Source organism: Amblyomma maculatum, chromosome 1 (genome assembly GCF_055883805.1).
Source record: "Amblyomma maculatum isolate TAMU_Amacu chromosome 1, ASM5588380v1, whole genome shotgun sequence".
In the NCBI taxonomy this organism is placed as follows: Eukaryota; Metazoa; Arthropoda; class Arachnida; order Ixodida; family Ixodidae; genus Amblyomma; species Amblyomma maculatum.
Window position 1 is genome coordinate 298584387 of NC_139344.1, and position 254678 is coordinate 298839064.

A 254678-nucleotide genomic window follows, 5' to 3' on the forward strand; every position below is an offset into this window, starting at 1 on the left:
GCCGGGACTGCGGGCATTGCAAAATTAACATGCAGTTTCACGGGCTGGTTCGGCTGGAGGCTTTTAATTGTGCCCGCGTATGCGGTGCGATTTCTGTGGTGGTGTAGAGCAGGCAATAGGTAACACGCGGTAACCATTAATTAAGCAGGCGCTGGTATATAACTGATAATATACCTTTTAACTATAGTCATGCGCACTAGCGCCTCATTTGCAAACAGCTATAGGTTTGTATAGCTGAGGTCACAATTATAATATATCTGTATCAGTTTTTTAATTTTTGGAAACACCATTATCGCCCCCGCTTTTAGCACATGAATTTAGGCCGCGCATGGCAGAAAATGAACTCCTCTCGGTCGAGGATAATATAGTGCGCGCGGCATATATATGTACGGGTGTACGTTGTACGATCGCTTCGCTAGCCATTCCTCCCGGGCGCTCCCGAACATTATGAAAGGAGTGACACCCGCGGCGGTGCGTGACGCGTATTGAATCGTAAAGATCAGCATGCATGACTAGCATGGCGATTTGCGCTCACCCGCTGTATAGTTTCGGTTTCGCCTGTGTACGGCCGAAACTACCCGAGCAGGTAGCGTAGATGGCAGCGTACTGCTCCGAAGTTGTCACTTGTTCCTTCGTAGCGCCCAGGAGGGACGGCAAGCTTCGAGAGCAAGGTATATATGAAGCGGGCTCATAAGAGTGCCAGGTTGAAAAAATAGAGGTGGCTATGGCCAGGTACGCGCTCGATAATCTCAGTGGTTTCAATTTAGCCCGCGCATCAAAATTTCTTGCGCTAAATACGGCAATAGAACTATGTTTTGGGAAGTTTACACTGATATAGATACTGACATGGGCGTCGGCATGACCCCCTGCATGGTGCCAACAAATTCTTATTCACTGAAACTGTTCAGTCAGAACACTTAGTGACATAATGTGTTCATTCTAGAAGGTCAAACTTGTGGAAGTTTAAATTTTAGGGCTTGTGTTATTAAATTAAGGAAAAAGGTATGGGAGATGGAATAAACCCCACCCTTTACAACCCCCTTTACTGATACATTATCACCAGGTTTGATTTGGTTGTTTAATCTGATGCAAAAATTCATAATAGCAATAAATGGACAGCAGAAGACAATTAAGTGGTTCAGTTTGGCAGTTAAAATCTTAAGGGTCCCTGTATTAAATGCTTTTTGAAGATTAAGAAAAGGTAGCTAATATTATTTGAGTTGAATATGCCCATGCTTCTTATTTAGTGAATCAGTATATGCAAAGCATTCGTCATCACCTGATGGGCCAGCTCATCAAGACACTTACAGTATAGTTGCTTAACTGTGGCTGCTTCCTCTTAGTATGAAATAAAAAACCAACTTGAATTTGAGGGAAAAATTCCTAAGAAAGGAAAAGGTGCGAGTACTGAGTCATCAAAAGTGCCTTAAAATTGAGATACTCGCTTAAAATCAAGAGACTTAGCTGCAGTATATGCAGCCAAAGAAGAAACAGAAAAAGGCTTTTGAAATGTCAAAACAAGTGATTTTAATAGCACCCCCAAAATTCAGCAAGAGTACTGGGCAATTTTAGAGTGTATGGTTAAAGCAGAATTCATTTTACCCAAATTTAATACTCACCTTGGCTGTTCTGCCAATGCCAAATTTTTCTAAAAAATTGCAACACTTAGAAGCACAGTATCTTGCACAAAAAAAGCCTAGCCCTGAAGGCTTTTGCTTTCTTTTCTAGAATGCATTCATGCCTTGTTAGAAATGTTAAGGTATAGAAGCACGATCAAAAGCGACCATTCAGAGCTTCATTGTAACTATCCAAAATATAAGTTATGAACTGCAAAATAAAACGACCAAAGTTTAAGGTCTAATTGTGTTTTTTAAGTTTTGCTCCCAGCTATGCTGGTCCCTGTAGACCTTTCCTCAACTCTTTAAACTGTACTTCAGGACCTAGTAGAAGTAGTAGTAATAAACTTTATTTCGCTACAAAAATGAGTGCCAAAGAGGTTTGCAACTTGTAGAACCAGGGCCATCTGTCACTTCGACATGGAGGACTCCAGCCAGGTACACCAATTAAAAGGAGGAGAGTCAAGATAAATGGGGGACTGAATGTCAATGGTGCAAAGGAAAAGCAGTGTTCTAGGTTAATGCAAATGGGAGATATAGTTGGGACAAGATGCTTTAGGTGGAAACAGTAAAGAAAGAAATGCACTGGGAGAAGGAGGAAGAAACTTTAATGACATGGAGTATTAGGCACCGAGAATGTCCCGAGTACGGGTCACCAAGGCCAACCAGTCCGTCAGCTGGTGCGAGACTAGCCAAGCTCACCAGGTCGGGGAAGAAAAGTTATGTTATATCTTTTCTTGTATGGCAGTTTTTGGTTCTATATCGGGTGGTTTTTAAGGCTAACTACACGACTTAATCCTGCTCATTCATACTTTACATTTTAAAAACGGAAGCCCATATACAGCTCAACCTGGCTTTTTAATTTGTCTTTATCGAATGTTTAGCGGTGAGGCATGTGCTTGCTCATGGTGTATACTACTTTACTTGTGTTTTGGATTTTAGTGATTTCTTGTTTATTGTCACTTTTTTTTTTTATCAATGCTTTGTTAGGAGAGAAAACTGATACATGTGTATATGACGTTTTGACTTCGGCTGAGTCACATGTTAAGAAAATGTGCATAAATTCCTCTGTTTTCCAATAAACCTCAGTTGACAGTCGGTGCTGTGTTCATCTCCCTACCCCTGACCACATCTATCTCAATCTCAAAGACCTCATTCCAAAAGTAACATGCACAAGTATTGATACAGCCATAAATTTATTACAATGAATAAGACTTTGCTGTCAGCCATGATGAACTTGACTTTCTGCAACATCTAATGTCAAAGTGAAAAGATCGCTCCTTCTGCTTATATGCTTCGCTTATTATTAAGGAGATTATTAAGTTGGTTTAGACCTCAAGGCAGAATATTAGTTTAAATAGTTTAGTCACACAAACAAAAAAACACGGAAAAGAAATTATAACCGAGCTTTTTCTTGGCTGAAGCGCCGTACAGAGGAAGAAAGTAATCATATTTACACAGGTGGAAGCAGGCTCAAGCATTTTAGAACAGCTGAGGGAGCAGTAATAAAGTAACTTCGGAGCAGCTTTGAAGCAATAAAACGAGAGTTTTGGAGCAATCACATTATGTCTTGGAGCAAGATTCTAGACTCGCTTTTAATGATAGAATTCTAGCTTCCTCACTTAACCCTTTGAGTGTCGAATATTCCAAAAAAAAAATCATCTCCAGTGTCGAACTATTTCAAACGCTATGCGTTTAGCGCAATACCCGTACTGCAAAAACGCCGGTGGACGGCATGCGGCCGCAGCACCTGTACGGCAAAACCAGTCAAAGGGTTAAATAGCAGCAAATGGAATGCCGCCTTCCACACTTCATAATTGAAGATCGTTTAACTAAGAGATTTATACTGTTTTGTAAGATTCAAAGGTGGAATTTACAACTTTGATGCGCTCAAGTATTGCCACTAGTTCGAAGTTCACATCAATGAACAGTACATTTCTGCTTTCTATCTTGCGCATATTCTTTTTGATCCTGCGCCTGTGCTGATAAATTTCTGGATACTGGCCAGTAACGCCTTCAGGGAAGATAGGTGGCACTTTAAGTATAGCCTTTTTCCCCTTCAAATTCATTACTTTATGGCCTTCTGTGGCTGCTAAAATTATTGCTTGAGCTATCTTAGTTTCAACACACTGGCGATAAGCCCTGTATGACTTAACAACACTTTTGAAAACACATTTAGTGACTGGCACCTAAGTGGCATCACCTCCATAAGAGTTCCAAGTGTTCTGTCGTAGGCATGACAGGCTAGATGGTGAAGCACCTGCTTGTATTCACAGCAGAATCACTAGAAACAAACCGTGTAGTTCGTTGCAGCTGGACAAGTTTCCAATGGCTCGTAGTCATCATCATCGGCCAGATTGTACCCATTTAGTCTTCTTGATTTCCACTAGAATGTAATTAACTCGTTATTTCTCTAACTCACTCTATGCGCTTCCTATTTTTTAACGTTACACCTACCATTTTTGTTCCATAGTCATCTGCGTTGTCCTCAACTTAAATAGAACCCTTTTCGTTAGCCTCCACGTTTCAGCTCCACAGGTGAGTAAGTGTAAGATGCAACTGCTGTATACCTTCCTCTTGAGCAATACCGGCAAGATACTAGTCATAATCTGAGAATACTTACCAAATGCACTCCATCCCAATCTTATTCTTCTAGTTATTTCCCTTTCACGATCTAGATCTGCGGTTACTACCTGTCCTAAGTAAACATATTCGCCTACCACTTCCAGTGCTTCGCTACCTCGTAGTAGTTTGGTGCGCCTGCTTCACTCACTGATCTCATTTCCCTCACCACAGGCGATTCAAAAGGCTGGGAGTAGGTGCTATATCAAGTGCACAGAACATTTTCCGTAACGAATTCCTCAAATTTGCTTATAAGCAAACATTATGCTGCATACTTTTCTAGTATATTAAAATTTTATATGTATCAGGCTCCGGTGAGATGCATTATACCTCTGCTACCGGTGTGCTGCAATGGTTTTGACTACACCAGCCACATACCCTGTATACAGAACTCGCAACACACTGCGCTGCGCTTTTCATAGTCGCTTAACTTAATTGTCTCAGATTGTGGTTCTTGCTGTCAATACCAGTAATGGCCCACTGAGCGGCAAAACCGTGCTCCACTGAATTTAATGTCAGAACATTGATGCAGTGGAGTTGGAGCAATTTTGGAGCAGGGAAAGCAGGCTGGAGCAGAATGAAGCAAATGGAGCAGCACTTCCACCCTTGCATTTAGGATCGATGCAAAGAAAGGAATACTGCAATCAAATTCTAAGTTCAAAAGGCAAGCCACCATGTCAGTGTTATCACTCAGTATCCTAATTTCTAAGTTTAACATCACAGGAAAGACAATTGTGCCAAGCTCAAGCTTAACACCGTTCAACATGGTCCAGTTACATATATATATTCCTGCCGAACATAATCACAGTTCCCATATTTTAAGGAATCTTTATCAACCATGCTTTTATTTGTGTTTATTGATACCTCAGAGGTCCTAATGCGAGACTTTACAGAAGGGCTTGTGCACAGTGATAAATGGCGACAGGCTAGTGGCTAGTAATTAAAAAATTAAGAAGAAATGGGCATGGGCAGGACATGTAGTGCGAAGAGAAGATAACCGATGGTCGCTTAGGGTAACAAACTGGATTCCAAGGGAAGGAAAGCGTAGCAGGGGGCGGCAGAAAGTTAGGTGGGCGGATGAGGTTAAGAAGTTCGCAGGGGCCAAGTGGATGCAGCTAGCACAGAACCGGGTTAAGTGGAGAAATATGGGAGAGGCCTTCACCCTGCAGTGGGTATAGTCAGGCTGATGATGATGATGAGTGGTATACATGGATATGATTAGGCAGGTTCTTCGATGGCAGTATTGAAGCTTACAGGATCACTGATGAGGGATGATTCCAGTTGTGAACAATGCTTGCGAAGAATGACTTACAAAATGTAGTTGTGCGGGCACGCGATGAAACGCCACATTTATGATGACCTGTGCGAGGTGTTCTATACACTGGTTAGCTGAGACGACTGCCATGAGGTCTTGTATGAAAAGCTTGTGATAAAGGCAGGGGCATGAAGTACAGCGACGAGAACAGACTGTAACAGAGATTTCATGGCAGAGATGCTGAAGGAGTATTAGAGGGAATGAAACTGGTGGCACGGTTTTGACAGGCTCATAAGGTTCAGTAAAGTTACAGTAGTGTGGATCAACTATATCATTGGCATATTAAAGTTGTGATCACACAAGGGTTTTGTAATCTAGTAATTTTACACAAGAAGGTGCCAGCCATGGGTAGGTTACGATAGAGGTATCCAACAGTTCTATTAGAGTAATTAGTTACATGGCTTACAAGGCAAGTCAATGTTAAGCTATTAGTGAGGTGAACACCAAGGTACTTAAACGAATTCTTTGAAAAAATAGTACTAGTGTTAATTTTGTAAGTAGGATGTGTTGTTTTGGCAGTGGTGAGAAGAAATCAAAATAGTCTAAAGCTTCTCAGAGACGGAGGCCACATAGCACACCACTATTGTATGCGAATTAGATAAAGATATAAGGCAGAAGCGTCGGACGAGTGAAGGTACAGCAGCAAAGTACACAGTCATCAACTAAAATGTGGATGGTAGAAGTTACTGAAGGGAGATCGTTAAGAGTAAGGGACAGTGCTTTGTGGAACACATAGCTGAAAGAAAACTTTGAAAAAGAGGACTGGGTATTAGCAGTAACAAACCGCACGCGGTCGGTCAGAAAGCCTTGGATCAAACTAGTGGATAGAGGTGTTCAATTCAGGCAGCTTCAGCAGAATGCGGGCAACGTGAAAAATGCGTGCACACAGGCGACGCAACTTGGGAAAAACGGTAAAAGAAAATCGAGTACTGAACCTGCTGGATATTTTTTTCGAAGTTAATATTGGGATATATTGAGGGCGAAAGGCACCACTTCGGCTCCATCTTAGTGCCTATACCCTGTGCGTTTCATAGCATTCACCCGTTCATAGGAACGGGTGAATGCTAAATATTTTTTACACACTCTTGCACACTACGGGAACGAGCACACCTTGTGAATAACGCAAAATAGAAGTGCCCTTTCGCTAAGGCAGTTTTGGGAAAACTGCTCGCAGCTTCGAAAAGTTCCGTTTTATCTGGAGTGCCCGGCATTGCAAAAGAAAGAGCACATAAACGCCCTTCCACAATCAGCCAAGCGATCACATACGGTGATTACATAAACACCGCAACCTTCAAAACGAAATCCAAGACCACCTACACGTTGAGAATATTCTTCCATGGCAGCACAAGCCAAATCACGATCCCCATACACAGCCCTTTTACATACGCTCTTGGTTTCTAGTATGCCACACTGTGCAGCATTCATGCTTCAAAAATAAATCCAAGACGCCCTGTTTGTGAAGCAACACGCAAATATGATTTGTTGCAGAATGAACGGAGAGACCGACGGTATCCGCAGGTAGGATCACTCTTTCAACTTCCGAGGATGCACGAAGCCTCTACTGCGTCTATCGCCTCTGTCGTTACTAACGTAATCCATGAAGAAACTGCAAGATGAGCACTGAGGCACGAAATGTGCACGGCGCAAAAATCGCGATTCACACGACCACACATTCCGAACGTCGTTTACAAACACACGACACGTGATCTGCCTTGGGCTTTCCTGCAAAAACACCAATCCGAAAATAATAAACAAAGCCAAGCCAATCCATGGGTTGCAATAACGATTTGCTTATTTTCACCCGTGGTTGTCAAGAGCACTATGAAGGGCTTTCTTGTTTTTGATACCTTGAACGATGTTGTTTTCAAGCAAATGGATGCGGATCTCTTGAAGCATATAACAGAAACTTCTGCACGTAATGGCCTAATCGCCGAAGAAGCGTCCGAGCAAGTACGCGTCCACGCTATTTTGCCAAGTCGCTAGTGGCCATTTGAAGTATCCTGCATCGTTAAGAATTCCGTGTTTTTTGACGCGGAATAAATGTTGCATGAACGGCTGCGGTGGAAATTGATTTGTTCGTAGCATATTCTTGCCGCGTCGCATATTGCGTCGGCTTCGCAAAACTGATGGAAAGGAGTGGAAACAAAAGTCATCTGCTTAGAAAATCCTTTCTGTTGCCTTCTGTCTCTCGTGGTGTTCAAAATTATATTTTGGTATCAATACGGGGTGCATAAAGAGTCAAATTATGTCCGTTTTTCCCAGGGTGCACATCCTTCGGAAAGTATCGCCAATGACGTACTTGTCCAGTTGTTTTCCCCTCTGGTCGCATCCCACCGAGTGATGAAAGAGCGAATGCAAAATGCCTACGGTTGTATATATTGCAAGGACCAAACGCTTTGCATATTTACTGAGGTGAGTGAGCGCGCTGCTGTACTAAACGCCTCCCTTTTGATGCATGTACCTCATGGATCTCATGGGGATTGCGTTCTTGTTTGCTGACCATTTTGTGGAGAAGTGTTATCACTGGTGCTTTCAGCACAACAGTTGACTGAAAAACTTCACACAAGTAGAATGTTTTACTGGGCTACTTGGTCCATTCTGACAGTTCTATTTCCTGTCGCTTCTTTGTTTTGCCTTCAGGCAACTTCACTTGTGTTGCATTATTCATGTCAAACCTGACACAAGTGCAAGAAAAAAACAGTGTTGTCATTTTGTTTTTCAGGCAGTCGGCTGAATGTGCCTCTGGTCAGCTGTTTGCCTTTTTATTGGCCTCAATGTTCATTTAGGTGACAGTGTTTGCCTAGTAATACAGATCAAGCACTGTAAGTTTGTGAGTGGCCCATCTCATTTAGCGAGAATCCCAAAGCAAAACAAAAACTGGCAGCTATGAAGATTGTGCCTAGTACAACAAAAAGGATAGGCCCTGTTTATAAGTGAGACATCCCTATTTAGGTAGCTCTGTAGTAGTGTGCTGTGAAGAAAAAACCACTTGTTTTTTCTTCCGTTGTTTAAAATTTGCTGACGTGAGTAAGCTCCTAGTGGCCCGCACTTAGTTCAACAGGATGAAATTACATGCCACATTTCCTTTGCACTGGAAACCTCGGGGTGGCATTTAGCTCACGTGCATGAAGACAGCCTCAAAAATATTGCCCAGATGTGTCCTTTGCATGTAGTCGCTTGCTGTATAACCGGACGCGATATTCGGAGGTCATAGGTTCGGTTCCCAGTTTTAGTTCCTTGTTGACTTTTTCGAGTATGCAGTATGAACATTTAGGAGTGCTTTATTTGGCTAAGGACGGCCGTAAGAGTCCGAAAATTAGTCACTGTTGTATTCTGATTAGAGCCACTACTGGGAGAACTTCACTTAGGATCCTGGAAGGACAGACACTAGGCTGCTAAATATTGGTTATTCGTCTTTGCTGTCTGCTGGATTTTGCGTTGTATTGCTTGCTGGTTTGCAGTTCTATGACTGGACAGTGTTGGGCATCAACTCGGAAAAAGAAGACTCCGAGGCAGTCTGCCGGAAGCGTCTCAAAGTCTTTGTGGCTCTCATTCAAAGGCTATTTGGTCCAGCTTTGCAAGAGTAAGTTCAACTCCTTGTGGAAAGGGCAGGCGAGAAAGGAAGCTCTTTTTGCAGGTTGAAGCCGCACACTGTAAGTGGCAGCCCAAGGTCACAACTCTTGGCTAGGGTGATGGAAACTTATTCCATGCTGAGGCAGGAGGACCAGGCCTTCTTGTTTGAGGTAGGTTTTTTTCAGTCGATTGGGGTGGAAAAAAAGGCTTGTGCCACTGTGCCACTGCATGGTGTTGCTAGCTCAGCCTGAAGTAGAATCTGCAGTGCCCAGACTACAATTAGAATGTGTGGATTGCACCTTTGCCAAAGCACTGCCTGAAGATATGGTTTATGTGAACAGGTCACTGAGATCAAAATATGGCCTTCTGTGCGGTTTTAGCTGAGCTCAGGGGAGCCAACTTACACTTGGGCATTGGCAGGTAACGCAAAGCATCAGTTTAAATAAACTGTCGAATGAAATCGTCCACTTCACATGGGCTACTCTTGTGCTTGTGTCTTTGTCAACAGCTGAATCTTTAGAACCAGCACACACCAACAATTTCTTTTGCCAGTAGAAGCAGTAAATGTTAATGTCAATAAAAACCAGCATCTTATTGGTTAATACATTACGTTACTCAAACTATTATCCACCCTTCGTGTGTAGTCCACAGGGTTCATATCCTGGCTATAAAAAAAATTGGGATGCTTAAGCTCTGGTTTTCAACAGATTTTGTCTGCAATTTTTATTTTTTGTAATAATGTATATGGCATTACTATATCTGGATCACCACATGGTATCCACTAAAGCCAGCCTGCCTCAAAACAGGAATTACTGTGAGCGAAGAACCAGTGGTAATATCGCATCCCTCACGTGGCCTAGAACTGACTTTCACATCATAGCCATTGATCGTCTTTTGAAACTGAAACGTGAGAAGGAATTGTTTAGCAGCTGCAGGTGAAAACTATGTGTTGATCCATGTACAGTAATGTCATTATTAACAAGAAAAATGCAACCAAAATTGGCGCTGTACTAGTCCCTTAATTTGTGCCTCATTAGCATGCAGCATAAGCTTAAAGTGTTCCCAAAGTAGCTGCCAAGTGTGAGAGTAACAAGCATCACCAACCTGGATCACTTCATATTAAAAGATGCTTTAAAAGGAGGAGCTTTTCGAGCATGCGTGTGTATGTGATTTTTGCCTACTTGCAGCGCAGATGCAGAGTGACATAATCTATTGTTAATCCTGGACTTATCCTGACTGTGCTGCAGGAGCGGTGATGTGTCCGCATTGATTATGCGCACCCTGTCAATGATCATTCTGGCCAGATATGAGAGTGTGTGAATATGGGCTTTGCCTTGAATGCAGTTGCTTGCTGTATCAGTGTGAAGAATGGTCATTTTTGATATAAAAGGTTGCAGAGAGCTTTGTTTAATAGCATCTGTGAGCTTCTGCTTAGGGATACCCGAACTCTGTTTAGCAGTTTAATCAGAATGGTGTCTCGCTCACCCCTTGTCTCCTGCGATAGGTAATGTTGGTCAGGTGTTTATCGCAAGAGCCCTTCAAGAACCACGTTTGGAGAGCTTGTCACAATGCTGGTTTGTTCATCTCATCAAAGAGCATTTCAGAGGGCCACATGACCGTTCGACAGCGGGGGAGGGATGCTAAAAACACCATAAGAGATTCCAGGTGGACACATCACTCCGGTGCACAGTTGTCAAGGCCATGTCTGGTATACAGTGGGAAACAGGGGTTGGCAGTGATGCGGCCATTTCAGAGCGACACGGCCGCAGCTGGTGGAAGCTGTGATGGAGCTAAGCTTCGTTGAACATGGTTAGGCTTAGACTATCAAACCTAGAAAATAGAAGAAAAAGTCCCCAAAAGATTGAAAGAGCCCAATTTTTATGCAGGAGGCTCACCATAGGGGTGAAATGCTATAGTCCATCCTGAGCTAACAACAGATGCTTGCAGTGCCCCCCCCCCCCCCCCCCCAATCCATATTATTTATTTACATAATACTGCAGCCTGAAGGCCAAGCAGAGGGGACAGTATTACAAGAACAACCTAGTAGATAATTGCCAGCACATCATAACTAACAAATAACACTCTTTACAAAGAGTCTGACATGCGCACGAAGAACATTAAGGCAATAAGGGGTAGCAGGGATCGCTTGAAAACAGCATCATCTTAGAATAAATAAAAGGAGAGCAATAAAAAAAATATGTTCATACATGAATAGGATGCATGCCAGGAGAAAAAAAGAAATTCAACAAACATGAAATAACTATCTTGGATTAGAGGAAATGCGCATTCTTCTAAATCGGCAGCATCACGCACAGCAAAGACATGAGCTGGCAAGCTATTCCACTTGACAATAGTAAGGAGAAGGAAAGAGTTTTTAAAGAGGTTCGTGCGGGTGAAATATGGCATTAGGGTGCGATCATGAATGTGCCTAGTATGTTGGGTTGAGCGTGGGCGTAGGTAGTCATTGGAGCTGAAATTAAACTGTTGATAATAATGTGAAAAAAGAAATTTTAGCCTGGTGAATGCTCTTCTTTTTTTTTAAGGGTGGAATATTGTTTGCGGCCATAAGATCAGACGGTGGAGTGAATTTGATTGGTTTTCATTGTGCCATGTCCAAAGAATGTTCATCTTTTTCAGAAATGATTCATACACTTGCAAATGCACTTGCATATTCAAGTTTAGGTCGTATATATGTTTATAAGCTAATAGCTTTGTGGGCTGTGGAGCAGACTCTAATTTGTGGTGGAGAAAGCAAAGTTTTTTGGAAGCGACAGTGCAAATTATTTCAGTTTGACTGGTCCAGCTGAGATGCTTATTTAAGATTGCACCTAGGTACTTGTAATTATTGACCTGTAATAATTTCTCACGGTTTAATGTATAGGTAAACAGCAACAGTTTCCTTTTTCCGTGACCCGTAGCAGAAAAGTTCTGTCCTAGTTATTTTCCATCAACCATTCCACTCGCCATCCTGAAACTGCATTAAGGCTTGTCTGCAGCGATTTCTGATCAAGGTGACTTTTTGGGCTTGAAGAGAACGCAGTTATCGGCAAATAACCTAATATTTATAGCGGTAGTATGAGTGGCTGTAACAGATGTCATTGATGTAGGCGAGAAAGAGGACAGGGCTAAGGACGCTGCTTTGGGCCACTTCCGAGGACACTAACTGGACGCTAGAGGAGCGGCCCATTACCTGAACTAACTGTTGTCAATTGAAAAATATGCACAAATCCAGTTGATCAGGAGTACTTCCAGACCAACGTTTTCTGCTTGTATTCTAAATGCAGATTTAGAACATTGATTGCATCTTCCAAATTAATCTGGGTAGCAATCGCCGAGGCAAGGTTGCTTTGTAGAGCAGTCTGCCGAAATCGGCAGAGCTGGTTGGACGTTTGCGTGACATATTCCTTCAGTGGCGCTCTCCATTTCCACCCGCTTGTCGTCTCGGTTGCGCTGGCTCTGCCCTCTGTGCTTTGTAGCAGACGATCAGTACTTGCCGCCGCTTTGGATGCAAATTCCCGTTGCAAACTGCTGCTCTCTCTTGGGGACAGTGGGTTGGAGAGCAGCCCTCATCTCGAAGAGCGACTGCAAAACTGTCTGTATGTGCTTCAATTTCGTAAACTTGAGGCCATTCAGTTACTGCTATGCTTTGGGCGGCTGAAGACTAGCCGCGACTGTTTTATTTGAAAAAGTGCCGAAGAATTCTTACCCTGTGCGCTCGCGTTTGGCTATGGCTATGCGACCATGAATGCAATAATTGCATAGGCTGTTGATATCAGCATTTTAAGAAGCAGCGGGAGCAACGTAGATTCGTTGCAGGTTTGAAAACGGATGATACAGCGCGTACATAAAGTGCAAGGAATGACTGGTTTTTTCCTCTGTCGCTTCATGAGCGCCGCCTACTTGCTGCAGCTGGAGCACGAGTGTTCCAAACTCTGAGTCTGAACACATGCTCTCCGCCTGATTCGGGTGCTCTGTCACGGAGTGTGCGGACCACTCTGGTTCTGCGATTGGAATTCATCATTAGATATAAACACGGTCGAAGGCCTTACTGAAATATAAGAAAACTGCATCTACTTGACCACCCTTATCTATAGCAGAACGGCAGTTTGGGCGAGTTGGTTAAGCATTTTCATATAAAACAGCACGAAGACACTGGACGAAGAAGAAAGAAAATACACGTATGGCGGCGCTGAACTTGCAACTATGTTTATTGGAAAAAACACTGTCTTATAAAGGCAAACATCAATCATGCGTGAATGCACCTTGTCAGACATGCTCTTGTCACATTAAAACGAGTCATATCCGCACGTGCGATCATCGTCGTTCCCTCCTGCTTAACATGCTGATGTCGAAGATCTTTTCTCTACCGCATGGTCTTCTCCTACAGTATTTACAGCAATCCATTAAAGATCAAAATGATTAGCATGCTTTTCAAGATAGATTTGGGATTTCTACCGCATCTTTTCTGGAACTCCTCACTTTTTATCTCAAGAATATGTACGTCGCTTGGGAGAACCAAACATTCTTACAAAAGTGCGGTGTTTGTACAGGGTCAATAGATGCACCTGTGCTCAGTAGCATTTTCCTTAGCCAAGTCATTAAGAGAGTGGTGAATGATTTGGCCAGTGAGTGTACGCATTTTTAGGTACGTTGATGATTATCTTGTGATTACGAAGTCCCTTCAACCAGAAATTGTGACCTATGTTTTAGATTCTGTAAAAAATGGGTCTGGACTTAAATTTATGCATGAAATTCCTCAGAATAATGCACTGCAGTATTTGGACTTACGGCTGGCCTTTGAAACAACCCATGTGTGCTGGCAATATTCCCCTCGAAGCGAGAAGCCCTTGTTGAACTACAAATCTTGTCACTCAAAATTAGCTAAAAGCGGGATAGTAACCGGATGCATGAATATGACCTTAAAAAAGTCTTGCTTTCACAAAATGAGCGATAGCCTCACAGCCCAGGTACACCGGTGTAGGCAGGCTGGTTTCTAAGACTCTGTTCTTGTTTCTTGTGCAGGAAAGATCCTCAAAAAACTGAAACCCTCTGAAAGTGACTCGCAGCAGCACTTCAGTCCTGATGATAGAAGGAAAAATATGGTTGTGATGCCATACGTTCATAACTTTTCACACAGATTTAAGAAAGTGGGGGCGAAATATGATGTCAACGTTATGTTTTCGGCTCCTAATAAGGTCGGCAAGGTTGGAGCAGTGGTACAAAGGAAGAAAGATGGCATTGGCAAGAGAAGCGGTTGTAAAATTAATCATAAAAACCAAGTTCATTCCGTGTAAGGTTGCTGTGGTATACCAGGTTCCTGTGTCCTGTGGCCGCACATACATTGGGCAGACAGGCCGGTGCCTCAATGTACGGCTTTCGGAGCACCAAAATTCTTTAAATAAACTTTCAGCAAATTTAGCTAAGCATTGTCTAGAGTGTCAGTGCACTCTGTTCCTCATCGACAGCGAAGTTCTGTTTGTTCATAATGATGGGTCACAAGGGAAATAGCCGAGGCATACCATATCGTGAGGAAGGTTGTGTCAGCCGGGAATTGGTAGCCTTATCTCATAAGGAAATGGACATGTTAAACAAGGGGGAATGACTATGATCACACGTGCGGGTATGACTCATTTTAATTATGTGACAAGAGCATGTCTAACAAGGCGCATTCGCTCATGCTTAATGTTTGCCTTTATAAGACAGTGTTTTTTCCAATAAACGCAGTTGCAAGTTCAGCGCCGTGTGTCTTTTCGTTCTTCTTCGTCCCGTGTCTTCGCGCTGTTTTATACGAAAACGCCCTTATCTCGTGGTGAAGCAAATTCTTGAATCATGGTCATGAGCTGTGTGGTGGGTAAAGGAGTATAGACACATACATTTTCTGTTTCGGGATTTTTGCTTTAAACAATCCACGATGGTCCAAAACAGAGGGACTGTGACCCAAAAAGCCCCAACACAGCTCAAATAATTATCAGGGCATTTATCAGGACCAGTTTTGGTTTCAAACTCTACGGGCTCGAGTGCGCGATGATGTCAAAGACTCGAACGCGCCACACGAGTGCCTCCTACTGGCAAGACTGATGACACGTACACACACAACCTAATGACGCATACAGGTAGTGTTTTTCGTCTGCTTGCGATCGCACGTGCAAGAAAATGTCGAGCAGCGCTTCAGCATGGCATAATTAATTCTCCGACGTTTCGCCCGAAGGCGCAGATGTTGTCAACATTGCCGAGCACTTTGATTTCGATCAGCGCGCCAGCGATTCAAGTGAAAAAGCAGAAATCAACAGCAGCCACGAAAGCTTGGCGGTTGGCGTGCAGGAATTATCAGCTGGTAGGACATGTTGAACAAAGGTACTGATTACTATGAAGGCGCTGCTCTCTCATTCCGGTTTGCCGGCACTGTGAGCTCCAAGCATGGGTTCGAAAAAAAAAAAAATTGTTTTAGCAGTAAAAAAAAAAAATAATAATAATTTGCCCGATCACCCATCATCAACCACCATGGCCTGCGGTGCTGATTGGTCCCGACGCGGCAGGCTGAGTGTCGCCGTCCAAGCTTCATCTGGTGCTGTCAAAGTCATCTGGGCTTGCATGGGCAAAGTGATGCTGCGCGGTGCGACTCACCTGGCGTCTGCTAGCTCCGCTGCTGAAGGCGGCGTGCGAATCAAGAATATATTTTATTATGAGATGGGCTTCCCAGTAAAGCAGTGCGAAAGTAAAACATTTATTAGAGCGTTAGCCCATTCCGAAGCGCCGTCCGCTGCCGCTTCGATGTGAAATCAGCTAGGCCTAGTGACATCTAGGGCAGGTTGGGAGCGGCAGCACAGTTCATGTCTCCCGGCGCGCCAGTGGGTGGCGCTGCTGCCGAAAGCTGTGCACTTGTCCAGGAATGCTCTTGGGACATGAGTACAGCAGGCAGCCTTAAAGGGGCGCCGTGACATTCGGCCAGACCGCTAATTCCAGCCGGCCTATAGGTTCTTTGCACCTTCCCGATGCCCCAAAGCCCTATCATAAGGGTGAAATAGTTTTAATCCGTTTCAATAATCAGTGTTCTGGAACCGATGTGAGCGACAAACGACGGCAAAGCTCGTTAACGGATATGACGTTTCCTTCTCTGACGCGGCAAAGACAAAAAGGGAAAAAAAATTACGTCAATTTGCTGCCCAGGCTCTGTGGTTACAAGCACAAAGGTTACCAGCTGTCACCAAACGCCGCCGAGGTCGCAGGGCTCTCCAATGCCACCATAATTCGAGACGCCGCTTTGTGGTCTTTACTCCCGCAGACTCTTCAAATCTCAAGGCAGCTCACAACATCCGGATCTCGGAGGTCGGAAAAATCACTGGACAGCCCAAAGTCACGTGGCTGATCGTTTATGCTGACGCTCCACAGATGGTGCAAGTTGTGTCAAGATCGCTCGTGAAGCGCGCTCGCCACATCCGAGTCCGCAACACTCTGCAGCGGGCTTCCGCCAGCAGACCACTGCCCAGGGAGTTGTCATGTAGTCGTCCCTGGCAGATGACCTCCTTGCTGGCCCTGTACAGGTACAGGGTAGGATTTGCCTTAAGTCTTGTACGTCACTCCTCCGTCTCCGCCTTTCGCGCTCGTTGAACTTACGCACAAGTAGCGCTTGAGTGATCCGCAGCAGCAGCAGCGATGGGGGCCGGTGAACACCAAAACGGCGATTCAGATTTGCTGACCGTCGGGTCCACCTTGTCAACTCGCCCGCAAAGGCGGTGCGGAGCAGTGTCTGATGGGGTAGGCTAGCTTTGGGCAGACGGAGACATCGGTCTTCATAGCACAGCTTCACAACTGCCTCTCGCGCAGGAAACGAGGACCAGCGCAGGTCTCCCTGCACTCCGTCCACCGAAGTGTTCCTCTGAATACACAGCGCCATCCTGCCCACCTCTCTCTGCCTCCTCTCCAGAAACTTGTGCGTCCCAGCCGAGAGGCATGGTGTGGCGTTGGCGTATGTCAGCCTGGGCACCGCAACCATCTTCTACTAAGCACGCACGACTTTGTAGCGATTGAACACCCAGAGTGCATGCCAACCCAGGAAACCCTACCGGCTTTCGCTCTGACATACCGCTCCTGAGGTGCTAGGTAGTCCGGGCCTGTGCTGAGGTGCATGCCAAGGCACTTCGCGGCTTCACTATGCGCACCGTTTCTCTCTGAAAAGACCATGCCAGCTGCAGAGCCTCTTGCACCCCGGCCGTGACATCAGCACGCACTTTTCTGCACTGAACTGCAAACGAAGCCTAGCCATTTTCACGCTGTAGATATCAAGCAGGCTCTGCAGTTATTCCGACGAGCCCGCTGTAAAGGTCAAGTCGTCAACGTAAACAAGGGCTGGATTACGACAAATAACCCATTGACCATCTTCATGGTGCTCCAACTTTTAGGCGAAACCCGACACCTCAGCAGCCGTGCGACACACGTGGTTGCTGTTACTATGGTAACGACGCTGTCAAAAGGCGCGGCTATAGGTTGAGTTATACAGACAACCATGGTGGAGAGCTTCCTATATGTCAGCAGAAAGCTGCACTTCTCATAGGTTCCGCCCAAATTGAGCACTGGGCAAGCGAAATGGGAGAGGGGCTTTCTCTCACAGCAGCTCAGATGCGGTGTTCTTTTTTTCTTGTATTTAGAATTTTATAAACCGAATAACTCTCGTTTCTGTGTGCTGATTTTTGTAATTCTTTTTGAACTGACATCAGCACGGTGCAAAGAACCTAGAGGTTGGCTGGAAATAGCGGCCTGACGAACGTCACTGTTCCCTTTCAATGTAAACCAGGTTCAAGTTGTACAAGTGCAGCGTAAATGAAATCAGTAAATTAATTGTGCTTCCCCTTTTCGCAGTCCGATCTGTGTGTCCGTACGCACGCACAAAGTATACCCAAGCAATGCACTTGAAAAACACTCTGACCGTAGAATCGGCACCAGGTGAAGTAATTGTAATATGCAGCAACGAAGATAGTGTGAAAAGCTATTGAGTCCTGCGAGAAGCGTAGAGCTTTCCCTGGCGTGCCCAGTCGACGGCAGACACGGTGAGCTATCCTGTGTCGTCACTGCTCTTTGATCTGCTGACTCCACATCACTGTTGTTTGATGACGTCATGCTGTTTACCTATGTACACGTTTTCATCACAGAGAGATCACTGTCGATGGGTTCGAAAAACGGAGTCTTTACCTGGCTTGTATTTAAAATCAAGTTATAATATCTTTGCGGCGACATGAGAGGTTGGGATTACCTGGGAAGCATCTCTGTATAATCAGGGAAGCAACAATATTCCATCCAACACTTCAAAAATTGGTGTCTATACTCCTTTAGTAGGCCTCTTCTGAACCTGTGTCGAAATGATGCAAGTATTTTCTTTCCTTCAAGGTATGATACGATATAGTCTGATATGATGGGTTCAATAAGTTTACGTAATGGAAGTTATCCAGATAGGCCTGCAGTTCGCTACATTCAAATTGTCACCTTTCTTTTATTGATTGGAACCACTCTGCCCATACGCTAGTCATTTGGATAAATACATTCAGTGAATGACAAACGAAAAAGATAAGTTAAAATATGAGCAAGTGGTTTGGCATAAGGGTTATTACAGAAACGCATTAGGTATGTTATCCGGGCCGACTAAGCATATTCAAAACACCTTCATAAGTTATGCATTCGGTTGCAAAGTCAGAGGCGAGGTTATTATGAATTATATCTGGAAGCGACGGGGAAAACATAGATTGGAAATAAGAGTTGAAGTGGTTGGCTAAGTTAGATGTGCCTTCAAAAACATATTAGTCTATTGATATCTTAGTTGCTGCATTACTCCAATCACTTAGGTAGTGCCAAAATTTATCAGGGTTACTTTCTAAAAATTGCGGAATGGAATAACTAAAATATCTTGTCTTAGCATCAGACAGTTTTGATGTAAGCTCATTTCTAAGGTGTGTTAGGGGGAGGGCTGTTTACCACATCTTTTGGCATGTTTAAGTCTCCGATAAATTTATATGACCCCCCCCCCCCCCCCCCCTAGTTACCCATGGGTGGTTTCTGCTGACCCTAATGCGCTTGTTAGGAACAAGATTGTCGATGTAGTAATGAACGGTTGATTTCAGCATGTTCCAAACTGGGTTTGCAGTTGTCTGAAAGTTGTCACAAATATACCAGGGACGATCAGTAATTGACTTGGTCATCAGCCTTTAAGTAATCATTCACAGTTTTCATCTTCTGTTGCCTTTGTACTTTGGGGTTTACAAGGGGCAAAGACAGGTGAACACTTTTGTGATCAAAAATACCGGTCACGGAATAACTGGATATTACTAGAACTAACAAGAAAAAGGTGAGGTATAGAGTGAGTATTGCCCATCACTCTGGTTAATTCGGTGACAGTCTGAGTTAAATCACACATTAACATAATATTGCCAAGAAAATTAGAAAGGTCATAGCCAGAACGGGTATTACTCCGGTCAACACCAGAAAAATCAAAATCAATGACCATGATGGAAATAAGCGGTTGTGTAATTTCAACAAAAAATCAGGGTTAGCAGATGGAGGCCTGCAGACAGCGCATAGCATAAACAAGTGGCCCCAGCAGTTGACCTTCATAAGCAAGCTTTTGTGATCATCTAGCTGATTCAAAAGAAGACCGCTTAAGAGTTTTTTAGGATTATAGCTATGCCACTGCCTCGAGAAGGATGGTCGTACTTTAATATGTGAGTTGCTTATGCCGTCGTGAAGTCAGTTTTTTGTAATAACAGTTACGCGAGGATCATAAGCTAAGAGCAGGTATCAGTTTTATTTGCAAGGCTCTGCACGTTAAAGTTTAGTAGTCTAAGCACTTTTGATGCAGCGTCATCTTGGAAGAAAGTGCATCCCATCTTTGCCGTGCATCTTTGCGTCATCCCATATAAACAAAGTATCATTAACCTTTTATTTGTTGTGAATTAAAGACTCATGCTTCTCACTATCCCTATCGGCCTTCACACTTTTTTTTTCACTTTCGTGAAGTAGGCTGACTGTAATCATTTTGAACAAAAAAGTTAGTATCCTTAATTTTCCACAATAGCTTGTTTTTCGGTGTAATCTTGGAAGTGACCCGCCGGTAAATTTGGTGGCCGAGATGGTGAATCCATGCAATGTATTTGCATTTGACACTGTCTTTCGAATGCATAGGTAATGACACTATCTTTCAGGGAATCCTCAGTTTCATCTGGTTGCTCAGCGATGCCATAAACTATATTTGAGCATAGACTGAGGTCTTCAAGATCAACCCAACCAGTTTAGTGCTTTGTGAAGCCATCACAAAATGAAGAGATTATGTTGCCTTCACCTCTTAGGGAAACTTACAGGGAGTGCAACTGGAAATTATTTTTGATTTGGATTCTGTGATTATAGCTCTAGTGAGTTTTGAGGTTAGTCATTTTCATCTTTTTTCACTTTGACCATGCAGGAGAGTGCTGAGCATTTGATTGGTTGTTGGTCGCGGGATTTGTTTAACATTGCCACAAGCCAGCAATTTACGCACAAGATAGCAGTCATAGAAAATGTACAGAACAGTATGTGGTCACGGCACGACAAGAGTATTTCTTTGACTGACTTTAATTTGGTAATGAGGTGACTGACTTGCACAATGCAAACAAATTTCGCGGTAAGCGACATGGTTCCCATCTCTTCGCCGTGCACACTGATGAGGAAGCAGTGCAGGGGTTCTTTTATACTATCACAATCTTAGACGTCACCGATGTCTGTTGTCCTTGAGTTGCAGAACTACTGTGAAAAAGGCCTGCATAGTGAAAAGTTTGCAGTCAACGACTTGGCTCTCATCACTTTGCCGTGCCCACATACGAGAAAGTGGGGCAGGGGTTTGTTATACGGCCACAGTCTGAAGACGTCACCGATGACCGTTTGCAGAACCACTTTGAAGAAGGCCTGCATAGTGAAAAGTTCACAGTCAATGACATGGCTCCCATAACTTCACCGTGCCCACTGACAAGGAAGCGGGGCAAGGCTTCTTTATAAGGTCACAATCCAAAGACATCACCGATACCTGTTGCCCCTGAGTTTGCAGAACCACTGCGAAGAAGGCCTGCACGGTGAAAACTTCGCAGTCTACGACATGGTTCTCATCACTTCGCCGTGCTCACTGACGAGGAAGCGGGGCCGGGGTTCTTTATACGGCCACAATTCGAAGATGTCACCGATGACTGTTGGCTTTGAGTTTGAAGAACCACTGCGAAGAAGGCCTACGCAGCGAAAATTTTGCAATTAACCCTTTCGCTGTCACGAACGTACCAGTGTGTTTTCACGCTTCCCCCCCACAGTGTCACCAATGTACATGTACGTCCTCTATCATGCGTTCAAAACTTCGCTCCTGAGCGTGAAGCTGGCACGCTTTTACTGGCTTCACCATCTGTCAAATCTTTCTACAAGTTCATATTTTCACCCTGCGCTGTGTTGGTACCGTCTTTGCCAAAAGTAACCAGGCTGCTCCGAAGGCTGGTGGAGCAAGCGCGCGGCCGTGTGGCGGCGTTGCGCTCGCTGTGGCTTATCGGTGCTCGTTAGCTCCGAGGGTACAACAGCTGACGTAACTTCGCACCCTCACTCTCGCCCGTTGGATGATAAAACCTAGGCGCGTATGATGTGCCGGCTGCGGTTTCATGTGTGCGAAGCTTGGTTGTGCCTAGCGAGGGCGCTCAGTATAGCGACGGGGCTATTCGCTTTTCTCGGCAACTTCCCTGAAGCAGATATTATGTCGTGTTTCTCGCTATATAATTATACGTGCTTGTGTTCTGTAATCCACTGCCTAAACGCACCAGCAGTATTGCGCTTTCCTGCGTGTTTGATGCGCCTGTGCATTAAATAATGATAACACACCTCGAAATTTCAATATGCTTTCACCAAGGTTCTTTGCGTATAGTGCCACATAACGGGTCGTAACTCCGGTACAAAGATATGGCAAAACTTGTGAACCCTTTCAAGCCCCTTATCTCTCTTTTATGCTTGCGAAATTGTGTTAGCCCCTGGGGGGGCTGTATAAAAATAAGCGCATTGATTGATCCTAACCAATCTTTGCATATGCTTGTAGGTAAATTTTTGTTTAAGTAAGCAACTAAGATGAACCCTTCCTCGCGCTTAGCCATTATATGCACATGATTGCTTTCTCGCTCGCGGAACCCTTATTTCAGGGCGACACTGTCTAGCAAACCTAGCACATATTCGTCCTAGAAACAACAAGAGCTCACCATGTCTACTGTCACCTGCTTTTCTGTTTTCCGCAGTTGCCGAGAAGAGCGAATAGCCCCGTCGCTATACTGAGCGCCCTCGCTGGGCACAACCAGGCTTCGCACGCGTGAAACCGCAACCCGCACATCATACGCGCCTAGTTTTTATCATCCAACGGGCGAGAGTGAGAGTGCGAAGTTACGTCAGCTGTTTTACCCTCGGAGCTGACGCGCACCGATAAGCCACAGCAAGCGCAACGCCGCCACACGGCCGCGTGCTTGCTCCGCTTGCCTTCGGAGCAGCCTGGTTACTTTTGGCAAAGACGGTACATATATATTGAGTATGGAGCCACCGCGCCCACCCCCGCCACCTTCTTTGCTAGGGGGCGCGTCACTCCACGCGTGCTACCGCGCTAAGCAATCATGCGGCGCGTTAGCGGTTTGCAGGTTTTATTTTTATTGTTGGCGTGTCTGCTACAATGCGTCACGTTCAGGGGCTCGCGCCGTTGCTTCTCCAATAGGTAGACACATGACTCGATCGCTGCTTTCGCTCTCTCTCGCCGCGCCCTTGCTTGCGGCTAGCAGCAGCAAAGGAGGCGGTTTTAGCCTCCTTCCATCCCCCTCTGTCATCTTGATTTCACAACGTGCCATTTCTCTCCGTTGTGCGGGCCACCGAAAGTGCGCACGGTTACTTTCGGATGGCTGACCTCGCGGGACCTTTGACTGCGGACTAAAGCAATGGCTCTTCTGATTGTGAATGCGAGCCGAGCTCGGATTCGGACTCTCAAGAAGTATCGAGTAGTGTTTTTTCTTATATTATCTTCATTTATCTCATTTACAGTCAGGCTGATGATGATGATAACACCTGCAGAACACTGAAATGTGCATATTCCATTGACTATGTTATTTGTATAGCAATCATAATCAAAAATAAATTGCTATGCATGTTCCCTGATATGCTCGTCTTCTGAAACCAAGCTGACAGTGGGGGTGCGCCCGTCACGGCCAGAAACACCAGACAGTGAAACGGTTAACGACATGGTTCCCATCACTTCGCTGTGCCTTGAGGCATCTTGATATTTAATCTCTCTTATTCAGCATTATAAAAAAGAAAATGTGCAAGCAAATATTTAGCTTTTGTATTTCTTTAATAAAATTTAATTAGAGAGTCTTAATTGATTAGCTATTTAAGTCTTAGTTTTTACAATAAGTTACGTCTGCCGTCTGAATTTGTTTTTGCAAATATATTTTGTCTGTTTTAAACTCTGTATTTTGGAATTTCTCAAAGTGGTCTATGTAACATCCAATATATTCTTGCCCCACTGTGGTAGCACGGTGGTTGGGATGCATGACTAGCTGAGTCCAAGGACGCGTGTAGGGTGTCTAGGAGGGGAGGTGTGAAAACCGGCTGGGAAAAAGCGGCCCTGCTTACATGAATTCCGCGCAGCGGCGCTGTAGTCAGGGGCACTGTAATCATGTCTGCTTGCTTGCGTCGAGAAAATTAAGGTTGTTGTAGAAATTTTACTGAATGTTTGAAGATTTAACAGGCATCATAGTTCTTTAGACATGATAAAGATTGTAGTACACTGCTTTTGTCACATAGCTTCCAAACATGGTGAAATATGACAGCAGTTGTGGGCATCTGCGATATTTAACACAAGCTTTCTGCTTTCTTGAAGCCTGTAAATTTTCGTGGTTTCTTCTTAGGGCTGAATGCATGTGTAATATTTTCTTTTTTCTTTGAGGTGAACACAATAGGTATTGCCAGGATCACCCAAGAAGTTTTTCCCTGTTATCACATTTGAAAGCAATCCAGTGTGCCCACTAATCCAGAGTTCCTTGGAAATCAGCCGTCTTTGCTGGCCTCATGCAGCCTACCTGAACGAAATTAAGACCATTATCAATTCTTCGTGCGAACATATGCTTTGGAAACCGTTTGTACTTTGGAAACGGAGGAAATAGCTCCCTCTTTTTGATGCTTTTACATGAGTGTCGCGACCTCAGTCGATTGAATGTACCCTTGCGGACAAAAGTTAATGGAGCATGCAATTTGCTTCTAAACGTTTTCACGCGTTGCATAATTGAAACTGGCAGTCATGTTATGTTCCAACTGGTAGTAGGCACCAGTGCCCTTCTACTTGGACAAATATTATTTTCTTATCTTCAGTGCAGAAAGCGGGATTTTAATTTGAACGGAAAAGCGTGCTCCGTTTACTTATGTCCGCACCTGTACCTGCTGACAGACAATTGTAGATGAGAAAAACCAGCGCTTTGCCCAAGTGCTGCCATCAAAACGCAAAGATTAGAGATGTGCAGCACACCAATATATGCGCTACACCTTAACGTTCGTTGTTGCATCTGTGAAGCAAGATGCACAGAAACAGTCTGCCTTCTGTCAAAGTGATCTCAGCTAGTTGGCACGTGGAAAAAGAACTCTATCCAAACACGACTTGTATTCGGAGTTGCACCCAGGAACAAAGCACCGTCTCTCATATTTTTTTCTTTCATGTTGATGATATTTTTGCAGCATGCAGCAGGCATAAACAAGCAGCACACACGGCAAACTACATAAAATACACATTAACAAACAATGCCAAACCACGCGCTGATGGTGCCCGTGACTGCAGCACTCTGTTTTCCTCTAGTGGCAATCGCACGGAGAGGGCCACTCCTCTCTATGAGCAGCATATCCTTCACACCTCCCCTTCTAGGCACCCTAACGCGGGTTCAGTTCTGGCCACAGCAGTCTCGTGTTGATGCAGGTGAAACGCCTTGTGCTGTGTGTGAAATCACTGGAGCTGTCCACTACAGCATTGCTCGTAGTTGATGGTCTCTGGACACTGTATACCATACCATATTTCTTTATTTATTTTCAGGCACTTGAACAAGTTGTAGTCAACAAGGACGTTGCATCATCGTGCACAAAGTTATTGCAGGAAATCTTGGAAATGCTTCAGGGCTGCAGTCTTAAAGGAGAAGCGGTGTGCCACAGCTTCTTGCTTTTCAACGACAGGCTGGTATCATCGTTCTCAAGGTGACTGCTCTTCTTTGTTTTGTGGGCAGGACCTATTGCATTCTGATGTGAGAATATTGTATTTCGTTGTGCTGTCTGTAGTTGTTTCCTAATTTCTAAACTGCATTCTGTATGCCGCAGTGCTAGATCAGTCAACCACTCATTGACGTCCACTCTAGCGCAGCCATTGAGAGATGCTTTAACCGGGTGTAAATTTGTGTATACTAGTTAATTGAATGAAGTCACATGAGCAGTGTAAGCCGACAAAAACAGATGCAGCACTCTCAATGGTTTACCGATATGAAACAGCACCTGAATATATGTGTGCTGTATTTTCATATATAAATTTGCATTTAATTATTTGTTAGTACATCTTATAAAAATGTTCAACTTGTGTACAATAAAACCTCGCTAATTTGCCCCCATTAATTTGGAATTTTGGATAATTCGAACAAGGCAAGCGCAAGCGCCTTGTTCTGGCAAGCACCCATGTAAGTCTATGGTTTTGGACGCTTGTTAATTCGGACATGGGGTGGGCTTGCTCCAGTTAATGGTCGCATTGAGGTACGACCCATGCAGCCAGGGATTACTGAAATAGACCTCCTCAAACCTGTACTGCATGGGACAGGCCCACGCACGAAGCTATGGCGAGCACGACAACGATCGGAAGTTACTCATTTCCAAAATATATCTTAATTTCATAGTTTTGGTTTCGCTTTCTTTAAAGTCACGCCATGTTGTGTCTGCAGTCCAGTACACACTTCGGACAGTCGTGGCATTTCACATGGTGCTTGGCGCATCACTGTAGTTTTATTTTTATTTTGAGATGGCGTTGCGCTATTCTAATGCCTACGCTTATATCCGTCACGTGCATCCACTTGCCTCTTCCGTTACAGTGAAACTGCATGTTGGGCACACGCAGCTCCACCGTACTGCATGCTTCAGTGCAATGCGTGATAGTGCAGTGAAGCATCCTCAAAAAAAGATGAGTCTGTTTTGTGAAGCGACACCACACCTACTATGGCACACTGCAAATAGACTTTTTTACGATTTTGGAGCAATTCTGAATGTTTCTGACAGTGTGTGCAAAACAAATCACTTGCCAAAAAATTGTGGAAAACAGTCATTTGCACTTTGGGTTCATATCAAATGCATACAACTGTCGTGCAGGTGTTCATAAGATAAAATTACTGTAATGCAAATGGTTTTTAGAATTTTTTCAGGCCTATTTAGTAACAACACTTTTTTTTCTGGTCCTTTGAAGGCTGAATTAAACGAGTTTCTTGTGCAGCAAAAAGTAATGCCTCTGCACATGCTACTTTTTTCCATGATCGCTATGCTGGAAAGGAAAGTCTACGTAATGCAGGAAAAACTGAATGGAGTTATTATAAAATCTAGTCCTATGGTTAGAATCGCTATCTCGCTAAGACTAAAACTTTCTATGCTTTTGAGAAAATAGCTTGAGTAAAGGGCGGTGTTACTCTGCAACTGCTTTCTGAAGAACTGTATTTTTGCAGAGGGTTTGACTTGGGGTACACTGGAAAGTGCAGCATGCTCGCCTGTGGCTGATAGTCAAGCCACCACCCCACTCTCTGAGCACGTAGGCTAGCTCTTGGGGACAGTTGGCTTATACGCGATGCGCAAAACGCCGACAACGCCGCCTGTCGCCAAAGCCGCAAAGCGTAGGCGGGCTCGGTCGGGCGCTGTTCATGTCAGCGTCTATGCGCGCCGCGTCGTGTTTTCATCTTTGGTCGCGGTTTAACGGATATAACGCCGCTGTCAACATTTAGCAATGTTCGGGAAGAATTACCGCGCAGTTGGTTTTTCGAACACACATAAAACCTTGCCAGGAACACGTTTGTATAAGTATCCAGTTATATGCTTCACGAGAACGACGGCGGCCGTGAATCGCGGCGTTCGACGCAGAAAGCAAGCAGTCTCCGAGTGACATTTGTTCAGGTTAATGTCATTTTTTCAACGCGCTGCTACACGACCAAAGCTAATGCCATTTCCAAATTATGGTAACTGCGATTGATATGCAAATGTTGGTGCGCCTTCAATATATGTTGCTAAGATTATTGCGCTGTAAACGAAAGCCGCCTTTCAATTGACATTCATGTCTTGCTTCCCTTGAAAACAACCTGTTGATTAGGACTACCAATTACGAAGTTAGCGGCAGTGTCGGCGGCGTTAATTTGTTTACGAAAGGGCACGAAAGGTGCGCAAGTCTGCGCTTGACTGCGATATACGCGTACGAGTTTCAATAACCTACACTTTGCGCACTAAAGCAAGTGTCAAGAGCAATACGTAAAATAGGCAGTATCTAGTGTACTGTCCGACGGCGCTTTTATAGAACCTTCGAGTATCTCCCTATGCCAAAGCATACTACAGCCCTGTTGACTCCCGTACGTTTTCCCCTGATCGTTCGCTTGGCGTATTAAGGCCCGTCGAAAAATGCCCGAGGTTAGCCTCATCAAGAAAGCATACGGCAAATTCGTAACGCTTGCCACATCAGATACCGCGAGCTTACCGCAACGACGCGGCCCGCGAAAGCGACCGACGACGGCTCTCTGGCCGTGTGCTGGGCCCTAGTCGACGCCAGGCCTAAACGCCTAAACGGTTTCGCATCAATGTCGTAGCTGGAAGCGCTTTGGAAATAGTAAATTTCATATTCATAAAACTCCCTTAGTATCAACTCAATTGTCTTAAAGCAAACGGAAGGTGTAACTTCGGCGGCGTCTTGGCAGCGGAGCTAGAGAACGAAATCGGATGAGCTGCATCACACCAGCGGCACTGCTAATGTGAGCAGAAATTTGCTTTTATTGCTGTTATCACTTCTTCCAAAATCTCGTTACATAATAGCGATCCTCAGTAAAGATTTTTTTTTTTTAGATTCCTTCATCAAATTAAGCGCGTATTATTTAAGATCAATAGAGCGTGCTTTTCTAAAGGTGGCGAAAGAAATCCGCCGTGTCGGCGACTTGGCTAACTTGGCGCCGACAAACCGCGGCAACAGAAGCGACCTGTTCCGCCCGCGCCGAGTGCGGTGGCTACGGGTTGCTTGGCAGCTATGGGTGCCAGTTCTTTTTTACGATGCTATGTGGCATATTTCACATAGATGACTAGCTGCAAAATTTTAGGAGCATATTAGTATTTAATGCAGGTGGCACTTTTGTAATTTATTTTGGGTGTATCTTCTCACCGAGTCTCGTGTGTAGATTAACATATTTCCTCGTTGATCGCATTCGGATGAGCTAACTCATTCAGTACCTAATGTCATTTTCATCAGATGTCATTATATTTTCTCGTGTATATAGTAGCAAACAAATATCATTTTGAACGAATGTCATTTGATGGAAATGGCGTTAAATTTTCCGTGTGGCAGGGCTGAGTGATAAACTATGTTTTCAGTGTTTTCTGCTTGTCATTGCACCTTTCGTGCGTTGTCTGGCAAGATTACGAAAACATAACATGTCGCTGCACTTGCTATCCAGACTAAGGGCTCTAGAACTGGTTATAAAGCGCACTGCAATTCTGCAGTTTAACGCGGGTAATACGAATGAAATGAAGATGATACTACAATAATAAATAGGACATAAAATTGAACTCTAATATGCCCTTGACTAACCTGTGATTCAGCTTTTCAGATAATTCCTCTGCTGATATATCTCACTCCCCATGAAAGTATCTACCCTCTCTGCCTTTTTGCCAACGGACGTGAAATCCATGCTGTACAGGCCATGATAAAGCACAAGCATGAAAAATCTGAACTCTTGCTACAGGAGCCCAATATGCGCTATTTTTCTGATGCTCAGAATGCTGGTTTGCAAGCTCGCTGGCTTTTCCTGCGGTCGCACCGGTACGAAAACCGCTCGCAGTTTCGACGATGCTACCTAGTTTACTGTAGCGATATATTGCATGTAAACGAAGCAAACGTGTATCATTAAGCAAGGAAAGAACATTGTTTCATAGGTCAAGGAATGAACGAATTGGCGTGGCGATGTTGTGAAAGCGGGGAACTCAAAATGAGCTCCACTTCGTAGACGCTCGTCTTCAGCAGACACTTCATGCATGTGGAGGCGATGTAGTCCCAGACGGCAGTGATATCGAACACATGTCCACTATTATACAGTGCGATCCTGTCACTGCGGAAGAGCCCGCGAGACGCGCACAAACGGCTGATCGCACGCGCGCACCACGGCCCCGCTTGCCGCATGCGGCCCGCCTCGGGTTCCGACGGCCGCCGCTACGCGGCTTTCAGTGGCGCCCCTATAGGCGCTGCGCATGGCGAATACAAGTGCTACAAAAGCAATAGCTAGAACCATGCAAGTAGCAGAGCTGCTGCACTGTGGCCAAGCTAAGGTCCAGCGGGTGGTATCCCACACTGTCCTTTACAAAGTTTTATGGTGTGTTTTAGCACTGGTTCCAACAATAAGCCATTGTTTGTGTGTTTATTTGAAACCAGCTAGACCTGCAGAAAGAAATAACATTCCTGAGCCGCGGTAGTACGAACAGGGCAGCTTTGCTGGCACAAGAGTACTGTCAGTGGTGGAACACTTGCACCATTTGAGCGAAATCCTGCTGCTACATGTGGCTGCAGAATAGTTTTTGTTCACTTTGCGCCACACTTTGACATATTGGCTCACTGCAATGTCAGTTGTTGGTGATGACATGGCCCTGCAGATACTGGCTGGCTCCTTACTAAACACGTTTTGTCGCTCTATGAAAAAAAAAAAAAGAAAAAAAGAAACACTCCAAAATAACTTGTATCCTTCTCTTACTTTCTCTTTGTGCAATCTTTTTTTTTTCTTTTTTTCATTTATCAGATTTTTTTTTGCTAGCATCTTGTGGAAGTACCTCTTCAGCATGATGGCAACGTGGCTACGAATACAACAGAGTTTAATTTCATGTGAAAACCAAAGCTATGCATCATCTTCCGCTGTAATTTATAAGGCAGTAGATGAGAATATAAACACGGCTAGTCAGTATAGTCAAATGCGGCAAACAAGTATAGTCAAACAAGTATAGTCATATGCGGCAAAGCTGCACACACCATTGCCTCGTGCTTCATTCTGCACATTGCTGCATTGTGCTATTTTTCAATTCTCTACTTCTTGCTGTACTTTTACTCACTCTTACTTTTGGAATGGACCACACCACCGTCTTCCCTTGTTCATTGCCAGCTTTACTTTTTTTTTTTCTTCGGGCTGCATGCTTTGCTTCATGTCTCTGATACAACTTTGGACTAACGAAGGAAAAAAGAATGGCTTTATTTCCAAATACGAGTCCCAGTCCCAAGACTGGACGCCCACTGCCAGTCCGGTCGCTCACTTGTCATTTTTTATCCAATGGCGCTACCGTCGGCAGCAGTAGACCACGTCACCATTCTGCAGCAACAGACCACGTCACCATCACACGTCACAATTCTTCCCCCTACCCTCGACAATCGAAATTACGGAGAGTGATGCACCACCGATCTCCTTTCTTGGGTTGACTTTCGTAGAGGTACCAGTGTAGCTGGAGCGCGTCCCGGCTCGTGAGTAATCTGGTGCGGACTTGGCAAACATCCCTTTTCTATTGGTTCTTGGCAGCCTTTCTCCAGAGCCTGCTCTGCCCTCGCCTTGATGATGTGGGGGTCAGTTTCCGGAATTTGTGGCACTGTTTCAATGTCGTGAGTGCGCTGTTGCTGTCTGGTGTTTCCAGTGATGCGCAATGACGCAGATGGTCACTGTGCCGATTCCAGACGGTTCTGTCTCCAAGCACGACTCCCACAGCTGACGCACTTGTAGGCTTGTCGACGGTTGCCGGCATCCATCCCTGAAGTTCAGAGCCCACTCACTTTCACCTGGCAGGGGTACGTCCCCGTGGCATGCTCCTCTGTCGCACTGATGTTTCTGCTGCAGTTGCTTGAATTCCACTCATACTCGGAGGTCAGGGTGCAGCTGGTCTAATGCAGCCTTAAGGCATTAGCAGCTCTGCCGGAGTCCGGTTGGTGAGGACATGAGGCGACATTCTGTAATTAAACAGGATTCTTGCTAGTTTGGTTTCCAAATCGCTTGCAGGCATATTTTTTTTTTTTAGTTTTTCCTTGATGGTTTGAACTACTGCTGCACCATTAGAAGCTGGATGATATGAGGGGGGAGACCGTAATTGCCCTCACTCCGTTCTTCGATAGAAATTCCTTAAATGCACTGCGCTAAAAAAGATGATGACTAAACACTTAAAGAACTGGACAAGCGCAGACTCACAACTAAGTTTACTTCAACAAACAGAGAAGATATATATGCAGAGAAACAAACATGCTCCTGCGTGGAACCACCAGCTTGTCAAAAAAGCCATTACGTTTCAAGTTTTATTAAGTTATAAAAATTCACACTCTGCAAGGGAGACAGAAGACTGGCTTATGCACCTATCACCTCGTTTAGCGTTAGTCTATCTCGATGATCGAAAAGAATTCTAGCTTGTGAGAACAGAAAAAAAAAACTTGGGTTCAAGACACTGATGCGCTGTTTTGGGGGACCGCACAACACAACACTGCTGCAGACATCACTGCACACACCACAGAGCGGCCACACCATTGATACCGTCTGCTGAGAGTCTGTGTCACGCATACACAAAAATTCTAACAAAAGCCTTTGGGCAATGCAATATGCCCAAGAAGGCATCACTCAACGCACATGCACTGTGCGATTCACCTGGAACTGTGTTCCAGGCATCCTGACCTAGATAAGGTGTCCTCGGCGGCAACGACGAAACCTCCAGGAGCTTTGTATGAGATGTGCTCTGTGACGTTAAAGCTCCCGCGGCGTTGGAGGACAGCACAGAGACTAACATTGTCTCCTGTATCGTTCTCGATTCGCCAGTGCAATCTTCCGTATATAGTCTCACTTCCCCAGTCCACTCCGGGACCAAGGATCTGCACTGAACGTTGGCAAAGGGCTTTCAGACTCGACTTCCTCAACAACTACGAAAGAGGAAGCTTGTAGGGCATTCACCGGCTGGAGCTCTTCGTAGCGTTTCAGCATGTTTATGTGGAATAACTTCTTTCCAGAGCCCACGTCAAGCCAGTAATCTACGTCATTTTTCTTGCCAGTAACCACAAAAGGTCCTTTCCAGTGCATAATGAGCTTGTTATGGGATGCGGGTAAGAGAATTAGAGCTCGATCTCCCACCTTCAACTTTCTACATGATGTACACCTATCATAGTACATCTTTTGTGACCTCTGTGCCCTCATCAAATTCTGTTATGCAAGCTGCAGCGTTTCTTCTAAACGCTCCCTCAAATCAAGGACATAACCGTATGTTGTTCTGACAGTGTCAGACAGTTTCTCAGCCGTCCAGAGCTCTTTTAAAATGGTAACTGGCCCTTGGACTTGATGACCATATATTAGTTCAAAGGGAGAAAAGCCCAGGCTAGCCTTTAGTGCCTCTCTGTACGCAAAAAGCAGCGGAGCCAGGTAACGATCCCATGACTTCGGGTGTTCTTGGCACAACTTTCGTAGCATACTCTTCAAAGTGCCATTAAACTGTTCTACCAACCCATAGGATGGTACAGTGTTGAACTTGAGTGCTTGATAGCGAGCACGTCGTTCAAGTCCTGCATTAGGGCAGACATGAAGCATGAGGCCTGATCGCAAAGGACCTCCAGTGGGAATCCAATCCTGGAGAACATTTCCAGCATACCCTCAGCCACAGTGGCTGAGTCAGTGGCAGGTAGGGCATCAGGAAACCTGGTGGCAAAATCCACCAAGGTAAGGATGTATCGGTTGCCTCTAGATGAGGTGGGTGTTAACGGCCTGATAATATCCACAGCCACCCGCTCAAACAGTGTGGAGATACTAGTCATGCGTCCTAATGGAGCGTTGCTCTGCTTTCCTTTCGGGACAGTCCTCTGACATGCATCACACGACCTCACAAACCTCTTAATGTCAGCTTGCACCCCTGTCCAGTAAAAGTCGCCAAGCACTCTCGCAGTAGTTTTTCTGACACCCTGGTGGCCGGCAAGTGCACTCTTTTGTGCCTGCACGAGGACCTGAGGGCGCAAAACCTGGAACGATCGCTTGTTCAATTGTTTTTCCAGGACAAACTTAATATGTCCGGTACAAAATGTCGTCAACGAGATGGAAGGTGTAGGCCGTCTGCCCTTTTCCGGGATAGGTTTTCTTCAATTTGCGACGACACACGTCTAACCTGGCGATGTCTTCTTGTTTCTTGCGAAAAACCGGCCGAGATATTTGGAGCAGGGTTTAAGTGGCATCCGAACCAATCTCTGAAACTTTCGCTGCCAGTGCCGTGAAAGAAGTACTGGACCCATCATCACTAGCAGGTATGCTTCTCTGGCTCATCAAGACTGTTGGAACGCCGGCAAATGGGGCGCTTGCACCAGGAACGTTGCCGATAATTACGTCATACAAAGGCGTCGGCAGGCACCTAGCAATAGCCTTGCCTGGGAAGTATGGCGACCTGATAATGAGTTCCGCCTCAGGCGCTTCAATGTTAGAATCATCCGCTAAATGTAAGGATGCTCGTTCACCAGTGTACGCAGCCTCGGGCACCAGAGCCTGACGCACCATGATGCTATGACTTCTAGTGTCGCGCAGCACTGACACTGCTTGTCCGAACACTTCTCCATGCTCCACCGGCATGCTGGTATTCATTGGAGTAGGGTTATGAGCCGAATCTTCCTCTCGAACATCTAGGCATGTTCTTCCCAGCTGTCGACCAGGGCAGGAATCTCGAGGGGACGTGCAGCAAGCAGATGTCTCCCGGTCACTTGAACTTCTGCGTCAACACAACTAAATTTCATGCCCTGATTTGCGACATAACGTGCAGTATGAGGGCTTCGATTTTGTATGGCAATCCGCCGACCTATGTCCGATCTTCTCGCAGATGAAGCATCGAACTTGAGTCTTTGAGTTTGGGGCTGCCTCCTTAGGTTTCGCTGAATTCTGCTCAACTCTATCTTTAAAAACCGCGAGGTTATTCTATCATTGAGCCTCAAAAAAGTGATTGGCGGCCTCAGCAATCTCTTCCACCGTTTTGCAATCACGTTCTTGCAAGAAGAGAACTAAACGATTGTGGCAGCTGTTTAAAAACTGCTCAGTCACTATCATGTCCCGAACCACTTCAAATGTGCGACCTTGTCCTCGCATCTCAACCCAGCGGTCAAAAAAACTTAACAGCCTTGTGGCGTATTGGGAAGCTGTCTCGTCATCTTGCGGCTTGCTTCCACGAAACTTCTCTCTGTAGCCCTCAGCCATGAAACGGAATCTCCGAAGTTACGCAAGGTTTGCTACCTCGTAATTCACTGTGTCCTCGGGAGAGAGTCGTCCAAATACTCTGAGAGCTTCTCCGCTGAGGCACAGGCTCAAAGCCATGGCCTATTTCTCTTTCGACCAGCCCTGGCCAATGGCGACGTGTTCAAAACGCTTCAAGTATGTGTCCAAATCGTCCCTTGCCTCATGAAACTATGGAATCAGTCCATGAGGACTAATTGGGAAAGCCGGAGCTGGTACGGTACCGTGCTCAGCACTTCCGACACTAGGAACGTTTTCTCCCAATTCCGCAAGTCGCACTCGCAGCTGCAAAATCTGGCTTTCTTGCTCCAAGCGCTGCTTCGCTCTTTCATGTTCTGTAGATTTCGCTTCACGTTCTGCAGCTCTGTCTTCCCTTCTCAACCCACTTGCGCAACTCGACTCCCTGCAAACCCATACGTTCCCCTACCGCGAGCAACTCTGGTGCACTCATTTTTCTCCGATCTCTAGTCGCGGGAAAATGCTGCTTGGCCGGCCTGGTCCTGCCGTGGACGCCAAAATTGGGAGGTTCTTTTCTTTAGAGCTACTTGCCACCTTGTTCCGTGGCTTCTTCAGAGACACCAATCGAAATACACAACCAGACCGACCAAGTTAGCAACGAATACTTTTATCTGCACACATGGACGGGACGAGAGTATGACGAGCAAGTAGGACGAAGACTAAACACAAATTGTCAAGAACCACCAGGTCGTTGGGTAGGAGAAGCGGGTGCAGATGCTCCGGGTGGTCAGAGTTTTGCAGGGTCGGTGAAGTAGGGTCTCGTTAAGCCCAGCGGCAGACTAGGCCACCGGACGGGGCCCAGTAGAGGCAAGAGGCCTCGGGTTGGCGTTCCACGGCCGATGCGTCAGGTTTCTCCGATATGCCTGGGCCCAGCACGGCACTGAATGCCTGTGCCGGAGATGAGCTGCAGCTGCAGTACTCCCAGGTCTAATCACCCGGGACAGGAGGAGGGCCAGGACAGGATGCAGCGGGCAGGCCCCAGGTCTGGATACCCGGGTCAGGCCTGGCAGAACACAAACCGCCCGAGCTCCTTGGACGACCGAACAACAGCTCCGCTGCTCGCCTGTTCTCCTTTCCTCGTGCTTCGTGCTCCTCGAGCCACCCTCTATGTTCTCCTCTTCTTTTCCAAACATGTTTTTTTTTTTTTTTCCTTCTTCGTCTTTCCTCAGTTTCTTGATTTTTTCTCCACTCACACACAGGTTCTTCACAGCATCATGCAAGTCGAGCTTAGAGAACGACTTCCCTCCCATCAACGGGGTCCATATCACATCTAGCTTTGGTACCAGGTACACCTCTGTGTTATCAACTTTGTTAATGGTGAGCTTCAAATCTCCGCAAATTCTCCCGCGATCATCAGTCTTCAACACTGGCACTATTGGAGCGGTCCACTCTGATGTGCGCATCGGAGTTATCCCATCACGCTGCAACCTCATCAACTCCTTTGCAACCAAATCTAACAGAGAGGGTTCTAGTTAAGTTGAGGACAACCCAGAGGACTATGGAACGAAAAATGGTAGGGGTAACATTAAGAGATAGGAAGCGTGCAGAGTGGGTCAGAGAAATAACTCAAGTTACCGGCATTCTAGCGGAAATTAAGAAGAAGAAATAGACATGGGCAGGACATGTAGTGCGAAGAGAGGATAACCGATGGTCGCTTAGGGTAACAAACTGGATTCCACGGGAAGGAAAGCGTAGCAGAGGGCGGCAGAAAGTTAGGTGGGCGGATGAGGTTAAGAAGTTCGCAGGGGTCAAGTGGATGCAGCTAGCACAGAACCGGGTTAATTGGAGAAATATGGGAGAGGCCTTCGCCCTGCAGTGGGCATAGTCAGGTTGATGATGATGCTGAACAGATCGAAAGGTACGGACCGTGCTCTACAGAATGTGGGTTTCGCACCTTCTGGCATATGAATGTTCGCCGTTACGCCCTCGATTTTTCTGAGACCTTCAGTAAACACTGCCTGAAATTTCTCAACTACACTATCTCTGCTGCTCACCTGGTGGACATTGTTGAGCTGCTCCAGAGGCATGCCAAACTCTTTTGCCCAATTCCTGCCCAGAAGGGCTCTTCTGCCCCCTTTCACCACGAACAACGGTAACTTTGCCGTCCTGTTCCCGAAACTGGCCGTGACCTAGGCCTTGCCAACAATGGGAGAAATTTGCCCAAAGTATCCACGAAGCTTGACGTTAGATGGGCTGAGCCTGACTGCTGGGAATCGCCCTTTAAACTCTCCTTCTTCCATGACCGTAAACACCGCCCCTGTATCCAACTTCATTTTCACTGTTTTTCCTTCCGTTTACAGCTCCGCAAATATGCATGGAACCTTTTGTTCGTCAGTTCTACTTGCAATTTCCTGACATTCACTCTCGCATCTCTCGGTTAGCGTCCACAGGTTCCCCACGCATCCGGCATCACTCCGGAGTCTTCTGTATTTTCATAGCGTGCGTCCATCGTGTGTACCCTATCTTCTTGTGTTTGCCTCCTGTTGCTACCGACAGGTTCTTTGCTTTTGCATATCCGAGCAATATGGCCCCGTTGCCAACACTTAAAACAGCGCAAACCTGCACAATTGCAGACTTCTTTATGATGCGGTCCGCCGCTACGGACACAACGCGGCCGCTCCACCCATTCAGTCACGCAGTTCGTTACGTCGCTTGCCCTGCCTGTTATCTCTTCTGCTCCTCGTGCCGCTTCTTCCATGCTTTTCTCATGGCATTCCTCAGTGTCAAATCGGGTTCTTCTAACAACCTTCTGCGCATCGCATCGTTGTAGATGTTGTGAATCTGCGCACAAGTTGTTGTCGAGCTCACCGCTGAAATCGCAGCCAAGCTGACGCAGCGCCGCCACAAATTCCTTTACAGATTCCCCAGGCTTTTGTGCGTGGCAATAGAAATCTTACCTTTGGACGATGACTGATGGTGCTCGAGGCATCTGCTTAGTTGGGTTTCCAATGGCCTTGTGGCAGCGAGCAACCTTCGTAGGAGCGTGTACATAGGCTGGCCGCATCCGCTCAGGAACACTGCTCTTCTTCTGTCTTGAGGCACTCCATTAGTGATGAAATACCGTTCCAGTCTTTCGACATACTCCTCCAATCCTGGCCTTCCTCACCTGTGAACAGCTCCGACTTCGACATCCCTATGCTGCCAGGGCGTTGACGCGGGCCGCACACTGCAGTTACTACCGAGACATTCTTTACCCTCGTCACCACTGACACAACTTGGGACTAACAAAAGGAAAAAGAACGGCTTTATTCCCGAATATGAGCCCCAGGCCCAAGACTGGACACTGCCCGTCCGGTCACGCGCTTGTTTTTATCCAATGGTGCTACCGACGGCAGCAGTAAACCACGTCACCATCACACACGTCAGTGCGCACGGGAAGTTGGCTTCTCTTCAGAACTCGTAAGCCTGGTGGTAAAGCCATTAAAACATTCGCTTTGCGATTCTAGGCTGTGTGGGCAGCGATATCATTTCATGGGAAGTATGTTTGCCGCTGTTTACTAAAAATGTCTTTGTTATAAAGGGGAAAAAATGTAGTCTTCTATGGAAAATGAACTGGAGTTTCACTTTACCATTCCACTGTCATGAAATTTGAGGCAATTTATAATATTCCCAAAATATCTGAAAATGATGGTAAAAAAATGTGGCTTCTTGGCCCATCAGCAGCATGTGGCAAAAGCAGGTCTCGTGGAAGTGCAAGCTGATGAACATGCGTGCTGCTGTTTTGATGTCCACGATAAGAAATGGCTGCAACTGTGTTCTCTCTTGCGTTTCCATTCCTTCAGTTGTCAACAGTCACAGCAGCAATGGAACTGCATCAGCATGAACGATGAAATTCATGTCAGCACATGGAGCATCATTTGAGTCTCAAGGTTTACGAAGTTGTCAGCATTTTTGCGAAAGCACGGTTCAAACACCCTTGTGAACGAGTAAACCAATTTAACTGCCAAATTCGTTGTTGACGTTCTAACGAGAAAGCATTGTTGCTGTAAATCGGCAACATTTATGAGCTCATTGCAGGGTGAAAGCAATATGTGAAAACTAAGCACGCTACTTCTAGCCGAATCCTGGTGTGAGCACTGCTAACCAATCATAGCGAGGGTATGATTGAGCCCCCTTTTTTTATTTTTGAACATTTGGCCGAGTGCACCACTTTGTGCCCTTGATGCCGTTCTTGCATTTTCTGCATATTTTTTTTCTTGTATTTATTTTTCTCCCTGAACACTGTGTTCAGCAAATCTCTTTGTTCAAAATGATCACAAGGTTTGACTTTGTTTCACTGTGAGTAAAAATCTTGACTTCCTGGCTCAGAAAGATGAATTCTTGCTTCAGCACCCTTTCTTTTTGTGCTTTGACAGACAAAATCTCTGGACAAAAAGCAATTGTTTTTTGCCTCAGAAGCTGGAACGTCTGCTACAAAACACCATTTTTCCTGCTGTACAGTTGAACCCCTTTATAAGAGACACGTACGGGAGAGCAGTTTTTGTCTCTTATATGAGAGGTCTCTTATAAGCAGGGTACCATTTTTTTATTTTCTGATCAGCCCTTATTTCAAAGTAGGTACCTTACGACTAAAAGAAGCACAGAAGACTGGTATAGCCTGTTGCAAAATGTTTATTATCATTTGGATTCATATTATGACCTGCTAGGTCGACAGCCACACACTGAATACAATCCACATTCCTTCCACCAGAACTTTCTCACACTGCTTTGCGGGTGAAATAGTTCTCAATCTTGCTCTGTTACATGGCTGCATTTACAGTGTTTTTTAGCACAGCTTCTTCCAGCTTCATGCCCACTGGGCCAAAGCTGTATGTGATGGCGCACTTACCCGAGTACTGACATGACCTCACCAGAAGTCAGCGGTGGTGCAGAATCAGTTTCATTGTCGGACTCATCCGTTGCACTATCCTCTTGGTCCTCTTCCTGCACCATTCTGACTATGTTCTCATCTGTGAGGTCTTCTGCAACAAGAATATTGTCATCGGCTTCAACAAAGCTTTGGAATGTGCCGCACTCTTCAAATTTACTTTGAATGATTGGCCAAGTTTCTGGCTCATCTCCACATTCCATGTCTTCATCTTCAGTGTCCCCTTCCTGCTGCAGATTAAAACCAGCTTTTCGGAAGCACCCTCTCACTGTGCTCGTTTTGATGTCACTCCAAGAGCCAGTCAGCATTTCAATTGCTGTCCTTACGTTGATAGTTGTTTCCCGCTTCTGCAGCATGTTAAAGAGCAGTCGTTCAACGAGCCGCGCTCTGTACTTGGCTTTAACAGCTCTTATGACCCCCTGGTCCAGAGGCTGTAGCAGAGAGGTGCAGCTTGGAGGGAAATAGCTGAGCTGAACAGCTTTCAATGGCGGGGTTTTCATATGTGCCGAACAGCTGTCCAAAAACATCAAGATCTTCCTGTTTTTTCTCGCCATCTTCTCATCAAAGCTTGTCAGCCATTTATTGAAAATGTCTGCCGTCATCTATGCAGCCTTATTAGCTGTGTACTCCACATTGATGGAGTAGTTTTTTAAGCATCTTGGGTTTTTAGCTTTGCCAATAACCAAAATTCTTTCTTTCTCAGTTCCGTCCATGTTAGTGCAAAACATAGCTGTAAGGCGCTCTTTGGATTTTTTGCCTCCGCTGCAGTTTTGGTTTGCGAAGGCAAATGTTTTGCCGGGGAGCATTTTGAAAAATATTCCCGACTCGTCAAGATTGTACACATCACAAGCCTTCCATCCGCTTAATAAAGACTGCAACGTCTCATTCTTCCATTGCCTTACGGTGTTTTCGTCAGCAGCATTGCTCTCACCGCAAATAACTTTGTAGCTGATACTATGACAACGCTTGAATCTGTCAAACCATCCTTGACTGGCTTCAAACTCAATGCCAAGACCGAATGCAAGCTGCCTGGCTCTGGCTTGAATTAAAGGCCCACTGAGTGGAATGTTTTTGCTCCGAGTGTCTTGAATCCAGAGAAGAAGCGCTTCTTCTAGTACGGAATGGGACGACTTATGCAGCTTGGACCTGCTTGCCCCAGTGGGTGCTTCTTTGATGATCTTTTCTCGCTGAGTCCAGATTCCGCTGATCTTCTTGCGTGACAACCCAAACTTCCTGGCGACGTCTGCTTGCTTCATCTCGCAGTTGAGTTCCGCTATGATGTCCAACTTTTTCGCGACCGTAAGGCTAGTACGGCGCTTGACTTAGCAGTCCGCCATGCTGACTAGGCGCCCGGGGATGTGGTAACAGCGAAGCAGCCAGGTGGCGATGGTGAACGTTGCACAACGGTAACAATGGCAGATAAGCCCAATTCACGATGTTCCTAAAAAGCAGCGTCGCGGTGTCGCATCGTGGCGGCGCAGTTAGGGTTAAGCGCAGTAGCAGGAAAGTTTCATTGATGCTAACTGCGATGCTGCTGTCTAAAAAAGCATGTGTGCGGCCGCTTTCGCGCTGCTTGTCTGGGCTTGGCTTGGCGATTGCCTCGCTTTCATGGCTTGTTCGCGCCAACTAAGACGCTATGTTGGCTACAGCCACCATACGCTAGCTGATCGCCTCGCTCGCGTTTGGCAGGTATATTGGTCATTAACGAAATGCAGCGCGAGAAATAGCACCCGCTGTGCACTTTGCCAGGCTTGCGGACGCGACACCTGTGATTCTTGATTGGGAGTTGTGCGAACGAGAGTGCCCACCTCGCGCTCCCGGTATTGCTGCCTCGGGCAGACGCCCGCATGCGCGGTTGCACTCGTACCCTTGGCGGCAAGTTTGAAGTGCTTTCCTATGTTGCAATCCCATTGCAGGGGCTTCTCGTTGATATTTTATAGCTGACCGACCCACTCTGGCTTTGCTGAAGTTATAATAAATAGTGACTGCGCACTTCTATCGTCCCCCTTTGCTTCCACAATGGGCACAACTGCGATTAGCGACCGATGGCACTGCATCGAAAGTTAAAATGTCTGCTACAAGCGAGATTGTTGACCAGAATGCAAGGATAACTTGTCCTTTATAACTGATTGTCTTCCACGTCCGATGTCTGTTACAAAAGAGGTCAAATTAATGGGAGAGATAGGGCAACCAACCAAGTGGGTGAAGAGTGTCTCTTATAACCGATTGTCTCTTACATCCGTGCCTCTTATAACGGGGTTCAACTGTAAAACCTAATTTTGCTACTATAAATTGCAATCTTTTCTGCTACAAGAAGCCTGTTATCAATTCCATGACTGCAGTATGCTGTCTCTGCAACCGAACATCAGCCACAGTCGGCTGGATATCGTGTTCAACCGATCCAGAACACCCTGTTGTCATATTGTTCTTGTAAGGCATGTTAAACCGCCATTAAAGTCCCCAAGTGTTGATTTCGCCGATCTTTGGCCTAAGCATAGCCATAGAACCCTAGCTTAAACTGAATGTGAAATGAAGCGTGATATGCTAGTGCACATCATGCTCTGCAATTAGCCAGTTTAGCTAAATAAGCTTAGGAATTTTCGTTTGCTTACTTTAAAAGATGAGTACTTTAAAATTCCTAAAATGTGCTGATTTGCTCACATAATCACTTCATATGACATGAATTGAGCAAGGAATTATAAATAGTAAAATCTAAAATTCTAACTTGGTTAATTCAAAATCCCAGCTATTTCAAATAATTTATGCGCTCCTGTACTATTTAATGCAAATTTTTAGTTAATTGGAAGATCTGGGGTGCTTTGTGGGAATGTCCGATTTCATGGCAAACCTAGTGAAGTTTTTGACAGAAATCTGGCTCAAAAATAAACCCGTGGATCGTATACTGCAATGCAGCATCCAGACTGGAGGCAGCATGTTGTATATTTTGCTGATTGGCTGGCAGGAAGGGACGTCATGAGTTTGGCTGCAGTTGTGCGTGCACCTCTGATTATTTCCAGGGATTATAGGGACCAGACAGCAACCGCTGGCATGCGCCGGCTGGGACCGGCGCATTGCCAGCGCATTGGAGCGTGCTGTTTGTCGTTTGTTTGTGTCGAAATTGGAAATCCTAAGGTTTAGATGATGATGTGCGTGAATATATCCTAAAGAGACCAGAATGTTGAGCTAGTTGTGTATGTCCAGTGAAACGAAGTCTGGCCAAACAAGGCTGGCGAAACGTGGTGCCTTGTTGGCTGCACTGGCAGCTACGCAAACTCTTCGGACACTTTTGAGTCTATTCATTTCTACGGGTTTCCACACAAGCATGAGTGGCGGGTGACCTAAGCATGGTTCTTTGAAAGGCAGAGGCACGAATCTACGTATTTGGTTACTTTGTGGTCATGGAAAGTGCCGAATTTTAAAATTCCGCTTGCTACCGGATGCTTTGCGCTTTCTGTTCCTCAGGAGTGACTGCACGAGAGTCTCGGAGTCGAAGCCGCACTCCTTCATTTGCAGTCACTTTATTGACAATTGGAAATCGAAGTAACCCAACAGCGTAAGTTAACAACGCTAGCATTTCCCCGCCTATGTACAAGAAAACCCCAGCACGGAAAAAGAAAAGGCAGCTCCACTATCGTCGTTCGGGCTGCGTTACGATCTTCAGTGATGGGCAGAGACAATGTTTGTGCAGCTACTTTCGCTGACATAGTCATAGTTAATTTACTTTCTTCTCTTAACAGAAAGAGCAGATAGGAGACATGAACAATTCCTATTACCATGATCTTGTCCTTTTTTCTCTCTTCGTTTGTCAGCCAATGAAAATGTGCTGAAAGCTCTGCATTGATACCCTTAGAATTTGTTAACATTTGTTTGTGGCATGTCCGTCTCGCCTAATAAAATCACTCATTTCACAGCTCAATCAATACCGCATGGTCACAAAATCTGCTATGACTTCATATAAAAGTTGGAACAAGAAAAAAATACAATTTAATTTGTGAAAACGAGCATAAACGTAGCATTTTTTTTTTATTTTCGAAGGCCGTGTAGCATTTTCTTTTTTATTTTTTTTTCGGATTCACGTTGCATCTGACATAAGTTTACGTATTTTCTCAGCAGCGCCCATTTCCTGGCCTGCCTAAATACATGTGTTTCTCATTGCCGTTTTAGTGAACATGAGATTTCCTGATGTGGCGTTTTACCTCTGTCTGTTTACCTCTTTCTCCGTTCTACCTCTCAGAAATTGCTTCTATGGCCAATGTAAACAGATTTAGCGGCAATCCGGCAAGCTGCAGTGACAAAGTTGTAAAAGGAATGGCTTTCAGTTATCAGGATTCCTTTACGTGCAAATAGAAAACTACCTACATGGTCGTGTCCCCTCACACTCATTAGGTATCGAGGTCAGGTATCGGCCCTGCAAGTTTGTGGTACGGTGAGAAAGTAGAACACCTTAGCGAACGAGCCATCAGACAGATTCATTTAACAATAGAACGATCTCTTAGTTGTCGGTGGCTTATCTTACAACACATCACACTGTGTGTGTGTGTGTGTGCGTGTTTTTTTTTTTTTTTATTGTCTTTACAGTTTGACAGTATTGGGCTATTGCCTTCAAATGTTCAAGGCAGCTGCAGTCAATCGCATTGAACTTCCTGCGCTGAGAGAACGCCTAAATAAGCAAAAGCCAAATACTACCAAGATCTCTCTATCATAGCAGGTGTCCGAAAAAACAGTGCCGCTGATAGCAGGAAATTTAATTTTTTGCTTTTCACAACCTCCGCAGCATGTCAAGAGAAAGGTATATATAGTATAATATTTTCTAAGTCAATTATATGTAGCAGCTCCAAAGTGTTCAATAAGAGCATTGTCGTATATGTAAAAATGATGCTGAGGTGGTATTACTCATTTGGCTTATATTATGATTAAGTTTGATAGTCTCAAGGTCGGGTTCAGGGAGCTATTGTAGCGTAATTGTGCAGGAAGTCCTGGAAGTATATGTGTGTTTGCTATTCCAACCATAAATAGGATCCTACTTTTTCCTTGCTTCCTTATTTTTCTCCTTTTCCAGCTCTCATTGCAAGGTTGAAACTGGAATGTCATTTGCTAATATTCTACTCTGAATCGTTTGAGCCTAGCTATTACCAAAAAAGACAGGTGCAGCATCTTTTTCATTTTACATGAACGCTGACCATTACAACTACCACTATATGCTATAGTGCCATGGCTATACGGCTCTGTGGTATTTGATCTTCAGGCGAATTTTGACTAGACCTAATATAAGATAAACGTGCAGTGCAGGCACAATTCCTGTCTTCGAAGTCATCTTTACAAGTGCCTAACAAAGGTGTTTCTAGCGCATGGTGAAATCATGCGCGCGGCGTTTTAGAGTATATAACAGAAATACCATGCTTCGGGCGGTTTCAAAAACAAAACAAAAAAACATGCACGCCCTGCGGAAGACGGCCCTTTCCTTTTTCAAGACTTCCCGGTTGAAAAATGCTCCTTGCGATTACTCAAAGCAGCTCAAAGCTCTCAAAGCCACAGTGCAAAACGACGGGTAGGTACATGCTCAAAAACACCTCGCAGAACGGAAACGACTGTGCCGCTCAGCGTCCTCGGCACTCCGCTGCTTCGGCACTTCGCGGCGCCATACAATGGGCGCCCAGTCCCTATACAAAAGTTCCTAGTTTCCCATATTTTTTGCCATGCCCAGTTAATTCAAGAACCTGGTTAAATTATGACTTTAAACTCATTGTGGAGTCACAGGTGTAAGGACCCAACAGAATTAGTGAATTGAGATACTATATTTCCCAGGCGGGCTTGAAGTCCCACTTGCTCTTCGCCAGGTAGTGCGTGCGTGACCCGAACGCATGTAATATACACCCATGCAACTATATTGTAAACTGCCCACTTGCGTGCAGGCATTTGTGGACAGTGCTCGGACACTTGCGCGCGAGTGACGCGAACTCGTTGTCCTTTTTGTATTTTGTAAATAATGTACAAAGCTTCCCCTGTTCCTTCTTCCTAATGCTCCCCCCTCGCTATCGTCTCCCCTTTTCTTTCCCACCGCTCAGGTGCTTCAAATTTTAGATAGCAACACTCTTTTCCTTCTTCTTGATTATTTAATGTCATACTATATCTGCAAAATAGCTGTGCAACACCTGCCAACAGATGAGCACATTGTTTAATGTTGGATTTTTAAGAGCTGATTCATCCACTTTCATCTGAGTCCCTCACGTCCGTCTTAGTGGTGATGATGAGGATAGAGAAACATTCGCTCCATATGTTATGAAAACATCACTCACATGAAAATTAAAAATATTTGGAAAAGCTGTGTTGCTGCTTTATGCCTTGGTTTTACTTGAGTAATCAAAGTATGGGTTCAATGTCTTTTCAAATAGAGTAACTTTGACAAACTGCTTTGGGCTACCATGAAGTGCTCGTGGAAGTCAATCTTGCCCGTATGATGTCAAGACACTACAGACCACTGTGAAATGTATGAACTCAGATCCAGAAACAAACAAAACTTTCATATTTTCATCACTGCTTATTGTGAGCATGCTTGAAGACCCTTTCAGAAATTGCCACCTACCAGTTTTCAAGAGAAAGGTCATCCATTACAGAGGAAGGTTCGCGTTCTGCGTCGCTGTGTTTCTACCCTTGTGTGTCATGCACCATAATGCTTTGTGGACGGAGCCATTTTGTGCTACAGTGCATTTGATGGAAACATTGTTGTTTACACTTGGGTTTCATCTAATAAAATTAGTGGGATATGGTTTTCTCAATCTGGACATGATGGCTAGCAAGTGGTAAACTCCTCTGTCACCATGGGAATGTTTAGCCCCCAAAGTGAAATGTATCAATGACGACTCCCTGCCTGTGTTTACATGAGGCAATGTAATATGTTATAGTGTGTACTATTGTGTGTCTGGCCCCAAGGGTGGAATCTCACTGCACTTGACAAGCAGGCAAGAATGGCTGCTAAATTTGCACGAGGGTATGTCATATAAGGAGCTGTCCCCTACATACATTTGGCCAAGGACACAGGGCCCTCATAAAACAGACATGAAAGCTGCCTATCACTCTAAATTGTAGCAGACTTCAGGGGGCCCTTTGCACATATGTGCAATGGTCATCAATGTTCTCGCTTCCTTTCCTGCTGCGCCCCATGGTGAAAATGTTATTTGACATAAAGTGATAGTAGCACAAATAATTGATCATATGATTATTGGCTAGTTAAAGGTGTTATTTATTGTGCCTTTATAAACGCAGGGAGTGTGACCCATTTTGGTTATCCTTTTTCAGGCGAAATTCCACACTCCTATCCCATGGTGATATGCTCCTGCTTTTCTTAATACTGCGAAGCTTGCATGATGTGAAACACGCTGTTGAGGTAAGTAGCCTCATTCTCTGATGGGGCTTTGTTTTTATCCTGGCCTGTGCAGCAAAACGGCTGGGAGATATCCAGCAGTGGCAGCAAGAAAAATCGCGTAGGTTGGCAACCATTGTATATTGTTACGCCCTTAGCATCACGACCGAGACCGAGGCTGGCTATTTTGTTATTGTATCCTTCTGGTCTTGTAGTCTTAGTGTGGATGTGTGCTCGTTGCCTACTAGCGATGCGTTGTTTATTTTGCGGTTTTAAAATGTACTTGTCTGAAAGATAACTGTCATCCTGTGCTACAGTGCCGGCAGTAATTCTCCATATTGAGTACGTCTTGCTGGATCATGACATCCTACATCACTTGAATTTCTTTGACACTCGACGTTTTAAACACAAGAATGATGTCGTTAGGTGCCACATCAAAGTGAAACAAACCGGACGCTGTTGCCTAGACAGCTGAATACAACAGTCCAAAGATCATATATTCCCATTAAAGGTCCACGGAAACGGCCCCCAAGAAGGCACTGACAAACGTGTTGAGTGTGTAGAATACATCCTTTTGAGCATTAACGCAAAGTATAACTCCTTGGAACAAAGCCAGCGATTTATTATTAATTTTAAAAACAGCATTTTTTGAAATTCGCGGGCAGAGGGAATGTCGCTTGGCGGTGTCGCATGGAACTATTTCCTTGACCCGTGACGTCACGGGTAAGTTGACTGGCAAGGCTTGCTAGAAGCTGCCATTCGCTGTGGCCACTGCAGCCATGACGTCACGGACACACTTCCGGTAGCTGCGAAAGTCGTCTGCTCGTACGCTGCTCGAACTCTGTGTGGGCTGTTACACAGCTCGCCGCCCTTATCGGTTAGGTGGCCATTGCCCATTAAGTGCAACAACCGAAGCGACGCAGGGATCGGCAGAACGAAGCTGCATTTACAAATATCTTATTTATATAACGGGGTTTCAGGAGTACCGGAGGGTCGTCCGACGAGGCGTCAACAGCACGGTCAAGCACCGCACGATGGCAGCACCTCCTCGACCGCCGTAAACACCGCCGCTGTGGCCCCTCCTCCCGCATACCGTTCGCGAACGACACGGCGGGTCGTTAGCACCGATGTCCGAAATAAACCGTGCTAAAATTTGTTGGCGTATGGAATACTGAGCCGAATATCAAGTATGAAGCCCTCGTGAGGATCGCTGACCAGCAGCAAATTGCTGGTAAGAGCGATAGCCGTGATACAAGCTAGTTTCTGCTCAAGCCAGCTGCCGCTGGTGCATTTCGGCTGATCCGATCTGCTCGTACTAGCTATGCGTCGGCAGAGTTAATCCTATAATTATTTTACTATGGCAGGAAATGATTCACTGTAAGGCAGTTTTATAAGTAGACGATTTACGACAGCGTTGATCATGTTCCAAAGCGTCGACCGCCGCGGCTTCGAACCGAAACAATTCAGGCCTAGCAACGACTGGGGACGGTCACGCACGGCGCCGTCGTTCGCCGCGCTCGCGCGCCCCACCGCCGCGGTAATTGTGTAACGTACCTCAGCCTGCTCGCGGCATCCCGTGCTGCAAGCGTTGCAAACTCGTGTACTTTCATAGCTAAGGCTGCGCATTTTGTGACGTTCTGCAACAAGCCGTTCAAACGATACTGCAGGCAAGACAAGGCTTCAGTACGCAGTCGCTGCGCTGTCGGCTGTAATCGAAGACGTTGGGCGGCACCATATTCTATACATCGATCTTTAAACGTGATACAGTGGGCAAATGAATAACTTTGTGAAGCAGACCCGCTTGTACGTTTCGCGCACTCGGGCGCCGACGAGTAGCTTCCGTCAACAGACGCCGTCATAACCTCGGTTAATGACGCAAACCGAGGTCGTCAAGCTCGGCTTGCGATAACAGCGGTTAGTGGTGTAACCATGGTTTGGTCCGCCGTGTAACATAGGGTAACCACGGGTTCGCGGTTACACTAACCGTCGCTGCGCGAACTGGCGAACTCAGGCGTGTGCGAGCGAGGACGGGTTGACGCGAGTACGCCAGCGAGCGAGCGCACGGCAACCGGAAGTTCGTCGAAGTGACGTATGTCTGGGCGGAGCTTTGAACTTGCTTGTATTCTTAATTTTTTTATGGCTCCCTTCGGCGTACGAGTTGAGAGGGAAAATTGGAAGGGTCATTGTTAATCGCCGATATCTCTGGTGTTGCAGAAGCTAGATCGAACATTTTTGCGGGAGAATGATGGGTGGTTCAATAACTAACAGTGTTATGGCGTTGTTTATCCTCCTTGGTGACCCCTTTTCAGTGGACCTTTAATTCTGACCCAACTTGTACTGATGCAAGAATCGGCCTGAAGACTGCTGCCGAACAGAATGGAGTTTGGACGAGCAATTTTGTGCTCAATCAATTTGTTTGAGAATTTTCTTCACATTATAATAATCATTTAACAAGGGTGCATCTAGAGCACTTAAATATTTCTTTTTAAACACCCACAGCGATGTCTCGGTTGTTAGGGTGCTCAACTGTTGAGGGCAAGGGTTCGGTTGTGGCAGCGATGGTTGCTGGAGGCCAAAATGCATGGTCTTTGAAGCTACTGGTGCCCTGTGAGTCTCCTATGACTAGGAAATATCTTTGTCAGTTGTTACTTTGTAATCCCGTCTTGTTGATATATAAAAGAAACACTCAAAAATACTTTCCATATTTCTCATATTGTTCCTTTAATGTTATTTTTTTGCTCTTGTCACATTTTGTTGTCGTTCTGATTTTTTTTTACATCTTCTGAAGTGCCGCTTTTAGCGTGAATACAAAATACAATAAGACTTATCTATTGTTTTTTACCTTCTCAATGGGCCTTCTTTCCACGTTTGCGGCCAGCTTTACTTTTTTTTTTTTCCCTGCACGCTGCATGCTTTGCATCACGTCAGAAAAGCCCTCAAAGCTCATGAGCGTAGTGATTAAGCCATCTCGGTAAGCGCCCTTTTATTGCCTCTGAATTTTAGCTTTGAGATTAAGGTTGCATGCGTGCCGTGATACCATTCCTTGGGATGCACAACTATAGGTTTTATTTGTGGAAGGCAGACTGGGAGTGCAGTTTCACTTTAATAGATCCGAGTTGACTATATCATGGCTTGACTGTATGTGTGTATATTATACACATATATATACAGTCGAACGCAGATATATCGAACTCGAAGGGGATCGCGAAATAGTTCGATATATCGATAATTTAATATACAGTAATCGGCTTGTGACGGCACTTACGATGCGAAAAAACGATACCATATTTGTCGTGTAATCAACCCACTCGCATAATGAACCCACCCTCCACTTTTGCACCCGAGAATTTGGAAAAAAAAAAAAAAAAAAAAGGCGTTAAAGCCATCTCGCTCGCATGCATGCGATTGAGTGATCTCAGCGACGAGCGGCAGCAATAGAGCGAAAAATTTTTAACTTGTTAGAACTGCGTCCCTCTCGCCGATCGAGCCACCGCGGCAGATCAAAACAAGGTTTCTTTGTCGCCGCGGCAGAAATTGCAAGCGTTTTCGCTTGCATGTTGATGGCGCGTGCCACTCCGTTTCGGCCCTCTCATCGACACCTCATTTCTTGGCAGCGTGCAAGATGCTGCGCAGCGATAACTTCACGGCGTGTTTATCTTTTGATATCTCCTGCGGAGCCGGGAAGCGAACTTGACAGAGTGCGCGTGATGGCTTTATTGCACAAGCCTGGATCGATTTATCACGCCGCGCTTGGGGCGGGCGTAGTCCACTGCCACAAAATCATTGGAAAGCGTGATAGTTTCAAATGCTATTCGAAGCGAAAATGCTAAAAGACGGTGTCATGATCGCAGCTGACCACGTGCTTTCGTTGATTCATACATACAAAGATAAACGCCTCCCGCAAAAAAAACAAAACAAAAAAACTTGCTTCTCAACGTCCGCAGCCGCCATATCTTACGCTACGCCGCGCGTACAACACAGCGATAAGAATGAACGACTCTCACAAAAAAAGAGAGAGAGAGATCTGCCGCCCACAGGTGCCATATCCTCGTCAGCCGCCGCGCGCAGAGGGTTCGCAACACGCGCTAGAGAAAGCGTCCGACGTTCTGTCTGAAAATGGGCTGAGCTGGCTTGGCGCATGCGTAGCGCGTGCTACTGCGAATGAAGGCTGGGAGAGAATAATGAGAGAGATAGCTCAGCAAAAGAATGTGCACACCCTTGCGCTTCGCTCTATCGCTTTTTTTTCCCTCACGTTCCCACCTGCTCTCTCTGGTTCATTCACGCACATGGCTTGCAAATGTCACCTGCTGGCGCGCGGGAAACGATAACAGCAGATGCGCACGCCTTTGGGGAATGGGCGCAACGCTGCCCTAGACCAGCCGTCGCCGAACTGTCCCCTCTCATTTCTTCCGCGCGTGGCTTGAAAAGGTCACGCGGCAAGCAGCTGAGGGTGATGCGATCGTCTTTGGGGAACGCACACTTTCCAGTGCGTGGTGCGGGGTTCGATATATCGAACCACCGGTGAAATTGAATTTGATATATGACGCGGCTTTCCTATACTTTTACATGGGATTTTCAAGGGGATATTTCGTAAGTTCGATATAACCAAAATTCGATATGTCCGGGTTTGAATGTATTGTTCACTGCGAAACTTGATTACTGTGCGTCCATTACAGGGACAGTTAGCATTTTTTGCTTCTGCAAAAACTGAGGATGTGCGTAATTCTCGAATCGATTATCAAATAGTTAGAATATCAAACTTTTTTCAGCTGAGCTAAACAAACGCCTTCAAGGGACCAGGAAAATGTTATCGAATTTTAAAAAAACAACTGCCAAGAACCATTTGAATCACGGTAATTTTATGTGAAATGGATGTCTGTGAGGTGCTTTGCACACACTATCAGGACCAGTCGTCTCATTTTGAGGATGTGCGGTGAAGCATTCTCAAAACTCATAGCACATAGATGTAAGAAAGGGAATTATGCATAGGTGTTCCATCCTAAATAGAACTGAAAGACCAGTGATGTAAACGACCTGACTGGCATGTGACGGGATGTTGTGAACTTAGAGAAGTGAAATATGTTGCTAGGCTCTATTTTGGCTATTGGAGATCTCTGATCATCTTTGCACCTGAGCTGTGTGGGTGCCACCGTTCCAAGCAATTCATGTTCGGGAAGGTCAATTTGGACAATCACTGGCTTCGGGGGTCGCGCTTTGATCCGAATAGGTGGGCTCTGCGGCTGTGGCACTGCACACGTCGCTAACATGCTTACCTTCCTAATGTAGGCTCTCGTCCAAATCATCACTTGTGGTCTCCTGCTGGCCATCACTCTTGCTACCATGTAACATCGCTGTATCACCCAGCATCCCGCAGGGATCTGTGCTCGCCCTTCTGTTTTTAATCTACATAAATGACCTACTTCTTCATGTACACTGTCAGATAAAAATGCTCGCCAGCGACTGCGTAATCTATCAGAAAATTACTAACATCTCTGATCTAATAGCTGTACAGCATGACCTAATCAAAGTTCAAGAATTATGCAATCGCTGGTTAATGACTTTAAATGCCAGGAACTGCAAACTCATCCCTTTTACGTGCCAGCATTACTTTACCCCCTTCTTTTTTCATATGAAAATGCCAGCTCTTCTATAGAAACCATATAAGTACAGTAGAATCTCAATGATATGAATTCCAAGGGAGCACGCAAAATATTCGTATCATCCCGAATTCATATGATCCAAAACAAGCCAACTTCAACATGAGAATGGACATAAAAATGAACCAAATTTTATTATTGTGAATTCCGACCAAAAAAGTCCGTAATGCTTGTCTGCACTTTTTTGCCGTTGATGTCACAGACAAGCCCATCCTGAAATGCATAAAACCGTGCAGCGGTTTCATCGCTCACACTGCTGGCACTTGCCGCAGAATGTCCAGAGTGTTGAGTATCTGCCGTTGACGGCGGTTGATCACACTCGTTAGCATCTTCACCGTTGCTGTCAAGCTCATGTTCGCCATCATCTGCTTTGCTGGCCAAGTCTTTAATAGACCTTGGTTGATCACACTCACATCACACTCACATCGCTCACACTGCTGGCACTTGCCGCAGAATGTCCAGAGTGTTGAGTATCTGCCGTTGACGGCGGTTGATCACACTCGTTAGCATCTTCACCGTTGCTGTCAAGCTCATGTTCACCATCATCTGCTTTGCTGGCCAAGTCTTTAATAGACCTTAGCCCTCAGGTCGCGATGTCGTCTGCAGTAACGAAGTCTTGAGCTGAAGCTTGAGATTCCAGGCTGTCCCAGCCATCAATCGTTAAATCTTCATCTGGCTCTTGATAATCTCCCGCCGAAGCCGCATGAAGTCTGATGGCAAATCCGCACTTTCTAAAGCAGTTCGAGATTGTCTCTGCAGTTACGTTATCCCACGACATGGCTAGAAAGCGCAAAGCATCCAGGAGACTAATCCGCAAGTTGGCTTCTGCACGGTGAATTTTCACCAGCAGACGCCTCACTAGAAATCCTTTAAAATAATGTTTTACATTTGGAATTATCCTAGCGTCCAGTGGCTGCAGACGGCTGGTAGCGTTCGCTGGGAGGGACTATCTGTCACGTTATTGAATTGAATTTCCTTTTTCATTCATTTCATTTCTGCGACATGTCGGCAGAAGCGAACGCTTGCGTCCTTGTCATGTTTTGGCAGTTCCCATCACAGCGAAGAACACAAAGAAGCAGTGAACGGAGAACGAGAATTGCGGCGGCAGCAGCCAAAGGCACAGGCTTCCCGGGAGCAGCCGGCGGGACAACTTTTCGATAGACCAATGAGCTACCATCAAAGGGGTAATGTACACGACCAGGCACTTGACTCGCCTTGGCCGTCCTTGGCTCGTCGGGTTGCTACAGGTTACGAAAGGTTTGTGGGGGTAGTGTGGCTAGCAAAGGTGGAGAGAGAGGCAGCGGCCATGGCGGGTACCCTCTCCCCCCTCTGACTGCCATCGATGGCTTGGTTTGCGCGTTCATACAATGATCGTTCGTATCATTCATGGCGGGGGGTGGAGAGGAGTCCGCGGCGGCTGCGGTGGGTATGTTCCCCTCTTGAGACTAGCCGCACTAGCCCGCTCACATGCGCCGCTGGTTTGTGCGTTCGTATCATCTGTGGCGGGTTCAGAAACTGTTCGTATCGCCCCAAATCTTAATGTAGTCTGTACTTTGTAGTCCATTCAAAGCATCCTTAAAATTTGTATCAACCTTAATCATATCGTCGAGATTCTACTGTATCTTGTAATCACTCTCTGCTGTGATCTGTCTTGGTGCACACTCATAACTAACATCATATCATCTGTAAACAGGTCTGTTTTAGGCTTGATAAAACGTCGCTTACGTCACGTGCCCCAATAAGTAAAACTTCTCGCATATAAAACACTCGTCTGATCAAAACTTGAGTACTTCAGTTCAATCCGAAACCCACCTCAGATATACCTAACAAATGTGCTCGAATCAGTTCAAAACCATGTTATTAATTTCGTGCATCATGCATACTCATATTCCATCAGCGTTTCATCTCTGAAGGAAAATTCCAGCCTTGAAAGCCTCTCACTTCGTCACCGCATTGCCAGCCTTTGCCTTTGCGCAAAATTCTAAATAGTTCACTCCGTCGGGCACCTTACATTGTTCATCGCACTCACATACCTCATTGCACTTCGCATCCATTTCAAATAACTCAGCCTGTGGCTCGCACAAAAACTTTTTCAGGGTCTTTCTTTTCCCTGAGAGATGTGGACTGGAATGCCCTTCTCCACGAAGTCGCCGCCCTGACATGCCCATCTTCATTTCTTGAAGCCGTAAAAATCCATTTTCAAAGACAATGACCTGTGCTTGTATTTTTTCGTATATATATATATATATATATATCTGTAACCTCACCCCTTACGTGATACCTCCAGAGTGAAGTCTTTAAGAAAATAAAGTGAAGAATTACGAGCGTCTGACGTCATTGATTTACATGGGCACCATTTGGGACCATGCTCCTTGTTCAAATTATCTGAATTTTTGAATTAAGGGGGTTCGAATGAGAGATTTCACTGTATTTCGTCTTTCTTGTAGTTATATGCAAAATATATTGAATATTCAGTCATCCAAATACTAGGTATTCGGTTCACGAATTGAATACGTAATTTGATAACTTGTTATTCGAGTCGTATTTGATTATTCGAGTATTCGCACACCCCTAGCAAAACGTTTGAGAATTCACATCTATCCTAGCACTTAATTGTCACTGCAAATATTGCAAGGTTCAACTAGGTAAATGTGTGGCATTGTTAGCCTAGTAATATTTTTGCAGTTCAGTCAAGAGCTGTAAGATTTCAGCGTTGAGAAGGACGAAAAGGAATAGGAAGCGTAGGAGTGTGGGGCTCAAGTAGCAGTGTGAGCGCCATGTTGGGATTTCAACCTCAGTAAAGAACGGCTAGCATCGGCTGACGTGCCTTCCCTCTTCTACAATTGATGGTGCCGAAACCCGGGAGGTTATTGTGAGCTCCGCCATCAATCCTTTCTGGAGGTTACCAGGAACAACGCATCGACCCTCCTGGAAGGCTTCCAGGAACCTCCAAGAGAAAAAAGAGGAATGCCCTTCTTACACCAGCAGTTTTTCTGACTTTCTGACTAGCATTGGCTGTTGTGCCTTCTTCAGGGGTGGAAGTGCTACTCCAATTGCTCCATTCTGCTCCAAACTGCTTTCCCGACTCTATCCTGCTCCAAAATACAATATTGCTCTAAAACTGCTCCAAACTGGCTGTTTTGATGTTCTGCCATCAAATTTAGGAGAACACTGGAACAATGTCATTGCACCCGTGGCAAAGATATAACACATCATCTTGCACAGGATTAATACAAATGAAATTCTTGTAAGGGAACGAAGCATGGGGCATAATATTTATTCGCAAGTAAATTTAGTATGAGCCACCAGCGATTGAAGATTATTGCGAAAAAATGTACTTTGCATGTAATGCAGCACCTCCTCTCAATCTTTTGAATTGCCAGTGGAGAGAAGCGAAATCAGCAAGCAAAGCAGGTAGTGCAGACTACTGTGAGCCACTAGGAAGAAAACTTGTCCCAACTGCAAAAACTGCATGAGTTATTCTAACGGTTCTGCTGTGAAAACGAGCAGGTACTTCACCATCGAGCCTCTTTGTCAGTGAGAAGCTTGCCAGGCCTAAGGTAGACAAAACCATTCTTGAAGCGTTGTGGGTAGGTACGCCAAACTTTTCAATCACTAGGATGCTTCTCAAGAGTGCTGGAAAGGCATACAGTGTTCATCGCCAAAATATTAAAAATGAGTCCCAGCACTGCTCAAGCAAAGAATGATGAACTATTGGCCGGTGGCATGGAAGTAAAAGAGCTGTAGGATGGAAAGACTACCCTTCAATGCCATTTATCTATATCCCAAAGCTGCTCCAAAATTCCTGAGCCTGCTTCCACCTCTGTTAAGACCTCCGCCATATTTACAAATGGACACGACAATAGAGGTTGTGCTGCAGTCTGCAATCCCACAGTAGGCAAAAAGCACGGGAGCAGCAGTGGCGCCAAGCTTGTCAAGGCGTGTTATAGTGGTCTGGTGCCTTTTTGACATACGAAATATCCATGTGCTCAGTAGTTTATCAGCCCAGGCATAGGATCAAAAGGGATCATGTAATACGCATATCTGGAGGCTTTAAGGTGTATTCTAAATAAATAAAATAAAATATATGTGCACAAGATAGGGAGTGGAAATGTCATGCCCATTAATATGAACTCCAAATTAGTATTGCTGCTAGAGCGCATCGAAGTGGTAGACTCGACATTTGTATCTATCAAGTCAAAACAGATAAAAGCATTAGGTCAGACTAGATGTTCACTATTGAAGCTGACCAGCAAGTGTTACGTCTGCAGGTAGTCTTTTCCAAGCTTTTGCTAAGGTCGGCCTGTGTTATATTGTTACGCCGCATAGCGGCGCACTGAGAAGCAGCAGAAGCGGAGGAAGCGAGGCGCGCGCAGACTGATCCGGGTTTTCTGAGCCATATGCGTCCGTCCTTCATGCGAAGTTCACCTGTATTAAAACCATTTCATCCGTTACATTTGGTGCTAGGCGCGGGGTAAAAACGTTCTGGATCCGCAAGTACCTTGTCGCAGCCGTCGTGTTGCTAGTTTGCCACCTTTATCTCCTCAATAGTACCTTTTAATGGCTACCACCCGCACGACACAGACTCATGAACAGCGACCTGAAGAGACGACGGCCTTTTCCCGCCAGCGAGAGCCGCGTACGTTCCACGGTGAGCCCAAAGATGATGTTGAGGAATGGCGAAAGATGCAGCAAGTACAACCGCTAGAACTCAATCGCACGTCTGTACAATGTTGTTTTCTTCCTCACTGGCATGGCTCTGACTTGGTTTGATAACCACGAAGAAATCCTGACGACCTGGGACGGATTCGTTGAAGAAATTACGAAGTCCTTTGGGGATACCCTTGCAAAGAAGGAACGCACTGAGCATCAGCTTTCCCAGAGAGCCCAGCTACCCGGTGAGACATGCACACGTTACATCGAGGAAATATTGAAACTTTGTCGCATTGTAAACCGGCAGATGTCAGAAGAAGACAAGGTAGGGCACCTTCTCAAAGGGATTGCTGAGGATGTGTACGACCTACTTATTTCGCGGGACACCCTTGCCACAGTAGCAGATGTCTTCAAGCAGTGCCGGGCATTTCAGGCGTTAAAGGCACGTCGGATAGCGCCCAAATTTGGCCGTCTTTCAAATGTGACAACTGTTGCCGGTATCGACATTCTGGAGGCTGAAGACATCGCTTCTATGGTCAGGAGGATTTTACGCGAGGAGCTGGATATTCAGCGGCAATGTATAAATTTCAATGTACCTTACCAGCCCACATCGAGGTCCGTATCATCATGGGAACAATGCACGTCATGGGCTGCACAAAATAACAGCAAACCATCTTACAACAACGGCGTGGAGCGGACCCTGCAACCAACATCGCATCCTTATTTCCAGCAGCATCCAGCCCATCCAGACAAAGTGCCTCGTGGTGCTCCTCGTCGTGCTTCTGTCGCCCCGTCTCGGCCTCCAAGGGATCCTGAAGTGAACTACCAGAGCCGCCAGCCACCCGTATGTTACAGCTGGGGGGGCAGCGGACATGTCTTCCGCTTTTGCCTGCGTCGTCAAAGTACCCGACCCCCTGTCCAACGAGCACCGTGCTTCACGAATGGTGCCCAGTGGGAGCAGCAGCCACCTGCTACCTTCTATCGGCCCTCTTCCCCTCAACGCCACGCACGGAATGACTCCCCTGTGTCCGATCACAGCATCACTCCCCCACCTCAGCGACAACCCCGTTCGCCATCCCCACGTCGCCGCTTTGTTTCTCTATCGCTGGGAAACTAGGTGGTGCGACAGATGGAGGTAAGGTCACCGGACGGTCAGTTTCACGCATACCTCTACCTATCGTCATGCTAAAGAACAAAGTGTCAGTGTGTGTAGACAATGTTAAAACGGATGCTTTGGTTGACACTGGTGCCGCTGTGTCAGTTATGAGCCTTTCATTTAAGAACCGCCTTCGACAGAAAGTTATGTTTGTGTGGGACAAAAATACTATGTTTTGTGGAGTTGGGGTGAAACTTTAGTTCTGGTTGGCCTGTGCTCAGTTTCAGTTGTAATTGGTGACGAGTGCTATAGGACAGAATTCGTTGTATTGAGACATGCCACGCATGACGTTATCTTGGGTGTTGACTTTTTGCGCGAGTGTGGTGCGACTTTAGACTTTAGTGCCGGTGAAATTTGTTTGCAGCCGAACATTATCCCCGCATTAGTAGATAACATGTCTCAGAGTCATCGAGGAGTTCTCGCCTTGAAGGAAGATGTGCTGCTACCTGCGATGACGGCGACGTTTCTCCCCGAAAAGTCATCTGAGTCCTTCATGGGTAAACATTCAATAGTCGTCGAGCCAGATGTCTCGATTGGAGCAAAAACAAATGTTTTGGTGCCACGCTCCGTCGGGGAGGCGGAGGATGGTTGCGCATACCTCTGGGCTGTGAACGTGTCAGAAGAGCCTGTTCGTCTTCTGGTTTGACACTCGCGAGATTTGAGAATTGTGTGACTCATACCGTTGGAATTATTTCCGATTGCAGAGGAGCCGCAAAAGACAAGTCTGAATATTGTGCTGAGTTTGAGGGTATGGTCAACAAATCGCTCTCATCTAGTGAACGTCGTATTCTGCAAGACATTTTGACAACTCATGCCCAAGTGTTCGACTTTGCCTCAAGTGGATTGGGTAGCCATTTCCCAGCTTCTCGGCTACAGCACAGAATTAACACAGGAAACGCACCCCCTATTCGCCAAAAACGAGTCTTCCCAGCAGAGCGCAAGATAATTCAAGAACAGGGGGGCGAAATGCTGCACAAAGGAATTATCCGAGAATCTTCCAGTCCGTGGGCCGCACCTGTGATCCTGGTGCGAAAAAAAGTCAATTCTTGGCGATTTTGTGTAGACTACCGTCGTTTGAATGTGGTAACAAAGAAAGATGTATACCCGTTACCTCGCATTGATGACGTTGTCTACTGTCTGCATTCGGCGTCATATTTCTCCTCTGTTGATTTGCGATCTGGCTATTGGCAAATTCCTCTACATTCATTCAACCATCACATCACATCACATCACATCACTTTAATACCTTAAAGACCCTCATTAGAGGGTATTACATAAGGGGTGGGGCGCACAGAAATGAAAAACAGAATTGGTAACATATATGTGTAAGCAAGTTATACAAATACAAGATTTTCACTGCGCAAGTACACGTGTGATTTGATCAAGAAATAAAGATGGACATGTGATAGCAGCAAGTTCTCGGGGAAGGCCATTCCAGTCGTTGGCAGTCCGGGGGAAGAATGATGAAGAAAATGTAGTGGTGCGGGCGCGAGGTCGGGACACTTGCTGCTGATGACCGGTGCGGAGGGAGATACGTGGTGGGGGTGCGCAGATGTAAGGTTCCTGTCGTAGCTCGGAGCAAAAAAACTTGTGAAACAAACATAAACTAGCAATGTAGCGACGATGGGCAAGGGTAGATAGGTTGGACTGTGATTTTAAGGATGATATGCTGAGAGAAGACTGCTTTTGTAACACCAGAGGGTTTATACGAATTTAATGTAATGCCCTTTGAATTATGCGACGCTCCCACGACGTTCGAGCTATTTATGGATGCTATCCTTCGTAGCCTCAAATGGGAAATATGCATGTGTTACCTTGATGCTGTTATCATTTTGGAAAGACCTTCCAAGAGCACAATGAGAGGCTCCATAAAGTTCTGAATGCATTGGCAAAGCGGGCCTCATTTTGAATTCGAAGAAGTGCCATTTTGTAGAGCGACAAACTTTATTTCTTGGGTTCCTCGTCAACCAGGATGGTATCAGGCCGGATCCGCAGATGATTGCTGCAGTATGCGACTTCGAAACTCCACGCACCCTGAAAAGTCTTCGGAGCTTTCTTGGCCTCTCTTCTTACTTTTGTCGCTTCATTGCTGGTTTTGCGCAACTTGCCCACCCCCTTACTTCTCTACTGCACAAGGATTCGCAATTTGTGTGGACCCCAGAGTGCGAATCCTCTTTCAATCTGCTCAAGTCTTCTCTAACTTAGCACCACTGCTGCGCCACTTCGACCCTTCTGCTGTGACGGAGGCTCACACTGACGCCAGTGGCGTTGGTCTTGGGGAGGTGCTTGTGCAGCTGCATAGTGGGGCTGAACACGTTGCATATGCCAGCCGCACGTCGACAACTACACAGTTACCGAATTGGAGTGCCTCGCAGTTGTGTTCGCTGTGCACAAGTTCCGACCATACCTATATGGACGCTACTTACCATAGTTACTGACCACCATTCGCTATGCTGGCTCATCGGAATTCGTGATCCATCTGGTCATCTGGCGCGCTGGGCATTACGCCTACAAGAATACAACTTTGGTGTTGCGTACAAGAGTGGATGACATCACAGTGATGCAGACTGCTTCGACGGGTGTTTAGCCTCAATCGCGTTGACGTTTCCTAGTATGGCGACCTTTAGGCGAGAACAACGCAACGACCGGTCACTACAGCCTCTTATACAAGAGGCAGAAGGAAGAGCAGAGTCAACGCAGTTTACTATCGAAGATGGTGTTTTGTTCAAGAACTACTCAGTTGACGGTGCTGCCCTCCTTTTGGTCGTCCCAAAAAGTCTCCGTGCACAAGTTTTGCATGCCATGCATGATGATATTACCTCTGGACATCTAGGCTTCTGTTGTACCCTGCACCGAATTCCCTGCACCCAATTCGCCAGCATTTTTATTGGCCACAAATTTATAAGACCACCAAGCAGTATGTTGCGACGTGAAAAATGCCGACTTGAGGCACGCACCACCACGCTGGCCGGACCTTTACAACCCATCAAGCCACCTACCTCACCTTTTGAAAAGATTGGAATTGACCTGCTCGGTCCTTTTCCAAAGACTGTAGAGGGCTGCCGCTGGGTTATCGTCTGTGTTAACTATCTTACCGATACGCGGAGACCGCTGCTCTCGCTACCGCAAAGGCTGCTGATGTGCCGTCATTTCTTTTGCATTCCGTTATTCTTTGCCATGGCACACCCCGTATTATTATAAGTGATCGGGGTCGGCAATTCACTGCTGATGTCGTGGAAGAAATGCTCCGACTTTGTGGTTCACACTACCGACACTCGACACCGTATCATCCGCAGACCAACGGTCTCACCGAGCGCACCAACCGCACCTTGACAACCATGCTGTCCATGTACGTCTCGTCGGACCATCGCAACTGGAATGCAGCACTACCGTATGTGACATACTCTTATAACACTGCAAATCATGAAGTTACCGGCTATTCTCCTTTCTATATACTCTATGCAAGAACTCCCCACGTTTTCTTTGACACCATCTTCCCATTTTCCCCCAACGATGATGCGTCTGTTTCCCAGACACTATGCCGTGCCGAAAAAGCCCGTCGTATAGCCCGCTTACGCACACTGGCTTCTCAAAGCTGCTCGAAAGAACACTACGATCTGCATCATCGTGCAGTTGCTTACTCCCCGGTAGACTGCGTATGGCTTTGGACGCCTATTCGCAAGAGAGGATTATATGAAAAGTTTCTCTGCCAGTACGATGGCCCCTTCGTCGTGTTGGATCAACTGAATGACGTGAATTACGTCATCGCCAAAGTCACGACGGATAACCGCCGTTCCCGCAAGACACAAGTTGTTCACGTGGCTCGCCTGAAGTGCTGCCATCTTCGATCTGCCTAATTTTCTCGAGGACGAGAGTCGTTTGCCCAGGGGGAATTGTTACGCCACGTAGCGGCGCACTGAGAAGCAGCAGAAGCAGAAGAAGAAGAAGCGGAGGAAGCGAGGCGCGCGCAGACTGAGCCTATGCGTCCGTCCTTCATACGAAGTTCGCCTGTATTAAAACCATTTCATCTGTTACAATATCATCTTTACATGATTGACCATTTGACTTATCAGAAATGAGTGCGAAGTTGGAAAGGCATTGAACTTGCATAAAAAGGAATCGGATTAGATTTTGCATTTCAGAAAAAGAATTCTGCAATTATCAAAGGCGTTTGACCTTAGAAATGTGCTCCAAAACATAATTCTCCAAAACTCTCGTTTTGTTGCTCCAAAGCTGCTCCAAAATTGCTTTACTACTGCTCCCAAAGCTGCTCCAAAATGCTCGAGCCTGCTTCCACCCCTGCTTCCTTTTTCTACACTTTATGGTGCCGAAACCCGAAAGGCTATCGTGAGCTCCGCCATCGATCCTTTCTGGAGGTTACCAGGAACAACGCATCGACCCTCCTGGAAGGCTACCAGGAACCTGCAAGAGAAGAGGAATGCCCTTCTTACACCAGCCGCCTTTCTGACTCCAGCTGGTGCCCAGCGTGCTTTACGTACCCAGCTGTGGAATGAGGTTGCTCAATTCATCGAATCGGGCGCTGGCACTCTGCTCGCCTTCAGGCAGTTTCAGGAGCACCTCGGAGTGTGCAACGATGGCCTGCGATCCCTCAACAAACAGCTAGAGACATTTTTTTCGGACGAGGAGGTAGGAGAAGAATTCACATTAGTTTTACAGTATGAAGACTCAGCAGTAGAAATTTTGATTCTACTCCGTCACTACATCGATGGTTTGCAAGTGCCACCTTCTGTTGTGCATGCTCCTAGTCATACTACCGACACTTGTAGTGAGATCCCGACGGCAGGCAGTCAACCTACTGCGATGGGTGCTGCTGAACAACCACACAGAGTTGGTTCTCGTCTGCCGAAGCTCGATTTGCTCCGCTTTGATGGCAACATGTTCCACTGGCCAGTCTTTTCCATCATGCCGTCCATACTAACTCAGACCTGAGCAACATAGATAGTTTTCATTACTTGAAAAGCTTGCTCAGTGGAATGGCGGCACAAGCAATCGAGGGCATTAAAGTGTCAGAAACCTCATACGGTGACGCCATCAGCATATTAAAGACCAACTTCGGAAATCAACAGATTGTTATTCAGCAGTACTTGGCCAACCTCCATACACTTTAAGCCCGTCAAGTCTCCTACCAATGTGATTACGTTACGCAGTCTTCTAGACTACATCAACATAGAGGGTTGCATGTGCTCGATGTGCCTGAGTTATCTTACTCTGCCATGCTGGTAGAGATTCTTGTAAAAGTAATACCGAGTGAAGTCGTGATAGACTACTACAGGCGGCAAAGCATTGAACCAAATGACAGCGCACAGCAGTTGGCAGAAACGGAGCCTCAACGGTTGCTAGAATACCTACGTATCGAGGTGGACGCTCGAGAACTGTATCCATTCTTCACGGCAAACAGCTACCACTGCAAACGGCGTCAACTTGCGTGGCGCGGCTAATGATGCAACAAGTTACATGCAGACACAAAACTGTTGCAAACGTTTAGAGCATGGTTGATTACAGAGAGCCACTCTTTTTACCTCAGAGGCATTTTTGATAACGGTAGTCAATGAACGTTCATTAGAACCGACGTCTCACGGAAATCAGGACTACGGCCCGTGAGGACTATAAATTAGGCCATAATAGCGTTCGGGACAGCTACGGAATCATGCCCACGCAAGCTCAATTGGGTGCGCCAATATGACAACATCAAACAAGAAATCGAGGCCATAGAAATTCTGTTTATTTGTGACACACTGGCTAAAGTTCCTGGCATACACATGTTTGTTAAACAGTTGGTTGGTGCGAAGAAATGTCTCGCTGACGCGATGGGTTTTCCCCGCCTGAATGACAGCAAAGGCATCAATGGGACAGACCAACTTTCCAAGTTCCTTTTAAATGAAGTCTGTTCCCATGACCAGGCAAATAGCCTCGCAGCCTTTAATATGTGATGGAGGCATTTTATCTCAAGTAGGGACTGTCTGCGGGTTACTAACGAGCTCTGTCGACTCAGAAGTTTCGAACACATTCTACCGTTTCTGAGAGCTGGACAGCATTGGCATATGTGACCCTTCAAGTAGCGCTTGCCAAGACAGCGTAGTTTTAGAGAATTTTCCCAAGACCATCCAGCTGAGAAATATGCGATATGAAGTCACACTTCCAGAGAAGACCTTGGTTGTTCACCTCAGTGACAAGCGTTCGGTGGCGCCCACTCTACTGTACAGCTTGGTTCAAAGCCTTGGCGTTGTTGCCGACTTGCTTCACCAGTACGACGCAGCAGTCAGGCAATATCAAGTGGACGGGTATACAGGGAAAGTACCGTACGAGCAGTATCTCTGAGTGAAGATTTATTCAGTTCAGTTCAGTCATTCAGTCATGTCCGACTCTTCGTGACCCTATGGACCATATCACGCCATGCTTTCTGGTCTCTCACTGTCTTCCTTACATCACATAACTTCATCTCCAGCGCCTCGAGGATACCATCTAACCATCGAGTTCGCTGCCTACCCCTTCTCCGGTGACCCTCAACCTTTCCCAACATCAAATCTTCCTCCAGCGACTCCTCTCTTCTCATCAGATGACCAAAGTAGCTGAGCTTTAACTTTAGAATTTGACCCTCCAATGAGCAGTCAGGGTTTATGGTCGACAATATCGACTGATTTGATCTTCTGGCCGTCCAAGGAACTCTCAAGAGTCTCCACCAGCACCACAATTCAAACGCGTCAATTCTTCGGCGGTCAGCTTTTTTCACAGTCCAACTCTCGCATCCATACATCACAACTGGAAAGACCATAGCACGAGTTATACGGATCTTGGTTGGCAATGTAATGTCTCTGCTCTTTACTAGGCGGTCAAGGCTAGCCATGGATCTCTTTCCCAGAAGCAGGCGTCTCCTAATTTCATGGCTACAGTCTCCTTCCAGGGTAATCTTGGAGCCCAAGAAGAGAAAATCTGTCACAGATTCCACTTTTTGTCCCTTGATGCTCCAGGACCTGATAGGGCAAGACGCCATGATCTTTGTCTTTTTAATATTCAGCTTACGCCCAAACTTCTCACTGTCTTCTTGTACGCGCATCAGAAGTCTCTTGAGTTCCACTTCACTTTCTGCCATTAAAGTGGTATCGTCCGCATATCTGAGGTTGTTGATACGTCTTCCAGCAATCTTCACTCCAGCTGAAGACTCGTCCAGACTGGCCTTCCTCATGATGCACTCAGCATATAGGTTAAATAGGCAGGGCGACAGTATGCAGCCTTGTCTCACTCCTTTCTCAATCGGAAACCAATCAGTAAGACCATGCCCAGTTCTGACTGTGGCCTCTTGCCCTTCATACAGGTTCCTGAGGAGACAGATGAGGTCAATTGGAACTCCCAGATCTTGGAGAGCTTGCCACAATCTGCTGTGATCTACGCAGTCAAACGCTTTCGCATAATTAATAAAGCAGAAGTAGATGGGTTTCTGGAACTCTCTTGCTTTTTCCATGATCCAGCAAAGGTTGGCAATCTGGTCTCTAGTTCCTCTGCCCGTGCGAAACCCAGCTTGCACGTCCGGAAACTCCCGATCCACATACTGCTGCAGCCTACCTTGGAGGATTTTCAACATCACCTTGCTAGCATGCGAAATAAGCGCGATTATGCGGTAGTTGGAGCAATCTTTGGCACTGCCTTATTTTGGGATGGGGATGTAAACTGACCTCTTCCAATCCTGTGGCCACTGCAGGGTTGTCCAAATTTGCTGACATAATGTATACATAACGTTAACAGCGTCATCATGGTTGAGGTTTTGAAGCAACTCAGCTGGAATGCCATCAATTCCGCTAGCTTTGTTCTTAGCAAGGCTGGCTAAGGCCCATTCAACTTCACTGTTCAGGATGCCCGGATCGAGATCAGTAATCACAACCATCTTATGTTGGGTTTGCACATCCAGGTCCGTCTTGTACAGTTCTTCTGTGTATTCCTGCCACCTCTTCTTTATCTCTGAGGCTTCAGTGAGATCCCTGCCTCGTTTGTCCTTTATCATGCCCATCTTAGCACAGAAGCTTCCTTTGATATCTTTGTCTTATACAGAGCCCTTGTGTTCCTCAATTGGCTGTTGTCCTCAACTGTTTGGCACTGTATGTTCAGGACGGCATTCTTATCTCTTTTTGCTATTTTCTGAAAATCCGCATTGATAACCTTGTATCTTTCTCTTTCCCCCATAACTTTTGCCATCCTCCTTTCCTCAGCTATTTGCAAAGCCTCTTCAGATAACCAGTTTGCTTTCTTGCATTTCTTTTGCTTTGGAACTACCTTAGTAGCAACTTCTTGTATTATATCACGAACATCAGTCCACATCTCTTCAGGCTCTTCACGAACATCAGGATTTCAGGCTTGAAATCGATTCCTCACTTCCACAGCATATTCTGATGGAATTTGTCCAGATCATACTTGAAAGGCCTTCTAGTTTTCTGCGTTTTCCTCAATCGAAGTTTAAATTTGGCAACAAGAAGCTGATGATCGGTGCCACAATCGGCCCCAGGCCTTGTTTTTACTGCTTATATAGCGCTTCTCCATCTCTGCTGGCAAAGAATATAATCAATCTGATTCCTGTACAGATCGTCCGGTGAAGTCCATGTGTACAGGCGCCTCTTGTGCTGTTGAAAATGAGTATTCGCTATGGTCAGGTTGTTTTCTTGACAAAACTCTACTAGCCTCTGCCCAGCTTCATTTGGCTCACCAAGACCGAACTTGCCTGTAATTCCGGATATTTCTTCACTCCCCACTTTAGCATTCCAGTCTCCTATGAAAAAAAGGGCATCTGATGATGGAGTGGGGTCTAAAAGGCATTGCAGGTCAGCATAAAATCTCTCAACGTTAGCTTCTTCAGCAGTAGGGGTTGGTGCATTGACTTGGATAACTGTTATGTTGAAAAGATGACCTTGGATCCGAAGTGAAATCATTCGGTCATTTTTGGGGTTTTACCCTAGCACTGCTTTGCCCATTCTTCTGTTTACTATGAGAGCGACCCCGTTCCTTCTCCTGGATTCGTGCCCACAATAAAAGGCGTAATGGTTGCCGGAATTAAATTCTCCCGTTCCAGTCCACTTGAGCTCGCTGATACCCAAGATATCAATGTTCAATCTGTCCGCTTCTCACTTGACGACATCCAGTTTACCTTGCGTCATAGATTTTACATTCCATGCTGCAATGTGATATATCTCCTTGCAACATTGGACTTTCCGGTCGCTTCCCGACACATCCACAACTGAGCGTCCTTTTGGCTTTAGCCAGCCGCTTTATTCATCCTGGAGCTACTAGGAATCACCCTTTGTTCATCCCCAGTAACATGTGGGACGCCTTCCAACCTGGGGGGCTCATCTTCCGGAGCCATATCATTAATGCTATTGTGACTGGTCATAGGGTTTTCTTGGCAGGAAATACTGGAGTGGGTTGCCATTACCTTCTCCAGTGAATCACATTTTGTCAGAACTCTCTGCGTGACCTGTCTATCTTAGGTGGCCCTACAAAGCAGAGCTCACAACTTCATCGAGTTTCGCAAGCCCCTCCGCCACGACAAGGCAGGGATCCATGTACACGCCTCACAAAGCTGCAGTAATAGAATAATCTACAACAGAGCGGCTGCGCATCGTTTTGAACGCGTCGTCACACCCAAATGGTTTCTCATCAGTGAATGACTGCTCGACGAAAGCCACTTACCTCAGGGGCGGTATGGTGACAATGCTAGTGATTTTCGTACTGAATTCGATAGGCCTCACCGCTAATGTGCTAGAGGGTTTTCTGCAATTCACTTTACAGCGGCATGACCAAGATGCTGGGCGTTTTTTATGGCTTTAGCATGCCCCACTGCCCGAAAGTCATTTGCCGGCCATTCAGGAGCACAAAATTACGCGTGTGCCCTTCGGGATGACTGCAAATCCGTTTCTTTTGAGCGCAGCATTACTTCCCCATTTACAACACATTGAAGCCTCTTTACAACGTAAAGTTCCACTCTCTCCACTTGCTTCTCTCTGCTCTCCACTTGCTTCTACGTCGATGACCTCGTCACTGGTGTTTTGAGTTTCAACGAAGTTGGGGTATACGAAGAGGCATACAGTATTCTCAGCGGTGCTTGCATGACGCTAGAAAAGTGGTTTACGAATAATCCCGCACAAGACAAACACATCGATAATGATATATCACCAGATTCACCTTGTGCACTCACGAAGGTGCTTAGTGTCTTCTGGAACACCGCTTACTGGCTTCATCTAATTGCCGACGCAGTGCTACAACTGCTGTCTCGCAAATAAAACTCGAAACGTTGCATTTTACAGACCTCAGCACGCCTTTCCGATCCGTTGGGATGGGTGTCCCCATTCGGCGTCAAGATAAAGCACGTTGTTATGACTCTGGTGAGCATGACCAGGGAGCCACTTTTTCGACTATATTGGTTCAGCATTTCGAGCAGAATTATTCGAGTGACAACACGGATATCAAGCTTCATCACTAACTGTAGTTCACCGGTCACTCGTCGTACCAGTCCCCTTGATGTACAAGAACTGCGACAGGCCAAGACTGCTGCAACCAAATTCAGAAAGATGGTTTTACTATGGAGCTCTTCCTCCAACACACAAAGGGAAAACGTTTTGACGCATTTTCGAAGATGTCCCTTTCATCGATGACGCCTTTGTGCATCAGCGCCTGGCTTTTGAATGCTCCAGTGACGTCCACTGAAGTAGCGCCTCCCTGCTCCCTGGAGCTGCTCCCTGGGGAAGACCCGTCAACATGCTTTGTGGTGTTGCATATATATCGCAATGTTCTCCATGGTGGTGAGGGCGACACACTAATCAAGATTCGAAGAAGGATCCAGATAGCATGAGCTCGTCAGTGTGTCCAGGCGAAATATGTGGTGTGTGCGCCTTTTTTGCTGAAAGCAGCTGCTGCTCCGACAGCATCTCTTCCATGTGAGAGGCTGCAGAACGCTCAACCTTTCGAAATGAGAGCTGTTGATTTTCCTAATCGGTCAAAAGACCATCTAGGGACGTAGCAAAGTTTCAAATTTCTATTAGACAGTAACATGTGAAAGACTACCATGCTAGGGATAGTAGAACTGGAAGTTTATTGCCGAGAGAGCTGCCTGGTGGGGAGGGGGAAAGATTGATCAGAATCGTAAAGATGTGCCTGCGGAAAACGGTTGGAAAAGCAGATTTTGATACGCCGCAGCTGGGAACATTGCTATCTGAAACTGAAGCTGTTGTTAATTCAAGAACAATCACCTTCATTTACCCCAGTCCAAATGAGCCAGGTATTCATCACATTTAATGAAAGTAATGAGGAACTGCAACAAACAGATGTTCCTAAATCGGTCGCTCTGAACAATTCGCGAAAGCTGTTTGGCCGACTGGTGTTATCGTGGAATGTATAATGGGTAAGGATGGGATAGTCTGCTCGTACCGAATTCGTTTACAGCAAAGATGGGAGGTAGTTAGGCCTATTTGACATCCCTATCCATTAGTGGTTGTCACCTCGGGGCCGGGAGTGTATTGAAGATTTGAGTCTGACGATTGAGAACGACGAAAAGGAAGAGGAAACGTAGGCGTATGGGGCTCAAGTAGCAGTGTGAGCACCATGTTGGGATTTCAACCTCAGTAAAGAACAGCTAGCATCGGCTTGTGTGCCTTCCTTCTTCTACACGCTGCAGTGCAGTAAAGAACAGCTAGCATCGGCTTGTGTGCCTTCCTTCCTTCTACATGCTGCAGTGCTGTTCAGTGCAGTCTCATTGCTTCTGAGAAGCAAAACATTATAGCACTAATTAGTGGTTTTGATTAAATGTCCATATGATAACTATCTCACTTCCGTCCTTGCATGGCGGTGCTTTTATTTCGAGGATTAATCTGTCTATTGTTGCATGCACACTGAAGACAGGCCTTTTCCTTCAGAGCAATGAAACAATGTGAAAAGCGTTATTTCCAATGCCCATTGCACAAATAACCCTAAATGTATGCTTTGCATGAGACTGAACTTTCTGCCGGATAATTGTGGTAAAGAAATTTTCATTCCCTCAAAACTCTGTCCGAACTTAACTCTTTCAACCTGACCTTTGCAGGTCATTAGTTTGCTCAAAACTTTAAGTCCTCGAAGGAGCACAGCAGGGTTAGCAGAGCCTCTTCCAAACGCACACCCCTGAGAGAGCCGAGCGCCGGGCCTGGGGACGCTTGTACCCATTTTACCGGTGGGTGTCCGGCGGCGGGTTTCGAATTGACCACCTCCCGCAGCCGAGACTGGTGCCCAAACCTCAAAACTCTGTCCGAACGTAACTATACCCATGCACATTTGTTTGCTACGACAGGTTCATAGCTTGCACTTCAGTTTCATAAAAATGAATTGCAGAAACTCTTAAATTTTGGCAAGCGTGGCACACATCTTCCTGTCACACATAAAAAATTAGTGGCATTTCCAAAAATTTTTACACTACTCATTCGCAATTTATGCACACACGTGTATGCATGCACGCACACACATAAAAACACACACGCAGGTGCACTGCAATTTGAGCAGTTTCAGTGATTGCTGCCTTCATGTGACACTTACATTCACTGCAAAAGTACTCGCCTCGCAGTGAGTACTTGATGCGCTACATGTGAGCTCTCGTGTGCATTTTACAGTGTTACATGATCTATTTTGGGGGGAGTTACTATGCGGGATGAATCTGATAGCAGTGCTATACAGAGCGCAAAGTAGGCGGGCTTCGCCTGATGAGAAGTATGCTCACAGACAGTGCCACCTCTACAAGGCGCATGTGCCAAGTGCACACTGCTGAGAAGTAAAAAAATCAGGCCAGGGGCACCAGAAATTGGTCAGAGGTTGCATGCTTTGTTTCAGTCTACACTGATTCTACTCCTTTTTCTCCCAAATGGGAATACTCTAAGCCATGTCTCACTTGTCCATTGCATAGGGGAACAATTTGTTCGCCAAAAAATGGGCCCTAAACATTTAAGTGAACCAATGCTGCATAGGTTTCCGCAAGTGCTGCTTTGGTGTTGATCTACACCAGCAGAGCGATGGTGGCGCCACCTTAGGTCGATCTCGTGGTGGATACCAGAATTTTCAGGAAAGCCTGAATATTTAAAAATCAGCCTTTTGAAGTAAAAAGATCCCTTCTGCGGCATGCCATTGTTGGCAGGTGTTATACATCATATAAATGATGTTAACTAGTAAGTTGATCAACTAAATTTTAATAGTTTACTTTTTAACTATTACAGATGGTTGCCCAGTGGAAATTTAACTGACCATTTCTAATAGCTATATTGGTTATTAAGATTTTGAAAATTCTTGGCACTGCGGCTCGATCAATTTGAACAAGTCGCCTGTCAATGTGCAAGGGTGGTTAGGAGATCCCAGGCTGCTCAATAGCCAGGGAGTGGCTGCTATCAAATACTTCTTCGGATTGCACTGTGCTGCGGTATGACAGACGACCATTCGCCGGAGTGAAGCATGATATTTAGTTAAACTCTGTGTGCTTCTCCGTACTTCTTGGCATATAATGTAATGCGTTTACCTTGACATATGCTCTTTCGTGGGCCATCACGGTTCCTTTTCACATGCCATCTGTATATCTCGAATCATTTAATTTGCTGGATATATACTTCATACCGACATTCTAGTGGAAATCAAGAAGAAGAAATGGGCATGGGCAGGACATGTAGTGTGAAGAGAGGATAACCGCTGGTCGCTTAGGGTAACAAACTGGATTCCAAGAGAAGGAAAGCGTAGTAGCAGGGGGCGGCAGAAACTTAGGTGGGTGGATGAGGTTAAGAAGTTCGCAGGGGTCAAGTGGATGCAGCTAGCACAGAACCAGGTTATTTGGAGAATTATAGGAGAGGCCTTCGCCCTGCAGTGGGTATAGTCAGGCTGATGATGATGATGATACTGCATACGAGTCGAGGAGAGCACCCATTTTTTTGTTTCAGAAGGATTTCGGTTACTGCGTTATTCCCAGTTCACTCCCTTCTATCTACCCGCCGGGGTGGCGCAGTGGTTACGACGCTCGACTACTGTTCCCAAGGACGCGGGATCGAATCCCGGCCTCGGCGGTAGCTTTTCGATGGAGGCGAAAAGCAAGGCGTCCGTGTGCTGTGCGATGTCAGTGCACGTTAAAGAACCCCAGGTGGTCGAAATTTCCGGAGTCCTCCACTACGGCGTCTCTCATAGCCTGAGTTGCTTTGGGACGTTAAACCCCACAAACCAACCAACCAACCAACTCCCTTCTATCTTGTATTTTTCAATGTGTTTAGTGTCTTCATATAGTGAAGACACTGAACACGCATATGAAGAGCCGTCAGTGGTTCTTCTACAAAGTATTTTATGCATTTGTGCGGAGTATCAACTATCAAACTTATGTTTCCATCGTTTGCATCTTTCTTATTTCACGAGAATAAAAAGAATATTTTACCATATTGTCAGAAAACAAGTGGCCAAAGAATCATTATCATCATCATCACCATCAGCCTGACTATACCCACTGCAGGGCGAAGGCCTCTCCCATATTTCTCCACTTAACCCGGTTCTGTGCTAGCTGCATCCACTTCACCCCTGCAAACTTCTTAACCTCATCCGCCCACCTAACTTTCTGCCGCCCCCTGCTACGCTTTCCTTCCCTTGGAATCCAGTTTGTGACCCTAAGCGACCATCGGTTATCCTCTCTTCACTTTTCAGAAAATGCCGTAATGTGGCCAGATTTTTTAGATTAAGCGAGATGCTGTAATAGCCTGCTGGCCATCACCTGCAATACGGAACTGGCCCACCGCGTATAAAATCTATTCAATAAAGTTTTTACCACCATCTATTTTAGTAGAACGAACCGATATATTTTTCACCGCTGCTATATGCATTTGCTGGGATGCTACTGGGCCGTTGAGATCTCGGTGTTCTAACACAAAGACTCATTTGATACTTCATACGTCACTGACACGTCATACGTCATACCTTGCTACGTCATACGCATTTTAATGCATAACAACATTAAAAAACACCAGGCTCGAGGAAACAAAACCTTTTAGGCGCATAAGCGAACAGTTGGTGCTCTTCCTTGGTTTGTATGTATTAAATTTTTAGTGAATGAAATTATCCGCATTGGTGCAGTGGTTAGGGCGCTTGACTACTGTGCCCAAGGATGTGGAATTGATTCCCTTTTCAATAGAGGCAAAAAGCAAGGTGTACTGTGCGATGTCAATGCATGTTAAAGAACCCCAGATGGTCGAAATTTCCCTTCATTATGACGTCTCATAGTCATGAACCAAATCCAAATTGTTAGAGCTGTGTGGCTTGTGAAGAGGCACAGTGAAGGCCTCACGAGGTGCAAAAGAGTGCTGCAGTGGAATCTGAAGGAACTGCTGGAGAATGAAGGCAGCACCGGTATTCCAAGTGGCCTGGGAACCTAAATGGTGGCATCAGACGAAAGTCACGTGTGCATGTCAGACTGTGTGACAAATAGCCAAAATTTTATTACAACTGTAATAATTGCGAAGGATACCGTAAAAACCCGAATATAATACGGACCCGCATATAATACGAGCTGCAATTTAGGGGTAGCAAAACGGGGGAAAAAGTTTTCACCTGCGTATAATGCGAGCGAGGGAAATTTTTCGAAAGCCTTTATTTTCACAGCATTTCGCGCTCTTCATTTCATGGGCAATCGTCGTCTGTCGAACTTTCTTCAGAAAGTCCTTTGTTGGACATATCTTCCCATAAGAAGTAGTCTTCTGTCCTGTCGAGTGCATTGGAGATGCTGCATTTCTTAAAAGAGCGGGAAACAAGCTCCTCAGGAATGCTTGCCCAAGCATCCGCGATCCAGCTACAAATGATTGCTGGAGAAGCCCGCTTCAGTCGCCCGGAAGCAGTTACTTTGGGGTCACCCGACCTCATCCACTCCTGGTAGCACCGCTTGATAGCATCCTTAAATGATTTGTTAATACAAACGTCTAGCAGCTGTAACTGGGAATGACGATGAGTTCGGTGCGCGATTCGCGCAGTAGCCTCTTTACCGAGTCGGCCAGGTGGCAGCGAAAGGCATCTAATACAAGCAGTGATTTGAACCCCAGCAGTGCTCTGGGCCGCCGGCACCACACAGACTTGACCCAGTCAAGTACTAATGTCTCGTCCATCCAACCTTTGACCTGACACCGGATGACAACATTTTTCGGTAACTTCTCACCTTTAGGCAGCGTCTTCTGTTTGAACACAACATAGGGTGGAAGCTTGCGGCCATCCGCAGTGCAGGCCAGCATTACGGTAACCCGCGTCTTCTAATTCCCTGCCGATCGGACACAAACCTGCTTGCCGCCTCTTTCGTTCAATGTGAGCGCCGACGCCATATCGAGGTACACGGGAGTATGGTCAGCATTCCCGATTTGGCGCAGATGGAAATCGTGACCCTTCCGCTACGATATGACATGTTGCTGGAACACCACAAGCTGTTCTTCGTAGCTTGCGGGGAGTTTCTGTGAGATTAAAGTTCACCGACGTCAGCGTGAACAAAATGGCGGAGCAACAACAAACAAAAAATGAAGGCTACCGATGCCACCACTAGGTGACGCAACCTCCAAAAAAGTATTGATGATGATAATGCTGAGCAATAACGAAACCGGAACTGTGAATTTGAACCAAAAATCGTTTGGATCCGTATATAATACGAGGTAGAAATTGGACGCTACAGAATTTGGAAAAAAAACCTCTTATTATATTCGGGTTTTTACGGTAATTTATGTGCGCCAACTTTGATGCTACTTCACCGAAAAAGCCGTAGAGTCTATTTTTAAAAATGATTGGTCATGGCATTATTCAATGGCATGCTCCTTTCATGACCGCATGGGAAAGTTGTACCATATTTGCATGGTTGTAATATCCTTCTCAGGGAAACTGATATGTTCCCCTATCTCTTCTTTTTCATAACCAGGATGAGAAGCAGAAGGGGCCAATTCATAGCCTGCTGGTGTTTTTTGCCACTGCTCTTCACTCGTCTATCCCACACATTGTTCACTTGATCAGGATCACAGATGACATTCTGCTGGTTATTGTCAGTGAGGTATGAGGTTTGTTTTGTTGCTTTTGATGTTTATTCTCTTTCCATGCATCACTCGCTGGGCACATCTAACAAACCTGGTAAAATCTGGTGTTTACTTGGCTAAATTGAAATTTTGCAACATCAAAATTTGCATCTTGGATATACAGAACATTTCAGACATATCAGAGGGTAAGTTTTGAATTGTGGTAGAATTTGGTGTTATTATGTGCATGATAGGGGCGAAATAGATGTATATTTTCGATTTCACCATTATCGTTTCCCACCTGAGTTTGGAGCTTCCGATCACGTCGCCAATTCAAAGCTACATTCGGCCGCTTCAGCAGAGGGGGAGCGAGGGAAATGAGGGCAGTGGCGGGCCATGCTGGCTTTTTCGCCTTGCTTTCTCCAACAACTGAAACCTATTTCAGGATGATAGTGCGAGTGGAAAGTGAGGTGTGCCTTCCAGATCTTTCACTGAGCTGTATTTGAGTTCAGGCCGCCTAGTAGCTTCTCCCGATGTTCACCCGTTCTGGCCGACGAGCTCTGCCCCCACGCACCTTCATACACACATTCCGACGCGTGCTTTGGTACTCAACATTTCGCGTTCATGGCACAATTTTTCTGCTGGTTCTTTTTGAGGCAGCAACCAAGTTTCACTACATTGAAGGTATGATAAAATGTACTTGGTTATACTGAGGCTAAAAATACATGGTGGTCTATAGACACAAAGTTGTGAATAGCAAAATACATTGAGGTTTAACTGTAGTGATTGTCAAAGATGAACCCTGGTATTGAATGATTCCTTGTGTAAGAAAATGGATTCCTGGATGTCACCAGTCTTGATTCCCCACTTGTGGCCCTGGTGGGTATGCAATCCCTCTGTGCTAACATAAATGCCCCTCGAAGGGGACACAAGGAGCATGCGCTGCATGCGCTACGCTGTCGGGCGTTGCTGGCCATGACGCACCCCCAGTGTCTGCTTGGTTTCAGGGAACGAACATAGCAATTTATTTTTTAGGATTGCAATACAAATGACATAGTCAACGGAATATGCACATTTCAGTGTTCTACAGGTGGTTTTAATTAACATCATCATCATTATCAGCCTGATTATAAATTAAATAAATGAGGATAATGTAAGAAAGAAAACTGTTCGATACTTCTTGAGCGAACTCGACTCATATTTATAATCAAAAGAGCCATCGCTCCAGTCCGCAGTCGAAGGTCCCGTGCGTTCAGCCATCCGAAAGTAACCGTGCGCATGGAGGGCGCACTTTCGGTGGCCCGCACAACGGAGAGAAATGGCGCGTTGTGAAATCAATATGACAGAGGGGGATGGAAGGAGGCCAAAACCCCCTCCTTTGCTGCTGCTAGCTGCAGGCGCGGCAAGAGAGAGCGAAAGCAGCGATCGAGTCATGTCGACCTATTGGAGAGGCAACGGCGCGAGCCCCTGAACGTGACGCGTTGTAGCAGACATGCCAACAATAAAAATAAAACCTGCAAACCCACGGCAGATGGGAGAACAAGCCTTAAACCCATAACCGCACGCGCACACCGTGAAACGCACACGCCGCAAGATCGCTTAGCGCGGTAGCGTGCGTGGAGCGACCGCGCCGTCTAGCAAAAAAGGTGGCAGGGGTGGGCGCGGTCGCTCCATACTGTTCAGTATATGCATACCAGCACAACGCGGGGTGAAAATATGAACTTGTAGAAAGATTTGACAGATGGCTCAACCTGGCAAAGCGCACCAGCTTCGCGCTCAGGCGCGAAGTTTTGAATGCATGATAGAGAACGTACCGGTACGTCGGTGACACTGTGGGAGGGAAACACAAAAACGTACCGGTATGTTCGTGACAGCGAAAGGGTTAAAATGAAGACTTTCCTGCCTATATTTTTCAGCTTGTGAAACTGAAAGACTCGCATCAAGGAGAGCAACAAATTTTTTGAGCCAAATTTTTGTGTGAGCTTGTTTAATGCAATTTTGGCTGATTTTTGCTGAAATGGTTTTGAGGGGTGTTCATACAGAAAAATAAATCTGGCCCATAATTTATGCAGTTTAATTGCAGAGACCCATCTTGACTAATGTGTTACATGGTGTCTTCAGGATGATAGTTGTGTAACACCTTTCCTCTTTCTTTGTGGCAGGTGAGCAACAAAGTTCTGTTAGCAGACAGCCTTTCCAGCTTGCTCAAGCAGCTACACTCGATTCAGGAGAAGCCTCAAGATGGTCGATGTCGTTTGACAGTCGACATTCTGGAAAATGCCATCACCCGCCTGTCTGACACTTCTCGAAGAGCTGAGGTTGGTTGAGTAGGCACCAAGGGGAGAGTGTTCATTGACAGGTTCTCCTCCAGAGTGGCTGTGAATGCACAGTAATCTATATGGCATGGGCAGATACTCTATATTTTATCATAATGGATGTATTGAATAGCTTTTCTTTCTTTTTTATTATTCTAAGGCAATGTTTCTTATTGAGAATGCACATTATCTATGCCACTCTGCTCCACTTTTTCAGAAGCATCGAGTACTGAATTTATTTATTCATTAGAAATACCCTAAAGGCCCAGTAGGGCATAACATAGGGGGGGGGGGGGGAATATGGAAGCAAAGCAAGGTAGAACACAAACAGGATAAGAGATGATGTTATGGGGGTATGTGGGGGAAGTAAATAGCTTGTCAAGTAATGTTTATACAAAACTAGGAAATTAGTCATTAAAGCAATATTCCAACATAATAACAGAACTGTAAAAAGAGAAACATGTGCACCGATTTCAGGAAAAAAAAAAGTGTACATTGCGCATGACATACACTATAAAAACGGATCATGAATTCGGAAACTAAAAACGGAACAAGCTGATTAAAGAAACTTTTGCGAACTCACCGACCCAGACACACAGATGACTCTGAAAGAACAAAGAAAAGGAAAATCTGTACAGAGAACGACAAAACTGCACAATTCGATGCATCTGGAAAACTTGCAACACTGCTTGGAACACTGATAAATCAGTCAGAACAGCGATATTAGACGGCAACTGATTCTATTTATTTATTGCCAAAGTTAGTGGTGAATACTGGTATTTTTTTGTTCGTGTGAATATTGGGAAGATTTTGTTTGCATGATCAAGCTGGGGTTAGATGTAAGGAGCAGGAAGAAAATGGGAATGAGCAAATTCTGAATTGCTATAGTATAAGTTGTGGAAAAATGATAATCGTGGAAATTTCCTTCTGGAAGCGAGCAGTGGTAGGTTCAAAGTTTCTTTAATTGATGATACGCTTTGAAATCTTGAGTAGGATGATGTATTGAACCTTGCTGCTTTGTTCCCAGGTGAGGATCTGTTCTAAGGTTAGTCTTATCAGTGTAATGTCAGCTTGATATCTTGTGTCAGAATTTGCGAGGTGTAAACAGCGCCTTAGCATGCCAAATTTTTTAAAAGCTTTGCTGGTGATGTGGTCTATGTGAGCATTCCAAGAGAGATTAAAATGCAAATGAACACCCAGATATTTTATAGATGAAACAGATTCAACATTTCTGTCGTTGATTGTATAAAGGCTATGTAATGGTCCTGGAACAGGGGAAAATCTGATATGTTTCGTTTTTCTTCATTATTTTCATTTGACAAGTATGACATCATTCAGTTAGATTGTTTAAACCGGACTGGAACGTGTGTGCATCGTTTGTGTTAGATATTGTTTTATAGACTACACAGTCGTCGGCAAAAATGCGGATTGGTGAGTTGATGTTACATGCTGTGTTATTTATATAAATTAAAAAGAGGAAGGGCTCAAGAACTGTTCCTTGTGGGACACCTGACTTTACATGCATAGTGTTAGAGATGCAATCGTTTATCTTAACTGATTGGAACTGATTAGTCAAGAACTCAGTGATCCGTCTTTTCATTTTATCGTCAAGCTGCAGATTTTTAATTTTTAACAGTAAATGTTTGTGAGGGACACGATCAAATGCTTTGGAAAAATGACAAAAATTGCGTCTATGTCGAGGGACATATCTAGCGCGTAGTGCAGGTCAGTAACTAATTCAAATAACTGCGTTTGGCAGGATCTTTTATACTGGAAACCATGCTGGCTTTCTAGAAGCAGATTATTTAAGTTTAAATAGTGCATTATCTCACCATCATTATCATTATCAGGCTGAGGATGATGATGATGAATGTGAGAGTGTTCAAATAGTTTGGAGCGTATTGATGTCCGGGGAAAGGGGTCTGTAGTTAGTAGGATCAGAACGAGCTCCTGCCTTATGTATAGGAATGGTCATCCAGGACGCATCCTGAGGCAAGCTGAAATAGCAGCGACAAAAGGAAATTGTGACACGTTAGCTTGAAAAGTTTGGATGCCATCGGGGCCAGGACTGGTGGAAAGGGTTTGCAGAGATTACAATTTGGGGGAAGTTAAACTGTGTACACGAAGGAGTGAGTACATGGAAACTGCAGCTCATCTGTAAATACTTTGCTAAAGAATTCACTAAACGCTTCAACAATATGTGGAGGCACAACCATTCTCAATCTGGTCTCATTTGGGATTAACTGAGCCCCAGAATTTTTTAGGATTGGTTTTAAGCATATTGGGGAAGTCCAGCTAAAATAGTTTTCCTTCCAGGATTGCAGCTATAGTTAGATTGGAATTGGTTCTTCTTGTAAGCCCTCTTTTTTTCTCTTTACATGGGCTGTGAACCAGGGGAATCCTGCGCTGATCTGAATTGTGAGATACAAGTAGCTTTTGAGCTTATCGTGCAGTAGGCACCAATTCTCCAGGAGGAAAAGCTAAAAATTTTGAGATTCATTTTCTGCAAATCTGCGTGAGCATAGTGGCGCATTGTTTTCTTTCCTTTTATTCTATTAGTCCAAGGCATCATTAAGGAGCAGTGTAATCTCCTCCAGGACGTGCATAGTACCATGTTCAGGATGATTAGTTAAGAGCATCTAAGATGTGACTGCCGCGCGTGGGTACCTGTACCAGCTGTGAAAGGTGATGCAGCTGAAGCAAGTGGAAAAAGCGAACACATTCAGAGTGATTATTCTGAGAATAGATAGAACAGCAAACCGTGCTACGCGACGCCATGTTGAAGGGTTGAGTGCGTCGGCTGCGGCCATCGCGTTAGCTGCGTCTGCTTTGTGCTGTGATTTCCATGTATTTGTTCGCATTCAAAGCAAAAAATGACGGAATAATAGACGATTGACTTGTCCACGCCGCCTACATTCCAATTATACATCGGGAAGCGATACTGCGCTGCCAAAACTTCTTGCGAACGGTGCTAATAGCGTAGCTACAAATGGCAAAACCTTCGTTGTTGCTCCGAGGCATTCCTTGATACGCTACTCAAGTACGCGTCCATGAAAGTGCAAAACATATGGATATTGCTTCCGGGTGTAAAGCATCTCTGTGATGTCATTACGCGTACATGAAGGAGCTTAATGTTGTTTCTTGTTTTGTTTTTTAATATAAGACTGATGCCTAATAAACACTGCGCTCTGATGGACCTTCACAGTTCTCATTGAAGCGCGCGCACTACTGTTTCCATCCTCTGTCTGAACGTTTAGCAGCTGATGTATCTCGTTAGCGTGTAATCAACCATATAGCAGATCCCATATTCTATATGTTACTGGCTAAAAACCCCAACCACGTGAATTTGCCGGCGAAATGCGACAGGTCAACGACGTGATTCCATGCGCACTGGTCCTTCTCAGATATGTAGCTCCTGTTGCCTTCACATTGTGGTTCTATTTCATGAAAATCAATATATAGCAGATACTGCTGCCTGCGAAGTCAAATAGCAGAGGTCTGCCTTATACCCAGACGCAATGTCAAGCTCCTTTGTAGACGCGTATTTGAGCAGTGCTTTGTGCAATGGGCAGTTTTTGCAGCTAAGTCTTTCTCCTCTCCAATACCGCATTTTGTTTTTTTTCTCTCCGTAATTCTTGACGGAATTGAAATATTTCAATTGTTTTTTGTTGTCCATGTCAGGGATGAGCTCAGTAGTGAGACAGGGAGGGGGGCGAACGAGGTTTAATGGCTTTCTTTACTTGTGAAGATATTGAATGTAAAAACTAATCGCACTGTGTTCTCATGCAATATTCGACAATAGCGACATTCTTCATGAAATCGTTCTGCGAAAAAGTAGCGAACGTATACGGGCTGTCTAGTGTTAAATGGCGGTTTTCTTTCTGTAGCTACCGAACATATTTTGCATAGTCCGAATTTATGGGGCGTCCAGTCAGCTGACACCTGAAAGAACACAAATGTTTTCATTGTGGAGCTGTGATCCATGGGATGTTTTTTTTTTTTTTTTTTTTTTTGCCGTATTGCAAAGCAATAAACATTATTTGCCAGCAGCAATTCAGGGAAGTAGTAGAATGTACCAAGCAATGGGCATACAGAAATTGTGATGCATACATGTATAGCGCTGGGTACTTTTAGACAAAATAAAGTTGTAAGACGTGTGCGCTCATTCTTGCTTCTACTGTGATAGCCTCACTAGCAAACCTCACTGCTAAGCGCGGTAAGGCTCGCTACAAACGATATTGCTCTGTGGATAGTGTCAAATGGTTGACAGTTTCAATCCCTACCTCTTTACACTGTTTTCATGGCGCGCCATGAAGGTTAAACGAAGAAACAGAATTATTCAGTGATATGGATGGGAGAAAAGAAAACTGGCGTGGTCCAAATTAAGGCGGAACTCCTTTTCGATGCACCTCACACAACTCTCAGAAAAAAACTCGCGCTAATAAAAAACAGCAAACAGCGCGGTGATCGCCATCACTATAGCAACAACAATCAGGCGAACTCGCGGTAGACGAGAGCAGCTAAACGTTAGGGCAGTTGCTGCCACGTATGTATTCTGAGTCATTTCTTTTTCAAGTCGTGTTCTGGAGACGCATTTCAACAACTGAAGCGTGGACGAAGTCGACTATATTCAATTCATCAATGAATCGAATGCGTAAAGACGTTAGAATATCGCGCTGGAATTTAAGAGAGCAGTCTGGCGCCTTTGAAGTGCCGAAAGCTGTTCTGTCTGGATACCTGGATGTATACATACGGGCGAAATCTGTTGACAGATTGTATGCATGAAACCTTAAAAACTGAGATGGATTAGCGCAGCAAGGAAATCAGGAAGAACACTCTTGCACATCTTTTATGCGAAAAGGCGATGCGAAGTCCGTCTACAGGCAAATTTAACACACCGTAGGTGATATATTTCGTCTGCCTTAGCACCGGGAACTGATTTGCAATCTTCAAATGCACGCTAAATAAGATACTTTACAATTTAGATGCGCCGTTGACCGAAAGTGCGCCTAGCGGGACAACCACGCGAGAGCAGATTAACACGAGCCTCAAGGAAAAAAAGAAAAAGCTCAAGGGATGTAACTTGCTGCTTCTTTTCTTCTACACCCTTATTTTAATTTTGCTTACAAGGGGCACAACAGTATGTCGATATTATCGGCAACAACGAGTATTAACGCAGTCGGCTGCGCAACCCTCTATGCCACTTGCCGCTCCGCAATGCAGCTACCCTTGAACATGACGGAAACGTGCGCGGCAGTCGATAGATGGCAGCAATTTTGCATAAGGTCTATAGGCTGACAATTGCTTCCAGTAGCGCGTACGCTGTGGCAGTCCTTTTTGCATGCACAAAACCTATCAGTGACTGGGTGAACTGCAGGACATCACTAGCCTTGATGATCGTTAAAATTGTAAAGTGCGAATGCCCGTGTTTTTTCGTGAAGCTTCTAGCCTTGAAACCCTGCTAGAAATCCCGATGAATCTGCTGTTTTATCTCGAGAGCTATTGCGCCGTCGTTGTGGTCAGCGCCATCTTCCATGGACCCACAATCGGCGATGACGATACGGCTGCCCCCTTTGCGCGGCTACAGAAAGCGATTGTGATGGTGGTAGTGCTCATTTCCTAACCGCACTCAATGGTCCTCGGAGATTTCTCCACGCCATTCTATTCTTGCCACTTATATCATCATCATCATCATTTATTTTCCCTTAAGGACCCTTAGGCGGGGCATTACATAAGGGGGGAGCAAAAATAAACGAAATCACAAACAAAAGGAACGTTTAGAATATATAGCAGTGAAGAAGGCAAACAGAATTGTTAAAAGAGCATTATAAAACGAAAGAGCGAACAGTCATAGATGCAGTGAGGTCATCGCGCTTAATGAAGAAGAGGAAAATGGGAACACTGTTTTGCATACAAAGGTTCAACAATATTTAAAAAAAAAATACAATTATGTTGAGTTTTTACGTCAGTTTCTTAGTATTTTTTTTTAATAAAACATTTTTCAGGGTAGAGATGTACCGAGCGGTGATAAAGCTATCGTATCTGATATACCGCCGATAATCGATCGTTACAGATGGTTATTTTACATGGGTGCAATGGGAAAACTGATAATGCCCAATAATTTGATCGTTATAAGCGATATATTGTTATATCTGGTATAGTTATAAGTGGACTGCACTGTAAGCGACAAATACGGTATCATTTTTCGCGATCGTAAGCAGCATCTCAAGCCGATTTTTGTATATCAAGTTATCGATATATCGAACTATTTTGCTATCTCCTTCGAGTTCAATATATCCAGGTTCGACTGTTCTGTAGACAGATGCAGAGGCTGTCAGTGCTGCCATCAGGCAGACTATGCATTACGGTGATTAGGTATTTTTTTATCTGTGCATATCTGTGAGATGCTCTAAAAAGAACATCTCATGCACCACAAGTCTGCCCGGAGAAGTGAGCCATCCAAAAAAGGTAATCAAGTCCAGTGGGTTGTGGTGTTCGTAACTCATGAGAACACGGGTGTTCCATTGTACGTAAGGGTCGCTTATTACTGTCACATGCTAGCAGTAACAAGATGAATAAAGCACAAAATGAGGCACTACTACCATACATTCTTATCTCTTATATCGCCAGCCAGCTTCTCTACATGTCTGAAAAGATGCAACTTTGAGTTTTTCGGTGCATTAGGTCAGGAAGTGGTACACAATGGCAGGTTGTAGAGAGCTGCACTACGCTATGCGCTTACAGTAGAGGCAGAGCAAAACAAAATCCCATGGACCAAACCAAACATTTTATGTATTCTGGAATTCTTTTATTGTGGCTTTGACTGTCATAGTCAAGCATTTCCAACTTTTTATGTTTATCATTAAGAAATTCTGTATATTCTTCTCTTTTGTGTATTAAGTTTGGGCATCCCAATTTTTTTCTGTGAACTGCATTTTGGTACAGATCATAAAAACTGAAAAATTTGTTGGAAAACATTTTCTAACAGCAGTTAGAATTGCCTGTTTGTCTGCTGTCCAAAAAGAGTTTTTGCATCAAAGAAAGAGACCTACACATAGCCGCCCCAAACTTCAACTACAAAAAGCGACAACTTATCATATTTTGTATATTCTGGAATTTTTTAAATCTAAATTCTTGCTTCTATATTCAAGCGTCTCCAACTTCGTGTTTTTTCGCAATAGTTTTAAGATTTTAAATTTTTGTAAAATTATTGTACGTTGTTAAGGAATTTATATCTTATGTGTGAAAGCCTGTTTGTTCAGCTGCATTTCAATATACGTTATACCAAGATAATGCACTAAAAAATAATTTCTAGTGCCTATCAGAATTTCCTGCTTTTTCCGCAGTTCGCAGCATGCAGCCAGTGCGGATTTCAAATTAAAAATAAATCGATTGAAAAGCCTTACAAATTATTCTTGTTCTCAATTAATTTCCCTAAAATTCTCGGAAGTAACAATACTGTTCATCCCGCTCTCAAGCCAATGTAAGTATAGATGTATGGCCAGGTCATGATGACATCCACTGAGGCAATCAAGTTAACATCATGTTCATTTTGGCGTGTAAGGATTGTGTATCATTTCTTGCGATAAGCGAAAATTCTTCCATTCCTTGTCCACACAAACCTTCGCCAACAGTTGTTAGTGACTGTCATGTCCAGCAACTTTTTGAGAACTGGCAAATCTGGGAAGAGCTGTTCACGTTTATAGATAGTTGATTTAGATGTGAAACAGAGAGCCTCTATTGTAAGTTTTGCTTCTCTAGGCAAGGATTCAAACGTCCTCAAATGGTGTTAGTCTTCTCTCATGCTTTGACCCTGTGGCGGACGACCTCACTGTCATCAGCTTGTCCAACGTTGTGCCTGCTAGGCTTTGTCTTGATTCTCCTTTATTTCAGTGTTGAATTTCCTTGGTTGTTGCTTGCTTGAGGCTTAACATTGTAGTTGGTCATGCTGAGAACGTACAAGAGGACACTCAGTACTGGTAGCAGCAGGGCCTCAACAAATACAAAAGAAACTTGTCAAAGTGAGATGCAATCAGGTGCCAATTAATTGCGTGTCAAGTCTTATAGCGCTGGGCCCCAGGTGACGGTCCAAAGATGCCAGTCTTATCGAAAGCATCGCCCTTCAGGTTTTCCAGATTTAATTCAGAAGCATTGGTGGCCAGGCAATTTAGAACAAAGTGGAGAGTAAAAAATTGTAAAAGAAGCTCTACTTTAAAGTGATGCTGCTGTCAAACAGCAGACTATTGTGGGATGACAAGACCATTCGTATGAGTAGAGAAAGCCCAAAGGCCCAGTAAATGATTTCAGCAAATTCATAGCTCTCTTGAAGCTTCTAGCAGGAAATCAGTCAGTAAGCTAAGCTTTGCCTTCAGTTAAGAAACGATGTATCACTGCAACAGTCTCGGCACAGTTATATATTCTACTTGCACTTGATTTGTTCTTCCAGCTGCAAAAGGATGAAGAAATATGTGTCAGCCTAATCACAAAAAAGTGGGCACATCTCAAGATGTCTGGATTCGTGGAATACCTCTCGGCCTCAGATGATGCTGAGTTGGCTACTAGGTGTGTCTGCATTGGATTACTTTCAATTTGGCGTTACAGTCTTGGTATGGTGCCTCAATGTCATCCTCATCTAGGTCTGAAGAAGCACTTCTGCTGCTTAAAAAACATGTGCAGACGGCATTCAAGGAACTGGTCTTGAATCCTGAACTATCTCGGGAGGCGGAGCCACGTCCACTGTTGACCACCTCACTCAAATTGATTCAGGCACTCACCCAGGGGAAGCTTGAGAGTTACATGGGCTTCTTGCTTGTGAAAGCATCTGGAGGACTCTGCATAAACTCGTATCCTTTGTGTTTGGAGTGTTTTTAATACACTGCTTAAAACAGCAGTATCGACCAACCCATGGGGTCATTAAGTTGACACGAAGCATTTATTGCAGCTACCGCCCTTTTGACCTTATCCCAAACGACCCAGCTAACTTTAGCAGAGGTTTAAAAATATCACGTAGCTTAAAACATTGTGTGCAGCAACAGGCATAAATAGGATTGAATGACTTTTCTTGTAGTGCACAGCCTTTTTGAGGTTTTGTATGCTGTTATAATATAGAGTATCTTATTTACTGTCATGAAAGGGGTTATTTAGGAGTTATTAGTTGAGTGCAAACACCGAGCCATATTAGTGTGTTAGAAGCGTGAGAATCTTGAAACGGATACCTCAACGTCTACACCTGTTTCATTGAAGGGGCAAGTTTATACTCAGTAGCTCTGAATTTGTGCGCTAGGATTCTTGTGTAGAGTGTTGGCTTTGTACTCATGACTCGGTAGCCACGTGGCCTGAGCCCATGCATGGTTCTAGCCCCACGCACATCATTTAACCTTTTACATAGATGTGTGCAAAGCACACTCACAGTTTTTTTTTTTTACTTCATTTGTATTTGGAAAGCCAAGAAACATTTCATGATGAGATGTATAAAGAGGAGACTCCTCAGCCTTGCATCATCATATTGAAGGTAGCAAAACGTCCAGTGATTGCAGCATCTGCCTCGTATGCAGGAAGTGCTTGGTTTGATTCTAATTGCTCCTGTGTACCCATCAGTTTTTCATGAGTTCAAGATTTCCCATGGCCTGGTACTCTCCTTTTCTGGGGTGAAATGCTTTGGAAGAGAATCTTTGATGCGTCGATTTATTGCACTATCAAACAATTTAGCCCTTTACACCAATATGTGCAGTGCACACTCGCAGCTCATTTTTTACTTCATCTCGATTCAGACGACCAAGAAACATTTCATGATGAGAGGTATAAAGAGGAGAATCCTCAGCCTTGCATCATCATATTGAAGGGAGCAAATAGTTCAGTGATTGGAGCATCTGCCTCGTGTGCAGGAAGTGCTTGGTTTGGTTCTAATTGCTCGTGTACCCATCAGTTTTCCATGAGTTCAAGCTTTCCCGTGGCCTGGTACTCTGCTTTTCTGGGGTGAAATGCTTTGGAAGAGAATCTTTGATGGGTCGATTTATTGCACTATCAAACAATTTAGCCCTTTACACCAATATGTGCAGTGCACACTCGCAGCTCATTTTTTACTTCATCTCGATTCAGACGACCAAGAAACATTTCATGATGAGAGGTATAAAGAGGAGAATCCTCAGCCTTGCATCATCATATTGAAGGGAGCAAATAGTTCAGTGATTGGAGCATCTGTCTCGTGTGCAGGAAGTGCTTGGTTTGGTTCTAATTGCTCGTGTACCCATCAGTTTTCCATGAGTTCAAGCTTTCCCGTGGCCTGGTACTCTGCTTTTCTGGGGTGAAATGCTTTGGAAGAGAATCTTTGATGGGTCGATTTATTGCACTATCAAACAATTTAGCCCTTTACACCAATATGTGCAGTGCACACTCGCAGCTCATTTTTTACTTCATCTCGATTCAGACGACCAAGAAACATTTCATGATGAGAGGTATAAAGAGGAGAATCCTCAGCCTTGCATCATCATATTGAAGGGAGCAAATAGTTCAGTGATTGGAGCATCTGCCTCGTGTGCAGGAAGTGCTTGGTTTGGTTCTAATTGCTCGTGTACCCATCAGTTTTCCATGAGTTCAAGCTTTCCCGTGGCCTGGTACTCTGCTTTTCTGGGGTGAAATGCTTTGGAAGAGAATCTTTGATGGGTCGATTTATTGCACTATCAAACAATTTAGCCCTTTACACCGATATGTGCAGTGCACACTCACAGCTCATTTTTTACTTTATTTTTATTCAGACGACCAAGAAACATTTCATGATGGGAAGTATAGAGAGGAGAATCCTCAGCCTTGCATCATCATATTGAAGGGCGCAAATAGTCCAGTGATTGGAGCATCTCCCTCGTGTGCAGGAAGTGCTTGGTTTGATTCTAATTGCTCCTGTGTACCCATCAGTTTTCCATGAGTTCGAGCTTGCCCGTGGCCTGGTACTCTGCTTTTCAGGGGTGAAATGCTTTGAAAGAGAATCTTTGATGGGTCGATTTATTGCACTATCAAACAATTTAGCCCTTTACACCGATATGTGCAGTGCACACTCGCAGCTCATTTTTTACTTCATTTTTATTCAACGACCAAGAAACATTTAATGATGGGAAGTATAAAGAGGAGAATACTCAGCCTTGCATCATCATATTGAAGGGAGCAAATAGTCTAGTGATTGGAGCATCTGCCTCGTGTGCAGGAAGTGCTTGGTTTGGTTTTAATTGCTCTTGTGTACCCATCAGTTTTCCATGAGTTCAAGCTTTCCCGTGGCCTGTTACTCTGCTTTTCTGGGGTGAAATGCTTTGAAAGAGAATCTTTGATGGGTCGATTTATTGCACTATCAAACAATTTAGCCCTTTACACCGATATGTGCAGTGCACACTCGCAGCTCATTTTTTACTTCATTTTTATTCAACGACCAAGAAACATTTAATGATGGGAAGTATAAAGAGGAGAATACTCAGCCTTGCATCATCATATTGAAGGGAGCAAATAGTCCAGTGATTGGAGCATCTGCCTCGTGTGCAGGAAGTGCTTGGTTTGGTTTTAATTGCTCTTGTGTACCCATCAGTTTTCCATGAGTTCAAGCTTTCCCGTGGCCTGTTACTCTGCTTTTCTGGGGTGAAATGCTTTGGAAGAGAATCTTTGATGGGTCGATTTATTGCACTATCAAACAATTTAGCCCTTTACACCGATATGTGCAGTGCACACTCGCAGCTCATTTTTTTACTTCATTTTTATTCAGACGACCAAGAAACATTTTATGATGGGAAGTATAAAGAGGAGAATCCTCAGCCTTGCATCATCATATTGAAGGGAGCAAATAGTCCAGTGATTGGAGCATCTGCCTCGTGTGCAGGAAGTGCTTGGTTTGGTTTTAATTGCTCTTGTGTACCCATCAGTTTTCCATGAGTTCAAGCTTTCCCGTGGCCTGTTACTCTGCTTTTCTGGGGTGAAATGCTTTGAAAGAGAATCTTCAATGGGTCGATTTATTGCACTATCAAACAATTTAGCCCTTCACACCGATATGTGCAGTCCACACTCGCAGCTCATTTTTTACTTATTTTTTTATTCAGACGACCAAGAAACATTTCATGATGGGAAGTATAAAGAGGAGAATCCTCAGCCTTGCATCATCATATTGAAGGGCGCAAATAGTCCAGTGATTGGAGCATCTGCCTCGTGTGCAGGAAGTGCTTGGTTTGGTTTTAATTGCTCTTGTGTACCCATCAGTTTTCCATGAGTTCAAGCTTTCCCGTGGCCTGTTACTCTGCTTTTCTGGGGTGAAATGCTTTGGAAGAGAATCTTTGATGGGTCGATTTATTGCACTATCAAACAACTTAGACCTTTACACCGATATGTGCAGTGCACACTCGCAGCTCATTTTTTATTTCATTTTTATTCAGACGACCAAGAAACATTTCATGATGGGAAGTATAAAGAGGAGAATCCTCAGCCTTGCATCATCATATTGAAGGGCGCAAATAGTTTAGTGATTGGAGCATCTGCCTCGTGTGCAGGAAGTGCTGGGTTTGATTCTAATTGCTCTTGTGTACCCATCAGTTTTCCATGAGTTCAAGCTTTCCCGTGGCCTGGTACTCTGCTTTTCTGGGGTGAAATGCTTTGAAAGAGAATCTTTGATGGGTCGATTTATTGCACTATCAAACAATTTAGCCCTTTACACCGATATGTGCAGTGCACACTCGCAGCTCATTTTTTACTTCATTTTTATTCAGACGACCAAGAAACATTTTATGATGGGAAGTATAAAGAGGAGAATCCTCAGCCTTGCATCATCATATTGAAGGGAGCAAATAGTCCAGTGATTGGAGCATCTGCCTCGTGTGCAGGAAGTGCTGGGTTTGATTCCAAGTGCTCCTGTGTACCCATCAGTTTTCCATGAGTTCAAGTTTTCTCGTGGCCTGGTACTCTGCTTTTCTGGGGTGAAATGCTTTGAAAGAGAATCTTCAATGGGTCGATTTATTGCACTATCAAACAATTTAGCCCTTCACACCGATATGTGCAGTCCACACTCGCAGCTCATTTTTTACTTATTTTTTTATTCAGACGACCAAGAAACATTTCATGATGGGAAGTATAAAGAGGAGAATCCTCAGCCTTGCATCATCATATTGAAGGGCGCAAATAGTCCAGTGATTGGAGCATCTGCCTCGTGTGCAGGAAGTGCTTGGTTTGGTTTTAATTGCTCTTGTGTACCCATCAGTTTTCCATGAGTTCAAGCTTTCCCGTGGCCTGTTACTCTGCTTTTCTGGGGTGAAATGCTTTGGAAGAGAATCTTTGATGGGTCGATTTATTGCACTATCAAACAACTTAGACCTTTACACCGATATGTGCAGTGCACACTCGCAGCTCATTTTTTATTTCATTTTTATTCAGACGACCAAGAAACATTTCATGATGGGAAGTATAAAGAGGAGAATCCTCAGCCTTGCATCATCATATTGAAGGGCGCAAATAGTTTAGTGATTGGAGCATCTGCCTCGTGTGCAGGAAGTGCTGGGTTTGATTCTAATTGCTCTTGTGTACCCATCAGTTTTCCATGAGTTCAAGCTTTCCCGTGGCCTGTTACTCTGCTTTTCTGGGGTGAAATGCTTTGGAAGAGAATCTTTGATGGGTCGATTTATTGCACTATCAAACAACTTAGACCTTTACACCGATATGTGCAGTGCACACTCGCAGCTCATTTTTTATTTCATTTTTATTCAGACGACCAAGAAACATTTCATGATGGGAAGTATAAAGAGGAGAATCCTCAGCCTTGCATCATCATATTGAAGGGCGCAAATAGTTTAGTGATTGGAGCATCTGCCTCGTGTGCAGGAAGTGCTGGGTTTGATTCTAATTGCTCTTGTGTACCCATCAGTTTTCCATGAGTTCAAGCTTTCCCGTGGCCTGGTACTCTGCTTTTCTGGGGTGAAATGCTTTGAAAGAGAATCTTTGATGGGTCGATTTATTGCACTATCAAACAATTTAGCCCTTTACACCGATATGTGCAGTGCACACTCGCAGCTCATTTTTTACTTCATTTTTATTCAACGACCAAGAAACATTTAATGATGGGAAGTATAAAGAGGAGAATACTCAGCCTTGCATCATCATATTGAAGGGAGCAAATAGTCCAGTGATTGGAGCATCTGCCTCGTGTGCAGGAAGTGCTGGGTTTGATTCCATGTGCTCCTGTGTACCCATCAGTTTTCCAACAGTACAAGCTTTCCTGTGGCCTGGTACTCTGCTTTTCTGGGGTGAAATGCTTTGGAAAAGGATCTTTGATGGGTCAATTTATTGCACTATCAAACAATTTAGCCCTTCACACCGATATGTGCAGTGCACACTCGCAGCTCATTTTTTACTTCATTTTTATTCAGACGACCAAGAAACATTTCATGATGGGAAGTATAAAGAGGAGAATCCTCAGCCTTGCATCATCATATTGAAGGGAGCAAATAGTTCAGTGATTGGAGCATCTGCCTCGTGTGCAGGAAGTGCTTGGTTTGGTTCTAATTGCTCTTGTGTACCCATCAGTTTTTCATGAGTTCAAGCTTTCCCGTGGCCTGGTACTCTGCTTTTCTGGGGTGAAATGCTTTGGAAGAGAATCTTTGATGGGTCGAGTTATTGCACTGTCAAAAAATTTAACCTTTTACAAAGATGTGTGCAGTGCACTCTTTTAGCTCTCTTTTTTTACTTCATTGGTATTCAGAAGACCAAGAAACATTTCATGATGGGAGGTATGAAGAGGAGAAACCTCAGCCTTGCATCATCATATTGAAGGTAGCAAAAAGTCCAGTGATTGGAGCATCTGCCCCGTGTACAGGAAGTGCTGGGCTCTATTCCAAGTGCTGCTCTGTACCCATCAGTTTTCCATGAGTGCAAGCATTCCCGTGGCTTGGTACCGTGCTTTTCTAGGTGAAATGCTTTGGAAAAGTGTCTTTGATGGGTCGAATTATTGCACTATCAAACAATATGACTTTTACAAAGATGTGTGCAGTGCACACTCTTAGCTCTTTTTTTTTACTTCATTTGTATTCGGATGACCAAGGAACATTTCACGATGGGAGGTATAGAAAGGAGAATCCTCAGCCTTGCATCATCATATTGAAGGTAGCAAAAAGTCCAGTGATTGGAGCATCTGCCTTGTGTGCAGGAAGTGCTGGGTTTGATTCCAAGTGCTCCTGTGTACCCATCAGTTTTCCAAGAGTACAAGCTTTCCCGTGGTCTGGTACTCTGCTTTTCTAGGTGAAATGCTTTGGAAAAGAATCTTTGATGGGTCGATTTATATCACTATTAAAAAATGTAACCCTTTACACTGGTGTGTGCAGTGCACACTCGCAGATCTATTTTTTTACTTCATTTGTATTAGGAAGACCAAAAAACATTTCTTGATGGCAGGTATAAAGAGGAGAATTCTCAGCCTTGCATCATATTGACGTTAGCAAAAAGTCCAGTGATTGGAGCATCTGCCTCGTGTGCAGGAAGTGCTGGGCGCTATTCCAAGTGCTCCTCTGTACCCATCAGTTTTCCATGAGTGCAAGCTTTCACGTGGCCTGATACCATGCTTTTCTTGGGTGAAATGCTTTGGAAAACAATCTTTGATGGGTCGATTTATTGCACTATCAAACAATTTAGCCCTTTACACCGATATGTGCAGTGCACACTCGCAGCTCATTTTTTACTTATTTTTTATTCAGACGACCAAGAAACATTTCATGATGGGAAGTATACAGAGAAGAATCCTCAGCCTTGTATCATCATATTGAAGGGAGCAAATAGTCCAGTGATTGGAGCATCTGCCTCGTGTGCAGGATGTGCTTGGTTTGGTTCTAGTCACTCTTGTGTACCCATCAGTTTTCCATGAGTTCAAGCTTTCCCGTGGCCTGGTACTCTGCTTTTCTGGGGTGAAATGCTTTGGAAGGGAATCTTTGATGGGTCGAGTTATTGCACTATCAAACAATTTAGCCCTTTACATCAATATGTGCAGTGCACACTCGCAGCTCATTTTTTACTTCATCTTTATTCAGACGACCAAGAAACATTTCATAATGGGAAGTATGAAGAGGAGAATCCTCAGCCTTGCATCATCATATTGAAGGGAGCAAAAAGTCCAGTTATTGGAGCATCTGCCTCGTATGTAGGAAGTGCTGGGCTCTATTCCAAGTGCTCCTGTGTACCCATCAGTTTTCCATGAGTGCAACCTTTCCCGTGGCCTGATACCATGCTTTTCTGGGGGGAAATGCTTTGGAAAAGAATCTTTCATGGGTCGATTTATTGCATTATCAAACAATTTAACCTTTTGCACAGATGTGTGCAGTGCACACTCGCAGTTTTTTTTTTTTTTTTTTACTTCATTTGTATTAGGAAAGCCAAGAAATATTTCATGATGGGAGGTGTAAAGAGCAGAATCCTCAGCCTTGCATCATCATATTTAAGGTAGCAAAAAGTCCAGTGACTGGAGCATCGGCCTCGTGTGCAGGAAGTTCTGGGTTTGATTCCATGTGCTCCTGTGTACTCATCAGTTTTCCATGAGTACAAGCTTTCTCGTGGCCTGGTACCGTGCTTTTCTTGGGTGAAATGCTGCAGAAAAGAATCTTTGATGGGTCGATTTATCGAACTATCAAAAAATTTAGCCTTTTACAAAGATGTTTGCAGTGCACACTTTTAGCTCTCTTTTTTTACTTCATTGGTATTCGGTACACCAAGAAACATTTCATGATGGGAGGTATGAAGAAGAGAAACCTCAGCCTTGCATCATCATATTGAAGGGAGCAAAAAGTCCAGTGATTGGAGCATCTGCCTCGTGTGCAGGAAGTGCTGGGCTCTATTCCAAGTGCTTCTCTGTACCCATCAGTTTTCCATGAGTGCAAGCATTCCCGTGGCTTGGTACCGTGCTTTTCTAGGTGAAATGCTTTGGAAAAGTGTCTTTGATGGGTCGAATTATTGCACTATCAAACAATTTAACCTTTTACAAAGATGTGTGCAGTGCACACTCTTAGTTCTTTTCTTTTTACTTCATTTGTATTCGGAAAGCCAAGAAATATTTCATGATGGGAGGTATGAAGAGGAGAATCCTCAGCCTTGCGTCATCATATTGAAGGGCGCAAAAAGTCCAGTGACTGGAGCATCTGTCTCGTGTGCAGGAAGTGCTAGGTTTGATTACAAGTGCTCCTATGTACCCATCAGTTTTCCATGAGTGCAAGCTTTCCCGTGGCCTGGTACTCTGCTTTTCTAGGGTGAAATGCTTTTGAAAAGAATCTTTGATGATGGGTCGATTTATTGCCCTATCAAAAAATTCAACCTTTTACACAGATGTGTGCAGTGCACACTCTTAGCTCTTTTTTTTACTTCATTTGTATTTGGAAGGCCAAGAAACATTTCATGATGGCAGGTGTAAGGAGGAGAATCCTCAGCCTTGCATCATCATATTGAAGGTAGCAAAAAGTCGAGTGATTGGAGCATCTGCCTCGTGTGCAGGATGTTCTGGGTTTGATTCCATGTGCTCCTGTGTACTCATCAGTTTTCCATGACTACAAGCTTTCCCGTGGCCTGGTACCGTGCTTTTCTTGGGTGAAATGCTGCAGAAAAGAATCTTTAATGGGTTGATTTATTGCACTATCAAAAAATTCAACCTTTTACACAGATGTGTGCAGTGCACACTCTTAGCTCTTTTTTTTACTTCATTTGTATTCGGAAGACCAAGAAACATTTCATGATGGGAGGTATGAAGAGGAGAATCCTCAGCCTTGCATCATCATATTGAAGGGAGCAAAAAGTCCAGTGATTGGAGCATCTGCCTCGTGTGCAGGAAGTGCTGGGCTCTATTCCAAGTGCTGCTCTGTACCCATCAGTTTTCCATGAGTGCAAGCATTCCCGTGGCTTGGTACCGTGCTTTTCTAGGTGAAATGCTTTGGAAAAGTGTCTTTGATGGGTCGAATTATTGCACTATCAAACAATTTAACCTTCTACAAAGATGTGTGCAGTGCACACTCTTAGTTCTTTTTTTTTACTTCATTTGTATTCGGAAAGCCGAGAAATATTTCATGATGGCAGGTGTAAGGAGGAGAATCCTCAGCCTTGCATCATCATATTGAAGGTAGCAAAAAGTCGAGTGATTGGAGCATCTGCCTGGTGTGCAGGAAGTGCTGGGTTTGATTACAACTGCTCCTCTGTACCCATCAGTTTTCCATGAGTGCAAGCTTTCCCGTGGCCTGGTACCATGCTTTACTGGGGGGAAATGCTTTGGAAAAGAATCTTTGATGGGTCGATTTATTGCACTGTCAAACAATTTAACCTTTTACACAGATGTGTGCAGTGCACACTCGCGGCTCTTTTTTACTTCATTTGTATTCGGAAGACCAAGAAACCGTTCATGATATGAGGTATAGAGAGGAGAATCTTTATCCGTGCATCATCATATTGAAGGTAGCAAAAAGTCCAGTTATTGGAGCATCTGCATCGTGTGCAGGAAGTGCTAAGCTCTATTCCAAGTGCTCCTGTGTACCCATCAGTTTTCCATGAGTGCAAGCTTTCCCGTGGCCTGGTACCATGCTTTTCTGGGGTGAAATGGTTTGGAAAAGAATCTTTGATGGGTCGATTTATTGCTCTATCAAACAATTTAACGTTTTACATACATGTGTGCAGTGCAGACTTGCAGCTCTTGGGCTCATTTTTTGTTAGTTGCATTTTGCATTCTTTGTGTCTTAAGGAGGGTTTTTGGGCTATATTGCAAACATGGTAAATAGCATTTGTTTTGCAGTGAGTAGGGTAGCATGTTGCTTGCCACTTTTGTAGCCAGTCACAATATTTACATCTAGTTTTGCCACCAGCACCCTGCTTTTTACATTGGCATAATGTGGCACTGTTTGAATGTTGCTGCATTTACAAAATCTTTTTTTGACGTAGCAGTTTTTCATATTTCATGGCGTTTGTTTTCATTGTGAGAAAAATCTTATCAGTAGCATACATCGTAAAAAAAGCTGAAGAATTAGATCTTTCTTGGGACGCTCTGCATTTGGTTTTGGATTTCTTGCCCAGAATGCAGTAGACAAAATAGTTTTTCAACTTTATTTAATTGAAGCAAACGTAATAGTGTTGCATACCATGAATAACAACATGGTTGAAGTTGCTTCCGCCTATGCACCTCTTTACTGGGCACCGGGTATAATTTAGGGCTAGTGCGGGGAGTATTTACATATGCTGAATTAACCCTTTGACTGTCAAATATTTCGAAAAAAAATTCACCTCCAGGGTCGAATTTTTTAAACGCTATATGCTTAGCGCTGTACCCTTACGGCAAAAACAAAGGGTTAAAAAGAGTGCAACAAGAAAAGGAACAAGTTAGTTTCAGTAAAAACCATATGCAAACAAATCTCGAACAGCAGCTCTCAGGAACAAGAAATTAACCCATTCGCTTCCAAAGACTGCAATTTTCCGTCCAGCGGTGAAAGAGCCAAAGGGGAAAACGAAGGTGAAAAAATGAGAAAGGTTCAATGCTACTGAACCGAATATGGAGCAAGAGCATTAGCTGCGGGTGACCGAGCGTTTTTTTCTTCTTCTTCTTGTTCTCTTTTTTTTTTTTTTCGTCTTCTTGTTTTCTTCTTTGCAGCTGTTCAAGGTGCATTCGTGACTGCGCCCACGAACTACGCGATGGGCCGAAACCTGGTGTAGTATTGATTTCACAATAGATAGATGCTTCTCGGCAAATAATAACCCAACTGCAAAACAACCTTGGCCCTTTGATGGTTTATTTTCAGCAGACAACTTGACTGACCCTGGCCCCAGCTAGGTATAAGGTTGGGATTGGTTATTCAGTTAAGTTTTGCCAAGTCAAATCAATTATTCTCAACATTAGTACAGGTTTTTGGCTATGCCAGGGCGCCAATTTTGGCAGCTGCATGTTCACATTCGCAGTAAAATGGTTCAAGTTTAAGTGAAACTCGCAATATAATGCATTCGTTGCGATCATTGCATGCTACAAAAGAAGTAAATAAAAGTGCATAACAAAAACTGCTGTGCAAAGAAATGGTTTTCACTAGAAACCGCAAGGTGAAAAGGCTGAAAATATAACAAATGCTCTTCGCATAGTAATTAACAGAATTTCTGCAACAAAGTAAAACTAAGCACTAAGAAAACTGGTAACAAATATGTCACGCAATGCTCTGTGAGTTATAACCAGTAAAATGTGTTTCCAGCTATTTGCAGAAAATAATTTGTGCGTGGCTCCGGCACAAAGCAGTCCTCGGATGGCCTGATTGAATATATGTGAATTTGCAATGTAGGAGTACACAACTGCTTCAGGAATTCCCGATAACATATGCTTGAAAAGTACAGGAGGTACAGTAGTTGGTAATTGGTAATTGTAAATTTGCTGTATACTAACCTAAATTGAGCAAACAGTTCATCAGGATAGTGTAGAACATTAGCAATGCAGCGAACTGCCTTTTTTTCGAGCCTATGTAATCCTGTTATGTTCTTTGTTTAGTAATTGTGGCCCAAATGAACGGGGAGTAGTTAATGTGCGACCGAAAGAGGTAGTTAATGCTGGTTGGAAAAATATCTCGAGGTTGATGTAGTAAGCCAGCAGTAGAAAAGCGCTTTTTGACTAGCTGCTGAATTTTGCATGCCAACTCCTATGGTGCGACAGTATCACCCCTAAAGCCTTGTGCTCTTCTACAAGAGAGCTGTCCATGTGCAGCTCGCTAACCAAGCTTGTTTTTTGAAGCAGACTACATGGCTTTTGTAGGGTTTATCCTTAAGCTGTTTTTGCAGAGCAACTTGCAGAGGGTGTCATTGTCAACAAGTGGGAGCTGTTATCTGATGTGAAAGGTATCATCAGCATGCAAAATGAATTTGGCATGCTTGTCAATACAGACGTTAAGCAAAAACGGTCCCAAGATGCTGCCTTGAGGAACACTGTGTGATATTCTTTAGATGCCATTGATCACTACAGACTGCATGCTTCTTGCAAGATAAGAGCGAATGAGGCACATGCCATAATGCTGTACCTTATTACAGTATGATTAAGGCATATCCGTAGCGTCGGTCTCTATATTTTTTATTTCTTTTGCACCAGAAGGGTGGACTCGGATAGAGCATCCTTTTCTGAACCCATGCTGGCATTCTGAGAAGAAAAAAAAGGGCCTTAGATACTAGTCGGTAGTTGGCAGCATCATTTTTGTGAAACTTGCGCGCTTCATGTTGAGAACCTATCAAAGCAAGGTTATATATGTGTGCGAAGGTTAGACAGATGGATATTATCTGTGTCAGTGCTTTTACTGTTAAGTGACATGAATATGTAGTATACTTCAGGCGTGTTTGCTGGCATTGTAAAAATAGTATCCGAGATGCTGTAGTCAAAGAAGGATGATGTCTCACAAGGAGTTGCATTGTTAATTATGACGCTGATGTAATGTGTGTTAAAATGCTCTGCTAGAGCACTTCATCTTGTACATTAGGCACAGCGGTGCGCAGGCCGAATGTGTCGTTTACAATTTTTCAGGCGAGATATTGAGACACCCTGAAACAGCTGCTGAAGGTGCTTTCCTCAGCTCAGATGTAATTCGATGCATAATTTCTTGAACTGTGCAGATATGTAAGAATTGCGCGTTTTTAAGAAAAGAGTGAAAACCTTGTTTTTCTCTTGGATCATTTTTACCGGCTCTATATCAGTCCATGGTTTTCTTATTGATCGTTGCTGCTTAACAGATTTCATATTGAAACACGTATTATAATGCTCAGAAAATATGGGCATAAATGTATCATATGCTTAAAAACCCCCTACGGGGGTATTACACTTCGGCTCCCCCTAGCAACACAATATGTTGCCTGAATCATTTCAAATGTCAGTTTGTAATGTTGCCTAGATGTCACATTTTTATCACCAGGCAATGATATACACTAAGGTTAGTATGTTTGGGTAACATACAAGATTACCCTTACATTGAATAGACAGGAATTGAACAAAATAACGATACGGCTTTAATTTGTGCAGCATTGGGTAAAACACACAAGCACCCTACATGAAGAAAATTGGTGACCCTCTGAACGTTCTGCAATGTTGAAGCAAACATAGCGGCTTTTTAAGGCAAGAGATGTCTGGCAGGGAACATAATTAACATTTCCAGGGTGACCAGGTCCAACATTTCAATCGTACATGAAGCACTTCATCAAAGAAACAGAAAACGCACTGCACACATGTGCAACTTTTACTGAACATCCCCCACACAAGGCCCTCATTTGAGAGAAGTCGAAAGAAGTTATTGTAATCATTTTTAAACTTACGATGGCGAAATGAAAAATAAAGGGCATGATTGCATTGCTAACATTTTTTATTTAAAAACTCCACTCTGCCATCTTTTTGCGAACGTTATGCAAATGCATTTGCTAAAAACAGACAATGCCTATTGATATATTGCTTTGATGTCCTTCAGTTCATCAGAAAGCAGCAGGATTCAATAGACCATGACATTGCCAGCACAATATGCTAAGCTCGTCAACCTTACGTTGCAAATTTCAGTCCACCTATTGCGTGCAACTTGCGACTGGCTCAAAGTGCTTGGTCAATCTTGTGGGCAGCCAACCATGGCTCCAACTGTAACCTGTGTAATTGGCAGCCAAGCAGGGCCTGCTTTGGTTGGCTGAGAATACTGGCTGCCAAGTTGTTTAGTGACGGTCGGCCAATTTCATTTGGGAACAGATGAGGCCACATGTGAACCCCTTAGCTTTTATGCCAGGTAACAATTGCCAACTAGACTTGCAAATATTTTCGCATACATCAACTTTTCAGTCTAGGGGAGGCAAGAGACTCGCACATGCTGAGATTCATGTGCTTCTGTTTGCCATTTCGGATTGTGGTTATCCAAGTGTCAGTTCATTAGCGCTTGGCCACAACGAAGATATGGGGGCTTTGATGCCCTCTGGCTTGATTTTCAATAATGCAGAGATGTGCCAAAAGCTACAGAAATTTTTTTTTTTCGCTGTTTATAATAGCTGTGTCCTCTACAAGAAATCAAGTGGAACAAAAATGTCCTGCATTTACTACAAGTTTGACCTGGCTGTTGCCTGGATCCATCTCCAGTAGGGTTAGAGTCCTGTGAGTTGGCTCGTTTTGCTCAGAAGACAATGCTATGAAGCGGAAGTCATCACACAGGTGCCTAGGGGAAAAGAAGCAAGAATTGTAGGGAATGCAAAAAATGCAACATCCGGTTTCCCACACGTTAAGTTTTTGCACACACATTGCACGCGTGTGCCGAGAGCTCAATAAGACAAAACTTGTTCCACTGTGGCATTTATAGCATGAGATAATGCTGATAGTTTCAAGCAGCTTGTGCCTCGCTGCATGCTCATAAAGAATGCTGCTCTAGGAATATAGACAAAACAATGGAAGCGAATGGGTTAAACATGCAAGCAAGAGGTCAACAGAAGGAAGCCAAGATGGGATCAAAGAGATAGCAATTAGTCTGCAAGATAAAAGAAACACTAGTAACAAGAACAATCGGATAGTGAAAAGCATGAGATAAAAAGGTGAAACCAGTCAAGATGCTAGAAAGTGTAAAAAGTGCATAAACGATGGATGGGTGTAAAATGAATCGAGAGACCTACAACATATCGATAAAACCTCCAACAACCTGATAAAACCTGGGAAAGAAGAAATTTTAGAAATAAAAATAGGTCTGTGTAGAATTCACTGCTGAGCCAACAGAAAGTGTGGCAGAATGAAGGAAATAACAAAGTTTGGCCGAGGAGTTTGAGATTAGAACGTAAATAGCACATGTCGGAATTAATGTGGAAAAGCACTTAAAAACAGCCTTAAAGGGTGCCCTTTGCCAAAGCTGAAACCCGCATCACATAGTATTCCATCTGCTCAGTGCAAGAGGGCTTATGTAGGTGCACCCATGTTGCGATGTGGTGCTACTAACACGACGTTACTAACTGGCACCACCCTTGAGTTATATGTTGTATAGTTAAAGCATGCAATTAAGAGTGCGGAGGAACTTCTGTGCGTGCAGACCCGGGCGCTGCCTCGTTCTTCGCGGACCACTACATGGTGTCAGAAGTGGGGTTCGAACCCATGCCCACTTTCGACTACATGAGAAGAGGTATGGGTAACTGATGCCAAATGCACTGCACAAGTCCTCAGCTGAGCACAGCAGCCGCAGTCTTATGTCATGGAGACACAAAATGGTACAATACAGCTTAACCGGCGGCATTTAGTGGTGTTTGTGTCCGAGATGGAAGAATTCTCCAAACTCATCCCCTTCACGCCATGAAGAGCCTGGCACTTTCAGTACCTGGTTTGAGCATTGCAGCTCTGGCGCTACATGGTCCGGCAGTTCTAGCATTCCAACTCCGGAGGTACCTGGTTTGCCATCTCCTGTTGTACCTCCAAAAAAGACTGAATTTGTCTTCCCTGGGGGCCACGATGTGGCACTATAAATATGATTGGTGTTACTAACCCGATTACCAGAAGGCTCTTGTGTTATTTGTTGTATATTTAAAGCATGCAGTAAAGAGTGCGCAGACACTTCCGTGCGAGCCACCTTCTGCCTGTTGAATGTGTATTGTGCTGAGCCTTTTGGGAATGACCTTGGCGTAATGTCTAGGAAAGGTGCTCGTCACTCTAGCTACTCTGAGCTGAGGTGGGGTGAAATTCTGCGCCGTGTTGGCAGAGGCCTTGACTGTGTGCATAACAGATTTTCTGCACAGTACCCCGGCCTGCTTCATTTTGTATACATAAATCGAACAGCCAACCGGATGCTAGCAACAAGCATCAATTCTGCAGAACTTGGGGCCAAGGTAATGTTTCACTACCTTATTCACTGGCTGGTACGTGGGCAAAACATGCTATCATATGTCTATCTGCAGGTGTGGAGAGGGTGGGAGTCTGCCCAGCGCTACTGCCATGAGGGATCATTCACCGCCATGTGGGCAGATGAGGACGTGCACTTTTCGTACACCCTCTGGTTCGAGAACCACGCAGTGAGTTGGCCAGCTCTGACTGGGAGGAATGTGGGAACAACAAGCACTGTTGTGGCTGTGGTGCACCACTGAGAATTTGATCTTCCAGGAAAGAGCTCTCCCAGATTTTATTTTGGCATCACTAAAAGTGCAAAAATATTCCTTAAAGGGTATGCTTGAATGTAGCCTATTTTCCCAAGGGTAGCTATCATTCTCTGAAGGTCCATGTCATCCTCTCAGTGTGTGGAGTCAAATCCGAATCGGTAGAGGCATGGCTGCCAGTTTCAGGAGGGAGACTATGATGCCAATTACAAAACTCACTAAACCTGGAGATCAATAATACCCCAATAATACTAACATTAATTGGTAGTATATGCAGTAATAAGAGCACACATTAGGGTGGAGCTCAACGTACACAAAAGATAGAAATCAGCATTTCTCTCTGCAAGAATGCCAATAAGGATAAAAATCAGCTTTCATTCACTTACTTTTGTGGCCGCATCCCCTCTCTTTTGCTCCTCAAGGTGGTATCAGAAACACCGCTCTTGTAGGTCCTAGAAGCGTAAGCATGCAGTGAGCAGTAGGTGCGAAACTTAAAATAGAATGTCAGCATCATTCTCGTACAGCGAAAACATCAAAGGGTTCAATATGCAAGTTTTCATTCTTTCCACGAACAGTTTCAAGTGTGGAATTTACTTCCTGCTGAATAGTGTCTCAGATTTTCTTCCACTGCAGAGGACATTGCATGAATCTGTTTTAGCTCAGCCTTGCTGTAATATATATTTACTCCCATAATGCTCGCACTCGAGTAATGTTCGCACCCCCAACGTTGGGCATCGAAAATTGGAATTTTTTTTTCCTCGCATAATCATCGCACCACCATAATTACCACCGCGAGAGTTGTCTGCTAGTAGTAACAAGCGCCATAGTTGGAGCGCTACTGAACCTAGCTGGCCTCGTTGTGAGCATGCACTACCAGGCGGCGATAGCATGCTGAGGTAGATCATCATCATCTTCATCGGTTATGCTCTTGTTTTTTTTTACCTCCATTATGTTCGTAGTCATCGCCATTTTGCGAGGTGTCTTCGCGTCTTGTCATTGTTCCTTAGTTCCATTCGTGTTACTTTCTTTGTTCCACCGTCTACCGTGTTCTTGGTGCCACATCGCAGTGAGGCGGTAAGCAAGTTATACGGCTGCTTTTAAGCTGAAAGCTTTCGAGTACAGGCTACAGCATAGCAACCACGCTGCCAGCAGGCACTTCAGCAACAACTTCTGCGTAGTGCGCTACTGGAGACAGCAATTGCAGTGTCTATACGGACTCGGATCAAGTCTCTGATCAAGAGTAGAACTGTATGGTCTGCTGTGAGCATTATACCACGGAACGCGGGGAGTGATGATGAGGCTGCATGTGGTAAATAAAGTGCTTTTGGCAACCCTGTACTTTTATAACAAGGGTAAGTTCTGCTTGAAAGTAATGTTTTGGAAATATTTACAATCGCTGACCTAAGAATCCCGATTCGTACCTATTTACATTTGCTTTTAGCACTTCAAAACATTTGCTCGAAAGTTTTCCCTGCATAATTATCGCGCCCCCCAACTTAGCATCAATTTTCTGCGAAAAAAAGTGCGAGCATTATGCGAATAAATATGGTACTACATTATACTACTTTGTGTGATTGGATGCCTTATACCTTGTATTTATTGTGCTGTTTTTATTCCTCTTGCACTTGAAATAACACTGTTGCTTGCATAGTCTTTAATTAAACAAAGACTGAGGCTGCGTCCACGACGTTGTGAGAATCAACCGGCGGTAACTGCGTGCACAACGCGACTGACCCTCGCGCCACCTTGCGCCGCCTGGGAGATCTCTGCTGATTTTGCACCCTCGCCTCGTCTCCGCACGCTGCGCATGCACCTTCGACGCCTTTCGTCCGGTCGTGGATTGCCTGGTTGCGCGGAGCCTTCGTAGCCACATGTGACGTGAGAATGATTGAAGTTAGGGCTAGATTTAGCAGTTTCGCAGAATTTGAATAAGAATTCCACGAGTTTCAAGTAAAAAACAATGTCCTTTTTGTTAGTAAAGCATTTTGTTAAGCTGCACAAACATCACATGGTACGCTGGCTTATATGCCTCCATCAAACAACAGCTGCTGCCACAACTGGGATTGAGCCCACATCCTAACCATTGAGCCACCAGGGCAGGTGGAAAATTATATGAAACTGCCAAAGGCCTAAAGATACGGCTTCTTGAATTAGAAAACAAGTTCTGTGGTGGGGAAAAAAGTTCTGCGTTTGTCTTGCAAAGTGAAATATACTATAGGGAGCCACTACTTGGCCATAAATTTGATTTGGAGAAACAGCTGCAAAAAAAAAAAAGCTTTAACAGGAACGCTGTAGTCCTTGCTCAAAGGTCATACTCATGACAACTTGAAAATCTCCACTTTCCAGACCACGGTGTTAATGCCAACGAACAGCAATTAAAATAAAAATAAAGCTGAATGCGCCGCGCACACTGATCAGCTACGACTCCGGCAAAACGAGCGAAATCGGCAGAGTGAACGCAGCCCAGTCGGTGATCAGCTACGACTCCGGCGAAGCGAGCGAAATTGGCAGAGATCTCCCAGATGGCGCAAGGTGGCACGAGGGTCGGTCGCGTCGTGCACGCAGACACCGCCGGTTGACTCTTACGACGTCGTGGATGCAGCCTCAGTCTTGTTTTTAATGTAACTAGTTTTGTGCTTTTATTTCTGTTTCTTTTACCTTGGTTTATGTAAATAATCCCCTCAGTATTTTTCAAGAGATATTTTTAATAAGTAAATTTGGCATCTTAAGTATCTCAAATTTCACAAGTAACTCCCAGTTTTGTTAGTGCTTGATAAGCCACCAGTTTCTTGTGGCCACCTTGGTCACCAGAAGCACAAGTGCATGCAACATATTGCTGGTTTAAAATGCACCAAATATGACTGATGTCAGTAGCCTCTCTTTATTACCTACTGATAGCAAAATTTGTCTCCCTGGATTATTTCATTGCGAGAATATACTGGGGGAATGCAGTGCTGTTTGATGGTTTGTTACCAGGGCAAGACTGTGAAACCCAAGTGTGCTGTAAACCCTGCCAGCCTGCAGCAGATGACTTACCCTGGAGTAGTTTCCAGCAGCTTTTATGGGTAAGCTGACCTTGGGAAGCTTTTCATGGTCCTCCACTATACTATGCCTCATGTTGCTCTTAAAATCAGTTGCCACGTGATGGTGTTGCAGGGCTTGCCATACTTGATGTGGTGGTCTAGCTGCACCCATTTTCTACTGAATGGAGTAGCAGGCAACCCCTTGAGGGGATTCTGCAGCATGTGTTAACTTTCCTGTAATTATGGGCAGCTACGCAATGCCTGCAGTAGGTTGAGAGATGCTGCTTACTTCTGGTCGCGAGAGAAAGCACCAGCCCTCTAAGGAAGCTGCACAGGTGGCTGTAGTTGGCTGGCAAGCTGGCGCCTGACGTTCATCATCATCAGCCGGACTGTACCCACTGCAGGGCCTCTCCCATTTTCCTCCATTAACCTGGTTCTGTGCTAGCTGCATTCACTTGACCCCTGCCCTTCGAATTTCTTAATCTCATCCTACCATTTTCTGCTGCCCCCTGCTACACTTACCTTCCCTTGGTATCCAATTGGTTACTCTTAGAGATAATCAGTTATCCTTTCTCTGAACTACATGTCCTGCCCATGTCCATTTCTTCTTCTTAATTTCAACTAGAATGTCAGTAACTTGAGTTATTTCTCTGACCCACTCAGTGTGCTTCCTATCTCTTAACGTTACACCTACCATTTTCCATTCCATGGCTCACTGCGTTGTCTTCAACTGAAGTAAAACTCTTTTCGTTAACCTCCATGGTTCAGCCCCATAGGGACCGGGCGCCCATTGTATGGCGCCACTGTAGCCTTGGCGGAACAGCGCTGCCCGCGGCGGAGTGCCAAGGCAGCTGAGCGGCTCAGTTGTTTCTGTTCTGTGAGGGGTTTTTGAGCATGTCCCTACTCGTCGTTTTGCGGTGTGGCTTTGAGCTGCTTTGAGTAATCGCAAGGAGTATTTTTCAACCAGGAAATCTTGAAAAAGGAAAGGGCCGTCTTCGGCAGGGCGTGCGTGTTTTTTTTTTTATTTTTTAAACCGCCCGGCGCATGGTATTTCTGTTATATTCTCGAAAATGCCGCGCGCGTGATTTCACCATGCGCTAGGGATACCTTCGTTAGGCGCTTGTAAAGATGACTTCGAAGACTGGAATTACGCCTGCACTGCACGTTCATCTTGTATTAGGTCTAGTCGAAACCCGCCTGGAGATCAAATTCCGCCGAGCCGGGTAGCCATGGCGCCGTAGTGGTGGTAGTTGTAATGGTCAGCGTTCATGTAAAATGAAAAAGATGCTGCACCTGTCTTTTTTGGTAATAGCTAGGCTCAAACGATTCAGAGTAGAATAATAGCAAATGACATTCCAGTTTCAACATTGCAATGAGAGCTGGAAAGGAGAAAAATAAACGAGCAAGGCAAAAGTAGGATCCTATTTATGGCTGGAAAAGCTAACACACATATACTTCCAGGACTTCCTGCACAATTACGCTACAATAGCTCATTGAACCCGGCCTTGAGACTGTCAAACTTAATCATAGTATATATAAGCCAAATAAATACAGTCCAGCCCCCTTATAACGAACTTGATCGTCACACGGCATTTGTTCATTGTATCCAAAGTTCGTAGTAAGTGGACCACCTATAATACGGGCAAAAGAGCAAGTGAGACGAAAGTTAACTTTATTTTTGAAAAAAGTCCGTGATGCATGTCTGCTTCTTCAAAGCTGATCGCATCACTGCCGTTTCTAATTTTTCCAGCCCGGTAATATGTTCATCGCCAAGGCCTCTGCTGCACACAAGTTCCTTAAGCGACGCGATGTAACCGATCACGGTTGAAGCGTTCACAGCAACCGGCGGTAGAGCAGCATCCTCGTCATCGACCTCGTTGGTCTCTGGGCAGTCACGAAGCGCTCGCACTTCATGCACAATAGATTCGTCAGTGCATGGCTCCGCAATGTCGCCGTCGTCACCAGCAGAAACGAAATCGTCCCAGGCAACGTCAAGTCCGGCCAGCTGCGTGTCAACGACGCGTTGCCACAAGTCCTCGTGCGACCGGCCTTCTGGTGGGTGATCTATGGCGTCCTTGGTGCCTGGGCCCATAAAATCCGCCTTGCGGAAGCAATTTGCTATGCACTCCGCGGTGAGTTCCATGCACTCCGCGGTGAGTTCCATCCACGCCGCTTTCAACATATCCACGGCGGCAAGCAAACTGATGCGAACTGGCATGGCAGCATCAGTCGCGATCAACAAGCGTTGGATGACGCGCCGCCGGTAGCACACCTTGAACGCATGAATGATGCCCATATCCAGCAGCTGAATTTTGCAGGTTGCATTGGGAAGCAAGAAGAGCACTGTCACCGCACTCAAGAAAGGCTGCAACTCCCCGATCTGGGAAAGGCACAGATGCAGCAACGATGTCAACGCAGTGCCATCGCACAGAAAGAATCGAAGGCGCAATGCCCTCAGCTCGGGATGGCAACGGAGCAACAAAGGGAGAACTGGTTTGAGCCGGTAGAGCAGGCGCCTGACTTTCCGGATTGGCCGACGCAGATCACGTGGATGCATCACAGCAACGCGGGCGGCGCCACTTTCTCTTTCGTCACCGCACGCGCGCTTTTTCGTTTTCATTTTTCAACGCGCGCTTTTTCTTTTTTTACTTTATTTTACCCACAAAGGAGCGCCGGGGGACGCTTTGTGCGCTCTGTGTTTGCGTCGTGTCAGGGGAACACAAAGTGCGCAAAATTCGCCTGCCGTGGGTTCGCACTCGAGTGAAACCGCGCCAAACACCGCCGGCTCGGTCAACTACGGGGGCCCGACAGCTTCGCGGTCTCTCTAACTGAGTGTTGAGGCCACAACAGTTCGTCCTATGTGAGACACTGTGCCATTGCCCCAATATATATTTTGACGGTAGCACCGTCCTCGTTCGTACTAAGCGAGCGTTCGTTATATCTGCGGCTGTTATAAGTGGGCTGGACTGTAATACCACATCAGCATCAATTTTACATATACGACAATGCTCTTGGTGAACACGTCTGAGCTGCTATATATAATTGACTTAGAAAATATTATACTATAAATACCTTTCTCTCGACATGCTGCAGAGGTTGTGAAAAGAAAAAAAAATTTAATTTCCTGCTATCAGCGGCCCTATTTTTTCGGACGCCTGCTATGATAGAGAGATCTTGGTAGTATTTGGCTTTTGCTTATTTAGGCGTTCTCTCAGCGCAGGAAGTTCAATACGATATACCGCAGTTGCCTTGAACATTTGAAGGCAATAGTCCAATACTGTCAAACTGTTACATACAATAAAAAACACACACACACACACACACAGTGTGATGTGTTGTAAGATAAGCCACCGACAACTAAGAGAGCGTTCTATTGTTAAATGAATCTGTCTGATGGCTCATTCGCTAAGGTGTTCTACTTTCTCACCGTACCACGAACTTGCGGGGCCGATACCTGACCTCGATACCTAATGAGTGTGAGGGGACACGACCATGTAGGTAGTTTTCTATTTGCATATAAAGGAATCCGGATAACTGAAAGCCATTCTTTTTACAACTTTGTCACTGCAGCTTGCCGGACTGCCGCTAAATCTGTTTACATTGGCCATAGAAGCAATTTCTGAGAGAGGTAAAACGGTCTTGTCTTACTACGCCACAATCAGGAAATCTCACGTTCACTAAAACGCCAATGAGAAACGTGTATTTAGGCGAGTCAGGAAATGGGCGCTGCTGAGAAAATGCATAAACCCGTGTCAGGTGCAACGTAAATGCGAAAAAAAAAAATTGCTACACGGCCTTCGAAATAAAAAAAAATGCTACATTTATGCTCGTTTCCACAAATTAAAATGTATTTTTTTCTTGTTCGACTTTTATATGAAGCTGATAGCAGATTTTGTGACCATGCAGTATTGATTGAGCTGTGAAATTAATGATTTTATTAGGCGAAATGGACATGCCACAAACAAACAAATTCTAAAGGTATCAACGCAGAGCTTTCAGCACATTTTCATTGGTTGACAAACGAAGAGAGGAAAAAGGACAAGATCATGGTAATAGGAATTGTTCATGTCTCCTATCTGCTCTTTCTGTTAAGAGAACAAAGTAAAATAACTATGACTATGTCAGCGAAAGTAGCTGCACAAACATTGTCTCTGCCCATCACTGAAGATCGTAACGCAGCCCGAACGACGATGGTGGAGCTGTCTTTTCTTTTTCCGTGCTGGGGTTTTCGTGTACACAGGCGGAGAAATGCTAGCGTTGTAACTTACGCTGTTGGGTTACTTCGATTTCCAATTGTCAATAAAGTGACTACAATTGAAGGAGTGCGGCTTCGACTCCAAGACTCTCGTGTCGTCACTCCTGGGGAGCAGAAGGCACAAAGCATCCGGTAGCAACCGGAATTTTAAAAATTCGGCACTTGCCATGACCACACAGTAACCAAATACGTAGATACGTGCCTCTGCCTTTCAAAGAATCATACTTAGGTCACCCGCCACTTATGCTTGTGTGGAAACCCGTAGAAATGAATCGACTTAAAAGCATCCGACGAGTTTGCGTAGCTGCCAGTGCAGCCAACAACGCACCACGTTTCGTCAGCCTTGTTTGGCCAGACTTCGTTTCACTGGACATATTCACACAACTAGCCCAACTTTCTGCTCTCTTGAGGATATATTCACGCACAACATGATCGAAACCTTAGGATTTCCAATTTCCACACAAACCAACGACAAACAGCACGCTCCAATGCGCCGGCACGGGCCAGCGCATGCCAGCGATTGAACGATGCGCTTAGAGGCGGCGCCACCCGTTCAGCTGTCCGGTCCCTATAGGTCAGTACCAGTAGGATTCAACTACACTTTCCTCTTGAGTGATACCGGTAAGCTGCTATACTCGGGGACAACTTTCTGTGGCAATGTGGTGGAAGCTACGGAGCTGAAACGCACCAGCTCGCTTCGTACAAGAATATAGTGCTGCAAGAAATTTCGTAGGTGATGCTCTGGAATGTTATACCATTACGGAACTATTAACCTTATTATTGTATCAGGCTTACACTACAGTACTAGCCAATACAGCGGGAGTTTAATGCGCAGCGTTCATGTCGATTGTTGCACGGCTTGTCGACCATCTCGCAAAGCGGAAGTAACAAACGCGGGGTCGGGTGGGATGCGTCTGCCGCTTTTCCCCGCCCATTTCTGCGTGCGTTCGAGACGCGCGTCTGTTTTTGACAGCGTACGTCGTGCGCAGTGTTGAATACCGTGGCCAGGTACTCGGAGCTACATGGCGTAGTAACACAGTTAGGAAAGCTCCGCCCCCGTTGCTTTGATTCCATTGCCACAGAAAGTTGTCCCCGAGTATAGTCATAATGTTTGAGTACCTTCTAAATGCGCTTCATCCCTATCTTATTCTCCTAGTTATTTTCCTTTCATGGTCCAGATCTGCGGTCACTGCCTGTCCTAAGTTGGCGTATTCGCCTACCACTTCCAACGCTTTGCTACCCATTTTAAACTCCTGTTCCTTTCACAGGCTTTTCAGCATTACCTTAGTCTGCATATTAATCTTTAGGCCTACCTTTCTGCTTCTCCTGTCTAATCATTTATCATTAATTGCAGTCGGTCCCCTGAGTTACTTAACAAGGCAATGTCGTCAGCGAATCGCAATTACTGAGATAATTTCCATCGACCCTGATGCCTAGCTGCTCCCATTCCATGCCTTTGAATACACTCTCTAAGCAAGCGGTAAATAGCACTGGGGAGATTGTGTCTCCTTGCCTAACACCGTTCTTAATTGGAATTTTATCACTTTCTTTATTCAGTTTTACTGTGTCTTTTAAGATTGGTCATAAGCACGGTGATGCTGACTGCCTGTCACGGTTGCCGCTTGAAACTACTAATTGTGACAATGAGATCTTGGATGAATATACAGCTGCTATTTCTCCAAGCTTCCCCGATGTTTGTGAATTCAAGATTGCACAACGGAACGACCAGGAGTTGACGCCGCTTCTTGATGCAACAAGTTTCTGGAACTCTGCGACCTCATTCTGCATACGTGACGGTCTACTATACTTAATGAACTACTCGTCAGTAGTTGCATGGTTTCTTTTGGTAGTTCCTACAAGTCTTCGGTGTCAGGTTCTTCGGGTAATGCACGACGATGCCACGGCTGGACACTTGAGTTTTGCCAGGACATTATACAGGACTAAGGAACGTTTTTATTGGCCGATGATACGTCAAACTATTCAGCATTATGTGGCCAACTGCATCTAGTGCCAGCATTTCAAGCACCCAACCTGCTCTCTGCCAGGTCATCTTCAGCCTATAATGCCACCACGAACCCCATTCGAACAGGCGAGTATTGACTTTCTAGGACCATTTCCCCGTTCCACCAACAGAAACCACTGGGTCATCGTGTACGTAGACTACTTTACGCGGTACTGTGAAACTGCTGCTATACTGTCAGCCACTGCTTCTGATGCCTCGACCTTTCTCCTACGGTCCATCAGTCTTCAACATGGGCCTTCTTCGTGCTTTAATAAGTGACCGTGGGCAACAGTTTACAGCAGAAATTGTAGAACTTCTTCGCCTCTGCTCATGCCATTTTCGCCGTTCAACTCCTTACCACCCACAAACCAACGGTCTTAACCAAACGCACCAATAGTACACTAACAGTATGCTCGCAATGTTTGTCGACTCCTGCCACAAAAACTGGGATGAAATCCTCCCGTTTCTAGCATACACATTTAACACTGCTATGCACGAAACGACAGGCTACAGTCCGTTTTTTTCTTCTTTACGCCCGACTTCCATGAAGTACTCCGAACATGTTTTAGAACGCAGCGGATCTCGATATATGCACCACTCGAGCCAAAACGCATAAATGCCGCTGTTCGCCACTGCGAACCGCCTGCCTAAAAGTTGTCTGTAATTGTACATACATGTTTTGCTCGAGTTCTTTGCCTCAATCTACCGAAAAGGTGAAACAGCTGATGAGCTGAGCTCAAATTTCGCATTAGGAAGTAACGTAACCATCTGCAATTTTTTACCTTTCTCACTCCCTGCTGAAACTTCACTAGTGCACACCCTCTCTTTGGCTGAAGAAGCTCGTCAACTCTCTAGATTCCCAAGAACGCTATAAGCAACGTTACGACAAGTGTCGGCAAGATGTTAATTATGCCCTTGGTGACTTGGTGTGGCTTTGGATGTCGTTGCATAAGCGCGGCTTGCCCCAGAAACTGTTGCATCAGTATAGTGGTCCTTTCGATTTAGTAGACTGTCGAGCGTGCTAGCCATGGCACAGTACTGCACTTTGACGGATTGCAAGTCCTCGGGGAATCTTGTCTGACCTTCCTCTAGCTTTTGGAGGGTCATCAATACATTGTCAATGGTGGCTGCAGCCGCATCCTCAGGACCAGGGTTTGTCTCAACATCTCCTGACACTAGCAGCACCAACTGTGACAAATCACTGTACGCAACAGGAAGCATATCGAGACATTTTAGAATTCGGGAAAACGAAGAGTTTGGGCACGACACCACTATAGTACATCAGTTTGAGTTACGAAAGCTGTATGTACTTCACACGTAACTGACCTGGGTTAACAACTGACGTGAGCACATCAAAGAGGCGATGTCGTGCCCCATGCACCGCATGCAGTAATGCCTCTTATGTAGCTGGGCCATATCGCTGGGATTGCCTATCACTCCTAGTTGCCAGATGATTTGTTGTCCACAAGCCAACACCGGGGAAATTGCCTTGACGATCGGGAGAGGCACGGCTGTACAGAGGGCGTGGCTTTCCAAGGGACTTGAAGCTGGGACAGAAGTTGGCGAGGCTGGTTCCAGTGAAGCTGGAAAACCTGTTGATGCCCACGGTGCCAGCAGTGTGAAAGCCAGGACCTGGGTAAATAATCGACGTGAGCACATCGAAAAGGCGATGTCGTGCCTCCATCCCCAAAAGTCAACAAATCAACAAACGTGGGTAATGCGATTAACAGAACTTTTTTACCTTTCATGTTGAGCGACCCTGTGCAGACCACAAAGGTTAATACATCCAGATTTACGAGTGTAAAACAGGTCAAGGGGGTGGATGATCAAAGAGACAAAGTGCGGGTAAGAAAGGTGGTGAAATAAAAAAAGTCCGAACAAATTGTTACGAGTGGAAATCACGCACCGATGGGTAACAGCACTCTGAAATCCGCCGCAGAAGCACAGTCCCAGTGCGTTCTAGGTAAACGAAGCAGGGCGTGAATAATAAGGCTTGAGTCGTGTCACATGCACAATGTTGGAAGCTTGTGGTGCAGAAGACTTCGGTTTCAAAGGTTCGATTTCGTATGAGACGTCGGTGACTCGGCGCAAGATACTGTCACGTGGTGGTGACCAGGGTCGATGCCTCACGGTAGGGGCCTGTGTATCGTGATAGAAGTTTTTCGCATAAGCCCACCTGGCAGGATGGGAGCCAGAGCAGAACGAGAGAGCCTGGAGCGTAGTGCACATCGCGGTGGCGACTGTTAAACGGGATTGCTGGGAGCCAGAGAGTCTCTCTCAAGCAGTGTGGCGAGCATCATTAGCGCGGGAGATGGCGTCACGAGCGTAAGTACTAGTGGCGGCGTCAGTAGCGGGTAGCGATGTATCAAAGAGGAGTAATGGGTGTCGGCCAAAGAGCAGATAAAAGGAAGAGTAGCCAGCAGTATCATGACGAGAAGAGTTATAGGCAAATGTTACAAAGGGTAGATGAATGTCCCAATCCCGATGGTTGCGGGAACCGTTGGCCTGATGATGATAGGCGGTGGTAAATTTGTGACGGACAGTGCACACACGAAGTAGCTCGTCAACCACTCTGGAGAGGAAGCAGCGACCACGATCCGTGAGTAGTTCACAAGGGGCACCGTGTTGTATCACGTTGTGGAGGAGGAAATCAGCGACGTCTGTTGCGCAGCAAGTCGGGATCGCGCGGGTAATGGCGTAACGCGTAGCATAGTCGGTCGCTACGGCGATCCATTTGTTGCCTGACGCAGAGACCGGGAAGGGTGCAAGCAAATCAACACCAACACGGAAAAACGGGTCAGTCGGGATGGATATTGGCTGCAGGTGTCCTGATGACATTGCGGATGGTTTTTTCCGACGCTGGCACAGCTCACATGCGGCCACATAATGCTAAACTGAGTGATAGAGACACGGCCAGTAAAAACGTTGGCGCACGCTGTCATACGTGCGGGACACGCCAAGATATCCAGCGGTGGGAGCATCATGAAATTGTTCCAGGATGGAGTGCAGATGTTTAGGAATGACGAGCAAGAGCTCAGCGCCATCAGGTCGCATATTACGGCGGTATAGAGCTTATTCACGTGACGTCATTGTAGCTTCACCGGCAACCATGGCGCGTACAACGCAACGTCGGAGAGGGGGAAGAAAGAGCGAGAGAGAGGGCCTACGGCGAATCATGACACGGCGTAAATGAAATCCGGGTTCTGGTTGGCTGGCGTTGCAAACGGCGTCTCAAGTGTCCGACAAATGAATGGCGCACAGCAGGGACGACGGCGGTAGAACGGCAGGGACGCGTCAGAAACATTCTTTCATTTGCTTTTAGTTTCGAACTGCCCAACGTTATGGCGTCTCCGCAGTACAGGGTTGCCACAACTGCCGCCAGCTAAACCTGATAGTGAATAGGGTCTATAGTGTGTCCCCTTGGAGTACGAACATAGCGAGGGAAGGATGAGACTGGTCGGTAGTCTAGACGGTGGATGATAGACCGGAGCGCGGAGTCCAAGCGCTGTTCGTCGGCTATGTGGGGAAAGGCCGATAAAGACAGGACACGTGCGTTAATGTCACAGGCCGTAGAGCTGGGAGGATCGACAGGGTGGCGGGACAAACAGTCTGCATCTTGGTGAAGCCGACCAGACTTATAAACGACGGAAAAGGTGTGTTCTTGCAACCTTAACGCCCAACGTCCCAAACGTCCAGTAGGGTCTTTGAGTGAAGATACCCAGCACAAGGCATGGTGGTCCATGATAACAGTAAAGGGTCGTCCAAACAAATAAGGGCAGAATTTCGCAATAGCCCAAACAAGGGTTAGGCACTCCCTTTCTGTGATAGAGTAATTTTGTTCTGCTCTAGATAGTAGGTGGCTAGCATACGCAATCACTCTGGTGCGGCTGTGGTGTTGCTGAGCGAGGATAGCTCCAATGCCATGACCACTGGCCTCAGTGCGGAGTTCGGTAGGGGCCGAAGGGTTGAAATGGGCCAAGACGGGTGGATTGGTGAGAGAGCGATAAGTTCGGAGAAAGCTGCAGCTTGCTCAGGACCCCAAGTGAAAGGTGCATCTTTTTTTCAGTAGGGCGGTGAAAGGGCGACCAAGAGCTGTGAAGTTCTGGACGAAACGATGGAAATAAGAACACAAGCCAAAAAAACTTCGAACATCACTAGATGAACATGGTGTGGGAAAAGTATGAACGGCACGAATCTTATCGGGGTGAGGCTGAACACTAGCAGCATTCACTAAGTGGCCAAGAACTTTGATTTCCCAATGGCCGAAACTGCATTTCTTGGAGTTGAGTTGAAGGCCGGCGCGGAGGAATAGCTCGAGAATGGTAGAAAAGTGAGAGAGGTGGCTGGCAAAAGTGGACAAGAAAACAATGACGTCGTCTAAGTAACAAAGGCAAGTCGTCCACTTGAAGCCGCGCAGCAAGGAGTCCATCATCCGTTCAAAAGTTGCAGGGGCATTACATAGGCCAAAAGGCATGACTTTAAATTGGTAGAGGCCGTCAGGAGTGATAAATGCTGTTTTTTCGCGGTCTCGTTCATCGACGGAGATTTGTCAGTAGCCAGAGCGAAGGTCGATGGAGGAAAAGAAGCTGGCTCCATGTAAGCAATCAAGTGCATCGTCGATGTGCGGAAGAGGGTAGACGTCTTTTCTGGTCAACTTGTTAAGGTGGCGATAGTCGACGCAGAATCTCCAGCTCCCATCTTTTTTCTGGACTAGCACAACAGGTGATGCCCAGGGATTGTTTGAAGGCTCAATGATGTCATCTGCCAGCATCCTGTCGACTTCACGTTCGGGGATGCACAGAGAGGGAAAGGGGGAATCTTAATTATGATGCAAGCGGGCCTGACGTCCCGTCTGTTTCACCTCGCCAGATAGTGCGCGTGTGCTATCAGCTGTCAGTGCTTTATGCAGTGTGCCACGCGCGAGCATTGTTTCCTTTTGCAGTGACATGAACACAGCATGCGCGCTGTTTGTGTCTGCATTGTTTGTTCTCGCGCGGCAGTGCTTACCTCAGCCAACCTTAGCCCCCGGGATCAGTTTCACTGCCAAGCTCTCCCCTTCCTATCGTCTCCTCCTCACCGGGACATGCCTCTCGGCTGCTCATGCCGAGCAGACCACAACACAACTATGACAGCTAGGCCCACCCGATATGTCGAGTGTTTCAGTGACCCAAGATAATGGCAGGTGGGCCTCAACCTACCATGCATTCTAGTGTAGTGTATATACTTTTCATTTTTATTTTTAACCTACCCGGTCCTTTTTTACCCTATCGCGCTCACCTCTGATTTCCTCTACCGCTTCATTAATATTCCTTTATTTCTGCTGCTTCAGTTCAGGTGCTTCAGATATCAGATAGGAGATACCGAGGCTGGCAAACATCTTTTCTATTTTTTTTATACATTAATAACCACTTTTTAGCTAGGTACCACTGCTTGCAAAGATAAAACAAATGACATGCGATCAAAGTACGGCTGCGAAAGTTTCACAAGCTCGGTCACTGCAGCAATGAGCGATTAATAAGATGGGGGAGGTAGCCTATTTGCCTACTATAGAGCTCTTTAATTAGCCCTTCTCAAATTTATTCTCACCTTCCCTTAATTTGTTGTCGGTGAAGGTAACAATTTCGAAAAAAAACACAGAGGACTGATACAAAGTTTATATTTCTCGCTTGCCAAGAAATGGGGTGCAGCAGACATGCATACTCAAAAGAACTGATCAGCCAAACAAATGTTGGAAGAAGCGGTGAGCGAGAATGGCTTAACAAATGATGCAAAACGCTAATGTTACGTATGCAGGAAAATATGAAGCTAAGCATAATGTTAACGCATATTCAGCCCTCCCATATTCTCTTTACCACCTATTGGCCTCGAGATCGAGCAGAGTCGCCACCTTGCGGCTCAGCGGCGAAACCTACTCAGTGTGGATGCGTTTTCGCATCGCGTGCCAGCCCGCAGTGATTTACGCGCGCGCATGTGGCGTGTACAGGATTGTTTTTGTTTGTTTCGCGGTTCCTGTGAGCTTTTGCTTACCTAAATGCCTCTTGCAAAACAAATATGAACAGTCTATAGGGACCGGACAGCTGTACGGGTGGCGCCGCCTCTCGGCGCAAAATTTAATGTGTGGGAACGAGCATCAACGTAGCATTTTTTTTTTTTTTTAATTTCGAAGGCCGTGTAGCAGTTTTTTTTTTTTTTTTTTCGCATTCACGTTGCACCTGACACGGCTTTACGTATTTTCTCAGCAGCGCCCATTTCCTGGCCTGCCTAAATACATTTGTTTCTTATCGGCGTTTTAGTTAACGTGAGATTTCCTGATTGTGGCGTAGTATGACAAGACCGTTTTACTCTCTCAGAAATTGCTTCTATGGCCAATGTAAACAGATTTAGCAGCAGTCTGGCAAGTGCAGTGACAAAGTTGTAAAAGGAATGGCTTTCAGTTATCCGGATCCCTTTGCGTGCAAATAGAAAACTACATACATGGTCGTGTCCCCTCACACTCATCAGGTATCGAGGTCAGCTAGGTATCGGCCCCGCAAGTTCGTGGTACGCCGAGAAAGTAGACCACCTTAGCGAACGAGCCATAAGAGGGATTCATTTAACAATAGAACGCTCTCTTAGGGGTCGGTGTCTTATCTTACAACACATCACACTGTTTTTGTTTTGTTTTTTCTATTGTATTTAACAGTTTGACAGTATTGGACTATTGCCTTCAGATGTTCAAGGCAGGTGCGGTCAATCGCATTGAACTTCCTGCACTGAGAGAACGCTAGCAGGAAATTAATTTTTTTTTCTTTTCACAACCTCCGCAGCATGTCGGGAGAAAGACATGTATAGTATAATATTTTCTAAGTCAATTATATGTAGCAGCTCCGACGTGTTCAACAAGAGCATTGTCGTATATGTAAAAATGATGCTGAGGTGGTATTACTCATTTGGCTTATATTATGATTAAGTTTGATAGTCTTAAGGCCGGGTTTAGTGAGCTATTGTAGCGTAATTGTGCAGGAAGTCCTGGAAGTATATGTGTGTTTGCTATTCCAACCATAAATAGGATCCTACTTTTGTCTTGCTTGTTTATTTTTCTCCTTTTACAGCTCTCATTGCAATGTTGAAACTGGAATGCCATTTGCTATTATTCTACTCTGAATCGTTTGAGCCTAGCTATTACCAAAAAATACGGCGCCACGGCTACACGGCTCGGCGGTATTTGATCTTCAGGCAGGTTTCGACTAGACCTAATATAAGATGGACGCGCAGTGCAGGCGCAATTCCCGTCTTCGAAGTCACCTTAACAAGTGCCTAAAGAAGGTGTTCCTAGCGCATGGTGAAATCACGCGCGCAGCATTTTCGAGTATATAACAGAAATACCATGCGCCGCGCGGTTTAAAAAAAAAAAAAGCATGCACGCCCTGCCGAGAACGGCCCTTTTATTTTTCAAGATTTTTCGCTCAAACAATACTCCTTGCGATTACTCAACGCAGCTCAAAGCTCTCAAAGCCACACCGCAAAACGACGGGTAGGAACAGGCTCAAAAATGCCTCGCAGAACGGAAACGACTGCGCCGCTCAGCTGCCTCGGCATTCCGCTGTTTCGGCACTCCGCCGCGGGCGGCGCTGTTCCACCGAGGCGACGGTGGCGCCATACTACGGGCGCCCGGTCCCTATAACCCCACGCTTCATTAAAAAAAAAATACTTGTCCGTATCAAGCATGTCATGCTTGGATAAGGACATCATCCATCGCGGTCTTCGGCGCTTGAGATCCTTTGACATGCAATGTCTCAAACGAAGTGGTACTGTCGTTACCGCCGTGTCAAAGCAAAACAGGTCGCTGCCGTCACTAAAAGTTAATGCAAACGCTCAGAAATCGCATATTCCCGTTTCTGTTTGGAATACCGCAGCTACTAAAACATATGCCACCGCAGACTGCTTCATATAGCAGAATGCAGTTTGAACAGACCACTCTATGTCTACTATGCCGTCTGTATGCACGATAGAGTTGTGTGAGTACTTTTTTTTTTTTCTTTTCTTTTAAACCTCTGTCGCGGTGTCTCAATGGTAAGGGCGCTCGACTGCTGATTACGAGAACGGGGGATTCAATCACAACTGTTTCGAAAGGCGTTTCTCTGCTGTGGGATTTGACTGCACAATAAACATTCCCACGTGGTAAATGTAGTGGTAATAATTAAAAAAAAAAAAAACACTAATACCAGCCTCTGCGCCCCGCCGGGGTGGTGCAGTGGTAAGACGCCCGACTACTGCCCGGAGTTCCCGAGTTCGAACCCGACCTCGGCGGCTGCGTTTCGATGGAGGCGAAACGAAGTGGCGTCCGTGTGCTGTGTGATGTCAGCGCACGTTAAAGATCCCCAGGTGGTCGAAATTGCTCCGTAGCCCTCCACTACGGCTCCCCTTTCTCTCTTTCCACTTTCACTCCCACCTTCATCCCTTCCCTTACGGCGCGGTTCAGGTGTCCACAGAGTAAGTGTGACAGATACTGCGCCTTTCTCTTCCTGTGAATCAATTATTATTATTAATACCAGCCTCTGCAATCATCCGGCATAGCCGTTGCCGCTTGCATGCGTTAAACCCGAGCCAATATGCATTTCTTTTCTTCTTTTTTTTTTTTGTTGTTGAAGGCTTCTGTGCATCCGTAAAAGTTTCAGTGAGCACATTTTGCTTTAGAGAAATGCTCGAATGTTTGGGAAACATATTCCCTGCACCTAATTGTTACCCTAAATATTACATAATACACCTAGATCAGTCCACTTTACTGGTAGCCTATTATAATCATTATAATTCCTTTTCGTCCAAGTGCTGTCTTCCGAGCAAACTGGTCATTTCTGACAAGGGGAGTAAAACAACTTCATGCGGGCTTAAATATCGGTGTTTAGTTCTGGAATAAATACAATTTTATAGTCGCATGATAAGATGACCTCCATTTCTTTCGGAATAGTTTTATATCCGGCATCTGTTTTGGAAGCAACCCTAATATTTTACTTCGCGTAAGATTTAGTCACTGCTAAATAATTAGTGATAAAAGAAATTTTCAGCCTGTAAAATTGCTTCCCAGAACATGACAGTACCCATGCGCAGTTTATAACGATGTCTTCGCAGCGAGTAATTTGTAGCTTGCACTTTAACGTTACTGAAAATTAATCGCTGATTATTGTAAATTCTGTCAAGTGTGTAAAAGTTCTCTCACACGGTGAAATTTATTCGCATTGCAAAACAAAATAATTACACTACTAATTTACCGTTGTATATTAACATCACACACATCAGAAATCCCTTATACTTTCCTCGGTTTCAGGAAATCATTTACCGTTAGTGGCGGATGCAGTAATACACTATCACATTCTATGACAGTGGCCGCAAAAAGCATCTCGGCAAATTCAATCCACTCAGCGCTGTACACGTGAACAATCAGCTTTCCTGTGCGGCGAGGTTTCCTGTATAGTGTCGGCGTGATCTCATTTTTGGGGAATATTTGTGCGTGGTTGTCTGGGGGGGGGGGGGGGGGGGGGGAATGCATGTCAATGAAAGTGGTCGATAATTATTGGAGGAATGAGTGTCGCCTGATTTATGAACCGGAACCACCTTTCCCACCTTCCAGTCTTTGGGCGGGGTAGAAAGCTGTAAGGACTGGTCAAACATCTTTGATAAAATTACACTTGAAAAAACTTCAGTGCACTTTAGCATTTTTTAATTAATGAAGCCGGGACCACAGGATGAAGAAATTTTTTGATTTCTGATAAGTTTGCTGATGTCAACCCAGTCAAGCAAGATAGGATCCATAGGCGGAAAACTTGGAGACGATAAGAATGGTAAATCTGGCAGTACTGATCGCTGAAAAAATGACGAGAAGGTATTATTCAGAATTTCACAGCACTTGTGAGTTGGAACTGGCACGCCTGATTGAATTAATTGGAGAACATTCTTTTTAGTACCTGCAACAATAGACCAAAACTTCTGTGGGTTAGAAACCAGAAATGATGGCAGAATGGAGATTCAGGTTGAAAAACGCGGGTTTTTTCGAAAATGACTAATTTTTTGTTTTTGCTTGTTTTGTCAAGTTCAGTATCTCTATTTTCATTAAAATAAAAAATAAAGCTGAATTTAAACAGGAAATGGGCTGAAATTGTGTTTAAAGAGCACACGGTGGCGGTTAAATGACCGAAAGTATGCTATTTTTGAGCGCCCCGCGGTCGGCATGGCGCGGTTGCTGGCCGCTGCAGATCGCGTGAGGAGATCAGCCAAGCCGCATTCTCCCAATCACCACAGTTGCCTGGCGTCTACAACGCAAGAAATAATTTTAAAAAAGCATGCCTTCACCGCGTTTTTCGAGCGCTGGCACTGGTTTTTAAATCACGTGGTACGAATCGGGCATCGCCATTGGCCGCCATGCGCATGCATGTGGCGAAGCCCACTTGCTGGCTCCATGCTATGGTGATGTGCGTTTAAGAATGATGACCGTTTCGAAACTTTATCTTCTTAATGGATGAGGCACAATCGAACCAGTGCAGTCATCGAGGAGTGAAATACCGTTCTGTTCATAAATATAGAGGACGTCGACGAAAATCGAAGGCGGAGGATCGTACAGTGACAACTCGACCCACGGCAGTTAGGCCTAGTAGAACTGACGCCTTTCCCATCAGGAATTTGGAGCTGCATTAGAGTATGTGAGTGCGTCGGAAAATAAGATTGGGCATTTCTAAGGTGAGGAAAGAGCCTGCGATGAGGCGTCAAAGCTGCTGTGGCGGCCCATTCTATAGGAATTGGATACGAGTAGCTAGTGCGATTTTCCTTAATTATTGGACTCCACAAGCTGATGTGCATAGCTTGGCACATCCAGAGAAGTGACAAAGCAGAAACAAATGTCCCCGAAGCTGACTGCAGAAGCGAGAGCAAATCGCCACACACTGAAGAGAAAAAGCACGTGTCAGAGTCCACTCGCAACGATCATGAGGGAGCGGCATATGCTGCAGGAAGTTTCTAATGGCAGTGGCTGCTTTATGGACAATTTTCTTTTTTGTCAATGTTTGATAAGAATTGAAGCCTTCTTTTTTAAATAAACATGCAATTTTTTTTAACTTCAAATGTGTTTTTCTCAAAATGCAATTTCGGGCAATTTTCTGAGTTTGCCCTTTTTGTTTTTGGTACTTCTGATGCTCATATCTGAATGAAATTTTGCACACATTTTCTCTGAGGTATGACGAGTGCAGTTCTCTTTCAAGAATAAATACTGATCAGATATTTATTAAAATAAATTAATTACCACATTGAAAATGTAGACTTGCCAGGTTCAAATTTTCCACATCATTAGCATACTTTTCATGTACTTTATAATTATATTTTGGTACTCTACAGCTTATATCAATCAAAATGAGCCATCAATGATGTGTGTTTATGGAAGTTCAGTATGACAAAAAGGGGAGGCAAAAGGGTGTATATGTTGCAAATTGTCACTGAACAGAAAAAAAAAGTATGCAACATACAATAAAACTAATTGCAGATTTGAAATCAACATAAAAAACTGAATTAATAGCCATAGTTTCATAGCAGTAAGCCAAATATTAAAGAAAAAGTGTCTTCGAGTAGCATCTCCCCTTAACTTGCATAGTGAGAACCAGTTCGAGTTCTACGTGTCCATGCTTAGCTGCACGTGCAAAGATGAGCGGGAGCAAGAACACAGCTCGCCGATTCCACTCATACAAATAAGTGTCGGGGTGTGCTGTCAGCAACAACAATAGGTGAGCTTTTCAGCATACACAGCCGCTCCGTACCCGCTTCCCCGCTAACCAGACACACACACAAACGAAGAAGCAACAAGCATGCCGGGCGCCGCACCTGCTCCACTCCCTCATTCTCACCACAGAGACAGAGGACGGGGAAAAATCTCATCTGCAATCAACGAAGCGTCGACGCTTCAGGTTTAGTTCACGATGGCCAGATAAAGGCGTAGCTGCGGTAGCTGGTCATGCTCATCGCGACAGCGACGGCAGGCACGATCTTGTCGAGGCAATTCCTGCCAAGTACGAGCACTGTAATCGTGACGGTGCTGGTAAGCTTGCCACTAGAAAGGATTCAACTCCTCCCAGCACTGCACTGCTCACTCGTCAGACACCTGAACGCTTTGCATTGCAGCCTCGTCTAGCAGTGCATCCAGAACTCGAGTATTACCGATGCCGGCATCAATAAATGCCATAGACACACTCTCTCTTGTGTGTGCTGTTCGTTTCTGCACTCCATGCGTTTCTTTCACTTTGAGAAACTAAGGTCAGCTTTGAACCTCCGTGCTTTTAATCCTGCAAAACTGTATCTAGCCAGGCCAGAACTATCACAAGATCTTTCTTTTTGTGTCACCTCGCAGACCCCCATTTAAGAAACACTGGTATATGACTTTAGCAAAATATGCATCACAAAGGAATGTTGCTGCCAATGTAGGAAATTTGGCGTATCTTGACATCTCCCTCTCCCTGCTTCACTATGTGGTCATTGTATATGATTATGCTGTCAGCACCAAAATGCAAACTAAGCAAGTATTGACGACATGGATAAAAGCAGATGGATGTTTCAACACCCATGTGTGTCGCGAGTGTCTTGTGAACTCCAACAGGTTCCTTTCTCACAAGGGGCCCAATGGGTCACACAATGTATTTTTTTTAGTTCATCGTTCTTCATTTTTAGGGCGTTTGTCTTGCCCATGCCATCATGCCGTTTCCCGACAAGGTGACCACTACATTGTACGATGTTGTTGATGCTTGCAAGACATGGCTGTTTTTAAGCAGTGGCACAGTATAGTCCTTGTCAGTGACACGAAAGGCTATTAATAGCACTTATACACATATTGTTCACTGGAGCCACTGTTTTTCCAGTTTCTCTTCTGTGCAGTTTGATAGGCTGCCGTTTGTTTTTTTGCAGGCAGCTGATGCGCTATTGCTTCCCGGATGTGTCCCTGGATCAGCTTTCATGCCTGGAGTTCATGTGTGTCCATGCCAACAGCGTACCCGCATCTGCCATACTGGAGCAGCTGCAACAGTTGCCATTGTCCTTGAGGGATCTTTGCTGCTAATGAAAGAGTGCTTCTCAGCCAAGTCTCTTGCCTGTACGTGCACCTAACAGTTGCTGCAGCAAGCACTGTCAGACTTCTGTGGTGATTAACAAGCATCTGGAAAAATCTTTATTCACGAAGATAAATGGGAATTGCAGGTGACATCCTGGCTGCCTTTGCAGACGTAGTCCCACAAGGAATGAAGTGACTCCGCAGTAGCTGTCTTTTCACATTCACAATTTTTCAAAATGAGGAAAGTGTGGCAAATATGCGCCCACTTTTTTCCCTTGAGGCTCTATCACCATTCTTACCTACATGCAGCGCCAGGGACCACTTGGATATTCAACTAGGTGCTGGTATGTGGAAAGGATATTGAGCACCTTCATTCATGGCACAGCTACTCTGCCTGTGTTATTTCATTAGCAGGGTGGTTGGCATCCTTCCTATGTGTGGAATAGCATCTTTTATACAAGCAATATATTAATTATATGGAGTCTGGTGTTATGTTGCTGATAATTAACCAAGGATTATCATTATAACACACGAGTGGAGGTACAAGTAATATTGTTCATGCAAAAGTATTGGTGCGAGGGACTGATCTGAACAGAACAAAACATGAAATGCAAAAATTGTGTTGCTGCAGCCACCCAACATTTATGCTCTAGCCCACTGCTGCTTGTAATCTGCCTAAAGCTCAGACTCGATAAGTAATGAAAATCAACATGGATGTAAATCCACCATCAAACTGTACTGGCCTTGCTCTGGCTTTAAAGTTGCACATGCCCAGGTTTGCTTGGGAGAAATCCTTTACTGTGCACTGCTATTGAGCAACACGTGCATGTTTTGGCATTCCATTCCCATCAAAATTCAACGAAACTTTGTCGAGTCCTGATGGCAGCCGGCATAATTGTTTATTACTGGTTCACAGTTTGTCGAATTGATATCCTTATTGATGCCTTTCATACTTTTTTCATGAAACTAATACATGGTCTCATATTGCAACTAAACCTATAACTACAGAATAAGTTGGATTACTGCTTGACTGAGTTGGTATTACAGATACTTGTGGAATGCTCTATGGCCTATGCGCAAAAATTCTAGGGGTCACTTTGAGTCGCTAAACTGTGATGAGGCGAAAGCCTCTGTTGTGTGGTGGCCCAAAGCCCTCTACTATGGCACCTCTTTCTTTTTCACTCCCACTTTCCTCCTTTTCCTTACGGCTCGGTTAAGGTGTCCCCAGAGAATTGTGACAGATACGGCGCCTTTTCTTTCCTGTAAACCAATTTGAAATGCCGCTGATGCCTGCTGTACTGCGTCTACTTCTGTGTGCTGCGGCATTTGAGGAAGCGCCAAATAAACGGTACCGCACGGACGTTTGGATCGAATGCGCGGTGGGGTCAGCTTCGTATATGCGTGAATCGCCTGGTGACGTCATGACTGGATGCGACGTCATCAGGACGTCAGTTCCAGTTATTAGACATGGCCAGATGTGACACTATGATGGCACATCTGGTCATGACATCACCAGGTGATGATGTCATAGTCACAGTCATCTCTGTCAATCATCACTGTCACCAACTACCACTATTGGTCACTATCTACCACTAACTAGCGGTGGCGGTCTTCATGGCAACCGCGCTGGCGTGACGCTAGACAACTAAGACACGTTTCTCATGTGCCCGACGCGCTGTCAGTTTCAGAGGATGCAATGACCCAACGAAAACAAGATGGAAGAACACATGCGGGTGCACGGACATCACGCACACATAGATGCCTGCATTTCGTTGTTTTTGTCGAACCAATCCTTCCAGTGAAACTTGTTGCGTCTTTCAGCGACAGTATTTGAAAAATCCCTGAACAGAAGTGGTTCAGAATAGGGCAAAAATATTTGCAGAAATAGTCAGCCTCAGTGGACACATTTTACTGCAAAGTTCTACTTATTAACAAACCCTCACACTTCAAGTAATGCAGTCTGGTTATTAGTGTCAATGGGGACATTGAAGCCATAGACAAGGCGCCATTTCATGCAGTTCTTAAAGGGGCCCTACAACACATCCCGAGCATTGCTCACAAACTATCTTAGTCGCTAGATTCTGCTGCGATGCACATTTGAATGCAATAGCTCACGTCTACGCGCAGTACAGATCCCACAGTCCCATTCAAAAGTTGACGCTCCCTTTCCTTTGACTCCTGCTATTATCCGCCTCCCTTGTGCAATGCTACTACGTATTAGAGTTTTCGAATGACTGTTGGTCTGCTTCTTTGCAACGTCACGCCGGATTATGCACCGCTCTCACGTTTGAGAGCGTAATAGCGTGCGGTGATATCTACTACAGTAGAATCTCGATGATACGATTACGGCTGGTACGAATTTCGGGATGATACGAATTTTAAGAATGCTTTGAACGGACTGCATTGTATAGAATACGTTAAGATTCGGGGTGATACGAAGTTTCTGAACCTGCCGCGGTTGATACGAACGTGCAAACCAGTCGTGCATGCGAGCGGGCCGGCGCGGCTGGCCTCAAGAGAGTAACATAACCGACGCGGCCGCCGCCAACTCCCTCCCCCCCCCCCCCTTCCCCCCGCCGCGAATGATAGGAACGCCCCCGCCGCGAATGATAGGAACGAACGTTGTACAAAGGCACAAAGCCACCGAGCAGCTCAGCGCAAGAGCTCACAGGGGGAGAGGGTACCCACCGCGGCCGCTGCCTCTCCTCTCCAACGCCTCTCACCCCACTAGCCACCCCCCCCCCCCCTCCCTTTCGTAGCAAACCGACGAGCACTAGACAAGGACGGCCAAGGCGAAGCACGTGCCCAGTCGTGTACGTCACTCATTCGCTGGCAGCTCATTGGTCTATCGAAAAGTCTCGCCGGCTGTTCCCAGGAGGACTGTGACGCTGGCTGCCGCTACAGTAGTTCTCCGGTTCTCCGTTCGCAGCTTCTTTCTGTCGTTCGCTGTGACGTGAACTGCCCAAACGTTAGAAAGACGCAAGCGTTCGCTGCTGCCGAAATGTCGCGGAAGCGTAAAGCCCTTTCTTTTAAGGAAAAGCTTGAAGTGCTGAAGAGGGTCGACGAAAACCCTAAGAAGAAGAGTGTCGACTTAGCAAAAGAGCTAGGGTTGGCACCGTCAACACTCTGCACCATTGTTGGGTAGCGAGATGTCATCTTGAAGAATGTGCAGCACTTCGGTGCGAACGTGAAGCAGGCCAGAACAGCGACCCATGTCAAGCTGGAAGAGGTTCTGCTGACTTGGTTCCGCGAAGTGACAGCGGCCGGCGTCAACGTGGACAGCAAGGTGCTACGTGAAAAAGCCGACACCGTCGCGCTTTCGCTTGGAATTGAAAATTTCCAAGTGTCTGGGGGATGGCTGCACCGGTTTAAGGAGCGGCACGGTCGTCTCAGGTGAAGGCAAGAAAGTGGATCAGTCAGCTGTAGATGAGTGGCTGAACACGCTGCCGGCGCTGATTTCGGAGTACGCGCCACGTGACATATTTAATGCCGACGAGGCGGGCCTCTTTTTCAACCTTCAACTAGAAAGAAGTTTGTGCGTAAAAGGCCAGGCATGCCAGGGCGGCCAGAAAAGCAAGGAGAGAGTAACAGTACTCTTTTGCTGCAACTCGGATGGATCAGAGAAACTCCAGCTTACCGTCATCGGTAAGTCGAAGAAACCGAGGTGTTCCGATCGGCGGAGCGTTTGCCTGTCTTTTACAAAGGCAACCGAAAGACGTGGATGACTGGAGATTTTTTCCGCGAGTTCTTGACAAGCCTTGATCGGAAAATGGCGTCAAGAAACCGGAAAATTTTGCTTTTCGTGGACCAGTGCTCTGCCCACCCAAAGGAAATGACATTCAATAACGGGAAAGTCAGGTTCCTGTCGGCGAACACTACCAGCCATCTTCAGCCACTGGACGCTGGGATAATTAGAAATGTGAAACATCATTTCAAAGGACTTCTAGTGAGGTGTCTGCTGGCAAAAATTGACCGTAAAGAAGCAAACTTGCGGATCAGTCTCTTAGATGCTTTGCACTTTCTAGCCATGTCGTGGGATAGTGTAACTTCAGACACAATCTCGAACTGTTTTAGAAAGTGCGGATTTGCCATCGGACTTGCTGCGGCTTCGGCAGGAGATTGTCAAGAGCCAGACGAAGACCTCACGATTGATGGCTGGGACAATCTGGAAACTGAAGCTTCGGTTCGGGACTTTGTTACCGCTGACGACAATGTCGCGACCTGGGGGCTGAGGTCTATCGAAGACTTGGTCAATGAAGCGAATGATTGCGAAAGTGAGCCTGACAGCGATGGTGACGCTGATGACGAGTGTGATCAGCCACCGTCAAAGGCAGAGAACGCCGCAACGTAAGTGCTAGCAGCGTGAGCGACGAAACCGCGGCACGGTTTTATGCCTTTCAGGCGGAGCTTGTCCGCGACATCAACAGCAAAAAAGTGCAGACAAGCATTACGGACTTTTTCGGCCGCAAGTAGTTCGCCATAATAAACTTTGGTTCATTTTCAATTCATTCCCATGTGGATGTTGACTTGTTTTGAATCATACGAATTCGGGATGATACGAATATTTTGCGTGCTCCCTTGCAATTCGTATCATCGAGATTCTACTGTATCGCTGCACGCGCGCGCAGCACCAGGCAATCGGCGCGGTCCCATGCTCGCCACAGCCATGGACAGCGCCTCCGCCTGAGGCCTGGCATGTCGCCGCCAAGAGATGGCGTCACAAGTGATTCCTCCTGAAGCGTTCCACGGCTAAGTGCCTGTTTTAAACAATCGGGTAGTTTTTTTTACCAAAATGCGTCTGATTAAAATGCGTTCCCGCAGACCATATCGCAAGAATTGTGGCAAAGCCGTTTCGGGACGAGTTACCAATCGGAATCACTTTATGCGGGTCTTGTAACGTTCGCAGCTCATCCAAGGTCAATGCAAAAGGTCGCGCTACTTGGAAGAAAACGCGTGCAGCTGCCTATTGTAAGTGGTATCCACTCAATGATGATGATGTGGCAAACTGTGTGGCAAAATGTTAAAGCACAAAAATAAGATAGAACTAGAAAGTTAATATTCACGCGCAGAAATGAATGCAGTTTTTGTTTCTTTTGTAAGAAAAAATGTGTCATATAATAATATTTTAATTTGTTTTTACTGACCTCTCTGAGCCATTTAGTATCTGTTGCGTAGTTGCCCAAGGCTTAGACGAACGTTACTAGAACAAACTCAGTTTCACAGCTCCCCATACCACCCATCGAAGGAGTGTGTCCCAAGTGGCGGTCGCAAGAACTAGCGGCGCTGCAGTCAACTCTTTCTCCTTGCCGGGCGCTTCGTCTGCTACACGCGGCGCGAAAGCATGGAGCGGCCAGCACACACATAGGTTTTGCGTGCTGCCGTTGCACTGTACATAGCTGCAGTATAATTATAGCCACATTACAACAGCTTTGGCTTCGAAGCGACGCATTACCATGGAGAACACGTTTGTATTATGTGAAATTCACTTGTTAATGCTGTGAAACAAGTGGTTGTGCCGTCGAGTTACTCACAAGCACTGTTTCTTGCTTTACTCCCTGGCCTGTGTTTTGTAATATATTCTTTCAGGGCATAGATCCTGTCATGCAAACAAATTAGTCAAATGTTCAGTGCATAGGAGCACTCTACCTTAGAAGTTAACACATTGGATATCACGTTTACTGCTGCACTGCGCAGATTGCCTCCATTACAGGCAGAAATCTGCTAGCCTTGGCAGCCTGTTCAAGCAGTGCATGAAGTCTAGCTACTCGCGATAAATGATATAGTGAATACAGATTACAAATAAACGACCTCCGTCGTCGCCTAATCAGAAGCGCTTTTCCTAATGTCTGACTTTCGAGGTATGGTGAGAAACATAGCTCCGAATTGGCACTCTCCTACTCCCATATGTAGCAATGTAAAAAAAAGAAATTATGCCTTTGTTGTCTAAAACAGCGTCTGATGTAAAGAGCTATTTAATAAATTTACTAAAAGAGGAATCAGTGAGAATGGGCGTGTGCACTGCGAAATGAAATGACTGAACAAGCTCATGAATCTATTAAAAAAACATATTACAAGTAACCAGGTCGTGCCCTTGAGAGATTTCCCTCCCCCTTTACACACAGAAAAGTAAAACGACAATTTTACTGCTTGTAGGGGAGGTTAATGTAATTTCAAGCTAGCACTGGACTGCAATTTTAAAACATGATATTCAAGGTATCTACAGCACCGGAAAGGGCATTAGAAGTGAATTGCATGAACCTCAGTTAATTACTAGCGCAACAAAAAATATGAGCAGAAATGCAATATTGTCAACAACACTAATGTCGAATGCTAATGAAATGCAGCAAACAACCAGAACTTGACTTCATCAACATAGACAAACATTGCAAGGTTACAAGTAATTAAAGGAGAACATTTTACTTCTTTTGGGAAATGTTTGAATGGGCAGCATAATCCTTTTTTGTGTCTAGTGGGAAATGAGCGTTAGCGTTCCTAACTTCCCCTAACCATCTTTTTTTTTTTTCATGTTATTTTGTATTGCTTCAACAGCTAAAACCATATTTGCAGCAAATTCACTTCAATGCATGCAATAAGGAGCTCATATGCTTGGTTGGTAGCCTGTCTTGAGCTCATTCAGAAGCTTATAAACTTTTGTGCTTGCCCGCCTCATAAAAATGCAGCCGTTCGACATATCATACCTCAGTCCAGACAGGAGCTTGACATACCAGCCATTGCAAGTCTGGAAGGCCTAGCTTGTAGATGCCGATCTAGATCCTCTTCTACTTTTTAGACACTTATCTTTTAACTATGAGAAACAGCTTGAAGAACCGTGAAGAAGCGATAAGCTACACTCCCATCCCTCCTAACTCTCTAATTACCCAAACAGTGGCAGAGAGTCATCCCTTAAATCAAATACTTTATTCCTTCATTATCTTTTTTCTTTTTCTTGTCAGCTGCTGCAGCTCACTGCGTTTTCTACGCCGCATGCTCAGTTATTGTAAAGATATTTTAATGTTTGTGATCATCTTGCTTGTCGAATTACTCTGCAGTTTTTATGATGTCTCCTCTCTTCACTTATTAGCTCTGAGAATCCCCGTGCACAATTTCGCTTCACTAACATGCTTCAGAAGAGCTGTAATCAACGCTCAATTCACATATGAGAATTTTATGTGCAACATATCATTGCCGTGACAATTGACCGCTAACTACAAGCAAATTTCCTCGCCCTCATGGCTCTTCTATTTCCTTGCCGTGAAAATACTCAAATTTCCTTCAAATTGCTGGTACTGCGACAAACTCGATCCCGTTTATGCAGCCAGCTCAGCTGGGCCGATTTGCGCTATGTACACTGATAGGCTCTTGAATCTTGCAAGTTCTCTACTGGCATTACTGTCGAAATACACGGGGTAGCGCGATTATTAGGATGCTTTCTCTTTGGCATATATGCCGTTTGCGTTCGAAATATGTGCCTGCAAGAAAATAAAGAGCCTTGCTACATATGAGCTATCGCACCAGTACTTGAATATAGTGTTACGTGGTGATAAGAAGACGGGACAACATGGTGACAGGATCAACAATGATTTAATGTCTGGCCTAGCGCGAGGGCTCTTCTCTCGCGCCACATGCCGATCTTCGCAACACTTCCCGGGGCCACCGAGCGATCGTCCCGATCGTTTCGTTGAAGTCGATGGTGACGTGATGGCGTAGATGTTCAAGAAAAGATAGAAGAGAATGATGCGCTTGCCACCACGATGACGATGAACACGATGATGCTTGGGCAATCTGTTCAACCATCCGCCCCCAGAGTCCATGGGACCGATGGCTCGAAGTCGCGACGAGCGGCTGGGCGGGGGTTGCGTGTACAGTACTCACGGATTGAAATAGGACACTCGGAGCGCGTGGCCGTCGCTGCATGCAGCGCCGCCCGTGGATGCTCATGGAACCAAGGTGCTGCATTGTGGTTATAGTGAACTAGTATTCTAGTACACTATAATTGTGGTATAGCGCGAGGGGGAGAACATCTAAAAAGCAGAACTGCTCCTTCCGGTCGCCAATAAGCGACGGCCACGCGCTCCGAGTGTCCGGTTCCTTTGGGTCCTTCGTCTCTGGTCTGGTTGGTCTGTCTGTTCTCCTTGTCTTCAGATCCGGGCTGGGGGCTGGGCGGTGATGGTTGAGTCTGGGCAGGAAGAGCTGGGGCGAAGCTGCTCGGCAATGTCCCAGGGCCCTCGGCCGATGGTCCCGGCTTACAGATGGCGTCGATGCTCCAAGGCGAGGATGGGGATGACGTACCCCGCACCTTCAACCAAAATATTATGTGGTGACAAGCCAGAAGACTGGACAACATGGCGACAGGATGAATGACGATTTAATGTCTGGCCTAGCGAGAGGGCTCCTCTCGCGCCACTGCCAATCTTCTTCGTAACAATAATTCCTTTTCTAAATGCAGATCAGAAATTGTTCACTTCTGAGTAAGTTATGTGCAGAGCTTGTGCCCACCTTTTAATCTCGAGGAAGTCTATCAGTGACACGAACAAATAACTGATTGCAAGTAATCGTTTCAATAGGCTTCGTCGCCCCTGCTGCAAATTTGCATGCAGGCCAGCATGAAGAGGCCTATTGTTAAAAAAAAAAAAAAAAGCTTTGTCTGAAGAGAAGACGCAATAAGGTGATAACGCCTTAAACGCTGTTTCTTCTTCCGCCAATTTTAGACATCTAGAGGCTGGCACCTAGTTGGCAAAGCGTACATCTATTTGTTTTTTTTTTTATTTTAGGGTAAAGAGGTAAAGACACGGCACTTTCTCGGCGCACACCCTACGTTTAAAGTGAACTGCAAAGAATTATAGAGGCACACATGTCGGCGCCTTGAATCCCTGTCACAAAGTGGACAAGCTGGAAAAGAAGGTGTGTACTAAATAAGAAGAAAAAAATTGCATGACAGCACGCTGAACGCTGCGCAATGAACGGCTACGTCATAATTTAATACGAAATGACTTGCGCGTCAGTATTACGCGTAATAGAAAGAAATTAAACCAAAGTGCAGACATTACTAGAACGTTTGTTCTGGCTAGCAAGTCGACAACGCTGTCACAGCTGCTTCACGGCATTAAATTTCGTATCACACAAACGCGTTCTCTGAGGAAATGCATGCCTTCGAAGCCAAAACTGTCACAATGCAGTCACTGCACTGCAGGCGTGCAGAGTGCAACGGCAGCACGCGCCAGCTACGTACTATCATGAGCAATATGAGCAAGAACACACGAGCGCGAGGCAGATAGCCTCGAGACTACTCGAAACCCACTTGGGGCGATACGGTGCGGCCGCTGTGGGAAACAAAAGGGAAAGGGCGCTGCTGTTCCGTTAACTGTGAATTGTCACTCCCGCCTTACTAGCATTACTGCGAAACGGCAGCTGATTGCGAGGCACCGGCCGCTAGCGATGATAAGGCGGTTTTGAAGCGCAGATTGTGAACTGTGGTATCTGTAGTTCTGCGCCAGATACCGCTGTTTACCTTTTCGTTTCTTACTTTTTCTTTCTGGGTGTGTGGCAAGCATGCTGCAATGAGCTTTTTCTGGTCGACGTTTTTTTAATGGCCTATGATATGGCCAGTCACACGCAAACGTTCAAATCTGCGAAGAACGTAAAAATGCCTCATCACTTCCGACAGGGTGTCTTGCAATCAGCTGCCGTTTCTCAGTAATGCTAGTAAGGCGGGAGTGACAACAGTTAACGGAACCACGGCTCCCTTTCCACTGTTTCCCACAGCGGCCGCACCGTATCGCCCCAAGTGGGTTTCGAGGCTATCTGCCACGCGCTCGTGTGTTCTTGCTCATATTGCTCATGATAGTACATGCCGGCCGCTCCATGCTTCCGTGCCGCGTGTAGCAGACGACGCGCCCGGCAAGGAGCAAGAGTCAACTGCAGCGCCAATATTCAGCGCATGGGCACCGTCACCACTTTAGTCTTGTTCATGAAGTAAAACAGCAGTCATCGGTGAGATCAGTAATGACGCAAAAATTCATGCCCCCATGGGCGATTTCAGAAGTTTGAGCGCACTTCCTCCATGGAGCGCACGAAAGGGGGGGGGGGGGGGGGGGAGCGCCGTCCACCATTGTTGTGGTCACGGAGGTATATTCTAGAGCACTATAACGAGGGTGGACAGGCCGCCATTGGAAACTGACCCTGGCAACGTTTAATGCTAGAACGCTAGCTAGTGAAGCTAGTTTAGCAGTACTCTTAGAGGAACTAGAGGGCGTGAAATGGGATGTCATAGGGCTTAGTGAGGTTAGGAGGCCGAATGAGGCATATACTATACTGAAGGACGGGCATGTACTGTGTTATCGAGGTTTACCAGAGAGGCGCCAACTAGGAGTAGGTTTCCTTGTCAATAAGTATATAGCGGGCAATATAGATGAATTCTATAGTATTAATGAGAGGGTTGCAGGCATCTTAATTAGGCTTAATAAGCGGTATAAACTGAAGGTTGTACAGGCCTATGCACCTACATGTAGTTATGATGACCAGGCAGTTGAAAGCTTCTATGAAGATGTAGAATCGGCAATGCGAAAAGTAAAGACGCAGTATAAGTACTAATGGGCGACTTCAATGCCAAGGTAGGGAAAAAACAGGCAGGAGACCAGGCAGTAGGTGACTATGGCATTGGTTCTAGGAATAGCAGGGGGGAGTTACTAGTTGAGTTTGCAGAGCGCAGTAACTTCCGAATCATGAATACCTTCTTCAGCAAACGGAAGAACCGGAAATGGACATGGAAAAGTCCTAACGGAGAGACTAAAAATGAAACCGACTTCATAATGTGTTCAACCCCCGCCATTGTGCAGGATGTAGAGGTAATCGGGAAAGTGCGATGCAGTGATAGATGGCGAGGTCCCGAATTAGCCTAAATCTGAAGAAGGAGCGCAACAGATTAGTAAGAAAGAAACCCATCAACGAATTAGCGGTGAGGGGGAGGGCAGAAGAGTTCAGGATCTCGCTACAGAATAGGTTTTCAGCTCTAACTGAGGATGGCGACATTACCCTAGAGGCAAGGAACAATAATTTCAGAGATATCATTACTGAGTGCGCGGTAGAAGTAGGCGGTAGGATAGTTAGAGAGGATACCGGTAAGCTGTCTAAGGAGACGAAAGATTTGATTAAGAAACGCCAGAGTATGAAAGCTTCCAATCCAACAGACCAGATCGAATTGGCCGAGATATCAAAGCTAATCAATAAGCGCAAGGTGGCCGATATAAGGAAGTATAACATGGAGAAAATTGAGCATGCTGTAAAGAACGGGGGAAGCCTTAAAGCGGTAAAGAAGAAATTGGGCATAGGCAAAAACCAGATGTATGCGATAAGGGACAATGCGGGCAACGTCATCACTAATATGGAAAAGATAGTCAAAGTAGCCGAGGAGTTCTATACAGATCTCTACAGTAGCCAAAGTAGTCAGGACCGTAATGAGATTAGCGGTAGGGAAAAACAGTCAGACGTTCCACCAGTGACGAAGGACGAGGTCAAGAAAGCACTAGAAACTATGAAAAGGGGGAAATCAGCTGGAGAGGATCAGATAACTACAGATTTGCTGAAGGATGGGGGAGATATCGTGCTAGAAAAACTGGCCACCCTCTATACGCAGTGCCTGGTGTCATCGACGGTACCGGAACCATGGAAGAATGCAAAAATTATCCTCATTCACAAGAAAGGGGACTCTAAGGACCTTAAAAATTACAGACCAATCAGCTTACTGTCTGTTACGTATAAGGTATTTACTAAGGTAATCACTAATAGAATCAGGACAACCTTAGACTGCAATCAAGCAAAGGATCAAGCAGGGTTTCGGAAACGGTACTCTACTATCGATCATATCCATACCATCAATCAGGTGATAGAAAAATGCTCGGAATATAACCAGCCCTTATACATAGCATTCATTGATTACGAAAAAGCATTTGACTCAGTTGAAACCTCGACGGTGATGCAGGCATTGCGAAATCAGGGGGCAGACGAGCCGTACGTGAAAGTGCTGGAAGATATATATATAGTGGCTGCACAGCAACCATAGTTCTGCATAAAGAAAGTAACAAAATTCCCATAAAAAAGGTGTTAGGCAAGGAGACACAATCTCCCCAGTACTATTCACAGCTTGTTTAGAGGAAGTATTCAGAGACTTGGAATGGGAGCAGTTAGGGATAAAGGTAGATGGAGAATACCTTAGTAATCTGCGATTTGCTGATGACATTGCCTTGCTAAGCAACTCGGGGGATGAACTGCAAATAATGATTGATGACCTAGACAGGAAAAGTAGAAAGGTAGGCTTGAAAGTCAGTATGCAGAAGACTAAATAATGTTCAACAGCCTCGGGAAGGAACAGCAGTTTACATTAGGTAGCGAAATACTGGAAGTAGTAGGCGAATATGTCTACTTAGGACAGGTAGTAACCGCAGATCCGGACCACGAAAAGGAAATAACAAGAAGAATAAGATTGGGATGGAGCGCATTTGGCAAGCACTCGCAGATTATGACTAGCAGCTTACCGGTATCGCTCAAGAGGAAAGTATACAACAGTTGCATCTTGCCTGTACTCACCTATGGGGCTGAAACGTGGAGGCTAACCAAGAGAGTTCTACTTAAGTTGAGGACAACCCAGAGGGCTATGGAACGAAAAATGGTAGGGGTAACATCAAGAGATAGAAAGCGTGCAGAGTGGGTCAGAGAAATAACTCAAGTTACCGACATTCTAGTAGAAATTAAGAAGAAGAAATGGACATGGGCAGGACGTGTAGTGCGAAGAGAGGATAACCGATGGTCGCTGAGGGTAACAAACTGGATTCCAAGGGAAGGAAAGCGTAGCAGGGGGCGGCAGGAAGTTAGGTGGGCGGATGAGATTAAGAAGTTCGCAGGGGTGAAGTGGATGCAGCTAGCACAGAACCGGGTTAAGTGGAGAAATATGGGAGAGGCCTTCGCATTGCAGTGGGTATAATCAGGCTGATGATAATGATGATGATAACGGGGGTGACGCTGCCCGGTCGTCGCATCGTCGCATATCAAAGTTGACGTGCATGCGGTGGATTCACACGACGGACAAAATCGCGAAGCGTTAATATCGCGATCTGTCATTACGTGACTATAGTGAGCTAGAATATTCTAGCACACTGTAGACGTGACCCTTACGTCGGCGATTTCCACTGCTTTACTTCCGTCTGCGAGCAGCGTTTTCGGAGTTTGGATTCTCCACGAACGACACTTTCCTTTTGTTTTTATTTTTGGTAGTGGAAACATTTCCACCCCTGTGTCAAAGTTGCCCGCGGTGCCCAAGCATGTAGAGCGTAACATGTACTAAAACGCCGGAGGAAAGCGGGCACCACTAACAGAAGGGAAGCCGCGAACAAACAGTCTGAACTTAATACCCCGCGGAAGCTTTGCTATCACCGAAGGTTACGGTGCATCGCTGAATCGTATGAAGAGTCAAAAACACCTGGATCATTGAAACTGCGCAACAGAGCGTTCGTTTTTTGTTTTTTGATTTTTTGTTTTTTTTTATACCCGCTTTCATTTGTTATTTTGCCTTAGATGGTTCGTTCCTACGGTCGAATATAGCTTAAGAACGAACTATAGGTGACCCCCAAAGGAGGCCTCTCAGGATAGCTTTTCTTGTTTATCGTACTTCGCTACTGGAAAATGAACGAGTTGAAAATCAGAGCTCGTACGGGCGACCGACGGCCTTGTGTTTGGTCGTCCTGCGCTATTTTTCCGTCGCTGATTGCTTTACATTGTACATTTCTGTGAAATACTGGGCTCATAGGCGCGTTTGCTTTATTATTCGTTCACGTTAGCGCTTCCTGTGATAGAAAACAGGAAAAAAGCAGGAGAGTATTGGCTGTTCTGATCACTCGAAATCCTGAGTTGGACTAAGGATGGACTTTTATGTGATAAAGTTGTACCGTTGTACATTTAAGCTTAGTCTCTAAACATAGGTCGATCGCATCTGACTATACCTTTAATGCGTTAATTGCGCGGTGTTTGCCTGTGCCTGTCAGGGCTTAAATCTTGTGGGGATTCATAATCCCCTGCCCCCATTATAAAGGGCCGCGCGTAGTTAACACGCGTGATTACGTGCGCTCTTGGGGAGGACCGCGAGGAGAGGGCACACTGGCCACCCTCCCATCCTCCCGCGGCAACACCGCACGGGTTTCCTTCTTTCCTACCGGCATACCCGGGAAACCTCCTCTCCCCGAGCCGAGGTGAGATGCGATGCATCCTAAAACCCCTCTATCTTGGAAAGTAGCGAAATTGTAAGATCTTTGCCGCCGTTTCCCTCTCCCGGCGCTTTCCTTCTCGCTCCTCTACGCTCCCCTCTCCAAAGAGAGAGTGAGGGCAGTTTTTCTGGTTTGTCCTTGGCTGCCGGGCCCCCTCACGTGGCCAGCACGTCACCATACGTCATCAGTGCACGCAAAATTTTGTTTTGCTTGTTTTTTATTTTCTCACTGCCGCCATTAAACTGCCTCGTCCTGCCGTCCCTGTGACTTGCGCGCGTGCAGTTTCGTGCGCGTGATGCCGTGCTGCTGCGCGTTTCAGTGTTCAAGTAGAACAGAACGACTGCCGCGCTTCGCTGATTACCAACACGGCACCGGCAAGGTTAATTGAGTTGAAGAACTTATCACAGTCTCACATGTCACTGCTGAACCCATCACCAGCCGTCATCGAAACTGTAAAAATTGCTGAGAACTTTTTCCGCAGTAACAGAGAGGCTCTCCTCAAAAATTCAATCAGCACTGCACAACTGCAGGCCCGGATAAAAGATAGCATTTCATTGGTATCTTGCTTCCCAGCCTGCCACGATGTTGTAAAAGAGATTGTGAGTGTTTTCGCGAAAGTACGTATCCAGATCCTTGTCCGAGATGAAGCCTTCAAAATATCTCCAGTGACTAGCAGTAAATGCGGTAGCAAAAGCGTAGGCATGCGGGTCGCTGCACCTCAGATTCGGGGACAGTATGCATTCGTAATTTCATGTTTTATTAATTTGAAACATTTGTGAAAGTTGTGGTTTGAAAATCTGTATACAATTATTATTTTGCCTGTCGCCTGAATGAATCTGTAAATACTTCAAAATTTCTGGTAACTGCTTGCATCTTTTGAAGATATTCTCGTGCATATCTGAAGCATATTATCATCGAAATTAAAATTGGATTGCAGCGTGTGTGAAAAATGTTTGTACGAAAATTATTTGCTTGTGCTTCGTTTTCATATCTTTTCATTTCGTTAAGGGTTCTCAGCATCCTCCAATTGTCTAACAGTGTTTTTCTGTGCATTTATTTTTATTTGGAAATGTGTGCTTTGAATTAATGTGCCTGCGCCAGTCTTGCGACCCTTTTCAAAGCGACCAGTGCTGTGTCAGTAAAATCAAAGATGCTACTTGGTTCCAATGTGCAACAGTGTTTATCGCAACATTTCTTCTGTATTTGGAACTGTGCATTTTGTATGCGCCACATCTCGCGACCTTTAAAGCAAACGAGTATTGTGCCAATTAAATAAGATGCTATTTTGCCTGAGTCACTTTGCTGATCAATTGATATTGCGAAGAAATAAAAGCCACTTTTTGCACCTACACTGCCTCTGATTAGCAGCCGTAGGAACATGCTTCATCGTTTTCTTACAGATGCGATTTGAAAATGAAAGCATACAACAATCGACGCTTTTGCTTATAGATTAGCCAGAAGCGATCGATGTCAGAATTCGCCGGTTTGCCGCTCACGCGCAAAGATGCAGAAGATTTCTGAAGGGGCCATTGACCCTCATTCAGGGTCATCTATCTGTCACCCAACACAGATGACACCGTAATTGCCTGCTCCGTTTATATTCCGTTCTTGATGCTTCAGAGTACCCGAGCGCGATGCTGAGTGCAAACATTTCTTGCCGTTTTGAGCGTGTCTTCTCCTTCCTTCTTTGTTGTTGCGAGCAATATGTGCCGCTAAAACCAAACATAACATTTTAAAATCAATTATATATTTACCTGTGCAAAGCAGATTTAAAAGAACGCTTTAAAAGGCAGCACAACAAGCCCCCGCCATTCACTACCATTGACCCTTCCGCGGCGCCCCTCGAGCGCAGGCAGGTTCAGCGTGCCGTGCGCAGCGCTCCCGCCGGTGGGAGAGTGAAATCAGAGGAAAATTGAGGAGGAAAGCAGCCGAAGGGAGGAGAGGTTCGCTACTTTCCAGATAGAGGAGCTTTAATGCATCCTAAAGCCCCTCTATTACGGTGCAAGAATACTGAGGTGTTGACACTGCGCCCGCGGGAGCGTCCAGATAATGCTCGGCCGCGGCGGAGCGCGCCTTGCAGTTCGGCTGCAAGCCGACAGATGGCGCGGATGCCAGCGGGCCCAGTTGAGCGGGGCTAGCGCCTTGTGATTCCGGTGCCCAAGCTTGATTTTCGCTTTGCTGGCGTAGTTTGAATTCAAAACGCTAAGGAAATTCGTTGCTTGAAATTAAAATCAGCAGTGTGCCAGTCTTAAAACTTTGTTGGAAATTATCTTTGTAAAGCAGTTAATGATATGAACACGGTCGAGCAGCACTTGAATCCCATTCAAGTTTCTCTTCCGCGCTCAATTCTTGTTTCCAACAATTTAATCATACATTTATGCATAATAAATATAAATGGGGGTCCTCGTGTTCCCTTCCTTCCGCTCAAAATGATAGAAAATTATTGCACAGGAAATTTTTTGCTTCACGCTTATCGTTGCTTCTTCGCTCTGTATGAAGACCGTTCAAACATCGTTTCGTTGAGTGGGACAATATTCAAGGCGCAGCGCACTAGTATAGAGCGGCTTTTTACGACTTAAGTTGTGAAGAGGCTGCGTATTAGGTAAAAACTTTCTCACGAGGGAAATGTGTCACAGGGATGAAAGGGCGCGTCGGATGGACCCAACAACATGGACCCAACACGAAAACTTAAACGGCATTTTTATTCCAATGTAAATTATCATAGAACGGGCATAATTTTCAATAAGCTCGTTTCTACTGGAGGCTAAATGTATTTTGAAAGACTCAAGTGTGCAGGGCTCAGCGTTCAGCCAAGAACGCTTTCTTGATGAAAAAAAAAAAGCCGAAGAAGAAACAAAAGCGGTGGCCTTCCGGTAGAGCATCCGCCTCGCATTCGGGAGGTACCAGGTTCGATCCCCGTTGCCGCCGGGTACCCACCGGCTTTTATTGGGTACAAGCTTTGCCCTGGGCTGGTGCTAGGCTCTCAGGTGTGAAATGCTTGGGAAAGGGGTCATAAGCCCAAATAGTTGCGCCGTTGTGACAGAGATCCGTTCCGCCATCGAACAACAATAAGTCCGCCTTGCGTGGCAAACGCCCGTTATGTGGCCCTTTTTTTTATTTTTGAACCAACATTTTTTATTCGTGGCCCCTTTTCCCAAGCATTTCACCCCAGAACAGCCGAAAACCAGGCCGGGGGAAATCTTGTACCCATTGGAAACCGGTGGATACCCGGCGGCACCGGGGATCGAATCCGGTACCTCTCGAATGAGAGGCGGGCGCTCTATTTTTTTTTTTTTTTCATTATGAACCTACACCAACTCGCCCAATTTTCGGCACTACTTAAGTACGTTTTCAAAACGAACAATGGAGTGAAAAAATACAAGGGAAGCACCACTTCACAAGATTAAACTGTCATGTACTCCTACAATTAAAAGAAACGAAATGAAAACTTACAGAACTTTATTACACACCATATGCCCAGTGCAAACAAAAAATGCAGTCACTGGGCGAAATGTTCAAAATATACACAGCGTCACTGGGCGATAGCAGCAGTTTTTTATCTAATGTACCCAAGAAAAGTCGCAAGAACTGTGGCACATAGGAGCATATAAATAAAAATTGCGACTAAGAGGAACAAAGCTTAGCCATTTTCTTTTTTTCTTGAGCCTCCTTTTTCATGGTCATGTTAACATGCCTGCAATGCTGCCTCATCCGCATGCTAACATAACAGTGAAGCAACTGAGCCACTGTTTCTTCCTTGTGCTCATCACATGGAAAAGTAATGGTGTAGGTGTCAAGAACACCATCAATTGTGTCCCAGTACACGGTCTGGGTGTCTGCATATGCTGCAAACAAACGTTCAGTTTGCTTCAGTAAATTATAAAGGTGCATATTTGGAAGCGTAAGGCCTCCTCTGTTCTTTGCATTTGTCAGTGCTGCCTCAGGAGTAATGCTCGTTTCTGAACTGAACGCTGATTTGCATGTCGGACAGTTGGTGATCTTTTTCATTTTTCTGCTTATGAATCCTGCTAAATAAAAGACAATGCAGTCTTCAACTTCCGTTTCTGCTGCCCCTTTCGTTTGCCTGATGATGTCATCACATTCCCAGTCGTCTACGCAGATAAGGTTCTCTAGTTTCTGCTTCGCATCATCTACAATGTCGGCTGATGACGCTTTGGTATTGTTTGTGCTTATCAGAGCCCTGAAATCGGAATTGCACGGCGCCACTTCTCCAAGCGAACATTGTCGGACGGAGCTTTGAACAACGCCACACGCTCCGCACAAGTCCGGTAGCCCGAATTACAGTTCGGCACGAAGCACTTTCTTCCCATTGCGCATCACTTTGCGCAACACTCACCGTTGTGGGCTACTCTGTTGACGGTAGGCAAACAGACGGTGTTTAAGCAAAATAAAAGATCACGTTTAAAACAGCACGGAAGCGCTTTTGCGCGCGGCGGTAGGAGAGTGTCAACACCTTAGTATATTATTCTTACACCGTGCCCTCTATGCATCCTCCTCCTCTCGCATTTCGACCGTGGCTCCACCTACGGGGTGCGCGACTAGCGCGCGCTCTCCGGAGCAGGCGCCGGTCACAGCCGTCTCAATCAGCGCCGCGCGCGCGCCGATCGAGGCGGCCATGCGCCGGTAAAAGCGCTGGCGTCGGGTCTCACCAGAGCATTTCAGTTTGCATTTTGTCGCAATGTGTTCAGGTTAAAATATTACTCACTGCTGAAACATAATTACCGAATGTTGACAGGGATTTCCCGCCAGAATAGTTTCAGCTGTGAGCGTGTTACACCACATGTACGCGATTTCGGCGTTGGTTCAACTCGCCGTCATCTCCGTGTGTCCGTAGTTCGTCACCTTTGGCCAAACTCAGGGGCATGCTTTATAAAATTTCTAACTAGGCGGCGGACAGGAACAATTTTGCAACAGTCTGCGTATGGTTTCTTTGCAGCGTTGACTGGATTGCGAGCTGCCGGTAAACTTGAGGTTTGGCAGCAGTTGTCTTCCATGTATTTTCAACTTCAGCTGCAGATCAAATAACCTAGAGGCGGCGGAAGCTGCAGTCTGTGTGGAGTCTGCCACTTTGACTGACTTGTGAGCTACCGGTAAACTTGGAAAGGGTGGTGGCAGTTATTATTTTTTTTTAATATTTGGCGCTGAGACGGTACCGTTTTCAGCTTTCATGGTGTGTCACCATACGTACACGATTTTGGCGTCGGTTTAACTCGCCTTCACGTTCTTGAGTCCGTCAGCCATTGATAAAAGTGCGCAACATGCTTCAAAAAAATTTAACTAGGCTGCGGAAGCTGCAGTCTGTGTGGTTTCTTTGCAGGTTGGACTGAATTGTAAGCTACCGTTAAACTTGAGAAGCGTGGTAGAAGTTTTTTATGCGAAGCATATTGCTAGAGGTAAACCACATCCCTTCGTGACGGTTACACGCCGTGCAAAGAATGTGGAATGCTACGTCACACCACGTGATACGCTGACGTCACGACAGAGGAGAGACGGGGGTCCAGCTCGCGCCGTCGGCTGCGGTTGCACGCTGTGCGGACCACGTGGTATGGTGACGTCACACCACGTGATACGCTGGCGTCACGACAGAGGAGAGACGGGGGTCCAGCTCGCGCCGTCGGCTGCGGTTGCATGCCGTGCACGACGTGATTCCTTTAGCACGTCGGTGTTTAAGAGCTTTTGCTTTGCATACATATTCGCGTAGTGGCAATCGAGTATCGTTGGCCTGGGGGACGACATGTTCGTTGTGCGTGTCGGTAACACAGTTAGATTAGAGATGAACGAGTCATGCTATTACCTAGTTTTATGCGATGGGAAAACATTGTGCATTCCAAGTTTAAACCGTGTAAAAGCACGTGTAACCAAGGAAAGAAACGTTTCGCCAAGTGTAACCATGGAAAGCCGAGTTTAGCAATCAATATGCTTCGCATCTGACCAGGCTTAACCAAGCTAAGCCTCATCCATTTTTTTTAATAATTTGCACTGAAACGGTTCCGTTTTCAACTGTCAGTGCGTGACACCATTCGTGCGCGATGTCTGCGTTGGTTGAACTCGCCTTCAACACCGTGCTTCTATCAGCCGCCGGCCAAAGTGCGCAACATGCTTGAAAAAAAATTAACTAGCCGGCGGGAACAATTTAGCAGCAGTCCGCGTGGCAGCAAAACACACGGCGATATGTGCCGCGCGCGCGCCGCCCGCACCGCTGGAAAGGAGGAAGCTGCTCGCCCAGCAAAAAAAAAAAAAAGCGCGCGCACGTGACGGCGCTCGGCCAATGAGAGGGTCGAACGACGAAGGAGAGCGCCGGAAAGGAGGCGGGCGGCAAACTTCACATGTTGGCGCTACTTTTAGTTTATTGAGGGGTTTTAATGCATCAAGTGTTCCTCCGCAGCTTGGCGCGAACTGTAAAACACAAGTTTTCTCAGCTTGCGCTCGTACCACAGTCGAGCTGCCAGACAACAGCCAACAATTTCGCTATCGTTAAAGTACTAATAATATACGGCCCACATGCGCAAAGTTAGGCAGCGACTACGCGATGCTGCATGCCTGCCCGCAGCATGCATGCGTGCTCTGGCGCTCTCTGCTGCGGTTCCGCGTCTTTTTTTTTTTCTTTTTTTTTGGTCTGTGTGTATATACACGCCGTACATTTGCGAGTTCATTAACTCGCTAAATACAGTATTTACGAATGCGGCAACTTACATAAACATCCATCGTACTAATGCAATTCTCTAAATGGTTCCGCCACTATCCACATGATTATTGCTTACTTAGATGCATGTCACGATAGCTATTTTTTTTCTCGCACGGTTTTAAAGCAGCCTTGGAAGATCGTAAGCACGCAAGTTCGATAGAGTCCTTACGGAAAATATTTTACATGGGTTTTTATAATATGCCTTAATTATGGCAAGCTTGCGTAATAAAACAAAAACTTCGATAAAGGTGAAGGGTAATCGGGGCACGTTCACGCACCTCTGCCGTCATATGAGTATATGAGAGGTTTTCGGAAGTGATCTCGTTAAAAACGGATCAGCTTATACGATCGAAAGTGAGGAGAAGCTATGTAGGGCTCGTGGCGCGCTGCGCATTCGAAGGCCGCGCCACTTCCCAATGCTCCCTGCGCGCTGCCTGTTTCCCTCTCCCCTCTCGTTCGGGGATAACCGGTCCCGCGCGAGGGGGCTATAAAAGAAGGCACGCGCCGCCGTCTCGCCCTCTCTTCGCTCCTGGCGCGTCTCCACGGAAGACGACCCGCAGACTGCAGCCCCCCGGACGACGACCTAGCATGCCTTCGACGACCCCTGTGAGATTAAAGATGTTTGTTACACGGCCCGCTGTGTATTTGTCGTGCGCATCCCTCGGGCAGAGGAATCGCCCACAACTGGCGCCCAACGTGGGGCCCGAACCCACGACCCTGAGATTAAGAGTCTCATGCTCTACCGACTGAGCTACCGGCTGGTAGCGCAATTCAGCGAGTAAATCCGCCTGCACTATCTTCGCTTCCTGTGCTAGGGCCTCGAGGTTTGCAAAACCACGTCCCCGCAAATACGGCTTGAAGCGCGGATGGCATTGCCTGATCACGCGCGCGACCTGTTCAAGATCGGTTGCGTGGGATCTGCCCTCTTGTAGAGCTCCTGCATTGCGCGTACATACTCGAGGAGGCTCTCTTCTGGGTGCTGTGTGCGCAACGCTAGCTCCTCAAGCATCGGGCGCCAAGTTGTGGGCGATTCCTTTGCCCGAGGGATGCGCACGACAAATACACAGCGGGCCGTGTAACAAACATCTTTAATCTCACAGGGGTCGTCGAAGGCGGTGCTAGGTCATCGTCCAGGGGGCTGCAGCCTGCGGGTCGTCTTCCGTGGAGACGCGCCAGGAGCGAAGCAGGAACGAAGAGCAGGAGCGAACAGAGGGCGAGACGGCGGCGCGTGCCTTCTTTTATAGACAAGCGTCATGTTTGTAAACAAAGGTGGCGCTGCGATCGGCAGCGACATGGGGTGTAGGCAAAAGCGCAGCGTGCCTACACTGCGCCAAGCGACGCTGCCTTCGAAACCAGTTCACGCGTGCGAATATCCTAAGCGTAAGCTTCGCTTGTGCGTAGAAATAGTTTGGTTTATGCCTGGAGAGTGTTTCAGCACGTTATCAGCCGATTACTGCTGGAATTACCTGGCAAAGAGCGCTGCATTGACTTCCTTCTCCGTGGCCTTAACAGCGCGTAACTACGGTACGTAGGCGACTGCAATGAGTGATTAAGTTAAATAAAAATGAGAAAGCGCAATGTATAAGAGAAACTAATAGTGAGCATTGTTAAACTCCCGGGCCTATCCTAGCGCATGCAAGGAGGACGACAATATGAATGACTGAATTGTTTCTTCTGCTGCTTCAAGCACTTTCCCTCTAAAGAACAATATTATCGGCAACTATATATATATAGTGAAAAAGAAATCACATTTATAGCTCTCTTTACCGGCAACTTAAGTAATATAATTTCATATTTAATAAGAAGAACTCAATCTTTTAGTTCTTGTAACATGTTCACCTCTGCCAACTTGTTTTCGCCTGCTCGATAAAAAAGACGTTTGACGTCTGTTTCATCTTATAGACGTAGCCAAGGTCATGCACAGGTTAATATGTACATGCCCGTAAGAATGCTATCAGTTTGTTCTCTTTCCTCTATAGGAGAGATGCATGAGTGCAGATGCAACGTTCCTCCACGATCGCTTGCATTGAAATTTGCGCGATCTGCTGAGCTTTTTTAGTGTACTTGGAATTTTTTATTCAAATTGCGCGTCATCTTATTGTACTGATTTTGTATCCCTCATAGCCGATTCCACTTTGGGACATTAAACTCCATGTACCCTAAATACTTAAATATCCTGCTCGATCAGAGCTAGGTTGTACGTGGATATTTAATTCGTTCGTCACGATCTTATAATCACCTCCAAAAATAAATTAAAAAAATATGAGAAACAACGCTGCGGGACTGCCTGGATTATAACGATGTTTACTATAAAACCGGTGATGAAGATCGTTGAAACTCGCGAATGTAAAAACAGAAAAAAAAGCTACTATACAAGTGCGTGCCTTTTATTTCGGCAATATCCCACTGAGTGACCGCTCAAGGTAATTGCAATTGCCTTCGCAGCAGCTTTTGTGTCCTTTTCTGCGTGAACATATGCCCGGGCAGTACTGCGGGTGAATGGAACTCACAGTGCATGCAGCTTCCCCGCGGGGTCATACGCACACGGAATATCGCGTCTAAACTTCTTATGACTTGATAGTATATCAAAACGGGCACGAGCTGCAGGCGTTTATTCTTACGCTATTCATTGTGCCGCCGAAAAGCAATCATGACAATTAAGGGTTGCAACGAACTGATCTAGTTTCAGTGCAGAAGTGCAACGCACGTTAGCCGCGAAGGCAATCCTTCACCGAAGAGTCGCGCTCAACGCCGCTGCCCTTAGCTCTCATCTTAATCCGACTGCAAGAAACATGTTAAAACAAGTGCCATTTTGTTTTTTGTGCCTCGAGGTGCAATAAACTGCACCACAGTTTGCAGAAATATTGGGAATTATGCCCGAAAACACGGCAAGCGCCGCGCATCCAATGCAGACGGCTCGCGCTTTTGCCTACACCACGAAAGTCACTGCTGTCACCAGCGCCGCCGCATCTCCACTGACGTCACGGGCTGACGCTTGTCTAAAGCCCCCTCGCGCCGGACCGGTTATCCCCGAACGAGCGGGGAGAGGGAAACAGGCAGCGCGCAGGGAGCATTGGGAAGTGGCGCGGCCTTCGAATGCGCGGCGCGCCACGAGCCCTACAGCTATTACCTCGCTTGTAAACTACGCGGCCCGCCATAGCATAAATGTGCGCAATTATCACGCGAGTTGCAGCTTATTTCTTTTCACTTGTTTGCATATGCTACAGACTGGGTGCAGTGCTTTTATTTTTTATTTTTACTCCTATGCCTATACACGCAGAGGGCCAAGCCGAGCAAGTGGGTTAATTCAAACTAATTATGATTAGACAGTAGAATAATGGCACTATTATACACGCCTGCCACACTAGTTAGCAATTTTTCATTAACTTTTAATGATATGCGAAACTTATCAGAACATTTTTGGCACTAAACATCCGCCGGTTGTAATAATACTAGCCACTTTCTGAACAAAATTACGAGGCAAACACTGTGAGCAATTTAAAAAAGACATGCTTCTTTATTTACAAAACTCATGAGGTGGACAAAGAGAAAAACAACATGGGCAAGCACAATCAAGAAGTACACACAAACATTTCGTTATTTACAAAGTTCAATCACCACATGATGACTACTTGCGTAGTTTTCTATTCGCAAAGATAAAACTCGCCAGACTAAACACGCAGCTCCTATCTGGCTCAGCAGTTTTTTTTTGTTTTTTTTTCGGTAAGCTGCTTGATCAGTTACTATTTTTCCTGCGTTGATAAGCTGTGGCCTAAGCAACTTTTCTATGATTATCTTCATTGTTTCAGTGGCGTGGTCCTTAATTCTTGCTGCACAAAGCTAGAAGAGAGCACCTCTCGATCGAAGTAAGCAACATAAGCTAGCGACATGTACGCTACACATGGAATGTAGCGATGTACGCTCCACTGGAATTTGTTATATTTGCAAGCAAGCGCAGAAGCCTTAGGATTAAAAATGGGGAGGAAAACGAATGTCTCATCAGTTCACCAAACTGCAACAAGACCTTGCAGCTGAGAAACATGCATGCCTTTGACCACTCGAGCATACGCTCGTAACGTTGATTGACTGCCGGCTTCATGAGTGACCGTTAGGCACTCAAAGACTACCACCTACACGAGGTAGTCTTGACGAGTAACTGTTTCACAAGTAAAAAAAAACTATCTACACGAGCACAATGCGTAAATTCTAAGTAGAATGGAACGCATTATGAGAACGCAGCAAGAACATCAACACTCCGCTTCGGTAGTAAACACAACACTTAAATTGTGAAACATTTCGGACACACCTTGCGGTCAGTCTTTGCTGGAAAACTAGCAAAAAATGAAAGGCTGCGTGACACGCTCGTAACAAATTTTTCGTCAATGTACACGTGCAAAAAACGAGAGAACCGCCAGCGGAGAGTACGCCGCGAGCGGACTGGACGATGCATCGACGCATAGGCGCGCACTGCCGCCTGGTGGCGCCTGGAGGAACTGACAAACTTACAACATTTTGCTGGGGCGCGCGCCGATTGGAACGGTCGGAGAGAAACACGCGCGCGAGGGTGATCTCGGAGGCCGTGCTCGGCACTCCGCTGTTTCGGCACTCCGCCGCGGGCGGCGCTGTTCCGCTGAGGCGACGGAGCAGGAAAATTCTGGAACCATATAAGCTGGCTAGGGAAGAAGAATCAAAGAAAGCAGGATCGGATTCAAGATAACGAGGGAAATTGTTTAAAGGGAGATAACGCAGCGAACTACATTACATCAGTTATAGCCGAGTCATTTAAGAGCGACGATAGGGTAATCTCCGCAAATCAGGAAGCAACACAAGGTAGCAGAATACAAAGCAGCTTAGAACTGACCAATCTAAACTGGAAAAAGGCAGAAAAAATATTCCTAAAAACACATCTACAGGAATAGATGGAATTCCGATCAAGCTGATTAATGAACTCGGTCCAAAAAGTAAGGAAACATTGTTAAAAGCTCTGGAAACAGTCATAACGAATAAGCAAATTCCGGACAGCTGGCGGCAGAGTAAAATGAATTTGATTTATAAAGGGATAGGAGACAGGATGCACATAAAATCCTACAGGCCGATTACCATAACATCTGTTATGTACAGGTTAGCCATGCAGGCGGTGAAATTAAAGGTGCAAGCATGGGTTGAAAGTAACAAGATACTCGGAGAACTTCAGAACGGCTTTAGAAATGGTAGGCGCTTAGATGATAGCCTGTTCGTGCTTACCCAATGCATCGAAATATCTAGAGTGGAAAATAGACCTTTGTATTTGGCCTTCCTGGACATAAACGGGGCGTACGTCAACGTAAGCAGGGAACTCCTGTGGAACATATTAAAAGAAGAAGGTATCGGTTATGAGATAATAGAGTTCCTACAGGAAATATACCGGGATAACAAAGTAGAAATTACGTGGGAAGGAATAAGAAGTACGGAGGATGTCGCTCTTTACGTAGTAGAACAGGGTTGGTTCCTTACCGAGATACGCATCCGATATGTAGGAAATGCACATGTGTCACCAAGTCGTTGATTCCGCAGAAATAGCGGCGGAGGCAGAAAGGTTGTGGATCCTTTCACAACAGAATGACCATTCGCTGTGCACTGAGAACCTTTTCACCACTGCGACCACATCCGTTCTGACTCCTGAGGGCGGAAACCGGCTACGGGGATCCGTTGCCAGAAAAATGCCGCGCGCGTTTCCTGCAGGTGTGCATTCCGGCCGGGACAATGACCTTTCAGGGGGTGTGTATAAGTGCCTCTCTGCCGAGCTTCGTAGATGAAATCCTATAGCTGCACGATTGTAGATGACGCGAGGAGGAAGCGACGCCCATTGCAGCATGCCGGCGCAGCGGTGACCGCATTGTGCTTGGTAATTCAAGACACCCCGCGCATATGCGCCGCTCGAAGTCACAGAAGACGATTCCACCTAGCTCTGCAGCATAAACAAACCCTTGGCTGCTTTGCCCTTTGAGATCCCCCTCTCTCTGTCTCTCTGCCTCCGCGCTCTCCTGTCTGCCGAAAACCTGCACGCTGAGAGCGTCTCATTTTGTCACGTCGAACACGGCCCGCGCTACACGCTCTTACAATACGAAGATAGTATATGCGTGCGTTATGAGTGTATTGTGAAAACGCTGTACATTCCCCCATACTGCGTGAACATGATATACCTCAATCACTGTCACTACTTTCTGCCCCGAGGCCAAAAAAGGGGGGAAGCTTTCGCTTTCTACCTGCGTTGGCGTGGCCATTTCGTATGGTGCGCTTTCGCGTCGCCTGCTACACTGCCGTCCAATGTGTTTCTCGCCCGCTCCCGCATGATGGCGCCACATCCTCCCGCAGAACCATTATTTCTCATGAGCGATAGCTGCGGCAAGATGAAGACGTGGGCCAGTGAAATAAGAGTTGCAATATAGGGGGTAAGAGCTCCGGGAACATCTTCGAAGCAGCCATCGTCGTCCTTTCGACGGACGCGGTTGCGTTTCTTTAGTTGGTGTGCGATAGTAGCCCAGTTGGAACAGACTGCCAGTCTCCCTCCAGTGCACGTTCGTTCCTCCATGCTTGACACCTGCGCAGGCAGGCTGTGTCCAGTGCAATTAAGTCTTTGCCGAATGTGTGTACTCGGCGTTTCCCCATTCCATTTCTCGTCATGCGCGTAATAATTGCTAAACACAAACTGTAGTGAAATGAACGGCGGCTCAACACGGACACAGACAAGAAAGCGACACCACATCCGCACACTATGAACAATTTATTGAACGTAAAAGTGGCATATTTATACGTACAGCTCAAGCATGGAATCATCGCGCCTGCGAACCCAACACGTGGAAGCCAGGCGGCAACATCAGGAGTCAGACAAGATATATCTACCCCAGGAGATAAACTAACAGAAACGGAAAAAAATTCGAAACGGAAGGCAGGCCAACTCTTAGCAAAAGCAGTGTGGACCATTCGTAGCAACAGCAGAGTAAGACATGAAAAGCAAACCAGTCCTGACCCTAAAAAACAAAAAACAAAACAAAAAAAAAAAAAACCCGAGAAAACAATTTTATCAAAAGCAGTCAGAAACCTAAATTAACAACAACGAAAAACCAACAACAAAAGACGATCGTAGCAAAAGCAGAGTTAAACGAAAGAAGCAAAAGCAGTCAGAAACCTAAACCAACAACAAAAGACGAACGTTGCAAAAGCAGAGTCAAACAAAAAAGAAGCAAAAGCATGCAGTCAGAAACCTTAAAAAAAAAAGACGATCGATAGTAGCAAGTGAAACAAAATAAGCAAAAGCAGTCAGAAACCTAAACCAACAAGAACACATCGTAGCTCAAGCAGAGTCAAACAAATGAAGCAAAAGCAGTCAGAAACCTATATAAACACAACAACTAAAACGATCGTAGCAAAAGCAGAGTCAAACAAAAGAAGCAAAATCGGTCAAACCTAAAACAAAAACAACAAGACGCTCGTAGCAAAGACAGAGTCAAACGAACGAATAAATTAGTTAATAGCACTCCTAACCACATAACGACACGTTATGTACTGTACGACTTTTAAGCCCTGAATTTTTTAGCGGCCTTATGTTGTTTGGTTAGGTGTGCTGTTAATTTCTTCGTTCGTTTGACTCTGCCTTTGCTACGATCGTCTTTTGTTGTTGTTGTTTTAGGTTTGATCGAATTTGCTTCTTTTGTTTGACTATGCTTTTGCTACGTTCGTGTTTTGTTGTTGGTTTAGGTTTTTTTAGGTTTCTGACTGCTTTTACTAAAATTGTTTTCTCGATTGTTTTTTTTTGTTTTGTTTTTTAGGGTCCGGATTGGTTTGCTTCTCATGTCTTACTCTGCTGTTGCTACGAATGGTCCACACTGCTTTTGCTAAGAGTTGGCCTGCCTTCCGTTTCAATTTTTTTTCTTTCGTTTCTATTAGTTTATCTGCTGGGGTTAGAGGATTCTTGTCTGACTCCTGATGTTGCCGCCTGGCTTCCACGTGTTGGGTTCGCAGCGATTATTAGGCGATGAGTCTCATGCTTGAGCTGCACGTATAAGTATGCCACTTTTCCATTCAATAAATTGTTGGTCCTCCTGCTTAAAATGCAGGCTCCTGTCGCTTGGAAAAAAGGGCTGTTTCCCTGACCCTGAAAAGCAAGTAGTGCCATAACAGAAATGTACTTTCCGGACATCACTGAAGGCAACGGAAACTCGACTTTTAGAGCATCAGCTGATGATCGCAACCCTTTCCTTCTAAAATGATCTCGCTATCACAACGGACGCCGTCGCCCGGAATGCTCGAGTAAGGCGATCTTATAAGCGTGTTTAAAAGCTGGTGCAGCTTCATACCTTACGTTTGGCTTGCCGCGAGACGTTCTTGAGCCACTGATTTCGTATCTCTGTTACAGGGAACTCGAAAGGAGGTCCCTGTTGATGTTCGCCCGCTCGACTTGCAGAGCGGCACGCAACAGTAGACCATAGTGCGTAATGATGCCCGCAAACGCGTAGGCATCCGCCGCCACCCACAGGCACACGGCACGTCAAACCTGCCACCGGTTAAGTTATTTACTGCCTACTTAAAATGAACTCGCCGGCACCGAGCTTTGCGGCCGCTCCAGCCCGTATATCGACGGCCCACACGTGTTCAATCTTCGCGCTCCGTAGCCGGTCGCCGTCTCGTGGATGGATGGATGGAATATAGGAGCGTCCCCTTTGAAACGGGGTGGTAGCAGTAGCTATCATGCTCATTTTTCTCCCTATACCTTAATTATTGATTTAGAATGGTTAACTAAACCATCATTCTATTTATAAAATTTTTGTTCCTACATTACTAACATTATGTCACTTCTCTGCTTTTCATCCACCAATCTTCCAGTCGTTTTTTGCTAGTTTCCACCGCCGGTTTATTCACCCGGCCACTGGTATCTCTAAATCCCAGAGCTTCAGGAACAGTGATTTGCGCCTGCACCAACTTCCGGATGGATACCATTACATTCGAGTATAATATGGTCAATTGTTTCACTGGAGTTTCCACATACAGCACATGTGTCATCTTCATTGTTAAATTTCTTTTTGTAGCTGCGTGTTCTAAGGCACCCTGATCTAGCTTCGAAAAGTAGGGCACTGCCTCTTGAGTTATCAAAGAAATCTTCCTTCCTGATCTGCATTTTCCACTTACGGTATAATTCCACACTCTGTTTCTTTTCCATCGAATTTATCCAATTTTTACCTTCTGTGTTTTTCACCTGTTGCTTAATGCTCTTTATTTCTCCGTCCTTGTGACTAGCATACTTACTAGTTAGTTTCCTAGTTCTTTTCCTCCATTGTGAGTCAACACTTTTTAGGTACAGGTATTTAAATACTTTAGCTGCCCATCTGTTCCTGTCCAATTTCCTCAGGCGTTCCTCATATAATATTTTACTCTGAGCTTCCCGTACTTCGAAAAATGCATGCCCAGCCCATATCTCCCTGTACCGCCTCATTTGTAGTTTTGCCGTGGGCACCTAGTGTTAGTCGTCCAACGGATCTCTGATTTATTTCTAATGTCGACTGTACCTCTGATTTTAGGCACAAAACCGCATTTCCGAAAGTAAGTCCGGACACCATAATTCCTTTCCAAATACCCCTCAAAACCTCATACCTAGCTATTGTATCCCCTCAATGCCTCATGCTTCATTATCCCGGCATTCCTTCGCCCTTTGGCCTTAAGTGATTGCTCATGCTTTCCAATGTATGCCAATCCTTCGTTTACCCCTACCCCCAGATATTTATATTCTGCTACTCTAGGTATCTCATGGCCTTGTATTTTAAGACCCTGATCAGTTGAGCCGTTGAAAATCATCAGACCCGACTTAACTGCGCTGAAACTGAAGCCTAGAGCGTCCCCTTCGTCTCCGCAATACTTAACTAGAGTTTGCAATTCTTCCAGACTCTCAGCTAGCAGCACAATATCGTCTGCATACATCAAAACGGGGAGGCGCTGCTCTACCGCCTTTCCACCTAATCTATATGACAGGTTTCACCTCATTAGTGAATAGGCTCCTCAGTGAGGGGGCTTTGTCAGATACTCAAAGGGAGGGGCTGATCACTCTCCTGTGTAAGGACGAGTCGAGACGCACTGACCTGAGAGCCTGGCGTCCCATCACGCTCCTGAACGGCGACTACAAGCTCATCGCGAGATGCCTGTCCAAACGGTTAACATTGTTCCTTAGCGATCTATTAGGTCCTTACCAGGCTTGTGTTCCAGGCCGCTCCACCCAGCTTCATGGTTTCGCCCTTAGAGATCTCTTTCTTTGGGCGCAGGCGCGTAATGTATCAGGCATTCTTTGTTCTTTTGACCAAGAAAAGGCATTCGACATCATTAGTCATGCCTACTTGTTCAGAGTGTTAGAGGAGGCTGGCCTCCACTCTGATTATCAGAGGATGGTGAGAGTCTTGTACTCAAGACCTACCTCTGCGGTAACAGTTCAAGGTATGGTTTCACAGGCTTTCGACATAGGCCGTGGAGTTCGACAGGGATGTCCCCTATCACCTGCTCTCTATGTGCTTGCAATCGAACCTCTCCTCCAAAGACTAGCAAAAGACTCCCAGATAGGCAGATTCCCGTTACCGCCAGGCTCTCCGCCTGTCCCCATGTTTGCCTATGCAGACGACCTGTCTATCGTCGTTCCGAATGAAGCATCTGTGTACTCTGTCCTGAACGTCATAGAAGGGCACTGCAGGGCTAGTGGGGCTAGGCTGAATAAATCCAAGAGTGCCACCCTGTATATCAGGCAAGCACCATCCAGTCCAAACCCCTCTCATGGCCTTCCTGTGAGGGATGAAGTTCGCATACTAGGATTTCACTTCCGTTCCGACGGGTTATCAGAGACCAACTGGCCTCTTGCTAAAGAGAAGCTTGAGAAGAGAGTTAGAGAATATGGGACGTTGGCGTGCCCTCTCATGGCGTGGGCTACTGTCGTTCGGTCAATTCTGTTCTCGTTCCTGACGTATGTTGCCTGCATAACAGCTCTGCCGGCACGTACAAAGCTGCAGCTTGAAAGAATCCTCTTCCGTTTCCTGTGGAACGGAATGATAGATCAAATCGGGAGGCCTGTGGTGAAACAGCCTCGGGACAAGGGAGGCCTGGGCCTCCCCGACCTGGGCATAGTAACCGCAGTGCTACACGTCAGATGGACCCAGACAGCCCTGAATTCAGACATGTCCCTGACTCGAAGCTTGACCTCGGTTCTTCCTAAGTACCCGCCTTCGTCTTTTTTTCGCAAAGTACGTTTTCCCACTGTGTTCCCCGTTCTGGCTCTCCTTCGCCCTTCTATGCACAAGCAGCTAACTGCTTGGAGCGACTCAGAGGCCTCCAGGCCGACATAGATGTTCTGGCAGTGCCGTTAAAGGATCTAGCCAATCTTTTGACGCCGAAGCTCCCCCCTAGGTATATTCAAACACATCTGTCTTATATGCGTCCAAGCTGGAATCTGATACTAGCAAACTTTTTGGATGCAAGAAGAGCAACGTTCATGTATCGCTTTCCATACGGACGGCTCCCCATCCGCAGCAGAGCGTTCACACGAGCGAGCTTGCATCCAGTTTGCCCGTTCTGTGGAGGTCTTGAAGACATGGTGCACATCTTTACACAATGTTTTCTCCCAGCAACCCTCATTCGACGAGTGGCTACCTTGTTCAGTGTTCCAGGAGTGCCGTATCAAACTGTCAGGTACCTCAACCCGTTACCCAGGCATGCTGTGAAACAGTTTGTGCTCTTGCTCGTTGAGTGCATGTACCAAGTCTGGTTTGCCAGGTGCGCCGCTGCTTTCGCACGCAGTGTTCCGGGCCTTCATGAGGTGCTCGCACGAGTCCGCAGGGAGGTCTGGTTTCACCTAAGCCGTGAGCAGCGTCACCTCAGCAAGCAAGAGTTCATAGACATGTGGAGCAGGCCACCGATTATTTGCGAGGTTTCTGGGCGTACCATAACAGTGTTAATATGAAGCACTTTAGGGTTACAGTTGTTCTTCAGGACATCCGACGTCCAAAGAAGGTCCGGTCCCCCTGTGTTCGGCCTGCTGTCACAGTGTTCGGTGACTGCTGTGTGCGTGTCACCACACGACTGCCCCCTTGCCAGGGTACAGCCGTCATCCCAAAACAAAATCCTCCTCCCCCCCTGGACATCCGGGAGGAGGGGGAGGTACCGGGGATGATGTATGAATGATGACGGGCAGATAGGTTATGTGAGACCTTGAGGTGCGGCGCCTTCTGGAGCCAAACCTCCTCCCATCTGACAACGGTACCGCATATTTTTTCTCTCTCGTGGGCTGCTACGCGGAACGACTGCGGTTTGGAACGACGTCAAGGTGAGCAACGTTTTTTGCTGAACTACGCTGCATTTGAAGCAGTTTACCATGAGCACGCCGACCGGTGCCAGTTAAGTTTCGCAGCTCGTGAACAGGCGCGCCGGCTGTTCAGGCGCAGTTCGTGATGCTCCGGCAGTTTCCAACCGCGGCGAGGTTTAATATGCAGTGTTCCTGCGAAACTGAGCTGCATTTCGAACAGTTTATCTCAGCACGCTGGACAAAGTGGCATGTGAAGGCACCAAGGCACGCCGTTGCGCCAACATCGCGTATTAGCCGGCCAAGCCTGACGCGGTTTGCCGAACGGCTAGTTTTTCCAAGTGTCGCAGTTTAACAGGACAACGGTAAGGTGAAAAATGTTGCATTCTTGTCAAACTGCGCAGTATTTCAGGCAGTTTAGCTCAGCACGGCGGCGACTGCGCGTCACAACGTCGCGCGTGAAGGGCAAGCTAACGGGTATGACAAGGCGTGCTGGCCGCGGTGACGTGACATGGCGTGAGGCGGTTTTGGGAACGGCTGGTTTTGCGTGGTGTCGCGTTTAACAGGGCAACCGCTAGGTGAGAAATGTTTCATTCTTGTCAAATTACTAGGCATTTCGAGCAGTTTAGCTCAGCACGGCGGTCTGCGCTTCACAAAGTCGCGCATGAAGGGCAAGCCAACATGGCGTGCTAACGGCTAGTTCGCGTGGTGTCGCGTTGCATTTAACGGGACAACGTTAAAGTGAGAAATGTTTTTTTATGCTGCAAGCTTCATTGCTTCAGCTGTTCAGTGCTTTTGAGGAATATTGTTAGTTTAGTGGCTGTTATTTCACTTGCTGTAGAAATGCATTTTCAGGTGGGTTCGGTTAGCCTGCATTTCCTGACCTCTACGTTGCAAGAGTAGCCTTTGTATCAATTTTACGAGTGACAGCTTTCCTGTTCTGGACCATAAATGCTGCTCATCAACCTTCAGTATGCACCCACATGCACAGATGTGTGCGCGGTGCAGTGGCCTTACATTTCAACCTTCTGCATCATGTTCATTCCTTTTCCAACAGCACTGCATGGACCCACGGACTGCAGCCGAAGCACGGCAGATGCGACGAGTGAACGGTGTGGCCTTTCCCAAAGCGTCAGTACTCCTCTCTGCCCTGAACAATGCACGTTACCCTTGCTAAGGTAGCCGCGACTGGCACTGTGTAGTTTATGTATGCCTGTTTTGTTACATATAATTCGCCATAATTCGGAAATCAACGTTATGCTATTTTTTGTCTCCACCTAAGTGCTGTTTCTCGCCTTGTGTATTTTTATTTTCTGTACTGTGCACATCGCCTAATATGTGCCAAGTTTTGTCAATGCATCCGTCTACATCTGTTGCATCTCAAGGCCGGAATACATGCGGCGTTTTTTTCCACGATTTTCGCGCGTCGAAAACTGCCGCGCCGACGCGACGCCCAGCTCGAGATACATGGAACGACGAAGTGGCGCGAGCGCCGCCGCGGATTCCTCGATGCGAAAGCAAATGCAGCAGCGAGCGGAAATAACCGAAGAGCGAGGTACGTGAGAGAAGCGACGCTGTCCCTTGTGGTAAAATCCCGAAAGTGTTCATTCGAATGCTACTGCGCTAAATGTAGAAAGCGTACATAGGTGCGCAAGGATTTGGCTCGCTCGAATGAACGGAGATACTTCGGAATGCCTGCTCGGATACCAGCGGCACGGTTTTCTTTTTTATTTTTACAAATTTCACTCCAGGGAGCAAACACACAACGATCCGAGAGTAGGTCGTATACTCACAAAAAAGCGACATTCCGTGCTTGATTAAGCGTTTATTTTTACGATAATCACATTTCTGCGACCAAACTGCCCCATACCTCGTCAGCCATGGCGGCCATGTTGACAGCGGCCGCTCAAACCGGAAATGCCAGCTTTCCGCGCTCCTATTGGCTCGCGTCGACAGTAGTTTCCGGTTCGAGAGGACGCCGCGCCGCCCGCGCGTCAAATATCTGGCAGGGCCAGATCGGTGGCGGCGCGCGTTTTTTCTGACGCGGGGCGTCGAGTGCGCGCCGTCGGGCGTAAAACGCCGGTTTGACGCGGCAAAAACGCTCCATGTATTCCGGCCTTTAATATGCATCAAAATAAATGTTCATTTCACAAAGCACTTGGCGTCTTTTCTGCAATACTGTTTTGCAACGGCTGTGGCGCAGCTGTGTTGATGGCCAGTTTAAAGAACTGGGAATCTATTTTTCATGTTCTTATGCATGCTGAAAATAAATAGAAACACTAGCAGACCATGTAAAACCAATATAATGCGCCAAAAGGGCAGGGAAGGAGGAGGTAAACTTTATTTAAAGAAGAGGTCGTAGGCGCGGGGTGGGTTGACGTTCCCGTCCCCGCAGTGGGCTCCTCTTCTACGCCGGACGCCAGGTGGCCGACCGACGATGTCGTTCGGCGACCTCTTCGGCCCGCTCCGTGACTCGGAGTTGAACCTCCGGGTCGGAGCTGAGCAGCGCGGCCTCCCACTGAGATTGGGTAGAGAGCTGCAGACTCTGTGATGGCTTGTCTTGTATAGGATGTGTGGTGTGTCTGCCTTTTGATGTCCACAGAGAAAACAGACAGGGCTGAACTACTCTGGGAACCATATGGAGTACATGTACGGATTAAAGAAAGTGTCTGTTTGAAGCTGCCGCCAGGTGACTTGTGTTTTACTTAGATATCTATGTGGTTCTGGGAAGATTTGTCTTTCTTTCTTCAAGTGCGTAGTAATTTCTTTGTAGGTTGTCATCCGCTCCCTGGCCGACCTGAGCTCAGGGCAGCGCACCTCCCGGTCAACTACGAATCCTCGGGCAAATTGGTGCGCTGCCTCGTTCCCAGGATGGTCCGAATGGGCAGGGACCCAGATCAATGATAAGGCGGGTATGGGAGATTTTTTGTAAGATTTTGATGGCTGCGGAGTGGGCCCTTCCTTTTGCAAAATTTCGAATTGCGGTTTTAGAGTCGCTAAGGATGTGTTTGGCAGTGGTGGAGGTAATGGCTAAAGCTACGGCAGCCTCTTCGGCCTCCTCCAGAAATTTTTTGATTGTCGCCGATGCGAGGGGAGAACCTCGATGATCGACAACTGCCAGGGAAAAGGCATCTCTGTCCGCATGTTCTGCCACGTCCACGTGCGCCGTGTCTTTCTGTACTGAAAATATTTCGAGTAATTTTTGTGCCCTAGCCCTTCTTCTGTCCGTATCGTATTCTGGATGCATGTTTTTAGGGAGAGGACGGACTATTGCTCGCGCACGTGCCTTGGAATCGGCAATGTGTGGACACGGGTCCCTTCATATTGTATTCCTGCTCTTTTTTAGGATGAAACGTCCCGTTTAAGTGCTTGATAGTCGTTCGTAGAGTTTTGAAAACTGAAAAATTGGGCCGCTGTCTTCTCCCGCACAAACTCGGAGGTCACGGCGCGCCGCAGAACATCGATGGCGTGCATCGTTTCTGCTGCCGTCGGCGGTGGGTCATCAACGCTTTGGTCGTCGTCATCTTCGTCACTGCATGGAATGCCAGGCTGTGATGACGCTTCCTCCGCAATATCTTCAACCGTGCGGAGACCACAGGTGGCGAGGTCGTCGTCCGCGGTGAAGAAATCGTCGACGCAACAGTTGACGTCAAGTTGATTCCAGACATCGATGGGAATCGGGTCTGGCACTTGCGAGGCAGTAGCCACAGCGGATTTGAAAACCCCACACTTCGCGAAACACGAAACAATTGGCGATGGTCGTAGGAACGACGCGATCCCAGGCAATTGCAAGAAAATGCACAGCGTCCAGAAGAGTGATCTGGAGATTCGCGTCCTTCCTTTCAATCTTCGCGAGGAGGCGGCGCACCAAGAAAGCTTTGAAATGGTGCTTAACATTCCTTATAATCCCAGCATCCAGTGGTTGCAAATGACTTGTTGCGTTCGGGGGCAGGAACACCACCTTAACACTCTGTAGTGTCATTTGTTTTGGATGGGCGGTGCACTGGTCCAGCAGCAAAACTATTTTTCTGTTGTGGCAAGACATCTTGCGGTCGAGGTACGTGACGAATTCCATAAACAAAGAAGACGTCATCCATGCTTTTTTGTTCGCCTTGTAGACGCAGGGCAATCGACCGGCTGCCAATGACTGTCAGCGGCATCTTTTCCGATCCGTCGGCGTTGCAACAAAACTGTGATACGTTGTTTGCTCTTTTGTCCGCCCCGGCAGGCATCGCCTTTAAAGCACAAACTTTTTTCGGGCTGGAGATTGTAAAACAGCCCTGCTTCATCTACATTAAACACATCACGTGCCTCATATCCCGCTATGTAAGACGGCAGTGTGGTTGTCATCCAGTCTTCCACGGCGGAGGCGTCGACTTTTTTTCCTTCGCCACAAACGGTCAAGAGCGTGGCCTGCGGGGCGGCGGAGAAATGTGGAGAGGGCCGCAAGGCCGTGCGCACAACTAAAAAAAAAAAAACAAAATTCGGGGGAGGGGAGAGAAAGAGAGTGAGCGGGAGGGGGGGGGGCAAGATATCGCCGCCTTCCTTCGCCAACTTCGCTGCTGCCGCGGGTTGCCAAGCCGGTTTTTTCCCGCTGTAATTTTTTTTTCTTCTTTCGCGCGCGTGTGCGTGATCCGTGCTATCAGTGCTGCGCACGCTTTTCTCGCTGTGCGTGTGCGCGTGGGCCTCGACCGGTCGTGATACCGAAGTTCGTATCACCCGTAGCGAAAAGAAAAAGTGTTCGGAACATCCGATTTTTTGCCCACTGAACGCAATGCGATTCGGCCGGGGAATTTTATGAATTCGTATCACACCGAATTTCGTATCAGCCGAGTTCGTATCACCGAGATTCTATATTGAAAAATGCTTGAGGCATTTGCAGCACTCCTGGATCATGAATCTAGCAGCGATGAAGTTTCCTTCACTGCTCAAACTGGTGACTGGAATGACTAAGTTTTTTGCAACAACGCTTGGGTACACAGCTTTCTTGCTTCTCTAGAAGCGCACTAGCTTGAACTCTGTGCAAGGGGTTGAATTTGTGGCCAAGTACTTGAGCTCGTCTCACTTAGTGTGTGCCTTTCATGGCGCCGGGAAGGCACGGCTGCTGCATCGCCTGTGCCGAAAAATGATGTAACTCAATGATTAGTGAAGTTCTACTGAGGTTACATTGAGGCCTGGAGCAGGCCACAACAGAGGCAAGAGAGGCAACAGCATGGCAAAAATCCATGAATGGATACCTAAACACCTGCGCCTGTGTTTCCAAAGAGGACGTTGAAATGCAATAGCTCACAAGCAGCCCTGCTGGTCGGTTGTTGACAGCTAGCAAAAATTTGTTCACGTCAAGGGCGCATGGTGTGGATTAAGGCAGATCCATGTCTGGAGAGAACTCCGACGCTTTCGTGTGGGGAGGATGCTGGAAAACACTTAATGCTGTGCATTCGAGATGCCCAGCGCACCATGGCCACATTTGCACTTTCACAAAAGTTACGTGTACTTGGGGTCAATGTGTGTGACCCGGTCCACCGAGAGCATTATACCCTAACCCAAGTCTGTGCACACCTTTAGTAGCAAGCAAGTCTGTCTGCAGACACTGATAGTGAGCCTTGCAATGGCACAAAGACAGTGCTATTTGGAAATAGACAATTTATTTTTTTTAGGCTATAAAAACAGCCATGACACATGCTATGCACTGCTAGAGAGATGTGAATGGCAACTCGTATCTTTTTAGCATTGCAATATGTTAAAAATACATGACGAAAGTAGGCTGTGCTAAAAACTAAAGTAGGCTCCCATTAGGATATTAAAAACGAGCAATACAAGAACATTTGGTAGATAAAAACATATAACAAGTCACTTAAAACATATTTTGCATGAGCTTGGAGGTGACCACGAGCCATACTGACTCCAAATAGCAGGACCTGAAGTGCCAGTGTGGCACTCTCCGACAAGTGCCAATTTTGGTGCCACGAGCGCTGTCTGCCACACCACTTCTGCTGAGATACACCTGCTTTCAGCGCCAGTAATGGTCATGCAGTGGAAGATGCAAGACAGGAAGAAGCGGAAAAGATAGCCATCTCAAAACCATCCCACATAGCTACCCAGATGCACATTTCAGAGTAAGAAGGAAAGAAAAGACAGCAAGTCACTTCACAAGAAAGGAAAGGGTAAAAACAAGCTAACAACTGACCCATCCCACTTCCCTAAGGGATTGCAGAGATCACGCCTAGCAACTGCTGCCGACCACTAAGTTCTCTGACCTTACCCCTCAGACTCTTTTCCTACAAAGCCTTCAACCTTAATTCTTTGTTTCAGTTACATAATTTGACACATCTGGCAAGCTCACGCTTGATTTCTGGGGCACTTCGAATAAGACAGTTCTTATGGTCCCTTCAAGCTATCCTAAGTGCGGCCACCGATGGTGCTAGTGCAGCCGTTGATGCCGATGCTGGCGATCAAGGTGCAGTTGCAGATTTCTCAATACTGGTTTCACAAAAGGTATTATTGCATGGCAAGATTAGGAAGATCCTAAAGGGAGCCTACTATATAGTTAAAGGGTGAAACGCTCATAACACCATGATGACACAAATATGTATATGCGAGTGCACAAACAGCTGTTTACAAAGATATATAAGTCCTGCTACATGCAAAGGTCTAATGGATGTAAGTGTACAACAAAATTACACTGCATATAAAGGAAGATTTCAAATGACCAAAAATGATTTTGAAACTACACAGGAGCCTTGTACAAGTACATACCTGCGAACCTGGTGAGATAAAAAAATCAGGAGATCTTTATTCACACCAATGGAAGTGGCGATTAGTACACATTCAAAATTTCAATTTTCTGAAGAGCAAAAGGGGGGGGGGGGGGGGGCTGCTGCATCGACCTCGCACTGCCATCAACGAATATTGGTCGCTGCACCACCAGACTAGAAACGACCACCAATGTCGCACCCCTCCATTTTTGAAGCGGCCAGCTGCAGCTAGTTTGGCTTTGGCTCAAATCGGCCTTGATCAGGTGCCTAGCCGCTAATGCCGATGGTGCTAGTGCGGCCACCGATGGTGCTAGTGCAGCCGTTGATGCCGATGCTGGCGATCAAGGTGCAGTTTCAGATTTCTCAATACTGGTTTCGCAAAAGGTATTATTGCATGGCAAGAATAGGAAGATTCACGTAAGTGGTTATAAAATAAAAAAGCTAAGTAAAAAATCCAGACTCCCAGGCAAACAGGGAGGATCGGCAGGTATGCAAGCGAGCTTTTCTGACCTGTGGTGTTTGTCCCTACACAATGAAAATTTAAATATTTAGTCCACAAATCACAACCAAAGAAAGCCTCAGCCATGTGTTGTGTCATCTTCAACAAAGTCCCGGGCCTCTTCTTTTGTCACAGCTTCAATATGGCTCACCTGAAAAGTGTATTCCAATCATTCATACAGCATTCGAAGCCAAGGTAGAATAAATTTCAAAAGATCAACTGAAACACAGAATAAATTTATCACGCTTTAAAAGCACATGAAGAATGCTTAGTGGAAAAACTGATGTCAAAAATCAAGCGATGTTTAATGCTGCTTTTCTGCACTGGCACAGAAGGGTTCTCAGAATTTAGCGACAGTGACAACATAGGCTTTTCAGTGGTGACTGTCATTTGTTTCACAGCCTACAATTTCAAGCTGTTCAGAGCCTTTGTGAATAAGAAGCGTGGAAACCATAACAAGGGATCTGGACTCTTCATTTATCCAGAGCCAGGGATAGGTCTCTCAACTTTCTGTGGTGGAAAATATTGTTCCACGGATAGAGATCAAAGAATCTGTGAAATTCCGTGAAAGAGACCAATTTGTAGTTCACATTGCCTCTCACATTATATTCAAAACTACCTCCATTTTCTAGGCTCTTCAAGGTAGCCAGAGAGACCCAAAAGCACCTAGGAGAAGCCAGCTTTTCAAGTTGGGGCAAAGAGCACAGCATGCAAGTGCAAAGAAGACTGTTACATTGCTAACCTACATGCAATGCCCCCATACGGTGACAGTTTTGAGTTGTGCTGGCGATACCTGGCCACTGAGCAAGTGGCGCGCATAGAAAATGAGCAGAGTTTGCTTTGGGCTCTCGGCTCGATGCACTGTGTCATTCTTTGCGGGCATGTTATCCCCGGAAGGGAATATTATGCCAGTTTTCATTCCTCTGTCAGCCGCCCCTCCATCCGTAAACATGCCAAACTTCGGCATTTTAAGCCGTTCAAGGGGAGAGGCAATGACTGGCCGTGTTATCAGCTCAAGGCTTTTCTTAGTGGACAACATCGCCAAAGCAAAGCGAATGTCCATCTTTATCAGCTGCTGTGGGCACAAAACATATGCGTTGCTGCGCAATCTAGTCAAGCCTGACATGCCTAGTGACAAGAAGCTAGACGAGGTTTTAATTGGTGCTAGGAAACCGCTACTGCCTAAAGCCATCTGCCGTTGTGCAACATTTCCACGTCAACTAGCGTGTCCGCACAGAGGGTGAATCTGTCAGTATTTCCATTACAGCACTTTTGAAAAGCCTTTAGGAGCATTGCAATTTGGACTTGCTGCACCATCTAGTTTATACTTCAGACAACTTATTTTGTTTTAGGCGTGGTTTCTATTTTTTTCCGTAAGGTGGCTATTTTTCAAGCATAGCTGAAGTTGAGGTTGCGGTATGGAACGCTCCCAACATGACATGACCCTCGGTAACAGCGCTCGCTCGATTAAAAAAAAAAAAAAAAGAAAAAAAAAAGGAAAAAAAAAAGTACCAGGCCATTCTATTGCCTCGAGAGTAGAGTTATTGGATGCTATCAGCAGCAGTGGCTCAGAAGACGACGTTGCATCTTCAGATTTTGATTTTAATATTGAAACTGCAACAACAGCCCTAAACATTAATGGCTGCGTACGCGTACGTATAGGTTTCTCTCTCATTTGTTTGTTCTTCCTTGGAGCTCGTTTACATGATGCAAATATGTCACAATTGATATGTTTCTTCCGAAGTTACCGACATTCTAGTGGAAATTAAGAAGAAGAAATGGACATGGGCAGGACATGTAGTGCGAAGAGAGGATAACCGATGGTCGCTGAGGGTAACAAACTGGATTCCAAGGGAAGGAAAGCGTAGCAGGGGGCGGCAGAAAGTTAGGTGGGCGGATGAGATTAACCCTTTCACTGCCACTCCCGAGATAACTCGTGTGTCCACACATGCACACTCCCTGCTTCTCCCGAGTATACTCGTTTTGACTTTTTAACTCGTTCCCTGCCGCTCCCGATTACACTCGTGTAAAAAAAAAAACGATGCAAGCATGTCGCGCCATCTATGGAGAAGACACATAAATTCATAAAACATGTATAAATTTTAAGCAACAGATGGGGCGCATTTGTTTAGATGCGTCTCTTGGTCTTGGCCTTGGCAGAGCAGCCATGGCGAGGCAGCGTTCCGCGTGCGTCCGCGGTTTGACAGACGAAGAAATTCAGGAATTGCTTATGAATTCGGACTCCGATAATATCGGTGCCTGTGTGGTGCCTTGTTTTGAAGAGTACCACATCAAAAAGTTTTCTAAACACCTTGACATCCAGGAAATAATTGTTTTGTTAATTAGTTGTCATTTTTGTATTCAGTGCAATATCTATAAGGTTATTTTGAATAAAAGCGTTTACATGTCCTGCAGAGCATCGCAGTGCGTTACTAAAATAAAATTTTCACGAAACTAACATGAAAAATAAAAAAAAAAAACCCGACAGGGGGAGTGCAGCGACGAGAAAAAAAACCCGGCAGTGAAAGGGTTAAGAAGTTCGCAGGGGTCAAGTGGATGCAGCTAGCACAGAACCGGGTTAAGTGGAGAAATATGGGAGAGGCCTTCGCCCTGCAGTGGGTATAATCAGGCTGATGATGATGATATGTTTCTCATTTGTAGTACCTCGACAACAAATGCGGAGACAACCTTCCGCCATCCCAAAGATGGATTTCGTTTCGGTCAAGTAGAAATCTGGGTACCGATCTTAGATTGACACTCTGTAGCAGGCCTCCTGGTGGCTACGGAACGTCAGTACAAGGTTCGCCAAAGCAGCAGACCTCTTCAAACGATTTTCACTGTAGTAGTTCTATATACAGTCTTCCTGAACATCAAAAAGTATGCGTTTACAGTCATTGACTGAAAATCTCGATTCCTGATTTTTCGGACAAGTTGGATTTTTCGAACTTTTTTCTAGTGACCGCGACGTGATCCATGTAACTAAGGTATATAAGCACCTGAAATTTCTCATCCATTGTGACTGATTGCTTGATTTTTGGACTTTATTTGTCCCACCGCTATTTGAGGATGCTTCATTTCAGAAATTGTCAGGATTACGTGGTGGAGCATCCATAAAAGGCGGCGGTTCGGTGAACCTGTAGTGGCGGGTTCACTTTTGTGTCTGTGCATCGTCAAAGCTTGCGCATTCCTCCGCGACGTGTTGGCAGCGGCAGTACAACCTGAATGCTTTGAGAATGGGCTGATGTCAAACGAAAATGCTTACATACTTTATTTGATTTAATCGCATTTTATTTCTTATTTTCATATCAAAAGTTCGTCAAATGTGTTAGGGCAGCTATAATTTTTGTTTCATTAACTTTTTCCAGCCTTCTGAAGAGCGATCTTGGTTGAAACTAATAATGGTTTAATGTACTGTTACCAAATTTTACTGAAGTAAACAAATTGTACTTCTAATTACTTGCTTCTCAGAGAGTAAAATTTATTTCAAGTCGAAGGCTGAAATTCGCCTTTTTTAGGTAGCATAAGAAAAAAATTTTTACCTCGGAACAAATTTCAGTTATAATTTTAAAACGATGAAAACTTTCAAGAAAGATTTCAAACATTTTATATGTTCCAAAATCTATTTTACAATTTTTTTTTAAAGAAATATAGCAAACCTAATTTTTTTATTCCCATGCAACTTTTTTTGTCCTGGATTTTTTTTTTTTCGCAATGAGGATGCAGCGGTGGCGTAGAGGTAGAACATCTGCCTCGCATGCAAGAGGACCGTGGTTCGAATCCCAGTGCCGCGCATTTCTCCACCAGATAAAAAAAAAATCCGCAATGTTGATGGAATTGCCTAAATAGGTTTGGGGTGCGACCAGATGTGAGATTCCGTTCTCTCAATGGTAGGGTACTCTGAGCAGCGTCACCTGGGGACAGATAGTGGAAATATTGTAAAAATGAATAAGAGCGCATTTAAAGCAAGTCGTACCCGTTCTTTCAGTGGCGCAATTGATTTACACTTTTTACCTGAGCACTGAGCAAATAAAAAGTGTGTTCGAATCCTGTAAGTGCAACTCGTTTTCTGATTTTTTTAAAAATCGCAATGTTAAAATAGGCTACCAAGATCTCTCCAGGGGGCTGTTCCCCTTTAGGTTGCATTATGTGATGTTTTTAATTCTTAATAGCCGCAAAACCAGCCGCGAAGAGAGCCACGAGGTGACGGCATGACAATGGTTACACTATTCAATTACCTTCACCGTAATCATTTCCTGCCTTCAGTGAGTGTATGTTACCTTTAGGTTGCGTTCAGAGACACCTCTTGGTAAAAATCGCCGTCTAAGCCGCTCAGAGGCAACCAGTTAGAAGAAAGAAGTTGCGGGACCCTACCGTTGAGAAGACGGAATTACGCCGACCTGATGCCGGTGAACACCTCCGGCAACGCATTCCCTCACCAGAGCAGCAGTTGGCCACCCTGCTGCAGTATTTGGCCGCAACCTCCCATGATTAGTCCTATAAAACCCCGGCCCTCAGTCTTCTCAAATCTCCAAACGGCAATCGGTGGATCGCGATATGTGCTGACTACCTTACTCGTTACTGTGAAGCAGCTGCTCTACCATCGACTACCGCGCATCAAGTGTCGCTGTTCCTTCTGAACTCTGTCCTCTTGCAGCATGGACCACCACGAGTAGTAAACAGTGACCGAGGCCGCCAATTCACTGCCGACATTGTTGAGGAGCTGCTACGTCTATGCACAGTCACCTACAAGCACTCAACGTCATATCGCCCACAGACAAACGGTTAGACGGGACGCATCAACAAGACACTGACAAGCATGCTTGCCATGTATGTGGATTCGGGTCATAGAACTGGGACACCATACTGCCCTAAGTCACATATGCTTTAATACCGCTACTCATAAAATTACTGGATACAGTCCATTCTACTTTTTGTAACGCCTGCCACGTTACACCCTCGACACAATCATTCCGTTTTCTCCCAGTGAAAATCTGAATGTCGCCGAGATCTTGTCCTTGGCTGAAGAAGCTCTTCGGATTGCCCGCTTACGGACTCTAAAACCACTACGATGGCTGCCACCAGCATGTTATCTACGCTCCGGGTGAAATGGTCTGGCTTTAGCGTCCGGTCCGGCGCCGCAGCTTGCATCAAAAGCTACCGGCCCACTATGATGGCCCTTATGTGATCGAGGCCAGAATAAGTGACATCAAGTAGGAAATCGCATGCGTTACCTCAACTGGTCGCCATTCTGCGAAAACTGAACTCTCACACATCGCTCGCCTGAAGCCATGCCACTCTCCACTCTCGAGAGACAGCATAACTCATCCAGTGGACTTTGGCTGCACAGGGGGAAAATGTCATGGAGTAAGGAAGATGACGTAGAGGAAGGAGAGGGTGTGAAGAAAGAAGTGGAAGTGACTCTGCTGACCGGACCAGTATCAGACTTCGCTCTTATGGCGCGGCTCCGTCCTGAGTGAAGGTTCCACACCGTAGCATCTCAGACTAGTACTGAATGGACTCATTTCAACCTGCTCGTGCTGCAGCATCACCACAAATGGAACTATGTAGTCCCCTCCCGTTAATACGAAGTTCACAGGAACCACAAAAAACTTCGAATTAAGCGAACTTCCAATTAGGCAAAAACACAAAAACAGCATCTTTATTAGTAGCAAAATTGAGTATTATCTAAGAAAAATAGTCTGTCATCTTATTCTGCTTCTTCTTGCTGAATTCCGTTACTGAAAGCAAGTTCTGCAGGATGCAGATGTGGCGGAACGCTTCTTCCGTGTTACCTTCAGCGACAAAAAAGCGCTCCACGAGAGCAAGGCCCATGGCTGCATCGGCAGCCTTTGGTTGCGGCTCGTCTTCAACGTCGTCGTCGCTTTCCTGGGTCGATTCCTGGGGTCGAATAATCTCTACAATCTCGCTATTTGTCAGTGCCCCGCACGTTTCGATCGCCTTGTCTTCAACTCTCCGAGAGCGTCACCAAAATCAGTGCTGTCAGACTCACTTGTTGACGCTTCCTCTGATGAAATTGCATAATTATACTCCGAAGAAGCTGCCACAAAACCACAAGCCCTGAAGCAGTTTGCGATTGTGTCTTGCCTCACACAATCCCATGCTTGCGTTAACATGTGGATGGTGCTGAGTAGGCTCAGCTTATATTTTGTGGAGTTATCCATACACAAAATCATGTGCTCAAGCCTGTACAGGACCTTAACATTCTTTATGATCCCTTGGTCTACAGGCTGCAGAACCAATGTTGTGTTTGCAGACAAAATGCGAGGCATATCGCACTCAAGGCTGGCACATCCACGTGAGCACTGCATTGGTCCACAAGAAACAACACCTTGCGATTCGAAGAAGCAAACTAGTGGTCCAATTTGGTAATCCAGCTCTTGGTAATCCAGAAGATTTCGGCCGTCATTCACTCTTTCTTGTTTGACTCATAGTGTACAGGCAGCGTCTTTACGCCTTTAAAACACCTCGGCTTGGCGGCTTTCCCGATCACAAGTAGCCGACATCGTTCCGTGCCAGTCATGTTTGCCGCGATCAGCACCAACACCCTCTCCTTGCTGCATTTGCCCCCGGCACAGTGATCATCCTTGAATGTCAGCGTCTTCTCTGGTAGAAGCCGATAGAAGAGTGCAGTCTCATCTGCGTTGAACATGTCCTCTGGATTATATTCGCTGAGATATTCATGCAGCTTTTTGTCTTTCCCCGTTGTACTATCGCGCCCAGTATGAGCTACACCGCGTGAGCTCGTGTCCGAGCGCTCTGCAAGGTTGTACAGTGGCGCTGATTTTGCCGCGTTTTTGGGTTATCTGGAGAGATAACCGTGCAGAACGCTCGGACACGTGTTCGCGCGGTGTAGCTCATACTGAGCGCGATAGTACATGTTTCCTAGTTAACAGACGCTTTTTCACCACACACGTTCTTAAAAACCAAGTCGTGGCGATCTTTAAAGCGCGTCAGCCGTCTATCAGAAGAAACGAAGTCATCAATTCCCAACTTTACTGCAAGCGTTCGGGCTTTCGTCACAACAGTATCTCCGCTGAGAGGAAAATTGTTGCTCCGGGACTCCCTAATCCAAACCAGATCCAATCCAATCCAATCCAAACCATTTCAAACTCTGGGTAAGCGCCGGTGCGCATTTGCTTCTGAGACGTCTTAAACTAGTCATTCTCAAATGCATTCATTATTGTGCGCTTGTTCTTGATAAAGTTTGAGAGCATGTTCAGCTTGATCCCGTACTTCCGCGCAATGTCTTGTTTGGCGGCACCTCCCTTCTTAACTTCCTTCAAAACTTGGACTTTCGTCGCCAGGCCGAGCGCGCGATAAGAGCCACGGTTTACCATGGCTATCAACGGCACGACTACGGTCCAATTCCGAAATGCAGAATCACCTGCGGAACAAAGTGGCCGAGCGCGCTAAACACAATGCAACAAAGGGCTCGACCAAAACACGCACCCACGCCTCACTGCTGGCTGCGCACGCTGCAAGCACTGCAAGCCTAACCTCCTACAATCTTGCCACCGCCAGTATGCAGCGCTGCGCACACCTATGGCACCTGCGTGGCCTCCGCGCCACTGCAAAAAGTGTATGACATCAACGCGGAGCACGGATGCTGTTGTAGCACTTGAAAGATTACACAATCCATGCAAAATGACAATCGCCTCGAGGATCCCGACTGAAAATAACCTTCCAATTAAACAAAATAATTGGCTCAGGACTTGGAATTATTGAGTGATTTTTTCCATAGGATTAATGCAAAACTGAGGGGCCTGGCACTTGCAATTAACCAAAAATTCCAATTAAGCATGAGGAACAGCCACCTGCAAGTGATGTGCGCATGACTCTGTACCGAGCACACCAATGACCAGCAACTCTGAGGATGCAGTGCCTACATGCAGTGCATTGAGTCGTTCTTCACTGGCATGATGGCCTACACAGGTTGCCACCAACTACCGGCTATAGATCTAAAAAGTTTTGTAGAGAAAGATATGGCACGGGCAAGTCGGGAAGGCAAAAGGGAGCAGGAGTGGGCAGCTGCTGCATGCATTAAGCGCTGGAGGCTTCACTCCATTGCGGCGTATGCCTTATCAAGTGCTGCCCCTTAAATTACATATCTGCTCCTTTCGTGTTCTAGTGTAGTTGGCATGAACAGTTTGAGATTTCATTATAATCGTAACTCAGCTGTAGGCGTACAATTAAGACCAAATAGTCATTCTAACATCATACTGTCGTTCCTACTAATGGCCATAATAACAATAGTATCAAAGGAGAGAGTGTAGCCACTAACATATGCAGATTCTATGAAAAATGCACAACTCTTTCAGGACAATAAAAAGCTGGCAATTAAGCGGGTTCTCGGAAAAAAAACTATAAATGAGACATTTAAACGACTCTTGTGGACAAAGTGCAGCTATTCAAATTCTCTTTAATATTACTGTAGAAATATTATTCACTTGGCATATGCTCTGACAATAATAAACGAAACAGGGCTTAAATCACTGAATTTTAAATATGAACCCCACTTGATTAAGTGGACATTATCATCACTTAACTTCAACTGCGCAAACACAAATAGCGCAAAAAAAAAAAAAAAATAGAATGCATATGTTTATAATAAAGCTTACCTTGTTCCGAAATTTGACACCATAAAATTTGTCTGCTTTCTCAAGGAGCTCAGGACGAAATGTAGTTGTGATGAACTGCGCTCCACTGCACAGCTCGTGAATCATGTCTACAAAAGGAAGAAGAAATATACGGTAATTATGCGATGCAGGAAACAACAGACATGGCAACCTATGTACACACCAGAGTAAGTAACCATTTTTTACTGCAGTTTCTTTTTTACTAATAATTTTTTTAATGAAATACATCACATGGTGTCTAGACACATGGTATGAAAATGCTTATGGCTCTATGAACAACAGTTTTCACAGGGCAGAGTAGGTCGTGCTAGCACAGCAGAATCCCTCTAAACTCAAGACAAAAAGACTTGCTCTATGTCAGTGCCTTCACTACATCAGCTGTTGATCACAGCAACAGTGAGGTCTGGTAACCTTAGAACCCCTTTATAGTAAAGTCATTGGGACCAGCAAAAAGTTTCAACTATATCAGGGTCTTCACTACAGTGAAACCTCGTTACTATGAACACCACATTAAAGAATTTTTCAAATTCATGAATTTTTTAATAATTCCCAGCAGATTTCTGTTTTCAATGTAAAACTATTTCATAGTTACGAATTTAAAAAAAGCGTATATTTCAGAATAATGTAGTATATTATTTTTTCTTTTATAATATAGGAACATCAGTATTATGAATTAACAGCGCCACAGCTCGCAACTTTTGCATGAAACAGAAACTGCCGTTTCTGTGTGCTATAGCTATCATCATCAGTATATCTAGAGCCAGCTCCTAGCGCCACCACAAAGCTGTGGTTTATTATGCAGTAGTCGGCAGGCCTAGCCGCCTGCCTCTTTTTTCTTTGTTTCTTTCTGTGATACATGTGGTTCGCTGGTTGGTCATTTGTACCAAGATTTTTAATATTTTTTTTTTGTCGCGGATTATTTTATTACAAAGTTTCTGCGAGACATAACAATGACTACAGCCAGGCAGGTGCCAAGATGATAGGAATGCAGCGATCACTGCAAGAAATCGATACAGGGAAAAAGAAAACTGGCCTCTGCAGATGGCTAGCATTTCCCTAACAACCGCTGCAATCATTTTGAAAGACCGAGACAAGATTTTCCAACTTCAGGAAGCACTGAAGAAGAGGTCATATAGAACTCTGATGCTTTTTTGCACACAGACAAAGTCCGTACTTTCACCGCTCGATGCAATCACACACCCGATGAGGTGTTGCGCAAAGTGGAAGGTGTAGTGGAAGGTAAAGTTAGTGGTGTAATGTAGTGTGTGGTCGTGTTTGCTGCACGCGGCAGAAGAAAATAATTGATTTCTTTAAATAAATCAGGTTTTGGAGTTAGTGCAGTATTCTTATTTGAGGTTTTGCTTGTCTACACAGGTGCCTACTGCCAAGGTACGTTATTTTCATGCCTAGGTTTGACCACCGGCTTATAATAGCAGATTTTTCATTACAACGATATTTCAAAATAACGAACAATATTTTGTGGTCCCGCCAGATTCATTATATTGCCGCAATGTTATCTTACTGGCGCCGCCATGTGGCGAGCTCGGGAGACTGGCACGCGCTCGTCCTCTTCGCTCTCGGTGCTCGCCCGCCAGTCGGTTCCGTGCCTGATCTTGCCGGTACTTTTACTTAGTTGTAAGTAAACCTGCTGAACCAGTTTCACTGGCTTCTGTGACATTTTTGGTGGAGGTGCTGGGTAGATCCCATGTACGAAGAGCCTCTGACTGCCCCCTACGCCCATCTACACACCATGGACACGACACCTGTGCACAAGGCGAGCCGTCACTTGAGAGGCTTAGCACCCGAGTGTGGTCCTCTTGTTTCCCCACCGCGAACCACGATGACTACAGAGGCAATTCAGACCACTCAGCTTCCCGTGATCTGCCATATTCCACGTATGCCCACACCGTTTCATGGCGACAAGTTCGAAGACGTTGAGGACTGGCTGACCAGCTACGACCGGGTCGCTGTATTTAATGCGTGGGACGAGGAGCGAAAATTGCAGAATGTTTATTTCGCACTAGAAGACTCCGCCAAGATGTGGTTCGAAAACCATGAGGCTATCATTTCCACCTGGCAGGATTTCCGGCGGCAGCTGCTCGCAACATTCGGCAACGATGCAAGAAAAGAGATGGCCGAACTCGCTCTACAGTCCCGAGCACAGCGGCCTAATGAAAGCGTCGCCATGTTTGTGGAAGAAATGACTCGCCTTTTCAACCGGGCGGATCCCTCCATGTCGGAGGTAAAGAAGGTGCGCTACCTTATGCAAGGCGTCAAGTAGCAGTTGTTCGTTGGCCTTGTACGTGACCCTCCACGTACTGTTGCTGATTTTACGAAAGAAGCAACAAGCGTCGAGCGTGCCTTGAATCAGCGATTTGTACATTTTGATCGCTCAGCGAACATCGCTGCCATAGAATTCCGCTTGCCAATGTCCGGAAACGACAGGGAAGCCCTTTGCGAACTTATCCGAAGCATCGTGCGTGAAGAGCTGCAAAAGCTGCCCTCTCTCGAACAACATCCACGTGTTGGGGGCATCTCGGATATAGTGCGCGAAGAGCTCCGCCAAGCAGTGCCATCAGTACCGTCACCCCAGCCGCCTGCGCCACAGATCATGACGTACAGAGACGTGTTGCGTACCCCTGCGCCTGAACAATTGGCACCCTGCAACCTTGCTCCTCCCGCACGTCTTCAACCCCAATATCCAGTTTCGACTGGTGTGCCTGAAGCTCGACCACCCGTTCGCAAAGCACACGCGTGGCGCACGCTGAACAATCTGCCTTTGTGCTTCCACTGCGGTGAAGCCGGTCATGCTCTGTGCCACTGCCCGTACCGTCGGATGGGCTTGCGCGGATTTTCCCCGGATGCCCCTCGGCCGCGCTATGGCGAACGACCTCGGGACATCGACCAATACCTCAGCGACCACGTCCCACCTGCGTCCCTCCAGCGACGCCAGTCCAGGTCCCCACCGCCGAGACAGTTTTCAACTAGCCGCCGTTCTTTCCTCAGGCAGTCCCTAAGTCCGCACCGGGAAAACTGAAGACGGCGACCCTCGGGGGTAGGGCCGCCGTCGATGGACACTACGACCAACATCCTCCGCTCACCGATTCGATCACACATACCGACCTCCGACCCTTCGCTCCGATCAACAATTCGACCACTTTTCGACGATCGCCAAAGCTTTCCTCCGACGCCCCCAATCGACGCACCGCACGACCAACGAGTTCGACGACCTCCCGACGATCACAGAAGCTTACCTTCGACGCCGTAATTCGACGCAACGAACGACCCGTCAGCCCGACGATCCTTGACACGCTGCACTTTGTCGACGGTGAGCTACATTCCGCCGAGATACCGATCGTCGTTGATAACCACAACACGACTGCCCTTGTAGATACCAGCGCTGATTTTTGCGTTATGAGTCATGGCCTTGCTACCATTCTGCGAAAAGTCCTGACTTCTTGGCACGGAGCCCCAATAAGGACAGCCGGAGGGCACGTGGTAACGCCGCTCGGAGTGTGCACCGCTCGCGTCGAGATTCACCACGTAACTTTCTCGTGCTGCTTTGTTGTGCTAGCAGAGTGCTCCAAGGACCTGATTCTCGGCCTTGATTTTCCTAGAGAAAACGACGCAATCATCGACCTCCGTGACTTCATGGTGACGTTTTCCACTCACTGCGCAATTTCCGACGAGTACAGACAGCACAGCGACGACTACACAGACAGGCCAGTTTTCTGAGTGTGCGACGACCATGTCACTCTACCTCCACGCACCAGCTTGTTTGTTACAGTGCAGTGCGACAACCCCCCCGCCTTTCAAGGCCTCGCGGAAACGAACGTGAATTTATTGTTGAGCCTACAAGTCTGCGTCGCTCGGGGGGTCTTCGCCTTGAAAGGTAAACGAACTGAACTGCTTCTAACGAACTTTAGTGCCGAATACCGCCATTTACCGCAAGGTACAGCTATTGCTTATTTTGACGAAGTCAGTGCGCCATCCGCCCATTGCGCCCTTTCGCTGGCCAACGAGAACCCTCCCGAGAGCACTGGACATACTGTTCAAACTGACGTGAATCCAGCTTTGTCTCTTACCCAGAAACGCCGCCTTCAAGCAATTCTGGACACTTACCGTGACTGCTTTGCCGTCACTTCCAAAGTGAAACAGACGTCAGTAACCAAACATCGAATTATAGTTGATCTCACCGAGCGCCCTATCCGCCAACACCCCTACCGAGTATCGCCGAAAGAACGAGAGGCTATTCGGGCGCAAGTTGATGAAATGCTCCGCGATGATGTGATCCAGCCGTCCACAACCCCATGGGCGTCACCAGTTGTGCTGGTCGCTAAAAAGGACGGAGCACTCAGATTCTGCGTCGACTATAGGAGGCTTAACAAAATTACGAAAAAGGACGTCTACCCATTGCCCTGAATCGATGACTCGTTCGACCGACTTCGCCACGCCCGATACTTTTCATCACTCGATCTACGCAGCGGGTACTGGCAGATCGAAGTCGACGAACGTGATCGAGAGAAGACCGCATTCATTACTCCTGACGGACTGTACGAATTTAAGGTGCTTCCATTCGGTTTGTGTTCCGCTCCCGCAACCGTTCAAAGAATGATGGACACTGTCCTAGCCGGCCTGAAATAGCACACGTGCCTCGTCTACCTTGACGACGTTGTCATTTTCTCTGCGACCTACGAAGAGCACCTCAAACGATTGATGGCCGTGCTAAATGCCCTCCGCGGGGCCGGACTCTCATTAAAACCAGAAAAATGCCACTTTGCATTCCAACAGCCCAAGTTCCTGGGTCACATTGTGAGTGCTGAGGGAATTAGCCCTGATCCAGAGAAGACGACTGCCGTAGCTGCTTTCCCGACCCCCACTGATAAAAGTTCCATACGTCGGTTTTTGGGCCTCCGTGCATATTACAGGAGATTTGTACACGACTTCTCCCGAATAGCGGAACCATTGACTCGTCTAACAAAGAACGACCAGCCTTTCATATGGGCCGACGAGCAGCAAAGGGCCTTCGAGGAGCTTCGCAAGCGCCTTCAAACAACGCCCGTACTTGGCCACTTCGACGAGGAGGCCGACACAGAATTGCATACCGACGCCAGTAACTTTGGCCTCGGTGCAGTTCTCGTTCAGTGGCAAGAAGGCGTTAAGCGGGTGATTGCTTACGCCAGCCGCACCCTGTCTCGTTCCGAAGCGAATTATTCTACTACCGAAAAGGAGCGCCTTGCAGTTGTGTGGGCGGTAACAAAATTTTGGCCGTATTTGTATGGCCAGCCATTTAGAGTGGTCAGCGACCACCACTCGCTCTGTTGGTTAGCGAACCTTAAGGGGGGACACGGGTCTTGCGGACCAAAAAATCGCGAAAAAATCACTTTTTAGAAAATGTGATTTGCGAAATCAGTAGCTCTTTATCTACCTATCTGCTAAGTTTTTCATCTCTAGGGTCGGTATTTTAGTCGCAATGCCAATTTATATAATCGATGTCGCCCAAATTTGGGCCGAAAACGACCCCTGAAACAACCATTTTCCGCGAGGCGTAGCTCCCGTTTTGTGCGCGGCACCGTAGCCATCTTGGTCTCATTCGAAAGAGCCGCCTTTCGTCTTCAAATTGCCGCCTCTGCTGTTTACATTCGCCCATTGGTCGCATAAAAAATAGCAAAAAAGAAAACGTGGCATTTGCAATCCCATTGGCTTTCGGGGTGCACGTGACGATAAGGCGTCCCCGCATTGGTGGAGCTGGCTGACGGCGTCTGCTCGGCGCGCCCGAGCCGCGGGGAGACGGCGGAGACGTGACGCCGGCCGCGCTTGGTTCCGAACCGCGAGGTACGTTCATGGCAAGAATTTGTGAAAAAAGTGAAAAAAAATAGTTGGATAATCATCTCAAGTGATGCCCTGCCTCGGCTGTGCGCGCTCAGGCCGACGGAAATCGTGCGCCGAACGATCGTGTGTACGAGCCTGAAGTAGGCCTAGCGTGTTCCCCAGCACGGGGGACTGCTACTGCCAGCGGTCGCACCCGCCGCGACAGTGATAACGCAGGCCGCAGATGAGCAGAAAGATAAGCTCAAAACAGGAAAAGCTTGAACTCGCGCCAACTCCAGCAACGAAGCGGTAGACGGATTGTGTTCGTAACGATGATGGCAGCGCGGCGGACAGTCCGCTTGGCGATGCGGAATTCACGATCGTCAGATCTAAACAGTTTGCCGAGATTGGCGAAGCGTAAAACATACGGCGGCGATATTGGCATTTAAAAAAGTGAACGGGGATAAGGAATCGCCATCAAACTTATTCTCCAATGCGTAAACTGCGGGACACGTCGTCTTCGTAGAGCTCGCCGCGCGTTTGCTCCGATCGGACCTCGTTCATAGTCCTTAGGGAATTCACTTGCTTCCAGTGCAATGCAGAGCACTGGGAAGCACCAAACAGCTCCAAATTACATTTCTTTTCCGCAATAAACGTTCCTCACCGCGGTCTTGATGCGAGGACGTAGCAAAACGACGTACGTAAAAAAAAAAAAAAAAAAAAAAAAAAAAAAAAAAAAAAAAAAAAAGTGACAACTGAATGTGCTGCAACTGCAAATCAAAATGAAAGAGGCGACACTTGGACGTTGTTGGAAAGCAAAGAGACTACATTCCTGGAGGTTTATAGCCATTTTAAATTGTAAACGTGTGCATTGCACCAGTGAATGTCTGAGAGCAGAGAGGAAGCGTGCTTTCTCTGCAGCTTTTCAGACTGCAGCAAAACGAAAGCAGAAGGGCAAATCCAATGCAGATTACTGTCCAGGAGCCTTCTAGGCCACAGTGGCCTGCATTTCTACAGTTTTTGTTTGATTAAATTAGTGTTTGACATTGCAATTCGTTTTTTCCATTTTTCTCAAAATGAAAATTTTGCCTACCCTTCTATTTTGCGGGTGGCATTGTGGCTCTCCTACTCGTTAGATTGTAATGATTTTTTTTTTTACTGGCTCGTGAGTGTTAAAGGAACACAATAAAGCTATTATACAAGGTCTCAACTGCATGAAAAATTTTTAAACATAAGAAGATGTAGAAAGGTGGTGGTTGCACTTGTGAAGCTGAAACTTAAAACTTCCATAACTTTGGCTTGTAGTAAGGAAGGAGCACAAAACTTGTTTTATTGTGTTCCTTAGACATTCAGGAACAGATCCATGTCCATTTTAGCAATTTCCCTTCAGTAGATATCTTTACAAGCTTCCTGCAAGTCTGGAACAGCAAAGTTGCTGTAACTACTCAGCAAATTTACGTAGAAGAAAACTAACAACATATTTGAAACCAGCACAAGAATTTGCATAAACCCTGCAAATTTCATACTGACAGGACAAATATTAAGAAAATTTTGCTCAAGACCCATGTCCCCCCTTAAAGATCCTTCAGGCAGGTTAGCCCGCTGGAGTCTCCGCTTACAGGAGTTCGATGTCACTATTGTGTACAAGTCCGGCAAGAAGCACAGTGACGCTGACTGCCTATCCCGAGACCCTATCCCGTGTTCTTCAAGTGAAACAGATGACTCCGTCTTTCTCGGCGCTGACTGCCTATCCCGAGACCCTATCCCGTGTTCTTCAAGTGAAACAGATGACTCCGTCTTTCTCGGCGCTCTCTCGACGCCAGATCTCGCTCAACAGCAGCGAGACGACACCGAACTGCGGCCCCTCATCGATTACCTCGAAGGAACCGCCTCATCGCCGCCTCGCCTTTTCACGCGTGGCCTGTCGTCATTCTGCTTGCGTGACGGCATCCTCTACAAGAAAAACTACGCTTCCACAGACATTCAGTATCTGCTGGTTGTCCCAACGCCGCTCCGTACCGACGTTTTGCAGGCATGCCACGACGAGCTTTCTGCCGGACATCTCGGTTTTTCGCGCACCTTGGCACGAGTACGACAAAAGCACTACTGGCCTAAGCTTGCCACTATGGTTCGGCGCTATGTTAGGACGTGCCGTGATTGCCAACGTCGGAAGATACCACCTGTCAAGCCGGCCGGCCTGCTGCAGCCTATTGTTCCTCCGCGAGTACCTTTTCACCAAGTCGGTATGGACTTGCTCGGGCCATTTCCTACGTCGTCATTGGGCAACAGGTACATTATAGTCGCAACAAATTATCTAACCCGCTATTGTGAGACGAAAGCTCTTCCCAGCGGCACGTCTACTGATATTGCGAACTTTTTCATCTTTAATCTAGTCCTTCGTCACGGTGCCCCTGCGATCGTTTTAACTGACAGAGGCACGGCATTTACTTCAGCTCTAACCCAGGAAGTGATGCGGCTCAGTGGCACTTGTCATCGCAGAACAACAGCTTACCACCCTCAGACGAATGGCCTTACTGAGCGACTCAATAAGACCATCGCCGATATGCTTTCTATGTACGTCGACGAAGATCATAAGAACTGGGACCAGATACTACCGTATGCAACATTTGCTTATAACACCGCAGTCCAGGAAACGACCCGCTTTACACCGTTTCGTTTGGTGTACGGTCACGAAGCTGTCACCATGCTGGACGCAATGCTACTGCCATATGCTGCCCACCCCTCGATTGCCGGTGCCGACCAATTCGTCCAGCATGTCGAGGCCGCTCGCCAGCTGGCTAGACTGAGAGTCCGGACACAACAAGTTAAAGATGCTCGACGGTATAACCTTCGTCAAGGGAGGTAATTTACAACCCTGGCGATCAGGTTCGGGTGTGGACACCTGTTCGCCAGCGGGGTCGCTCCGAGAAGCTTCTGCGCCGCTACTTCGGCCCGTACGAAGTACAACGCAAACTCAGCGACGTCACTTACGAAATGATCCCGCAAGGAACTGTTCGCTCAACCCAACGGCAAGCACAATCGGAAGTCGTACATGTCGCCAGGATGAAGCCCTTCTACTCCCGCTAGGTCAAGCTACATGTGTTTTTTTTCTTTGCTTCCTTTAACTACTTGATGTGAACGCGCATCCTCGCCGACTATGGTTATCCTCGACCTCGCCACTCGGCATCGGGACGATGCCTTTCCCACCGGGAGGGGCAATGCCGCAATGTTATCTTACTGGCGTCGCCATGTGGCGAGCTCGGGAGACGGGCACGCGCTCGTCTTCTTCGCTCTCGGTGCTCGCCCGCCAGTCGGTTCCGTGCCTCATCTTGCCGGTACTTTTACTTAGTTGTAAGTAAACTTGCTGAACCAGTTTCACTGGCTTCTGTGACAATATCGAGATTTGACTGTATATCAGTTGTTGGTGATGACATGGTCCTGAAGATCATGTATGAAAATTAAATGCCTACGTACTGAACACGTCTTGTTGCTTAATGAAAGAACCCTGTAAAATACCTTCCCCCTTTCTCTTATCGTCTCTTCATGCCATACTTTCAGTTGCAATATTTTTTTGTTCACATCTTGTGGAAGTAGCTCGTAAGCATGAGGGCAACGTGGCTATGAATACAACTGAGTTTGATTACCTTCTGCTGTTTCTGTCTTTTAAAAGACAATAGATGGCAAATGCGTGCAGCAGTCAAGCACTGCAATACTTCACACGCCGCGCCTCCAGTTCTTGCCACCGTTGCCTCGTACTTCATGCTGCGCAGTGCTGCAAATGTTCGATAGTCTTTTCCCTTCCCTATTTCTCACTGCCCTTTTACTACTCATTTTCTGAACGGACCGATCCGACTTCTTTCTACGATTGTAGACAGCTTCACTTTCTTTTTTTTCCTATACGCTGCATGCTTTCCCTTCATGGCTCCAAGGCCTACATTAATTTTGCTGCTCCTAAGCGCTGCTAAGCCTGGTGGTAAAGCATCCCTATATAACACATATATATATATTTTTTTCGAAAGGATAAAGTTTCGTTTCTCAATCCTAGATATCGCATAGGTGGTGATGTCATTTCTAGGTAAGTCGTCGCTGCTGCCATCTGGATGCACTTTACTATAACCTATTTTTACCAAAAATGTCTACTATATAGGTGGAAAAATGTAGTCGTCTATGGAAGAGTTTACAATGTATATGCGGGTTCTACTGCATTCTCCATTAAATTAAAACCTCAATAATTCAAAATCTAAGACAACTTCATAACTTCTAATGTAAACTTGACTGGATAAACCAAAGCAGTGCTCTGCACCATCCCAGTTAATGTGCGGAATTTGGGTGTTATACTAGGAATATCCAACCCCGATTTTGTTGCCAAGAAGTGGCGGTCTTTCAGAGCTCACACCTGTAGAAGAGAGGATGTGCTTCATTGCAGTGTGGTAGGGGATACCTGTTAAATGATGCGACAGGTGCAAAATGCTGCAACAGTGCATGCCACCTGGAATATGTGATGGCTATTAGCAAATTTTTCAAATTAACTAATTTTTTAAGAATCCCTAGCAAATTTCCTATGTTTTCAATGTAGAACTATTTCAGAATTACGTATTTAAAAATAGTGTATACTTCAGAACAACGTATGTATTTTAGTTTTTCTTCTATAATTTACAAACATCAGTACTACGAATTTGGCTAAAATTAACAGTTCTGCAGCTCGCAACTTTCGCGTTAAAAAGAAACTGCCGTTTCTGTGTGCATGGCCTGTGGGCTGTAGCTATCATCATCAGCATATCTAAAGCCAGCTCCAAGTGCCACCACAAAGCTGAGCTTTATTATGCAGTAGCCGGCAGTAGCCGCCTGTCTCTATTGTTTTTTTCTTCCTGTTTATGTGTCGTTTGCCGGTCGGTCGTTAGCGCCAATCGCGCGTGCAATTTTTTTAATTTTCTTTTTTGTCGCAGATTATCTTATTGCGAAGTTTGTGCGAGATCTGATGATGATCGCAGCCAGCAAAGTGCCAAGAAGAACGCAGCTGCTTTCACTGAAAGAAATCGACGCTGTGAAGCCTCTACAGACAGCTAGCATTGCCCCATCGTCAGCCACGATCATTTAGAAAGACCGAGACAAGATTTTCAAGCTTCAGGGAGCACAGAAGATGAGGTTATATCGAACTCAGATGTTTTCTTCCAGATGGAGAAAGTTTGTAATTTCACCGCTCGGTGCAATCACACACCCGATGAGGTTTTGCGCAAAGTGGAAGGTGTATGTGCTGTAGTGGTGTAATGTAGTGCACGGTCGTGTTTGCTGCACGCGGCAGAAGAATATAATTGATTTCTTCAAATAATTCTGCTTTGGAGTTATTCCAGTATTTTCATTGGAGGTTGTGCTTGTCTCTACATGTGCTTACTGCCACGGTACATGATTTTCATACCTAGGTTTGACCACTGGCTTATAGTCGCAGATTTTGTATTACAACATTTCAAAATGAATGATTTTTTGCGGTCCCACAGGATTCGTTATATCAATATTTGACTGTATTCAAAATGCCCAAAAAGAGCTACGAATATTTAGGACTTAATCACTGATGGTTTCTTAATCACAAAAATGTAAAAAGTGGGAGATTCATTAAGAAAATTATCCAGTAACTGATCCGAGCAAATTTTTATAAATCCGAAAATCCTAAGAACCACAGGACATCAAGTGGCAGACAGTATATGACCTGTTCCGGTCAGGGCTCCAGGGAACAAAAAAGAATGTTAATATGTGAGCATGTCAGTTCCACTGAAGATAAATTCCAAGACGTTTACGTGGCTCGTTCACACAGGTATCCACAAGAGCAAACTTAAGATCATTTCCAGAGCACGTGTGCCAGAATTTGAAACTACAGGACCATCTGCATTTCGCTCTGTCTCTAGTTAGTCGGTTTGAAAGAGCACTGAACAAGGGTAGAGGGGGGCGAAGCCTCAATTCACTAGTCGAGCCAACGTTTTGACAAGTGAGCTTGTCTTCATCTGGGAAGCGCGATCATCACTGCCAGATGTTTAAATGCGCTTCTGCTTCTGAAGATGAAAAGCTAGGGAGGGGGTAGGTCAAGGAGTGAAAAAATGTTTCTTCGGTATGTATTTCTCAGCCTGGAACAAGTGATCCCGTGGCCTTAAAAAGAAAACGAAAGGCAGTAGCAGCAGGAAAAACTACAATGCGGGCTGGATTTTTAGCGCCTAAAGCAGGTTCCGTGCAGACACACCTTTCTTGAATGGGGACGGGCATTCCAAAGGGTCCTAATAAAGAATACATCTGCAGGGGAACAGTTCTCAAAAGCTTTCTGCAAGGACGGCAGAAGGACAAAGAAACAGAATATTAACAGGTCACTGGACCACACCCGCCACATCCTGAAAAAAAAAAGGGTTCAAAAGGGCTGACCAAAGTAGAAAGTGGTAAAGACTTAGTCCAGTACCGGTGACGCAAACCTGCAAGGGTGTTGTTTTTTTCCTTGCCATGCTAGGCTAATTTGAAAGCCGTTATATTTGCAGACATTGTATTCATGAGGTTTTACTGTAAGTAATCAGTCTCAAGAGGAAGCAACCCACTTGCCTGCGACTGCCTTGCGGTGCTGCGAGTCCAGTGCCTGGTCAATCTCATCAAAGAGGTAGAAAGGAGCCGGATCACATTTCTGTATAGCGAAGATGAGTGCCAAGGCTACGAGCGACTTCTGGCCGCCTGACAGTTGCTGCATCTCCTTCATCTCGCTTGACTTCCCCACAAAAGACACCTGCGTGCAGTCACATTTTGCAGCAGTTCATGATGCGAGTTGACTTACCACTAAAACATTTAACCTTTCGAGCACCTGCACTCAAATTTTTAACACTGAATTCGGTCAGAAAATGCGATAAAATCGGTTTTCAAAACATCACGGCAGCCACAAAATGCCCCCCGAAAAGAGGAAATGTGTTGCTAACATGACTAGCCTTATGGAACTTTTCATTATGTTCTTGGGGCACAATTTTAACAAGTCTTACACCATTGAATTCAGGAAGAACTGAACTGTGAAGCTATGGTATTTTTATGTTGCTAAATTGAACATACCAAATTTTGGGGACAGTAATGTCAGCTAATGATACTTTAAAATTATGGGGCATCAGCATAATTGGACATTTTTATATGATGATGCACCTCAATGACAATATAAATAGCATAGCTCCACATGGCAGGTCTTTGGCTACAGCTAGATTTTAATTGTAACCGAATAATATTGAGAGAAAGTGTCTTAATGACCAGTAAGAAATTACATAATTAGGCATCAGTTGTTTCTGAAGTATGATAACTAATTGAGATATAGTGAAAGAAATTATTTTTGAAAGCAGTAGGAAGAAATACATATACACACCACATCCGCATTTCATTCCAATATTTCTAATAATAAAAAAATTTGTTTTAAGACCAGTGTCTCCCCTTAATATGCTTCGAAGCTTACAAAAAATATTAGAAAATAATTAAAAAAATTCGAACATGCTTCAGCACATGGCTAATGATGGCAGGTTTTGCTTGCACTGAGCAACAGAGATCCAGAGCACTAGTACTAAAAACAAAATCAAAAATGCCCAAATTATGCCAGATGGTCATTTTTGTCGAGACGTGCTGCCGATCGTCATGTTCCTTGTTCAGCTGTGGCTCAATCAACTTCAATGGAATGGCATTTTGGCCATACCGCTGTGCCGAAAAGAGGCTCAGTTGATAATAGCGCAGGAACTCGTTGCATTGCTCAAGGTTACAACTGAAGTCTCTTTGAATGAAAATACTCGCAAACGTAAAATCTCCATGCCATGGCTACTCACACTTTCATATGATGTCAAATTGCTGCAGTAGGAGGGTGCTAGCTTCCTTTCACACATTCCCACTCAGTACTTAGTTGACGCTGCTTCAGCACAGAATGACCATGAGGCATGACATGGAGTAACAGGGCACCTTCACTCCGCATTTATGGTTTCTGTGCTGTTATAAGTGATCTAACTAAAATTTCCAACAATCCTCAGGGAAGCAACACGAGTGGTAAGCGATCACAATTATGCTTTCTTCCAGGGTGTCGAACCGGAACTGAACCGAAAACCGGAACCGAGCCTGAATTTTTTGCCTGGAACCAGAACCGAACCCAAATTTATGCCGCCATATTGGAACTGAACCTGAGCCGGAACAAAAGGGTAGAACCGTTCCGAACTGGTTTGCGGTACAGTTCCGACCCACTTTTGTTGGCAAATTAATTTCATTACGTTTTTACGTTTTCTTTTATTGTTGCTTGTAAAGTGCTATTCTCGCTTATTTCCAAAACGCCACTGCACACCGCAAACATACTGAAAATTCATCCCTTGCAAAAAGATGACAAACTATGAAACAGTGGGGTTGAGAGTAAAGAAGTTTCATGATCGAGTAGTCCATTTACTAAAACGCCTCACTGATATATTACGAAGTGCCGTCCGCTGTGGCTTCGATGCGATCGAAATAATTTAGGCCTAGAGACAATTAGGAAGAAGCAGACAGCCCAAGTGCCGCCATCCTTCGCAATTATGGGCACCGTTGCTGTAAGCTTATGGCATCCGGTGCACGCTGTAAGCCTTGTGAGCTTATCGCCTCCTTTCATGATGCGGCTAGGGCCCGACTTGGGCCTGACAACCAGCAGCGTAAACTGCGCTGCTAAGACGGGACGGCCGGGGTATTGGATGCCTCAATGTAGTGTGCGCGCCCTATACACTACCCTACTGCGCCGTCGGGCGGCATTATATACATTGCGTATTTTATGCGTTGCTTTTGAGACGTGTTTGTGTACAATGTGTACGCTGTTAGAGCGGGTCAGCTCATGCGTCGACGTGCACCTGAATCCCGCGCACAGATGCTGCTATTCCTGAAATTAAAAGCGCTAACAGAGATAGACAAAAAGCTCAGTTTGCGGTAAACTCGGTAAGCGGCATGACTGCTGTTTGGCCAACATGACCGCGGCTTCGTGTAACTGCAGTTGACACTGCTCATGCACAGAACATGCAGCAGACGGCGCGGCATCGGCCTAAGTCGTCACCAACTGCGCCGGTTGCCAGATCAGCAAGCTGTTCACAAAGAAACGAAAATACTAGTTTTAAAAATATCTGCAGCTCTGATGCAGCTGAAACTTTGAGGTTTAGTTGTTTGGCACACCAGGAACAAGATGCAATGCACAGTTTATATTTCAAAATTGGTGTCTTGACCCCTTTGAGGCTTTTCTGGCAACTCAAATAAAAAGCTAGCTGTTCAAGTAAATTAAAAGCACAAGAAGGCTTTAGTGCTGCCAAATATTCTATTCTGCTAAATATCTGATTCTGTTTACTGTTCGGCAGAGTAACACACACACCGTGTACCACTGCTCATAGGTAGCAACTGCTATTTTCTTAAGTTGTATCCTACTATATTTGAAATTGTCAGGAAATTTTTCAAAACAACTAAAAACATGCTATTTGATTCACAACCAATTTTTATAAATACATATCTGATTTGCACCCAATACTGCCCCCATTTAATTAAATTGTCAAACGTTCTCTGCTGGATGCTATAGTAGTAGAACACTAATATGTCTCCCTTTTTTGTTTTGTTTTCACGTAACATTTTATGCCGTCCAAAAAAACTAACAAGGTTGAATTTGAAGGACTAAACATGGCAATTGTTGCTCGAACTTGTGTTTCTGACATGCATTACTGACCACCACTGCCGCCGTCACACATCTATGACCACATACATTTCCTTCCCTCATAAATCAATTGAAGGTGTCATTAGAATCACTATTAAGAATATCCAAAGGTTGACTCACCCTGATTCCTACACCAGAAAAGTGGTCTACAGATGGAGTCTGACCCTCCTAGAATAGAACACAACCACCACAACTTCATTTCAGTTTTATTGGTTAATGAATTGTAAAAATCTTTGATAAAATGTACCCATAATGCATTTCTTCTTTAAAGCAGCATCACTCACATCTGTTATACACAAAGTACTCTGCTTTGCATGCATTAGAATGTGCGGCTGCAGTCTGGACAATTTACACAGGCTCCACATCAGCATGACTGCGAAGGTGTTGAACACTTTCTGAACACTATATTAGATAAATTACCTCTGACATAAAACCACAAGATATGCTCTGAAGAAACAGAATTTACTCCTCCAGTAGGTGCATTCATACTGCACTGCTGAATGTAGCAATTCTGCAACTAGTTCTTCGAGAATCTTTTGCCAGGAACTTGAGCAATGTACTTTAACTGATGATGCATAAACAGCGCAACAGCTATGATATATTGCACAACCGGTATTAATGAGGTGAATGCCTTGTCATAGGAGTACTGGCTCAAAACTGGCCCAACATATCGGAAAAAACAGGCATCAACTGGCCAAATCAACAACTAAATCACCTGAGCAGTGGTATCGTCATTGTCGGTCTTCATCATAAGAGTGGCATGCCCCTGGGGTACGAGCTTCTTGAAGACTTCGCTAAAGAACTTGGACACCTGCTTGAAGGTGAGCTGGATAGCTTCATACTTGCGCATTTCCAGTGCATTCATCAGCTCCTGGATCGACTGCACCAACATACAAAAAAAAAACGAGCTTAAATTTCAATCAATAAAGAAAACTGGTTTTGTTTATAGCATCAAAAGGCAACAATGGCTACGAAGGACACCGTAGTGAAGGGGGCCCTTAAAGTGCATCACACAGTACATAGACGGCTTGTGCTTCGCCTCCATCAGAATTTGGCTGCCCAGACTGATCCCACATCCTCGGAATCAATACTGAAAATTGGCAGACCACTTAAAAAAAAAAAAAAAAACATTGCCCATTTCATCAACACCAGAGAGTTAATGCGACGAAGTGCTCTAAGAACCTTACAAGAACCTTATTAAAAATTAGGCATGTGCGAATAATCGATCATTTCGAATATTCCGTCAAACAGTAAAGTATTAAATTTGATCTGAATTTTTTTCTGGAGCACCTGTCATGAGAAAATAATGCAGTGTCACAATGGCACTGCAGTGTGCATAGAGTACACTCTAAGTGCGAACACAGTTCAGCGCATCTGGCCGCGTATCGAAGCAAAGTGGCGCACAGGGGCCTGGAGGCGGTGCTTCACGTCGTCTGTCACCGAGGCAGCATAATATATAAGCAACAAAGAAAACATTGGCCTGGGTTGTTTTAAAATTGTTAGCGTGTCATAGACAACAAACAATGTGAATGAATCGAGATTTCACAAATCATCCGAGAATCACTCCCTAGGACAGAACAGCCGCTTAGTTCGAAACTTATTTGCAGAAGCTTATCACCCTTGCCTGCGTATAACAGACCGTCGTTGGGCGATAACGCCATCTCAGAGCGTTTGGCCACTGTCAGCACATAGTTGGATGCTATTTTGAATAAAGAAAGTATGGTGCGCTTTGGCACTGTACCAGACGACACGAAGCACCACCTCCAGGCCCCTGTGCCACTTTGTTTCAATGCGCGGCAGTGCCGGATGCACTGACGCTCCGCGGAGCGCAGCCACACTGAGCCGTGTTCGTACTTAGAGTGTACCACTGGGTACATATAGGTAGCATTCACTAGTAATTAACACTGTGGTTCACGGACGCGTCGCAATGCCTCATGGGAAGCAGTTGCTTCCGTTCCGCCATTGCTTAGACCCAAACGCTGCCCAGCGGCTGCTTTGGACATCTGCAGCATCGACAGTGATTTGTAATCTGCATTACGGCGGCGGTTTTTTGTCATGATTATGGTAATTTGTGCTGTGTGCAGTTGCAACAACAGGTCGGACCGAAGGTCTGGTGCCAGTGAAGAAAATGCGAAAAAAAAAAAAAAAAAATGCTTTTTCTACGTGCCCAATGACATTCGCGGGCAATGCAGCTGGACGCTCGAGCTGCAAGAGAAGCACCGTGTGCAATAGTTTAGACGCTTCCGCCAAAGCGATATCAATGTAAAAGCGATGCATTACAAGGTGTGCAGCATTTTTTGTCCGGTAAGCATCTCCAACTCCACTATGAACATGAACTATGAGCAGGAAACTAACGTTTTGCACCGTTAACGTTTGGGTTGTTCTAAGAAGGAAAAATTCATGCACATTTTTCCACTGTCAGCGCTTACTGCAACGCCGTATGGTTGCACGCTCCTCTGCCTACTGCCGTCTTTCAGTTGGCGCTTCAAATGCAGTCTTTTTGTGCTGATTAAAATTAGTGTGTATGGCTGTATGGCTTTACAGGGATGTCTCTAGTTGACTCTCGGCTCTTTCCGATACAGCGCGACAACGTACGGTTTCGAATACCTCTGTTTACTGCCTTGAGCCGGCTCTCCAATTGTAGCTGTTTTATGATCATGGCCCAACAGAAAAGTTTTTAGTTGTGCGAAAGGGCGCTTCTTTTGCAACTAAAATCGAGGGCGATACATTGTTGGAAAATGCTGATCAATGACCTCACGTTGTTGCACAGCATATCCGTGGTTCATGGTTGTAATTGTGATCTTACCAATTTCCAGGCAAGCCATCTTACTTAATGGATGAAGCAAATCCAGACTGGGCACCGAGCCTTCTCCTGAGATAATACACAAAGCCGACGGCTTTCGCAGATAAGAGGTATGCTCCTACACAATGCATCATGTCTGAAAACTGCATAGAAAGCATCCAACAAAACTTTGTCGTGTGCATAGTGACCTTAAACTAAACTTTTCTGTATAAGTTGTCTCATGACCTCAGATGTGCCATGGATTAGTTAGTCTTGTTTTTCAGCAGCTGTGAAATATGAAGCAGCAGACTTTCTTCAAGAGCTAGTTGTGCTGTTTCGATTAGCAAAGAGTGGTTTTTGCCTACTCTTTCTGTATTTATAGTATATCTTATAGTATATAGTATAGTATATCTTTTATAGTTATGTGATGTTAGGAAGATAGTGAGAGACCGGAAAGCGTGGCGTGACATGGTCCATAGGGTCACAAAGAGTCGGACACGACTGAACGACTGAACTGATATCTTTTATAGTAGTCAACTCCATAAACACTGCTTAAAGCAGTGTAAAAGTGGTCATTACATCACAAAGGCCTGACTTCTTTCAGGCACAGACGCCGTGTAAACAGAGCCACTGCCACAAAGCAGTGCTAGCTCCTCTCAACTTGGAGCGAGAGGTGAACTATGCTAAAATACAGACTCGAGGCATCAGATTGAAAAGTAAAAAACATTTTATTGAATCCCAGGAGTTGGTCTTGAACAGCCACAGCCACTTTTTCCTCTCCTCTAACCTACAGGTGGCACTGGCAAGCATGACCTCAACACACAGTCTACCGAGCCACGCGTGGCCGACACCACAGTGACCAGTCATTTAGGCAAGTGTTTAATGTGTATCTGCCGTGAATATTGTCCCTTTAAATGCAATACACCCTCTGTATGTATCACAATACTAAGCCCTTCACATTTGTGCTTAATTATTGACACATTAATGAGAATACTTTTAACCACAGATGAAGAGCCCTCGTTATCAGCACCTACGAGAAGCCACGTTGGTCAGACGTAATTTTAGAGGCCTCACACACACTCTAGTTACTGGTCCCCCTACCAGCACTCCAATCAAGTATAATGGCATTCATGAGTTACATACTGCAGCCTTGCAAAAGGTTATCAGAAACAGAACACATCAGAAATGCCTATGAAACATGAGGATCTCAAGTTGAATGTACATCAAATTGCCACATTTCATTTCAGGCTCAACTGGCAATGAAACTACAATTCCTGCTTCAAGTTTACTTGTTTATGCGGAAGTGACCACTGGCTCTTTTAGCATCATTCACTTCGCTTCAAAAGGCGTTTGCGATATCCCGGGTTCCAATGGTAAAGTATAAACGAGGCCTGCACAGCTGGGCGAGCGCTGCCACGCTGCCCCCCCCTTCTCCATTTTTTTTAAGTTCGCGGTGAACCCGACGATGGCGTGAAACGTAGAGGCGCGCTAACAAACGCTTTTTCTTTTAGCTTTTTTTTTTATTCTCACTGCCAAAAGAGGGGGGTGGGCATTATGTAAGAGTCACGAGCAAGAGCGCAGCGACTGTAAGCCATCGCGATGGCTTCTCCACATGTCACATGTGTAAGGTGGCGAAGCATCTAGAAAAAAAAAAAAAAAAAGAACAAAAAAAAAAAAAAAAACACGGAGGCGATCCCGGCTTGTCAGTCCTTCACGAATAAGATCTGTTCCTAATTCTCTTTAAGGGGTCATGACAGTTAACAACTGAGCATAAACTGATTAATGTATTTAACTCCTTACACGTTAAATTGTCCGTGCAGTAGATAGTTTTAAAATTAATTTTTATTATTAATATCGAAATCAGCTTTCTGGTCTGGCAACCAGGTCACCTTGATAGCGACACTTCGATAGCGACGCAAACTCGGAATACGGGCCCGGTAATTCGCTGAAGTAGCTCAAGTGCCCCCTATGCATCTTGCTGTCACAATGCGATCAGCGGAACGTCTCCATGTCGTCTGCTATTCGCGGTGCCGGCTGCACTCCTGCATGCACGTCGTGGACGGTGGTCACTGAATTTTTTTTTCTTCAGCAAAAATATTTTATCCACATATTCTCTTTTCTTTGAGAAGTCTTCACTATAATATGCGACCTTCGAGATCCTCGGACTTGTTTTGGGCTTCGTCTAGATTGCCGAGGAGGCCGAAATCGACGGGCTCATGCTGTATAATTTAGGCATGCAGTCAGAAGCGTATTGTTCTTACGTTATGAGAGTTAGCTTGTTTTAGCAACAAGCGCTCTCACTTATAAAAAGGCACCTGTCCAATGTTTCCTTCGGCCGTGTACATATGTGCGGCGAGAGTGGGGAGGGGATAGCGTTATGTTCCTGGTTGTTGAGCTATTGCCGTCGCTCTTTGGATCCAAAAACTAAGAATAAATATCAAACAAGCATACCTTGACGCGAGAGCATACCTTGCGACATTAAAGGAGTAGCCAAAACTTTCGAATGAATCGCTACCTCGTGACTTGCTGCTGTTATATGCGCGTATTAGACTCAACTATTTTCAGCTGGTGAAGCATTTTTGCAAAACTATGTTCAGTCTGGCCACGGCCAGCGCAAGAAAGCATGTGCCGCTGCTGCCGCTTCAAACATCACAAAACCCAATGCGATTCGATTGCTCTTCAGTGCATACCCGTACAGAAGAAGAGCTTCCCTGTCGCCGCCATCTCCTTCTCGCCTCCCCCTCAGCTGCGTGCGTGATTGCGACAGACTGCTGAGCCTCACCTTCCGTTTTTCTAGTGCTTCTCCGCCAAATGACTCTCGGATTACGACTACGCCCCCAGCGTGTTTGTTTACACAGCTTTTGCAATGACTGGATGTATGCTGCTGATTCGGAAGGACAGCAGGCCCTCGTGATATCTTTTTGCACAATGTATCTTCCCATCGTCCTGAACACGCTTGCCCAATAACGTATCATGCTGTCTTTGGAATGATATACAGCACATTAAAAAACATGAAGAAAAAAGTGATCAATAATTTATAAGTGAATTTATTCGCTCAGGCAGTCTTGCAACAAATCTTATGCAAGCCTGACTGGAACACGAAAGGAAGCAATTACATCATGTATCATGCAACCTCAACTCGTCTACGAAATCCAAGCTGTCATTCGACATTTGAAACCGAAACTGTAAATAAAAAAAAAGAAAAAAAAAAAAAAAAAATAGCTGGTGTAGGTGAATTCCACGTTGTGACTCATGAACACCATTGCAGGGTTCGTACAGATTTAAAACGGGCAAATTCAAGGATATTCAATGAATTTCAAGGCCCAGTTCGAGTATTTTCAAGGACTCAACACAATGCTACACGCAACAGTTTTCAATATCAGGTACATACCAATTATACTGAACAAAACTGAAAAAGGAACATCTCAAGAAACAGCTTGTATTGCACTAAGCCAACACTGTACTAAGGCAACATAATAAAGCCAGTATTTCACTAAGCCAACATAATTAACCCTTCGAGGGTCGAATTGTTTTGAAAAAAAGCTTCCCCACATGGTCAAATTACTTTATTGCGGATTTTGAAAGTTCAATATGAGTAAAGTCAAGGAAAAGTTGTAGAAAACTATTAGGAACCGTATTTTGGAGTCAACATTGCTCCAGAGTGCAAACTCAGGAGCCTCAGGAAACCACAAGGAGGGCAGGAATACCTTGTGAGCCTGGATGATAAACAAGCTAACAGCAGCCCCAATAAAGATGAAAATTTGTTTCTGTGGCCCCTGCGCCCGGAGTGGCCATAAAGATAAAAATCAAGTTTTGCGCGCCTACATTGCGACCACGGGGGGGTCACAGGTTTTCTACGGCAACATGGCGGTTCACACTAAACTCTCGCTTCACAGTGGCCTGGCCGTGGCTGAGCACAAGCAAAAGATTGACAACTTTCCGGAGTTCCCCATATGATGAATTAAGCTTCATCAGCTCAGGCAAGAACTCGTCCAACCTGTTTACATTCTTCTCAAGCATTCGCAGGTTATGCATCTCTTCCTGCACGAACTCAGTGTACTCCCCAAGTACAGTGTCTCTTTAGTGCTCAGACATTCTGCCTGCTGTAATGAGGGCATCCAACACTCTTCTGAAGCCGGCCAGGCACTAATCTGGTTTATACAAATTTGTCGTGGGTCCAGAGAGGACGAAATCCTAACGATTGAGAATCTCAGTGGGCTTCTCTCAAGCACCTTCTTTGTCATACTGATCAAGAAGTGTTTGCATTCCATGCGGAACTGGAACACATCTTTCTGGCTTGCTTTAGTTTTCCTGACCGTCTGTTCAGCGGCATGGCCTACATCCACCTTTTCAAGCGGAGTGTGGTTCTCAGTGTTTTCAATGTCCACCGTCAGCAGACCAGTGACTTCTTTTGCTGAAGACAAGAATGAGCACTTCAGAAACTTCGTCAGTAGCTTCCTGACTACTGTTTCCAAGTCCCTTGCAAGAAAGAACACCATGGGCTGATCCGTTTGGTACTCATGCAGTGAGGAATGGCTTGATGGTCATGGCCACACCTAGTGCAAATTGAAGCTTTGCTAACAGTAAGACATCACTGGCAAACTCGCACAAGCTGTGAAATGATCCGCATTTTGGGAGGCTTACTTCCTTCTTCCTTGCAGCTGCAATAAACTTCTTGATAAAACACCACAAGAGCAAGGCTCTCTCTATTACAGGGACATTCTCCAACCACCAGTGTGCAACAAAGTTCAGGGGAAAAGTCTCCTGACCGGTAACAGCTGAGAAGTCTTCCCTCCTTGCAGGAGAACCATGCAAAAGCGCGCTCAGGCAGGACAGCAGGCAGTCAACTTCCCACTTACTTGCTGTAACACCAGCCCTGTAGGCATTGTGCATGGTGTGGAGGCCACAGGTCCCAATGTACAGACATTGGACTTGGTATGCTTGATGCAGGTGTTCTTGGAAATTCGAGTAACTTAAGGACTAACTTGGGACCATCCATAGAAATCTGAAGAATTTTCTCAAGAGGGAAAGGCTCGAACGCACTCAGCATCTTTCCCTGCATGTCCTCGGATGTCGAGTGCCCCATAAACAACCACGTATAGTACCTTGTTGCCACCTTGCGAGGCGAATTCCAAACCTGGATGTGAACGTCCATTTGTTTCCGCTGGAGACAGTCGTTCGTGAACTCGTCGAAGAGTACCACATAGTAATCACTATCTTTTATCTCCCTCTGCAAAGCAGATAAAAAGAAGGGCCTCAGATCATGGCACGTCACATAGGCACATTTTTTTCTCTCCAAGAAAATGCTTTGGCCACATCACCGTCCGGGAACATATGCTGGAATAGCTGGCCTGCTTCCAATGATGACCGATAGGAGAAATGCGATGTGACAACAACAACAGGTCTCTTCGATTTGCCTGCACCAGCTGCACTAGTTCAAGTAGTGCAGCACCGCCGTCCTTGTTTTGCCAGTGCCGCGCACGCCGTCTGCACTTCTCTCCTCGTTTTGTCAAGGTGCAGGGCTAGTTCTGCACGAGTTCTCGCTCACTCTGCACTCGCCTCCAGAAGAGGTGCAGAAAAAAGTGCAGCATGGCGTACGCTCCGCTTGGCCAAGAGCAGACGACGCTGCGCATCGTTCTGCATAGCATTTGTAAAGTCCGTCTCCTTCAGAACCCGGCCGGTTCGCTGCTAACAGATACAAGGTAGTTGGGCTGCATGCTGGTGATTGGCATTTTGTTGATGGAGGAGCGGTATTATATAGTTGTGGCCACATATGTAGTGGTACGTGGCCGCGATTCGGCACCTTCGCGCGCGTTGTCCTATGTAGTATTTTTTTTTTTTTAATCGCGTTGTGACCTCGGAAGACGGGTGGATGCGAACAGAAATCAGTTGCGATCGATCGAGTTTCTGTCGTGCCAAGTGTGTGTGCCACAAGACAGCTTGCGCAGCGACTATGCGACATCAAACTTGTCGCCCACGGAGCACATAGAATGTCTGAGAGCGCAATGAGGTACAAACATACGTGCGTCAGCTAGTGCTTTTGGACAGAAGTTCGTGGAAACCAATCAAGCATCTTGTTAGGCAGTATTAATTATTTAAACTAGTACTCGTGGCAACTGCTTACAACGTTAATTCTCTCGTACCCAGGCGCATGAATGGCACCTTCGCAGACCGTCCGATATAACGATCGTGCGCAGTCGCACATATTTGGTCAATTGGTGTCACTGTTAGTCGTCGTCACTTTCCGATCGAGCGCTGTAGGCCTACGGCAGCTGGCTTCGAAACTGGACGTGATGTTACAGCACGCGATGCATGATGCGCGCGCACGCATCTGCTAGGTTGCAGAGTTCTACACTTGCGTACTCGTTTTGGCAACTGCCGCCGCACGCCAGTGTCGGAACTGGCACTGCACGCTCACGTGACCACCTGGCACCGCTGCAGCACTTTTCAGAACTAGTGCAGCCAGTGCAAGCCAAATCGAAGAGACCTAACCTTCAAAGTACACAGAATCTGCGTTCATCACAAGCTCGTGCGCCTTGCAAGCATCATCTAGCTTTCCCGATTGCGAAGGAGGCAGGACCGCTGACTGTTGGCTCGTACTTGGAACAAAATACTTTCGCACCGAGCTGTTGGCTGCAATCTTCATGACACCAGCATGCTTAGCACTCTTCATATGGCTCTTTAACGCTGAGTCACCCATGGTGGTGATATCGAAGGTCTTGCTGCAAGGCCTGCATCTTGCGTGGTGCTCACTCGTCATATCTGGTGCAATCCAGTCTTTGTAAGCGTCGTTGTGAAGCCACGCGCCTTGAAATTCACATTTCCCAGGCATTTGCTTTGCAGTCGGGTGCTTCAGCCGCAACAAGTCGGGTGCAGAACCGACGTAAAAATGCAATGCCGCCAACCACCATAACAAAGCATCAAAATCGGATTGGATTGAATAGGCTCAAGTTGGCTTCAGAGCAGAGTGGCTAGAATGTGGCTAACCGTCGCCCAACTATTTTTTACGCCTGAAACACAATACTGAAACTAGACATTGAAAATACAAATATTTTAACCGCGTGTTTTTGTGATAAATAACCATTTGCATGCAGTACGCTAGGAATCCAAGGATTTTCAAAGGCCTTGAAAACGAAATTTTCAAATTCAAGGGTTTTCAAGGACCTGTGCACACCCTGCCATTGTCTCACACTCTCTTCCAAAGAAACAAGTACATATTTAAAATTTCGGTGTCTCTACTCTTTTTAATAGCAACAGGTTCAGCAATCAAACATTTTTTTTTTCTTTTCCTTTCTTTTTTTCTGCAAAATTCAGACATTTTCCTACGTTAGATTCAATGTCTCATGGCAACCTGCATGTAAGCTTCTTTAAAAGAAAAAGTGACATTTTCAAAACCTGAGCCATGCCCCATTTTACACCTAAGCCCTTTTCTCAGGCTTTTCATCCCAGAAGAACCGAGCACCCATGGAAAACACTCTGGGTATTGAACCTAGCAGAGGTACCACAAAGCCGGAAAGGGTTACAAATGGGCCCTTCTTGTACCCCAGAAACCCCACTAAGGGTAGTAGCAAGTATGAACAACTGTAACAGTGTGGCAGGAGAACAAAGGAACACAAAGCCTCATCATCATCATCAGCCTGATTATACCCACTGCAGGGCGAAGGCCTCTCCCATATTTCTCCACTTACCGTAAAAACCCGCGTATAATACGAACCCGAATATAATACGAGGTGAAATTCTGGAGACGCGAAATGGAAAAAAAAAGTTTTTACCGCATATAATACGAGAGAGAAAAAACAAGACATTTATTGAAATAGGACCTCACACTTCAATCACTTTCATCTTCAGCAGCGCTTTCCTCGGAAATTTCTTTGTCGGACAAATCATCCCACAGGTACTCATCTTCTGTGCCATCGAGGGCGTTTGAGATGCCGCACTTCTTAAACGAACGGCGCACAAGCTCCTCTGGGATGCTTGCCCACGCGTCCACAATCCATTTGCACAGCGTGGCTGGCGATGCTCGCTTCAGCCGCCCGGCCGGCGTCACTGCAGGCTCACCTGACCGCATCCATTCCGCGTAGCATCGCTTGACTGCGTCCTTGAAGGGTTTGTTAACACAAACGTCGAGAGGCTGAAGTTGTGAGGTCATCCCAGCCGGAATCACAACAAGTTCTGTGCGGCAGTCGCTTAGCAGCCTCTTCACCGAGTCGGCCAAATGGCAACGAAACGCGTCCAGCACGAGGATGGATGGGAAGGACAACAGCGCACCGGGCCGTTTGCACCACACTGACTTCACCCAGTCGAGGACGAGATCCTCGTTCATCCAACCTTTTTCGTGGCATCTCACGATGACATTCTTCGGCAGCTCCTCACCTTTCGGCATTGTCTTGCGCTTGAAGATGACATAGGGCGGGAGCTTGCGGCCGTCTGCCGTGCACGATAGCATGACTGCAACCCGCGTCTTCTCGTTTCCAGTAGACCGGATACAAACTTGTTTAGAGCCCTTCTCATGGACGGTGAGGGGCGATGGCATGTCCAGGTAAACCGGAGTCTGGTCAGCATTGCCTATTTGCCCCAGCTGAAAGTTTTTGGTCTTTCGCAAAGAAATCACGTGGCGCTGAAAAGCCACCAGCAACTCTTCGAAGGATTCGGGCAGCTTTTGTGAAATCGAGGTTCGCCGGCGTAGCGAGAATCCAGCACGGCACATATAGCGATGTATCTTGCTTTGAAGGCGGAGCTCGGAATTCCCTTTTCCCTTGCAAGCTCCCTAGCTTTTGCCTGCATAAGCTCTACGCTCACAGCTAGATGCGATGCTCGCTGTTCTCGTACGAACTCCGTCAGAGCGAGTTCAATTTCCGGGAATGCGCCATTCTTTGGCCCGCGAAAGCTTCTTCGCATTCCCTTGCACGCGAAAAGGGCTTCTTTCTGTCGTCGCCATCCGCGAATGCTTCCCTCGGTGACGCCAAACTGCCTCCCGGCCGCACTGTTGCCGATGTTTTCAGCAACTAAAATCACCTTTCTCTTAAAAGCAGCCGAGTACTGTTTCCGAGACCCTGGCATCTTGCTCGTTCACTTAAAGAAAAAAGCGTGCACTTTTTCGCGAACCGTGGTTTGCACGAGAGCACATGCGCTGATGCTGTGCGCACTCGACGACTCAACAACGAAGAGACGACACCTCGACGTCGTGGCCACTGCGGGGTGCGGCCACGTTAGGGCAACGAAGCCAAGCCGTAGCCGCACATCGATAACAAAGCCAAGCCGTAGCCACGCGGCAACAACGAAACCAGAACTTCTCGCAAAACTTTGACATTTTGGTTGGGATCCGCAAATAATACGAGGCGGAAATTTGGAACGCTGAAAGTTGGAAAAAAACCTCGTATTATACGCGGGTTTTTACGGTAACCCGGTTCCGAGCTAGCTGCATCCACTTGACCCCTGTGAACTTCTTAATCTCATCCGCCCACCTAACTTTCTGCCGCCCCCTGCTACGCTTTCCTTCCCTTGGAACCCAGTTTGTTACCCTCAGCGACCATCGGTTAACCTCTCTTCGCACTACATGTCCTGCCCATGTCCATTTCTTCTTCTTAATTTCCACTAGAATGTCGGTAACTTGAGTTATTTCTCTGACCCACTCTGCACGCTTTCTATCTCTTAATGCTACCCCTACCATTTTTCGTTCCATAGCCCTCTGGGTTGTCCACAACTTAAGTGGAACTCTCTTGGTCAGCCTCCACGTTTCAGCCCCATAGGTGAGTACAGGCACGATGCAACTGTTGTATACTTTCCTCTTGAGCAATACCGGTAAGCTGCTAGTCATAATCTGCGAGTGCTTGCCAAATGCGCTCCATCCCGATCTTATTCTTCTTGTTATTTCCTTTTCATGGTCCGGATCTGCGGTTACTACCTGTCCTAAGTAGACATATTGGCCTACTACTTCCAGTATTTCGCTACCTAATGTAAACTGCTGTTCCTTCCCGAGGCTGTTGAACATTACCTTAGTCTTCTGCATATTGATTTTCAAGCCTACCTTTCTACTTTTCCTGTCTAGGTCATCAATCATTATTTGCAGTTCATCCCTCGAGTTAGCAAGGCAATGTCATCAGCGAATCACAGACTACTGATGTATTCTCCATCTACCCTTATCCCTAACTGCTCCCATTCCAAGTCTCTAAATACTTCCTCTAAGCAAGCTGTGGAGATCGTGTCTCCTTGTCTAACACCTTTCTTTATGGGAATTTTGTTACTTTCTTTATGCAGAGCTATGGTTGCTGTGCAGTCCCTATATATATCTTCCAGCATTTTCACGTATGGCTCGTCTACCCCCTGATTTCGCAATGCCTGCATCACCGCCGAAGTTTCAACTGCGTCAAATGCTTTTTCGTAATCAATTATGCTATGTATAAGGGCTGGTTATATTCCGAGCATTTTTCTATCACCTGGTTGATGGTATGGATATGATCGATAGTAGAGTACCGTTTCCGAAAACCTGCTTGATCCTTTGCTTGATTGCAGTCTAAGGTTGTCCTGATTCTATTAGCGATAACCTTAATAAATACCTTATACGTAACAGACAGTAAGCTCATTGGTCTGTAATTTTTAAGGTCCTTAGAGTCCCCTTTCTCATGAATGAGGATAATGTTTGCATTCTTCCATGGTTCCGGTACCGTCGATGACACCAGGCACTGCGTATACAGGGTGGCCAGTTTTTGTAGCACGATATCCCCCCCGTTTTTTAACAATCTGTAGTTATCTGATCCTCTCCAGCTGATTTCCCCCTTTTCATAGTTTCTAGTGCTTTCTTGACCTCATCCTTCGTCACTGGTGGAACGTCTGACTGTTTTTCCCTACCGCCAATCTCATTACGGTCCTGACTACTTTGGCTACTGTAGAGATCTGTATAGAACTCCTCGGCTACTTTGACTATCTTGTCCATATTAGTGATGACGTTGCCCGCCTTGTCCCTTATCGCATACATCTGGTTTTTACCTATGCCCAATTTCTTCTTTACCGCTTTAAGGCTTACCTCATTCTTTACAGCATGCTCAATTTTCTCCATGTTATACTTCCTTATATCGGCCACCTTGCGCTTATTGATTATCTTTGATATCTCGGCCAATTCGATCTGGTCTGTTGGATTGGAAGCTTTCATACTCTGGCGTTTCTTAATCAAATTTTTCGTCTCAGACAGCTTACTGGTATCCTCTCTAACTATCCTACCGCCTACTTCTACAGCGCACTCAGTAAAGATATCTCTGAAATTATTGTTCCTTGCCTCTAGGGTAATGTCGCCATCCTCAGTTAGAGCTGAATACCTATTCTGTAGCGAGATCCTGAACACTTCTGCCCTCCCCCTCACCGCTAATTCGTTGATGGGTTTCTTTCTTACTAATCTGTTGCGTTCTTTCTTCAGATTTAGGTTAATTCGGGACCTCACCATCCTGTGGTCACTGCATCGCACTTTCCCGATTACCTCTACATCCTGCACAATGGCGGGGGTTGAACAAATTATGAAGTCGATTTCATTTTTAGTCTCTCCGTTAGGACTTTTCCATTGGCATATATCTTGGATCTTTGTGCGCCCGAGACCCCAATATTGACCATTATTGGGACCAATATATCCCGATATTGGACCAGTGGCGGTCCATTGACGGCGTGTTGCTTGGGTTAAAGGGGCATTGCTGCCAGTGTTGTACGAAGCCAACAAAAAGGCATGGGTCACTCAGCAGAGGTTAGCGCAACTGCCTAACTAGATATACACTGACAACAAGTGCTTAAAAGTGTATATACAGTTCCATGGTGGTGATTGCGGTAATTTTCACGGCTGCGCTGTGGGCGATATGGTAAAACTAATCTAAGCAGGCAGCAGACTTAGCGAGTTGATTTTCATTCGTTAATTAATAAGCCATTTTTGAGAAGAAGCTACGCCACCTGGTGCGTATTTTGAGCCGAAAAAACTTGTTCTGGCTATAACGCAGAACTTAAAAGTAGGGATTTTTGCGGTCCCCGAGACCTGCATTATAAGCAGTCTACAACTAACACTGGCAGGCTCAGTGTCCCCGCCCAATTCCCTGCCTTGTTTGCATTTTTTTCTTCTGTAACCTAACTTCGGAGCTACACGTTTCCATAAAATTGGTTACTACCATGATGTCACAGTAGGCAATTTTACACCAGACAATGATGATCGCGAAAACCCTGGTTCCGAGAACATTTCCTGGTTGCATACGCTGCGCGCCTGCGTGCGGTGCTAGACGCAAAGGCGTGAGCATGGCGCATGCTAGTGCACTGCCGTGTACATACTGGCGTACTGGTTTTAGAACCAGAGGCTTCTGCTTTTGCCAGGACTAATGTGAACTGCTCTTCTCTCGGAGCGTGAAATTTTCCAGGAAGTTGGCACGGGGAGCAAAGCAGCACCAGCACATGAAGGTTTCGTTACCTGGTGTGGGGTGGTGCTGGACGCTCAAACACGAATGCCTCGTGAGGCCACCGCGAAATGTAGTGCAAATAAATACTTTTAGTGATCTTTCCTCGCTCGCATTATGCACAGATGAAAACTTTTTTTTCTTGCTACCTCTACACCTCGTATCATATGCGGGTTCGTATTGCGGTACTTCTCACAGAAAGCATAGTGCAAAACATGCACTAAGCAGAAGCTTTACAGGGGAGGTCTCCTTATTCTGAGGGCAAGCACAGACTCAAAATAGGCACACAATGCCCCACATCTGAAGCTGTCATGAGAAAATCCATCAGAAAAGTCCCCTAGAAACCTACAAGTACGTAAATAAAATAATGCATCAAGCCACCTTTAGTGTCTGACAAAAGGCCCCACACATGCATAGAAAAAGGAACGTACACTGTGTCCACGGTCAAGCTCCTCCTTCCGCTTTGCTAGCTTTTCCTTCTGGTCAGAGAAGTTGATGAACTGGTCCAAAGCCTTTTTGTTTACATGGCTATACTTCTTCAGCTCGTGGTTGCTTTGCTCAAGCTTCTTGAAAAGCTGAAACAGAATAACTCCAAGAGTTAATTTTCCAGTGTTAGACAAACAGAATACAGTCAAATCTTGCTACTACAAACACCATATCAACAAATTTTTCAAATTTATGAATAGTTTGAAAACTCCCCAACAGATTTCCAACATTTTCAAAGCAAAAATATTTCAGAACATTGAATTTGAATATAGCACATATTGCAGAACAACATACATAATTTAGTTTTTCCGCTATAATCAAGGAATATCAGTACAGTAGAACCCTGCAATAACGAAACTGCCCAGAAAATAAATTTTTTTTGTTCTCATGAAATTTTCATTGTCACGAAAATGCAATTAAGCACATCCATCATACTCGAGGGCAAAAATTTAATTTAAAAAAAACTGTTATTTTGCACCTAGGAAATTCCATATGATGTCGAATGCATCAAGCACATCACAAGAACTTTTCTTGTGCTCAAATGACTTCCATCATCCTCAACGTTCCTCTCATTTCATTTGTGCACATAGTAGCATCTTCATAGACTGAGGTTGCCAGTGTCCTGTGCAGTGCTCTGCCGTTTTTGAAGTGCAAAAAGTGAGCCAAATAGGATACGAACTCCTTCGCAATATCAGACTTCTTTCTGCCTATAGCAGCTTCAGCGATAATTGCAGATCCTGAAGAGTTAACAGCTGGCAGCCCCTTTCAAACAGGCCAAATAAAACGGTGTTCCGTGTTTGTGGCTGGTGTTACCTACAGATGGTCTAGCAAAGTGCCGTTTTCAGCGAACAAAGATTTGTAGCCACAGGGGACACAATCTCGGCCAAGGGGCGCTGCATCGATCTGTGCAGCAGCGTCCTCCATGGAGACACCGGAACAACCTCCGCACTGTTCGCACAGTGCGGCCACGTCATGTGTTTCGTGCTGGATTCGAGCGTGTGTATATGTGTGCGCGCAGTTTCTCCTCCTGCCGAACCCTGGATGCTGTCGCGTTACAAAAAAAGGATAAAACAATAATTAAATTATGGTGTGCTTTTTTCGTACAACTTTTGGGAGAAAGAGTAGACTTTGAGGGGCAGTTGCCAGCCCTAGAAGTTAAGGGGGGACGCGACCTTTGAAAACCAAAAAATCAAGAAAGTAAATTTTTGGAGCATAATATATTCCGGTAGTATGTCTTATAAACTACCCTTTCAGTAATTATCAATGCCCAAATCACCGTAGATATACTCAAAGTTAATTATATAAGAAGCGGCGGCAGCCGCGGAGCAGCGGGCATGCGCCGAAAATTCCCAAACTTTGCGCCTGTGTCATTCCTCTCCCGCCGAACTGAGCACTGCCATTTTGGTTTTGTTTTGTTTGTGAATTCCTGCGCTTTCTTCTGCCACCTTCGGCGGCGGCGACGGTGGCACGGTCGAGGCGTGGCTTGCTTCCGATTGGAAGCCTCGCGACGGCTTTCAAGTTTCCCGTGCTCGAATTCAAGGCTGCGATTGGGTAAGGCGCGCGCTCCGCGAGAACGCGGGGGATTGGGCGACTGCTATTGGCTGCTGTGCCTGCTGATGCGTTGGTCTCCGTCGGCTGCCTCTCCGCGTCGTCTACTCCGGCTCTTTGCCCTCAATGTTGGCCGTCTTTGTACTTTGTGCGTTCTGTTCGCCTTTTGCCATTTTTGTGATCGCCGGATTTACGATCTCTTGACGTGCCCTCTGAACGGTTTCGTGCAACGAGTTAAACGTTGCGTGGTCGCTCACGATGCCTCGAGATGCGACACGCGTTCAGTGCACGGAGGCAAAGGCAGTCTTCATGGCGAGGTGCACTGCCGCCAACTGCATCGACGCCTGCAGCGTCCTAGCATCTGTTACAGTGGAACTTAGAAAACAAGGAAACTTTTAAAAGCCCCTTGTCTTGCCCTACGATACCTATTCAGAAATTACCACAATGAATCTCGATGGGGCAAGCTATACAGCAGTTTTTAGGGTGAAAAGTATCGAGTACGCGCTTGAGCATGGGCACCGCCCGCGCTGCCAGCAAGCACTTCGGCGTCAACGAGTTCTGTGTGGTACATTACTGGAGATAGCGATTGCAGTGCCTACACGGACTCGGATCAAGAGTAGAACTGTATGGTCTGCTTTGAACAACATACCACGAAACGTGGGGAGTAATGATAAGCTGCGTGCGGCAAATAAAGTGCTTTAGAAAGACAGATAGATAGATAGATAGATGGATTTATTGAAAGGCAGAAAGGTTGGCCGGAATGATTGAAATCTGGCCTGCTACTCTGCACTGAAATTCGTGCTTTTGGAAACCCTGCACTTTTATACCAAAAGAAAATTCTGTGTTAAAGTAATATTTTGGTTGTATTTACAACAGCTGGCCTAAGAATCCCGAGTCAAACCAATTTAAATTTGCTTTTAGCACTCCAAAACATCTGCTCAAAATTTTCCTTGCATAATTATTGCACCCCCAACTTCACATCAATTTTCCGTGAAAAAAATGTGCGAGCATTATGCGAGTAAATACGGTATTTCAGATGGCAACGATCAATAAAGAGTGAGGCTAGTTTGTGCAAATGAGCCCGTTTAAATCCAAGACTGAACCCTTCATGGCGGTGAAGAACCAGTTGGTTGCAACAGTGATACTAGCTCGCATCTATATCATGCCAAAAAAGCAAGCCTTTGGCTGGAAAACAAACTCCAGAGTAATGCTGGCGCCTATTTTGGAGCGAAAAATTGAACTTCTGGACTCCATAGAGTCCGGAATATCAGTCATGATATTGGTGGATGTTCCTATAGGGTGCGTGACACTCCTTAAGTTGGAAATATCACAAAAGTGCAAATCATTGGAATGAGAAAAATTGGTCGGCTACTGTCAAAAGTAGACAGCCCTAGGGGTTTGCCTCTAAGCTGTATACCTAGCTATTCACTGCTTGGGAGGATAGAGGAGGCCATTCTTACGGTCGCACGGGGCTCAGAAGCAAACCCCTAGGCCTTTGACTGCACCTCATGAGTTATTTTCCCTTTGCAGTAAATGACTGTGCTAGTTCAGTAGTTTCCAAGACGTCGGTAGGTTTCAGATCACCTTTGTTCATGTCACATCCACAGACTGTGTAAAATGACACCCTTTCTCGATTTCACGAAGCACAGAAATTCCAAAGATAGGAAAAACTTGTGCAAATATTTCAACTTCCATAGCACCATGACATGAGTATGATATGCACCACATGCATGCAGCCTGGCAAAACCAAAGCATAGACAACAGCAGTCATGAAATGCAACCAGCCACAGCTACTTTGGTTTCTTAGCCTTGTGATGCTGCTGCAGATTCCATGGCTGCAGTTTTGGAAAAGCCATTCCTATAGGGCAGTGCTCAGTAGAAATCGGGAGGGTTGGCAGGTATGGAATCGCTTTGTGTTGCCGGCACTTTCTGCCATCTCCGCTCCAAATGCAAGAGCTAGAATCACACAGCAGCAATGAGCGCGCGCTGCTTATTTTGTGCTCTATTATTTTTTGCTGCTCTCAAGTGCCACACTGTGCAATATTCCAAAAGTGAAAGTAGCAGAGACTGCGTTACAATATGACACACAGTGTCAACTATGGTCACTCACAGAAGCTAGGCTACTGAGCGGAATACCCGAAATCAAACTCGACTGTCTGGGGGTCTTGTCATAAAGCAAGAAAAAATAAATGGAATTACTTTTCGGACAATCCACGTATATGGGTTGTAGATTGCTGCGAGTGCTGGGTTTGAGAATGACGGAGGTGAGTTGGCAAGTACAGAAAACCCAATTCCCAAGGAAGAGAAGGTGTGCTTTGGCCCCGACAGGAAGGATGAGAAAAATGGATTAAGGGGGGACGCGAGTCTTTCGGACCGAAAAGTCGCGAAAATTTTTTTTTTGTCATAGTTGGATGCATCTCATCATTTTCCATCATTTTGACAAGTTTGGTAGCCCAACACTGCATATTTATCGAAAAATCGCAGATTAAACATGCAAACTCGACAGAACTGCTTGCGAAAAAACATCGCGAAATGCCTATTTTGCGGTGCCTGTTGCGCTGTAAATACGCTTTGCAGCGCTGCGATCTTGGTCTCGTTTGAAAGAGCCGTGCCTCACCTTCCTTTCCCGCCAAAATGAAAGGCCAGTCACGATTCGCAGATGAGAAAAAGACAAAACAAAAAGTGTAATGCGGCCATGCTATTGGCTGTAGGCAGTCACGTGGCGAAATCTGCGTCGGCAATTGGCCGGCGCCATTTCCTTCAGACGCTCGGTGCTAGCATGGGCGACGCCATTTTCAAAAATAGCACCATGAGGAAACCGTATCGGAAGTTTCATAGCGGGCACAAATTCGGAAAAAAGCATAAAAAATGCCGCAGAAAGAATGTCGACGACACGTCCACCGGCGGACAAGGCGACCTTGGCAAATGTTCCGGTGTTCGTCGCGGGCACGGAGCACATCGAAACGACAGCGGAAAGCGGCGAACCGCTGGATGATGAACTCATTGCACAAAAATCGATTTCAACAAACGATAGTGCAGTGCTGGAGCGTGAATCGACTGTTGTGACAAATGCTTCGACGCCGAGTACGGCGTCTGCCTTCGACACGGAGCAGCCCACGGACTCGGACGAGATAGGCGGCAGCGCGTTAGAGTCGACACAAGGTTTTTGACCAGCGCTGACCAAAAGAAGTTGCAGAAGGACTCCAATGATAAACTCGCGAGCCTAACAGCAATTTCGGCGAGCCAGAGGAAGATGGGGGATGCTTGCATCAGAATGCACACCTACCGGCCCGCCAGTGTCTGGAGCTACCTCGTCTGGAGCTACCTACGCGGTCATTGATTTGGCAGCAATTAACGGGCTGCTTCAAAATACTGTGTGTCGGACTTGCGGTGGCGACGTCATTGCAAAAAATGGCGCGGAGTATGGGATTGCCGTGAAATTGCGCATGGAGTGCCGCAATTGTGGAGCTATCGCCAACGAATGGAGCTCTTGGCGGGCAGAAAGTGGTGCAAAGTGCAAGCCGTTTGAGATAAATATTCTCGCAGCTCATGCTACGCAAAGCACAGGTAATGGCCAGACTGCCCTGAACGACATTTTTTCGGCAATGGGTGTGTCTCACAGGGGGTCCTACCCCATAAGAGCTACCAGGGCTATCTGAAAACAAAGCTGAAGCCAGCAGCAACAATTGCTGCAAAAAAGGAGCTTTCTGGCTACAGTAAATCGGGACAAATGGAAGTTGAGGCTGCCGTTACTCATTTTGAGGACTGCACTACACAGTGATGCTGTGTGATGGCGACAGCCGATCGTTCTGCGCTGTTGAAGACGCAAACATTCATGGATACATAGCTGTCCAAAAAGAAGACTGCGTTAACCATGTTAAAAAGCGCATGAGGACAGCGTTGCACAACACTGTGCAGAAGCACAAAAGCAATGGCGACTCCCTTACTGGAAGAGACCGCCTGACCGGATGAAGCTTTCTAAGTACAGTAGAATCTCAGTGATACGAACTCGGCTGATACGAAATTCGGTGTGATACGAATTCATAAAATTCCCCGGCCGAATCGCATTGCGTTCAGTGGGCAAAAAATCGGATGTTCCAAACACTTTTTCTTTTCGCTACGGGTGATACGAACTTCGGTATCACGACTGGTCGAGGCCCACGCACACACGCACACGGAGAAAAGCGTGCGCAGCACTGATAGCACGGATCACGCACACGCGCGCGAAAGAAGAAAAAAAAATTACAGCAGGAAGAAACTGGCTTGGCAACCCGCGGCAGCAGCGAAGTTGGCGAAGGAAGGCGGCGATATCTTGCCCCCCCCCCCCCCCCCCTCCTGCTCTCTCTCTCCCCTCCCCCCCGCATTTTTTTTTTTTTAGTTGTGCGCACGGCCTTGCGGCCTTCTCCACATTTCTCCGCCGCCCCGCAGGCCACGCTCTTCCGCTTTCCGGAGTCTCCGCTGCAGCGGCAACACGTTGCTTCGTTTTCTCGTTTGTTGAGGCTGACACCGCGTTCATAGCGCATCGTTTTGTGATCATCTCGGCAACGCGAAAAGGTACATCATACTGCAATGTCACGGAAGAGAAAGGCGCTGACCTTTAAAGACAAATTGGAAATTTTAAATAAGGTGGACAAAGAGCCCAAGAAAAGGTGCACTGACATGGCCAAGGAGCTAGGCCTGCCGCTGTCAACGGTGTCAACGATCGTTGGTCAGCGCGACCAAATTATGCAGAATGTGCAGCACTTCGCGATGAATTCTGAAGAAGCCAAAACTGCCCACCATGTGAAGTTGGAAGAGGTTCTTCTAACGTGGTTCAGAGAGCTCATGGCGGCTGGCGTCAACATTGACGGAAAAGCGCTTCGTGAGAAGGCAGCGGAAATCGCACTCACACTTGGAATTGGTGACTTTCAGGCCTTCGGTGGATGGATTCACCGGTTCAAGGTGCGTCATAATCTTTCCTACAAGACCGTTTGTGGCGAAGGAAAAAAAGTCGACGCCTCCGCCGTGGAAGACTGGATGACAACCACACTGCCGTCTTACATAGCGGGATATGAGGCACGTGATGTTTTTAATGTACAGTCGAACCTCGATATATCGAACACGGATATATCGAATTATTGATTATATCGAACACTTTCTATATCACGCGGAAAATCGCATGCATTTTTAATTTTTTATTTCGAACGGCGTCGGTTGCCAAATGGATAAATCGAACTCTGCCACCCCAAACCATGTGCACTCTGTTGACAGGAGGCGAGCTTTCCCTCAACGCCCTCGAAGATAGCGGCGGCGCGATGGGCGTTCCCGACTGCTGCGCACGATCGCTGCATACATCGGTCGCGCCGAAGGCGCCACTTGAACGTAGCGGCGTATGCACGCGGCGGCTTGGCCGGGCTAGGGTGGCTAGCCTGATTTAGTTTGTCAACGACTAATCGCGTCTCGGCGCCGCCACTTGTGCTGCGCCAGTCGTTGTTATCGTGTGTGGCCTAGGCAGCCTAGGTGGCCTAGGCCTGTCACGGCGTGGTCGGTGTTGTGATGGCTGCAAACGCGAAGAAGCGGACGACCCTGACATTTGCTGCGAAATTGGAAGTGATCCGCCGCGTTGAAAATCGTGAAAAAAAGTCAAGCGTCGCCGAAGCTTTCAGCATACCGAGGAGCACTTTGAGCACTCTGCCGAAAAACAAGAGTGACATAAAGGCCAAGGAGGAACAATACCAGCACTCAGGCGCGCGGCGGGTGCGCAAAGCTGCCTTTGAAGATGTTAAGAAGGCGCTGCACAAATGGTGCAGCGCCTTCAAGGGCCCAAAATATTCCTGTATCGGGACCGAAGATACAACAGAAGGCCAAGGTTGATCCCGTAAGCGCTGCCCCGCTCCCGACTGCAACTGAGGCTGTAGCTGCTTTGGACCTTGTACGCCGCTACTGCGGCGCAATAGAAGGCGCTGGACTATCGCTTGTGGACCGTTTAGACTACGTTGAGGACGCCGTGGTTAAGCACGCGGTTGCCAATTTGAAGCAAGCTACGCTGCTACAGTACTTTAAGCCAAAGGAATAAATACTTTGTTTGAAACTTCAAGTGAGTATTTATTGCGCCACTGTGCCACGATTGGTTCATTGATTGATTTGTACTAGTTTTTGACGCGTTTTCTACGTGATTTTGTATATCGAATTCCGGCTATATCGAACTATTTGCAATCACCGCGTTGTTCGATATATCGAGGTTCGACTGTAGATGAAGCAGGGCTGTTTTACAATCTGCAGCCCAAAAAAAGTTTGCGCTTTAAAGGCGATGCCTGCCGGGGCGGACAAAAGAGCAAACAACGTATCACAGTTTTGTTTTGTTGCAACGCCGACGGATCGGAAAAGATGCCGTTGACAGTCATTGGCAAATATCAAAAGCCCCGATGCTTTAAGGCAGCCGGTCGATTGCCCTGCGTCTACAAGGCGAACAAAAAAGCATGGATGACGTCTTCTTTGTTTATGGAATTCGTCACGTACCTCGACCGCAAGATGTCTTGCCACAACAGAAAAATAGTTTTGCTGCTGGACCAGTGCACCGCCCATCCAAAACAAATGACACTATAGAGTGTTAAGGTGGTGTTCCTGCCCCCGAACGCAACAAGTCATTTGCAACCACTGGATGCTGGGATTATAAGGAATGTTAAGCACCATTTCGAAGCTTTGTTGGTGCGCCGCCTCCTCGCGAAGATTGAAAGGAAGAACGCGAATCTCCAGATCACTCTTCTGGACGCTGTGCATTTTCTTGCAATTGCCTGGGATCGCGTCATTCCTACGACCATCGCCAATTGTTTTGCGAAGTGTGGAGTTTTCAAATCCGCTGTGGCTACTGCCTCGCAAGTGCCAGATCTGATTCTCATCGATGTCTGGAATCAATTTGACGTCGACTGTTGCGTCGACGATTTCTTCACCACGGACGACACCTCGCCACCTGTGGTCTCCGCACGGTTGAAGATATTGCGGAGGAAGCGTCATCACAGCCTGGCATTCCATGCAGTGATGAAGATGATGACGACCAAAGCGTTGATGACCCACCGCCGACGGCAGCAGAAACGATGCACGCCATCGATGTTCTGCGGCGCGCCGTGACCTCCGAGTCTGTGCGGGAGAAGACAGCGGCCCAATTTTTCAGTTTTCAAAACTCTCTGTTATCAGATCTTGCGGAAAAGAAGGTGCAGAAGGATATACGCGATTTCTTTCAACGAAAATAAATATTTCGTACCTGTTGGAAGGCTTGAAAACGGATTTTGCTCGTTTTTTGGTGATACGAAATTTCGGGTGATACGAAAATTTTCGTCTCCCTTTGAATTTCGTATCACCGAGATTCTACTGTACTACAGCTAGGCCCTAAAGTCCAATGTTGGTGATGTGGACAGCATGCAGCAGGCAGTAATGGCCACCTATTACCACGTGACTTTGACAGACCAGCTCTCTGATCACAGTCTGTGTCCAAGTGGTCCAGACTCTTGGTGTAAGCATAATGCTGCTGCTGCCAGAGGAGAGACGCCGCCCAGCCACACATACAACCTGCTGACAACATAAAGCAGGCGCTGCGCCCTGTGTACTAGCAGCTATCTCAATAAGGAGCTGCTGAAACGCTGCCAAAAGGGGCAAAACTCAAAATGCTAATGAACCACTCCATTCTGTCATTTGGTCATTGATGCCTAAAGACAAACATGCCTCACTGTTTGCCATCGAGGCTGTAGTGGCCGAAGCAGTTATGCGTTTTAATTCTGGAGTGAAGCAAGCATCTGCACACATACTTCGAGAATTGCAGCTGTTGGAGAACTGCACCAGTTCCAAGAAAGCGGAAGAAAAAGACTGTCGACGATTGACGAGTGTCATGCGAAAACGTGCAGCCTCGGACACATTTTGGGGGTCAGCAAAGCGACGCCAGCGATACAAACGTGATGCTGACTACTTACCAGGTGCCTTCTAGGCGGTTTGCTTCGAATAATAAAGCACTTTGATGTGTTTCCTATGCTTGAATATGTTGCATTTAGTGTTTTGTGTTTTTCTCAGTTTGGTTTTCTTCATCACCCTACGAAATTCTGATCAGCTTTTTCTCGGCTTCCATTCCCCCAATTTTTACCATGTGTTTTGTTTGGAAGCTGAATGTTTGCTGCTTGCAATAAGGTCACCAAATAACCTAACATAGTTGTGAGGTTTAAGAAAACAAAAATAATATATGTGAACTTCAAATAGCTGTAACTGGTTCTAGGAGAGATAGACCAATGAAACTACCCTTATTGCAAACATTGATGAGGGTAGAATCAACTGATATAAAGCTTGTTTAGGTGGATGCAACCAATTTTTTCAAAAATTTGTCAGTGGACCATGACTGATATTTCTTGATAAAAAATAATGGCAGCATTTGCACAAAATTGGATACCATATTTAAAATCAGCACGTTAAAGTACATAATAGCTGAGGTTTTCATTCTGCTAAGCCCAGTATTAAAAATTTTTTTCTAAGACCCTCTTCCCCCCCTTAAGTGACAGCATCCTCAACAAGGACAGACTATGTGGTATTAGAGCCAAGTGTAGCCATGCATAGTGTGATAGGGACGTCAAGGACAAACACCTCGCCTAGTACTAAGCCTCAGTATCTTGCTATCACGTCTAAAATCAATTAGGCTAACATGTAATGAATTATTACTACAGTTTTGTTTTGCTTCATCTCTCCTGGAGGCAGCACAAAAGATGACTCACCTGCTTTAAGCTCAGGTTCTGGTACTTCTCAAATGCATCTGCCGGCAACGAACCAAGCTCTCGAATCTTCCGCATGCACTCTTCTTTCTGAAAGTAAACACAGCAGACATAGAACGGTGACACTTTGTTTACAGGTGCACAAGCAAGTAAACATTGCCACTCGCAGAGCCCCTCTGGCTATGCAGCAAACACAGTGGAGAAGTTTCATTTACAGTCCCCGGCAGTTCCGGACTACTTGCCAACAGGCGTTCGGTGTTCGGTTTTCCTCATGCAACCCAGAAGCTCCGCCCATCAGTACAGCTCCCAGTCCGGCAGCCATAGTGACTACGAGCGCATTTTGAGTACTTTTCGTAATTGTGCAGAAGATCTCGTGTGCTAAACAATGACACAAGCTCCGTTCTAACCAGCTGTGTTTAAATCTTCCACCTTCGCTTGAATGCCCCCAGCACGGATTGTTTGTTCGTGCTGTCCAGAAGCTCTTCACCTGTTTAGCGATCTTCTCAGGTCTGAAAGTGACCGCTGTGTGCTGGAGCGGCCAACGCTCTTTCAGGGGTGGAAGAGGGCTCCAAAATTTTGGAGCAGTTTTGGGAGCAGTAATAAAGCCACTCTGGAGCAGCTTTGAAGCACCAGTTTTGGAGCATTTGAATTGTGCATGGTAGTATGTTTCTAAGGTCCAACGACTTTTATAATTGCAGTTTTCTTTTTCTGAAATACAAAATCTCCAAACTGATTCTTTTTTATGCAAGTTCAATGCCTTTCCAACTTCGCGCTCATCTCTGAGAAGACAAACGGCCAAAGCAAGTAAAGATGTATAACACAGGCTGACCTTAGCAGAACACTGGCTGGTGCACTTCGTAACACCTAGTCTGACCTAATGCATTTACCTATTTTGACTTGACAGATTCAAACGTCCAGTCTGCCACTTCGATGCGCTGATACCAATTTGGAGTTCAGATTAATGGGCATGACATTTCCACTCCCTATCCTGTACATATCTATTTTATATTATTTACCTAGAATACACCTCAAAGCCCCCAGATATGGGGTATTATGATCCTTACCGATATTTGCCTGGGCTGATAAATTCCAGAGAACTGGTTATTCTGTCTGCCAAAAAGCCACCTTCAGACCATGATAACTCAACAAGCTTGACGCCCCGGCGAAGCATGTCGTCCACGTTATCAGCAATGAGTTGGCGCTCAGAGGCCGACACGCGATAAGGATGCTGTCGTAAAGGTGCGTTTGTACCAGTGTCGATTGTGTGTGTAACGACAGACGTGCGACCCAGCGCAGTGTGAGGAAGGTCGAAGGCAGAAGTAAAGTTCTGTAGAAGAGCGGCGAGTTGATCGCGTTGTCTGGGTGGAAGATCTGCGTCAATAGCTTGTTGAAGAACATCGGGTGGTGTCGAAGCGGTCGCTATATCGCAAGAGCTGAGAACATTAACGTCTAATGAAGTAGCCGTGGCAGGAAGAGTATTTACAAGCGCGGGATCAAGTTCTTCAATACGACCGAGACACTCGCCGCGTAGCAGGACGGACGGGCATGAAAATGGATTTCAGGCGTACATTGCACTAAGGGCATCTTCGAACTTGAGAACAGCAAAACCTTCCTTCGCCTTTGCCTGGGTCTGCATTCCATGTCCCTATTCCAAGGGTACGGCAACGCCCTACGAACCCTTGGCGTACCGCGGACAATCGGCCAATCTGCTCCTCTTGCGGGCTGCCGGGCCATGTCGCACGTCTTTGCCGCCAACGCCTTCCACCTTCTCGAACTGACCTCTGGAACTACTCCTATGATACAGACCAGCCCTCGCCGAGAACTCCGCCCGGTTCCGACTTTGTATCTCGCGACAATGAAACGTATACGTCTCACCGATCATCTTGTCCTCGTCGCCGTTCCCCGTCCCCGCTTCGACGTTCTACCGGCGCTGTTGAGGGAAACTAACAGTTGCAGTTCCCGGGGCAAGAACTGCACTTGGTTCGAACTCTTCAAGTCCTCGGTGTTCTCCCGCAAAACGTAATACAAGTGTTTGTCGACGGCGTCGCAGTACTCTCTCTTGTCGACACGGGCGCTGCCGTATCCTTCATCAGTGAAGCTCTTTGCCGTCGTCTTCGTAAGGTGACCACCGCGCTTTCCGACTTTTCGCTTAGCACCGTTTCATCACAGCGCATTCATCCCTCAGCGGCATGCACGGCCCGTGTTCTCATCGAAGACGCCTTATACACCATCGAGTTTATTGTACTGTCTCGCTGCTCACACGACATCATCCTGGGCTACGATTTCCTTTCCACTCATTGTGCCGTTATTGACGGCGCCAGCGCGGAAGTTTCCTTTTTACCTCTTTGTGATACCGTCTTGTGTAACGTCCCTGCCCGGTCTGCAAAACATCTTGTCGCCAATGACACAGACATTCCTCCCTTTTCTGCGGCCCTCGTTCCACTCTCCTGTGAAAGCGCTACTGCTTCGACTGTCTTCTTCACATCTTCCGACGCCGCTTCACGCCATCCCTGCCTCCTGCTTCCATTTGCTGTGTTTCATAAACGCTGGTTCTCAAGTTACTGGAGTATATCACATAGGTCCAGGCCTGTAGAATTTGCGGAATGTGTTGGCATTGTGAAATTCATTGTGGTAATTTCTGGATAGGTATCACAGGGAAAGACAAGGCCCTTTTTCCAAATTTCATTGTTTTCTAAGTTCCACTGTAACAGATGCTAGGACACTGCAGGCGCAAATGCAGTTGTCAGCGGTGCGCTTCGCCATGTGGACGGGCTTTGCTTCGCTAGTAGGAGTAATACCTGCGATACAAGCACATTTCTGCTGACAACTTCATAGCCATCGCTGCCGCCGGCGCAGCGCAGCTCACCGGTCAGCTTGTACACATATACGCTAGCTACGCTCCGAAGTCTTCGATTTGAATTGCACCTTTCTCTCATCAACAGACAGTAAGATTTCAATAAGGCAGTGCCACGAGTGAGCCATATATCCTGTTAAGTTGGCCAATACGAAAGCGCCGCCCGCTGATACTTCGATGCGAAACAAACGACTACAAAGGAGCGCACGGCCAGGCGCAACTAACACGGCGCGTTCTGCTGGCCACAGGCGTTCACAGGCGGCACTACAATGGAAAGCTAGTAGCATCCGGTGTTGTGAACGCTGCGAATTTCTCGCCTATTTTAGTTATGCGGCAGGGACCGACCTTTTTCGACGTTGTGTACAGCGACACGCCAAGCAAACGCTGTGAAGATGTGACGATGCTGCCGTACATGGGTGCTGTGCCACTGGACAATTTTGGCAGCATAGAAGTGCCCTCGGACATGATTTCGTGTGAAAAATGCATGCTGCTCTGAACCAGACAGCTTGTGCACGTTTCGCACTCAAACACCGGTGACCCCGCTCCATACGTAGGCGCTACCGGAATTTTCTCGGTTAATGATGCAAACCAAAGTCACAAAGCTAGGTTCGCAATAACCGTGGTTAGCAGCGTAACTATACACCATAAATGAGGTCGGTTTTGCATGTAAACAGCAGTAACCATGCACATTTGCGAAAAGCGGGGTGAAACTAGCATGCCCATGCGACATCGTGACGATTTTTTAGTCAAAACTATGTACTCAGATCGCTGCACAAATAAACTCTGAATATTACCTTCGTGTAATTGTGCTTGCCACTGTCGCCCTGCCTATTTAACCTATATGCTGAGTGCATCATGAGGAAGGCCGGTCTGGACGAGTCTTCAACTGGAGTGAAGATTGCTGGGAAACGTATCAACAACCTTAGATATGCGAATGATACCACTTTAATGGCAGAAAGTGAAATGGAACTCAAGAGACTTCTGATGTGCGTACAAGAAGAGAGTGAGAAGTTTGGGCTTAAACTGAACATTAAAAAGACAAAGATCATGGCGCCTTGCCCTATCAAGTCCTGGAGCATCAAGGGACAAGAATTGGAAGCTGTGACAGAATTTCTCTTCTTGGGCTTCAAGATTACCCCGGAAAGAGACTGCAGCCATGAAATTAGGAGACGCCTGATTCTGGGAAAGAGAGCCATGGCTAGCCTTGACCGCCTAGTAAAGAGCAGAGACATTACACTGCCAACCAAGATCCGTATAACTCGTGCTATGGTCTTTCAAGTTGTGATGTATGGATGCGAGAGTAGGACTGTGAAGAAGGCTGACCGCCGAAGAATTGACACGATTGAATTGTGGTGCTGGCGGAGACTCTTGAGAGCTCCTTGGACGGCCAGAAGATCAAATCAGTCGATATTGTCGACCATAAACCCTGACTGCTCATTGGAGGGTCAAATTCTAAAGTTAAAGCTCAGCTACTTTGGTCATCTGATGAGAAGAGAGGAGTCGCTGGAGAAAGATTTGATGTTGGGAAAGGTTGAGGGTCACCGGAGAAGAGGTAGGCAGCGAACGCGATGGTTAGATGGCATCCTCGAGGAGCTGCAGATGAAGTTATGTGATGTTAGGAAGATAGTGAGAGACCGGAAAGCGTGGCGTGATATGGTCCATAGGGTCACGAAGAGTCGGACACGACTGAAATGAACTGAATTGTGCTTGCAAAAAAAATTAAATTTTAAGGCATTTTTGTGAAAACAAAATAATTTCCACATAAGGCTGCAGCATCCGTATCAGCACTACCATCAGTTCAAAATGACACTTAATTTTGCCGTGTGACAGCAAACACCAAAAGTGTCATTCTTCTATTAAGTGCACTTCGTGAAAGTGTCACTAAACTCTCCTGTGTGATGGGATATAAAATCTCCTTTGCTGCTGCTAGCCGCAAGCAAGGACGCAGCGAGAGAGAGCGAAAGCAGCGATCGAGTCATGTGTCAACGGACTGGAGAGGCAACGCTACGCTAAAGTGTACTAGAAGAGGGCAGGGTTTAAGGCCCAACTCCCACGACATATCCTGGGCGTCGGCGCTCAGCGTCCTTGCTGTCAGCGCCGACGCTGAGCGGTGCGCATCTCCATGGGACGCGGCGCTGGCGCCATTGGCGCTCACTGCTGACGCTTGTACTCGCGCTGGTGCGTTGTTGCTAGACCTAACAAGCAAACATTGCCCAAAACAGTTTTAATATTTACTCAGTGATCTCTGCTTTTTAAAGTTATAAGAGACTTAATTTATAGACATGGAACTTAACTGCAGTTTACACATTCTACTTCTGCACAAATAAACATGCATCTTCCACATTTTTCTCTGCTTTTAAATACAATCTGCAACGCCATCGACGCAACATCAATTTGTCCCATTTTCCGTGACAGTAGCTGAGACAAGTTCTTTGAGTTTTGTTCCTCCACGGCTGAGATCAATCAGTCGGCTGCGAACGGTTTTGCCATCACGGCCACGTGCGACGATGGGAAGCGATGACAAAAAAGTGAAGAGAAAAAAAAGCCCGAAAGGCTCCGCGCGAGCGAAAATTCCCAATCCAGAGGTCGCGGCTACCCTGTCCTCTCAATGGTGTACGGTGCCTAGACGTGCACCAATGAGAGACCTACGTGGGTGAGCAGCTCGGCGCCTGCGTGAACGCTGACGCCGAAATCTAGCACGGACAGATCATGGTGCTCCGCTCGAGTTTTCTGGCGTCTCGTACCATGCGCAATGGTTGCTCCGCTCGAGTTTTCTGGCGTCTCGTACCATGCGCATGCTCAAACCGGTTTCTGCATACGCCAACAGCGCCGACGCCCAGGATATGTTGTTGGAGTTGGGCCTTTACTCCCCAGCCGAGCCCGCGCTAGCGGTGATGTCGTAAATGTCAACGAATTTTGTTTCTCCGAGTGGCCGCGTCGCAGCACTGATGTCAAGTTCACTGTAGCGCTTGGCCATGCCGACCATATTAAAACCTGTGCGCGTGTGCTGTTAGAGTTTTCCCAAACGTCCTACTGCTCGCGTTTTGTCTGTGAAATTTAGTTTTTTTTTTTTTTCAGTAAAATGAAGAAAAGGTGCGCGCAACGAATGTGACGAAGATTTCACGTAAATTTGTTTAGCATGCCTCAGTGTCGACAAAACCATTGCTACTCATCAGGAAAGGACGGGTTGCGTTCACGTCGAGGGTACCCCAAATATATTATTTACAGTCCCGAGAAACGGAGAGTTGCGGAAAGAATGGAAGAAGAATATGTAGCACTATCCTAGTTGATAGCAATCAGCTCAGATAATAATATACAAGCTGACGTTAACCTAACTCTCCCAGCCTTCATGCAACCAGCTCGGCAGCAAAGCGATATCTTTGCCAGCACAAGCATTTCTGTCTGACCATAGCACGTCATTAGCAGTTATTATTGATTAATATTCCATATTCCAGGGTACGTTGGGCGCCGGTATGTGATGAAATTAGGAAGCAAAGGTTGACTGGCACTCCTCACAATGCCATCTCCAGGTGATGACTTCCAACTCGCTTGGTTAACACATTTTCTTGAGAAGGGAGTGGGGAGACTGCTGTACACGTTGAATCTGCTCTCGGCTGTAAAACCTGTTTACTAAATGCTTGAGTTGCCATTAACTGCTGACTGTCAACGTCCAGTATGTGTTTAAAGTTGTGAAAGCAAGATTGGGGCAAGAGGTTGTCTGCTTAGCTCGCTCGTGCGCGTGCCTATTTTTATGCCAGGATAATCAGTTTTTATTTAATTACTCAGCTCCACTTTTAGGCTAAAGGCATAAATTCCAAGAAGATAGGCAAGGGAGAGCAAGCAAATAATCTTAAGCTGACCCATTGCTCATGATGTGAATGAATAAGTGCTTGTAAGTGCATATAGCTGAAATAATATTTTCGAGGTCTAGCATTTTAATTCATTTTCCTAAGCTCCTCTTTTCACAGTGCACTAATTGATTAGCTAAACCAATGCTAGGAGGGCGTGAAAGAAGGTAAAATAAAAGCATACACATTCAGGCTTCACTGCATACTTGATTATTTGACACACATTTATATTTTGTTATCCAAGAGAACATTCAAGGTATATTGTATGGGCTAAAAATTTTCGTTAACAAGGACCAGTGTAGATTTCGTCATCCAGTTAGAGCTAAAACCTATGACGAAAGTGTCGTAAATGGTTCAAAGTACCATATTACTGTAGCGCGTTGCATTTCTAGCTGACGTGCAAGAAGTTAAAAATAAAAGGCTGGATGAGCTCTGGCCAACTACGTGATCGATGTCGTCACACTTCAAACGACGAAGTTGAGTACCACGCAAAAATCGACGCAAAAACATGAAAAAGGTAATATTTTGATACCAGATGCTTCCATCAAGCCATACATATCGCTGACTGCGTGTCGCGCCACACCTCGCCCTGCCTGTGACATCAAGTAATGCTAAATAAAGAATGTCATTGCAGATCGATCATGTATACCGACAGTCCGTCAACCGTTAGCTCCATCAAAGTAGGTGCAAGAATTAAAGCAACGCGTACATAACTGCGCGCGCGCGCCGCATACAGCCGCACCAGCAAGAAGCTACACTGAAGCCACTTGTGGCGCCACCTCTCGTACCTGACATGAACGGCGCCAGGGAACGGGTGCCAGTGAGCCCACTGCCCTCTTCCAGCACACTTTAGCCACGCGCCCCTGAAATCAACGCGTCGTAGCAGACATGCCAACAGAATAAAAATAAAAACCTGCAAACCCCTCGGCAGATGTCAGAACAACCTTTGAACCCGTAACTGCGCACGCCACAAGATCGCTTCGTATGATAGAGTAGCTCTCGCGGAGTGACCGCGCGCCCCCAGTAAAGAATGTGGCAGGGGTGGGCGCGGTTGCTCCATACTCTTCAATATATACGTATCGACACAGCGCGGGGCGAAAATAAGAACTTGTAGAAAGATTTGACAGACGGCGAAGCCAGTCCAAGCACGCCAGCTTCGCTCTCAGGAACAAAGTTTTGAACGGACAATAGTGAACGTACCGGTACGTTTGTGACAGTGAAAGGGTTAAACCGTACGCATCTTGGGCAGGCCGGGTGTCTCACGCATATATCACGAACGCACCACAAATTAGTTGCCGCGCATCAATCCTTTGCGTGTTTGCATAGAGTGCTGCTTACACCCCCCCCCCCCCCTCCCCTCATAGGGAAAAAGAAGGCGACCCTATAAAAGCATAGAACTTCAAATGACCGTTGTGCTGTGTTTCTCACTACTCCTAACTATGCTTATATAGCTTAATCACTCCTTAACTGCCGAAGTATAATAAAATCCATTACGCTCTTCGCCTTTAGCCTATATTTGCAGACTGTTTTACGGATGATTGAGTTAAGGAGTTTTCTTACAATTTCCAACACTCTTGTAGGTAATATATATGAAGCAGTTCTTCATTTATCAGCCTTTTTTTTTTTTCTTTTTCAGGTAAGCTTCCTTAGCATACCAGTACACAGCAAGCTGGAAAGAGCAGTGCTCTAACTTTTTGGCGTTTCGTTTAATATCTCTAGCTTGTGAGCAACAGAGGGCCATTTTTTAACCTACACCAGCTACACTATTGTAGCAAAAAACCATTGAGGGTATTGGGGATTTGCTAGACTGGTGTAGGTTTAAAAAATGGCCCTACTGAGAGTTGCTCTTATCTGAAGCAGGGGAACAGCATGCTAATAAGTAGGTCGCGTGGTGCAAATGCCTAAATCGCAAACATCGATCATCAGACACCTAACTGTACGTAATATATCGGCGAGCGCCAATTAAGCTTTCTGTGGATTTATCCGTCTTTCAATCTCTCTTTGCAGCTATATAGAGAGTCTGGTTCTTTATAGACAAAAACATTTCCATTGGTCAGAACCTTCGCTAGACTACAAAATGACAAACACTTTACTGACTTCAAAGAAGGAACTGTAACGAAGTAGAGTGACTATTTCTCCCAAATATCTGGTTACGGATACTGAACAACTTTCCTAATCGGGGTAATTGGGAAGAGTTATTGCGATATAGCAAGTGTAACGCAGCGCCCTGCCAGTGTAGTAAATACTACACGCTGTCAAACATCTGTCTTCCAGTCACTTGAGGAGGCTGAGAGATTCTTGCTCTTGTTTCTGGTGGAGATGTACCCTGACGCACCCAGACGCAAAGCAATAAGTTTGGCAATTGAAATATTTCTGCATTGTTGCTTGTCACTTCCATCCACGTTGGCCCACAGGAGGACTGTGATCCATAGCTTGCTATGCTTGCCGCCGTGGCAACGATCACCTTTCAAAGCCACTGTGCGATTAGGCAGCATCTGGTAGAACAATGCCGTCTCGTTGGTGTTATACAGTCGAACCCGGATATTTCAAACACGGATATATCGAATTTTGGTTATATCGAACTCACGGAATATCCCCTTGAAAATCCCATGTAAAAGTAAAGGAAAGCCGCGTCATATATTGAACTCAATTTCACCGGTCGTTTGATATATCAAACTCCGCATCACGCACTGGAAAGTGTGCCTTCCCCAAAGACGATCGCATCACCCTCGGCCGTTTGCCGTGTGACATTTTCAAGCCACGCGCGGAAGGAATGAGAGGGGGCAGTTAGGTGACGGCTGGTCTAGAGCAGCGCCGCGCCCATTCCCCAAAGGCGCGCGCATCTGCGGTTATCATTTCCCGCGCGTCAGCACGTGACGTTTGCAAGCCATGTACATGAATGAGCCAGAGGGAACCGGTGGGAACGAGAGGGGAAAAACTCAATAGAGGGAAGCATTCTTTTGCCGAGCTATCTCTATCGCTGTGCTGTGCGCGCGGCGTAGCGTAAGATATGGCGGCTGCGAACGTTAAGAAGTAGCTTTCTTTTTTCTTTTTTTTTGCGGGTGGGGTTGTTTATTTTGCATGTATGAATCAACGAAAGCACGCGGTTAGCTGCGATTATGACACTGGTTTTTAGCATTTTCCATTAAACAGCATTTAGCTATCACGCTTTCCAATGATTTTGTGGAAGTGGACTACGCCCGCCCCAAGCGCGGCGTCATAAATCGAACCAGGCTTCAAGCCATCATGGACACTCTGCCAAGTTCGCTCCCTGCCACTGCAGGAGCTATCAAAAGATAAGCACGCCCCGACGTTATCGTTGCGCAGCATCTTGGCACGCTGCCAAGAAATGAGCTGCGGATAAGACGACCGAAACGGAGTGGCGCGCGCTATCCACATGCAAGCAAAAACGCTCGCGATTTCTGCTGCGGCGACAGAGAAACCTTTTTGAGCTGCCGTGGTGGCTCGAGCTGAGCTACGAGAGGGACGCAGTTCCAACAAGTTGGAAATTTTTCGCTCTGTCGCTGCCGCTCGTCGCTGAGATCGCTCAATCACTTGCATGTGAGCGAGCTGGCCTTAACGCTTTTTTTTTTTCTTCAAATTCTCGGGTGCAAAAGTGGAGGGTGGGTTCATTATGGCAGTGGGTTGATTACGCGACAAATACGGTATCGTTTTTTCGCATTGTAAGTGCTGCCACAAGCCGATTTCTGTATATCGAATTATCGATATATCGAACTATTTCGCGATCCCCTTCGAGTTCAATATATCCGGGTTCGACTGTATATGTCTGCCGGATCTTAGCGCTCAAGGATATCTGGCACTGCGTTCGTAATCCAGGCAGCCAATTCTGTTGCATCAGCCGACGACGACTCACCGCTCAAGCTTTTGCCAACGATCGAGTGTCGAGCCTTAAACCTATGCAGCCTGCCGCTGCTGGCCTGGAAGTCATCGCGACCAAGCAGGCATGCGAAATCTTTTGCTTTTTGTTGTAGGACCGCACCACCGATAGGAATGTTTTGCGCCCGGGTTGACATGAACCACTTGAAAACGGCTTTATCCACGTCTTCACAGGTTGCTGCCTTCAACCTTTTCCGCTGGCTGCTTGCCCCCTTTTTTAAGGAGTCTATGATGGATTCCTTAGAGCTCAAAATCGTGGAGAGTGAACTTTGCGGTACCTCGAAGTTTGCGGTGACATTTTTCTTCTTTTTGCCCTTCGCGACGGCATCCAGTATGCTGGCCTTCACTTCTAGAGAGAGCATTTTTCGTTTGCCACTCATGCTGCTGGAACGGAGCCGCCAGACAAGCGTCGCAACTACGACAACGACGAGGGACAAGTCAGCAGTCTCACGACAATGTGACAACAAACAAATGCACACACGCTGCACGCCGACATGCGCTGCGCAAAAAATAGGCATAAACTGGGTAGGGAGCCCGCATGCTGCGCTGCGGCGCCTAAACTGGGCCGTTGCTCGTGCCGCCTAGTGGAGTTGCTCAACACCATGTTTGCGTCTCCCGCGTAGTACATCAGATGGCGCAGCGTATGCCACGTCGTATCATCATCGTCATATTTTTAAGCGTGCTCAGCTCTGCTGCACCCCCGCGCCAAGGTCTACCCACCTTGGCCGCACTGCGCTTATTTTCAGGCTGCGTGTGCTTTGATGGGCGCTGCTCTCAACCACTCAGGATCATGGTACACCTATGTTCAGGCATTGAGTCTTCAACTAAATTTCGTTACATTAAAAGTTCGGCGAAATTTAATTCGTTATAGGGGGGCTAAAAATGTGTTCTATGTGCCCAAAGTTACCGAAACTGAACCTCTTCGTTACATCGGGGATTAAGTTAAATTGAAGTTCGTTGTACTGTAGTTTCGTTTTAAAAGTAGTAAAGTCAATTTCCCGACACGGCACCTATTCAATATAATGCATTTCGAATCCACATAAACCGTACCAGCTTATCGCGGACGTATCGGTTAGCACGTACCATTTTGACTTTTCGTCGCACAATTCATGGCGGCAGTACTGCCTCACAAAAAACTGACTAACATTGTGACAAACCTCCATAAACGCGACAGACGCGATAGCAAGCTACATAGCCAATGAAAAATTGGAGCCAAGTTTACCAAATGCAGCTGCGATGATGATGATAATACAACTAGCACCATCTTGCAGGGAGCGCGCCAATCCAAGCCGTAAACTAACTGTGGCCTCCGAGCGCCGTGCCGCCGGAGCCGATCGCGGAGCCATCCACATACTCTGTCCTCCCCCTAGCGGGCCCTATTTTGGAGAGCGACTGGTCCTAGGCTTTTAAGGGGCACGGAGCGAGGGGCACGGAGCGAGTTCTTGCTCCGTGCCCCTTAAAAGACTAGGCCTTGGTTCACTTTCTTTCTTTCTGACTTTGAGCGGTGTGCGTCGCGAGTTCTCCATCCGTCTGCATCATGCCGAAGCTTGTACAGAAACATTGGGTGCTTAGTATAAATGACAAGGTGTGGATTGTCCGTGCCATCGAGAGAGGGGCAAAAAAATCTGTGCTGGCACGTGAGAGAGACTTGCCACTAATAACTACTATGTGTGGCATTTGGAATGCCAGAGAAAAGCTACTCGGCATGTCGAGTACGAGGATCAACATTTCCGGATGTGGAGGAGGCGTTGGTGCGATGGCTGAAAACAGCACTGTCGAAAAACCTACCAGTTAGCGAACTTCTCCTCGTAGAGAAAGCCCTGGTTTTCGCCTCGCAGCTCAACCATGACAACTTCGTGTGCAGCAATGGCTGGCTAGCCAGACTCAAAGCAAGGCATGGAATAAGCACAAAGACTGTAGGTGGAGAAGGCTGACACTGAAGGTGCAGAAGATTGGAGGAATGGCCAGCTTGGACAAATTTTGGAAGACGTATTTAACCTCGATGAGTCCACGCTTTTTTTCAAGCTGCTGCCGAATAGAATGCTTGCGTTCAAGGAAGAACCGTGCACCGGCGGCAAGCATGCCAAGGACTGCATTTCAGTTGCAAATATGTCTGGAAGCGAGAAGTTACCACTTCTCGTCATTGGTAAGTCAGCCAAGCCAAGGTGCTTTAAAGGCGCCCCACTGCCATCAGGAGTCCTTTATAGGAATAACAGCAAGGCATGGATGACTGGGAAGTTTTTTGAAGAGTATGTGCGCTTCATTGACCGCTGTTTTGAGGCGAAAGGAAGAAATGCTGTTGTTATCCTTGACAACGCATCGGCGCACGTTGCGGTGGATGGCCTCAAGGCGCTGAAGCTGGTGTTTGTGCCACCAAACACCATAGCGATTGCCCAGCCCTTGCACCAGAGCATCGTTAGAGCTGTCAAGCAGCTCTACAGGAAGAATCTACTGTGCAGGATGCTGCTTGCACTGGAATGCGGCGAGGTGCAACCTGCTGGGTGCAATTCACCTGCTGGAAAACTCATGGCGGCAGGTCGAGTCTGCTACCGTGCAGAACTGTTATAAGCACGCAGGTTTTTGCGAAATGTGCGCAGGTGACGCAGATTACGCAAGCGATATCCCCGGCGTCCCAGACCAAGCATGTGAGAACCTGATGACCGAAGTACTCGAGAGGGAAGGTTCTTCAGAAGGCATTATCTTCTCTGAATTCAAGGATGTCGACAACGAAGTGGAAACTTCGCCAGACATGTCGGATGACGCCATTGTTGCCTCACTGGTGGCGGAAGAGGCTCCAACTGACAGTGACGACGACAACGACACAGAAAGTGTGGAAGACCCGGGCCCAACAGTGGCAGAAGTTGCGCGCGCTGTGAGCGTCATGCGGCTGTTTGCTGAAAAAAGGGGACTGGCTGATAAGCTGGCTCGCGGCCTGAATGAATTTGAAGCTGCTGTTGTTGCTGCTAGAGCACCGCGGCGTCAGACTAAGATTACTGACTTTTGCAGTGCAAAATAAAGGCTGCATTTTTTTTTCCAACCTACTGCCCATTTCCGCTTGTTTTTTGGCAGGTAAGTGGGTAATTTTACGCTACTCCTATTGAGCCATAGTACCGCTTAGTACATACTTTTTCTGAGTTCCAGCCAACTACGGCTTAACGAGGTTTTACTGTGCACCGTCCCTGCATTTTTTGCTCTTGCTAATGTGCAAGAGCGATCTCGGCGACGAGCACAGGCATAAGCTCATGACCCTTATATCGGTTCGTTTCCTGTGTCCGCTCCTCTGCAACTACGCATTCAATGTCACCAACAAGCATGACGCAGTTAAACATCAGTAGTACTTGCGAGCCGGCTAGTTGGCTATACGACTCTGACGACCTCTGGCGCTGCATGGTTATACACACACACAACACACACACACCTCTTTATTACCAAGGGAAACTGCACTCTGCTACTGGCCATTGTGCGACGTTAGAGCAGTTCCGCTTCTGCCATATGCACCTCCCCATAAGAGAATTAAACCAAGACACAAGAATTAAACACAAGAGAATTAAACCAAGACGTTCACATAGATGATGCATTCGCTACCAATTCCACAGTTGGTAGCGAGCAAGCGATTGAGCGATCTCAGCGACGAGCGGCAGCGACAGAGAGAAAAATTTCCAACTTGTTGGAACTGCGTCCCTCGCGCCGCTCCAGCCACCGCGGCAGCTCAAAACAAGGTTTCTCTGTCACAGCGGCATAAATCGCGAGCGTTTTCGCTTGCATGTCAATAGCACACGCCACTCCGTTTCGGTTGTCTAATCCACAGCTCATTTCTTCGCAGCGTGCCAAGATGCTGTGCAGCAATAACGCCACTGCGGGTTAATCTTTTGCTAGCTCCTGAGGTAGCGGGGAGCGAACTTGGCAGAGTGCCCGTGATGGCTTGATTGCACAAGCCTGGTTCGATTTATCACGCCGCGCTTGGGGCGGGCGTAGTCCACTGCCACAAAATCATTGCAAAGCGTGATAACTAAATGCTGTTTGAAGCGAAAAATGCTAAAAGCCAGTGTCATGATCGCAGCTGACCACGTGCTTTCGTTGATTCATATTTGCAAAGATAAACGACTCCCGCAAAAAAAAACTGCCGCTTCTTAACGTCCGCAGCCGCCATATCTTACGCTATGCCCCGTGTACAGCACAGCGATAAGAATGGAGACTCTCGCAAAAAAAAAAGAGAGAGAGAGAGAGAGATCTGCCGCTTCTTAACGTCTGCAGGCGCCATAGCCTCGTCAGCCGCCGCGCGCAGATGGTTCACAACACACGCTGGAGAAAGCGTCCGACGTTCTGTCTGAAAACGGGCCGAGCTGACTTGGCGCATGCGTAGCGCGTGCTACTGCGAACGAAGGCCGGGAAAGAGGAAGGAGAGAGTTAGCTCGGCAAAAGAATGGGCATACCCTTGCGCTTCGCTGTCGCGTTTTTCCCCTCTCGTTCCCACCGGTTCTCTCTGGTTCATTCACGCACATGGCTTGCAAACGTCACGTGCTGGCGCGCGGGAAATGATAACTGCAGATGCGCGCGCCTTTAGGGAATGGGCGCGGCGCTGTCCTAGCCGAACTGTCCCCTCTCATTCCTTCCGCGTGTGGATTGAAAACGTCACGCAGCAAACGGCCGAGGGTGATGCAATCGTCTTTGGAGAATGCACACTTTCCAGTGCGTGGTGCGGAGTCCGATATATCGAACGACCGGTGAAATTGAGTTCGATACATGACGCAGCTTTCCTATAATTTGACATGGGATTATCAAGGCGATATTCCGTGAGTTCGATATAACCAAAATTCAATATATCCGGGTTCGATATATCTGGGTTAGACTGTATATCACCAGGTATTTTCCTTTTTAAGGAATGGAGTACGTTTAACTGGCATGTGGAAGTTACAGCCATCGCAATAAATACTTTTATTTTTGAGTAAAGCTCTTCTGACTCACAATTCACTATCCTTAAATACAAAATCCTTTTGCGCAGTGATATCTGCATGCAGATCGTTACGTAACTGACAGCATGACTAGCAGGACGCATTTTTTGCGCATACCAATTTTTTTTACTGTGTGTTTGTGCTTTGTATGTGTCATTTCTATTTTTCATTTCATGCAGCGTCTGTCCGCACACAGAGGCAGTGTTGCAGGAAGTACGTGGCAGGGAGCGCTGTGTTTTACCATCACAATTTAACCTGCTTCAAATTCTCGAACGATGAAAAAACACTGCACATATGGGCATTATCTGGCACCAGCTCTGACTTCCTTTTCCTGGCGACAATTCTAACTCTCAAAAACGCTAAGGAATGAACGCTGGATCGGGCACCTAACGGTGATAGAACAATTTTAGAAGCCTTACATTTGAGCAGGCGCGTGCTCTCACATCGCCACAGCAGACGACGCGCAAGCGCATTGCACAGCAGTAGCGGAGTACGACGCGTGTCTAAAATGGGCTCGTTGCAAAGTGCGAAAAGTGCTTCAGGGTTTCCTTTCAAAAACGTTTTGATCGTACTTGATAAAATGCGAATGTCGTCGAAAAATCGACGACTAAACAGCTGAAAATGCAGCCGAGGCTGGCGTATCCATGAGCGCCGACGCGATCTTGATCCTACTTTGGTGTCGCCGCATGGCGGCGAAATGCTGTACAGTAGCCGACGGGTAATTCGGACTCCAATAATTCGGACTTGTAGGATATTTCGGACTTCAGTGAGGTACCGTCAGTCACCCCATAGAAGCGCATACATATTCGCGACGGATATTTCGGAAGTCCGAAAGTTCGATTTTTCGGACTAATTTCAGTCCCCTGCAGGCCAAAATCTGCCATCTTATAGGCTTTTCGCCGGCGCAACAAGCGCCATCTTGGATTGAGGTGGATTGGCTCTGCAGTTGGATTGGCTTGACATGGTTTCGGTGCCCCATTTTTGCCAGGAGAGGCCCCTGCAATCTCTGCCACTTCGAGGTGGCAGTCGGATTGTCATCGCCGTCAACCTGCTTTTGTCGCCAACGCTGACGCGGGCAGCTATCTCTTTGTGCTTTGTCTCATACGTCCGCCGTGTTGTCACACGAGTTTCTCCGACCGCGTCAACCGAGTGGCGCGCCGTCAATCCTTTGGCCGTTTTGTGATTGCGTCCGGCGGTTCCACCGCTCTGAACGAAAAGTGCCTCATTTTTGCGTGTTTGACGAGCGGTGTGGTGCGCACTCGGGCTGTGGACATGGCCCCGCCGGTGCTGCCGGGTCCGTCAAAGAAGCGTGGGAGCTATTCTACCATGACCCTTGAGAAAAAGGCAGCGATCATAAAGCTAGTGCTGAGTGGGCGAACGCAAGCTGACGTGGCCAAGGAGTTCGCACTGTCGAAGCAAACTATTTCGGATTACGTGAAAAATAAGGAGAAGACTTGTATGCCAGGTTCTTCAACCTGAAGACGAGTCGGACTCCGACGACGACTCGGGCGGCCTACCACAGCCATCGCTTGCACAAATTACGAACGCTGTGAACTTGCTGTCTAGCGTGTACAGCGAAACGACAATTTTGGCGCAAATACAAGCGCAAATCGTCGCCAGCAAAAGAAATTTGCCGCAAGGTAAAATCGGCGACTTTTTTAAGCCGATTTCCTCTGAATAAAGTGATTTTTTGTGCTTCACGGATTTTTCAGACTGTTCGATTATTCGGACCATTTTTCGGGTCCCTTCAAGTCCGAAAAAACGGTCGGCGACTGTACTAGCACCGACAGCCGGCTCCCATTGTTCTCCACTCCTTTTCCCAGGCACAGAAAGTATAGAGGAGGCGCTGGCAAAAGCAACATTCGATCGTGCCGCTGCCGCCGCTAGTGAAGTGGCGCTGTCAGCGCCTGCGAGGTAGTCCTGAACGTTTGCTGCACTGCATAACGCACTTGTAGTGCAACGAAGCCTACCTCCTGCTATTAAAATGAGGTAGTGCTTGGCGTCGCGAAGTTCGTTATATCAGTTTCATGCCGAACCACGCTCGCTATGAGAAGTTAAAATACATGTGTTTGACAAAAATATTTCGGAAGAGTTCGATATATTCAATAATTCGTTATATGCGTGTTCATTATATCGAGGTTTGACTGTATACACAAACAAATGTGGCACTTTTGACAGCAAATCCGACTCTTCCCTGTGCATCCTTCATGACGGCAGTGATGCGAGTTCAGTGTATTGACATGCTTCGGCCAGTGGTTGTAGCTGTCGTACCTAATCGTAGCTGTCAGTAGCAAATGCGGTCTAGCTTTCATTGCAACAGACTCTGGGTACTCACTACAGTGAAATCTCGTTACTACGAACACCACATTAACGAATTTTTAAGAATCCCCGGCAGATATTTGCTATGTTTTCAATGTAAAACTATTCCAGAATTAAGAATTTCAAAATACCGTATATTTCAAAATAACGAACATATTTTATTTCTTCTATAATTTTGGAACATCAGTATTACGAATTCGGCTAAAATTAACACCGCCGCAGATTGCAACTCTCGCGTGAAACAGAAACCGCCATTTCTGTGTGTATGGTCCGTGGGCTGTAGCTATCATCATCAGTACATCTAGTACCAGCTCCTAGCGTTTTTTTCTTCCTGTGGTGTGTGCCAAACGCGGGTCGGTTGTTTGTGCGTATGGGACGGCATTTCTTTTTTTTTTTTTCGCTGCAGATTACCTTATTCCGAAGTTTGTGCGAGATTGGCGATGATATTAGCCAGCGAAGTGCCATGAAGATATGAACGCAGCTGTTTTCACTGCAAGAATTCGACGCAGGGAAAAAGCGATTCGGCCTCTACAGACAGCTAGCATTGCCCCATCGACTGCCGCGATCATTTTGAAAGACCGAGACAAGATTTTCAAAATTCAGGGAGCATTGAAGATAGGGTCATAGCGAACTCTGATGGTTTTCTTTTTTTTTTTGCACATGGCCAAAGTCCGTACTTTCATCGCTCTGTGCAATCACGCATGCAATGAGGTGTTCCGGAAAGTGGAAGGTGTATATGCTGTAGTGGAGTAATGTAGTGCGCGGTCGTGTTTGCTGCACGCGGCAGAAAATAATTGATTTCTTCAAATAAATCAGCTTTGGAGTTAGTGCAACATTTTCACTTGAGGCTTTGCTTGTCTATACACATGACTAATGCCAAGGTAAGTCATTTTCATACCTCTGTTTGACCACTGGCTTATAATAGCAAATTTTTCATTACAACAATATTTCAAAATACCGAATAATTTTTTCCGGTCCCGCGGGATTCGTTATATCGAGATTTGACTGTATTTGGCCAACCGTGCTATTTTCGAGGTGTTCTGCTGCACGCGATTAGGATGTTCACTACGTAAGTTTGGAAGGCCGTCATGTCCAAAATACTTTTGTGTGCAAGCTTCTCAGCACTTGCGTCTCGCAGGTACTCTATCGAGCTGTTGTATAGCACAAAAGATAGAAAGTGAGAAATTACCCTCACCGGCCACTTCCTGGTTCTTGACCTAAGAGGGTACAGTGACATAAGGAAGTCAAGTTTGTTGATTTGTCGAGTTTGGCGCGTTTTGAAACATCCAAAACGGCGCTTTTATTGCCTTTTTTGCACAGCAGAGCACACAAAGTAAGAAAATAACAGTCCAAAATGGCAAGAACAAAAAGCAATTACTGTTAGCCCCGTAGAACGTAGCTGTGTCCATTTTTGCTGCGCTTTTCAGCCAGGATTTCTTTTACTTTGCGTAAGACCAGTTGTTGAATAAAGTGGTTCAGGGCATGCATTTTGAAACGTTCAAAACGGCTTTTTGCAATGCCGTTTTGAACACCAGGCCACACAAACTTCGCGTCCACGGTGCCCGAAGGGGTTAAACTTCTTTATAACAAAAAGAAAGCATTTTTTTATTTATAAATTGCTCGCACGTGGCCGAATCCCGTGATTCGGAGATTGAACTGAGTTTTATGAGAAGTTGTGTGTAACTACAGGAGACTCTCATTCAGACTAACGTAGGTTCAAAAGCTGAACTGTCGTTTAACTGAACGGCAGTTGAAACTCTCTGTGTAACATAGGTATAACATGAGCATTGGCTGGGACCGCATCGACAGTCAGCCTTATATGCATTTCCAAAATAACTAGGTCGAATTATCTAGCATTAGTTGCAAGTCTGCAAGGCCATGCACAAAAAAAGAGTAGGCCACCAACCCTCTGCTGCAGCCGGCTGCCGCGCCGGACACAACGCTGTTTTGGCCTCACCCATTCTTCCATGGCTTTATCTGGTTCTATCTTCTCTCCCTGTTTTGGAGCATCGAAAGTAACGCGAAGGCATCCATGTGCCGGGCACCAGGCTGCCCAGACGCAGTTTTAATCATCTGTGGCAGAACTGACTCACATTCGAATTAATGGTTTTCTATGGAGCTTAAGCAGTGCAGTTCAAATTATCGAGTTTTGAATTAACACATGCCACTTGAAGAGGAGAGCTGCTAAGTGTGAGCTTGACAGACGTGCTAGTGAAAGCCTGCTGCGATTGGCACATCGCAAAATCGCCAAAATGAATTGACTAGGTGATTGTGGCTGACCATGTGCTCCCACTGATGATGGATGGACATTCAGGTTGGCAGGCATTTGTACAGTAAACGTTCATTCGAACTTCCCGGGACCGGGAAAAAGGTACTAATTATCCAAACTTGAGATAAATGAATGGCCTCGGCAAAAACTAACAAGAACCACTTGCATTATGGTAAATTTATATGCCGATTTTAGACGAGAACAGACAGGTTACTTTTCGTATTTCCATCATCGTTTGACTGCATGCACATGTGCACTGTCGGGAGCGTCAAATCTCAAAAATGGTAACAGCCTCCCCAACAATCATCACAGTGCGATGCAGCAAGACCTCTTCGCAAGCAGCCTGCGTGTGATGCTTCACTGCACAACGCGCTGATTTAGAAGAATAGATGGAAGTGCGAAAAACGCTTAATCTCACTAATGATCATCCGAAATGCAACACAACTGCACTCGATAAGCTGTCACTACGCATGCCGTCCTGAACCTAAGCAGTCGACTTATTTTCAGAGAGAAGACTGTTCGTCACGCTTGCTGTTGCACGCACATCAAAGATGAAATTCCAAAACATGCAGTTCAGGTTCGAGGAGTGCAATTTTGACCACCGCTTACAGTGCCATCGTAACTGTGAGAGCCTTAGATGCCTGTTGGCTGGGAACACAGCAAGACTTATCTGTATTTCCGAATTATCAAACATTTAGGCACAAGTTTCGGAGGTCACCACTCTGTACTGGTCATGATGCAGGTTCCACTTGACCCATTCTCCCAAGGTTTTATCTCCTTTCCCTGTTTTGAATTTATGCAGCCATGTAGCCAAGGCACCTTATCAAGGGAGCGTTTCTTTGGCCATTGACCAAGACATCCAGGTGCGGCAGCGGATGGTGAAATCAAATGGCATTCGAATCAAAGGGTTTCTTTGTATACAGATTTCTACGGAGCTTGGTCAGACCAAGTAGTGCAGTTCGAATCATCCGAAAATTCCAATTATCAAGGTTGGAATTGACAAGTTTTCACTGCATATGAAATTTAAACGTTAAAAAAAAAAAAAAAATGATGATGAAACTTGTTTTTTTTCGTGTAAAGAACACCCCGACAAATAGCAAACTTTCCTTGAAGAAAAAAAAAAAGTGGGTTCATAATGCAAGTTTCAGGATATACGTGGAAACAATGCCAGGGTAACAAAAAGTTGCAAGGAATAAAAAAGCAAATGCCGCTTACCTTCTTTAACAGCACAGACTGGCGGCTGGTCATCTTCTCGAGGTCCTTGGCATCATCATTGATGCGCTCTTGCCAGTCACGCTCCTGGCTCTTCCAGTGCTCAAGCTGCGACTGCAACTCCTTTTGCTCCTTGGTGTTTGCCTCCACTTGCTTTTCTAATGCTACAAGAACAGAAATTGAGCTTTTTTGCACACTCAGGACATACTGCACAGTGGATCTCAACCAGAGTAACTTCATTCTACTACACTATAAGGTAAAAAAAGTGGTCAGAAAAAAAAGCAGCGGCTGACCCTGGAAGCCATTAACATAACTCTACACCAATCATATCATAATCAATCATAATAAGCATAAACAATCGAAAAGACGAATTTCACTGAAATAAGCTCTTTATTGGGCTGACCTATGCCCGCAAAAGAACTTTGTAATTCGCGCCGGCGATAGCAGCAAGAGCGCTTGGCAATCGCCGAACTACGAATGCACGCTGCACTTGTCAGCACTCAATTTAAAGTGGGTGCAGAGACCGCTAGATAAGACACAAAATGTGACTAGCACAACCTAAAAAATTGTGGAAACAGACATGAGTCGTTGGAACCATTCGAGATACATCTCGGTGCATCTTGAAAATGACAAATCCGCATCCCAGCGACACTGAGCGTAAATAAACAAAGAATCACAATACCTTTCTGTGCGGTACATGCAAAGTGATAAGGCTGCATGTCGACAGCTGCCAGCAGAAACAAATAAAGATTACAAGGTTCGAGGCAATATGGACATACAGAAATGAAAAATGAAAAATTAGAGGGTCTCTTAGATGGCTCAGAGGAGAATGGTGAAAGCCTACCCCTCCATCATCATCTATCATTTGCCTCTCATCGTTTGCCTTTTATCGGCATTTGTTGCAGTGCTACATATAATTATAAGTGGTTTACAGGAAAGGAAAGGCACAGTATCTGTCACACTTTCTCTGGCAAAGTGCAAGTGTGAGTTTGGACAGTACACCATTGCTCCTGTTGCGTGGCATTCCTTGGCTGCGTTCAAGTGTGGCATTGCAGATGGCAGAAACGCTACACACGAACTAGTCTCGTGGAATCTCACGGAATATGACAAATCTTGCGCACAACTCTCGCGCACGGGATTTTGTTCCATGAGTCTTCGCCTCAAAAATCAAAATGTTGTTGTAATAAAGAGCTAAGCGCTCATGATAAACATTGTTATACAAGAAAAAAAATCATTTATTAGCTATGATCAAAAGGTGGCAGTCATTTTTGCACATAGCACTTTGCACATGGTAATTCAGGTATCTTTGTCAATGTACACAATGCACAAAGCAACACACATTTTGTTATATTTTTCATGCATCATTCGTTTAAACAAAAGCAAAATGCATGTGCCTCAACAGAAATGTGCAAAAAACCCTTTCTTCCAAAAAAAGAAAAAAAGAAAAGGAGAAACCACCTTTTTGGATGCTGTGGGTTTTGTAGAGGGAAAATTAACAATCTTGGTGGTGCATCAAATGCTGGTTCAGAACAGGCTTACAATTCATAATGGGGAAACACTGCCTATGGAAGAAGTGCCAAGCAGCTCATAAAAACTAGATGTGCAATCAGTATAGCAGTTCAGCTGCACGAAAAGAGCTGACCAGGAAATGAGCACTTTGGCCCAACCTTTTCTAATCGTCCTCCCTTATCAATTTCAGCTCCCGCTCTCCGTTGACAACATATTCCGTCTTGAAAGCCAGACATACCCGAGTGCCACCTTCGAAGGCTGCAATTTATGTCTTCACGCCACTGATTCCTCTTTGGCGCGGTGCTGGAAAGGCAAACTTATACAGTCGAACCCGGATATATCGAAAGTCGTCCATTCTTATCGCTGTGCTATACACGCGGCATAGCGTAAGATATGGCGGCTGCGGACGTTAAGAAGCGGCAGTTTTTTTTTTGGCGGGAGTCGTTTATCCTTGCATGTATGAATCAACGAAAGCATGCGGTCAGCTGCAATCATGACACTGGCTTTTAGCATTTTTCGCTTCAAACCGCATTTAGCTATCACGCTTTGCAATGATTTTGTGATAGTGGACTACGCCTGCCCCAAGCGCGGCGGGATAAATAGAACCAGGCCTGTGCAATCAAGCCATCACGGGCAGTCTGCCAAGTTCGCTTCCCTTTGCTGCAGGAGCTATCAAAAGATAAACACCAGCGCAGCATCTTGGTACGCTGCCAAGAAATTAGCTGTGGATGAGAGACCAAAACGGAGTGCGACATGCAAGCGAAAACGCTGGCGATTTCTGCCACGGCGACACAAAAACCTTGTTTTGAGCTGCCGCGGTGGCTCGAACGACAGAGGGACGCAGTTCCAACAAGTTGGAAATTTTTTGGCCTGTCGCTGAGATCGCTTAATCGCTTGCATGTGAGCAAGCTGGCCTTAACGCTTTTTTTTTTTTTTTCCCAAAATTCTCGAGTGCAAAAGTGGAGGGTGGGTTCATTATGCGAGTGAGTTGATTACGCGACAAATACGGTATCGTTTTTTCGCATCGTAAGTGCCGTCCCAAGCCGATCTGTAATCGAATTATCGATATATCGAACTAATTCGCAATCTCCTTCGAGTTCGATATATCCGGGTTCGACTGTAACACATGGTATGGGCTTGACAGAAAAAAAGCGGTATTGACGCAATAAATCTGCCAACATGGGAAGGCTAAGAGGCAGCCCTGTCCAGCTCCGACCTCGAGGAAAAACGAGGCCTCATCGAAAGAGCACGTACAGTAGCTTACACCCGATGTGTCCTGCCACGACCGCTCGATGGAAGCGCACTGGGTGCGGCCTGTTGCGTCGCGCCGCCGTCAATGGGCAAGCGCGTCCTTGGGGAGTTTACAGTTGCGCCCACTATTTCTGCTGAGGGCGCCACTGTTCGGGGACATGTCGCCGCCGGGGTTGCCGGCTCTGAGCGCTCGGTTTGCTTCCTTTCTGGACACGTTTGCCTCGTGTCTGCGTGGTAAACGAAAACTTTCTTGTGTGCGCGTGTGCATCATGTTAACGTTGAGACGGGATGCGTTTGTTTTTTAAGGCGAAAGCCGTTCTAGGCTCATGGAGCGAAAATCTTTGCGCATAAGCTCTGGCTGTAATCTGTGCATCGCATCTGTGCACTGGTGTGTCAGTTGCAAAAGCGGACGTGCAAGGAGGGAGATTAAGAATGAAAATGATTGATTGTGGTAGGTAATCAATAAAAGTTATAAATAGACATTGATAGAGATAATGACTAATGCTAATGGCTAATAATGGTTAATAGTGACTAAAATGATTTGTAATGACCAGTATATCAAACTATGACATATAATGACCGCAATTGATTAGAAATCAGTACAAGTGCTTAGCGATGTGTGGCAATGACTATAATAGCTAGGCATGACTCATCATTACTGCTAATGACTACAAAATGACCAATATGTGAAAAGATGACATGTAGTGACCACTGCTGATTCTAAATGAGTAACCTGCTTAGTTATGAGTGGTAAGGGCTACAATGACTACGCAGGCAGACTCATCATGACTGCGAAACGACCAATATATCAAACGACGACTTGAAATGACGAACTGTGGCAAACGATGAGAGACAAATGATAGGACAAGGGTAGGCTTTCGCCGTCCTCCGCTTAAGAGACATCTAAGAGACCCTCAAATTTTATCTGCTGAGCTCGCTTCAGACAAAGGCAGTAGCGAGGAGTGGAAATGCACTCGCTTCCTCTGAAATGAAAGCGGCGATGAGGTTAAAAAGTCCAGATGCTGAAGAATAATCCCCTATCAGCTGCCATTGAATTTGCTACAAGGGACACCAGATTGGACTTGTTAGTGATTAATTAGTAGGGTAACAGTGCAAACAACATGACGGGAACACAGGAGAAGAGGACGGCACAACCGCGCTAGTTGTGTCGTCCTCTTTTCCTGTGTTCCAGTCACGTTGTTTAACCTATTTAGTTACCAGGGAGCTGGCCAGCAGGCCAGTGAACTAGGATTTTAAACGATGTGTTGTGAAGCAGATGAACACGATGAGGTAGCACTAGAAGCTTTTCTCGCAGGTTATGTTGCGAGGACATATCAGAAAACGGTACGAAGCGTTCTTTTTTTATATAAGCATACAATTTGTTCTAAATTTTGCCGCGCTAGTCTGAGTGGCCTTGCAAGCAAAGGAGCCTGTGCATACAACATTTGTTTATACTCTTGAGACTGTTTGAGTCGATGCGATAAACTGAAAAGATGTTCCACAGAGAATCCAGCGCCCGCTCAGTCGGAGGAAAGTTGGAAAAAATACCTCTCTGGCAAAAGGCATTTTAGTTGCTGATATGGCCAGACACCTTTGGCGCAATGAGAACACATGACATGTTCAATGTGGTAGGAGCTAGCAAACGAGAGAGAGTCAATAAGATATATAAGGATAAAATGACAATTGAAAGTGGGGCCCTTAGGTCCCAAGTCAGGCACATTATACTCCTATAGGAGACATTCGTACGGCTTCGGTAAAGAGGGGCTTTATATACCTATTCATCGTTTACAGCGAGTAGTTCAACTCTTCCCTAACAGGTGGCGCCACTAGGATGGCCGTCATTGCTGGCCTTCGGAACGCATCGGCGCGCAGTGCTAACTGCTGCTGTGTATCTTGTGTAAGAATACCAGCTGACTTTTAAACAGCACTGCTTTGATGCAGGTGTCATCTGTCTTATCGAAGTATTCTGCGATAGCATATACAAGTACAAACTAATAAAAAGTTACACTGCAGCAATGCAGGGCAATTTAGATACATTCCTCTCACTCGCCAATCTCCATAAGCAAGAATACATATACCCTCATAGCCATCAACTACCATGGAAAGTTCCCGTCACGCGCACAGGTTATGGCCGCCAACGCGTTGAATACACACTCCCCCACACACTCAATGACTTTGCAAAGCAAGACATATTCACTACAAAACTTAACAAAAGGGACATTGATCAGTTATTTATAAAATAGCATTAGTGTAACTAGATGTTTCTTTTTACTTTTGTTTTGTACAGTCCCTAGTACACTGAACAAAAATCTGAAATGTTACAGTGCTGTCATTGTTGTCAGGGTGGTTGGAGCTTTGTCAAGCTGCTATTGTGCAGCTTTTTCTCCCACCCCCTTTTTTCACCATGTATTTTTTGTTTCGGTGAAAATAAAAATTGATTGATTGATTGATTGATTGATTGATTGATTGATTGAAGTAGAGCTAATGACCCTGTTGTTTATTGGCGGAAGAACAGAAGACGCTTTCTACATAAGGTGCACATCATGGCCTAGGCAACCGTTTTTCTGGGAGATGTATCACGAGTTCATGTTTCTTTCTGGGACAAGAAAGCGCCTGTGAATTGAAGAGAATGGCTATACCTCACGCCCCAGCTCGTTTTAGCACCGGCAGTAGCCATGGCAATGCGAGAACGACCCTGACGTTTTCTCAGCTTTGGATATTGAGTCTTTGCACTGCTGCAGAGTTTTTTTCGCAGGGAGTTAAGAGGTACCTTGACGTTGCTATTAATGTCTATGCAGTTATACGAATTGATTGTGCAGAGAAGGAAAGTTAGTGTCGGCATGTAAGTGAATCTGTTTACTTTAATTAGGTACTATTCCCTAGGATATGCGGGATTGAATCTCGGCCTCGGCGGCTGCTTTTCGCTGGTGCCAAAAACCCAGGCGTCCGTGTTTTGTGCGATATCAGTGCACATTAAAGAACCCCAAGGGGATGGGAATTTCCGCAGTCCTCCACTCATAGCCTGAGTCGTTTTGGGACGTAACACCGCACAAACAAACTTTAATTAGACAAGTACTGCTGAAATACATGTAATAACTGCTGCTTTCATGAAACTAATGCACGGGCCAATGATGAAATTTACCATGATAAGATTTTTTTATATCCTCGCTTGCTTGTCTGCGTACTGTGCGTTCTGAATTCCGGTGCAGTTTCCATAGTTTCCAGTAACCTTCGCCCGAGCGCAGGTGAACGCCGCTGAGCGCCTGATGCGGCCTTCAAGCAGCGTAATAGTCTTTTGAAGCCAGGACGTTTACAGGAGATAAAATTATATCTAGATAGATAAATTATATTACGCGCGTCCATATTGAGCAGTAAGTATTGTGCACAATGTTAAATGAACATTCATAATGCGTCTCAGCCAGCATAGTCTGAGCATGCGTTCGCCCTTTGCGCAAGAAAATTAAAAAAAAAATAAGTTTGAGGGAATAATCAGTTTGTAATCTATTCAGCTTTACAGAAAGTCACGTTTTCCACAAAGAGCACTAGAGAGGGAATTGATAAAAAAAAGCAAACCAAAAAAAAAAGAGTCGACGGCTGATGGGTTTGTCGAAACGTTCTAGCCAATGCAGACATTTAGGAGGACGCAATAAATGAACTACGTGGTTAAATTAAACATTTTTTTTAGCACCTACACATACTATAGGCATTCACATGAAGTTTATTGCCTGTCTACAAGCTCATTGTCCCCAGCGATAGCGGGTACGCCGCACCGTGCAGCCGAGTACTAGCGCGCCGAAAGCCGTCAAACCAGAAGGCCTGAAGGCCAGCGATGGCGGAAGGGTCACATGATCAAATATGGCAGCGCCCATGCGCTCGCGCTGTAAAGGGTCTATATGTTGGGTGCTATTTCACATAATGCGGTGGCTTAAGGCTGTATTCTAATGACATGCGACAGAGGCAGTAATTAAGGGATACGGTGAATAATTATGTAGCAAAGTGTGGATACGCTAACGAGGCTCCGCAAGGAGACTTAAGAACCTCAAGTTTTGTTTATCAGTACCAAGTTGTTGCTTAATTTATGCAATATTTGGTAATGGTTTTGAGGCAACATATCAGTCGTGCAAGAGCCTTTTGTAGGAAATACGAGTTAACTGGACCAGTTACAGGTTAATGAAAACCAAGGACAATGGAGGCTTGATGTACCCCGCAAAGGAAGAAATCAAGCTTTGTCAGCTTACGAGCACCTTCATTAACAGAATAATAAAGCCTGAAGAGGTCCGGTGAAGTAGCATGCAAGCTGTGTAAACTTTAGATTTCAGCATTGTTTTCTCCCTGTACACAGTGCCTGCAGCTAATCTATGAAAACAATGATCGTGCTCATGCTGAGGAGCTATATGCAAGATATTGTTAAGTTGCGGCACCCACTGACAGCGAGCTGGGCTGGAAATGTCAACTCAACAGCGGAGCGACATTTATGGCTATGGCATAAACCTCTCATGAAAGGTTTTCCATCTGCGATTGGTAATTTTCTTCCTTTTTTTTGTGTGGCCATTAAATAAGCGTACTCGGCTGCTCGCTGAATCTCGGCTGCAGTTGCGCTCTGAAGCGTGAACATTGTTGTGATCAAAGCTAAGAGTTTCACAACAGGAACACTCGATGCGCGTTCTTCCATTGAAAATTGCAAACCAGCAAAATTGTATGGATTTGCGAGCAGCCAATCAAAATAGTAATAAAAACTGTTGGTGCATATTCATAGCACCTTGAGGCAGACCGGCTCTATGAAGCGCGCTTAGTTCGGTCATGCAAAATGCGGGAAGCCATGACGGATAGCCTTCTGGCATAAAAAGTTTAAGGTCTCCAACTGAGTCGAAGATCCCAGGTTACCATGTAGATTTAACCTAATAAACATCTTCAAATTTCCAACGTAACATTTGTCAGAATGAGATAGAAAGGTTGGTTACAAGTCGCATTTTCACAGAGAATGCTCACAGTAGGATAATATATTTTTATTGGATAGCGCTGTCAGCTTAGAACAGGTTGACATCAATTTGTGTATAAAAGCTGTATGCAGGAATGAGTAAATGGTATGAAAATGACACACGGAATTCGCGCCATTGTTAAGTGGGTATGCATTAGGCTACCATGGCAGCTGAACAGCTTCGAATTGTTCACAGCCGGGTGACATTTTCGTGTGATAAACAACTTGATCCGAATGCAACATCACGGTAATGCGAGCTCTCCAATCGAGTGGCCTTGACCCACCGTCACATTAAGTTTTTCGGGGTACACTCCAGTATACAACGTTGCCGAGCAAGCGCTAAGTGCTGACATGGTCACACTAGACATGACAGTATATACTAATTCGTGTTGCCAAATTGTTTGAAGCGGAACTCTTATATCCTTAAAATAAAAGGCTTCTACCACGCCGACGCCTCCCTGAAAGCGCAGCCAAGCGCAGCTCTCCGCGCGTGGCTGTCCCCGAACGGTGGCGCCGCGGTGGTGGCGACGGGAAGTAGGCGCCTCCCGCCGGTTTCGGGCGACGTAGCAGGCCGCACCTAGTGCGCTTCCATCGAGCGGCCGTGGTCCTGCACTAGAGACAGCCGTATCGAAATCCTGCACTTCCTTGCTCTTTCTTCCTTTCCCAGGCCCAAGAGTGTTCATCTTCACATGCACTGTTTCATTTGACCTATAATAATGCATAATTCCCTGCTAACAATGAATAGTGGCATACCAAGAGAACGGCCACATGGCGGCATTTCAAAAAAGAATTTGCCAGGGACAAAAAATAAGCTCTTCACATGCAACCATTTAAGAAGTATTGCATAAGTAATATGCTTGATGGAAATGAGTACGACATACTGTGGGAGGCAGTGACAAGAGTCATTTTCTGATGATGCTGTTTAAAGCTCTCAGTGAGAACATAGCTCCGGTTATGCAGGGACACTGCACAGCTGATGTTGTGAATCAAGGTAAACCTTTATTACATGGAGTTAACAATACACACGCTTCAATGGAGGCAACGTTGAACTGAAACTTCGTAATTAGGTTTGGTTTGGTGTGTGGTGTTTAACGTCCGAAAGCGGCTCAGGCTATGAGACACACTGTAGTGGAGGGCTCCGGCATTTTTGATCACCTGGGGTTCTTTAACCCTTTGAGGGTTTTTGCTGTAAATGCGCGGCGGCGGTTTTCCTTCCCGCAAGGTTTTTGCCGTACCGGTACGGTTTTAATCCTCCGTTTGAAATTTCGCCCCCTAATGACGATGCATGCTCACTGGGAAGTGCTGCCACCTCCTAGGACAAGAAGCGCTTGAAATTTATGGCGCTGCCTTTTTGCGAAGATAAACAGAAGTGATCCCTAGCTGCAGCCTGGTCTGCAGCAACGCTGCTCGCGATTTCGGTTTCGCGAGGTGACGTGATCGCAATGGAGGCGGGAAACTTGATTTCTATCTTTATGGGCACTTCCGTGCAGTGCACGGGGATAAACAGAACTGATTCCTAGCTGCAGCTTGTGGCCTCGTCTGCGGCAAGGCCCTTGCATGGTTTCGGTTATCCCCCTGTGATCTGCGCAAGACTTGATTTTTATCTTTATGGCCACTCCGGGTGAAGGGGCCACAGAAACCAATTTCCATCTTTATTGGGGCTGCTGTTAGCTTGTTTATCATCCAGGCTCACAAGGTATTCCTGCCCTCCTTGCGGTTTCCTGAGGCTCCCGAGTTTGCATTCTGGACCAACCTTGACTCCAAAATATGGTTCCTAATATTTTTCTACAACTTTTTCTTGAATTTACTCATATTGAACTTTCAAAACCCGCAATAAAGTAATTTGACCATCTGGGGAAATTTTTTAAAAACAATTCGACCCTCAAAGGGTTAACGTGCACTGACATCGCACAGTACAGAACTTTGCAATTTGAGGATTTCATTAATGGAGGTTTGTTACATCCACGTTCAACTGTAACAACTGTTAACATAAACTGTGTGAACAAAATAGGCCAGTCGAGAGTCTATGGCAGTAGTTTCCTTAGGGCACATCCTCTACTCGACAGTTACTGCAAAGAAATGCATAAAACATGGAGTCTTCTTTTTTTTTTTTTTTTTTTTCTGGCGAAAATCCGCCTTTTGCGCGAGTTTTCTGCGCATGCGCGAAGCCCCAGCGGCGACTGATGAAAACACACTGAGCGGCGTCGACGGCGCTTCTCGTCGCCGCACTCATAGCCAACGCACGGGGGCTGGAGGCGCGGTCACGTTCACAGCCTCGGTAAAACGATGCCAACCACCTGTGCCGCTTACAGCTGCCACTCTCGAGGCGTGCCGGGATGCAAGACGCGTTTTGTTAGGTTTCCTTCGGCGAGCCGCGACCTGCAACGGCGTGAAGCTTGGATTAGGGCAACCAAGCGTCAAGACGTGAATGGGCGACCTTGGCAGCCGACTGCGTGCTCTCGACTGTGCGAAAAACACTTCGTTACAGGTATGTATGCATCTAAAGGAAATGTGCATGATGAAAAGTATCTACCGGAGTTTGCACCAAGCCTGTAACCCACCAGTGATAGCCGCAATGAGCATTTGTTCGGCGCGTCTGATGGCGATGTATTTTGTCGTTTGTTTTATTTATGTGCGAAGGGGCCGGGTAGCGCAGATATCACAGGTGGCTGTGTGCGCTAGACCGTAATATTTAGCATGTTTTATCGCGACTGCCGACTAAGAAGAAAAAAAAGGGTGTTTGTTGTGATGCACCGCCGTTAGCGAGCCGAGTGGTTGAGCTGGTCATGAGGCTCGCGAACGGCAGTGCATTAAAACGTCGTATTTTTATTTCTTGTTAGTGAGGTGGCAGTCACGATAAAACATGCTAAATATTACGGCCTAGCGCACACAGCCGCCTGTGATATCTAAGCTACCTAGCCCTTTCGCACATAAAGATAAGAAGGGACAAAATACATCGCCTTCAGGCCCGGTGCAACTGAAGCAATCACGCACCGAAGAAATCCTCATTGCAGCTATCACTGGTGCGCTACAGCCTGGGTGAAAACTCCAGTAGGTACTTTTCATCATGCCTATTTCGCTTAGATGCATACATATCTGTAGTATCTGTGTTTTTGCCGCTCGGAGCATATGACGCACTTGACACTTGCACGACGCACAGTATTTTTTTTAATTAAAGGGTCGCCTTCGTGCACACCAAAGCATTCGGACTTTTTTCCTTTAATGTACGCAATCAGATGCACTTCGTTAGGGAGCTTGATAATCGTCGTCTTCGTCCAACCGTTTGCAACGGCAAGGAAACCGCCCGGCACAATAAATGAGTCTCCTGGAGGGTTCATGCTCGTTCACTTGCAGAGTGGGTCGCTCTGGACGTAGAACAGGGTTGGCTCCTGACCGAGATGCGTATCCGATATGTAGGAGATTCACATGTGTCACCAAGTTGTTGATTCCGCAGAAATCGCAGCGGAGGCAGAAATGAACGTTGGAGATCCTTTCAGAACAGAATGACCATTCTCTGCGCACCGAGAACCTTTTCACCACTGCGACCACATCCGTTCTGACTCCTGAGGCCAGAAACCGGCTACCCTGCAGGTGTGCATTCAGGCCAGGACAATGCCCTTATCACGGGGTGTGTATATGTGACTCTGCCGATCTTCGTGGATGAAATCCTATAGCTGCACGGTCGTAGATGACGCGAGGAGGAAGCGACGCCTATTGCACCATGCCGGCGCCGCGGTGACCGCATTGTGCTCGGTAACTCAAGACACCCCGCGCATATGCGCCGCTCACAGTCACATGAAACGATTCCACCTAGCTCTGCAGCATCAACAAACCCCTGGCTGCTTTGCCCTTTGAGATCCGTCTCTCTCTCTCTGCCCCCACGCTCTCCTGTCTGCCGAAAACCTGCACGCTGAGAGCGTCCACGTCGAACACGGCCCGTGCTACACGCTCTTACAATACGAAGATATATATGCGTACGTGCGTTATGATTGGATTGTGAAAACGCTCTACCTTCCCCCATACTGCGTGAACATGATATGCTGCAATCACTGTCACTACTTTCCGCTCCGAGGCCAAAAAAGGGGGGAAGCTTTCGCTTTCTACCAGCGTTGGCGTGGCCATTTCGTATGGTGCGCTCTCGCGTCGTCTGCTACACTGCCGCTCAATGTGTTTCCCGCCCGCTCCCGCATGATGGCGCCACATCCTCGCGCAAAAGGCGGATTATTTACAGGACTGCTGCTCGAAACAGTAGTAGCCAAATATGGGTAGCATCAAACATAGCGCTAATATAGACACCATAAAAATGATCAAGTACATTAGCTCACCTTTTAAATTGGTGTTTACATCGCTGATTCGTGCATTCACCAGCGCTAGCTCAACCTGGCTGTTTTCTAGTTTGCGGCGTCGGTCTTCAACTGAAATTTCCTGCAGGGCCTTTGATAAAAAGAAAAGCATAGTTTATATAGTTTATATACTTTTAAGTGCATTGAAAGATAACCGCCGCTGAAACTCACCGCTTCCAGTTCTTCTTTTCTCCTGTACAGGTTGTTGTTGAGCAAGTTCTCCAGCTTGTTCTTCTCTGCTTCAAGCTACAAACGACAAGAAATTACAAAGATAGAGACACTAAAAGTAGGCACTTGACAGTGCCAGCCTGAATAGGCCTCTCCCTATTTGCAGGGCATGCTGAAAGTAAAAGGATCCTTTTTGGCCTGTCCAATAATGTGCATGATCTGCCTGAAATTGTGCATTACCAATATTTACTAGGCATGTGCAATTAATTAACAGAAGGAGTGCGCAAATATTGAAATTTTCTAATATGAATCGAACACGAATATGGACAAAAAATAACTTCGAATATTGGATATCTGATCATTGAAAGAAGAAAAAAAAAAAAAGAATGAGAAACTTAAAAACGACAAACATTGTTCATCTTGTTCATTTCGAAATTCACAGAAAATTTGCAAATAAAATTAAAACGAGAGAAGTGTATACCCTACTGAAAAATCCAGTATACCGGTTTACTGCACAAGGGCCGGCATATCACTGCTCAATACAGAACGTTAATTCAGCCTTCAAGGTACCAGGGAAAATTTTCAAATTAACTGAAAGCTAAGTATCTGACGAACATTTGAGACACAAACATTTTGTCCTTTTGAGGATGCTTCACTGCACAGTTCATGCAGTCAAGCACTGCAGTGAAACTGCAGTCAATTCTAAAACTTTTCGTGTCTTCGGCAATTTTCTAATACAGTAAAACCTCATTACAAGAGACACTCAAGGGACCCGAAAAAGATCTCTTGTAAGCAAGGTCTCTTGTAACCAAAAATTCTAAAACCACTGTGTTGATCAGTTTATTGCACATCAGCATATAAATGCATTCACGTGCATTAACAGGGAATTGTTCAGGAAGGCTTAAAGAAGTTATTAATGCTAGTATGTTTTTTTGTCAGTACAGAGTGTATTCCTTCCCAAATTTTGGTAGTAAAGCACTTCACTTTTCAGGCCTTCCTGTTGCTCTAATACCTTTGAAGCACTCTTACATGCTTGTCACCCTCACATGCTGACACTTTTCCTCTGAAATGTCCTCGTAGTCATCCTCTATGGCACATGTGCCATTTACTTGCACGAGAATTGCACAGACTGTAAGCTCTTCAGAAGCACACAAGATCCGCATCTGCAGATACAAATTCCTCAATACATTCTGGTACCTCAGCAGTCTCTTGGATTCTCGCCCAAGGTTCATCTTCAAAGAAGCTTTCCACAGTATCCATATAATTTTCGACCAAACTTGATAAAACTAGGTAGTCTGATTCAGTTTCTTAAACTGATTTCAAATCTGTACTTATTTTTCCAGTTGGCCAATTAGTTCAAAAAATAGATGAAATTATTTGTTCACAATTTGCAGAAACAATGAAAAAGTAACCACACTAAAAAAAATTCATATTGATATTCTGCTAGGTACTAGAAAGCATAATGTATACAATGTTAGAGCCCTTTTTTGATAAAACGAATATTAGCGATAATATAATATTTCAATGTCCACCATTCAAATGTGGGTGCCCTACTGTCTGACCTAGAGCAAAATTTAAAAATTTTTAGAACGTAAATTGCAAAATCTGTACCTAACATTGTGTGCTTTGCACTTTTAGTCACATGCCACAACAAAAATTATGGTTCTACCTCCATTGAAGGCAGAGATATCGCTTCTGCAAATAAGCAAGAAGTTCAGAATCGGTGTTTTAAGAAAACGAGAAGAAAAGAGATTGGCTCTTTTTTAATCAAAAATGCCGAGAAAATATTGCAATATTTTGCAATGTAAGTAACTAGAAGGCACCAGGGATGTAGTCAGACTGACTATTGCCACCGAAATGGCGTTTTTTGAAAGCGTGCTGCATGTCCGCAGCGGTCTTGCACTTGTTTACAGACGCCACTGCTCGACGGTGGTCTTTCTCTGCCATGCGCTTCATGCTTGGTGCCCCAGGGTTGAGGTGCAGCTCTTTCAATATTGCTGCAGAGGAGTTTTCGCAACCAGCTTTATATCTCATAACAGTGCCGTTTGTCGATTCCCGGTGACTTGCATCGCGCGCACAGCAAGGACGTTCACAACGAACGGGTTGCACTTGTCTTTTCCGTTCACACGGGGCGAGCTCCATGTCGACGCAACATCACCGCAGCACGCGCACTCGATAATAATCTTTATGGCGAGGCCATATTCACGTTTACCTTTCCCTACCGTGACGCTACCGCCGCACACCTTGCACTTCACAAACGACATCAACACGTTCATTGAGTCCAAATTGACGACAACGAAGCCCGTCTTGATGTCCGATGGCGCGGCTGCAACATCGTCAGCGCGAGTGAAAAAATCCATCTTTCGCTTGGTGGCCGGTGTTGAAGAAAGAACTTATAGCTTATCTTGGGCTTCCATTTCTCTCTGCAACCAACTCCGTACGCTGCAATATTTTGGTGTCGCGCCGAATGCGGCTGCTGTCCGGAACGCATTCACTCGTCGGCGATCCGGTTAGGCCTAAGTCCACTTCTGTACTGTCTGCGGCTTCGGCATCACTTGCTGTTGGCGGCGGACTATTCTCGACGCCGGCCGAAGGAACTGAGCGCTTCTTGAAGTTGTAGGCCGATCATTTCTTCTTTTTGCCAAACTTGTGACTCGTGGCAAACTTCGGCGTTGCTTCCGACATCGTGCCACACTCGTCACAACCCTACGACTGAACAAGGAGAGACGAGTCGCCTGCGGAGGAGCAGATGACGGGAACTTTGCGCGGCCAATCACAGCGCGCTTTTCAATCACGTGTGCTAGCTCGACGAAAAGAACCACGCGTTTGAACTTTTTTTATGCTCAGATTTAAACGTCACCAGTAAGCCGGCGGAGGCACTTGTGGCGGGAAATGGAAAAAGAAAAGCCGCTCTTTCCAACGAGACCAAGATGGCTGCGATCGCGCGTGTAGAAAACGACCTACGCGCCTCGCGGATTTCAGCTGACAGTGATGCTATAAATTGATTCTGTGGCCCAAATAGTGCACTGCGAGATATAAAACCTGGCGAATTAAAGGAATAATAGCTACAGATTCTGAAAATGCCACTTTCAAAAAATCAATTTTTTTCGTCTCAAAGAGCCGTGTCCCCCCTTAAAGCCTGCTTGTATGAAATGGTTTTTCACAGCTTCACGTCTCAAGCCATTCCAGACACCTCAAATCACCTGAACAGCAAACTTCACATCAATTACTATTGTACAGTCTTGCTGCCTCTCGAGCAACAGGTGTTCTACCAACCTTGTTTTGTACAGCAACTTGATAGAGTACATAATGCCTTTTTCTATTGGTTGAAAGTAGGGTGTGGAGTTCGGAGGGAAAAAATAACTTTGGTGGCTTTGAGCACGAGAACTTTGGTACTGCAAAAAGCATTGTCCACAAAGAGAAAGGCATCGGGATTCTGAGCTTTCATCTTGTGATCAAATTTTAACAGCGAGGAATTAAATATGCTGGATGTCAATCATGCATTCTGATTTGCTTCGAAGGTGACAGTAATGCGATGGCAGTGGCTAAAACAACGGGGTCGTTTTGACTTCCCAATAATGGAGAAGCACTCAATCTCAGTTCCTGACATGTACAACAAAAAAGATGCTGATATGGAACAGAATTGAGCTAAGGGAATCTGAAGTGCAGCATGTACGAGTTGGTACGCTTTAGCTGCATTGCATGACCATACCTGGGTTGTGTCTCTTCTAAATAGTTAAGAATTTACTTTAGGGACCTGAAAAAGTTGTCCTTAGTAACCGAGTGTCACTTGCAACCATGTCTCTTGTATGCAATGTTCTCAACATGGCAGACATAGGCAAACCAACCAAACCATTTTCAAGTGTCTCTTATAACCGAGTGTTTCTTGCAACAGTGTCTCTTGTAACGAGATTTAACTGTATTTCAAAAGTTCCGAATATCTGTATTTAAGATACTAATTGAATAACAAACACATTCAATTCATATTCCAAATTTCAAATATTCACACACCTGTATAATGAATTCTCTTTAATCAAAATGAACAGCAGACAACTGGAAATGTAGTAGCAGTAAAGGAAGAGAGGTATAGTCCACTTATAATACTACCAATTAGAACAAAAATTTGGAGGGGGGGGGGGGGGGGGGGGGGGGGGGGGGAGGCAGCGATTTTTTGGTGCTCACAAATATCACAAGTTATCCATAATTTATGCCAAACTTGGACTCACACTACCAAGCAGGAAATGTTTATGGCCAACACAGAAACAGCACACGGTTTGCAACTTTCTTGCAGCAATAGATTGTAGGCAGTGTTGCATTGTTGGAAGCGCGAGTTACTCAATGAAAACCAACAGAGTAATTTACCACAGGTTTCCAGCTTAACTGGTCTGACAAAATATGTGCGCTCTTTCACACCGGTCAGAAGGAGGAATTCGGCCTCCTCTAGGCGATGGTTAAAATCAGATGCAAGCTAAACCGCTTGCCACAGTTCATCGGTGCAGATCCTTTGCGCCACCATCAGAAAAGCATGCTAAAATGTTGATCCCTTAAATAATATACACATGGATAAAGAAATGTCAAAAAATAACCCTTACTGAGGATCACTGTTCTGCAACAAGTTTCTAGTAAGAGTTTTATAATTGGGAGTTATTTCTACAATTACAAACAGGAGGTTAAGGGGGGAGGCTACCTTTGAATACCAACTTTGTTGTTTCTTGAGATAATTGAATGAAATTTTCAGGGTAGACTCATGGCACAGCCATTTGAATAACTGCAAAGTTTCATGGAGCTGCGCACATTGGTACTCAAGTTAGAGAAGTATATCAGAATGGTTCACATGGGTTCCTTGTTCCATGCCTGGTGAACTTGCAAAACGTGTTGGCACTATGAAATTCATTATGAAGGTTCCTGAATAGGTACCACAGGGCAAGACAGAGCCCTTTTTTTTTTATTTCCCTGCCGAAAAATTTTAGCAGTGCATTGAGGTTAGTGCCACTAATTGGACTTGCATTAGCCTAATTCTGATTGTTTATTATAAATTCCAGACTCAATAATTTTACCCTCACAGTAAAAGAAACCAGGAGGGAATCCGATTAGCGGTTCCAGAAATACTGCGGGAATAAGCAACCATACCATGAAAAAAATTCATTCTGAGAAATGGCCCTTGAAGTTTAAAACAGCATTTTCAAGTCTAAAGTCTGTTTTTCACTGCAGCACGTTGTGCCTCCACCTCCCCGATTCCCTCGGAAAGCGCATTTTCATTCGAACAGCGGACGACGCTGAGGACGTGTTATCGCTTGCGATGACAGACGCGATACGGGAGGCCGAGATCGCCGAGGTTGAT

General features: G+C 45.9%; 3 protein-coding genes and 1 non-coding gene across 4 annotated transcripts; 1 reads left to right on the forward strand and 3 right to left on the reverse strand.

The window, feature by feature from the left end:
* The first annotated feature begins 7321 nt into the window (after positions 1–7321).
* HPS1 (Hermansky-Pudlak syndrome 1 protein) lies at positions 7322–125124 on the forward strand. Its single transcript, XM_084591641.1, has 14 exons — positions 7322–7503; positions 7816–7965; positions 9015–9136; positions 9191–9296; positions 25217–25374; positions 46831–46918; positions 75288–75416; positions 77541–77696; positions 86140–86255; positions 86330–86536; positions 102395–102497; positions 102567–102680; positions 105738–105826; positions 124957–125124. The coding sequence occupies exons 1-14, from the start codon at positions 7375–7377 to the stop codon at positions 125105–125107; spliced, it is 1818 nt and encodes a 605-aa protein (XP_084447767.1). The 5' UTR covers positions 7322–7374; the 3' UTR covers positions 125108–125124.
* LOC146206874 (uncharacterized) lies at positions 107359–107946 on the reverse strand. The gene has a single exon (XM_084587071.1). The coding sequence runs from the start codon at positions 107925–107927 to the stop codon at positions 107457–107459; it is 471 nt and encodes a 156-aa protein (XP_084443197.1). The 5' UTR covers positions 107928–107946; the 3' UTR covers positions 107359–107456.
* Positions 125125–146744: 21620 nt separating the features above from the next.
* TRNAK-CUU (transfer RNA lysine (anticodon CUU)) lies at positions 146745–146815 on the reverse strand. The gene has a single exon. It is a non-coding gene; the product is annotated as a tRNA-Lys (tRNA).
* A 17176-nt stretch (positions 146816–163991) lies between these two features.
* Positions 163992–251697, reverse strand: LOC146206876 (structural maintenance of chromosomes protein 3-like). Its single transcript, XM_084575864.1, has 11 exons — positions 251560–251697; positions 249341–249415; positions 249152–249260; positions 237092–237252; positions 215741–215827; positions 205409–205552; positions 190492–190656; positions 189897–189944; positions 186662–186839; positions 174257–174363; positions 163992–165768 (listed from the first exon to the last, which is right to left on the reverse strand). Exons 1-11 carry the CDS (start codon positions 251695–251697, stop codon positions 165697–165699), a joined length of 1284 nt encoding a protein of 427 aa, XP_084431990.1. The 3' UTR covers positions 163992–165696.
* Between the last annotated feature and the right edge of the window lie 2981 nt (positions 251698–254678).

Bases quoted from the DNA above. Each gene is read 5' to 3' on its own strand.
- HPS1 (XM_084591641.1), top strand. From the start codon at position 7,375: ATGAAGGGCTTTCTTGTTTTTGATACCTTGAACGATGTTGTTTTCAAG. The intron at 77,697-86,139 runs GTTGGTTGAGTA...TTGTTCTTCCAG, and splicing joins ACACTTCTCGAAGAGCTGAG to CTGCAAAAGGATGAAGAAAT. The intron at 102,498-102,566 runs GTAATGTTTCAC...GTCTATCTGCAG, and splicing joins CTGCAGAACTTGGGGCCAAG to GTGTGGAGAGGGTGGGAGTC.
- LOC146206874 (XM_084587071.1), bottom strand. From the start codon at position 107,927: ATGGAACTCACCGCGGAGTGCATAGCAAATTGCTTCCGCAAGGCGGAT.
- LOC146206876 (XM_084575864.1), bottom strand. From the start codon at position 251,697: ATGGATTTTTTCACTCGCGCTGACGATGTTGCAGCCGCGCCATCGGAC. The intron at 237,253-249,151 runs GTGAGCTAATGT...CTGTTCTTGTAG, and splicing joins TGTAAACACCAATTTAAAAG to CATTAGAAAAGCAAGTGGAG. The intron at 190,657-205,408 runs GTACGTTCCTTT...ATGTTGGTGCAG, and splicing joins AGCTTGACCGTGGACACAGT to TCGATCCAGGAGCTGATGAA.